The 287,224-nt window shown below is 45.4% G+C and overlaps 11 protein-coding genes, 1 long non-coding RNA gene, 1 other non-coding gene and 2 pseudogenes across 25 annotated transcripts; 6 read left to right on the top strand and 9 right to left on the bottom strand.

Moving 5' to 3' along the window:
• The first annotated feature begins 86,742 nt into the window (after positions 1–86,742).
• LOC100285845 (23S RNA methyltransferase 1) lies at positions 86,743–89,845 on the top strand. Its single transcript, NM_001158735.2, has 11 exons — positions 86,743–86,925; positions 87,012–87,105; positions 87,232–87,281; positions 87,367–87,416; positions 87,531–87,639; positions 87,725–87,785; positions 87,880–87,932; positions 88,212–88,304; positions 88,980–89,043; positions 89,237–89,344; positions 89,463–89,845. Exons 1-11 carry the CDS (start codon positions 86,899–86,901, stop codon positions 89,708–89,710), a joined length of 957 nt encoding a protein of 318 aa, NP_001152207.1. The 5' UTR covers positions 86,743–86,898; the 3' UTR covers positions 89,711–89,845.
• Positions 89,846–90,721: 876 nt separating this feature from the next.
• On the bottom strand, positions 90,722–94,515 carry LOC100501670 (uncharacterized). Of its 2 annotated transcripts, none has more exons than XM_020537509.3 (9): positions 93,801–94,515; positions 93,233–93,269; positions 92,874–93,063; positions 92,608–92,756; positions 92,326–92,427; positions 91,811–92,000; positions 91,585–91,710; positions 91,404–91,503; positions 90,722–91,324 (listed from the first exon to the last, which is right to left on the bottom strand). In XM_020537509.3, exons 1-9 carry the CDS (start codon positions 94,047–94,049, stop codon positions 90,977–90,979), a joined length of 1,491 nt encoding a protein of 496 aa, XP_020393098.1. In that variant the 5' UTR covers positions 94,050–94,515; the 3' UTR covers positions 90,722–90,976. The 2 variants fall into 2 exon arrangements, with proteins under 2 accessions (XP_020393098.1, NP_001354186.1); NM_001367257.1 differs by having other exon boundaries at positions 90,748–91,324; positions 92,194–92,427; positions 93,801–94,460.
• A 19,826-nt stretch (positions 94,516–114,341) lies between these two features.
• On the bottom strand, positions 114,342–117,462 carry LOC100217091 (putative proteasome maturation factor UMP1 family protein). Its single transcript, NM_001143460.2, has 4 exons — positions 117,316–117,462; positions 117,105–117,205; positions 115,755–115,852; positions 114,342–114,868 (listed from the first exon to the last, which is right to left on the bottom strand). Exons 1-4 carry the CDS (start codon positions 117,436–117,438, stop codon positions 114,768–114,770), a joined length of 423 nt encoding a protein of 140 aa, NP_001136932.1. The 5' UTR covers positions 117,439–117,462; the 3' UTR covers positions 114,342–114,767.
• Positions 117,463–121,724: 4,262 nt separating this feature from the next.
• LOC103627866 (uncharacterized) lies at positions 121,725–122,410 on the top strand. The gene is made up of 2 exons (XR_002262097.1): positions 121,725–121,760; positions 122,317–122,410. It is a non-coding gene; the product is annotated as an uncharacterized lncRNA (long non-coding RNA).
• A 5,842-nt stretch (positions 122,411–128,252) lies between these two features.
• Positions 128,253–132,908, bottom strand: LOC103627865 (P-loop guanosine triphosphatase YjiA). Its single transcript, XM_008648179.3, has 10 exons — positions 132,500–132,908; positions 131,973–132,038; positions 131,541–131,721; positions 131,163–131,359; positions 131,006–131,056; positions 130,844–130,935; positions 129,944–130,062; positions 129,548–129,630; positions 129,306–129,410; positions 128,253–128,851 (listed from the first exon to the last, which is right to left on the bottom strand). The coding sequence occupies exons 1-10, from the start codon at positions 132,770–132,772 to the stop codon at positions 128,708–128,710; spliced, it is 1,311 nt and encodes a 436-aa protein (XP_008646401.1). The 5' UTR covers positions 132,773–132,908; the 3' UTR covers positions 128,253–128,707.
• Positions 132,909–134,914: 2,006 nt separating this feature from the next.
• Positions 134,915–136,121, top strand: LOC100191161 (uncharacterized). Its single transcript, NM_001326704.1, has one exon. The coding sequence runs from the start codon at positions 135,021–135,023 to the stop codon at positions 135,258–135,260; it is 240 nt and encodes a 79-aa protein (NP_001313633.1). The 5' UTR covers positions 134,915–135,020; the 3' UTR covers positions 135,261–136,121.
• Positions 136,122–137,720: 1,599 nt separating this feature from the next.
• Positions 137,721–138,551, bottom strand: LOC103627864 (uncharacterized). Its single transcript, XM_008648177.3, has one exon. The coding sequence runs from the start codon at positions 138,402–138,404 to the stop codon at positions 138,054–138,056; it is 351 nt and encodes a 116-aa protein (XP_008646399.1). The 5' UTR covers positions 138,405–138,551; the 3' UTR covers positions 137,721–138,053.
• A 5,562-nt stretch (positions 138,552–144,113) lies between these two features.
• On the bottom strand, positions 144,114–150,288 carry LOC100280170 (uncharacterized). Of its 2 annotated transcripts, none has more exons than XM_008645288.4 (9): positions 149,622–150,288; positions 146,928–147,103; positions 146,662–146,843; positions 146,295–146,582; positions 146,138–146,196; positions 146,003–146,039; positions 145,858–145,929; positions 144,865–145,189; positions 144,114–144,760 (listed from the first exon to the last, which is right to left on the bottom strand). In XM_008645288.4, the coding sequence occupies exons 1-9, from the start codon at positions 149,749–149,751 to the stop codon at positions 144,365–144,367; spliced, it is 1,665 nt and encodes a 554-aa protein (XP_008643510.1). In that variant the 5' UTR covers positions 149,752–150,288; the 3' UTR covers positions 144,114–144,364.
• Positions 150,289–166,454: 16,166 nt separating this feature from the next.
• On the bottom strand, positions 166,455–170,443 carry LOC100191216 (uncharacterized). Of its 2 annotated transcripts, NM_001136650.1 has the most exons (4): positions 170,159–170,443; positions 168,045–168,245; positions 167,493–167,704; positions 166,499–167,397 (listed from the first exon to the last, which is right to left on the bottom strand). In NM_001136650.1, exons 1-4 carry the CDS (start codon positions 170,237–170,239, stop codon positions 166,827–166,829), a joined length of 1,065 nt encoding a protein of 354 aa, NP_001130122.1. In that variant the 5' UTR covers positions 170,240–170,443; the 3' UTR covers positions 166,499–166,826. The 2 variants fall into 2 exon arrangements, with proteins under 2 accessions (XP_008680948.1, NP_001130122.1); XM_008682726.4 differs by lacking the exon at positions 170,159–170,443 and having other exon boundaries at positions 166,455–167,397; positions 168,045–168,588.
• Positions 170,444–179,079: 8,636 nt separating this feature from the next.
• Positions 179,080–181,894, top strand: LOC113567474 (uncharacterized; annotated as a pseudogene). Its single transcript, NR_159720.1, has 2 exons — positions 179,080–179,212; positions 181,067–181,894. The product of NR_159720.1 is annotated as an uncharacterized protein (transcript).
• A 703-nt stretch (positions 181,895–182,597) lies between these two features.
• LOC100280948 (RING_Ubox superfamily pseudogene) lies at positions 182,598–183,324 on the top strand (annotated as a pseudogene). Its single transcript, NR_159719.1, has one exon. The product of NR_159719.1 is annotated as an RING_Ubox superfamily pseudogene (transcript).
• Positions 183,325–185,264: 1,940 nt separating this feature from the next.
• On the bottom strand, positions 185,265–193,064 carry LOC100501247 (uncharacterized). Of its 4 annotated transcripts, none has more exons than XR_552471.4 (19): positions 192,888–193,064; positions 192,572–192,788; positions 192,323–192,479; positions 191,967–192,103; positions 191,507–191,610; positions 191,308–191,403; positions 191,092–191,182; positions 189,845–189,965; positions 189,573–189,769; positions 188,498–188,598; positions 188,369–188,424; positions 187,845–187,934; positions 187,649–187,748; positions 187,102–187,203; positions 186,951–187,020; positions 186,231–186,385; positions 186,061–186,115; positions 185,794–185,965; positions 185,265–185,712 (listed from the first exon to the last, which is right to left on the bottom strand). XR_552471.4 is itself a non-coding variant. In XM_008645965.4 (18 exons), exons 1-18 carry the CDS (start codon positions 192,888–192,890, stop codon positions 185,898–185,900), a joined length of 1,932 nt encoding a protein of 643 aa, XP_008644187.1. In that variant the 5' UTR covers positions 192,891–193,063; the 3' UTR covers positions 185,265–185,897.
• Positions 193,065–199,898: 6,834 nt separating this feature from the next.
• On the top strand, positions 199,899–203,946 carry LOC100273142 (uncharacterized). Of its 5 annotated transcripts, none has more exons than XM_008683197.3 (7): positions 199,899–200,154; positions 200,765–201,646; positions 201,763–201,796; positions 201,881–201,939; positions 202,465–202,607; positions 203,289–203,399; positions 203,519–203,946. In XM_008683197.3, the coding sequence occupies exons 1-7, from the start codon at positions 200,005–200,007 to the stop codon at positions 203,562–203,564; spliced, it is 1,425 nt and encodes a 474-aa protein (XP_008681419.1). In that variant the 5' UTR covers positions 199,899–200,004; the 3' UTR covers positions 203,565–203,946. The 5 variants fall into 5 exon arrangements, with proteins under 5 accessions (XP_008681419.1, XP_008681418.1, XP_008681416.1 ...); XM_008683196.3 differs by having other exon boundaries at positions 200,765–201,670; XM_008683194.3 differs by having other exon boundaries at positions 201,763–201,939.
• A 158-nt stretch (positions 203,947–204,104) lies between these two features.
• On the bottom strand, positions 204,105–204,265 carry LOC111589389 (U1 spliceosomal RNA). The gene has a single exon (XR_004849807.1). It is a non-coding gene; the product is annotated as a U1 spliceosomal RNA (small nuclear RNA).
• A 1,976-nt stretch (positions 204,266–206,241) lies between these two features.
• Positions 206,242–208,220, bottom strand: LOC103627863 (RING/U-box superfamily protein). The gene is made up of 2 exons (XM_008648176.4): positions 207,385–208,220; positions 206,242–207,252 (listed from the first exon to the last, which is right to left on the bottom strand). Exons 1-2 carry the CDS (start codon positions 207,621–207,623, stop codon positions 206,862–206,864), a joined length of 630 nt encoding a protein of 209 aa, XP_008646398.1. The 5' UTR covers positions 207,624–208,220; the 3' UTR covers positions 206,242–206,861.
• Between the last annotated feature and the right edge of the window lie 79,004 nt (positions 208,221–287,224).

Here is a 287,224-nt window from a genome sequence, read left to right as displayed (position 1 = left end):
ATACCACTTGTAGACCATGAAAGATACCACGTGTAGGAGTTCCTCAAAAGATTATTCCCCCTAAATGAGTATTCTCCTTTAGAAAGAGTTTTTCTCCCCCTTTAGAGATGAAGAAATACTCCCCCTGACAGAGATCCTCTACTTAGGAAAAAGCATGTGAAAATTAGAGGTGCAAGACATGATTTGAAAAGACTAACTTCCCTTATGCATAGGTAACAGAATATGAGTTAACTACTTATGCATTTTTAGCAACATGGAAGCATATGATATGAAATATAGTCTAATCAAATATTGGAGAAGACATGTAAATGATACTGAAAGTAGTCTCAAAAGATACCAATTGAAGATCAATGGCGAGCTTGAGAGACATGAGAGTTCTTGGAGATTTTGCAGTGGAAGATTGTTGTCTTTCTCCGGGGACTTCATTTTCCTTACAATGAGACTATCACATGAAATAGACTTGAAAAGGTGTTAGTCTCAAAGTGTTAGATTATAGAGTAACCTTCCCCTAAAGGTGTGCATACAAGTTTTGAATACTTGTAGGAGACATGCATTTTGATTTGATATCAAGAGGGGCAAATTATCCATAATCCAAACTTTGGCACATATAAGTTAAATGATACACTTTGTAGAAATCAAAATTTTCAATTGATGCACCATTTACTATGGAGTGATATAAAAGCTATGTGCCGTGCTTAAATAATCATTTTAAGCCATGTAGGTTTGCTTAAGTATATGAATTAAAAACAAGCAATCCTACCATATGATTTACCTAGTATGCATGATTTTAAACAAAAGTACATGACAAATGTAATACTAGGCAAGAAAGGTAAACTAGATACAAGGTAAAATAGATACGCATATCTAAAAACGAGAAATACAATAAAACTAGTTACCTTAGTCATGGGTGGGAAATTTGGGTCCAAAATTTTCACTAACCCACTTGGCAATGAACTTGATCCAATATGATGTATCCCATGATATACATCCCAATTTAGCCAAGTCTCCAAATTTCCCGAAGACCTTTGGTCCACTCACTTCCCTTTCGGGATCCAAACCTTCTTGGTGCTTTTCATGGTTGAAATTATCTCTTTTGGCACCCAGATGCGTTTGGCCCACTTTCCTTTGTTGGCTTGCTTGTTGGCCTTGATTGCTATCACCTTTCCATTCTTTTTCTTCTTGATCAAATATGGTGTAGCATCCTTTCTGTTCGCCTTTTTGATGTAGGTGCTGGAGATTTTGCTTGATGGCTTTTGCTTGAGCTTTTGCCTTTGTTTATCCCCGGTCATCGCCTTGCATTGGAAAGACTTGTGGCCTTCCTTGTGGCATAGCCTACAAATCACAGTTTCTCCCTCTACAGGCTTGTTCACTCCCGCAGTGGTGTTATCCTGTGGAGGTCGGATTTGTTTGGCTTTGCCTTTCTTGTCATACAAAGCCTTGCCAAGACGAGCCACTTCTTGCTTTAATTGTTCATTTTCCTTTGCAACCTTAACCGAACATGTCTCTACAACAATATTCTCAACAACAACTTGGTTGCAGGGGTTAGAATCATCAATTAAATCAAAGCAGGAAGTAGAAGCATCTTTCTTAATTATTTCAGGCATTTCAATTAAAGATGCTGCTGGGGTGCTACCAATGTTTTCTAGCTTAGTAGTTAGCTCATTATTGTGTATGCTAAGAATTTCCATTTTCTCTAGCAAATTTTCAATAGCTTCTTGGGAGCTAGCTAACTTAGCCTTAAGTTTTTCATTCTTTTTGATAAGGCTATCATCGGTAGCAGTGGATGGAGCACTAGATTCTAATAGCTCAATTTTAGTTGATAGCTCACTATTTAAGTTTGCAAAAGTTTCAAATTTTTCTAGCAAACCTTTGTAGTCATTTTGAGAGCTAACCAACTTATTTTTCAAAGTTTTAAGTTGAGCTTTTTGCTTAGTGCAAACATCCTGAAAAAAATTTACGGCTTCCGCAAGTTCTTCTAGAGAGGCCTTTCCCTCACCTTCATCATCACTACTACTTTCATCACTAGAGGATGGAATGCTTCTGTTACCTCTTGCCATAAGGCATTTGTGTGATGACCGTGATGATCGTGACGAGGACCGGTGGCTGCGCGTCCTTGGAGGCTCATCTTCACTTGAAGAGTCATCCCAAGTTCTAACACTTGTGAGCGCCTTGCCTTTGCTCCTCTCCTTTTTGGGTTTGGCCATATTTGGACAGTTGTCCCTGAAGTGGCCCTTCTCCCCACATGCGAAGCATCCTCTCTTCCTTTGCTTTTTCCTGTCAATGTTAAAGAGAAGATCCTCGACCTGCAGGGGCACACCCATTAGATTAATCTTGCGGATCATCCTCATTACCTTTCCGACGCGTCGGATTGTTTCTTCGTCCTCGGAGGATGATGTGCATGGTTGATTATCTTCATCATCATCACTTTCTTCTTCTTCCTCTTCTTCACTTGAGGAACTTGGAGTGGGAGCCTTCTTTTTGCCCTTCCTTTCATCACATGCAAAAGCATATGACTTTGAGGAAGTTGGCTCCTCTCCCCGACTCATTTTTCGCGACATCTCAAAGGCCGCGATTTTCCCAATCACAATGGTCGGGGTCATGTTGCTTAAGTCCTCCATGTTGTGAAGGATGGTGATGATGCTCCCATATCTTTGTTGTGGTAGCAGGGAGATAATCTTCCTCACAATGTCCGCATCACCTAGCTTATTAATGCCAATAGAGTTGAGCTCATTGATTATTAGATTCAAACGAGAATACATGTCTCTAACAAGCTCATCATCTTTCATGGCAAAAGAATTATACTCATTTAAGACTAGGCAATGTTTTTGCTCACGGACATTGGATGTGCCGTCATGGAGCTCATGCAATTTTAGCCAAATCTCATTAGCAGTTTTCAGGGTAAATACTTGATTGAAAATATCCATGCTAAGAGATTCATACAAGCAATTTTTGGCTCTAGCATTTAAATGAATTTCTTTTTCTTCACTCGTGGTGGGTTTCTCGGGATTCTTGGGAGGTTTCATCCCGTCACGAGTGACTCTCCAAACACCTAGATCAACGGCCTCTAGGTAACAAGCCATTCTAGCACTATAATATGGGAAGTTAGTGCCGTCAAAGTGTGGTGGCCTATGGGTATCCATCCCTTCCTCTAAAAAGCGTCGGCTCTTTTAGCGGTGAAGCTAAAGCGTTTCAAATGAGCCAAACCGGGCTTTGATACCAATTGAAGGAAACGGGTGACGCCTAAGAGGGGGGGGGGGTGAATTAGGACTTCTAAAACTTTTACTAAACTAGGCCACAATTAAATCCCTAGAGCAAAACCTATGCAAGAAATCAAAACTAGAATGTGCAAACTAGGTTTTGTCTAAGTGGTGCTATCTCTACCGCAAAAGGCTAAGTTTCAATCTACACTAAATAAGTATGACTACAAGATTGAAACTTAAATGCTTAATATAAATGCGAAATGTAAAGAGCTAAGTAGAGAAGCAAACTCTCGTGGATGACGCCGGTATTTTTACCGAGGTATCTGGAACCGCGCAAGGTCCCGACTAATCCTCGTTGGTGCCCCTACGCAAAGGGAAGCCCACGCGAGGGCCAAGCACCACGGTCGAGTAACTCCGTAGAGAGCCGCGGGCCTTCTCCACGCGCAAGTGGTGCTCCGCTTCCGGCTCCTCTCGGACGCTCCCCGCCGTCTCCACTATCGAGCTTCCGCCGAAGCGCCGCGGGCCTCGTTCCCTCCGGTACACGGTGGCGGCCGTGACACAAACACGGTTGTCAAGGTCTCGCAAGACTCTCGCCCCACTCGGTACAATTACAACGACTCACGCAAGAGCCGAGGGGTTGTGAGGTTTATCTAAACTCACTCAACTAACTAGGATTCACCTAGAGCAAGCGCTAAAGCGGTCTAACTAACCTAAGCACTTCGCAATGCACCTACGCTAATCACCGAGTGATTCTATTAAGCACTTGGGTGTTTGAGCACTTGGAAATATGCACTATGTGTATTGGAATGTTGCTTGGGCTCTCACACATGAGAATGGCCGGTTGGGGTGGTATTTATAGCCTCCACACCCCCAACTAGCCGTTGGACAGAAAGCAGCAGCTTTCTGTCGTCGGGTGCACCGGACAGTCCGGTGCACCACCGGACACTGCACAGTAGATGTCCGGTGCACGCCACGTCAGCCGACCGTTGGCGCCTGTAGCAGTCGACCGTTGGATCCGACCGTTGCCGTCTGCCCGTTGGCACACCGGACAGTCCGGTGCACACCGGACAGTCCGGTGCTACAGCCAGAGAGCGCCTGTCTGCGGCTTCTCTGCGCAGACTGTCCGGTGCACACCGGACACCAATGTCCGGTGCGCCACCAGGCGCTGGCTGACAACCCTTATCTTGTATTTCTTCGCTGATTTCTTCGGGCTTCTTTGTTCTTGAGTATTGGACTCTTATGCATCTTTTTATGTCTTCTTCTGAGGTGTTGCATCCTCATTTGCCTTGGTCCAATTCTCTTCGCATCCTGTGAACTACAAACACAAACACTAGAAAACTTATTAGTTCACGGATTGTGTTGTTCATCAAACACCAAAACTCAATTAGCCAAAAGGCCCGAGGTCCATTTTCCTTACAATCTCCCCCCTTTTGGTGATTGATGACAACACAACCAAAGCAAGCAAATAATACAAGTATTTGAATGAAAATGTGCAATCTACTTGCTAAGATGCATGATTGTCCCCACAATGTGATATTATGGACTTAAGCTTCCCCCTAACTCCATAATTCACTTACTTCCTATTTTTGGACCAAATAACCAAAACCACTTAAAAAGCCATTTGTAGATATAAAATTTTAAATTGGTGGTGTTTGATGTTTGATATAGTTTTCATTGCTTTGGCCCCTAAACTTCTCCCCCTTTGGCATCAACCACCGAAAAGGAAGACATTAAAAGCATGTAGGAAGTAAATAAAAGCTTGCCCTCAACAAGAATTGTATTAAATGATATCATTAGAAGGATATTAAATTAAGCCATGAAAGATACCACTTGTAGACCATGAAAGATACCACGTGTAGGAGTTCCTCAAAAGATTATTCCCCCTAAATGAGTATTCTCCTTTAGAAAGAGTTTTTCTCCCCCTTTAGAGATGAAGAAATACTCCCCCTGACAGAGATCCTCTACTTAGGAAAAAGCATGTGAAAATTAGAGGTGCAAGACATGATTTGAAAAGACTAACTTCCCTTATGCATAGGTAACAGAATATGAGTTAACTACTTATGCATTTTTAGCAACATGGAAGCATATGATATGAAATATAGTCTAATCAAATATTGGAGAAGACATGTAAATGATACTAAAAGTAGTCTCAAAAGATACCAATTGAAGATCAATGGCGAGCTTGAGAGACATGAGAGTTCTTGGAGATTTTGCAGTGGAAGATTGTTGTCTTTCTCCGGGGACTTCATTTTCCTTACAATGAGACTATCACATGAAATAGACTTGAAAAGGTGTTAGTCTCAAAGTGTTAGATTATAGAGTAACCTTCCCCTAAAGGTGTGCATACAAGTTTTGAATACTTGTAGGAGACATGCATTTTGATTTGATATCAAGAGGGGCAAATTATCCATAATCCAAACTTTGGCACATATAAGTTAAATGATACACTTTGTAGAAATCAAAATTTTCAATTGATGCACCATTTACTATGGAGTGATATAAAAGCTATGTGCCGTGCTTAAATAATCATTTTAAGCCATGTAGGTTTGCTTAAGTATATGAATTAAAAACAAGCAATCCTACCATATGATTTACCTAGTATGCATGATTTTAAACAAAAGTACATGACAAATGTAATACTAGGCAAGAAAGGTAAACTAGATACAAGGTAAAATAGATACGCATATCTAAAAACGAGAAATACAATAAAACTAGTTACCTTAGTCATGGGTGGGAAATTTGGGTCCAAAATTTTCACTAACCCACTTGGCAATGAACTTGATCCAATATGATGTATCCCATGATATACATCCCAATTTAGCCAAGTCTCCAAATTTCCCGAAGACCTTTGGTCCACTCACTTCCCTTTCGGGATCCAAACCTTCTTGGTGCTTTTCATGGTTGAAATTATCTCTTTTGGCACCCAGATGCGTTTGGCCCACTTTCCTTTGTTGGCTTGCTTGTTGGCCTTGATTGCTATCACCTTTCCATTCTTTTTCTTCTTGATCAAATATGGTGTAGCATCCTTTCTGTTCGCCTTTTTGATGTAGGTGCTGGAGATTTTGCTTGATGGCTTTTGCTTGAGCTTTTGCCTTTGTTTATCCCCGGTCATCGCCTTGCATTGGAAAGACTTGTGGCCTTCCTTGTGGCATAGCCTACAAATCACAGTTTCTCCCTCTACAGGCTTGTTCACTCCCGCAGTGGTGTTATCCTGTGGAGGTCGGATTTGTTTGGCTTTGCCTTTCTTGTCATACAAAGCCTTGCCAAGACGAGCCACTTCTTGCTTTAATTGTTCATTTTCCTTTGCAACCTTAACCGAACATGTCTCTACAACAATATTCTCAACAACAACTTGGTTGCAGGGGTTAGAATCATCAATTAAATCAAAGCAGGAAGTAGAAGCATCTTTCTTAATTATTTCAGGCATTTCAATTAAAGATGCTGCTGGGGTGCTACCAATGTTTTCTAGCTTAGTAGTTAGCTCATTATTGTGTATGCTAAGAATTTCCATTTTCTCTAGCAAATTTTCAATAGCTTCTTGGGAGCTAGCTAACTTAGCCTTAAGTTTTTCATTCTTTTTGATAAGGCTATCATCGGTAGCAGTGGATGGAGCACTAGATTCTAATAGCTCAATTTTAGTTGATAGCTCACTATTTAAGTTTGCAAAAGTTTCAAATTTTTCTAGCAAACCTTTGTAGTCATTTTGAGAGCTAACCAACTTATTTTTCAAAGTTTTAAGTTGAGCTTTTTGCTTAGTGCAAACATCCTGAAAAAAATTTACGGCTTCCGCAAGTTCTTCTAGAGAGGCCTTTCCCTCACCTTCATCATCACTACTACTTTCATCACTAGAGGATGGAATGCTTCTGTTACCTCTTGCCATAAGGCATTTGTGTGATGACCGTGATGATCGTGACGAGGACCGGTGGCTGCGCGTCCTTGGAGGCTCATCTTCACTTGAAGAGTCATCCCAAGTTCTAACACTTGTGAGCGCCTTGCCTTTGCTCCTCTCCTTTTTGGGTTTGGCCATATTTGGACAGTTGTCCCTGAAGTGGCCCTTCTCCCCACATGCGAAGCATCCTCTCTTCCTTTGCTTTTTCTTGTCAATGTTAAAGAGAAGATCCTCGACCTGCAGGGGCACACCCATTAGATTAATCTTGCGGATCATCCTCATTACCTTTCCGACGCGTCGGATTGTTTCTTCGTCCTCGGAGGATGATGTGCATGGTTGATTATCTTCATCATCATCACTTTCTTCTTCTTCCTCTTCTTCACTTGAGGAACTTGGAGTGGGAGCCTTCTTTTTGCCCTTCCTTTCATCACATGCAAAAGCATATGGCTTTGAGGAAGTTGGCTCCTCTCCCCGACTCATTTTTCGCGACATCTCAAAGGCCGCGATTTTCCCAATCACAATGGTCGGGGTCATGTTGCTTAAGTCCTCCATGTTGTGAAGGATGGTGATGATGCTCCCATATCTTTGTTGTGGTAGCAGGGAGATAATCTTCCTCACAATGTCCGCATCACCTAGCTTATTAATGCCAATAGAGTTGAGCTCATTGATTATTAGATTCAAACGAGAATACATGTCTCTAACAAGCTCATCATCTTTCATGGCAAAAGAATTATACTCATTTAAGACTAGGCAATGTTTTTGCTCACGGACATTGGATGTGCCGTCATGGAGCTCATGCAATTTTAGCCAAATCTCATTAGCAGTTTTCAGGGTAAATACTTGATTGAAAATATCCATGCTAAGAGATTCATACAAGCAATTTTTGGCTCTAGCATTTAAATGAATTTCTTTTTCTTCACTCGTGGTGGGTTTCTCGGGATTCTTGGGAGGTTTCATCCCGTCACGAGTGACTCTCCAAACACCTAGATCAACGGCCTCTAGGTAACAAGCCATTCTAGCACTATAATATGGGAAGTTAGTGCCGTCAAAGTGTGGTGGCCTATGGGTATCCATCCCTTCCTCTAAAAAGTGTCGGCTCTTTTAGCGGTGAAGCTAAAGCGTTTCAAATGAGCCAAACCGGGCTTTGATACCAATTGAAGGAAACGGGTGACGCCTAAGAGGGGGGGGGGGTGAATTAGGACTTCTAAAACTTTTACTAAACTAGGCCACAATTAAATCCCTAGAGCAAAACCTATGCAAGAAATCAAAACTAGAATGTGCAAACTAGGTTTTGTCTAAGTGGTGCTATCTCTACCGCAAAAGGCTAAGTTTCAATCTACACTAAATAAGTATGACTACAAGATTGAAACTTAAATGCTTAATATAAATGCGAAATGTAAAGAGCTAAGTAGAGAAGCAAACTCTCGTGGATGACGCCGGTATTTTTACCGAGGTATCCGGAACCGCGCAAGGTCCCGACTAATCCTCGTTGGTGCCCCTACGCAAAGGGAAGCCCACGCGAGGGCCAAGCACCACGGTCGAGTAACTCCGTAGAGAGCCGCGGGCCTTCTCCACGCGCAAGTGGTGCTCCGCTTCCGGCTCCTCTCGGATGCTCCCCGCCGTCTCCACTATCGAGCTTCCGGCCGAAGCGCCGCGGGCCTCGTTCCCTCCGGTACACGGTGGCGGTCGTGACACAAACGCGGTTGTCACGGTCTCGCAAGACTCTCGCCCCACTCGGTACAATTACAACGACTCACGCAAGAGCCGAGGGGTTGTGAGGTTTATCTAAACTCACTCAACTAACTAGGATTCACCTAGAGCAAGCGCTAAAGCGGTCTAACTAACCTAAGCACTTCGCAAAGCACCTACGCTAATCACCGAGTGATTCTATTAAGCACTTGGGTGTTTGAGCACTTGGAAATATGCACTATGTGTATTGGAATGTTGCTTGGGCTCTCACACATGAGAATGGCTGGTTGGGGTGGTATTTATAGCCTCCACACCCCCAACTAGCCGTTGGACAGAAAGCAGCAGCTTTCTGTCGTCGGGTGCACCGGACAGTCCGATGCACCACCGGACACTGCACAGTAGATGTCCGGTGCACGCCACGTCAGCCGACCGTTGGCGCCTGTAGCAGTCGACCGTTGGATCCGACCGTTGCCGTCTGTCCGTTGGCACACCGGACAGTCCGGTGCACACCAGACAGTCCGGTGCTACAGCCAGAGAGCGCCTGTCTGCGGCCTCTCTGCGCAGACTGTCCGGTGCCTCACCGGACAGTCCGGTGCACACCGGACACCAATGTCCGGTGCGCCACCAGGCGCTGGCTGACAGCCCTTATCTTGGATTTCTTCGCTGATTTCTTCGGGCTTCTTTGTTCTTGAGTATTGGACTCTTATGCATCTTTTTATGTCTTCTTCTGAGGTGTTGCATCCTCATTTGCCTTGGTCCAATTCTCTTCGCATCCTGTGAACTACAAACACAAACACTAGAAAACTTATTAGTTCACGGATTGTGTTGTTCATCAAACACCAAAACTCAATTAGCCAAAAGGCCCGGGGTCCATTTTCCTTACACCGGCCCTGCGTGCCCCTGGCGCCCCCCATGCGCCCCCCCTTCTCCCTCTCTCTCTCATTTGGATCTCCCGCGCAACAACCTCTCCTCTCCCTCTTCCACCTCTCTCTCCCCGTGGTGCCCTAGGAATTGGAGACGGCGATCACCGGATTTTGGACCCCGAGGTGAGCTCCCCTCCCCTCCCCTTCTCCTCTCTCTCTCTCCCTCCTCTTCTTCCTCCCCACGTGCGCCCCCCTTTCTTCCCCTGCTCGCGCGCGCCCCTGCCCGCCCCTGCTCGCCGGCGGCGCGGTGCCCCCCGCCCTCCCCCGGCCGCGGCGGCGCTCCCTGCCCCTCCCCTCGCGCGCGGCGGCGGCGCCCGCCCCTCCCCCGGCCGCGGCGGCGCTCCCCGCCCCTGCCCGTCCGCGGCGGCGGCGCCCGCCCTTCCCCGGCCCCGCGGCGGCCCCCCGCCCCTCCCCCGGCCCGCGGCGGCACTCCCCGCCCCTTGCCCGCCCGCGCGGCGCCCCCCGCCCCTTCCCGGCCCACGGCGGCGATCCCGCCCGCCCCTGCTCGCCGGTGCGCGGCCCCCGGCGCGGCCTCCGGCCCCCGGCGCGGCCCCGGCCGGCCCAGCCGCCCCTGGCCGGTTCAACCGCCCCCCCGGTTCAACCGCCCCGGCCCCGGCTCAACCGCCCGTTCCCGCGCTCGGCCTCGTCCGACCGTGTCCCCGCTCGCCCGCGCTCGTGGTGATTATTTTTGTTAGTTGATAGTTAATGTCAAACTCCGTTAGTTAGCGTGCTGCGTCGCGCGCTTTGCCACGTGACGGATTGTCTAATTTCAGATTCTATCTGTGTGTTGCGTCGTGCGCTTCGTCGCGCGACGATTCATTTTAATTTCAGGTTGTTTAAGGTGTAACGCCGCGTGTGTATTCACGCGACGTTCCACTTTGGACTCAGTTTAGTCGACGTATGCCGTCGTGCGTTTCGTCGCGCGACGCTTAACGTCTCCTCATAACCAAGGCGAAGTGTCTCGTTGCGTGCCCAGTCGCACGACGAGTCGTTAACTTCTTAATTTGTTTTAGAGTGCTATGTCGCGCGTCTCGCCGCACGACCATCCTTTTTATTTATCTCCACCTGCTTATAATGATTAGACATGAAACATGACTTTACTTTACGCTAAACATAGTGTCTACATTAAATTTCCTTCCATTAAGCGAGTGGTTAATTTATAATCATGTAACGTGATCGTTTCTCGACTGTCTTTTCCTCTTTCTCTCTTAACCGTACTCGCGAGCCCGCGTGAAACGTCTGTTTACTTATTGCATTCTATTGAATGGTGTACTGTTCTTTTGTATTAAATATGTGGATGTATGTATGTTTGCGCTCGCATAGAGAACGATCCGGTCGGAGAACCCGAAGAACTCGCACGAGAAGCCCCTGAGCAGCAGTCGGTTGGTGGAGGCAAGTGTCCTTTGACCTATCTCTGTCCTATTCATTATTTAATTCACCTCCCGCATTACACATTTATACCTAAGGATTGACTAGCTTTTGATATCCATGTCCTTGTTTACCTATTTGGGTTGGATTATTATTGTTTAGCTTTATGCTATTGCTCAACTATAATCAATGAACATGATGAGATTATATATGATACGCTATTTTCCCTTCTCTTATTATGATGTTGTACTTGTGGTCTTCAAGGGGGCTCGAGCGGTTTCTCGAGTGCCTCTCCGTAAGGACCTGTTCTATGGATGACCGCCCGGGAAAACAGTGCAACCATGAGGGTGGAGTGGGACGCCCTTAGCTGAATAATTAGAGGAACCGGGGTGTAGTTCGCTTAGCCGTTGTGCCGTCAATGGGGCTCGGTGTATGCGGCTCGCTCTGCCAAGGTTGATTTGTCCCTTGGGGAGGAGTGCGGTACATTTAGGAAACCTAACGGGCGGCTACAGCCCCGGGGAAATCTTTGTAAAGGCTACGTAGTGAGACCCTGCCTATTCACCTTGGTAGTGTTTAAGGGTTTGATCGGCCCGAGGGAAGAGGGAATCACGGCTTGTGGGTAAAGTGCACAACCTCTGCAGAGTGTTTGAAAACTGATATATCAGCCGTGCTCGCGGTTATGAGCGGCCAAGGGAGCTCCAGTGATTAGTGGTACTCGATCAGAGACATTTTGGTTTACAAATGACAATGAGGATGGTTATGATTATGCTTATGGTAATGGTAAGTGGTATTCTTTCCGTTTGGAAAGGGTACTTTGGGTTAATAACTTGGGTTAATGCTAAAACCTGGCTTTCTACTAGTAAATAATAAACTGACCAACTAAAAGCAACTGCTTGACTTACCCCCACATAAAGCTAGTCCACTACAGCCAAACAGGATACTTGCTGAGTATGTTGATGTGTACTCACTCTTGCTCTACACACCAACCCCCCCCCCCCCAGGTTGTCAGCATTGCAACCACTGCTCAGGAGAAGATGAAGCTGTGGAAGGAGACTTCCAGGAGTTCCAAGACTACGACGAGTTCTAGGTGTGGGTTAGCGGCAACCCCCAGTCGGCTGCCTGTGAAGGCCGTGTTATCTACGTTTCTTTTCCGCACTTTGATTTATTGTAAGGACTATATGGACGTCTCAGACGTATGATGTAATCGACTATTATTTCCCCTTTTAATACTATTTTGAGCACTGTGTGATGATGTCCATGTTATGTAACTGCTGTGTACGTGAATAACTGATCCTGGCACGTACATGGTTCGCATTCGGTTTACCTTCTAAAACCGGGTGTGACATAAGTGGTAGAGTAGAATGGTCGTTCTAAGGATTATAGACCTCTGTCACTGCCTTGACTTTGATATCCCTTCAAAAGTTGGTCATACCGACCAAACCTATGTTCTACTATATATTATACCTTGCTGAAAATTATGTTTTATTCTAATCCTTCATTTATTTATGATTCATTATTTGCTGGTCATATTAATTCTGTTCTCACCCTTTTGCTTGCGATGTCTTTTGTAGATGGCTCGACTTAGACACACTGCACGAAAGTCTGTCATCCCCTTCTTACCCTCCCGCCTTGCGGAGCGTCCGCTTCGCCGTCCCGTGGCCGGACAGTCCAGCCACTTGGAGAGACTGCACCACTGCCTGCATGAGGAGCAGGAACGTCGACGACAGGAGCAGCAGGGCTCTTCTTTCTCGCTCCAGCAGGAGATAGAGTCTGTGAGGAGCTGCTCTCCTGTGCTTCCCCTGGAGGCGCCCCCTGCACCACCACTAGGCGCCCCAGCCCCTGGAGTAGCTGCTGGAGGAGACCCAGACGACGGAGATGGCGACGACAGCCCGAGCCACGACACTGACTTCCCTGCTGACCATGAGCCGGAAGGATGGGTTGCTCGACCCATCACTCGCGACGCTGCTCGCGGGTGTCACTTCCACGATGCGCTCGACACCCTGCTACGTCAGGCACTTGACCGGCGTACTTGGTCCATCGAGTATCACTGTGTGGTCTACCAGCATAGTCGCGGGGTCTACCCGGACCGCTGGGAGGCGACCTGTTTGGTGCGCTGTCCGGAGAACAGTCTCCAGGGCGCGGAGGCTTGCTCAGAGCACTATTCTATCTCTGAGCGGGACTCAGCTGAGGCAGCCATGCAGGATGCTGCACGGCGTGCGCTTTCGCACTACTGCTCGGTTCTCGGTGGGATAGCTGACGATCTCGACCTGAAGTATTACCCCCGCCGTCCATCTGGCAGCACAGGAGGCGTGATTGTTTCACCTGCTGGTGAGGACAATCCTAGGTTGAGCAGCACAGCCAACCTAGCCGCCGTGCTAAACACGGAGCTGGACCATGCATTAGACGAGCTGAGTAGGGCTCGTGCTGAGGTCGCCCTGCTGCGGGCTGAGCGCGTGGAACGTCGTCACTTGGATGATGGTTCCCCCGCTCCCGTCGGGACTCAGCACCCGTACCGCTCACCTCGGCGTGGACTCCAGTCTTATGGCAATCCCGACTGCAAGACCAAGATAAATCTAGAACCATAGATCGTTAGAGTTGGATCCTGTAATTAATACAAAATATATACGTAGAAGCTACAGTCTTAGCGTTAGTCTCGCTGTTAGTTAGTCTTAGTTAGACAGGGTAGTTTGCTATATCCTGTGCATTTATGTTTGTCATGATGAACTATGTTTGGTTTGGATCTTTGTAATGACTGTCACCAGAGTGTGGGTATCCCCTGCATTTTGGTTTACCTATTATGTTAATGGAGTTAGTTATATAGTTGGGAAACCTTTTATTCCATTTTCCTCTTTATCTGAGAAGCTGCGTGGTCTGTGTTGGAGATCAGTGAAGATGCTCATCTGTTCAGTGCTGTTGGAGAATTCTATACTCTTTTCTTATGCTGCAAGATTTGCCAGATCAGTTCTGATGTGTGGTTGCATTCTGTAGATGTCAGAGAACAGGCGCAGAGGAGGAAGGCGTGCTCAGCAGGAGCGAGCCGCTCCGCAGGATGAGGTGCCCCAGCAGCAGCACCTGCCACCCCCGCCCCCGATGTCGATCGAGCAGATGTTTCTGATGCAGACTCAAGCGGTTCAAGCCATCGGTCAGACTCTGGCCGCCATTCAGCAGCAGCAGCAGCAAGCACCACCCCAGCCTCAGATGCCTCAGATGCCCAGAGACAAGCGTGCTGAATTCATGAGAGGTCATCCCCCAACGTTTGCTCACTCTTCTGACCCCATGGATGCTGAAGATTGGCTGTGCACTGTGGAGCGGGAGTTGCATACCGCTCAGTGTGATGACAGGGAGAAAGTCTTGTATGGTCCCCGTCTGTTGAGAGGAGCAGCCCAATCATGGTGGGAGTCTTATCTCGCCACCCATGCCAACCCCGATGCCATCACCTGGGAAGAGTTCAGAGGTAGCTTTCATCAGTACCATGTGCCTGCAGGTCTGATGACAGTGAAGAAGGAGGAGTTCCTGGCCCTTAAGCAAGGGTCATCATCTGTCAGTGAGTATCGAGACAGGTTTCTGCAGTTGTCTCGCTATGCTCCTGAGGATGTCAACACCGACGCCAAGCGACAGTACCGTTTCTTGAGAGGCTTGGTTGACCCTCTGCACTACCAACTGATGAATCATACCTTCCCGACATTTCAGCACCTGATTGACAGAGCAATCATGACAGAAAGGAAGCGTAAGGAGATGGAGGATCGTAAGCGCAAGATCAGTGGACCTCAGCCTGGAAGCAGCAGCCGTCCTCGTTTCTCAGGCAATCAACCTCAGCAGTTCAGGCAGAACCAGCGTCCACCTCAGCAGCGTCAGTAGTTCCAAGGGCAGTACCCTCAGCACCAGTACCAGAACCGTCAGAGCAATCAGTCAGGAGGTCAGTTTCAAAGGCAGAATCAGCAGACACCTCGTCTTCCTGCCCCAGCAAACCAGTAGAACAGTCAGGCAGCACCAGCTCAGGTTGGAAACAGAGCATGTTTCCACTGTGGAGAGCAAGGCCACTGGGTGATGCAATGCCCGAAGAAGGCAGCCCAGCAGCAGTCAGGCCCCAATGCCCCAGCAAAGCAGAATGTGTCTCAGCCTGGAGCAGGCAACCGCTCTCAACCGCGCTATAATCATGGGAGACTGAACCACTTGGAGGCTGAAGCAGTTCAGGAGACCCCCGGCATGATAGTAGGTATGTTCCCAGTCGACTCCCATATTGCAAAAGTGTTATTTGATACTGGAGCAATGCATTCTTTCATTACTGCATCATGGGTAGAAGCACATAATCTTCCAATTACTACCATGTCGACCCCCATTCAAATTGACTCAGCCGGTGGTAGAATTCGAGCTGATAGCATATGTTTGAATGTAAGCGTGGAAATAAGGGGGATAGTGTTTCCCGCTAACCTTATAGTAATGGGTACTCAGGGAATAGATGTCATCCTAGGGATGAATTGGCTAGATAAGTATCAGGCAGTTATCAGTTGTGATCAAAGGACAATCAAGTTGGTGTCCCCACTAGGAGAGGAAGTGGTGACCAAGTTAGTCCCGCCTGGGCCGAAGAAAAGAAGTTGTTATCAGATGGCTGTCGATAGCAGTGAAGCAGACCCAATTGAGAGTATCAAGGTTGTGTCTGAATTTCCAGACGTGTTTCCAAAGGACTTATCGGGTATGCCACCAGAGCGGAAAGTTGAGTTTGCCATAGAGCTTCTTCCTGGAACCGCCCCTATCTTTAAGAGAGCTTACAGAATATCCGGACCAGAGTTGGTTGAGCTTAAGAAGCAGATTGATGAGCTGTCAGAGAAAGGTTACATCCGGCCAAGCACCTCGCCTTGGGCCACCCCTGTCTTGTTTGTGGAAAAGAAAGATGGCACCAAGAGGATGTGTATCGATTATCGAGCTTTGAATGAAGTCACGATCAAGAATAAGTACCCTTTACCCAGAATAGAAGATCTGTTCGACCAGTTGAGAGGAGCTAGTGTGTTCTCCAAGATTGATCTGAGGTCAGGTTATCATCAGCTCAGGATCCGACCTTCGGACATTCCGAAGACGACATTCATTACCAAGTATGGATTATATGAGTTCACAGTGATGTCTTTTGGGTTGACCAATGCACCAGCGTTTTTCATGAACTTGATGAACAGTGTATTCATGGATTATCTTGATAAGTTTGTGGTGGTATTCATTGATGACATTCTGGTTTATTCTCAAAGCGAAGAAAAACATGCAGATCATTTGAGGATGGTATTGCAGAGATTGCGAGAGCACCAGTTGTATGCAAAGTTGAGCAAGTGTGAGTTCTGGATCAGTGAAGTCCTGTTCTTGGGTCACATAATCAACAAAGAGGGATTGGCTGTGGATCCGAAGAAAGTGGCAGACATTCTGAACTGGAAAGCGCCAACGGATGCTCGAGGAATCAAGAGCTTCATTGGAATGGCCGGATATTATCGGCGATTCATTGAAGGGTTTTCGAAGATTGTGAAACCAATGACAGCGTTGCTAGGCAACAAGGTTGAGTTCAAGTGGACCCAGAAATGTCAAGAGGCCTTTGAAGCGCTGAAAGAGAAGTTGACAACAGCGCCTGTCCTAGTCTTGCCTGATGTGCACAAGCCCTTCTCTGTGTACTGTGATGCTTGTTACACAGGTTTGGGATGCGTGTTGATGCAAGAGGGAAGAGTTGTGGCTTACTCGTCCTGACAGCTGAAGGTTCATGAGAAGAATTACCCAATCCATGACCTAGAGTTGGCAGCAGTGGTTCACGCACTGAAGACATGGAGGCACTATCTGTATGGACAGAAATGCGACGTTTACACAGACCACAAGAGTCTGAAGTACATATTCACTCAGTCAGAATTGAATATGAGGCAGCGAAGATGGTTAGAGTTGATCAAAGACTATGAGTTGGAGATCCATTACCATCCAGGCAAAGCAAACATAGTGGCAGATGCTTTGAGCAGGAAGAGTCAAGTCAATCTGATGGTCGCTCGTCCGATGCCTTATGAGTTGGCCAAGGAGTTTGACAGGTTGAGTCTCGGATTTCTGAACAATTCGCGAGGAGTCACAGTTGAATTGGAACCTACCTTAGAGCGCGAAATCAAAGAAGCGCAGAAGAATGATGAGAAGATCAGTGAGATCCGGTGACTGATTCTAGATGGCAGAGGCAAAGATTTTCGTAAAGATGCAGAAGGTGTGATATGGTTCAAAAACCGCTTGTGCGTTCCCAATGTCCAATCCATTCGGGAGTTGATTCTCAAGGAAGCTCATGAGACTGCTTATTCGATTCACCCTGGTAGTGAGAAGATGTATCAGGATCTGAAGAAGAAATTCTGGTGGTACGGAATGAAGAGGGAAATCGCAGAGCATGTGGCTATGTGTGATAGTTGTCGAAGAATTAAGGCAGAGCATCAGAGACCAGCTGGATTGTTGCAACCGTTGCAGATCCCTCAGTGGAAATGGGATGAAATCGGCATGGATTTCATAGTCGGATTGCCTCGCACTCGAGCCGGCTACGATTCTATTTGGGTAGTAGTGGACCGTTTGACCAAGTCAGCCCACTTCATACCTATCAAGACCAACTATAGCAGCGCAGTATTGGCAGAATTGTATATGTCTCGGATCGTTTGTCTTCATGGTGTGCCAAAGAAGATAGTGTCAGACAGAGGAACGCAGTTCACCTCTCATTTCTGGCAGCAGTTGCATGAAGCCTTGGGCACACATCTGAATTTCAGCTCAGCTTATCATCCGCAGACAGATGGCCAGACCGAAAGAACCAATCAAATTCTTGAAGACATGTTGAGAGCCTGTGCGTTGCAAGATCAGTCCGGATGGGACAAGCGATTGCCTTATGCGGAGTTTTCCTATAACAACAGTTACCAGGCCAGTTTGAAGATGTCACCATTTCAAGCGCTCTATGGGAGGAGGTGTAGAACTCCGTTGCAATGGGATCAGCCTGGGGAAAAGCAAGTGTTCGGGCCAGACATTTTGCTTGAAGCCGAAGAGAACATCAAGATGGTCCAAGAGAATCTGAAGATAGCGCAGTCAAGACAGCGAAGCTATGCAGACACAAGAAGAAGAGAGTTGAGTTTTGAAGTCGGAGACTATGTCTATCTGAAAGTGTCACCGATCAGGGGAGTCAGAAGGTTCGGAGTCAAAGGCAAGCTAGCACCCCGCTACATTGGTCCATACCAAATCCTCTCAAGGCGTGGAGAAGTGGCCTATCAGCTCAGTCTGCCAGAGAATTTGTCCGCTGTGCATGATGTCTTTCATGTGTCTCAGTTGAAGAAGTGCTTGCGTGTGCCAGAAGAGCAGTTGCCAGTGGAAGGTCTTGAAGTCCAGGAGGACTTGACCTACGTCCTACGTTGAGAAGCCAGTGCAAATCCTTGAGGTTGCAGACAGAGTCACCCGAAGGAAGACCATCAGAATGTGCAAAGTCAGATGGGATCACCACTCTGAGGAAGAAGCAACCTGGGAGCGTGAAGATGATCTGATGGCTAGATACCCTGAGCTCTTTGCTAGCCAACCCTGAATCTCGAGGGCGAGATTCTTTTAAGGGGGATAGGTTTGTAACGCCCTGAATTTGGGGGGTAGAATTTTTTCTTCTTTTCTCTCACCAAATTCGGGCGTTACTCTCTTTTCTCTTTCCCCGTTTTGCTCATTCTTCCCAATTTCAAACCAGTATAGTGACAGGTGTTCGTGTCATGTATAAACCAAAACCTAAGTGTCATGGGTGTTGCATCATGCCGAAGCACATTTCTTGGTCTGATGTTGAGTGTTCGACTCGTTCCGTTCTGGATTTCGATTTGCGATTTAATTCCGTTTAGTGGTCCACGCGCGTCGCGGGTTTTTGATCCGCGAAGTGGCCCGGCCCAGCCCAGCCCAGCCCTCCCCGGCCCGATCCGGCCCGGCCCTGCGCGCCCCTGGCGCCCCACCCCCCCATGCGCCCCCCTTCTCCCTCTCTCTCTCATTTGGATCTCCCGCGCAACAACCTCTCCTCTCCCTCTTCCACCTCTCTCTCCCCGTGGTGCCCTAGGAATTGGAGACGGCGATCACCGGATTTTGGACCCTGAGGTGAGCTCCCCTCTGAAAGGGAAATGTGCCCTTGGGCCATTTCTAAGTATTTTGGTGATTGAGTGTCAACACAAGTGCTTAAATGTGAATCAATGCACATGGATGAACAAAGTGCAAATCTAGAGCAAAGGTATGTTTCTAAGTCTTAGTACATTGGTTTTGTGTACTAATATACTTGTCTAAGTATTAGAAACAGGAAGAAGAAGAGAAGAAGAAAGTTGGCTGTGTACAGCCAAGAGGCTGTTTCGGTCTGGGGCACCGGATTGTCCGGTGGTGCACCGGACAGTGTCCGGTGCGCCAGGCTGCCTCGGCCGAAGAGGCCGCTCTCGGGAATTTGCTGACGGCGTTCGGCTAAAATTCACCGGACTGTCCGGTGTGCACCGGACTGTCCGGTGAGCCAACGGTCGGCCGGGCCAACGGTCGGAAGGGGGCACCGGACTGTCCAGTGTGCACCGGACATGTCCGGTGCGCCAACGGCTCCCGCATCTGCAACGGTCGACCGCGCTGTTTAAGGAAGGAAATCGGGCACCGGACAGTGTCCGGTGTGCACCGGACTGTCCGGTGCGCCCGACGACAGAAGGCAAAGATGGCCTTCCAGATTTGTTCTCAACGGCTCCTAGCTGCCTTGGGGCTATAAAAGGGACCCCTAGGCGCATGGAGGGATACACCAAGCACCCCAAGCAACCTTAGAGCATTCTTGATCATCCACACTTAGTCTTTGCGCATCCGTTTGTCATTCTAAAGTGATTCGAGCTCCGTTCTTGTGAGAACTTTGAGATAGTCTTTGAGCTCGACTTTTGGCCGTGTGTGTGCGCATTTCGCTGTGGATTTGTGTGTGTTGCTTCCCTCCCTTACTCCGTGCTTCTTTGTGAATCTTAAGTGTAAGGGCGAGAGACTCCAATTTGTGGAGATTCCTCGCGAGTGGGATAAAGATAAGCAAGGCAAAACACCGTGGTATTCAAGTGGGTCTTTGGACCGCTTGAGAGGGGTTGATTGCAACCCTCGTCCGTTGGGACGCCACAACGTGGAGTAGGCAAGTTTTGTACTTGGCCGAACCACGGGATAAATCACTGTGTCTTCTCTGTGTTGAATTCTTTGTGATTGTCGTATTGTGCAAGATCTCCTCTTTAGCCACTTGGCAATTATTGTGCTAACCCTTAACAAGTTTTTGTGGCTATAAGCTTAAGTTTTACAGGATCACCTATTCACCCCCCCCCTCTAGGTGCTCTCAATTGGTATCAGAGCCGTTCTCTTCAAGAAAGGGACTAACCGCCCGAAGAGATGGATCCTAAGGGGAAGGGAATCGTGATCAACGACAAGGAAAAGGAGTTCTTCGTCAACGAGCCAAAAGATGACAAATCCAACGACTCTGGCTCGGGCCACAGACGTAAAGATGGGAAGAAGAAAAAGACAAGACGTATCAAGGAGATCGTCTACTACGACAGCGACGAGTCTACTTCTTCCCACAAGGACGACGACTACGACAAACAAAAGACGGTTAACTCAAACTTTTCTTTTGATTATTCGCGCATTCCGCACAGCTCAAATACTCATTTACTCCCCATTCCACTTGGCAAGCCTCCTCACTTTGATGGAGAGGACTACGAATTTTGGAGTCACAAAATGCGTACACACTTATTTTCTCTCCATCCAAGCATTTGGGAGATTGTGGAAAGTGGAATGAAATTTGATAGCTCGGATAGTCCTTCATTTATTAATGAACAGATCCATAAAAATGCACAAGCTACTACTGTGTTGCTAGCCTCTTTGTGCAGGGACGAGTATCACAAGGTGAGCGGCTTGGACAATGCCAAGCAGATTTGGGACACCCTCAAGATCTCTCATGAGGGGAATGATGTCACCTTACTCACCAAGATGGAGTTGGTGGAGGGCGAGCTCGAACGATTCGCGATGATAAGGGGCGAGGAGCCGACGCAAACATACAACCGGCTCAAGATCCTTATCAACAAAATAAGGAGCTACGGAAGCACGCGATGGACGGATCACGACGTCGTCCGCCTAATGCTAAGGTCATTTACCGTTCTTGATCCTCATCTCGTGAACAATATTCGTGAGAATCCCAGGTACACGAAGATGACGCCCGAGGAGGTACTCGGAAAATTCGTAAGCGGGCGAATGATGATCAAGGAGGCAAGATACGTCGACGACGCCTTGAATGGTCCGATCAACGAGCCTCAACCCATTGCTCTCAAGGCAACAAGGAGCAAGGAGACGCTACCCAGCAAGGTGGCACAAATTGAGGCTGCCAGTCTTAATGATGAAGAGATGGCCCTCATCATTAAAAGATTCAAGACGGCGCTAAAAGGTCGAAAGGGACAGCCAAGCAAGGCTAAGACCAAGGGAAAGCGATCATGCTTCAAATGCGGTAAGCTTGGTCACTTTATTGCTAACTGTCCCGACAATGATAGTGATCAGGACCAAGGGAACAAGAGGGAGAAGAAGAAGAATTATAAGAAGGCAAAGGGCGAGGCTCATCTTGGCAAGGAGTGGGATTTGGACTGCTCCTCGTCTGACTCCGACAATGAGGGACTCGCCGCCACTGCATTCAACAAGTCATCCCTCTTCCCCAACGAGCGTCACACTTGCCTCATGGCAAGAGAGAAGAAGGTAATCACTCGTAATGATATCACTTATGATTCTTCTAGTGACGATGAGTCTAGTGATGATGAAATAGATTACTCTAGTTTGTTCAAGGGATTAGATAGAAGTAAAATTGATAAAATCAATGAATTGATTGATGCCTTGAATGAAAAGGATAGGCTTTTAGAAAAGCAAGAGGATTTGTTGTATGATGAACATGATAAGTTTGTAGAAGCACAAAAATCACTTGCTTTAGAGATTAAGAGAAATGAAATGCTTTCTTGTGAGTTGTCTACATGTCATGATTCAATTTCTAGTTTAAAAAGCATAAATGATGATTTAAATACTAAGCTAGAAAAATCTAGTAAATCAACATCTTGTGTAGAACATGTTGTGATTTGCACTAGGTGTAAAGATTTTAACATTGATGCGTGTAGTGAACACCTAGCTTCAATTTCTAAATTGAATGATGAAGTGGCTAGTCTTAATGCTCAACTTAAGGCTAGCAAAAGCGAATTTGATAAGCTAAAATTTGCAAGGGATGCCTACACGATTGGTAGACACCCCTCAATTAAGGATGGACTTGGCTACAAAAGGGAAGCCAAGAACTTGACAAGCCATAAGGCTCCCATCTTCATCAAGGAGAAAGGGAAGGCCCCTATGGCTACTAGTACTAAAAAGAACCATGCCTTTTTGTATCATGATAGGAAAAATTCTAGAAATGCTTTTAGAAGTTATGATGCTTTTGATTCACATGTTTATGATTCTTATGCTATGACTGCTTCTAGTTCTAATGTCGTGCATGATAGAAAGGTTGGTAGAAGAAATGTTAGTCACAATATGCCTAGGAGAAATGTTGTTAATGCTCATAGGAAATTAAATGAACCTTCTACAATATATCATGCTTTGAATGCTTCCTTTGCAATTTGTAGAAAGGATAGAAAGGTGATTGCTAGGAAATTAGGGGCAAAATGCAAGGGTGATAAAACTTGCATTTGGGTCCCTAAGACAATTGTAACTAACCTTGTAGGACCCAACAAGAGTTGGGTACTTAAGTCCCAAGCCTAAATTTGCCTTGCAGGTTTATGCATCCGGGGGTTCAAGCTGGATTATCGACAGCGGATGCACAAACCATATGACGGGGGAGAAGAAGATGTTCACCTCCTACGTCAAGAATAAGGATTCCCAAGATTCAATTATATTCGGTGATGGGAATCAAGGCAAGGTAAAAGGGTTAGGTAAAATTGCAATTTCTAATGAGCATTCTATCTCTAATGTATTTTTAGTAGAGAGTCTTGGATATAATTTGCTATCTGTTAGTCAATTATGTCATATGGGATATAAATGTCTATTTACAAATGTAGATGTGTCTGTCTTTAGAAGAAGCGATGGTTCATTAGCTTTTAAGGGTGTATTAGACGGCAAACTTTATTTAGTTGATTTTGCAAAAGAAGAGGCCGGTCTAGATGCATGCTTAATAGCTAAGACTAGCATGGGCTGGTTGTGGCATCGCCGCTTAGCACATGTGGGGATGAAGAACCTTCACAAGCTTCTAAAGGGAGAACACGTGATAGGTTTGACTAACGTGCATTTCGAAAAAGATAGACCTTGTGCAGCTTGTCAAGCAGGTAAACAAGTGGGAGGAGCGCATCACAGCAAGAATGTGATGACCACTTCAAGACCCCTGGAGCTGCTGCATATGGACCTCTTCGGACCCGTCGCCTATCTGAGCATAGGAGGGAGTAAGTATGGTTTAGTTATTGTTGATGACTTTTCCCGCTTCACTTGGGTATTCTTTTTGCAGGATAAGTCTGAAACCCAAGGGACCCTCAAGCGCTTCCTCAGGAGAGCTCAAAATGAGTTTGAGCTCAAAGTGAAGAAGATAAGGAGCGACAACGGGTCCGAGTTCAAGAACCTTCAAGTGGAGGAGTTCCTTGAGGAGGAAGGGATCAAACACGAGTTCTCCGCTCCCTACACACCACAGCAAAATGGTGTGGTAGAGAGGAAGAACATGACGCTAATCGATATGGCGAGGACAATGCTTGGAGAATTCAAGACCCCCGAGTGTTTTTGGTCGGAAGCCGTGAACACGGCTTGCCACGCCATCAACAGGGTCTATCTTCATCGCCTCCTCAAGAAGACTTCGTATGAGCTACTAACCGGTAACAAACCCAATGTATCTTACTTTCGTGTATTTGGGAGCAAGTGCTACATTCTAGTGAAGAAGGGTAGAAATTCTAAGTTTGCTCCCAAAGCTGTAGAAGGGTTTTTGTTAGGTTATGACTCAAATACAAAGGCGTATAGAGTCTTCAACAAATCATTGGGTTTGGTTGAAGTCTCTAGCGACGTTGTATTTGATGAGACTAATGGCTCTCCAAGAGAGCAAGTTGTTGATTGTGATGATGTAGATGAAGAAGATGTTCCGTCGGCCGCTATACGAACCATGGCGATTGGAGAAGTACGGCCACAGGAACAAGATGAACGAGATCAACCTTCTTCCTCAACTATGGTGCATCCCCCAACCGAAGATGACTAACAGGTACCTCAAGTGGAGGCGCTTGATCAAGGGGGAGCACAAGATGATCAAGTGATGGAGGAAGAAGCGCAACCGGCACCTCCAACCCAAGTTCGAGCGATGATTCAAAGGGATCATCCCGTCGACCAAATTCTGGGTGATATTAGCAAGGGAGTAACTACTCGATCTCGATTAGTTAATTTTTGTGAGCATTACTCTTTTGTCTCTTCTATTGAGCCTTTCAGGGTAGAGGAGGCCTTGCAAGATCCGGATTGGGTATTGGCCATGCAGGAGGAACTCAACAACTTCAAGCGCAATGAAGTTTGGACACTGGTGCCTCGTCCGAAGCAAAATGTTGTGGGAACCAAGTGGGTGTTCCACAACAAATAGGACGAGCACGGGGTGGTGACGAGGAACAAGGCTCGACTTGTGACAAAAGGTTATGCCCAAGTCGCAGGTTTGGACTTTGAGGAGACTTTCGCTCCTGTGGCTAGGCTAGAGTCCATTCGTATCTTGCTAGCATATGCCGCTCACCATTCTTTCAGGTTGTACCAAATGGATGTGAAGAGCGCTTTCCTCAACGGGCCAATCAAGGAGGAGGTGTACGTGGAGCAACCCCCTGGCTTCGAGGATGAACGGTACCCCGACCACGTGTGTAAGCTCTCTAAGGCGCTCTATGGACTTAAGCAAGCCCCAAGAGCATGGTATGAATGCCTTAGAGACTTTTTAATGGCTAATGCTTTCAAGGTTGGGAAAGCCGATCCAACTCTTTTTACAAAGACATGTGATGGTGATTTGTTTGTGTGCCAAATTTATGTCGATGACATAATATTTGGTTCTACTAACCAAAAGTCTTGTGAAGAGTTTAGCAGGGTGATGACGCAGAAATTCGAGATGTCGATGATGGGCGAGTTGAACTACTTCCTTGGGTTCCAAGTGAAGCAACTCAAGGACGGCACCTTCATCTCCCAAACAAAGTACACGCAAGATCTGCTAAAACGGTTTGGGATGAAGGATGCCAAGCCCGCAAAGACTCCGATGGGGACCGACGGACACACCGACCTCGACAAAGGAGGTAAGTCCGTTGATCAAAAAGCATACCGGTCAATGATAGGTTCGTTGCTTTACTTATGTGCTAGTAGACCGGATATTATGCTTAGCGTATGCATGTGTGCTAGATTTCAATCCGATCCTAAGGAGTGTCACTTAGTGGCGGTGAAGCGAATTCTTAGATATTTGGTTGCTACGCCTTGCTTCGGGCTCTGGTATCCAAAGGGGTCTACCTTTGACTTAGTTGGATACTCAGACTCCGACTATGCTGGATGTAAGGTCGATAGGAAGAGTACATCGGGGACGTGCCAATTCTTAGGAAGGTCCCTGGTGTCATGGAACTCTAAGAAACAAACCTCCGTTGCCCTATCCACCGCTGAGGCCGAGTACGTTGCCGCAGGTCAGTGTTGCGCGCAACTGCTTTGGATGAGGCAAACCCTCCGGGACTTTGGCTACAATCTGAGCAAAGTCCCACTCCTATGTGATAATGAGAGTGCTATCCGCATGGCGGAGAATCCTGTTGAGCACAGCCGCACAAAGCACATAGACATCCAGCATCACTTTTTGAGAGACCACCAGCAAAAGGGAGATATCAAAGTGTTTCATGTTAGCACCGAGAACCAGCTAGCCGATATCTTCACTAAGCCTCTAGATGAGAAGACCTTTTGCAGGTTGCGTAGTGAGCTAAATGTCTTAGATTCGCGGAACCTGGATTGAATTGTAGCATACATGTATTTATGCTTTTGATCATGTTCCTTTTTGCATTTTGTTGCTTATTATGGTGCTCAAGTTGTACAAACACTCCCTGGACCTCACAAGTCCGTTGCAAAGTGATGCACACGTTTAGGGGGAGATGTGTTACAACTTGACCCTTTGAGACTAACCATGTGTTTGAGTTTGATGATTTAGTCTCGAAGGAGGATTGAAAGGGAAAAGGTGGACTTGGACCATGAAAGACTTCCACTGCACTCCGATGAGAGGGTAACTTATTCCAAGTTCATCTCATGAAATCTTATTGCCATTTGCTCTTAATTGAAGACTTTGGTGAGGCAATGGGGTTAAAGGGCCAAGATTGATCCCGTTTTGGTGCTTGATGCCAAAGGGGGAGAAAATAAAGGCCAAAGCGATAAATGGATCAGCTACCACTTGAGAGATTTTGAAAATAGTAGAATAGAGTTTTTGTTTTGTCAAACGCTTTTATTGTCTCTCTTGTCAAAAGTTGGCTTCTTATGGGGAGAAGTGTTGATTATGGGAAATAGGGGGAGTTTTTGAAATCTTTGATCAATCTCTTTTGGAATGACTCTCTTTATGCTTCAACATGTGTGTTTGACATAGAGATAGAGATTTGAGTTTGATTTGCAAAAACAAACCAAGTGGTGGCAAAGGATGATCCATATATGCCAAAATTGAATCAAAATCAATTTGAGTTTTATTTGAAGTGATTTTGCACTTGTTCTAGTTGCTTTATGTTGTGTTGGCATAAATCACCAAAAAGGGGGAGATTGAAAGGGAAATGTGCCCTTGGGCCATTTCTAAGTATTTTGGTGATTGAGTGTCAACACAAGTGCTTAAATGTGAATCAATGCACATGGATGAACAAAGTGCAAATCTAGAGCAAAGGTATGTTTCTAAGTCTTAGTACATTGGTTTTGTGTACTAATATACTTGTCTAAGTATTAGAAACAGGAAGAAGAAGAGAAGAAGAAAGTTGGCTGTGTACAGCCAAGAGGCTGTTTCGGTCTGGGGCACCGGACTGTCCGGTGGTGCACTGGACAGTGTCCGGTGCACCAGGCTGCCTCGGCCGAAGAGGCCGCTCTCGGGAATTTGCTGACGGCGTTCGGCTAAAATTCACCGGACTGTCCGGTGTGCACCGGACTGTCCGGTGAGCCAACGGTCGGCCGGGCCAACGGTCGGCCGCGCGATCTGCGCAGGACACGTGGCCGAGCCAACGGTCGGAAGGGGGCACCGGACTGTCCGGTGTGCACCGGACATGTCCGGTGCGCCAACGGCTCCCGCATCTGCAACGGTCGACCGCGCTGTTTAAGGAAGGAAATCGGGCACCGGACAGTGTTCGGTGTGCACCGGACTGTCCGGTGCGCCCGACGACAGAAGGCAAAGATGGCCTTCCAGATTTGTTCTCAACGGCTCCTAGCTGCCTTGGGGCTATAAAAGGGACCCCTAGGCGCATGGAGGGATACACCAAGCACCCCAAGCAACCTTAGAGCATTCTTGATTATCCACACTTAGTCTTTGCGCATCCGTTTGTCATTCTAAAGTGATTCGAGCTCCGTTCTTGTGAGAACTTTGAGATAGTCTTTGAGCTCGACTTTTGGCCGTGTGTGTGCGCATTTCGCTGTGGATTTGTGTGTGTTGCTTCCCTCCCTTACTCCGTGCTTCTTTGTGAATCTTAAGTGTAAGGGCGAGAGACTCCAATTTGTGGAGATTCCTCGCGAGTGGGATAAAGATAAGCAAGGCAAAACACCGTGGTATTCAAGTGGGTCTTTGGACCGCTTGAGAGGGGTTGATTGCAACCCTCGTCCGTTGGGACGCCACAACGTGGAGTAGGCAAGTTTTGTACTTGGCCGAACCACGGGATAAATCACCATGTCTTCTCTGTGTTGAATTCTTTGTGATTGTCGTATTGTGCAAGATCTCCTCTTTAGCCACTTGGCAATTATTGTGCTAACCCTTAACAAGTTTTTGTGGCTATAAGCTTAAGTTTTACAGGATCACCTATTCACCCCCCCCCTCTAGGTGCTCTCACCCTCCCCTCCCCTTCTCCTCTCTCTCTCTCCCTCCTCTTCTTCCTCCCCACGCGCCCCCCCTTTCTTCCCTGCTCGCGCGCGCCCCTGCCCGCCCCTGCTCGCCGGCGGCGCGGCGCCCCCCGCCCTCCCCCGGCCGCGGCGGCGCTCCCCGCCCCTCCCCTCGCGCGCGGCGGCGGCGCCCGCCCCTCCCCCGGCCGCGGCGGCGGCGCCCACCCCTCCCCCGGCCGCGGCGGCGCTCCCCGCCCCTGCCCGTCCACGGCGGCGGCGCCCGCCCTTCCCCGGCCCCGCGGCGGCCCCCCGCCCCTCCCCCGGCCCGCGGCGCGCTCCCCGCCCCCTTCCCGCCCGCGCGGCGCCCCCCGCCCCTCTCCGGCCCGCGGCGGCGATCCCGCCCGCCCCTGCTCGCCGGTGCGCGGCCCCCGGCCCCGGCGCGGCCCCGGCCGGCCCAGCCGCCCCTGGCCGGTTCAACCGCCCCCCGGTTCAACCGCCCCGGCCCCCGCTCGGCCGCCCGTTCCCGCGCTCGGCCTCGTCCGACCGTGTCCCCGCTCGCCCGCGCTCGTGGTGATTATTTTTGTTAGTTGATGGTTAATGTCAAACTCCGTTAGTTAGCGTGCTGCGTCGCGCGCTTCGCCGCGCGACGGATTGTCTAATTTCAGATTCTATCTGTGTGTTGCGTCGTGCGCTTCGTCGCGCGACGATTCATTTTAATTTCATGTTGTTTAAGGTGTAACGCCGCGTGTGTATTCACGCGACGTTCCACTTTGGACTCAGTTTAGTCGACGTATGTCGTCGTGCGTTTCGTCGCGCGACGCTTAACGTCTCCTCATAACCAAGGCGAAGTGTCTCGTTGCGTGCCCGGTCGCGCGACGAGTCGTTAACTTCTTAATTTGTTTTAGAGTGCTATGTCGCGCGTCTCGCCGCGCGACCATCCTTTTTATTTATCTCCACCTGCTTATAATGATTAGACATGAAACATGACTTTACTTTACGCTAAACATAGTGTCTACATTAAATTTCCTTCCATTAAGCGAGTGGTTAATTTATAATCATGTAACGTGATCGTTTCTCGACTGTCTTTTCCTCTTTCTCTCTTAACCGTACTCGCGAGCCCGCGTGAAACGTCTGTTTACTTATTGCATTCTATTGAATGGTGTACTATTCTTTTGTATTAAATATGTGGATGTATGTATGTTTGCGCTCGCATAGAGAACGATCCGGTCGGAGAACCCGAAGAACTCGTAGGAGAAGCCCCTGAGCAGCAGTCGGTTGGTGGAGGCAAGTGTCCTTTGACCTATCTCTGTCCTATTCATTATTTAATTCACCTCCCGTATTACACATTTATACCTAAGGATTGACTAGCTTTTGATATCCATGTCCTTGTTTACCTATTTGGGTTGGATTATTATTGTTTAGCTTTATGCTATTGCTCAACTATAATCAATGAACATGATGAGATTATATATGATACGCTGTTTTCCCTTCTCTTATTATGATGTTGTACTTGTGGTCTTCAAGGGGGCTCGAGCGGTTTCTCGAGTGCCTCTCCGTAAGGACCTGTTCTATGGATGACCGCCCGGGAAAACAGTGCAACCATGAGGGTGGAGTGGGACGCCCTTAGCTGAATAATTAGAGGAACCAGGGTGTAGTTCGCTTAGCCGTTGTGCCGTCAATGGGGCTCGGTGTATGCGGCTCGCTCTGCCAAGGTTGATTTGTCCCTTGGGGAGGAGTGCGGTACATTTAGGAAACCTAACGGGCGGCTACAGCCCCGGGGAAATCTTTGTAAAGGCTACGTAGTGAGACCCTGCCTATTCACCTTGGTAGTGTTTAAGGGTTTGATCGGCCCGAGGCAAGAGGGAATCACGGCTTGTGGGTAAAGTGCACAACCTCTGCAGAGTGTTTGAAAACTGATATATCAGCCGTGCTCGCGGTTATGAGCGGCCAAGGGAGCTCCAGTGATTAGTGGTACTCGATCAGAGACATTTTGGTTTACAGATGACAATGAGGATGGTTATGATTATGCTTATGGTAATGGTAAGTGGTATTCTTTCCGTTTGGAAAGGGTACTTTGGGTTAATAACTTGGGTTAATGCTAAAACCTGGCTTTCTACTAGTAAATAATAAACTGACCAACTAAAAGCAACTGCTTGACTTACCCCCACATAAAGCTAGTCCACTACAGCCAAACAGGATACTTGCTGAGTATGTTGATGTGTACTCACTCTTGCTCTACACACCAAAACCCCCCAGGTTGTCAGCATTGCAACCACTGCTCAGGAGAAGATGAAGCTGTGGAAGGAGACTTCCAGGAGTTCCAAGACTACGACGAGTTCTAGGTGTGGGTTAGCGGCAACCCCCAGTCGGCTGCCTGTGAAGGCCGTGTTATCTACGTTTCTTTTCCGCACTTTGATTTATTGTAAGGACTATATAGACGTCTCAGACGTATGATGTAATCGACTATTATTTCCCCTTTTAATACTATTTTGAGCACTGTGTGATGATGTCCATGTTATGTAACTGCTGTGTACGTGAATAACTGATCCTGGCACGTACATGGTTCGCATTCGGTTTACCTTCTAAAACCGGGTGTGACACGGACCGAGTGAGCTTCTCTTTTCAAAACAAACCGGGAACAAAACTTCCCCGCAAGGACCACCACACAATTGGTGTCTCTTTCCTCGGTTGCAATTGAGTTTTGATCACAAATGAGAAAGAAAGAAGCAATCCAAGCGCAAGAGCTCAAAAGAACACGACAAATCTCTCTCGCTAATCACTAAAGCCTTGTGTGGAATTGGAGAGGATTTGATCACTTGGTGTGTCTTGTATTGAATGCCTAGCTCTTGTAAGTGGTTGAGAGGTGAAAACTTGGATGACTTGAATGTGGGGTGGTTGGGGGTATTTATAGCCCCAACCACCAAACTAGCTGTTTGGGTGGAGGCTGTCTGTCGTATGGTGCACCGGACAGTTCGGTGCACACCGGACATGTCCGGTGCGCCAGCCACGTCACCCGAACGTTAGGGTTCCGACCGTTGGAGCTCTAACTGCTGGGCCCGCCTGGATGTCCGGTGGCGCACCGGACATGCACTGTAGAGTGTCCGGTGCGCCGCTTCGCGCGTGCCTGACTTCTGCGCGCTCTGGCGCGCATTTAATGCGTCTGCAGGTGACCGTTGGCGCCGAAGTAGCCGTTGCTCCGCAGTTACACCGGACATGTCTGGTGAATTATAGCGGAGTATCCGTTATGAATTCCCGAAGCTGGCGAGTCCAGAGTCGCTTCATTCCTGGAGCACCGGACAGTCCGGTGAATTATAGCGGAGCAACTCTGCGTTTTCTCGAAGGTGAGGAGTTCAGCGTGTGGAGAACCCTGGTGCACCGGACATGTCCGGTGGTGCACCGGACAGTCCGGTGCGTCAGACCAGGGTGCCTTCGGTTGTCCCTTTGTTCTTTTTGTTGAACCCTTTTCTTGGTCTTTTTATTGGCCTTTTGTGAACCTTTGGCACCTGTATAACTTATAGACTAGAGCAAACTAGTTAGTCCAATTATTTGTGTTGGGCAATTCAACCACCAAAATTAGTTTAGGAAATAGGTGTAAGCCTAATTCCCTTTCAATCTCCCCCTTTTTGGTGATTGATGCCAACACAAACCAAAGCAAATATAGAAGTACAGAATTTGAACTAGTTTGCAAAATGTAAGTGCAAAGGTTACTTAGAATTGAGCCAGTAAATATTACTTACTAGTTATGCATGGATTGTTTCTTTATTTTTTAACATTTTGGACCATGCTTGCACCACATGTTTTGTTTTTGCAAAATTCTTTTTGTAAGTCCTTTTCAAAATCCTTTTGCAATATAGTCAAAGGTAAATGAATGAGATTTTGCGAAGCATTTTCAAGTTTTGAAATTTTCTCCCCTTGTTTCAAATGCTTTTCCTTTGACTAAACAAAACTCCCCCTTAATAAATTCTCCTCTTAGTGTTCAAGAGGGTTTTAAGACATCAATTTTTGAAAATACTAATTGCTCCCCCTTTAGAACACAATAAGATACCAATTTGAAATTTGCCAATTGAAAATCATTAATTTTAAAATTAGGGGTGGTGGTGCGGTCCTTTTGCTTTGGGCTCATACTTCTCCCCCTTTGGCATGAATCACCAAAAACGGATACTTTGAGTGAGATATAAGCCCTTTGATAACTACTTTCTTCCCTTTGGCAAATAAAACATATGAGTGAAGATTATACCAAAGACGGAGAGATGCCCGGAGTGACGGCGAAGGATGAGTAGTAGAGTGGAGTGGAAGCCTTTGTCTTCGCCGAAGACTCCAATTTTCTTTCAATACACCTATGACTTGGTTTGAAATACACTTGAAAACACATTAGTCATGGCATATATAAAAGAGACATGATCAAAGGTATACTTATGAGCTATGTGTACAAATTAGCAAAAGAAATTCCTAGAATCAAGAATATTGAGCTCATGCCTAAGTTTGGTAAAAGTTTGTTCATCTAGTGGCTTGGTAAAGATATCGGCTAATTGATCTTTAGTATTAATATATGCAATCTCGATATCCCCTTTTTGTTGGTGATCCCTAAGAAAATGATACCGAATGGCTATGTGTTTAGTGCGGCTATGCTCAACGGGATTATCCGCCATGCGGATTGCACTCTCATTATCACATAGAAGAGGAACTTTGGTTAATTTGTAACCATAGTCCCGCAGGGTTTGCCTCATCCAAAGCAATTGCGCGCAACAATGGCCTGCGGCAATATACTCGGCTTCGGCGGTAGAAAGAGCGACCGAATTTTGCTTCTTTGAAGCCCAAGACACCAAGGATCTTCCCAAGAACTGGCAAGTCCCTGATGTGCTCTTTCTATTGATCTTATACCCCGCCCAATCGGCATCCGAATAACCAATCAAATCAAATGTGGATCCCCGAGGGTACCAAAGCCCAAACTTAGGGGTATAAGCCAAATATCTCAAGATTCGTTTTATGGCCGTAATGTGAGATTCCTTAGGGTCGGCTTGGAATCTTGCACACATGCATACGGAAAGCATAATATCCGGTCGAGATGCACATAAATAGAGTAATGAACCAATCATTGACCGGTATACCTTTTGATCCACGGACTTACCTCCCGTGTCGAGGTCGAGATGCCCATTTGTTCCCATGGGAGTCTTGATGGGCTTGGCATCCTTCATCCCAAACTTGTTTAGAATGTCTTGAGTGTACTTTGTTTGGCAAATGAAGGTGCCCTCTTGGAGTTGCTTTACTTGAAATCCCAAGAAATACTTCAACTCCCCCATCATCGACATCTCGAATTTCTGTGTCATGATCCTACTAAATTCCTCACATGTAGATTCGTTAGTAGACCCAAATATAATATCATCAACATAAATTTGGCATACAAACAAATCATTGTCAAGAGTTTTAGTAAATAAAGTAGGATCGGCCTTGCCAACTTTGAAGCCATTAGCAATAAGGAAATCTCTAAGGCACTCATACCAAGCTCTTGGGGCTTGCTTGAGCCCATAAAGCGCCTTAGAGAGCCTATAGACATGGTTAGGGTACTCACTGTCTTCAAAGCCGGGAGGTTGCTCAACATAGACCTCTTCCTTGATTGGTCCATTGAGAAAGGCACTCTTCACGTCCATTTGGTAAAGCTTGAAGCCATGGTAAGTAGCATAGGCTAATAATATGCGAATTGACTCAAGCCTAGCTACGGGTGCATAGGTTTCACCAAAATCCAAACCTTCGACTTGGGAGTATCCCTTGGCCACAAGTCAAGCTTTGTTCCTTGTCACCACACCATGCTCGTCTTGCTTGTTGCAGAAGACCCACTTGGTTCCTACAACATTTTGGTTAGGACGTGGAACTAAATGCCATACCTCGTTCCTAGTGAAATTGTTGAGCTCCTCTTGCATCGCCATCACCCAATCCAAATCTTGAAGTGCTTCCTCTACCCTGTGTGGCTCAATAGAGGAAACAAAAGAGTAATGCTCAAAAAAATGTGCAACACGAGATCTAGTGGTTACCCCTTATGAATGTCACTGAGGATGGTGTCGACGGGGTGATCTCGTTGGATTGCTTGGTGGACTCTTGGGTGTGGCGGCCTTGGTTCTTCATCCTCCTTGTCTTGATCATTTACATCTCCCCTTGATCATTGCCGTTATCTTGAGGTGGCTCATCTCTTTGATCTTCTTCTTCATCATTTTGAGCCTCATCCTCATTTTGAGTTGGTGGAGATGCTTGCGTGGAGGAGGATGGTTGATCTTGTGCATTTGGAGGCTCCCCGGATTCCTTAGGACACACATCCCCAATGGACATGTTCCTTAGCGCGATGCATGGAGCCTCTTCATCACCTATCTCATCAAGATCAACTTGCTCTACTTGAGAGCCGTTAGTCTCATCAAACATAACGTCACAAGAAACTTCAACAAGTCCTGAGGACTTGTTAAAGACTCTATATGCCCTTGTGTTTGAGTCATATCCTAGTAAAAAGCCTTCTACAGTCTTAGGAGCAAATTTAGATTTTCTACCTCTTTTGACAAGAATAAAGCATTTGCTACCAAAGACTCTAAAATATGAAATATTGGGCTTTTTACCGGTTAGGAGTTCGTATGATGTTTTCTTGAGGATTCGGTGTAGATATAACCGGTTGATGGCGTAGCAGGCGGTGTTGACCACCTCGGCCCAAAACCGATCCGACGTCTTGTACTCATCAAGTATGGTTCTTGCCATGTCCAATAGAGTTCGATTCTTCCTCTCCACTACACCATTTTGTTGTGGGGTGTAGGGAGAAGAGAACTCATGCTTGATGCCCTCTTCCTCAAGGAAGCCTTCAATTTGAGAGTTCTTGAACTCCGTTCCGTTGTCGCTTCTAATTTTCTTGATCCTTAAGCCGAACTCATTTTGAGCCCGTCTCAAGAATCCCTTTAAGGTCTCTTGGGTATGGGATTTTTCCTGCAAAAAGAACACCCAAGTGAAGCGAGAATAATCATCCACAATAACTAGACAGTACTTACTCCCGCCGATGCTTATGTAAGCGATCAGGCCGAATAGATCCATGTGTAGGAGCTCCAGTGGCCTGTCAGTCGTCATGATGTTCTTATGTGGATGATGAACACCAACTTGCTTCCCGGCTTGGCATGCGCTACAAATCCTGTCTTTCTCAAAATGAACATTTGTTAATCCTAAAATGTGTTCTCCCTTTAGAAGCTTATGAAGATTCTTCATCCCAACATGGGCTAGTCGGCGGTGCCAGAGCCAACCCATGTTAGTCTTAGCAATTAAGCAAGTGTCGAGTTCAGCTCTATCAAAATCTACCAAGTATAGCTGACCCTCTAACACTCCCTTAAATGCTATTGAATCATCACTTCTTCTAAAGACAGTGACACCTACATCAGTAAAGAGACAGTTGTAGCCCATTTGACATAATTGAGATACGGAAAGCAAATTGTAATCTAATGAATCAACAAGAAAAACATTGGAAATGGAATGGTCAGGAGATATAGCTATTTTACCCAAACCTTTGACCAAACCTTGGTTTCCATCCCCGAATGTGATAGCTCGTTGGGGATCTTGGTTTTTCTCGTAGGAGGAGAACATCTTCTTCTCCCCCGTCATGTGGTTCGTGCACCCGCTATCGATGATCCAACTTGTGCCCCCGGATGCATAAACCTATAAAACAATTTTAGTTCTTGACTTTAGGTACCCAAACGGTTTTGGATCCTTTGGCATTAGACACAAGAACTTTGGGTACCCAAACACAAGTCTTGGAGCCCTTGTGTTTGCCCCCAACAAACTTGGCAACTACCTTGCCGGATTTGTTAGTAAGCACATATGATGCATCAAAAGTTTTGAATGAAATGTCATGATCATTTGATGCACTAGGAGTTTTCTTCTTAGGCAACTTAGCACGGGTTGGTTGCCTAGAGCTAGATGTCTCACCCTTATACATAAAAGCATAATTAGGGCCTGAGTGAGACTTCCTAGAATGAATTCTCCTAATTTTGCTCTCGGGATAACCGGCAGGGTACAAAATGTAACCCTCGTTATCCTGAGGCATGGGAGCCTTGCCCTTAACAAAATTAGACAATCTTTTAGGAGGGGCACTAAGTTTGACATTGTCTCCCCTTTGGAAGCCAATCCCATCCTTGATGCCAAGGCGTCTCCCATTATAGAGCATACTTCTAGCAAATTTAAACTTTTCATTTTCTAAGTTATGCTCGGCAATTTTAGCATCTAATTTTGCTATATGATCATTTTGTTGTTTAATTAAGACCATGTGATCATGAATAGCATCAATATCAACATCTCTACATCTAGTGCAAATAGAAACATGGTCAATGGTAGATGTAGAGGGTTTGCAAGAGTTAAGTTCAACAATCTTAGCACGCAAAATATCATTGTTATCTCTAAGATCGGAAATGGTAACATTGCAAACATCTAATTCTTTAGCCTTAGCAATCAATTTCTCATTCTCATCTCTAAGGCTAGCAAGAGAAACATTCAACTCATCAATCCTAGCAAGTAAATCAACATTATCATCTCTAGGATTGGAAGTTGAAACATTACAAACATGTGAATCAACCTTAGCTAACAAATTAGCATTCTCATTTCTAAGGTTGTCAATGGTCTCATGGCAAGTGCTTAGCTCACTAGATAATTTCTCACATTTTTCTACTTCTAGAGCATAAGCATTCTTAACCTTAACATGCTTTTATTTTCCTTGATTAGGAAGTCTCTTGGGAGTCCAAGAGATCATCCTTTTCATGGATGGCACTAATTAGCTCATTTAGTTTTTCCTTTTGTTGCATGTTTAGGTCGGCAAAAAGGGTTCGCAAGTTATCCTCCTCATTACTAGCATTATCCTCATCGCTAGATGTTTCATATTTGGTGGAGGATCTTGATTTTACCTTCTTCCTTTTGCCGTCCTTGGCCATGAGGCATTTGTGGCCTACGTTGGGGAAGAGAAGACCCTTGGTGACGGCAATGTTTGCGGCGTCCTCGTCGGAGGAGGAGTCGGTGGAGCTCTCGTCGGAGTCCCACTCGCGGCACACATGGGCATTGCCACCCTTCTTCTTGTGATATCTCTTCTTCTCCTTTCTTCTCCCCTTCTTGTCGTTGTCCCTGTCACTATCACTTGATAATGGACATTTAGCAATAAAGTGATCGGGCTTACCACACTTGTAGCAAACTCTCTTGGACCGGGGCTTGTAATATTTCCCCTTCCTTTGCTTGAGGATTTGATGGAAGCTCTTGATGATGAGCGCCATCTCCTCATTGTCGAGCTTGGAGGCGTCGATGGGTGTCCGACTTGGAGTAGATTCCTCCTTCTTTTCTTCCGTCGCCTTGAATGCGACCGGTTGTGCTTCGGACGTGGAGGGGCTGTCAAGTTCGTTGATTTTCTTTGAGCCTTTGATCATTAACTCAAAGCTCACAAAATTACCTATAACTTCCTCGGGGGTCATTTGTGTATATCTAGGATTACCACGAATTAATTGAACTTGAGTAGGGTTAAGGAAAACAAGTGATCTTAGAATAACCTTAACCACTTCGTGGTCATCCCATTTTTTGCTCCCGAGGTTGCACACTTGGTTCACCAAGGTTTTGAGCCGGTTGTACATGTCTTGTGGCTCCTCTCCTTGGCGAAGACGAAAACGACCGAGCTCCCCCTCGATCGTTTCCCGTTTGGTGATTTTGGTCACCTCATCTCCTTCGTGCGCGGTTTTTAGCACATCCCAAATCTCCTTGGCGCTCTTCAACCATTGCACCTTGTTATACTCCTCTCGACTTAGAGAGGTGAAAAGTATAGTGGTGGCTTGGGAGTTGAAGTGCTCGATTTGGGCCACTTCGTCCTCATCATAATCTTCATCCCCTACGGATGGTACCTGTACACCAAACTCAACAACATCCCATATACTTTTGTGGAGTGAGGTTAGGTGATATCGCATCATATCACTCCACCTAGCATAATCTTCACCATCAAACGTTGGTGGTTTGCCTAATGGGACGGAAAGTAAAGGTGTATGTTTAGGAGTGCGAGGGTAGCGTAGGGGGATCTTACTATACTTCTTGCGCTCATGGCGCTTAGAAGTGACGGACGGCGCGTCGGAGCCGGAGGTCGACGTTGATGAAGTGTCGGTCTCGTAGTAGACCACTTTCCTCATCCTCTTGTGCTTGTCGCCTCTCCGATGCGACTTGTGAGAAGAGGATTTCTTCTCCTTCCCCTTCCCTTTGTTGGAGGAGTTCTTCTTTTCCTTCCTCTTGTTGCGGGACTCTTCCGATGAAGTCGACCCGTGGCTTGTAGTGGGCTTGTCGCCGGTCTCCATTTCCTTCTTGGCGTGATCTCCCGACATCACTTCGAGCGGTTAGGCTCTAATGAAGCATCGGGCTCTGATACCAATTGAAAGTCCCCTAGAGGGGGGGTGAATAGGGCGAAACTAAAATTTACAAAATTAATCACAACTACAAGCCGGGTTAGCGTTAGAAATAATAATGAGTCCGAGAGAGAGGGCGCAAAACAAATTGCAAGTGAATGAAGAGTGTGACACGCGGATTTGTTTTACCGAGGTTCGGTTCTCGCAAACCTACTCCCCGTTGAGGAGGCCACAAAGGTCGGGTCTCTTTCAACCCTTACCCTCTCTCAAACGGTCCCGCGGACCGAGTGAGCTTCTCTTTTCAAAACAAACCGGGAACAAAACTTCCCCGCAAGGACCACCACACAATTGGTGTCTCTTGCCTCGGTTACAATTGAGTTTTGATCACAAGTGAGAAAGAAAGAAGCAATCCAAGCGCAAGAGCTCAAAAGAACACGGCAAATCTCTCTCGCTAATCACTAAAGCCTTGTGTGGAATTGGAGAGGATTTGATCACTTGGGTGTGTCTTATATTGAATGCCTAGCTCTTGTAAGTGGTTGAGAGGTGAAAACTTGGATAACTTGAATGTGGGGTGGTTGGGGGTATTTATAGCCCCAACCACCAAACTAGTCGTTTGGGTGGAGGCTGTCTGTCGTATGGTGCACCGGACAGTCCGGTGCACACCGGACATGTCCGGTGCGCTAGCCACGTCACCCGAACGTTAGGGTTCTGACCGTTGGAGCTCTAACTGTTGGGCCCACCTGGATGTCCGGTGGCGCACCGGACATGCACTGTAGAGTGTCCGGTGCGCCGCTTCGCGCGTGCCTGACTTCTGTGCGCTCTGGCGCGCATTTAATGCGTCTGCAGGTGACCGTTGGCGCCGAAGTAGCCGTTGCTCCGCAGTTACACCGGACAGTCCGGTGTACACCGGACATGTCCGGTGAATTATAGCGGAGTATCCGTTACGAATTCCCGAAGCTGGCGAGTCCAGAGTCGCTTCATTCCTGGAGCACCGGACACTGTCCGGTGTACACCGGACAGTCCGGTGAATTATAGCGGAGCGACTCTGCGTTTTCCCGAAGGTGAGGAGTTCAGCGCATGGCGAACCCTGGTGCACCGGACATGTCCGGTGGTGCACCGGACAGTCCGGTGCGTCAGACCAGGGTGCCTTCAGTTGTCCCTTTGCTCTTTTTGTTGAACCCTTTTCTTGGTCTTTTTATTGGCCTTTTGTGAACCTTTGGCACCTGTATAACTTATAGACTAGAGCAAACTAGTTAGTCCAATTATTTGTGTTGGGCAATTCAACCACCAAAATTAGTTTAGGAAATAGGTGTAAGCCTAATTCCCTTTCAATAGCTATATCACCTGACCATTCCATTTCCAATGTTTTTCTTGTAGATTCATTAGATTACAACTTGCTTTCTGTTTCTCAATTATGTAAAATGGGCTACAACTGTCTTTTTACGGATACAAGTGTTACTGTCTTTAGAAGAAGTGATGATTCAGTAGCTTTTAAGGGAGTATTAGAGGGTCAGCTATACTTAGTTGATTTCAATAGAGCTAAACTCGATACTTGCTTAATCGCTAAGACTAACATGGGTTGGCTCTGGCATCGCCGACTAGCCCACGTTGGAATGAAGAATCTTCACAAGCTTCTAAAGGGAGAGCACATTTTAGGACTAACAAATGTGCATTTTGAGAAAGACAGGATTTGTAGCGCATGTCAAGCAGGGAAGCAGGTTGGTGTTCATCATCCACATAAGAACATCATGACGACTGACAGGCCACTAGAGTTACTCCACATGGATTTATTCGGCCCGATAGCTTACATAAGCATTGGCAGGAGTAAGTACTGTCTAGTTATTGTGGATGATTATTCTCGCTTCACTTGGGTATTCTTCTTACAGGAAAAATCTCAAACCCAAGAGACTTTGAAAGGATTCTTGAGATGGGCTCAAAATGAGTTCGACTTGAGGATTAAGAAGATAAGAAGCGACAATGGTACGGAGTTCAAGAACTCTCAAATAGAAGGCTTTCTTGAGGAGGAGGGCATCAAGCATGAGTTCTCTTCTCCCTACACGCCACAACAAAATGGTGTAGTGGAGAGGAAGTATAGAACTCTATTGGACATGGCAAGGACCATGCTTGATGAGTACAAGACTTCGAACCAGTTTTGGGCCGAGGCGGTCAACACCGCTTGCTATGCCATCAACCGATTGTATCTACACCGAATCCTCAAGAAGACATCTTATGAACTCCTCACTGGTAAAAAGCCAAATGTTTCATATTTTAGAGTCTTTGGTAGCAAATGTTTTATTCTTGTTAAAAGAGGTAGAAAATCAAAATTTGCTCCTAAAGCTGTAGAAGGCTTTTTACTAGGGTATGATTCAAACACAGGGGCATATAGAGTCTTTAACAAGTCCACTAGACTAGTTGAAGTTTCTTGTGACATTGTGTTTGATGAGACTAACGGCTCTGAAGTAGAGCAAGTTGATCTTGATGAATTAGATGATGAAGAGGCTCCGTGCGTCGCGCTAAGGAACATGTCCATTAGGGATATGTGTCCTAAGGGATCCGAAGAGCCCATTCAAGCACAAGATCAACCATCCTCCTCCATGCAAGCATCTCCACCAACTCAAGATGAGGATGAGGCTCAAGATGATGAGGGAGAAGATCAAAAAGATGAGCCACCTCAAGAAGATGGCAATGATCAAGGGGGAGATGCAAATAATCAAGACAAGGAGGATGAAGAAAATCCAAGGCCGCCACACCCAAGAGTCCACCAAGCAATCCAACGAGATCACCCCGTGAACACCATCCTAGGAGATATTCATAAGGGGGTAACCACTCGATCTCGTGTTGCTCATTTTTGTGAACACTACTCTTTTGTTTCCTCTATTGAGCCACACAGGGTAGAGGAAGCACTTCAAGATTCGGATTGGGTGTTGGCAATGCAAGAGGAGCTCAACAATTTCAAAAGGAATAAGGTATGGCATTTAGTTCCACGTCCTAACCAAAATGTTGTAGGAACCAAGTGGGTCTTCCGCAACAAACAAGATGAGCATGGTGTGGTGACAAGGAACAAGGCACGACTTGTGGCCAAAGGGTATTCACAAGTCGAAGGTTTGGATTTCGGTGAAACCTATGCACCCGTAGCTAGGCTTGAGTCAATTCGAATATTACTTGCCTATGCTACTCACCATGACTTTAAGCTTTACTAAATGGACGTGAAGAGTGCCTTCCTCAATGGACCTATCAAGGAAGAGGTCTATGTTGAGCAACCTCTCGGTTTTGAAGATAGTGAGTATCCTAACCATGTTTACAAACTCTCTAAGGCGCTTTATGGGCTCAAGCAAGCCCCAAGAGCATGGTATGAATGCCTAAGAGATTTTCTTATCACTAATGGCTTCAAAGTCGGAAAGGCCGATCCTACTTTATTCACTAAAACCATTGAGAATGATTTGTTTGTATGCCAAATTTATGTTGATGATATCATATTTGGGTCTACTAACAAATCTATTTGTGAAGAGTTTAGTAGGATCATGATTCAAAAATTCGAGATGTCTATGATGGGGGAGTTGAAGTATTTCTTAGGATTTCAAGTCAAGCAACCCCAAGAGGGCACCTTCATTAGCCAAACGAAGTATATTCAAGATATTCTCACTAAGTTTGGAATGAAGGATGCCAAGCCCATCAAGACACCCATGGGAACGAATGGGCATCTCGACCTCGACATGGGAGGTAAATCCGTAGATCAAAAGGTATACCGGTCGATGATAGGTTCTTTACTCTATTTATGTGCATCTCGACCGGACATTATGCTTTCCGTATGCATGTGTGCAAGGTTCCAAGCCGACCCTAAGGAAGTTCACCTTAGGGTCGTGAAGTGAACCTTGAGATATTTAGTTCATACACCTAAGTTTGGTCTTTGTTACCCCAAGGGATCCTCATTTGATTTATTAGGATATTCCGATGCTGATTGGGCAGGGTGTAAGATTAATAGGAAGAGCACATCAGGGACTTGTCAGTTTTTGGGAAGATCCCTGGTGTCTTGGGCTTCAAAGAAGCAAAACTCAGTAGCTCTTTCTACCGCCGAAGCCGAGTACATTGCCGCAGGCCATTGTTGCGCGCAATTGCTTTGGATGAGGCAAACCCTTAGGGACTATGGCTACAAGTTTAGCAAAATCCCTCTCATATGTGACAATGAGAGTGCAATCCTCATGGCGGATAATCCCGTTGAACACAGCCGCACTAAGCACATAGCCATTCGGTATCACTTTCTGAGAGATCACCAACAAAGGGGGATATCGAGATAGCCTATATAAACACTAAAGATCAATTGGCCGACATCTTTACCAAGCCTTTAGATGAGCAATCCTTTACCAAACTTAGGAATGAGCTAAATGTTCTTAATTCTAGGAATTTTGATTAATTCTTTGCACACATAGCTCATTTTTATACCTTTGATCATATCTCTTTTATGTCTATGACTAATGTGTTTTCAAGTATCATCTTATGCTTAATCACAGATATTGAAAGGGAAATGGAGTATTCGGCAAAGAAGGCGCTTCCACTCAACTCCAATTGTATTTGCTGGTACTCCACTTCGTTCTCCACTTTGGTATAATCTTCACTCATATTTTTGTTTGCCAAAGGGAGAGAAAGTTTGAAGAAGGGCTTATATCTCACTCACAAGTATCCGTTTTTGGCGATTCATGCCAAAGGGGGAGAAAGTATGAGCCCAAAGCAAAAGGACCGCACCACCACCAAATTTTAAAAATGAAGTTTTTCAAATTGATATCTTATTGTGTTCAAAAGGGGGAGAAAGTAGTATCTTCAAAACTTGCAAAACCCTCTTGAACACTAAGAGGAGAATTTTATTTAGGGGGAGTTTTGTTTTAGTCAAAGGAAAAGCATTTGAGACAAGGGGAGAAAAGTTCAAATCTTGAAAATGCTTTCTTCAATCTTATTCATGTACCTTTGACCATTTGCAAAAGATTTTTGAAAAGAATTGTACAAAGAATTTGCAAAACAAAACCCGTGGTGCAAATGTGGTCCAAAATTTTTAATAAGAAGAAAAACCATCCATGCACATCTATTTTTTAAGTATATTGGTTTCAATTCCAAGCAACCTTTGCACTTACATTATGCAAACTAGTTCAATTCTGCACTTTTATATTTGCTTTGGTTTGTGTTGGCATCAATCACCAAAAAGGGGGAGATTGAAAGGGAAATAGGGTCAAACCTTTTCCAATATGAATTTTGGTGGTTGAATTGCCCAACACAAATTATTGGACTAACTAGTTTGCTCTAGATTATGAGTTCTACAGGTGCCAAAGGTTCACAACAAACCAATACAAGTCAAAAGAAAGGGTTCAAACAAAGGGAGCAAAAGACAATCGAAGTGTGCCCTGGTCTGGCGCACCGGACTGTCCGGTGCACCATCGGACAGTGTCCGGTGCACCACCGGACAGTGTCCGGTGCACCAGGTTACCCAACTCCGAACTTGCCACCTTCGGGAATTCTGGGAGCCGCTCCGCTGTAATTCATCGGACTGTCCGGTGTGCCAGCAGAGCAACGGCTACATCGCGCCAACGGTCGTCTGCGAAGGCATTAAATGCGCTGCAGTGCGCGCCTGCGCGCGCAGAAGTCAGATCAGGCGCAAGAAGGCGCACAAGACAGTCTACAGGACCTGTCCGGTGCACCACCGGACTGTCCGGTGGCCCCACAAGTCAGAGCTCCAACGGTCGAACCCTAACGGCCGGGTGACGTGGCTGGCGCACCGGACAGTGTCCGGTGGCGCACCGGACTGTCCGGTGCGCCATGCGACAGCAGCCTCCACCAACGGCTACTTTGGTGGTTGGGGCTATAAATACCCCCAACCACCCCACATTCATGGCATCCAAGTTTTCAGCATTCTCACCTCATACAAGAGCTATAGCATTCAATACAAGACACAAACAAAGAGATCAAATCCTCTCCCAAGTCTGGAATCACTCCAAACAAATTAGTGACTAGAGAGAGACATTTGTGTTCTTTTGAGCTCTTGCGCTTGGATTGCTTTTCTTCTTCCTCATTCTTGCTTCCACAATACTTGTAATCAAAACAAGAGACACCAATTGTGTGGTGGTCCTTGTAGTGGACTTAGTGTCCCATTTGATTGAGAAGAGAAGCTCACTCGGTCTAGGTGACCGTTTGAGAGAGGGAAAGGGTTGAAAGAGACCCAGTCTTTGTGACCACCTCAACGGGGAGTAGGTTTGCAAGAACCGAACCTCGGTAAAACAAATCACCGTGTCATCCACTCTATTTCCTTGGTTGATTTGTTTTTCGCCCTCTCTTTTGGACTCGCTTATATTTCTAATGCTAACCCCGACTTGTAGATTGTGCTTAAGTTTGTAATTTTCAGATTCCGCCTATTCACCCCCCCTCTAGGCGACTTTCACCCATGATATACATCCCAACTTTGCCAAGTCTCCAAATTTCCCGATCCTTTGGTCCACTCACTTCCCTTTCGGGATCCAAACCTTCTTGGTGCTTTTCATGGTTGAAATTATTTCCTTTGGCACCCAGATGCGTTTGGCTCCTTTTCCTTTGTTGGCTTGCTTGTTGGCCTTGATTGCTATCACCTTTCCATTCTTTTTCTTCTTGATCAAATATGGTGTAGCAGTCTTTTTGTCCACCTTTTTGATGTAGGTGTTGGAGATTTTGATTGATGGCTTTTGCTTGAGCTTTTGCATTTGTTTATCTCCGGTCATCGCCTTGCATTGGAAAGACTTATGGCCTTCCTTGTGGCATAGCCTACTAATCACAGTTTCTCCCTCCATAGGCTTGTTCACTCCCGCAGTGGTGTTATCCTGTGGAGGTCGGATTTGTTTGGCTTTGCCTTTCTTGTCATACAAAGCCTTTCCAAGGCGAGCCACTTCTTGCTTTAATTGTTCATTTTCCTTTGCAACCTCATCCGAAAATGTTTCTACAACAATATTCCCAACAAGAACTTGGTTGCAGGGGTTAGAATCATCAATTAAATCAAAGCAGGAAGTAGAAGCATCTTTCTTAATAATTTTAGGTATTTCAACTAAAGATGCTGCTGGGGTGCTACCAATGTTTTCTAGCTTAGTAGTTAGCTCATTACTGTGTATGCTAAGAATTTCCATTTTCTCTAACAAATTTTCAATAGCTTCTTAGGAGCGGTGGATGGAGCACTAGATTCTAATAGCTCAATTTTAGTTGACAGCTCACTATTTAAGTTTGCAAAAGTTTCAAATTTTTCTAGCAAACCTTTATAATCATTTTGGGAGCTAATCAACTTATTTTTCAAAGTTTTAAGTTGAACTTTTTGCTTGGTGCAAACATTCTGGAAAATTTCTATGGCTTACGCAAGCTCATCTACAGAGGGCTTTCCCTCACCTTCATCATCACTACTACTTTCATCACTAGAGGATGGAATGCTTTTGTTACCTCTTGCCATAAGACATTTGTGTGATGACCGTGATGAGCGTGACGAGGACCGGTGGCTGCGTGTCCTTGGAGGTTCATCTTCACTTGAAGAATCATCCCAAGTTCTAACACTTGTTAGCCTTGCCTTTGCTCCTCTCCTTTTTGGGTTTGGCTATATTTGGACAGTTGTCCCTGAAGTGGCCCTTCTCCCCACATGCGAAACATCCTCTCTTCCTTTGCTTTTTCCTGTCAATGTTAAAGAGAAGATCTTCGACCTGCAGGGACACACCCATTAGATTAATCTTGCGGATCATCCTCATTACCTTTCTGACGCGTCAGATTGTTTCTTCGTCCTTGGAGGATGATGTGCATGGTTGATTATCTTCATCATCATCACTTTCTTCTTCCTCCTCTTCTTCACTTGAGGAACTTGGAGTGGGAGCCTTCTTTTTGTCCTTCCTTTCATCACATGTAAAAGCATATGGTCTTGAGGAAGTTGGCTCCTCTCCTCGACACATTTTTCGCGACATCTCTAAAGCCACGATTTTCCCAATCACAATGGTCGGGGTCATGTTGCTCAAGTCTTCCATGTTGTGAAGGATGGTGATGATGCTCCCATATCTTTGTTGTGGTAGCAGGGAGATAATCTTCCTCACAATGTCCGCATCACCAAGCTTATTAATGCTAATAGAATTGAGCTCATTGATAATTAGATTCAAACGAGAATACATGTCTCTAACAAGCTCATCATCTTTCATAGCAAAAGAATTATACTCATTTAAGACTAGGCAATGTTTTTGCTCACGGACATTGGATGTGCCGTCATGGAGCTCATGCAATTTTAGCCAAATCTCATTAGCAAATTTCAAGGTAAATACTTGATTAAAAATATCCATGCTAAGAGATTCATACAAGCAATTTTTGGCTCTAGCATTTAAATGAATTTCTTTTTCCTCACTCGTGGTGGGTTTCTCAGGATTCTTGAGGGGTTTCATCCCGTCACGAGTGACTCTCCAAACACCTAGATCAACGACCTCTATGTAACAAGCCATTCTAGCACTATAATATGGGAAGTTAGTGCCATCGAAGTGTGGTAGCCTATGGGTATCCATCCCTTCCTCTAAAAAGCGTCGGCTCTTTTAGCGGTGAAGCTAAAGCGTTTCAAATGAGCCAAACCAGGCTCTGATACCACTTGTAGGAAACGGGTGACGCCTAAGAGGGGGGTGAATTAGGACTTCTAAAACTTTTACTAAACTAGGCCACAATTAAATCCCTAGAGCAAAATCTATGCAAATAGTCAAACTAGAAAGTGCAATCTAGGTTTTGTCTAAGTGTTTCTATCTCTATCGCAATGGCTTAGTTTCAATCTACACTAAGTAAGTATGAATACAAGATTGAAACTTAAATGCTTAATATAAATGTGGAAACTTAAAGAGCAAAGTAGATAAGCAAACTCTCGTGGATGACGCCGGTATTTTTACTGAGGTATCTAGAACCACGCAAGGTCCCGACTAATCCTCGTTGTGCCCCTACGCAAAGGGAAGCCCACGCGAGGGCCAAGCACCACGGTCGAGTAACTCCGTAGAGAGCCGCGGGCCTTCTCCATGCGCAAGTGGTGCTCCGCTTCCGGCTCCTCTCGGACGCTCCCCGCCGTCTCCACTATCAAGCTTCCGGTCGAAACGTCGCGGGCCTCGTTTCCTCCGGTACACGGTGGCGGCCGTGACACAAACGCGGTTGTCACGATCTCGCAAGACTCTTGGTCCACTCGGTACAATTACAATGACTCACGCAAGAGCCGAGGGGTTGTGTGGTTTTACAAAACTCACTCAACTAACTAGGGTTCACCTAGAGCAAGGGCTAAAGCGGTCTAACTAACCTAAGCACTTTGCAAAGCACCTACGCTAATCACCGAGTGATTCTATTAAGCACTTGGGTGTTTGAGCTCTTGGAAATGTGCACTATATGCCTTGGTATGCTGCTTGGGCTCCCACGCCTTCAAATTGCCGGTTGGGTGAAGTATATATAGGCCCCAACTCCAAAATAGCCGTTGGAGAAAAGCTGCAGTTCTCTGCGGCACACCGGACAGTCCGGTGGTGCACCGGACAGAGCACTGTTGCCTGTCCGGTGCGCCTAGCCGTTGCCCTGTCAGAGCAGGTGACCGTTGGCACCATAGGCTTTCCACACCGGATAGTCTGGTGCTCACATCGGACAGTCCGGTGATCTTCTCTCTGGGTGCCACCTGGAACTAGCCGTTGGGCTACAGTTCCTTGGTGCACCGGACTGTCCGGCGTGTGGGCACCTGAAAGGGAAATGTGCCCTTGGGCCATTTCTATAAGATTTTGGTGATTTAGGGCTTCACACAAAAATGCTTTGAGTTATATTTGTGCCAAAGATTCAAGAAGTGAAAATCAAGATTAAAGGTATGTTTCTAGTCTTAGTCCATTGTTTTGAAGACTAATGTGCTGTGTCTAAGTGCTAGAAACAGGAGAAATCACTTTAGAGATTAGTTGGCTATGTTCAGCCAAAGGGTTGTTCGGTCTGGGTGCACCGGACTGTCCGGTGGTGCACCGGACAGTGTCCGGTAGTGCACCGGACAGTGTCCGGTGTGCCAGGACCAGTCCCGGTGAACTGCCTGCTCTCGGGTCTCGATGGCGGCGTACGGCTATAAATCACCGGACTGTCCGGTGGTGCACCGGACTGTTCGGTGAGTCGTCTACGGCGAAGTCGCTGCTCTCGGGAACCAAGTCAACAGCGTACGACTAAAATTCACCGGACTGTCCGGTGAGACACTGGACTGTCCGATGAGCCAACGGTCGGGTGCGCCAATGGCTCCAAATCTTTAACAGTCGGCTACGCCAGATTAGGAAAGTAATCCGCACCGGACAGTGTCCGGTGGTGCATCGGACTGTCCGGTGCGCCACCCGACAGAAGGCAAGATTTGTGTTGGGGACTTGTTCTCAAATGCTATGAGTTAAGAACAAGGCAACACAGAAAATGTTAAACATTAAGATCCTTCGTCCTTCGAAGCATTATTTCCCTTAGGATATAACGATCCCCGGACGAAGGTCATGAAGGATTAACCTTCATCACTATAATATACATTAGTAAAAGACGAAGCATATGAAACATAAAAGATAGCGTGAATAATCGTATAACATTATTCATTTAACTTTATTAACTCATCATAAAGGAATAGAAACAATATTGAATTATAAATGTACCTTCGGCTTGGAAGGAAATGAAAATACAAGTGTGACGCAAAAGCAAATGCCAAGTCCGCGTGAACAGTACGGGGGTACTGTTCACCTATTTATAGGCACGGGGTACAACCCATACAAAATTACATACATGCCCTTTACATTTGGTGATAATTCTATAGCATTCTATCGAGGTCTAAATGGCCTTTTCATCTTTAAGTCGGTTCCCCTTTCTGCGAACATGCCGAAGCTTTCCTGCTTCACAGCTTCGGCACTGTGTCAACCTTCGTATCTTTTGAGCTTCTCCCTTTCTGATTCAAGTCCGAAGATACCTGTTCACACATTATACTCCAGAAACATTGTTAAATCATGTTTTTGAGGACCTTCGGAAGCCGAAGGCCCCCAACAGTAGCCCCTCGCAATATTAATTTGTTTGAAATAATAAATTCAGATTGCGATATGAACGAAGGCTTTATGCCGAAGGTCCGAAAAAACACCTTCCCTTTGCTAGAATAGCAACATTCAATGACAAGTGGGGTCTTTCAACTTTCAACGCATCAAGCGTATAAATACGGCCATACCGCAAACTTATTTTGCACGCTTTCTGGCCAACCACTCCTGCTCACTCATTTTTTAGCTCTTGTGCACTGTGATCTGCTAAGTTTTTAGCTTTGAAGCTTCGGCTTTTAGAAACAGTTTGTTAGCGCTTCCGAAGATGTCTGAAGCTGCTAAGAAGGCTGCTGCTGAGATGAAGCTGAGTCTTGATGAAGAGAAGAACCTAGGGTTTCTTATAGCGATGTCGAAGTCCAACACAGAAAAGATTACCAAGGAAATTCTGGAGGGACTGTCTGAAGATACTGGTGACAGTGAAAGTTATGATATGGACAGCGGTGGCGAAGACTCCGAAGATCGCCCCTGGCGACCAAGCCATTCAGTTTATGGTAAATCAACTATCAAAGAGAATCATCTTGTTAATATGAGAGGAAGGTATTTCCGGGATCTGTCCATTGTGAGGGCGGACGAAGGGGAAAAAACTTGTCCACACCCTGAAGAAAATGAAGTTGTGGTGTACCGAAGCTTTTTGAAAGCTGGATTGCGATTCCCCTTGAGCAGCTTCGTCGTGGAGGTGTTGAAAATCTTCGAAGTCTATCTTCATCAACTTACTCCCGAGGCAATTATAAGGCTAAATATCTTCGTGTGGGCCGCGAGGAGTCAAGGTCTGAAGCCTGACGCAAGAAGCTTTTGTAATGTTCATGAATTATTATATGAAACAAAGCCTTGGGGCAAAGAACAGTACCATAACAACTTTGGCTGCTACAGCTTCGTTTCTCGGTCCGGGGCAAGCTGTCCCGTACCAACCTTTCGGAAGAGATGGCCCGGGGATTGGATGACAGAATGGTTTTATGTGAAGAATGACCTATCAGCACGAGAAGACATCAAAGGTATAATTATGCGTCCTATTTGGCAAAGCTTCGGCCTTCGGAGGCCGAAGGTTGAAATGAACGAAGCCGCCGAAGAGTGCCAAAGAGCCTTCGGCGTTGTCTGCTCTTTTATAGGAACAAGGGACTTAGTACAAGAACATATCGCCTTCAGGGTGTGGCCGCTTGCTGAGAAATGGGAAATGCCACAAGAAACCATAAAAGAGGCCGACGAAGGTGAGCTTGTGAGACTGAAGTACACCTTCAAATTTGGAGATAAATTTATTGAGCCAGATGATGAGTGGTTGAAAAGCATTGACAATTTAAGTGATGAGCTACTCGGGACCTACTCGAAGGCTGAAGATAACGCAATGTCAGCAGCCTTCGGAGGCCGAAAAAAGAAGAGACTGAATCGGGTATTTGATGCCATTGGGTTTGTCTACCCTGATTACTGCTATCCCATTCGAAGGCAGAAGAGAAAAAACACAATCTCTGCAAAAGAAGAAGCTGCAGCTGCTCCTAGCGAGCCAGAACCGAAAAGGAAAAAGATAAAGGTTCTTACGCAACGGCCGCGTTATATTGAACCAGCTTCGGTGCCGGAGTTTACCGGGAAAACTTCTTCAGCCACCGAAGCTGAAAAACTAATCGAGCCAGCCTTGTTGCCAGAGATCGCAGAAACGGCCGAAGTGCCACCAAAGATAGAATCAGAACAATCAAACATTTTGTTGTCAGAAACAAAAGAGAAAACCGAAGCGCCGCTCACAGAAAAAATTGAGGAGGTAAGAGAAGCCACTGAGGGCTCCAAAACATCAGAAGTTTTGAGTCCTACAGCAATCATTGGGACAGCAAAAAACCAAAAGGGGCCATCAGTGACCCCAAAAAGGAAAAGAATGGTAAATGTACTAGACGTCTTGGAGACAATTAAGTCTTCAAGCACAATTCCAAAAAAGAGTGTTGAAGTTGCTGAAGCTTCTACTGAAGCTTCGGCTCAACAAGCTGAAGCTGAAGCTGGGCCTTCAGAGCCCTTCAAAGAACATCCTTTTGAAGCCGAAGCAGTAAAAATTCCGGAACCAACATTAGTTGAAGAAACGGACACCGTCATCCCCGAAGCACCTGCCGGCATGCATGATTACATCATACGACATGCTTCGGGGAAAAAGCTATCTGAGGAAGAAACTCATGAGGCCAACCATTATGCAAAGGAGCTGAAATATCCGAAGGGGGCAGTAATATTCAATGGAACAAATGAAGATGACTTCTTATACTGCCTGCCTGATAACAAAGAGCTATCCGTCTGCCGAGAGATGGCGAGAAGCATAGGCTTTCCGAAGCTTGAAGCTGGGTTAAGTGCCATGACGAAAGAGGATCTCGCAGACAGCCTCGCGTACAACAGCCTGAAGGTACGGGAATTAAACACTTGAGAAAAAACCCCCTATTTTTTTTTACGCAACTCATTCCTTTTTTCTTATATGAATTCTTTTTTCATATAGGGCCTGATCCTAAGCAACGCGTTAAGAGCGCAAAAGAGCGCCGAAGATGAAAGTTATGAAATTGCGTTTAATAATTTACGCTCCGAAGTTATCAAACTGAGAAACGAAGCTTTGGAAAAAGATAAAATTCTACTTACACTGGTAGATAAAGTGAAAAAAGACGAAGCTGCTTCAAAGGCCCAGGCCGAAGCTCAAAAACGCGAGATTAAAGATCTTCAGAAACAGCTGGCTAGAGCTAAAGAGGAGCGCGCGCTTGAGGAAACGAAACGAGAACTTAGTGATTTTATGGTCAACAAATTGGAATCAAAAGTTAAGGAGCTTCGCACATCTCAGGGGAAATGCTATGTCAAATCTGTAGAATGTGTGAATAAAATTAAATCCAGCTTCGCCAGCGTAGGCGCCTTTTCCAGCGAAGAGAATTTCTCTCGAGGCAATCCCGAAGGTCCGCTGGAATGGATTAGCCACGAAGCAGAGGCCTTCGAAGAGATTCTGAACAGTCGTGGCGACATATGTGCTTTTTCGGGCGCCAGAGGAATTGCTTCCGTCTTAGAGAAGAAAGGTTGCGAACATGTAAAATTTTTAGCTCAATCCGAAGCTACCTTATCTACCGAAGACATCAAGGACCCCTCGGCCGAAGCGAGCGTGGTTGGTGGCAAATTTTTTACTGATATCTGGAACGACGGCGGCCGAGGAATGGCGCGAGAGATCATTGAAAGAAGCGAAAAAGGCATTCACGATGCTAGAAGAGTAGCAGACGCTGCCGAAAGGAGTAGGGAGCCCGAAGGACAGTTAGGTACCAACTAGTCGTTCTTGTTGCGTTGTAATTTTCATTTTAAACTTTGCTCACGATTTGTAAAAGTACTGAAGAAGTGCTCTCTTCGCTCAGAAACTGTTGGACGATCTGCCGACCCCCACACAAAAGGGGATGAAGAAATTAATCAAATGGCCGAAACTATCATGGACAAGGTTGTTGACCAACTTCTGAATGAAGCCGCCGAAGCAGTATTGAGGGAAGATTAGGTGCTATTTGGAAAAAACATTTAAAGTGTAATCTATGCAACACTTTGTACATTTGAATGTAATATACAAGTCTCTTTTCATTATTGAATTCTTTACGATGCATGAAACTTTAAATACATACCACTTTTGAGCCTTCGGCGAAAAAACACCTTCCCTTCTTTTCATGCGTCGTGAAGAAGATAGCCTTTGTCAAAATTATTCTGATGAATGACATCGACGCCTCGTGAAAACATCTTCCGAAGCTATTTTCCGAAGCTATGCAACTTTGATATTGATCTGATAAAGTTCGCCCATGTTTCGTGAAAATATTCCCCGAAACTGTATTCCGAAGCTATACAATTTCAATGTCACTTTTTCAAAGCATCCCTTCGAAGGTTGAGAGTGTCCCCTTCTCTTGCCAAATGCGATATGATGTATGATGCTTATGCTATGCAAAATGATGTGATGATGTTATGTTATGCATGTGACATTTGTTCCGAAGATACACATAAAATATATTCGTAAGCTCTGCATTCCCTTAGGAACGTCTTTGGAGCTTCTTCGTCTTTTACTTAGACGGCATCAGCGTTGACTTTTCGCTGTAAGCCTCCCTTAGGAGCTTCTTCGTCTTTTACTTAGACGGTATCAGCGTTGACTTTTCGCTGTAAGCCTCCCTTAGGAGCTTCTTCGTCTTTTACTTAGACGGTATCAGCGTTGATTTTTCGCTGTAGGCTCTGCATTCCTTTAGGAACGACTTCTGAGCAGAAAACTTACGCTGCGCTCCCTTTGGAACGACTTTTTGTGACTTTATAAACTTACTCTGCGTTCCTTAGAACGACTTTTTGTTACTCCGAAGGATTTTTAGTCCGAAGGTCCTTCTTGGTAACGGAAGAAATTTTAGGCTTCGGCAACTTAGGCCTGTGAATCAAATAAATTTTTCTCGTGGAAACAACGAAATTATTACATGGAAACTATCAATGTTCTTTGCTTCACAGAAAATAAAACTGAATAGAAAAGACTGCTATCAAAGGTAGGATATGTCAATAAATGTGCTTCGACTCTGGCACAGTGCTGTTGACTGTGCGAGCTTCGGACTGTTCTCTGAAGTCCCTCTGCCGTGGAGCGTATTGACTCCCTTCTGGCTGTTGACCTTGCTGCAATGGAGGTGGAGGCGGAAGCTGCTGCCAGGAAGCTTGAGGTTGACTTGCCGAAGCTACAGAAGCCGCAGGGTGGTTGTCTATGTATTGTGGGACATAAGGCGGATGAAACGAAGCAGTATGCATAACCTGCTTCGACTGAGCTTGTTGAGATGCAGCTTCGGCTAGTTCCTTTTGCTTCTGGATTGTAACATGGCACGTCCTAGTGGTGTGGCCCTTGCCCTCTCCACAGAATAGGCAAAACAGTCTCCTTGGCTGATCTCCGAATCTTCCGCCGAAGCCCCTGGCGCCTCTGCCTCTTGGAGCTGGTGGCCGAAAGGAAGTTTGTTGTTGCCCCGAAGCCTGTGAGGAGCACTGCGGCCTGTTTTGCTGACTCCCCTTATCATCATTCTGAGTGCTGTGAATGGAACGGACATGCCTCGGGTAGTATCTTCCTCCGAAGCCCCTGGTCATCTCAGAAAATCTGAAGGCCTCCTCCCTTCTTTGGCGAAAGTCATTGTCGGCACGAATGTACTCATCCATCTTTTGGAGCAATTTCTCCAAGGTCTGAGGAGGCTTCCGAGCAAAGTATTGAGCTGCAGGTCCAGGACGAAGCCCCTTGATCATGGCTTCGATAACGATTTCATTGGGCACCGTTGGTGCCTGCGCCCTCAATCGTAAGAACCTTCGGACATACGCCTGAAGGTATTCTTCGTGATCCTGAATACACTGGAAGAGGGCTTGAGCTGTAACCGGCTTCGTTTGAAATCCTTGAAAGCTGGTCAGTAACATATCCTTCAGCTTCTGCCATGAAGTGATTGTTCCTGGCCGAAGGGAGGAATACCAGGTCTGAGCAACATTCCTGACGGCCATGACGAAAGACTTCGCCATGACTGCAGCGTTGCCCCCGTACGAAGACACTGTTGCTTCGTAGCTCATCAAGAATTGCTTCGGGTCGGAGTGGCCGTCAAACATGGGGAGCTGGGGTGGCTTATAGGATGGAGGCCAAGGAGTAGCCTGCAGCTCAGCAGACAGAGGAGAAGCATCATCAAAAACAAAATTTCCCTGATGGAAATTATCATACCAGTCGTCTTCGTTGACGAAGCCCTCCTGATGAAGGTCTTTCTGATGAGGCCTTCTGTTCTGCTCATCGTGAGTGAGATGGCGAACTTCCTCAGAAGCTTCGTCAATTTGCCTTTGCAACTCAGCTAGGCGGGCCATCTTCTCCTTCTTCCTCTGCACTTGTTGATGTAGCATCTCCATCTCTCTGATTTCTTGGTCTAGCTCTTCTTCCTCAAGCGTCGGGCTAACAGCTTTTCTCTTCTGGCTTCTGGCCTCCCGAAGAGAGACGGTCTCCTGGTTGTGGTCCAGCGGTTGTAGTGCTGCAGCCCCAGCCGCTGAAGCTTTCTTCGGCGCCATAGCGAAGGTCTATAGCTTCCGAAGGTGTTCACGAAGACTCGAAGTGGAAGTGAGTTCACCCACGGTGGGCGCCAATGTTGGGGACTTGTTCTCAAATGCTATGAGTTAAGAACAAGGCAACACAGAAAATGTTAAACATTAAGATCCTTCGTCCTTCGAAGCATTATTTCCCTTAGGATATAACGATCCCCGGACGAAGGTCATGAAGGATTAACCTTCATCACTATAATATACATTAGTAAAAGACGAAGCATATGAAACATAAAAGATAGCGTGAATAATCGTATAACATTATTCATTTAACTTTATTAACTCATCATAAAGGAATAGAAACAATATTGAATTATAAATGTACCTTCGGCTTGGAAGGAAATGAAAATACAAGTGTGACGCAAAAGCAAATGCCAAGTCCGCGTGAACAGTACGGGGGTACTGTTCACCTATTTATAGGCACGGGGTACAACCCATACAAAATTACATACATGCCCTTTACATTTGGTGATAATTCTATAGCATTCTATCGAGGTCTAAATGGCCTTTTCATCTTTAAGTCGGTTCCCCTTTCTGCGAACATGCCGAAGCTTTCCTGCTTCACAGCTTCGGCACTGTGTCAACCTTCGTATCTTTTGAGCTTCTCCCTTTCTGATTCAAGTCCGAAGATACCTGTTCACACATTATACTCCAGAAACATTGTTAAATCATGTTTTTGAGGACCTTCGGAAGCCGAAGGCCCCCAACAGTTTGCCTTCCTGGATTGCTTCCAACGGCTCCTAGCTGCCTTAGGGCTATAAAAGGGACCCCTAGACACATGGAGGAGTACACCAAGCATTATTTGATCAACTCTAAGCACCAAGACTCCATTTCCGCGCTTTTGATTCTTTGTGATAGCAACTAGAGCTCCATTTGAGTAGAGAACTCTTCGAGTTGTGTTGTGAGCTCAAGTTGTGACTTGTGTGCGTGTTTGTGCTCTGATTTTGTGTCTTGTGTGTGTTGCTCATCCCATCCTTACTTCCGTGCTTATTTGTGATCATCAAATTGTAAGGGCGAGAGGCTCCAAGTTGTGGAGATTCCTCGCAAACGGGATATAGTAAAAGGAAGAGAAACACCGTGGTATTCAAGTGGGTCTTTGGACCGCTTGAAAGGGGTTGAGTGCAACCCTCGTCAGTTGGGACGCCACAACGTGGAGTAGGCAAGTATTGGACTTGGCCGAACCACGGGATAAACCATTGTGCCTCTCTGTGTTGATTTCTTTGTGGTTATCGTGTTTAGCAAGAACTCCTCTCTAGCCACTTGGCTTTATTGTTCTAACACTTAATCAAGTTTGTGGCCTTGAGTTTTAAGTTTTTACAGGATCACCTATTCACCCCCCTTCTAGGTGCTCTCAGCACCGGACAGTCCAGTGTGTCACCGGACAGTCCGGTGTGTCACTGGACAGTCCGGTGCTCCACGCACAGATAGTCCGCAGGCAGCACACTTGGACTTTTTTGGATCTTCTTAATGTATTCTTTTGAGGTCTTGCTTTCCCCAATTCCTTAGTCCAAGTAAATCTTGCATCCTGTGAACTATAAACACAAACACTAGAAAACTTATTAGTTCACGGATTGTGTTGTTCATCAAACACCAAAACTCAATTAGCCAAATGGCCCGGGGTCCATTTTCCTTACAGCGAAGGTCGACCGCGGTGGCACTTTGCTTTCTCTCTCTCAGTTCTAATCGACCGTATACACGGCTATGGGGGTTTCACGACTGTGTACCTATACAACCCGAGAGTACGAACTGAGCGGGGCGAGGTTGTTGCGCAGATCGCGATAGGCGCACTGAAAGGGAAATAGGGTCAAAGCTTTTCCAATATGAATTTTGGTGGTTAAATTGCCCAACACAAATTATTGGACTAACTAGTTTGCTCTAGATTATGAGTTCTACAGGTGCCAAAGGTTCACAACAAACCTATACAAGTCAAAAGAAAGGGTTCAAACAAAGGGAGCAAAAGACAACCGAAGTGTGCCCTGGTCTGGCGCACCGGACTGTCAGGTGCACCAGGGAACCCAACTCCGAACTTGCCACCTTCGGGAATTCTGGGAGCCGCTCCGCTATAATTCATCGGGTTGTCCGGTGTTGCACCGGACTGTTCGGTGTGCCAGCAGAGCAACGGCTACTTCGCGCCAACGGTCGTCTCCGAAGGCATTAAATGCGCTACAGTGCGCGCCTGCGCGCGCAGAAGTCAGAGCAGGCGCCAGAAGGCGCACCGGACAGTCTACATGACCTGTCTGGTGCACCACCGGACTGTCCGGTGGCCCCACAAGTTAGAGCTCCAACGGTCGAACCCTAACGGCCGGGTGACGTGGCTAGTGCACCGGACAGTGTCTAGTGGCACACCGGACTGTCCGGTGCGCCATGCGACAGCAGCCTCCACCAACGGTTACTTTGGTGGTTGGGGCTATAAATACCCCCAACCACCCACCATTCATTGCATTCAAGTTTTCAGACTTCAAACCTCATACAAGAGCTATAGCATTCAATACAAGACACAACCCAAGAGATCAAATCCTCTCCCAAGTCTGGAATCACTCCAAACAAATTAGTGACTAGAGAGAGAGACATTTGTGTTCTTTTGAGCTCTTGCGCTTGGATTGCTTTTCTTCTTCCTTCTTTCTTGTGCTCAACTCACTTGTAATCAAAACAAGAGACACCAATTGTGTGGTGGTCCTTGTAGTGGACTTAGTGTCCCATTTGATTAAGAAGAGAAGCTCACTCGGTCTAGGTGACCGTTTGAGAGAGGGAAAGGGTTGAAAGAGACCCGATCTTTGTGACCACCTCAACGGGGAGTAGGTTTGCAAGAACCGAACCTCGGTAAAACAAATCATTGTGTCATCCTCTCTATTTCCTTGGTTGATTTGTTTTGCGCTCTCTCTTTTGGACACGCTTATATTTCTAACGCTAACCCCGGCTTGTAGATTGTGCTTAAGTTTGTAATTTTCAAATTCTGCCTATTCACCCCCCCTCTAGGCGACTTTCAATTGGTATCAGAGCCCGGTGCTTCATTAGAGCCTAACCGCTCGAAGTGATGTCGGGAGAACACGCCAAGAAGGAGATGGTGACCGGCGACAAGCCCGTTACAAGCCACGGGAAGGCTCCATCGGGAGAGTCCCGCAACAAGGGGAAGGAGAAGGAATCCCCTTCACACAAGTCGCATCGGAGTGGCGAAAAAAAAGAAGATGAGGAAGGTGGTCTACTACGAGACCGACTCTTCATCGCCATCCACCTCCGGCTCCGACGCGCCATCCGTAACTTCTAAGCGCCATGAGCGCAAGAAGTTTAGTAAGATTCCCCTACACTACCCTCGCATTTCTAAAAGTACTCCATTACTTTTCGTTCCATTAGGCAAACCACCGGTTTTTGACGGTGAAGATTATAACATGTGGAGTGACAAAATGAGACATCACCTAACCTCACTCCACACTAGTATTTGGAACGTTGTTGAGTTTGGTGTACAGGTACCATCCGTAGGGGATGAGGACTTTGATTCGGACGAAGTGGCCCAAATCCGCCACTTCAACTCACAAGCCACCACAATACTCCTCGGCTCTCTAAGTCGAGAGGAGTATAACAAGGTGCAATGATTGAAGAGCGCCAAAGAGATTTGGGACATACTCAAAACAGCGCACGAAGGAGATGAGGTGACCAAGATCACCAAGAGGGAGACGATCGGGGGGAGCTCGGTCGATTCATGCTTCACCAAGGGGAGGAGCCACAAGCGATGTACAACCGGCTCAAGACCTTGGTGAACCAAGTGCGCAACCTCGGGAGCACAAAGTGGGATGACCATGAAATGGTCAAGGTTATTCTAAGATCACTAGTTTTTCTTAATCCTACTCAAGTACAATTAATTCGTGGTGATCCTAGATACAAACTAATGTCTCCCGAGGAAGTGATAGGTAAATTTGTGAGCTTTGAACTAATGATCAAAGGCTCCAAAAAGATCATCGAGTAAGGCGCATCCTCCTCCGTACCCGAAGCACAACCCATTGCATTCAAAGCAACGGGGGAGAAGAAAGAAGATTCTACTCCAAGTAGAATCCCCATCGACGCCTCCAAGCTCGACAATGAGGAGATGGCGCTCATCATCAAGAGTTTCCGTCAAATCCTCAAACAAAGGAAGGGGAAAGATTACAAGCCCCGTTCCAAGAAGGTTTGCTACAAGTGTGGTAAGCCCGGTCATTTTATTGCAAAATGTCCATTATCTAGTGATAGTGACAGGGGCGACGACAAGAAGGGAAAGAGGAGAGAAAAGAAGTACTACAAGAAGAAGGGCGGCGATGCCCATGTTTGCCGGGAGTGGGACTCTGACGAGAGCTCCACCGACTCCTCCTCCGATGAGGACGCCGCCAACATCGCCGTCAACAAAGGGCTCCTCTTCCCCAACGTCGGCCACAAGTGTCTCATGGCAAAAGACGGCAAAAGGAAGAAGGTAAAATCAAAATCCTCAACTAAATATGCAACATCTAGCGATGAGGCTAATTCTAGTGATAATGAGGATGACTTGCTTACTCTTTTTGCCAACTTAAACATGCAACAAAAAGAAAAATTAAATGAATTAATTAGCGCTATTCATGATAAGGATGAACTCTTGGATAGCCAAGAGGACTTCCTAATTAAAGAAAACAAAAAGCATGTTAAGGTGAAAAATGCTTATGCTCTAGAAGTAGAAAAATGTGAAAAATTAACTAGTGAGCTAAGCACTTGCCATGATATTATTTCCAACCTTAGAAATGAGAATGCCAATTTAATTGCTAAGGTTGGGAAGCTTGATGATTGTGATGATTCAATTGTTAGTCTTAGAAATGATAATGCCAACTTAATTGCTAAGATTGACAAATTGAATGCTTCTCTCTCTACCCTTAAAATTGAAAATGAAAAATTAATTGCTAAGACTAATGATTTAGATGTTTGCAATGCTTCTATTTCCAATCTTAGAGATGAGAATGATATATTGCATGCTAAGATTGTTGAATTAAATACTTGCAAACCCTCTACATCTTCCGTTGAGCATGTTACTATTTGTACTAGATGTAGAGATATTAATGTTGATGCTATTCATGATCCCCTAGCCTTAATTAAACAACAAAATGATCACATAGCTCAACTTAGTGCCAAAATTAATGAGCATGACTTAGAAAATGAGAAATTTAAATTTGCTAGAAGCATGCTCTATAGTGGGAGACGCCCCGGTATTAAGGATGGCATTGGCTTCCAACAGGGAGACAATGTCAAGCATAATGCCCCGCCTAAAAGATTGTCTAATTTTGTTAAGGGCAAGGCTCCCTGGGTTCAGGATAACGAGGGTTACATTTTATACCCTGCCGGTTATCCCGAACACAAAATTAGGAGAATTCACTCTAGGAAATCTCACTCTGGCACTAATCATGCTTTCATATATAAGAGTGAGGCATCTAGTTCTAGGCAATCAACCCATGCTAAATTGCCTAAGAAGAAAACTCCTAAAGCATCAAATGATCATAATGTTTCATTTAGAACTTTTGATGCTTCTTATGTGCTAACTAACAAATCCGGCAAAGTAGTTGCCAAGTATGTTGGGGGCAAACACAAGGGATCAAAGACTTGTGTTTGGGTACCCAAAGTTCTTGTATCTAATGTCAAAGGACCCAAAACTGTTTGGGTACCTAAAATCAAGAACTAAATCTGTTTTGTAGGTTTATGCATCCGGGGGCTCAAGTTGGATTATCGACAGCGGGTGCACAAACCATATGACTGGGAAGAAAAAGATGTTCTCCTCCTACGAGAAAAACCAAGATCCCCAACGAGCTATCACATTCGGGGATGGAAATCAAGGTTTGGTCAAAGGATTGGGTAAAATTGCTATATCACCTGACCATTATATTTCCAATGTTTTTCTTGTAGATTCCTTAGACTACAACTTGCTTTCCGTTTCTCAATTATGTAAAATAGGCTACAACTGTCTCTTTACGGATACAGGTGTTACTGTCTTTAGAAGAAGTGATGACTCAGTAGCTTTTAAGGGAGTATTAGAGGGTCAGCTATACTTAGTTGATTTCAATAGAGCTGAACTCGATACTTGCTTAATCGCTAAGACTAACATGGGTTGGCTCTGGCATCGCCGACTAGCCCACGTTGAAATGAAGAATCTTCACAAGCTTCTAAAGGGAGAGCACATTTTAGGACTAACAAATGTGCATTTTGAGAAAAGACAGGATTTGTAGCGCATGCCAAGCAGGGAAGCAGGTTGGTGTTCATCATCCACACAAGAACATCATGACGACTGACAGGCCACTGGAACTGCTCCACATGGATTTATTCGGCCCGATAGCTTACATAAGCATCAGCGGGAGTAAGTACTTTCTTTTTATTGTGGATGATTATTCTCGCTTCACTTGGGTATTCTTTTTACAGGATAAATCTCAAACCCAAGAAACTTTGAAAGGATTCTTGAGACGGGCTCAAAATGAGTTCGGCTTGAGGATTAAGAAGATAAGAAGCGACAATGGAACGGAGTTCAAGAACTCACAAATAGAAGGCTTTCTTGAGGAGGAGGGCATCAAGCATGAGTTCTCTTCTCCCAACACGCCACAACAAAATGGTGTAGTGGAGAGGAAGAATAGAACTATATTGGACATGGCAAGAACCATGCTTGATGAGTACAAGACTTCGGATCGGTTTTGGGCCAAGGCGGTCAACATCGCTTGCTACGCCATCAACCGGTTGTATCTACACCGAATCCTCAAGAAGACATCATACGAAGTCCTCACCGATAAAAAGCCCAATGTTTCATATTTTAGAGCCTTTGGTAGCAAATGCTTTATTCTTGTTAAAAGAGGTAGAAAATCTAAATTTGCTCCTAAGGCTGTAGAAGGATTTTTACTAAGATATGATTCAAACACAAGGGCATATAGAGTCTTTAACAAGTCCACTGGACTAGTTGAAGTTTCTTGTGACATTGTGTTTGATGAGACTAATGGCTCCCAAGTGGAGCAAGTTGATCTTGATGAATTAGATGATGAAGAGGCTCCGTGCGTCGCGCTAAGGAACATGTCCATTGGGGATGTGTGTCCTAAGGAATCCGAAGAGCCCATTCAAGCACAAGATCAACCATCTTCCTCCATGCAAGATCTCCACCAACTCAAGATGAGGATGAGGCTCAAGATGATGAAGAAGAAGATCAAGAAGATGAGCCACCTCAAGACGACGACAATGATCAAGGGGGAGATGCAAATGATCAAGACAAGGAGGATGAACAAAATCCAAGACCGCCACACCCAAGAGTCCACCAAGCAATCCAACAAGATCACCCCATGAACACCATCCTAGGAGATATTCATAAGGGGGTAACCACTCGATCTCGTGTTGCTCATTTTTGTGAACACTACTCTTTTGTTTCCTCTATTGAGCCACACAGGGTAGAGGAAGCACTTCAAGATTCGGATTGGGTGCTGGCAATGCAAGAGGAGCTCAACAACTTCAAGAGGAATGAGGTATGGCATTTAGTTCCACGTCCTAACCAAAATGTTGTAGGAACCAAGTGGGTCTTCCGCAACAAACAAGATGAGCATGGTGTGGTGATAAGGAACATGGCACGACTTGTGGCCAAAGGGTATTCACAAGTCGAAGGTTTGGATTTCGGTGAAACCTATGCACCCATAGCTAGGCTTGAATCAATTCGAATATTACTTGCCTATGCTACTCACCATGACTTTAAGCTTTACCAAATGGACGTGAAGAGTGCTTTCCTCAACGGACCTATCAAGGAAGAGGTCTATGTTGAGCAACCTCCCGGCTTTGAAGATAGTGAGTATCCTAACCATGTTTACAAACTCTCTAAGGCGCTTTATGGGCTCAAGCAAGCCCCAAGAGCATGGTATGAATGCCTAAGAGATTTTCTTATCACTAATGGCTTCAAAGTCGGAAAGGTCGATCCTACTTTATTCACTAAAACCATTGAGAATGATTTGTTTGTATGCCAAATTTATGTTGATGATATCATATTTGGGTCTACTAACAAATCTATTTGTGAAGAGTTTAGTAGGATCATGATTCAAAAATTCGAGATGTCTATGATGGGGGAGTTGAAGTATTTCTTAGGATTTCAAGTCAAGCAACTCCAAGAGGGCACCTTCATCAGCCAAACAAAGTATATTCAAGATATTCTCACCAAGTTTGGAATGAAGGATGTCAAGCCCATCAAGACACCCATGGAACCAATGGGCATCTCGACCTCAACACGGGAGGTAAATCCGTAGATCAAAAGGTATACCGATCGATGATAGGTTCTTTACTCTATTTATGTGCATCTCGACCGGACATTATGCTTTCCGTATGCATGTGTGCAAGTAGAGATGGCAACGGGTACAAACCCGTTGGGTTTTACCGTCCCAAACCCGTAGCCGTGAAAAATATCTATGCCCATTAAAAAACCCGTACCCATGATAGGTTTGAGATTTTGCCCAAACCCGTACCCATCGGGTTAACGGGTACCCATGGGTTACCCGCGGGTTTCATCTCTAATATACTTGTTCTTCTCATAATCAATAAGTATCGTAATGATTAATGATATCATGATCCAAAATCTATGTAATGAACAACGAGTTCATGATTTGGTATAAAAATTATTAGTAGAGAGAATGAAATACAAATAATAAGTTGTATAATTAAGTGACCTTGCACTAAGTTATCCATCCACCACATATATAACGCTAGTAAAAACTATAATATCAAGCAAGCAACACTCTCACCGACTACTGATACATTCACCAATTGATAAAAAATATGAAGTAAATAAGGAATAACAAGTTTGTTGTTTGTTTATAAAATAAAATGACAATATGCACTAGATTTGGTCGGGTTTAAAAAACCCACGGGTTCACGGGTTTGGGTACTATAGGAACAAACCCGTACCCATAAACCCGCTGGGTACAGATTTATGCCCGTTAACAAACCCATGGGTATGAAAATTGACCCAAATCCGTACCCTAATGGGGTAAAAACCCATCGGGTTTCGGGTTTCGGGTACCCATTGCCATCTCTATGTGCAAGGTTCCAAGCCGACCCTAAGGAAGTTCACCTTAGGGCCGTGAAGCGAATCTTGGGATACTTAGTTCATACACCAAGTTTGGTCTTTGGTACCCCATGGGATCCTCATTTGATTTACTAGGATATTCCAATGCTGATTGGGCAGGGTGTAAGATTAATAGGAAGAGCACATCAGGGACTTATCAGTTTCTGGGAAGATTCCTGATGTCTTGGGCTTCAAAGAAACAAAACTCAGTAGCTCTTTCTACCGCCGAAGCCGAGTACATTGCCGCAGGGCATTATTGCGCGCAATTACTTTGGATGAGGCAAACCCTTAGGGACTATGGCTACAAGTTGAGCAAAGTCCCTCTCCTATGTGATAATGAGAGTGCAATCCGCATGGCGGATAATCCCGTTGAACACAGCCGCACTAAGCACATAGCCATTCGGTATCACTTTCTGAGAGATCACCAACAAAAGGGGGATATCGAGATAGCCTACATAAACACCAAAGATCAATTGGCCGATATGTTTACCAAGCCTTTAGATGAACAATCCTTTACCAAACTTAGGAATGAGCTAAATATTCTTGATTCTAGGAATTTTGATTGATTCTTTGCACACATTGCTCTTTTATATACCTTTGATCATATCTCTTTTATGTCTATGACTAATGTGTTTTCAAGTATCATCTTATGCTTAGTCATAGATATTGAAAGGGAAATGGAGTATTCGGCAAAGAAGGCGCTTCCACTCAACTCCAATTGTATTTGCCGGCACTCCGCTTCATTCTCCACTTTGGTATAATCTTCACTCATATTTTTGTGTTTGCCAAAGGAGGAGAAAGGTTGAAAAAGGGCTTATATCTCACTCACAAGTATCCGTTTTTGGCGATTCATGCCAAAGGGGGAGAAAGTATGAGCCCAAAGCAAAAGGACCGCACCACCACCAAATTTTAAAAATGAAGTTTTTCAAATTTATATCTTATTGTGTTCAAAAGGGGAAGAAAGTAGTAACTTTAAAACTTGCAAAACCCTCTTGAACACTAAGAGGAGAATTTTATTTAGGGGAGTTTTTGTTTTAGTCAAAGGAAAAGCATTTGAGACAGCGGGAGAAAATTTCAAATCTTGAAAGTGCTTTCTTCAATCTTATTCATATACCTTCGACTATTTGCAAAATGATTTTGAAAAGAATTTTACAAAGTATTTGCAAAAACAAAACTCGTGGTGCAAATGTGGTCCAAAATTTTAAATAAGAAAAACCATCCATGCACATCTATTGAGATAAGTATATTGGTTTCAATTCCAAAGCAACCTTTGCACTTACATTATGCAAACTAGTTCAATTCTGCACTTTTATATTTGCTTTGGTTTGTGTTGGCATCAATCACCAAAAATGGGGAGATTGAAATGGAAATAGGGTCAAACCTTTTCCAATATGAATTTTGGTGGTTGAATTGCCCAACACAAATTATTGGACTAACTAGTTTGCTCTAGATTATGAGTTCTACAGGTGCCAAAGGTTCACAACAAACCTATACAAGTCAAAAGAAAGGGTTCAAACAAAGGGAGCAAAAGACAACCGAAGTGTGCCCTGGTCTGGCGCACCGGACAGTGTCCGGTGCACCAGGGAACCCAACTCCGAACTTGCCACCTTCGGGAATTTTGGGAGCCGCTCCGCTGTAATTCACCGGACTGTCCGGTGTGCCAGCGGAGCAACGGCTACTTCGCGCCAACGGTCGTCTGCGAAGGCATTAAATGCGCTACAGTGCGCGCCTGCGCGCGCAGAAGTCAGAGCAGGCGCCAGAAGGCGCACCGGACAGTCTACAGGACCTGTCCGGTGCACCACCGGACTGTCCGGTGGCCCCACAAGTCAGACCTCCAACGGTCGAACCCTAACGGCCGGGTGACGTGGCTGGCGCACCGGACTGTCCGGTGCGCCATGCGACAGCAGCCTCCACCAACGGTTACTTTGGTGGTTGGGGCTATAAATACCCCCAACCACCCACCATTCATTGCATCCAAGTTTTCAGACTTCAAACCTCATACAAGAGCTATAGCATTCAATACAAGACACAACCCAAGAGATCAAATCCTCTCCCAAGTCCGGAATCACTCCAAACAAATTAGTGACTAGAGACAGAGACATTTGTGTTCTTTTGAGCTCTTGCGCTTGGATTGCTTTTCTTCTTCCTTCTTTCTTGTGCTCAATTCACTTGTAATCAAAACAAGAGACACCAATTGTGTGGTGGTCCTTGTAGTGGACTTAGTGTCCCATTTGATTGAGAAGAGAAGCTCACTCGGTCTAGGTGACCGTTTGAGAGAGGGAAAGGGTTGAAAGAGACCCGGTCTTTGTGACCACCTCAACGGGGAGTAGGTTTGCAAGAACCGAACCTCGGTAAAATAAATCACTGTGTCATCCTCTCTATTTCCTTGGTTGATTTGTTTTGCGCCCTCTCTTTTGGACACACTTATATTTCTAACGGTAACTCCGGCTTGTAGATTGTGCTTAAATTTGTAATTTTCAGATTCCGCCTATTCACCCCCACTCTAGGCGACTTTCACGCACAACTACAGCGGGTTTGTTTGGATCTTAGTCCACGTCGTGAACAAGTCGGAGAAGACCGATCTGACTAGTGGGCCCGATATGCAGCGAGCGAGGGAATCCTGATGAGGCGAGGCCACAGGTCAGCGTAGCGTACCCACACGGCCACAGGCGCGAGCGTGGATCAAGCACTGGACGAGCGGACGCCCTCGTCAGTGTGTCAGTGCACGCGAGCGGCGCGGTGGAGAGGATGGGCCGCCCGAGAACAGAAAGTAAAGATGGGTTGGCTGCCAGTTTTGGCCCAAGGTGAGGTTTCTTTCTTCTTCTTTTTCTTATTTCTGTTTTATTTCCAAATTTTAACATTCAACTCAAATTCAAATTCCTGTTTTGACCTTCTACTTTCCAAGTGTCAAAATTAATCCTAATATGAATATAAATCCCACTAATTTCAATATTATTATTTACTCCCATTCCATTATTTAATTCTAGACTTAAATGAAATTTCTTTTCTCATTTTGTATTTTATATTTCCATTTATGATTTGGGGTTAAATCTATGTTTTCAATAGAACGTACGAGAACAACATTATTAGCAAGAGATCTACCTTCCTTTATTTCTTTATTGGTTACTTAGTTAATTTAATATTATTAATTGATTATGAAAAGGAAATGTCCTACTAAATTTCAAAGGTTTCAAAAATTCTAGAAACACTATCATATATATTTTTATTTCTTTATTTTATTATTTTATGATATACTTTTTTCTTCTACCAATTTTAGGCCTTTACATGTCTGAACATTATCCGAATCCGTATCCTCAAACGGAATACTCAGTGTGTCGACATCTATTTAACTTTTATTCTACCCGACTTGCTTTCGCCGCATCTTATCCAAATTCGAAACAACCCTGGAAATCTAACACCACACTACGTTTAGAAATCCCTCGGTTTTTTTATAACTTGGGTCACGAGCGAAAACCTGTAACAGAGCAAAATTATTATTTTTGGCACAAACAAAAGCGATGAGGTATCTTAATTATGACAACTCACTTATTTAATGAAAAATCCTAAACTGCGGGGTATGCATTCATGTTCATGATCAACTATGAGCCAAGTTATTTAAAAATAAGCGAAAGAATTTCTCAGAATCAACAATTTAAGTCTAGGTCCAATTATTTCCTCGGTCTCCCGTTCGTCCGGACGTCGATTCTCTTCGTTATCTGCACCAGCAAATCCTATTAGAGATCACTCTTCCTTAATAGGGATTGCTTAGACTAAAAGAAACTTTTTACGTCTCCCTCAATGCCGGTGAGCTCGCCCTTAGCCGACGTGCTATGGCCAGCTCCCTTCGACGGCCCAGCTGCAGCTCGCTTGCGCCAAGTCCGAACGCCCCCTCTTCCCTCGTCATCGTTCTGGAAAGATAACACCAACTTCTCTCGTCATCCTCACCATCCACTTGCGCAGGTCCCCCGTGGCGAACACCACCATTACCTGCAGCCACGGTTTACAAAACCGGTAAAAACCGGCGGTAAACCACCCGTTTTTTTTCCAAAATTCGTTCTAAATTTTAAAAATTTAAAAAAATTCATAAAAACCGAAAACCGCTGATAAACCGTTTTCTAGGACCGGTAAACCGTTATTTAAGACCGGTAAACCGCCAATTTTTGCCGAAAAACCGGATTTAATGCCAAAACTGAGTATTTAGTTGTTAATTTAGGTATAGTAGTCTTGTTTACTATTATATGCTATATGTAAAGATGTTATATGTTATATGTGAAGATAAATCTGTAGCTCAAGTTCAGTTTAGACATTTATAGAGTGTTTGGTTTGAGGAATCAATCCATCCAAATTAAGTTGGTGCATCATGGGTTCATTCATTAGATTTGGTGGGATGACACCATTCCTCATATTTGGTGATGGATCAACTCATTCTATTCCACGAACTAAACAAAAATAGTGAGGAGTGAGAAGATGATGAACTAGCTCATTCCTCAAACCAAACACCCCATTAGTGGTCAATTTTGGTTTCATTTCCTGTCTAAGATGGAATTCGTGGATCAAGTAGCTTTAGTTCTTCTAATAACTATCCATCTAGACAAGACTCAATCTAGAACCCTAAGCTCCAGTTCTTCTATATGTGTTCCTAAGATTTGCTGATCGAAAGAAAAGTCCAACACTTGGTGAGGTGCACATGCAATACACAAACACCAAACACACATACTGGTATATTTTTTCTTTGTGGATAAATATTTATTTGTCGTTCTTGTTTTCTCGTTAATATATCTCATATATTTTGTATAGACCTATCACTATCACTATAACGGATTGGAACAATATCACGATCCTTCCAACATGCCTTAGTACTATCACTATGATTCGAAATAAACATGTGAGTATTGTGAAAAAAGTCGACCTATGTGTCGTTGCCTCGTTGGAGAGTTGTAAAAGAACTTGTATTTGAGTATTGCAAAGTTCGTTGGTTGTTTGTTGCATTAGAACTGGAGTTTATGGTTGCATATGTATGTTATATGTTATTTTGGTGAACACATGTCGTGTGGATCAACTAATATTTACTATGCAATATGAATTGAGAAAACTACAAATAAATCTTGTCAAAAATTTTCATTTTCTGTAAAAAAACAGCAAAAACCGGTTCGTTTCGCGGTTAACCGGCGGTTTAGAGCGATTTTTCACCGGTTTTTCACCGGTAAACCGATTCAAATTCAAATTAATTTGAATTGGTCAAACCGGTCGGTTTTTACCGGTTTTTATCGGTTTACCGTTGGTAAACCGTTGCCGGTGGGTAGCGGTTTTTATATATAAAATGGTTTTGTAAACCGTGCCTGCAGCCCATAGTCAGCGCTCCTCACTGTTCTCCGCAATGCCCTCAAACTCTTCGACATAATGTCCAAGAGAAACGCCATGTCAATGACAGCGTCGTCGAACCCCACTCTTGTCCTTCGCCTCGCGCCGAGCAGCCTTGGCGGCACACCACTATTTTTTTGCACGTCAACCGCTTGGCAAAAATGCCAAGTCGGCTCGCAGGGTGCTATCAACTCTGCCCGCGGTCACGCCCTCTCCTGCGCCGCATGCTCGGCGAGACGGCGACACGTGCAAGCACGCCTTGTTTTGTCAGTACCCGTGTGAGGGAGTTAGGCACCTCTGGAGTCGTGCGAGAGAGGAGGGGGCCGGTTGCGGCTCGCACAGATGAGGGGAGTGGGAGGCGGTTGATGCGAAGGGAGTAGCAAGAGCTAGCTAGGGTTGCTCGCAATAGTTGGACGACTGGGATGCACGCGAGCGTGGGCAGCAGATACGGACGATCTAGATTGACTAGAGACAGAACCAGAGAAGGCAGGCTACCCCCTTGTAGCCTTAATATAGTATTATGGACCACGGGTTTATTCATCTATTCCTGCAGGCAAAAAGGAGGATTGAAAATTGCTAATCTGGTTCACAATGTTTTGGCTCTGTTTTAGCTATCGAGTTTCAAATGAAGGAAAATTCCAATCAGTTAACCTTACATATAAGAAAGTTGGAAATAGATGGAGGCGAGGCCAAGGCAGCAACATCAAGAGGACGCCTCTACAGCTCAAGGCAGACTGCAGTCGGCGGTGTCTAAGGTGTTTTCGTGCCTGAACTAATCGCTCGCCACAAAGATCGATCTAGGTTCTACTTTCATCTGTCTGTAGAAACCGATGGCGCAGCAACCTGACGCGAACTCAATTTGGGCAAAGCTTGAGCTCGCAAAGAATAATGCCAAGCTCGAGGCGGCCAAGATAAAGTTTCAGAGAAGCTACCAAGAATATAATAATTGCTATATGTTGGATCCACACCCACATGGTAGGAGAAGAAGTAGGATTTATATCCCTTCGTGCGTACGATCATGGCGCCCACGCCGCCGTCGATTCACGGTGAGGATGAAAAGGTAGGGGTTGGATGTGCAGTTTGGGGCACCCGGCTCCGAGGGTGTGACTGTAACTGTGCACACGGGAGTACGGGACGATGGGGGCACGTGCCTGCGCGAGGGAGCCGCTAATCCGGTAATCCCTCGCCGGCTTGGTGTCCTGGTCAAACCTGCCCCGACCGATGGGAGGATCCAACGGCGGCCGCTCGCCCACACAACAACCATGCATCTGCACCGTGAATACTCAAACTTAATGTGCCTCCCTTTGTTTCATGTGCATTCAGTAAACGTGTACCTCTGTCTGTGTTACGTCCCGACAAGATGTCGGCGGCGACGAGATGAATTTCAAAAGAGGAGAGGGTGGAAGAAGGCAGAACGGAGGAAGAAGACAGAGGTATGGGGGATTTGGGTATTTTGTTATTTCTCCTTTTCTGGTCCCCTTTACCAGTCACATACTTGTCCTATATATGTCTCTATAATGGGCTAGCACGCACACCAGATTACAAGGCCACACGGCCCAACACAGCAAGCCAGACATTGAACCTTCAGTGTCAGAACCGTTACTCTTCAGCCATCTGATGATCCGTAGTCACCGCAGTGACAGTACCCCCCCGCCGAAGAACCGTCTGGACCCCAAATCGGTGATGTAGGAAATTTAGCCTTGAGAACGTGGTAGTCTTCCCAGGAAGCCATTTCTGTTGGTAGCCCAGTCCATTTTACCAGAATCTGAACAATTGCCGAGTTCCCCTTTTTCACCAGCCGGCGTTGCAATATCTGTTCAGGTGATGGGGAGGCATGCTCCTCAAAAACATTTGGTGGTACATCAGCAAATACTGGAGCATAATTGGGGCGAAAAGGCTTCAGTTGAGATGTGTGAAATACTGGATGGATTTTGGCACTCTCAGGTAAATCCAACTTGTAAGCAGTTTGGCCAATTCTCTGAAGCACTTTGAAGGGGCCAAAGAACTTGAAAGATAACTTGGCACAAGGTCGGCTAACCACTAAAGATTGAGCATAAGGCTGTAATTTGAGAAGAACTAGCTCACCAACTTGGAATTCCCAAAATGTCCTGTTTTTATCTGCCTGTTGCTTCATTTTGTTTTGAGCCCGAGCCAAGTTGTCTTTGATCATTGTCAAAAAAGTTTGTCGCTCTTGCAACACAGTGGAGGCTCCAGAATGATCTTCTTGTAACAGAGCTGGGAGCAAACCAGTGCTAGGATCCACCCCATACAGAGCCTTGAAAGGAGAACACTTGAGAGAAGAGTGGTGGCTAGAATTATACCATAATTCTGCAGAAGTTAGCCAAGCGACCCATTTGGAAGGAGTGTTATGCACAGAACACCTCAGAAACATTTCCAAACACTGATTGATTCGCTCAGTTTGTCCATCAGATTGTGGGTGGTAGGCAGAGCTAAGATGAAGCTGGGTCCCCAACAATTGAAATAAATCTCTCCAAAATTGGCTAGTAAAGACTTTATCTCTGTCAGACACAATAGTTCTAGGGACACCATGCAGCTTAACAATATTATCAAAGAACAATTGAGCAACTTGAGATGCAGTGTAAGGGTGCTTGACTGGAATGAAGTGGGCATACTTTGTTAACCTGTCAACCACCACCATTATCACAGAATAGCCCTGAGATTTTGGCAGCCCTTCAACAAAATCCATAGAAAGATCTTGCCAGCAGTAATCTGGAATAGGCAATGGCTATAATAATCCAGGATATTTGCACAATTCATGTTTAGCTTGTTGACAAATGAGACACTGCTGCACAAATGATTGAACATCCCTTTTGAGACCTGGCCAGTAAAACAGTTTCTTAACTCGTTGATAAGTAGTTTGTACTCCTGAGTGTCCCCCCAAAGCTGAAGCATGAAAAGCATTTATGATTTTGGTTTGGATAGCAGTGTTTTGACCCACATACAACTGGTCTTTCTTATATATCAACCCATGCTTGAGAGAATACCCTTGACTGTTTTCAGCAGATACTGCCAACTCTTGCAGAAGGAGCCTAGTATCAGGATCTTGCTCATAGGAATGGATCACCTCTTGCAGCCAAATAGGGGTTACCGCAGAAATTGCAGAGCAGGACATACCATGAGCTATTCTTGATAGAGCATCAGCCACTTTATTCTCAATACCTTTTTTGTAATGCTATTTGAAGGTTAAACCAGCTAGCTTGGTCATTGCTTTCCTTTGCATTTCAGTAGACAAAGTCTGGTCCTGGAGGTAACACAGACTCTTATGGTCTGTTCTAATGATGAACAGACCCCTTTGCAAATAACATCTCCATCTATCGACAGCCATCAACACAGCCAAGAATTCCTTCTCATAGATTGAGAGTTTTCGCGTAGCAACACTAAGAGCTTTGCTGTAAAAAGCAATAGGGTGTCCTTTTTGGGACAAAACAGCCCCAATCCCAGTGTCACAAGCATCAGTTTCAATTTCAAAAACTTCAAAGAAATCTGGTAAGGCAAGGACAGGAGTTGTGGACATAGCTTGTTTCAATTGATCAAAAGACGACTGGGCATCTGTAGTCCATGAAAATGTCTTGTGCTGTAATAATGAAGTAAGAGGTTTTGCCATTATGCCATAATTCTTCACAAACTTTCTATAGTATCCTGTGAGGCCTAGGAATCCCCTTAGCTCAGTTGGAGTAGTAGGTACTGGCCAATTTAACATAGCAGCAGTTTTCTGAGGATCAGTAGACACACCTTTGTCAGAAATAATGTGGCCCAAATATTCAATTTGATTCTGTGCAAAAGAGCACTTGCTCATTTTGGCAAACAACTTGTGATCCAACAAAATAAGGAATACTTCTCTTAAGTGTGCCACATGAATGTCTAAAGTTGGACTGTAAACTAGAATATCATCCATGAAGATGAGCACAAATTTTCTCATTTGCTTGGAGAAAATGGAATTCATCAAGCATTGGAAGGTGGCTGGAGCATTGGTCAGTCCAAAGGGCATCACCCGAAATTGAAAGTGACCATGATGTGTCTTAAAGGCTGTTTTATATTCATCACTTTCAACCATCCTGATCTGGTGAAAGCCTGAAGCCATGTCCAGTTTAGAAAAAAACTTAGCACCAGCCAATTCGTCCAAGAATTCATCAATAATTGGCATAGGAAACTTGTTTTTCACAGTAATATCATCGAGTTTCCTATAGTCTATGCAAAAGCGCCAAGTGCCATCCTTTTTCTTGACTAAAAGGACTGGAGAAGCAAAAGGACTGACACTTTTTGCAATAATACCAGACTCAAGCATGGTTTGCACTTGCTTCTCAATTTCATCCTTTTGCAAGGGTGAGTATCTATAAGGCCTGGAGTTAACTGGTGTTGTATCAGGCAGCAAGGAAATAGTGTGATCATAATCTCTTGAAGGGGGCAATGAGGTAGGAGTCTGGAAGACAGTAGCAAACTCTGTGAGCACAGCTCTAACAGGTTCAGGCACATAATCATTCAAGACAATGGAATTGTGATCTTGTGTCTGCAACATAGCAACAACCCAAATTTCATTCCCTTTATGCAACTTATCCATTTGGGCAACAGATATTTGATGCAATTCAGTGCAAGTAGGAGCATCCAGCCCTTGTAATGTAACCATCTGCCCTTCATAACAGAATGATACCCATTTTTGTGTCCAACTACAAGTCATGGGGCTGAAGGATTCCAGCCAATCCATCCCCAAAATCATGTCATAAGCACTAACTGGCAGAATGTACACATCTTTGACAAAAGAGTGACCCTGAATCCACCAATTCAAATTCTCCACCATTTTGGTACAAAAGATAGTCTGCTCATTAGCCACTTTAACAGGAACTGGAGTAATATCTTTGGGTACATATTGCAGTCTAGATAGCATGTGTGCGCTCAAGAATGTGTTGGAGCTCCCTGTATCCAATAACTGTAGGACCGTTTGGTTCTGAATTAGAGCTCTCAGTCTGATGACTTTGGAAGATTCTGAACCAGTCATGGCATGCAATGACAAGAATGCTTGACTGCTTTTCTCAGTCTCTAATGAGTCTAAGATCTCATCAGACAGAATAACACCCCCATCCTTAGCTTCCTCTGTGGTAATGAAATTAAGCTGAGTAGTTGCTGCAATCTGACACTTATGATCGGGTGTATATTTATCACCACACTTGTAACACAGTCCATTAGCACGTCTATATTCCTTCAGCTGCTTTGCTTTCCACAACTCTTTAGGTGTTGTGGCTGTGTCAGATTTACCAGAAACATGTTGCCTGAAATTGGAGGGTTTGGCATTAGTATTCTTCGCTAACATCTTCTCTTGAAGAAGAGCCAACCCTGCTGCTTTGGGTACAGAATCAGGAAAATAGGGTTCAACCAACATCCTAATTTCATGTTTCAATCCCAACATAAACTGAGTGACCAAAAATGTGTCACTAATCGACTTGTCAAACAGCCTAATATGATAGACCAAGTCTTCAAACTGTTGTTTGAAGTCCCCCACTGAATTGGTCTGTCGGAGTGTGAGTAGTTCTAACATCTTATCTCGATGGGTAGAAATATCAAACTCCTTAGTCACTGCTTTCTTGAACAAAGTCCAGTCGAGTTGGCCAACCATCTCCTTATAAGATTGATACCAGTGACTAGCTTTGCCTGACAAATGAAGAGAAACAGCAGAAACTCTGAAATAATCAGGAATCGAATACATTGTAAAATAGGATTCACACTGATCCAACCAAACTCGCACATCCGATCCATCAAAACGAGGAAAATCCATTCTCGGCAAGCATGAGCGAGGAACAGAAGATTCATTCTCTGTTGTTGAATTCAGCAGAGAAGTTGTATCCTTGTTGGTTGATGTGTTTGCAGAAGAAGAACCATTCGGACAGGCTCCAATAGGAGGTGGTCGAGCCCCCATCAATCCCTCTCCTGGAACACGAGCAGGCACTGTAGGATGGCGCATCATACCTGACAGTTTGGTCTGCTCTTGCTGCATGTACGCCAACAACTTCATTGAGATGTCGAACTTGGCCTGAATGCAACTCATGGATTTGTCGTGTTCATCTTGTTTCTTCTCGATGTCGATCAACTTGGTGGAGACATCATCCAATCGAGTCAACTTCTCTGAAAGTTCTTTGAGCGTAGTATCTGCCAACAGTTTGATGGTGGCGTCGAACTTCTCTACCAGATGTTGCTCCATCTCTGAGATACCCGCCATCACCTGCCGTGTGTGCTGCGCTTGCTTGGGAGGAGCCGTGGCGACGCCTTGAGGAAAGTGCGAAGTCGTCGGAGAGGTACGCAGCAACTGGAAACTCCTTGCAGTCGAGGAGGAACCGCGCGCCCAGATTGAATCTGATACCAGTTGTTACGTCCCGACAAGATGTCGGCGGCGACGAGATGAATTTCAAAAGAGGAGAGGGTGGAAGAAGGCAGAACGGAGGAAGAAGACAGAGGTATGGAGGATTTGGGTATTCTGTTATTTCTCCTTCTCTGGTCCCCTTTACCAGTCACATACTTGTCCTATATATGTCTCTATAATGGGCTAGCACGCACACCAGATTACAAGGCCACACGGCCCAACACAGCAAGCCAGACATTGAACCTTCAGTGTTACTCTTCAGCCATCTGATGATCCGTAGTCACCGCAGTGACAGTCTGCTGCTGTGAATGTTTATTCGGATTTACTTACAGTACAGTCTTCACAAACCCGCAGGCGTACTGATGGCTTCAGAAAACTCTCCGTCAGAGTTTGCTAAGATCGTTCAGTCTAAGCAGACGAGGCAAGCTCGGCTGTGCGGAGCGGACCCTGAGCTACTGAGCTCCCTGGCGGGCAGCGACGCGGAGGTCATGGTCACCATCCCCAACGAGCAGCTGGAGCACGTGGCCGAGTTCCAGGAGGAGGCCGACCTCTGGGTCGTCGCCAACGTCGCGCGACTCCTCCAACTCGAGCGTGCCGGTGGGCGCAAGCCCGCCGACCAGCCTCTCTCCTCCGACGGGCTTCGCACCTCCAGTCGGCTTCAGCCCCCGTCGTCGTCGGAGTTCAGCTCCCTGGCGTTCGGCACCGCCCCTCCGTCCGGCTTCACCCCGTCGGATGGAGGCGGCTTCGGCACCCCGCCGGGTTCCTTCAATGGCACCGGACGTCCGGGTAGCAGCAGGATGGACGGTCCGGGTAGCAGCAATAGGAGTGAAGGTTCAGATTAACAGATGACAGAACAAGGGGAGGCAAGCTACCTCTTACAGCCTTAATATAGTAGCATAGAATACCGGTTCTAGAGAATTATCTTAGTGAATACACCCACTCCCACTAATATTTCTATCATATGGTTAGATGTATTCTAGGCTTCATAGATAGCTGATGATTAGTGATAGCTATACATCTATATGCTAGCCTTGCAATGTTCCTATCAGACAGACATATATTGCAAATACGAGCAAAGGTTCCACTCATTTCTTACAACTACGTCTTTTCGCAGACTTTTCACTATGCTGGCTGTATGGGGCTTCATCAATCCAGCATGATCAGCTGCCCCATGCTCTGTACTCTTATTTTACTCGGTTCTGTGTAGGTCTTGACGTCGCAATTGTTCCCATTCAAGACTTAGTTCGGTTATTTTCAATTCATATATATTAGAGGGGATTAATACGGATTGAGAGAGATTTTGACTTACTAGGAATTGAAACTCCCTCAATCCTCCTCAATCCATATAAATTGGATAGAACCGAACAAGCCCTTGGTATATGTTGAGCTGCTACTTTTCCATACTCTCACGTGTCTAGATGTGTGCTTCCGGTATTGATAATTCGCTGCCTGATTTCTTGTACCTTGGGTATGTGTATGTCCTTCAGTCCTTGTTCTTTTGTCAATGTGATATTTCCATTCTTACCTAGCATGGGACAATAGGGTAATCAATTGTAGGTTGTGCTATTTGTGCGAACATGCTGTTGAAAGAACTTTGTTTCTTAATGGTGAATATGGATATTGAGAGTTGTAAGGCTAAACAAACTTTTGACTTCTCACATTCTGTAACGTGGCTCTTTTAGACAGGTTATTGTTTGATGCCCATACTTTTTCTGGCTGACATCGGGTCTTGACGGTCTTTATCCCTCTTTATTAAAGCTGACAATGGCTGCAAAAAATCAAATCTAGCTAGCTTCAGTTGGAGACAGTGCAGCGTAGTTGAGACTCCGCAGTTCCCTTTCCTGTATCTACACATTTTGTCCAATAGGATGAGTATAATCCTAAAATGTTTCAAAGGATCCTTCTTGACTTGCAGCTAGAAGGGATCCAGAGTAAATATTATAGCCAATTCGTAAATCAAAGGGTGGATAGCATCCCAAAAGAATCCTGGAATAATTTAAGGATTGATGAATCACCTTTAAACCAATTCAATCAAGAAAAGTTCCTGCTTTTGGGCTGCTTTGTGAGTTGGTTCCACTGGCCTAACTACCCCCGGAGGGCGATGCGGGGCGAGGCTGGGGGCTGTTCAGTTGCTACAAACATGGCAGGGAAGATTTGATCTGTTTGATAATATCTGTTGTCCGTCTGTCTGGAATATTGTTCCTTGATTTTTAGGATGCTGTATATTTGTGAAGTGTCTATGAAAAGGTCTTGCGTTATATGATAGCGTGGGGTTGAACTCAGTTTGTAAAACCATTGAGAATTTTAGATTAGCAGAATTGTTTTTTTACTTTTCTTTTCCGTATTCAGAATTTCCCTTCTTTGTAGGTAGAATTGGACTAAATTTGATCAACCCATTCAGATTAACGAGAATAACTTTTTTTTTATGAACTATCGTGTTCTGTATTCAATATTTTTCATCTTTACGCGATACCTGCCCATCTTCTTTGCAAGTTACTTGTTCCTATAGTTGGTCTATGTCCAAAAAATGCCAGAGTCCAGGTGGAGAAGAGTGATATTTGCTGTTCCATGGAATACTGAGCCTACCCACAAGGCCACAATATAAAGGAAATAACCGATAAACATCTGATATTTCATTAGGCCCGAGGACCTTATAAAGCGAGTGATCTGAAGTTCTTATATTCACAAGCTGAAGACTGAAGGGTGTTTGGTTTGAGAATCATTCCATAAAAAATAGATGGCGTAACATGAGTACATTAATCAAATTTGGTAGAATAACACTATTCCTCATTTTAGTACTAACTAATTGACTACGAGAAATAAGATGGTGATGGATCAACTCATTTCATTACACAAACAAAACAAAAAAAAAGAGAAAAAAGAAGATGGACTATCTTATTTCTCAGACAAACACTCTATAAACACCCATAAGTGTACACCATTATCATGAAAAAGAAATGCCTAAGCCCTATGCAAAAAACCTATAGCCTGAACTTATATTACCTGGAACTCAATTTTTTAATTAGGAAATTTATGTTGCAACTTATGAAACCCAAAATTATTTCGAGTAACTCTAGTGCCGAATTACCGAACTCGTAAATCCCAACCCGGTAGGTGGTAGCTGTAGGCACACAGGCATACGCATACAGATATAGCCCACTCTCAAGCCCAACCCAACAGCTGAACAGGAACACATCAACCCTATTCTTTGGTTCTTCCCCATCCTCACCCCAAGCCCCGACCAGACCACCCTGGGCGCTGTCTCCCCGTCCGCCGTCGTCACCACCAAATCCGTCGTGCCGCCGCCACCAAGTTCAACGTCGTCGACGTCGCCCCATCTGCCAGACACCATCCCCGTCCGGTGCTCCCTGGCTCCCGGCCCAGCGTGCCCGCGCCAAAAGTCCGCCGTGTTGCGCCCTCCTCCAGTCCTCCTGCTAGCTTGCACTTGCACCTTGCTCGTGCCTCCAACTGCCCAGTCTCATGCCCTCAACTGTGTCTGTGCTAATTAGAGTTCTGATGTTTAAACGTGGTTTGTGTTAAGTAACCCTAGTTAGGGTTATGTGGGCAAATACCTGCTTTGCCCCTGAGGGGTCTCACATCTCTATATAAGGAACCTGTACACCCCTTCATAATACAGAGATCAGAAAGAGGCCAGAGGCCCAACCTTATATCCAGTGTCTCGTGTGTTACGCTGTCGTGCTTATGGGAAGGGAGACGGGTCTTCTACAGCTTCTTGCGCCTCTACTGTTGACGGGAGGGAAGGGAGTGGATCTGGTGATCCGTGGTGACGTAGTTCTCAACACGTTATCAGCACGCTCTACCTCGACGTTGCTGCGGGATTGGATCTACATCAACTCTCCGTCAATCCGGCAGGTCTCCGGCCTAGCCGAACTGTCCTACGCGACAGGCTTCGATTTTCCTCTACGTAATCGATCGGTATGGCTTGTAGATCAAATATAGTGTTCTTGATCTACTGTTGTGCACGCGCTACGATCTGTGCGTCATAGACTCGCCGTCACGGTGTTGAGCCTATGCGACTGTTTGCATCGTGTTTGGAGAACGCATGCCCCATCTCGTGGTACCCGTCACTTGCACTGGCAGCTGCAGCAGCGGGACCCACCACCACATCTGCCCGACAAGCATCTTCATGAACCTACTAGTCCGCCTTTCCTTCGCACGCCGCTACCGAATCACGCACCTCGGCTTGCCCGAAGATGGCCGCGGTGGGCGGTGGCTGGTGCCGTGCCCTAGGCACATGCTGCCCTCTGGTGACCGGTTTCTAGATCCAGTAAAAGGCGCGAGCGCAACAGAAGCGTTGGTCCGCCTAGCAGGGGATCTCCTTTGACCCTGTAGAGATAAGACTGGAAGAAGCGTGTGTGATCCGAAATAAGTGGTGGCTGCGCTAAATGGTTGCATGCTGAAAGCCAGTGGCAGCAACCAACAAATCCGGATCAAACAGCTTATCTATTTAATGTGTCGCTTCAGAAAGAGAGCGGTAGGGCCATGCATGTATAGAGGTTTGACCGGTTGTTTTGCCTTTGTTTATATTGAGATTATGAAAAAATCTTCTTCCAAGCTTACCGTTAGAAAGTTTCTAACATAATTAATATTTCTTGAGTGACTAATTAGCAAAACAACTTCCATTTTTTTATGTGATTTCTCATATTTTACATGAATACATATCATATTTATTCTATTTATTTCCTGTTGAAAATAACAAATAGAATAAAGCATGTTTTATGTTACGGCTTCTACCTCAATTAATTATTTCCTGTAGTAAATAATTACTAATAAAATGCATGTTTACATACAAGGAAGTTGCCTTTTACACCTGATGTGTTCTACTCATGCAATAATTTTGGTGTTCATTTATCTGCTTTTATTTCTCGTAGCGGATATTTAGCAGATAATTATTAAAATGCATGTTTAAGCATGGGAAAATGTTTTTATGCATCTGATCTGCTTATGCTCATGCATTAATTCTATTATTATTTTTCTGCTTTATTTCTCATAGTAAATAATTAGCAGAAAATTATTAAAACGTGTGTGCAGACTATACTACGTAGACTCGGATCGCTCTAAATATTTATGATGTGTTGAGCTTTTAGACTCAAGTCGAGCGATTAAATTGTATAATGGGTACTCAGACACGCCGATCAGGATGTGTTGGTAATCGGCTGAGTTATGGCATTAGCTGAATATTGACTGCGCCCTGGCAACACGACACAATATTTGTGTCGTTCGAACTTAGCTGCTTCATGTGATTGCTATGTCGCGCTCTCCATTAATCGGATCGCTTCCGTTGAGTCAGACCGCCATCGCTGAGTCGCGTATTTTTTTGCATGCCCTGTAGGCACCGTGTGTCTGCCGCGAGCCACAATTGCGCATGTTGCGCACGTTACGTGGATTTATCGTGTACCCCAATTATCGAGCCATAATTGTGCCTGTTGCGCTTATTACGAAGGCTTGCTATACTATCGTAGCCCTGATGGCCGCACACGCGTTGATGCTAGATACGCTAGAGCTTGTACTCGCATAGATTGTGGTGGGTTGTTCAAGGTCCTGAAGTCATATTATGCGCAACCTTCATAAACAATTTTGTTTGGCTCTATATTTTTTTTGACTGTGTTGTGTGGCATTGTATATTTATATATCGCCAAGTGGCCATAACAACTATACCAAGCTCTATAGTGCTTGGAAATCTGGGAAATTAAATTAAAATACAATGAAATACAGATAAGTTAATTCTCTGCTCTCTCCTCATGAATAAAGTTTTACCCGAAGTAACCCGAAGATATATAATATAATGCATGAAAGCCTTTTTTGGCACAGAAAACATCACAAATTGGGATTTTATTAGTAAGCAATAAGACCTTATCAGATGAATAAATGCTAGAATCTCAGTCATACATTGCTCAACCAGATGTTGGCACATTGCTATTTGTCGCTGAACGGCATGAAGCGAACTTTGAGATAAATGGCTAGTACCTTAGCAACACGAAGTTGCGAGTATACCAAGAGGTTATTCTGATAATTTTTTCACTATGTTGATGTGAAAACCATAGTGTGTTCCCGTCGAACCACTTTACTCGTTCTATCTAGAACCTCTATGCTTGTGTCGCATACATCTCTCGAAATTGTAAATACTTATAGTCACTGAATTGACTCGGGATAGTCCTTTGACAAGTTTGGTATACACTGTAAATTAAATGGTAAAGGTCGGTCCTGAATGGACACATACCTGGGGTTTATGTAGCTGAACTACACTGAATTTCACCCTTTGGCATGCTTACCATTATCTACCTCCGATCTACCAGAAGTGAGAAGAGTAGACAAATAACTATAAAATCCCACATCACCACAAAGCTTGTAGCTAAATTAGACATTAACATATTCTTGGTCCTCGGAGCCAGAAGAGCCATATGTCTTGACCACTAGACTACTAGTGATGATAATTTGTGATAGAAATATAAAGATCTTATGGAGACCTGTTGTATTCTCCCTAGTCCTGATGACTCCTTCGTATGAGAGTAGTACTATCTGTTGTTGAAGATGGATCCTAGGCGGATACCAGTATTGTTTCGTTCTTGCCAAGCAGTTATCATCATTTGCTTCATCAAAAGCTAGTTATATGGTGATTTTCCCAGATAAAATGAATTCTTGGCCTTGTCTGTTCTATTCCAAAGCTTCTCTTTTTGTCGAACAACGAAGAGATCGAAATAATGCTTTATAGAACAAATTGGTATATAATATGAGAAGAAATGTTTGTCCTGCTGGCAGCATCACAAATTATTAACTATTGTTATAAATTCTCTCTCAAAATTATAATACCTAAAAATGTTGCATAAATTGATACCCAATTTCAGATCGGTATGAGTAATTGGGTAAACAATGGGCAATAATAAAACGAGCTGGACTATACATCTCTGCATATAAAAATCTCTGCTTGGCAGCATTGGCCTGATGTCGTGCACTTTACTACCAATATAAACACACATTTTCCTATGTGCCTCAAAGCACAATGCAACCAGTGAATGTCTTTGTGAGCGTTAGACCCTGATGGTCATTTTACTTATTGATCTGAAGTCAACTAATGGCTCCAAATGACGAATGGTATTCATGAGCCCCTGAAGAAGCCTTATGGATAAAATAGTGTTGTGCATGTTAGTCTAAACCTTAATGATTGACTGTGCATTTGGTAATAATAACAATAAGTTTGCAGAATTGTAACCATGAAGCAACTTGTTGTTGCGTGTCTCGCTGGATGTCGAGACTAACCTTCATGTGAAGGACAAATATGTAGTATTCATGCCACTACATTAATCTAAGTCCAAAGCTCACTGCATAAAACCCCTATCTGTAAGGTGCGTAAGATTTCCCAAATAAATCACCACAATAGCATACATTGGCCACAACTGGATGATTGTGGTTGGGGATATTATCTGTATGCTTTTAGAACATCTCGGCATTAGGGGGAGGAATGCCCATATAATGTAATGCCTCAATATTCTATTAAACGCACAAAAGCCAAACTGAACCTGTCGTTCGGTGTGTACTCCTGTGTATATGGAGTTTGCCAGAAATTGTTGAGGAGTAACCATATTGGTCTGAATGCTTCTACCTGATGTAGATGTGGATATACCCGGGATTAATATCATATCCACATTTGACTTATTGGTATTTGATCTATTCTCGGGGACGCCTGCGAATATGATCCATCAACCTTAGTCAAAGCATATGCTCTGATTGCAGATTCACGTGGTCTGTAATAACTCTCCTCCGATTAATTCACCTTGATGGTGATCTGCCTCACGAAGAGGTTCATCTTGATGATGAAATTCCTAGCAATGCGCGCAATATCATTGTGCTGGGAATACGGAACAATGAATCTTTCGTTTTGGGAAATGACAGAGATCATTATTAAATGTGGGAGACAAATATGTCGACACTTATCTTGCCTCTATAGATTGCAAAGGGATCCAAAACAAAGTCCTAGGCATGAGTGCATGAAGCTCTCTTATCGGGTCATTGATAAATGCAATCGAGGCTGAACCAATAATCGCAAAATGAAAGTCGCGAGCTTGAAATTCGGACATTTATGGGCACTATTGAAATAATGTGTGGTGAATGCGATGGTTCAAGTGGTCTTGTGAGAGACCTATCCCACATATGTGTTGAATAAACACTGTTCCGCTATGTAATATATCTGGCAAATGGCATGAATTAAAATATGCAGTTAATATGATTCTGAAGATCTGTCATGAGATCCTAGGAGGACTCATATCTTTGAATTATAAATATGCAACATATAAATCTAGTACCGAATAATACATTCCCGACGAATGAACACTCTCCTATGTAGAGAGAATATCTCCTATTTGAGATTATAGTTCCTAGATGGAACCTTTCCAGAAGAAATAAAGTCTGTGTTAAACACCAAAGTTTGATAATCCCTATAAAGGGATAAAGACCCATATAGACCCGAAAAGAAATAAGATGAGGTACCAAAGGACTTGAAGTTCACCGAATAAGCACATGTGCATTCCATGAGTTTTACTCATGGTAATTTCCACTAGATGTGGAATTACGATATCCTCTAAAGCCCTGATGGCAAAAACCTATAAGGTTTAGGTGTTACTGGCATAATATCCCCATTGTGCCAGAATGATAGACTATAACGATGTATCTGATCCATGAAAAATCCCTGATGGATTACGATCTTTGATGGACTTTTGTTACACCATCATAGATGTTGCAATGGATGAACGTCTAGAGCGATGTGTCATATTTAGAATATGTACTATTGCAACTATATTATCCCCTAAGTCCTATTGAAGGACATGTTATTTGCTTTGCACAACTATGTACAAATTGTGGTGTAAGATAGAAAATGATAGCACCCCAACCTCATCCATTCTCGTTATTCCAGATGAACAATGAGACATATATCTTGAAGAATATGCTTAAGTTACGAGGGATAACGACTTTGACAGATGTCATCGTCAGGGGGAGCGAATGCTTATATTGATCACAATCGTGAGACAATAAATGTCATATTCTATGCCCTGAAGGCGTCAGCTTGATGATCAATATGTGAACCTTTATGGAACTTTCTATCAAATATATAGATCCAGTCGATCGAACACCATCAATCAAAGTGGCTTATTTGTATTGATACGTGCACTTACCTCGTATATCCTAGAAGTGAGTTGAGGTAAAGTTTCTGAAATAGTCCTTGCAAGGATATGCAATCCGTTTGCTAAATCTTTATGTGCATATACTTCTAGAAGAAGATGTTTTGCCTTATTGATACGATTTTGCAAGGATCAGGGGGAGCACATTTCTAAAGTTAGCCCCTGTAGAAGATTCGATAGAATCTAGATCTCAGAGGATCGAAATCTGTCCCGATGACAACTGTTGTACTCTTTTTCCCTTGGTGAGTTTTTTTGAAGTTTCTCACATGAGGTTTTTAACGAGGCAACAAAGTGCAAATGCAATTTGTATCACCATGCACTCTTTCTCCACATTTTTCCCACTGGGTTTTTCGGAGTTTTAACGAGGCATGTGTTGGTTGCGGTATTCGCCCAAGGGGGAGTGTTAAGTAACCCTAGTTAGGGTTATGTGGGCAAATACCTGCTTTGCCCCTGAGGGGTCTCACATCTCTATATAAGGAACCTGTACACCCCTTCATAATACAGAGATCAGAAAGAGGCCAGAGGCCCAACCTTATATCCAGTGTCTCGTGTGTTACGCTGTCGTGCTTATGGGAAGGGAGACGGGTCTTCTACAGCTTCTTGCGCCTCTACTGCTGACGGGAGGGAAGGGAGTGGATCTGGTGATCCGTGGTGACGTAGTTCTCAACAGTTTGAACGTAGTTTAAATAACACTGCAGTCCATACAATAGGAAATAACACTTGGGCATAAATGACACAACGAAAAAAATACCGTTGAAAAACATGGCAGCTGTGAAATTGATAGATTTCTGTTTAAACTTAGTAGAATTAAAATGGGCCATAGCTTACCAATTCAGCAGCTTGAAACCTGGCAGTTGTTTCTCTTCAAGCTTATCAAAAATATTTTTTGATCCATTCACCAAAAAATATTCAGCTCCAATCCAAAATCTTTTTAAAAAAGTCTCCACTATTCCTAAGCTATCCACATAATAAGTATTCTGTTTCTTTAAATCATTATACTTGCACTTGTACCTATACTGAATGAGAAATCATCACGATCGGGTAAAGTCTGTGGCCGATTTGATTTAACCAATCCAAGGCGAGAACGCACGAGCACGACGCCAGGCCGCTCCGCCCACCGCCTGCCGCCGACGGTGGCTTCAAGCTCACGCCGGTTCTGACCGCCGCCGCTGCTGAAGCTTCTGATTTCTGAATTGGAACGACACGGTTTTTCTTGGGCCGTCTAAAAGCCCAGTGGGCTCAAAAAAATTAGGCGGCGCCACCACGTCCTCCTCCGACTACTCGCTCGCTCCGCCCCGGCGTCCCGCCCTCAGCCGCCGCCGTCGCCCCCTCCCTCGGTTCGCCTCGTCGTCGTCATGGGCAAGGCCTCCAAGGACAAGAGGGTACGCTACCTTCGCCTCTCCACCCAGCTCCCACTCTGCTCTTGCGTTTCCCCGCTTCTCACTGCTCTGCGGCGCCGGTCGCTCAGGACATCTACTACCGGAAGGCCAAAGAGGAAGGCTGGAGAGCTCGCAGCGCCTTCAAGCTCCTCCAGATAGACCAGGAGTTCAACATCTTCCATGGTATCAGCTCGACTTACCTGCTTGCTCACCTTCACATGCTTGTATGTTGTAGCTGTAGCAGACCACGAACGAACACTAGCGAATTAACGATCTGATGAAACATATCCCCTTTTTCCTCCTATATAGGAGTGAAGCATGTGGTTGACCTGTGTGCTGCTCCCGGAAGTTGGAGCCAGGTATCCTTGTGCTCGTGCTCAGTAACCCATCCGTACCAGTGTTTTTTCCCCAACTGATTGCTTGATTCCCTATTGCCACTTGCAGGTTTTGAGCCGGAACCTGTATGTACCAGCAAAACAGTCTTCTGATTGCAAGTAAGAGTCAGTGCCTGTGTGTCGCAGTCTGTTCTTGCATAGTTCTGTTGTGGATATCTGATGGCCTCGTTTTGCACTTTTGCTCTCCTTGGTTCTGTTATGTTGTGCTACTAGGGAAGGTGATCTTCCTCTCATCGTCGCAATTGACTTGCAACCGATGGCCCCAATAGAAGGTGTTATACAAGTGCAGGGCGACATCACCAATGCTCGGACAGCAGACGTGGTGAGACAGAAGTAAAAGACGTGTAGCTTTTTTGTTGTTGCCGCAGTTAGCTGGCTGTGACTAACTAGTATGGATTTCCTGTCAGGTCATTAGGCATTTTGATGGATGCAAAGCAGACTTGGTTGTTTGCGATGGAGCCCCGGATGGTAAGATATCATATCAGTGCAAGAGACTTGGTTGTTTTGCAATTTTTATCACTAGTGAGGATTACATGATTATTGCTCTTTTGGGTGACTACAGTTACCGGACTTCATGATATGGACGAATTTGTTCAGTCCCAGCTTATACTCGCGGTAAGTTTTATTTATCTGGCAACCAGTATCCAATTTGGGTCACCATGCTCTGTCATTAATGATTCACATTATTTGGGGGGTTAAGAGGGGGGGGGGGGGGGGGGGGGGGGATAAGTTCAATTTTGAGTTTGGGTGTACCGGTGTAGCAGCTATGTTGAAGAATCGCCTTTCTAACTACTTGCTCTTTATGTCAATTATGGGATAACTTTATCATCTTCATTTTGAATTGTCACGGTAGCTTATGTTCTCTGTTTAATTTATGTACCACCGTGCAATTAGGCATTGGCTATCGTGACTCATGTACTCAAAGTTGGTGGAAAATTTGTGGCGAAGATATTTCGGGGTAAAGATACGAGTCTCCTGTACTGCCAGGTAACGTTCACTTTGCTCGGCAAGTTAAGATCATAAGATTTTTCACGAGGCTTTGCTGAGTTCTCCATCATATTCAGTATGGAAGCCTTGCTAGCTATGGTTTCCTGACTGTTGTTGTTCCCACATTGTGCGCGCCCCCTTGCCTTTGTCAGGCCCCCTTTGGAATGGAGGATAGGAAAAATATAGGAATAGGAAAAATATAAGAATTGAGATGGTGGATATTTTGAATCCTATAGGAATTGAAAACAAAGGAACTGAGATAAGAATGCCTTTGGTAGCACCATAGGAAAAATAAAGGAATCACTTTGCTGTGTTTTTGAATTTGAAACAAGATAGCCGTTGCATAGTGGCAGCAAGCCAACCAGAAACTAGAAAAACGGCGCGAAAGGTAGCAGACGCGGGTGAAAAGTAGCCCGACGCGCGAACATTCCCGCCAGGAATCGTTCCAAGAGGTCTGACCTCTTGGTAAATTTCCTATAAAATCAGACCACGGAACGGCAATCCTATGGATTCTTTCCTTTATTTTTTTTGGGAACCAAAGGGACAGATAGGAAAAAATCCTTAGCAACAGTGATCCTACGAATTTCCTTTGCCAACCCTCCGTTCCAAAGGGGGCCTCAATGTTTTGATGGGATGCTGATTGGGGACTCGATTCGTACATGTGGCTTTATACAGCTAAAACTGTTCTTCTCGCAAGTTACGTTTGCGAAGCCAAAAAGTAGCCGGAACTCAAGCATCGGTAAGTGTTATATCTTGCAAAATAAGTCACGCACGAGCTCCTTATATGATTTCTCAGCCTTGAGTGGTTCGCGTAGCTGCTCATGGTGACTATCATCATTAGTAGTATAACAAGGACTATGCATTTCAGTTGGAAAATGGGTATGCAGTCTTCTTATGCATTTTGTCTATCCTTTTTCCATTTTGTCAAACAGAGGCGTTTGCGGTCTGTGAGAACTACTCACCTCCTGAAGGGTTCAAGGAGGAAGACCTATACCACCTGCTAGAGAAAGTGGGTACTCCCTCAGGAGCTGGCGATCTAGGTGAGGTCTCCAAATGTCTGTACAACACTCTGCTCCCCCGACTGGGCACACCAGTACACCACACGGCGAGCAGACAGGTCCAGGCGTCCAGCCCTCATGCCAGTCTGGTAATGTGCAGATTGCAGAAGCGGATGGCTGGAGGGACCAAACAAGGTGTACATCCCGTTCCTGGCCTGCGGGGATCTGAGCGGCTACGACTCCGACCGCTCGTACCCGCTGCCCAGCAGCACGGACGGTGGCTCGTACCGGAGCCTGGACCCCGTGCAGCCTCCCATCGCCCCGCCTTACAAGACCGCCCTGCAGATGAAGAAGGCTTCCAGCCACGGCGCCGGCGCGGACGCCATCAAGCCGTCCGCAGACTCCTGAGCCGCAGACCGTTTCCGTTTACCACCTTGCGCGGTGGAAGTTGCTTTCGCTGGGTCCTGGACCTGGCTCTCTAGTCTCTCTCTACAGAAACAGAACCTTCATCTACGAAACTAAAAAAAAAGGAAAAAGGATTGGAAACATTGTTGTGGTAATTTTGAGCTGGGGATCTGTGCAGCACGTAACTGGTTACTGCTGATTAGGCTGAGATCACTGTTTGTGTCCTTTGCATATTTTTGCCTTGTCTTCGGCAACCGGAATTCCGGGTGGGCAGCGTCTCGTGCGGTCGTGCCCTCAAGGGGCAGCGGCAGTCCCGTCTCTTCCTTCTCCACATGGACACATGGTTCCATCCGCACGAGGGCTCCGCCAGCCAATTTCACTGTGACCCACCGCCGCACCACGCTTTTGGTTCTGTAGACTCAAGGGTCGGCGGCGGCGACAATTTGCCGGTGGATGTGGATCAGAAGGCAGCGGACCACGTGATGCTACATCGGCCCACATAACTCTAGGCCGATCTAATAATTCAAATATCGGGCCCAAAACGAAGGCCCACCCACTGGAGACTAGTGCAGTCCTAGACTGTCTGCAGATCGAACCACGCACGAGGCTACCTGACCTCCATTGCGATTGCGAGACAAGTTGGAGATCATGGGGGAATCTACATCTACTGGGTTCATGTCGGCAATAATGAGCACCTTTGAATTTTGAGAAAATTCCTCGTATGCCATCAGATTTTATAATTATCCCCTGTATGCCACTGAGTGGCATATAGGTATATTTTTTGGTGTCTATGACATGTGGGGCCAGTGACATACAAGGAATGAGTATATTTTTCAGTGGCATACAGGGAATTGGCCTTTGAATTTTAGGGCAAGGAAAACAGACCTAAAATCCCGGTGGCGGTGGGACTTGTGTGTCGCCTGTCGGTGAAAACTGACAGACACTCATCAACATGGTCTTGCCCACCAATCCTGTAGCTGCGGTGGTGCACCTTTTTCTGCTGCTCTCTCAAACAAAATAAACTCCAAACCCTTTCTTTTATTATCTCATTTCCAGCTTCCTTCCTTCTTTTGCTCACACATTATATATCTGACCACTCCTTTCCCAAACAATCATAAACCACAAACCTTCCAGCCTCGCAGCTTACACACTTCACGGACTATGAGCAGAGATGAACAAGCTTCGCCGTTCACCCCGGACAGACTTACCTAACCTACGAGATGCACACCGAGAAAGGCTGGAAAAAAAAAATCCAGACGAAAACTCTAGCTACAGGCACGCAGGAGCGTAGAAGCTGGGGACGTGAGCAAACACGATGGAGTAAGGGCCCACGGTTATGGGCTGCGTCCCCTCCACCTGCACGGGCTCCAGCTCCGGGATCTCCCCGTCGGCGTCGGTTGCCAGGGCGTTGCCGTTCAGCAGCACCTGCTGGCTCTGCAGGTTCCCGTCCTTGGGAGTCAGATGGTACTCCTGTCTCGTGAGCGCGGCTGCTGCTGCTTCGCCGAGCCCTTCGCTCCCCTTCTTCCTTCCGCTCTGGGCGTGCGCGCCTTGGCTCGTCACGTAGATGCGGTTCGTGCTGCTGCCGTCCAGGTTGATCAGGAGCAGAGTGATCCCTTCCTGAAAACATGTTAAAGCGTGCATGGTTCAGACTTCGGACAGTCAACAGGAACTTTCCATCGCATGTGCCACTCCTTACCGAGTTTTTCGCGCAGTGTGCGTAGCCACGGATCTTGTTCGTGCCGTTGAATGCCGTCGAGAGGACCTTGGTGCCCATGAGGCGGTGCCACAGCAAAGCACTACAGAAAGATTGTACATTATGATGGTGCTTAATTTAGAGAGAGAGAAAAAAAACCTTGTGCGTGTCTAGTCTAATCTACCTGTAATAGTCAGGGTTTGGTTCAAATGTACTTGTGTTGAGCAGGCCATAGTTGCCTCCAACCAAGGTCTGTCTGCAGTAGCTCTTCGTGTCGTACTTCGACGACATCCCAAGCTGATCCAGATACCTGAAGTAAAGATCCACCAGGTAGGTTCTTCAGTTCAGACAGTAACTCCAATTGGTGAATATATATAGGGGAAAAAAAGAGAGAAGCTCTGTTGGCTTACCAGAAGCTGAACACAAACGCATCAGTGACAAGGTGGTGGCCACTGTTGTACGCGCCTCCAGCCTCGCCAACCCAGGCGACAGCGGACGTGCCTGCGGACTTGAGTATCCCCTGAAGGTTGCTGAACGTGCTCGCCTCGCCGTCGAGGTAAGAAGGGTCAAGGATTTTCTGAACCAGATGGTCGTCAACCCCTGACACACGTACATTCATTCATTCAGCATTTCATCCGGTCTACCGACAGCTCATGCACGCATAAACCGAGGCGAGCATATATATATATATATATATATATATATATATATATATATATATATATATATATATATATATATATATATATATATATATATATATATATATATATATATATATATATATATATACCGGGGCCTAGATTGTAGATATGGTGCGTGATCGCGTCCATCTGGTCGGGCTTTGTCTTGCTGACGAGTTCGGTGAACCAGGTTGCGTCGAAGAAGCCTCCTGGCGCAAGCACGAGAGGCTTCGATGGCTTGCCTTGGTAGGCGCTGTCGACGATGTGTTTCAGAGCGATCACGTCTGCTGCGTACTGGTCCGCGTCGATTCGAGCCCCGACTCCGCTGCCACTGAGCTCATTTCCTGCAGCAGCAATGTCTGTGTGTTAAGGCCACAAAGCACTGTACTAAGCAACAATGTCTGTGTGTTATTGCTCTTCCTAAATAAAGTGGGCATAAAAAGGCTGTCGAGTGACATGAGGTTCTTTTTCTTTCTTTCTGACAAAACCAACACAATCCACAAGATAACACAGAATCAACATACCGAGCTCCCATCCATGTACATCGTATCCCTTGCTCACGGTGTAGCGAATGAAAGAAGCTGCGTTCGTGTAATTCCACGGCCCCCCTAAAGAACCATCAGGCATCGGGACCCGGCCATTCAGCGCATTCAGCCCAAAAACGATCCTTGGCCTGCAGAATCAAGCAGAAAAGGAAGTTCGGCAACCATGCCTAAAGAACAAGAGAATGCAGCTTCTGAAACTGATCAGCTGCCCGAAGGCAGGAAATGAGAGTAGACCGGAATAGTACCCGGTTTTCTGGAAGAACGCGTTGAGCTCGTCCCATCTACGCAGCGGCAGGCAGCCCTGCGAGAAACCGAACATGGCTGACGCGTTCTTCACAAACGGGGCGCAGGGCGCCTGCTGGCGAGTGTCGCCGGTGCCGTATATCAGCATGTCTTGCAGAGAGCCGCCCAGCCGGAGCTTCAGAGGAGAGAACGCTGCGAGTTCGATGAGGATTGTTATTCACAGTTTGTTCGCTGATTGTTACCGTCACATCAAAAAAGGCGACGGCTAAAGAAGACCTTTAATTTCTCGATTGGATAGTAGGACGAAAACAATTTCCTTATGAAAGCGAAAGGGATGGATGGTGGTCATCCGACGGCTTACCTTTGACGGCATTCACCAGGATTTTGTTAGAGAGATTCTGCAGGTAGGAAAAATACCAAAGACCCAGTGTCAATCAATGATCAATCGCAGAGCTAGTAGCCAGCGAATTGAAAAGCAGTAAACGCACGGCACAGTTGAGCACGCACGGCACGCAGACGCAGGCAGGCAGGCACCGAATTAGTTAGAATTTCTACCAACTGTCTGTCGCCTGTTCTTCTTTTGATGGAACGCTTAACCGTTCTCTAGGCGCTGGCATTAGAATATGAAACGAGTAGTAGGTTTTACATTTTGCACATGATTGGTAGCAAATAGAAATGCAGATGGTGGCCCCACATGGCTACAGGTCTGTGGAGTGGAATGGAATGAAACTCCCTAGGCTATCAAATATTCAAATTTCAATCCAACAGAGCCCTCAAATTAATGAAGAATCCATGCCGACCAACAGAAAGAAAAGATATTTCCTTGAGATCCCCGTCCACTGTCTAGGGGGTCGTCGTACCACAGACAGCTCAATCAAGCACTGAAACAACCTGGCAAGATGCTACTGTGCGTGCTACTGCTGACTGACCAGGTTGAGGAGGGAGGCGAGGCCCCAGCTGCAGGTGCCGTAGTCGCATTTCTCCGGCGGCCACCAGTCCAATGTGGCGCAGACGAAGTCGTCGTCCGTGACGGCGATGGCTGACCGGGCGTCCACGACCACCGCCTCGCCGCCGCCGGCGAGGGCGGGGGTGGTCGTGCTCACGGTGGCGGAGCCGGCGAGCCAGAAGAGCGCCCAGAAGCAGAAGCCGACCATCTTGAGCAGCAGCCCCGCCGCCATTTCCGCAGGCGGCGCGAAAACCGACGATCGATGCCAAGAACCAACAAGAGGGACAGCGCGCAACCGGAGGGAAGATGCAGGTGGGGGAAAGAGGGGCTATCTATCCCCTCTTGAAGGAAATTAAAGGAGAGAGAGCCCCTTTGCGCCCGGGAGGGAAGGTTCTTGCCGGCTACACCATGTAAAGCATCTTGAGGCTGCTGTGCTGTGGTTGGTCAGTGGGTGTGGGAGGAGATGGATGGAGATTGCAGATAGATAGATAGTTGACCGTGGTGGTTCGGTTTCCCCTGGTTTCAGGCTGCTGCCGCCGACGCCGCTTGCCGACTTTAATGGCAGTAGGATCGGCGGGCCGGGCAAGCTTGGAATCTTTTATGGCAACGAGAGGGAGAGGCCAGGGAGGGAGCTGAAGCAGGCAGCGCGAAAGGACGAGCACTCTGGTTCTTATTGAGCAGGTGCAGGGAGCAGTCGTACCTTGTCTCAAGGACACGGTTTGTTAGCGCATGCGAGCTGTCTAATCTAAGGCAATGACACTTCTCACTATATTTTAGCTTCTCATTTTTTTGTCAGTTATATACAAGGGCGGACCTAAGTATAGTGAGGGCATAGACCCCACTCGTTTCTTTATTCTAAGTACTATAGTCTAAATTTTTACCATGAGGTCCCTGCTTAGTCAAATTTTAATGTCCTTAATATGGTATTTTGATGCACATCCTTACAAATATACCATCAGTCATATTTTATCCTGGATCCGCCTATATATCTATATTGTTGTAAGACTTTTTTTATATGTTAAATGTTAATTACAATATATCTAGAAAAGCAATGGTACGTTGTACAAAGTTTAAGATTTTACCAGTGTCAAGGACACAATGCACATCAGCGAGTGTACCGCTTGCTGTTCATATACAAGGGTAGCCGCAAGGCAATACTACACAAAGTACAGATGACTCCTGGTACAAAAGTTGTATAACAGTGAGAATATAGTGTGAGATCAAATGAGTCGTTAGATATTTAGAGATGGTTTGGTTATCTAGGAATTGGAGAGGATAGTCCTAAGAGGCCGCTTGATTTCGGACTAAACTTTAGTATCCATAAATCCATCACATCGAATGTTTAGGTGCTAGTTACAAGTATTAAATCTATTAAGACTAATTAATTAGTCCATGATTCATTCATTCATGTGATGTTACAGTAAATATTTACTACTTATGGATTAATTAAGCTCAATAAAATTTGCTTTACCGCTTAGTCTCAACTATATAATTAGTTACATAATTAAATAATATTTAATACTCGTAGTTGACAATGGAAAATATGATAATACAGACTAAACTTTAGTCTCTGGAACCAAAGATCCCTTTACACATAATTCTATTTTTTTCCCCCACGAGCGAACTGTTCTGCATGGATGATGGATCAAGGTGATCGTGGGCACAAAGTCATATCCCATTTAATAATTAGGGTAGAATAACAAATTGGAACGTGCATACATGTATATACATATGTGATTAGGAAACGTGGAGGGATGAAAGTATACATATGGCCGTGCGTGATTAAGGGATTTAATATCGTGTTTGAATGTATTGGAGCTAGTAGTTAGCTGACTAAAAATATCAGTAAAGTTAGCTAGCTAACTATTAATTTATTTTAGCTAAGTTGAAACGGCTAATGAATTAATGGATAGTTGAGGTTGCCATTAATTAATAGTTAGCTGAACTATTAGCTAGCTAGGGATGTTTGATGTCTCTAGATAAAAGCAGTTAATAGCTGAATTATTAACTATATAATATTTGGATGTATCAATCTAATTTTAGCATGTAGAACATAAGTGACAAGGATTTACTAAACCGCCTCAAGTTATGTGACGAAGAGTCGCGACGATTTTGTCATCTCATTCCTATTGGTCGCCTGACTGTTGCAACTTGCAAGTACCAGGTAAGTGTAACTCTCAACTATTAGAAAATTAATAGGGTCTAAGACTAATTTAATAATGCAGCATAAAACATAAAACCCAAATTTAATGGTAGATAGTATCTATGACATTACAACAGAATAGATCTAAACTAATTTAATAAGGTTAACGCATAAAATAAGAATCGATAATGAATCTAACTATAAGACCGGCATCGCAATAAACTGAAAATGCAAATTTATTTACAATGATTTCCATGAGTGATGTGAGGAACCTGAGCGGACGTGCGCGAAGCACTACCCAAAAACCTGATTCGCCGGCACACGTGCAAGTCGTCAAAACGCTGACGTTGGTTTGGAGACACCACTCTTTCTTAACCTGCTGCACGGCAGACGAACAGACAACAGGCAGAGAAGCGGAGACATAGAGATATGAGAATGAGAAGACGAGTCGGTTGTTCTGTTTCATGTGCCCTCCGGCCGAAGGACCTCTCCCTTCTATAGAGGGGCACAACAACTTGATGGGTTTGATCTGCTAAATACCAGGAACCGTCCTCTGAAATCTCTCTACGTGCAACCGTCCGAATATCTCGCACGTAATGTGTGTACCCATTACTCGGTTGACCTGACAGTCTAGATATAGTATCTGATAACTAAATAAACAAATGACAAACATTAAATTGCGTCGCGACGTGATCAATAACACAAAAAACTCAAAACGCGAGCGACCGCGTGTGTGACAACATCCATAGGCCTTTATTTGCCTCATATGAAGAGTAGAGAACACTCCATATAAAAGTTCTCTCCACCTAGATGATCAATATATGACTAAAGCCACATACCATCTTTACACACCACCTTGACTTCTTATTGAATTGGTCCACACGCTAGTGGGCCTAATTCTAACATCAACATTCTCAAATTACAAGCTGTCATGATCAGACATTCATATTTCAGGCCGCAGATACTACCTGCTTCTTCAGTGCTTGCTTCGCTGGTTTTTGTATTATGGTTTACCTGCACCGATCTCGTCATGATTAGCGGCGCCTGATCATCGTATCCGCCGTAAACTAATCGACCCCATCGTGACCCCTTCTCGTCAGTTAGCTAGCCATTGCTCGTCGTAACCTACCGGCAGGAGAAACGAAGAAAAGAAAAAGGATCGGCCAATGATATATGGACGACATGCTAGTCGCCTCTTCACACGATCCAGCTAGCTGTTTGGTGTACCACGAGCAGCTTGCCTACGACAGGCGACAGGCGACCGAATGTATAGATCATCACTTCAGAGGCGAATAATGCTTCTTTTATTAATCCATTTGGCTACTTGCTGCGTCTCTCTGCTCTGCAGGACTGCAATGCATGGGAACGGTGCACATGAACAGTCTCGTGGTGCCCTTTTCTGACTTTGCCATATGGCCTGCTGCCTTTCGCCTTGCTTGTGGTGGTTGTGGGCGAGGCCACTGAAGGCCACAGGACCAGCCATCCAGCTAGTCTGGGCATAACAGATAAGGTTTGGTAAATTTGGTTGGAGAGCAAGAGCCAAGAAGGCAGCTGTTTTTTTTTAAATGTCAAGGAAGAGTAGCGGCCATGGCAAGCAACAGAGAGAGGGGGGAAGCGTATGTAATACTCTCTTTGTTGTAAAATAGTGGTCGTTTTAGCTTTATTTTTTATGTCTATATTCATATAAAACGATAATGAATCTCTCTATATATATAGAACACATATATTAATTACTGTATATAAATTTATTAAAATGGTAAAACAAATTTTAGTTTGAAATGGAGGGAGTAGATATACTGCACAACACTGGCTTGTGTACTGTATATATATAGCACTATCCATTCGGCTAGTATATCATACACAACTACATATACGGATATATTCTGAATAATTCCGCTTTGTTGACATGCATGACGGTTGTTCAGCTAAGTTAGCGTGGACGTGGACGCGTGCAACTGAATGACGGACCATGCAAAAGAGTATGTAGCTCAGTACGCGTAAGGCCTTCTCCGGCAGATGTAAAGCCCAAAATTGATAGTAGAAAATAATAATAATAATAATAATAATAATAATCTCTACTAATCCTTAAGACGATAGTGTAGACCAGGCACAACCGTGCCCCCGCCTCTATCCCGATCGTCCGATTGCGTCCATCCCCACCGTCCGATTGCGATGCCATCCTCGCTCGCGAGTCGCACCTAGCGCCGGATCCGCTCCCGCTCCCGCAGCCCCTTCCATCCCCGCCATGCGTGCAGTCGCCCCCTTCCCCGCCATGCGCGCAGTCGCCCCCATCACCGCCATGCGCGCAGCCTCCCCCATCCCCGCCATGCGCGCAGCCGCCTCCATCCCAACAACCATGCGGGATCCTCGTTGTCGCCTCGCATGTCTAGCGCCTAAGAAGCATGGTTCACACATGCTCGCTGCTGCCTCTCGCCCTCTCCTTCCTCTCCTCTGCAAGTGAGAGAGGTGTGAACCGGCGAGGAAGAGCACTCATCCCCACTGCGCATCCTCGATTCGATTCCGTCCCCTTGCCTCTTGCCTCTTGGGAGTCTCCGTGGCTAGATGGCGTCTCCCCCTCCCTTCGACCTCTACGGCGATCTCGACGACGACGACATCGATGAACCTGTCACCGCCGTCCCCAAGGATCGTCGTCTCCCTGTCGCCGCCCCTACGCCGAACGGCCTCAACGACCACCTCATCTGCTTCACCGGCAGCCTCCAGCGCTGAAAGGGAAATGTGCCTTTGGGCCATCTCTAAGTATTTTGGTGATTGAGTGCAAACACAAGTGCTTAAATGTGAAAATATGCTCATGGGTGAACAAAGTGCAAATCACAAGTAAAGGTATGTTTCTAAGCCTTAGTACATTGGTTTTGTGTACTAATATCTTGTCTAAGTGTTAGAAACAGGAAAAAGAAAAAGAAGTGGAGAGTGGCTGTGTACAGCCAAAGGCTGCTTCGGGCTGGGGCACCGGACTGTCCGGTGTGCACCGGACAGTGTCCGGTGCGCCAGACCAGCGCGGGGCAAACCAGCCGCTCTCGGGTTTTCTCCGGCGACTTCGGCTATAATTCACCGGACTGTCCGGTGTGCACCGGACTGTCCGGTGAGCCAACGGTCGGCAAAGCCAACGGTCGGCCGCACGATCTGCGCAGGACACGTGGCCTGGCCAACGGTCGGGAGGGGGCACCGGACTGTCCGGTGTGCACCGGACTGTCCGGTGCGCCAGATCTGCAACGGTCGGCAACGGTCGACTGCGCTGTTTTTGGAAATAAATCGGGCACCGGACAGTGTCCGGTGTGCACCGGACTGTCCGGTGCGCCCGACGACAGAAGGCAAGGATGGCCTTCCAGATCTGCTCTCAACGGCTCCTAGCTGCCTTGGGGCTATAAAAGGGACCCCTAGGCGCATGGAGGAGAAAACCAAGCATTCCTTGAGCACTCTTGATCACTCACACATCAATCTTGCGCACTTGTTCGACATTCTAGTGATTTGAGCTCCGTTCTAGTGTGCTAGTCTTTCGAGCTCAAGTCTGGGTCTTGTGTGTGCGTATTCGCTGTGATCTTTGTGTCGTGTGTGAGTTGCTAATCCCTCCCTTGCTCAGTGATTCTTTGTGAACATCTTTTGTAAGGGCGAGAGGCTCCAAAGTTGTGAAGATTCCTCGCAAACGGGATATTGAGAAGAAAAGCATAACACTGTGGTATTCAAGTTGATCATTGGATCACTTGAGAGGAGTTGAGTGCAACTCTCGTCCGTTGGGACGCCACAACGTGGAGTAGGCAAGTTTTGTACTTGGCCGAACCACGGGATAAATCACCGTGTCCTCTCTGTGTTGATCTTCTTGTGATTATCATAGTGTGCAAGATCTTCGCTCTAGCCACTTGGCATTAACTGTGCTAACGATTAACCAAGTTTTTGTGGCTATAAGTTTAAGATTTACAGGATCACCTATTCACCCCCCCCTCTAGGTGCTCTCAATTGGTATCAGAACCGTTCTCTTCAAGAAAGGGACTAACCGCCCGAAGAGATGGATCCTAAGGGGAAGGGAATCGTGATCAACAATAAGGAGAAGGAGTCCTTCGTCAACGAGCCAAAGGATGACAAATCCAACGACTCGGGCTCGGGCCATAGACGAAAAGATGGGAAGAAGAAGAAGACAAGGCGCATCAAGGAGATTGTCTACTACGACAGCGACGAATCTTCCTCTTCCCAAAAGGATGACGACCATGACAAACAAAAGACGGTTAACTCAAACTTTTCTTTTGATTATTCGCGCATTCCGCATAGCTCAAATGCTCATTTGCTCCCCATTCCACTTGGCAAGCCTCCTCACTTTGATGGAGAGGACTACGAATTTTGGAGTCACAAAATGCGTACTCACCTATTTTCTCTCCATCCAAGCATTTGGGAGATTGTGGAAAGTGGAATGAAATTTGATAGCTCGGATAGCCCTTCGTTTATTAATGAACAGATCCATAAAAATGCACAAGCTACTACTGTGTTGCTAGCCTCTTTGTGCAGGGACGAGTATCACAAGGTGAGCGGCTTGGACAATGCCAAGCAGATTTGGGATACCCTCAAGATCTCTCATGAGGGGAATGATGTCACCTTACTCACCAAGATGGAGTTGGTGGAGGGCGAGCTCGGACGATTCGCGATGATAAGGGGAGAGGAGCCGACACAAACATACAACCGGCTCAAGATCCTTATCAACAAAATAAGGAGCTACGGAAGCACGCGATGGACGGATCACGACGTCGTCCGCCTAATGCTAAGGTCATTTACCGTTCTTGATCCTCACTTGGTGAACAATATTCGTGAAAATCCTAGGTACATCAAGATGTCGCCCGAAGAAATTCTTGGAAAATTTGTAAGCGGGCGAATGATGATCAAGGAGGCAAGGTACGTGGACGACGCGTTGAATGGCCCAATCCATGAGCCTCAACCCATTGCTCTCAAGGCAACAAGGAGCAAGGAGGCGCTACCCAGCAAGGTGGCACAAATTGAGGCGGCCGGTCTTAATGATGAAGAAATGGCCCTCATTATCAAGAGATTCAAGACGGTGCTAAAGGGTCGAAATGGACAGCCGAGCAAGACTAAGACCAAGGGGAAGCGATCATGCTTCAAATGCGGTAAGCTTGGTCATTTTATTGCTAACTGTCCTGATAATGAAAGTGACCAGGAAAAAGGGAACAAAAGGGAGAAAAAGAAGCACTACAAGAAAGCCAAGGGCGAGGCGCATATAGGCAAGGAGTGGGATTCGGATTGCTCCTCCTCCGACTCCGACAATGAGGGACTCGCCGCCACCGCCTTCAACAAATCGGCCCTCTTCCCCAACGAGCGTCACACGTGTCTCATGGCTAAGGAGAAGAAAGTAAGTACTCGAAATTCTACTTATGCTTCTTCTAGTGATGATGATTCTAGTGACAATGATGAAATAGACTATTCTAGTTTATTTAAAGGTCTAGATAGAATTACAATTGGCAAAATTAATGAATTAATTGATGCATTGAATGAGAAGGATAAACTCTTAGAGAAACAAGAGGATTTATTGTATGAAGAGCATGATAAATTTTTAGAAGCTCAAAAATCTCATGCTCTAGAAGTTAAAAGAAATGAGATGCTTACTTGTGAATTATCTTCATGCCATGAAACAATTTCTAAATTAAAGAGCATTAACGATGAGTTAAATGTTAAGATAGAAATAGCTAGTAAATCAACAACGTGTGTAGAAAATGTTGCTATTTGCAATAGATGTAAAGAATTTGATATTGATGCTTGTAGTGAACACATAGCCTCTATTGCAAAGTTAAATAATGAAGTGGCTAGTCTTAATGCCCAACTTAAGACTAGCAAAAGTGAATTTGATAAGTTAAAATTTGCAAGGGATGCCTACACAATAGGAAGACATCCCTCAATTAAGGATGGGCTTGGCTTCAAGAGGGAAGCCAAGAACTTAACAGGCCATAAGGATCCCATTCCCACTAAGGAGAAAGGGAAGGCCCCTATGGCTACTAGTGCTAAAAAGAACCATGCCTTTTTGTATCATGATAGGAGGCAAACTAGAAATGCTTATAGGAGCTATAATGCGTACGATGATTGTTCTCATGCTATGTTTGCTTCTAGTTCTTCATATGTGCATGATAGAAATGTTGGTAGAAGGGATGTTGTTCATAATATGCCTAGGATAAATGTTGTTAATATTCCTAGGAGAGTTATTGAGCCTTCTACAATATATCATGCTTTGAATGCTTCCTTTGCAATTTGTAGAAAGGATAGGAAGGTAATTGCTAGGAAATTAGGGGCAAGATGCAAGGGAGACAAAACTTGCATTTGGGTCCCTAAGAATATTTGTGCTAACCTTGTAGGACCCAACATGAGTTGGGTACCTAAGACCCAAGCCTAAATTTGCCTTGCAGGTTTATGCATCCGGGGGTTCAAGCTGGATTATTGATAGCGGATGCACAAACCATATGACGGGGGAGAAGAAGATGTTCACCTCCTACGTCAAGAATAAGGATTCCCAAGATTCAATCATATTCGGTGATGGGAATCAAGGCAAGGTAAAAGGGTTAGGTAAAATTGCAATTTCCAATGAGCACTCTATCTCTAATGTGTTTTTAGTAGAGTCTCTTGGATATAATTTGCTATCTGTTAGTCAATTATGCAACATGGGGTATAACTGTCTATTTACAAATGTAGATGTGTCTGTCTTTAGAAGAAGTGATGGTTCACTAGCTTTTAAGGGTGTATTAGACGGCAAACTTTATTTAGTTGATTTTGCAAAAGAAGAGGCCGGTCTAGATGCATGCTTAATAGCTAAGACTGGCATGGGCTGGCTGTGGCATCGCCGCTTAGCACATGTGGGGATGAAGAACCTTCACAAGCTTCTAAAGGGAGAACACGTGATAGGTTTGACTAACGTTCAATTCGAAAAAGATAGACCTTGTGCAGCTTGTCAAGCAGGTAAACAAGTGGGAGGAGCACATCACAGCAAGAATGTGATGACCACTTCAAGACCCCTGGAGCTGCTGCATATGGACCTCTTCGGACCCGTCGCCTATCTGAGCATAGGAGGGAGTAAGTATGGTCTAGTTATTGTTGATGACTTTTCCCGCTTCACTTGGGTGTTCTTTTTGCAGGATAAGTCTGAAACCCAAGGGACCCTCAAGCGCTTCCTCAGAAGAGCTCAAAATGAGTTTGAGCTCAAGGTGAAGAAGATAAGGAGCGACAACGGGTCCGAGTTCAAGAACCTTCAAGTGGAGGAGTTCCTTGAAGAGGACGGGATCAAGCACGAGTTCTCCGCTCCCTACACACCACAGCAAAATGGTGTGGTAGAGAGGAAGAACAGGACGCTCATCGACATGGCGAGGACGATGCTAGGAGAGTTCAAGACCCCCGAGTACTTTTGGACGGAAGCCGTGAACACGGCTTGCCACGCCATCAACAGGGTCTACCTTCATCGCCTCCTCAAGAAGACGTCGTATGAGCTACTAACCGGTAACAAACCCAATGTATCTTACTTTCGTGTATTTGGGAGCAAGTGCTACATTCTAGTGAAGAAAGGTAGAAATTCTAAGTTTGCTCCCAAAGCAGTAGAAGGGTTTTTGTTAGGTTATGACTCAAATACAAAGGCGTATAGAGTCTTCAACAAATCATCGGGTTTGGTTGAAGTCTCTAGCGACGTTGTATTTGATGAGACTAATGGCTCTCCAAGAGAGCAAGTTTTTGATTGTGATGATGTAGATGAAGAAGATGTTCCGACGGCCGCTATACGAACTATGGCGATTGGAGAAGTTCGGCCACAGGAACATGATGAACAAGAACAACCTTCTTCCTCAATTATGGTGCATCCCCCAACTCAAGACGATGAACAGGTTCATCAACAGGAGGTGTGTGATCAAGGGGGAGCACAAGATGATCACGTGGTGGAGGAAGAAGCGCAACCTGCACCTCCAACCCAAGTTCGAGCGATGATTCAAAGGGATCATCCCGTCGACCAGATTCTGGGTGACATCAGCAAGGGAGTAACTACTCGATCTCGATTAGTTAATTTTTGTGAGCATTACTCCTTTGTCTCTTCTATTGAGCCTTTCAGGGTAGAAGAGGCCTTGCTAGATCCGGACTGGGTGTTGGCCATGCAAGAGGAGCTCAACAACTTCAAAAGGAATGAAGTTTGGACACTGGTGCCTCGTCCCAAGCAGAATGTTGTGGGAACCAAGTGGGTGTTCCGCAACAAACAGGACGAGCACGGGGTGGTGACGAGAAACAAGGCTCGACTTGTGGCAAAAGGTTATGCCCAAGTCGCAGGTTTGGATTTCGAGGAGACTTTTGCTCCTGTGGCTAGGCTAGAATCAATTCGTATCTTGCTAGCATATGCCGCTCACCATTCTTTCAGGTTGTACCAAATGGATGTGAAGAGCGCTTTCCTCAACGGGCCTATAAAGGAGGAGGTGTACGTGGAGCAACCCCCTGGCTTCGAGGATGAACGGTACCCCGACCACGTGTGTAAGCTCTCTAAGGCGCTCTATGGACTTAAGCAAGCCCCAAGAGCATGGTATGAATGCCTTAGAGATTTCTTAATTGCTAATGCGCTCAAGGTTGGGAAAGCCGATCCAACTCTTTTCACTAAGACATGTGATGGTGATTTGTTTGTGTGCCAAATTTATGTCGATGACATAATATTTGGTTCTACTAATCAAAAGTCTTGTGAAGAGTTTAGCAGGGTGATGACGCAGAAATTCGAGATGTCGATGATGGGCGAGTTGAACTACTTCCTTGGGTTCCAAGTGAAGCAACTCAAGGACGGCACTTTCATCTCCCAAACGAAGTATACGCAAGATCTGCTAAAGCGGTTTGGGATGAAGGACGCCAAGCCCGCAAAGACTCCGATGGGAACCGACGGACACACCGACCTCAACAAAGGAGGTAAGTCCGTTGATCAAAAAGCATACCGGTCAATGATAGGGTCTTTACTTTATTTATGTGCTAGTAGACCGGATATTATGCTTAGCGTTTGCATGTGTGCTAGATTTCAATCCGATCCTAAGGAGTGTCACTTAGTGGCGGTGAAGCGGATTCTTAGATATTTGGTTGCTACGCCTTGCTTCGGGCTCTGGTATCCAAAGGGGTCTACCTTTGACTTGGTTGGATACTCAGACTCCGACTATGCTGGATGTAAGGTCGATAGGAAGAGTACATCGGGGACGTGCCAATTCTTAGGAAGGTCCCTGGTGTCATGGAATTCTAAGAAACAAACCTCCGTTGCCCTATCCACCGCTGAGGCCGAGTATGTTGCCGCAGGACAGTGTTGCGCGCAACTACTTTGGATGAGGCAAACCCTCAGGGACTTTGGCTACAATCTGAGCAAAGTCCCACTCCTATGTGATAATGAGAGTGCTATCCGCATGGCGGAAAATCCTGTCGAGCACAGCCGCACAAAGCACATAGACATCCGGCATCACTTTTTGAGAGACCACCAGCAAAAGGGGGATATCGAAGTGTTTCATGTTAGCACCGAGAACCAGCTAGCCGATATCTTTACCAAGCCTCTAGATGAGAAGACCTTTTGCAGGCTGCGTAGTGAGCTAAATGTCTTAGATTCGCGGAACTTGGATTGAATTGTAGCATACATGTGTTTATGCCTTTGATCATGTTCATTCTGCATTTTGTTGCTTATTATGGTGATCAAGTTGTACAAATACTCCCTGGACCTCACAAGTCCGTTGCACAGTGATGCACATGTTTAGGGGGAGATGTGGTACAACTTGACCCTTTGAGACTAACCATATGCTTGAGTTTGCTTGATTTAGTCTCGAAGGAGGATTGAAAGGGAAAAGGCGGACTTGGACCATGAAAGACTTCCACTGCACTCCGATGAGAGGGTAACTTACTCCAAGTCCATCTAATGAACTCTTATTGCCATTTGCTCTTAATTGGAGATTTTTGGTGAGGCAATGGGGTTCCTGGGCCAAGATTGATCCCGTTTTGGTGCTTGATGCCAAAGGGGGAGAAAATAAAGGCCAAAGCAATAAATGGATCAACTACCACTTGAGAAATCTTGAAAATAGTGAAATAGAGCTTTTTGTTTTCTCAAAACTCTCTTATTGTCTCTTTTGTCAAAAGTTGGTTTCTTGTGGGGAGAAGTGTTGATTATGGGAAATAGGGGGAGTTTTTGAAATCTTTGATCAATCTCTTTTGGAATGACTCTCTTCATGCTTCAACATGTGTGTTTGACTTAGAGATAGAGATTTGAGTTTGATTTGCAAAAACATATCAAGTGGTGGCAAAAGATGATCCATATATGCCAAAATTGGATAAAACTCAAAGTTAGTTTTTATTTGAAGTGATTTTGCACTTGTTCTAGTTGCTTTATGTTGTGTTGGCATAAATCACCAAAAAGGGGGAGATTGAAAGGGAAATGTGCCTTTGGGCCATCTCTAAGTATTTTGGTGATTGAGTGCAAACACAAGTGCTTAAATGTGAAAATATGCTCATGGGTGAACAAAGTGCAAATCACAAGTAAAGGTATGTTTCTAAGCCTTAGTACATTGGTTTTGTGTACTAATATCTTGTCTAAGTGTTAGAAACAGGAAAAAGAAAAAGAAGTGGAGAGTGGCTGTGTACAGGCACCGGACTGTCCGGTGTGCACCGGACAGTGTCCGGTGCGCCAGACCAGCGCGGGGCAAACCAGCCGCTCTCGGGTTTTCTCCGGCGACTTCGGCTATAATTCACCGGACTGTCCGGTGAGCCAACGGTCGGCAAAGCCAACGGTCGGCCGCGCGATCTGCGCAGGACACGTGGCCTGGCCAACGGTCGGGAGGGGGCACCGGACTGTCCGGTGTGCACCGGACTGTCCGGTGCGCCAGATCTGCAACGGTCGGCAACGGTCGACTGCGCTGTTTTTGGAAATAAATCGGGCACCGGACAGTGTCCGGTGTGCACCGGACTGTCCGGTGCGCCCGACGACAGAAGGCAAGGATGGCCTTCCAGATCTGCTCTCAACGGCTCCTAGCTGCCTTGGGGCTATAAAAGGGACCCCTAGGCGCATGGAGGAGAAAACCAAGCATTCCTTGAGCACTCTTGATCACTCACACATCAATCTTGCGCACTTGTTCGACATTCTAGTGATTTGAGCTCCGTTCTAGTGTGCTAGTCTTTCGAGCTCAAGTCTGGGTCTTGTGTGTGCGTATTCGCTGTGATCTTTGTGTCGTGTGTGAGTTGCTAATCCCTCCCTTGCTCAGTGATTCTTTGTGAACATCTTTTGTAAGGGCGAGAGGCTCCAAAGTTGTGGAGATTCCTCGCAAACGGGATATTGAGAAGAAAAGCATAACACTGTGGTATTCAAGTTGATCATTGGATCACTTGAGAGGAGTTGAGTGCAACTCTCGTCCGTTGGGACGCCACAACGTGGAGTAGGCAAGTTTTGTACTTGGCCGAACCACGGGATAAATCACCGTGTCCTCTCTGTGTTGATCTTCTTGTGATTATCATAGTGTGCAAGATCTTCGCTCTAGCCACTTGGCATTAACTGTGCTAACGATTAACCAAGTTTTTGTGGCTATAAGTTTAAGATTTACAGGATCACCTATTCACCCCCCCCTCTAGGTGCTCTCAAGCGCCCCGCCCAAAACCCTAACCCTAGCCCCAATCCGCCACCGTCTCCGCCCCCAGGTACTGTACGGTCGTCTCTTCTTGCTTCATTGTTTTTCCTCGCCCTTCAATCTACTTAATGGTTCTAATTTCTTCCTTCGCAAAAGCCACCTCCGAAGAACAAGTCGAGAAGGTCAAGCTAGATGGCGTCTCCCCCTCCCTTTGACCTCTGCCTCCACTGCTGAGTTCGCCACCTCCGCTGGTGAGTTCGATTTGGTGGAGCCTACAACCAAATAAAATAGTGTAATCTACTCCTTTCTCATCGAGTTCAATCTCCAAAACAGCCAAGAGAAAGAGGAAATTGTACTGCACTAAAGAGGTCAGAGCAGCGAAGGCTGAATATTTTACTCCCTCGCACAGAGCCATGTTTGGATGTCGAATTCTGCTACTGACAGTGAGCGGTTGACTGCTGCAGTGTTGATAGTTCAGTTTCCTTCCGCGAGGTTAGATTCCTACCAACACTAGAGCTACTCTTAGTCCACTCATTAGACTGCTCTCGACTATCCAAATTCCAGACTCCGCGCTCTAAGACTCACCTCGGAATGAGTCTCACTGACTGAAACATGATTTTTTAGTATTGACTAATTCTTAGAGTAAAATTTTAGTATTTCCCGATTGTATTAAGGCTTATTAAGGTTTTAGTTTTAGTGTTACTACTTACGCTACTTTGCTGTGTGCCCATAGTAGTTGGTGCCGTTATTTTAACTCAGGGTTGTAACTGTTTATTGGGCCTTGTTCACTTAATTAGTGTAGGGGCAGGGGAGGCTTTTGTTTACTTTCTGGTGGGTAGCTTCTTGTTATTGTAATGATCTATATAAGTGTGAACATGCACACCCACATTGTTCTGTATTTTTTCCTTCTGTATTTACTTATGAGTCTGAAATCAGTTCTGCGGCGTACACACTGTAGTTCCTTTTGTATTAAGTGTAGTGATGAGGTAATGCATTGCACTTGTACTACAGAGCTAAATCTATGTACTTGTGCCTGTTGTGGCTAAAAAGCATATGTTTAAGAGAAACCTACTTTCTGTGAATGAGGTACTAGCAATCTGTCTATATTGTGGCTCTAAATGGCTAAGTTTGTGTACTACCGAGGCTATTTATAGTTTCTCGGGAACTATTCTTCAGTTTCTTGAGAACTTTTGTTCAGTCTCAACTGAACTATTTTTAAGTTTCTCAGGAATTAGAAACTATTTTCTCATGAACTATTGTATAGTTTCTCAGAACTTATTCTTCAGTTTTTAGGAACTATTGTTCAATCTCATGAACTATTTTTCTGTTTATCAGGAACTATTGTTGAGTTTGTCTTGAACTATTGTATAGTTTCTTAGAAATAAATATTGTTCAGTTTCTTAGAAATAAATATTGTCCAGTCACCACTTCATTCCTTCCATTGATGTCGGTACCAGTCCTTGAGTAACTTCGACTCTTGCATCAGGAACCACTTCACCAATACGCTCTCGCATTAGGAACCACTTCGTAACTAAATTCTCACCGCAGCTAGATTCTCAAAAGGATCATGAGAAAAAAAGCTGAAAAAAGGCGACTGTGCAGCTACTCCGTGAATGGTTAATTAAGGCACTCTTAGTCCTGGAGTAAGTATCACATGTTTACTGGACGCACATTCGGCACATTCAGAGAGAATCAATTTAGCGCTACAATGATCTGTTTGTTTCAACCTTTTTCAGCTTGTGGGCAACAGAAACTGCTACAGACAGCCAAACGCTCAGCTTTTCAGCTCGCTTCTATAAGTACCAGTTTAGTCAAAATCTTCCAAAATCAACGTAAATATGGTATCAGTCGACTCATTGCGACAATAGAAAACCGTCATTTTATACATTCTAAACCCTACCACACGTAATCTGTATTCACGTCGCCTGTCGCCAGGGCTCTAAGTCCATTGGAGTCTCGTAATTTGTGTTTCGTGGCATCGCACGGGCACCTACCTAGTAATAATAATAATAATAATAATAATAATAATAATAATAATAAAATAAATTTATAAGTGAGTGTTTTAGGGATTCCTTGATTTCCTTTTCCCTTTTTCTTCCATACTCAACTAAGATACTCAACTAAGGGCATTAATTTATGTAAATAACAAATAAATAAATAAATAAATAAACTAAAGAGACTAAATGAAAGTGGAAAGTTCTTCGTATAAATTAGATCATTTTTTATTACTAATATGGTTGGGGGAAATTCTTAAGGATGGTAGGTAAAATCACCTTTCAATGAATGTTACATATTAGAATTTATTTTCCTAAAAGTAATCTTTATGGCTTGTATGTTGAGAACATATGCTAAAAAGGGATAATAAATAAATAACTAAAATTTTACTTTTGAACTCATATTGGAGTTTTTGACTGTGCATTTATTTTGAATCTTAAAACTGAGAACTGATTTGAATTTGGAATTGAAATAGAAAACAAAATAAAAATAAAAATAAAAAATTGCTTACCTGATTTGAATTTGGTGGCTATTGTGAGTGTGGTGACCATTCAGAGAGCTTGTGGGTGAGCCAACGCAACCATTTACATGGTTGTGAGCGATTCACTGTGCTAGAGGAGCGAACCAAAGTGTAGAGAATACTTGGTATTTTCATGGACCAAGAGGACGACACCCTTATACGGGTGCTCCAACAAGGACCAGTGGGATGTGCCGACTCTGACACATCGACAAAATATCAAGGCATTTCAAATCCTTTCTTTACATAAAGTATTTATATTTGAGCAATTTCTTTTGAGTACTTACATTACTAGAGAGATGGTGATATTGATGAAGATGTTAGCCGTAGAATCAAAGCGGGGTGGATAAAATGGCATCAAGCATCGGGAGTCCTATGCGACAAGAAAGTGCCACAGAAGTTGAAGGGAAAGTTCTATAGGACATCGTTTAGTGAAAGGGAAATTGGGTTAACCATTTCCTATAATTAATTTTGGTGGTTGATAGTCAACACAAACACATGGTCTAACTAGTTTGTCTAGAACTCATGTGTTACAGGTGCATAAGGTTCAACACAAACCAATAAAGATTCAAGTTAGGGACTCAATTTGAAATGGAGCAAAGGACTTGAGTGTGTTGTAGAATGGCGCACCGGACTGTCCGGTGCACCTGGACCCTACAGGTGTCAACCAGTCACTCTCGGGAAAACGAAGGTGCACTCCGCTATAATTCACCGGACTGTTCGGTGAGTCAGCGGACAACGGCTATCCAGCACCAACGGTCGACTCTGCAAAGTACTACATTGAGCTACAGTGCCGCGACAGAAGTCAGAGCTGCGAAGTCAGAGGGCACCAGACTGTCCGGTGTGGCATCAGACTGTCCTGTGTGGCATCAGACTGTCCGGTGCCGCAAGAAGACAAAGCTCCAACGGTCGACTTCACTCTGAACCCTAACGATTAGGTGACGTGGCGGGGCAAGAGACACCAAGTGTGTGGTGGTCCTTGCGGGGTCTTAGTGATCCGTGAGATTAAGGAAGAAGGCTCACTCGGTCTAAGTGACCGTTTGAGAGAGGGAAAGAGTTGAAATAGACCCGGTCTTTGTTACCTCCTCAACAGGGACTAGGTTCTTTGGAACCGAACCTCGATAAAACAAATCACTGTGTTCACTCGCCTTATTTCTTGGTTGATTTGTTTCCCCTCTCTTTCGGACTTGAATTTAAATCTAACACTAACCCCGGCTTGTAGTGTGTGTTTAAAGTTTAAATTTCAGGTTTCGCCTATTCACCCCCCTCTAGGCGACTTTCAATTAGGCCTGCTATGTTATATGGGGCTGAGCGTTGGCCTACTAAGAGACGACATATTCAACAACTAAGTGTCACGGAGATCGTATGTTGCGTTGGATATGTGGGCACACAAGATTGGACCGAGTGAGAAACGATGACATACGTGATCGGTTAGGAGTAGCGTCAATTGAAGAAAAGCTTAATCAACACCGGTTGAGATGATTTGGGCATATCCACCGGAGACCCCCACAGGCACCGGTGCATAGAGGCATCATAAGACGGGACAATAATGTGAAGAGAGGTAGAGGTCGACCAAACTTGACATGGGAGGAGGCAATCAAAAGGGACTTGAAGGAATGGAATATCCCAATGGAGTTGTGTTTGGATATAAGTGCTTGGCAAGAAGCTATCCACGTGCCCGAACCGTGATTAGGCCTTTTTCCTTTTAGTGCTCTCAAATACTTTTCCCTCCCCTTTCTCTCTCTTTACCCTTTTGGTGACATCTTATTGGGTTTCAACTCTAGCCTACCCCAACTTGCTTGGGACTAAAAGGCTATGTTGATGTTGACTTACATTACTAGAATTTTAGTGCTAGAATAGGATTAGAACTAGGGTGTAAAACTTTTTTTGTCACACTACTAGGCATAAGGATGAATTCAGATGTGATTATAGTTTTAAATTTATAAATTTATAAAAAATATAGAAGCCCAATTCAGCCCTCTCTCTTGGTCATCTTGATCCTTTTAACTATGAGGTGGTAGGTGGCCATGTAAGAGAGGACTAAAGTGACCAGAGTGAAGTGTTTTACTTTGTTTAACCATTTCCTTTTCCATTTTGATAGTCCTTGTCCACTGCACTCAATGAGTTGTTGTACATGGACCTTCCGAAGCGAAGTGTGGAGTTTTGCAACCTTAGGTATGAGCACAGGAATGTGCCTCTGTTACGAGTGAAACATGAGAGGACGTGGTCAAGGTCTACATTTTTGACATCTGATTGAGTGCACAGAGATCTTTTGCAAGTTTATGTAGAGTCCTAAAAATGTGTTGAATGCTTCAGGATAGTTTTGATGGCTTAAATGTCCCCTTTTATTGGTTTGATGAAGATGGCCACATCGTCAACATACATGGAGGTTCTCTAGTTTGCTGCCATTAGGGCAAGGGAGTGAAAAAACTACATTAGGTTGTTAGGTCAAGTAGGCGTTGGAGTGAATCCATCATCCATAGCCAAAATAAGTGGCGGATCTTAGGGGGGGCTAGGGGCTCCAACCCCCCCTGCGCCTGTGAAAACAGTGGAGGAGGAAGGGAGAGGGAGGAATGAAGAAGATGAGGAAGAGAGAAAAAAGGAAGATGGAAGAAGAGAGAAAAAAAGGAGATAATTAATCTCCAGTCCCTCCTTGAGACATATCCTGGATGCGTCACTAGCCAAAAATAAAGAGCATGGGTGGCCTGTCGGATGCCTCTAGCGTGGCTACAACAAGGGTTTTGTCGTCCATTAAGTAATGTGATTGAGGTAGCTGTGCGGAAAATGATGGAAAATCAGTCATGCCAACGGCAAACAAAGCCCAAATCATGTAGAATCTCCAACAAATACCCTCAATTAACCGTGTCGAAGGCTTTGTGAATGTCTAGTTTCATGAACAAGTTTGACATCTTTAGCTTGTGCAACCTTCACACTGCTCCCTAGAAATAAAAGAAAAAAATATCATGGATGCTACTCTTCTTTACGAATGCGCTATGGCAATCGTAAACCAGGGAGGCAAGTCTATTAAAAATAGTTTGGATAAATTTGTTTCTTGCAATGATGTGGATGAGGCTGATGGGCCTAAAGTCTATAACCCTTTCTACATCCGCTTTTTTTGGGGAGCGGGACGTTGCATGCCAAGTTGAGCCTCTCAAATCCATGGGCATTCATTGTGACAAATTATTTGTGGCGGCCATGACATCTTTTATGATTTCCCAGTAAGGGCTAGTTTGGAAACCTCAATTTCTCAAGGGATTTTTATTTTTTCAAGGAAAATTAGTTCATTTTTTCACGAGAAAAAAGAAATCCCTTGAAAAAATAGGGTTCCCAAACTAGCCCTAAGCTTTAAAAAAGGGACCAGTGAATCTATCTGAACCTGGAGCTTTGTCATTCGGCATTGGAATTTATGGTGTTTTTTTACCTCTTTCTCGGAGAAAGGGGCTTCTAGCTCCGAGAATTCATGCGGAGTGTGTTCCAGGGATTTCGCCCAAAAGTGACAATGAGTTGACTAGCTTATAGATTAGAAAAACAGTAGCAATAGAAAGTTGTGAGAAAAAAAAACTAGAGCAATCCAACTAACTTATCATGCAACCAAACCTAGGAGTTGGTACGACTACTCTTTTATTATGTCAAAAAGAGAGAGAGACAGAGAGAGCTATACTCTACAACAATAGTATCCCTTAATTATTTCGCTGATCCTTTTAGACAAGGAAAGAATCATCCTATGCGCTTTGTAGTTGGTGGTGAGAAGTGGATTGCTGCATGAAGCAAAACGGCTATGTCTCGAGCCCTTCTTTCAGACCAGGCCCTAGGTTTGGTCCCTGATTACTGGTGGATTACTCTATCTAACCCCAAAGAAGTTCTGGCCATATTATTACTGTACATAATTCGTCCAGAACTTTTTTTTTAGATTAGACTAATCCATAAGAAGCAGTCAGGGACCAAACCCAGGGCCTGATCTTGTTCTCCGTGCTGGCAACTACCGAATCATCTGCAGCGTGCCATTATTATTGAAGTAGATATGCCGGGACCGTCAACACCGGTGTCATGTTTGCTAGAGATAAGAGAATGGGACAAGGGCGGGCTAGATGCTTTCTTTCCGAGTGGAAAGGATGGTCGAACCTCAGGGAGGAAGGGAAGGGAAGAGCAACCTCGCTTCCCTGATTGTAACTTCGATTGAAGCCTACGGACCCATCTGGAACAAAGAATTTTTTTAAAGATTCATTCCTACAGAAATTTCGAAACACAGGATTTAATCTCATCAATTTTCTTTAAAAATTCCTATGGATTGCTTTCCTCCGTACAAGTTAGAGAAAAATAACAAAAGGATTGCAATTCACAGCCACCTCTAATTCGAGTACGGAAGAAGCCACCTGCAGCTGCAGAGATCCTGAAGCTCAACTGCGATGCTTCACAATCGGCGTGATTGGTTCCTACACCCATAAGAGCCGGGCTCGCGCCGACCTGCACCCCAGTCAATGCTTCCACTAAGCCTGCGCACAGCTAGCCAAGCTATCAATCATGCGATATATGCGTTCATTACAACATAACACTGTTCATTACAACATAACACTCTGAACATATGCAAGCCATCAGTTTTCACCGTTTCACCATCCTAATGTGGTCTTTTATTGACCCGAGTGTACTGGACTAAGGTGCATCAACGTGCGGCAGAACCGCAGAACTACATTCACTGCCTCAACTGAAGCTAGGGCAGATAGGTCCCTTGGACAAACCAAGGCGAACCTCCATTCCGTGGTGCATGTCAGGTTGACGGAAACCTTCAGAATCTTGAGGCACTGCAAGCCGGCAGAAAAAAAGAAAATCAGAACAAGTCAAAAACGATTGTGCCAATAAGGAAAAAAAAAGTCCAATGCTATCACAAAGCATATACATAGATAAAATGTTAGGCGGTAACTCAGTTAAGCACCAATGACCACTGACAACTGACACATTTTATCACTCATCAGAGATGCTGATCCTAATAAAGTTATTGTAGCTATGAGAGACAACTCAGATCAGACTGTCACAAAAACATATAACTTTTCTAGTACAAATAATAAATCAAATAAAACAATAGCCAACAATCATGTAAACCGAATACTCTTGAAAACTGATGACCTCCCCAACTTAAATTACTCATAACCTCTCCAAGACTCAAAAGTTCATCCAACAACTAAATAATTGGTTTGGCAAACTTACTACTTCTGATTTAGGGGAGCCCCTATTTTTTTCAATTAGGAAAAAGTTCAAACCACTAATATTTTGGGCCGGAGGGAGTATTTGTAAAACATAACTTATGGTGTTAGTTGCCCCCTCATAAAATTTAAACTAAAAATCAAGTTGAATGTGGAGAAACAAAAAAAGACAAAACTTCTAGAGGATAAATTGAGGGGAGTATAATGATCCAAACAACAGTTTAGAGGCTGATCTAAAATAGGACATACTTGAGGGTACTATTTTTGGAATTTTTCCATTAAATTAAGCTAGATAATTTTTTTTACTTCAAAGGGTTTCCCCGAGTACAATAGAATTACTGCTAACTACAGAAGGTTAAGACGATTAAAAACAGCAGCACTTTTTGCCTAAGAATATTAAGATGGTCATAAATCAATGCAAAAATGCTTATGCATGCGATAAGGGAAGGAAAATGACTTAGCAAAAACAAATGACAGAATGTCTTACTGTTAAGATAATCTTCAAAACCAAAATCATCTAGGGAACCTGTCAGTGCCTCATATCCAAGCAGAGATGATGGCAAAGCACCAGGGGGCCTTTGGAACCTAGCATCATAAAATATCCATCAGCAACACATCAAGATAGCTAAACTGCTGATCACCAAAAAAAACAATCTAAACTAATGTACTATGTTGTTGTTGAAGGGTGAAGATGAACAAAATAGAAGGCAGACTCCTATTTCCTTAGTTGCTCCCTCTTTTGTTATTCACAATTGATGTGACAACTATTTCCTTAGTTGCATCTCTCCTATAAACAAAATAGAAGGCAAACTCATATTTCCTTAGTTGCCGCCCTCCTATTTCCTTAGTACTAATGTACTAAGTTGTCGAAGGAGGACCAGATGGAAATGAAGTAATGAACGATTGCAACATAGGATTGCACATTGCATATGCTGTTGTAGAGATGTGTGTGTTTTATCTGCAAGGAAGTGGCACTTATGATACTAAGACCTGGTAGAAAATCTCACATAAAAATAACTTCGATAACAATAGAATCGCACAGATTTTTGACAGATTCAACTGACTGTATGTGCAATCAAGCATGCAGGAAACCGTAAGCTGTGAAGTACAAGTACTCCCTCTGTCCCAAATTATGAGTTATTCCAGTTTTTTCAGAAAGACAAATCATCTAAAGTTTGACCAAATTTATATAAAAACATTTATGATACAAATAAGTATCATTAGATTCTTCGTTAATTAATAATTATATATTCATAGTGTATCTATTTGATGTCAAAAAAAATTGTAACTCTCTCTAGAGTTTTGGTCAAACTTGAGATGCTTTGACTCTCCAAAAAAATTGAAATGCCAAAATATTGCAAAATAAACTGTTACCATGATGAAGTTTCAAGTTCCAGAACTGGCACGCATGGTAGCAAAGATACTACAGTAGTCAAATATCAAAAGTGTGCCAAATAAGACACTTAAATACACAGGGAATAAAATCTAGGTACAGTCAATGTTGTGGTAGCAACAAATACACAGCTACATTAAGGCCATTTCAGATTGCAGGTATGAAAATGGCTAACAACTTTACCGCCAAATGCTGAAACTGTGTAAAGAATCTTATCAGTAAAAATGGCGATTCTGCAGATACACAACTGATTCATCATCCTTACAGCACGACAAAAACGATATAAACATTTGACAAAATTTCATGATTCAGAGGCTTATCCATATGTATAGCATAGGTATACTAACATCAACCACTAGCTACTCCTGGCTCGAAATTCGAACGAATTGATGGAAGTAAATTTTATTTTTCCTGTAAGAACCGCAAAAGGGGGAAGTTTAGTACCTTGAGAGGATTTGGGCATCGAGATCCTTGCGGATGTTCAAGGCGGATCCGTAGATGGCCTCTGTCCCAAACTTCTTCTTGTCCGCCCAGAACTTGGCCTCCTGTGCGGGGCGCGCACGAGTGCCCCCAAATCATTACGTGGGTCTCAGGCTCAGCGTTAGGGTTTCTAGGGCACGGACAAGGAAAAAGGAGTAGAGCGACGAATCCTTACCGATTGGATGCTGGACTGGAGCGGGTGCGGCGGCGCGAGGTCGGCCTTGACGCCGGCATTGAGGCCGAAGCGGAGGGTGTCGTGGGTCTCGCTGATCTCCCTCTTCATGCTGCCGCTCGCCATCGTCGATGCTCTGCGCCTCTCCTCTCTCCGCGCTCAACAACAAGTACCTGGCTTCGCTTCTTTCTTTACCAGGAAGTAAGGAAACGCAGGGTCTGGCTCTTTGGGCTTACTGAATAGGTCTATTAAGTCGTTTTGTCGGGCCGGCCCAACTGCGATCTGCCAATCCAGATCGGAATATCGAAATTGCATCCAGAACATCTCGGACCGGTAAGCATGTATTATGCCAGCGAAAAGCTAAATTTTTTTAAATATTAAAAAAATATTCAACTATTAGGATATTCTGATACGATGCACTGCAATCATATACAATCATAATTCCATATCAGATGTTAATCTGATAAGACTTTATTCTTAGCTAAAAGGTTGGAAAAGTTATCAGTTAAAAAGAAGTTTGACTTTTTTTATAATTTGCACGGTGGTTCGTCCTCCGAATGTGATACTATGTGGGAATGCTATGTTGCGTGTGACTTGCTGTCGTGTTAGGTTTAGATGTTTTTTATATCCATCTATCTCTACTATCTCTCCTACTACTTATGTACGTAACGTAGGCGTCCACACCCCTCAATGGTTCTGCCGCTGACGCACCCCGCCCCGCATCCGGCGACCTTCCTTCAATGGCGCACCAATCAACGCCCGCGCGCGATCCACTCCCCCTACCCTATGTCTCCCAGGAAGGTCGATCTGCCGGATCCACTCTACCTGATCTGCCTCACCTCCATGGAAGTAGTTGATCTGCCGCTCCCAATCTTGGACGTCTTCCATGGTCAGTGGCAGCTGATCTGCCGCCATAAACGTCGATCCTGCGATCCGAAGCCCCAGCAGCGCGGCCGACGCACCCTCGATCCGAGATCCTCGCCATCAACGCTCCTCGATCTCTGCTCCCCGCCATCAACGCGGCCGCCCTGCTCACCTTCCATCGACGGGATCGGCGTTGATGGCGGATCGGCGAGGACGGTGGGTGGGGCGGCCTCGGATCCCCGGCTCCGTGCCCCCGCCCGCGACCTCCCGTGATGCCCCCGCTCTGTGCCTGCCGCCCAACCATGGAGATAGGGCAGTACGCCACGACCAGCTGCTGCAAGTAGCATCAGAAGATTTCTGCTCGTGGACGCATGTCTGATTTCGTTCCCCATACTCTGTTTCCTTCGATCCCCAATCCCTTCCCAGGTAAGAAACACACGTCTCCACAGGCGGCCACCACTGATTCGGTCCAGCTGAAGGCAATGGTGGTGATGGAGATGGTGGTCACGGAGCCAGCAACTCATGGCCGGGGGGAGCACGTCAAGGCACCGCCGTAGCCCAAACCCGAGACGGATTACTTCGCCGAGAAAAGAAATCTGGTGAGTTGGTTCGTTCGTGTACCCGATCCCTCCTTGCTTGTGCTACAAATTTCATACATGCAGATCGGAATGGGTGATTGTGATGCGATTCTTTAGTGATTTGTGTGCCTTTCTTTCCTGGATGGATTAGCAGTTCAGTTTACTGTGAATTTTGCATGTACGTGGAGTAGAGGGAAGCCCGAACCCGGTTTACTTTCGAAATTTGCTAGGGGTTCAGTTGAATTAAACCTCCTGAGTCCTGACCCCATGTTTGTTCCGCTCCTTTCTCGCAAACTCTCTGAAAATCGGGTTGTGCTGTGCGATTCTGGTTCGTTCCATGCTGGGCCAAACAATGGCTGCAGTACTTTATTACCATTTTAAATCCAGGTAAATGCAGTACAAGAACAGTTCCTACTTCTTACTTCAGATGTCGTGGTTGAACAAATACATTTTTAAGAAATTGATCTTTTTTGTTATCCTAGCCTCCTAGGCAAGAGAAAACTGGTTACTATGATAGACAGTGTGCAGTGTGTTGTACGTGGTGTTGCTTTAGTAGATGTATTAGGAGAAAACAACCTGCGAGCAGAGCACCCAGGCTCAAGCGATCCCGGGTAGTTGGCCTCTCAATTATAGCCTATAGGCACGAATAAACTCATTCATACAGAAGACTCAAACAGGTTTTAGCCAATGGGGCATAGCGAGCGTATTATACAAGGACAACTGGTTACGCAGACAGTGCACTGTGCATGGTGTTGCTTCCTGGATGGACAAGGAGAAAACGACACTTGTGGATTGCTTGCCGGCCACTGGAGTGCAACTCTAACAAGTAATCTTCAGACAACATGATACATAAGGATGCTGCTATCTTCTTCTCATCGGTTTGATTTGACTTCACTTCTACTCACACATCATTGCCCTGATCCAAATGTTGGTTCCTATCCTTGCAGTTTTCTAAAACATTGCTGGGGTTGCAGCATGCATAACACATAAATTTTTTATGTTCCCTTGGTTATTTTGTTGTTGTTGAAGAATCTACCCCAGAATCGTTTTCCTTTTATCCTGAGCAAGAAGGCATAAAGTTTAAGTTAGGGACTATTAGAGCATATAAAAAATAAACACTAAAATAGAGTCCTAGAATTTGAAATAGGACCGTATTTAGGGCATCAAAAGAAATTTTTAATCCAACAATTCATATTATTAAGAAATAAATGGTTGGAGATTAAGAGAAAACGGGGACAAGGCTCCAGTATATGAGGTACTAGATTTAAAACCCGAAAGACCGAGCCCTGTAATCGTTTGATAAAATTTTATAATATAAAATAGAGCTGTTGGAAATGTGTTTTATGGTTCTAGGCCTTATATTTAAAATAGGGTCACGTTTAGAGAGTCTCTCTCAGAGATGCTCTTAGTTAGCTAATATGTAGTTAGCTAATTCTGGACTATTAGTTAATAGTGAATCCAAACCAGGATATCAGATGATGGTTGACAGCAGTGACATTAATTTTGTTCCCAAGTCCTGGTAGAGCTCCACCATTGAAAAAAATGAACTAAATGTTAGATTCATCTCGATCCACCACGGAGCAGCTCTATCGTATATATGAGGTTCTTTAAAGTATTTGGTATAGCTCCACCTTCCTCCTCACTTTCATCTAGGACTCATGTGTTAGCTCTTCAGTTAATGCTTTGTTCATCTGTTAATGCTTCACCATGCCTGACTCGATAACCATACATTGATACAGTACAGTTGTAATATCACTTAAAATTCACAGGATCATTGGGTATTTACCTAACTGCTGCTATTGGGTTGTAATAGTAATACTTTGAGTGAAAATTGGGAGGGAAAGTGTAGTTTGTCCAGTGCTGGGACTGGCTGCCTTAAGGATTTCAGAAGTCCACATTGGAAGTAGCTTCATGTGCAATTTTTGCATGTTGTGTTTATTTCTCCCTTCCAAGTTCCAACCTCATTTTTTATGTGTGTAGTTTGCTCCTCTTGACTGTCCTACTGCAATAGATAGTTTTATTGGATACTGGAAGCCAAGTTTGGTACTTCTTCTGGAAAGTGAACTCTGGCCAAACCTCATCATGTCTGCAGCAGCAAAAGGGGTAAGTGGCTTTCTCATAATTTTGGAAATTGTCCAGATCACTTTTCATGATCATGCTTGTTTTCTAGCAGTAGCAGCGAGTGGTTTCCTCTACAACTCGAATTCCTTTCGATTCAGTTCCTTGTCCAGGATTTGTGTGGGTGACTAATAAATTGTGCTTGGCTGGAATGCAAATTGCTCCATGGTGTTGTTAATTTGGTCTAAGCTGGAGATGAAGTGACTGACTCCATGGGCTTCATAGTGCCATGCCAGATCATCACACTGCTGCCACCTGCATATAATGTCCTGCTGCAAGCTTGCAACTACTATAGCCACTTCGACATATTGCATTGATACTATTTATTTCCAGGGACATTTTAGTATTTAATTTCATGTGGTATGTTAATTATTGAATTCATGGTGCAGTAAAGAACTCATGTACCAGCAAGCTCTGTGTTGTTTTGGAAACTTCAATGCGATCCAGCTTAGTGAACCAGCTCCTCTTCAGGAGCTGCTGCTGATGGCACTGAAAGATTATGAATCAATCGGTGATGAAAATGACGAGGAGAAACTGGAGATTGCAGAGGTAAGTTATTTTTGGAATTGCCCAAAATCATGATTAATGTGATAGGTGCCCAAGGTGATGTATATATTTATATGTTATTATGTTTGTTTATTTCAGTTTGAGTCTGCCAAAACTTCTTGTTACATAGCTCTTTAAACGAACATAACCTATTTTTTGCAGGCAAACTTGAAAATCTCTACTACTCTATATGTGTGGACTGTAGGCGTCCACACCGAAGCGTTCTGCCGCTGGCTCGCGCCCCGCCCCACAGTGAGCCGCCCCGCAATCCGCCCCGCAATCCCCGTCCTCACCGATGAATTCATGGATGTGAATGACCCTTCAATTGATGCTAAGTACATGGTAAGGAAGCTAATTCTTATTTTGGTTATAATATTTCACATGTCAGATTCTGGACGTTTCATTTGACAACAATGAGCTAATTAAGAGTTTTGTTTGCATTTTCCTTCTGATCATTTGGGAACTGCTCTACCTGAGCAGAGATACACAGTTACGGTCCTGACTACAACACTAGCTCAATTGAAATAATTCTCTCTAATCTGATGCAAACCAAAATTCCTGTTAGCCCATTATGTTATGTTTCATGTGCTTTCACTTGCTTAAGTATGATATGCATGCGGTAGCTTTACAAAATAACTGTTATACTGATCCTTCATGTTGTTTTTCTTTTTTTTCTTTTTCTTTACAAAAACAGTGTTTTCTATTCTTCCAACAAGCTTCCAAATTCTGTATGTCAAGTGAATGCACATTGTTCACGGGAACAATGCAGCTAATGTGGAACCAGCAGATTTTTTAGTTCTATTACATTTTTTACTTCACTGTTGGTTTAACAACTGTCAATTTCTATGCATGAGGTTTGGTATTGTTTGTGTTTTCTATATAATCTCCCCCTTTCTAGGCCTATATGTTCAAGTATGATTCCACTCATGGCCCGTTTAAAGGTTCTATTCGTGTCGTGGATGATTCAACCCTCGAGATCAATGGGAAGAAGGTCACAATTACAAGCAAAAGGTAATGTTCATTGAGTTCACATCTGTATCGTATTTGCCTATTGTACATGACATTGTTGGGAACCACCGGTTTCATGTTCTTGCAGGTTGAGAATGCAAGTGTTCTTTTATTACTTGCTGAAATACATAAAGTAAGTAATCATCTTTTTTATTTTGCAAAGAACCTGGTAAATACTACAATTCTATACAGAGTAAGCTAACACTTTTTTTTATTCTGATTCTCCCAGAAATCTGACAATGCGGTCCTTGGGCTTCCTTATGCGTTGGCCAGCCAATCATTCTGCAAATCATTCAACTTGGATCTGCTTGAAGCCTCAGCTACACTTACTCTCGCTGAGTTGTGACTGGCTCTTGGATCAAGCCATGCAAAGAAGGCACTGAGTCTTGTCTACCAGAGCCTTCCCATGATTCTTGGTCATGGTGGGCTTGAGCTGCGTGCCCCTGTGGATCGGAGACAGTGTGCAGTAGCATCAGCAGCAAGGTATTTAAAGCGTGCAAGGATGGTTCCTGACTGAAGAGAACTTGGATAACTCAGCAAATAATACTCATTTATATGGATTATTGTGCTTGCTTCTGATGCAGGTGCTCTACCATGGACTCATATTTCCTTTTGCATTTTTTGGAAGCAATCTTCTAACTTAAGAGAGTGGATTTTGTTTTAACTATTATTATTAAAAAAATAGTATGTTGATGTTCACTTTGGTGGCATTACTTGCATAAAAGGAAGGCCCGCAGAACATGAAACAGGATAGTTTACTATGTTTGTTGGCAGCTGAAACTAACTGAACGTGCCCATCCCTTGCAGTATAAATTTTATAGCCTTAGAATATGATGACCTTATTTTTAATCCACCACTATATACTTCTTAAATGCATTTAGGCAAATGCTAATTGTTGAACTATTGCTTGTCAAAACTTTCAGGTTGCCAAGGATCCATCAGGGAAGGACATCAATGCACTTGAGCAGCACATCAAGAACCTCCTGAGCCCTTCCACCCCATTTTTCTTCAATACTCTGTACGACCCTTATCGTGTTGGCGCCGATTTTGTTCGTGGGTACCCCTACAGCCTTCGTGAGGGTGTCCCAACTGCTATTTCTCACAGGCTTTAGCTCAACATTCCAGACTACGATGCCCCTACCCAGCTTGTTAAGCCCCTTGAGAGAAACACCAGGTAAAAATGATATATTTCAGTGTGTAGGTTCCATCATTCAGGTGGCCACCTTTTGCTAACTGATGTTTCTTTCTTGCAATCAGGTATGTGGATGCTATTCTTACGATCCCAAAGGGCACCCTCTTCCCTACGTGTGGAATGAACCTTGCATTTGACCGTGAGCTCATTGGTCCTGCAATGTACTTTGGTCTTATGGGTGATGGCCAGCCTATTGGACTTGTTTTGCAGCCATTTGACTGGATTAAGAAAACTTTCTTCGAGAAACCCCAACCAGAGGCATAAAAGGCTTGCAAGTCTGCAACTTTGGTACATCACTTTTGTCCGGGATGGTTCCTGACTGAAGAGAACTTGGATAACTCAGCAAATAATACGAGACCCCCTCGTGTTTCCTTGTTTTTTTATTATTCAGATGTAGGCAATCCCCACGAGGGAGACAGGGAACAGAGAAACTGCTTGGTTCTCCTGTGTTATATAATACTCCTGTATTATCCAACATGCATGTTTTATAACATAAATTGATCCACAAATATATCTTGCTGATTAATATTGGACTATGATGTCATGTTCGAATGTTCCCATCACTAGGAGGAAAAACAATGATGGCAACTTGGCGATGCTTTCCTTTCATGTTTCATCGTTATCGCTTTATCGCGCGTTCAATAGTTCCACTACGTTTGTGTGACATCAAGCTACAAAATACATTACATGAGAACTTTTCCAGATTTTGTATATTATAGTGATGTTTGCATTCTTCATCTGTTTTCAGTTCTATTGTTACTTCCGTCGCAACGCACGGGCACTCACCTAGTCCTATATGAACCTAACGAGGGCGTCCACCGTGCCCCCGGCCCCCGCCCCCTTCGCCTGCCCACGCCCGCGTATGCAAGCAGCCTCCCAGGCTCCTAGCCCCACCTGCCCCCCGCCCACGCGCCACCTCCCCATGCCCGCGTATGGAACCCGCTCGCGGATCTCGCCCACGATGCACGCCTCCACCGCGCATGGAACCAGCGCATCGACCCCGTCGCGCGATACCCGTTCCTAGCCCACGCTCGAACAGACACCGCAGTCACGCCTCCACGCGCAGATCTAGGGAGGGAGGGGCATACCTGGTGCCGTTGTCGATGACGACAGCAGGGTGGGACAAGGCATCCATGGCGTGCGCCAAGCGTGTGGTTGTGGCCGCTCGTCTCCTCAGCGGCGGCGGCAGTCGGGGTGGCGCCTGCTCGAGTGGCGGGTGACTTTTGGCAGCGGCACACAGAGGCGGGCTACGATCACCGCCGCGGCAGGCATCCCAACAACACCACCACCACCCGGTCACCCACGCACCGCCACTTGCAACCCACCAGCACCAGCGCCGAGGGAAGAGCCTCAACGACTTTGTCTAGAATCGAAGCTTGGAGAGGAAGGGAGGTACACGAAGACCACGTGCTTGTGGGCCCGACGCCTGCGCTACCGTCGACACCGAGCACTACGCGACATCCTCGCCGCCCGTTCCTCCGTCGTCCGAACCGAAGACGTGGCGTGGTGGTGGTGTGCCATTGCGGCGCGGCGGGAGCGTACGGGGGTTTTGGGGCTCGGGATTTAGGGATGGGTTTGGGTTTGGGTGGTGCTTTGGCGTGGTGGTTGATTTCAGTGTAGCGGTGGAGTGGAGTGGGCTGCGGTGACGGTGGTGGCACGCCGAGATGCGAGATGCGAGAGGAGATCTGGGGAACGACGGGGACGAGGGTGGTCGAGGTAATCGTCTTCTTGGATCCATCGAAGCTCTCTCAGACCGAATGGATCAGCTCCTGCAAGGCTCGACATTGTCATCCCCAGCTGGAGCTTCTTTACTGCCGAAGAGAACTCAAGAAAAGCGCCATCGACATTCCATTTGCCAGCCAGATTTGTGCTTCTCTGCGAGTCCCCTCAACCCTGAAGGCATGACTGTTTCCTTGTATCGAGTTCATCCTTGAACTAATGGAATCCATCGATGGTGCGGAATCCAGTTTAAAATTGGAAGTCAATACTCCTCAGGCAAGAACAGGTACGCTGCTTAGCCTATGCGTTTCTTTTAACAAGCAAAACAAAGGGGTCGAGACTATTTGCTTTCTCATTTTCTTAAAACATCTTTTTTCTTGCATATTTTAATCTATATGCTTTTTTGTGACCTAGCTAATTGTTCTATAACTCTTGAAATCATGTAATGAATAGGGCATTGCGTCTATTTCAATGACATGTTAGTTAACATTGTCTAGAAATTATTCATGGTTCCATTATTATTTGGGATGTCTTTGCAAACATGCCACGGTTAGCAACTTGTTTTGAAAGAATATGGAGACTGCAGAGATTTTGACAGTGATGATAAAGATGTGGATTATTAAATGTGCAGTAACACGAATGAATTGAATTTGTCCCAACGTCACTTTGTATCCCATTAATGTCTTGGTGCTTTAATTTTGTTTATTGCAAAAGACTTGTTGCTTTCTGTTCAAGCTTCATCAGGCCATTTTTTCTGAATTGGCAGTTAAAGTTATGGGAATAAACATGGGCCTGCCAATTGTGAGCAGCGAGTAATTTGATTCTAGGAGGAGGCATGAAATGGATTTCAACTATGTGAAATGATACATTTTTTTATCCTAAGAAACTTACAGGGGATACAAATTTGATCCCTTACTTTACGATTCAGTTGAGTCTTTGGAATATTTGGAAACTTGTGTTGCAGTAATAATCAGAACGCTCACTCTTAAAAAAAGGAATACATTAGCTCGGAAAGGAGTGTGTTGTCAGTTTATTCCTGGAACAAAAACTTAAAATACCTCTGCAAATTGCATACCCTCAAGCTTAAATCTTTTTGTGGGTTGGAGAGGTTTTGGAATTATACTACCAGTTGCCACCTTATTGGCCTAATTGTAAAGACATATGGATAAGGGACATTTATGAGTTTACATTTAAGCCTTGATTGTACTTATGTGAAAATCTGGCTACTACCAAATTGATGTTTGCTTTCACTCTTGTTTAAAAATTTGGTGACCTTAGCACATGTGCAAAAGGAACTAATCAATTCTATGATTTTTGCATGACCGATGATAGTTAGCATAATCAACATCTTGAAGGCACTTGGCAGCATTAGCAAGAAGAAGGACTTCGTTCGAAGTAGAGATGGCAATGGGTACCCGAAACCCGAAACCCGATGGGTTTTTACCCCATTAGGGTATGGGTTTAGGTCAATTTTCATACCCACGGGTTTGTTAATGGGCATAAATCTATACCCGGCGGGTTTATGGGTACGGGTTTGTTCCTATAGTACCCAAACCCGTGGACCCGTGGGTTTTTTAAACCCGACCAAAGCTAGTGCATATTGCCATTTTATTTTATAAACGAACAACAAACTTGTTATTCCTTATTTACTTCATAATTTTTATCAATTGGTGAATGTATCAGTAGTTGGTGAGAGTGTTGCTTGCTTGCTATTATAGTTTTTACTAGCATTATATATGCACTTAGTGCAAGGTCACTTAATTATACAACTTATTATTTGTATTTCATTCTCTCTAATAATAATTTTTATACCAAATCATGAACTCGTTGTTCATTACATAAATTTTGGATCATGATATCATTAATCATTATGATACTTATTGATTATGAGAAGAACAAGTATATTGGAGATAAAACCCGCGGGTAACCCATGGGTACCCGCAAACTCGATGAGTACGGGTTTGGGCAAAATCTCAAACCCGTCATGGGTATGGGTTTTTTTAATGGGCATAGATATTTTTCACGGGTACGGGTTTGGGACAGCAAAACCCAGCGGGTTTGTACCCGTTGCCATCTCTAGTTCGAAGACGAAGAAAGAGAAAACCTAGGAAGAAGGGAACATTCTCTTTTAAGTAGAGGCATAAAAATCTTATTATCTCGATAAATCATGCAATTTTGTTTCCAGTTAAAAAACACAAACGTAACCGCAGCCGAATGGACTACTAATATGTTGAAATGAGTACGAAAAAGGAAGCTTTTATTTTAGATATCTTTTTAAGATGGTTGATCTACTGCTACTACACATGTTCGTACAAAGTTTCCTATTCATGAAATTTGGCCGACAGATATTTTATCAGCATTCTTGAAAATGACCTGACTAAAATTATCACAGATGGATAGTTCCCTGTTGTCATGACTGTTTACAGGAGTACATACACCTCTTGCTTGCTGCTCGGTATTTGTCTCGAGTGTCACAATGTCATGAACAGAAACGTCCACTATGCTGACCGACAAAATTTATATATGGTTAGGTCACAAATGAATTACGAAACATTTTCTCATAACAGTATAACACATATTTATACATAAGTTATTGTGATATTATATGTTTCCGTTGCAACGCACGGGCACTCACCTAGTGATGTAACAAGATACCAATAGGGATTTATGTGGTGACGCAAGATAATCATCGAATTGGTACTTTAGTAGGGAAAACATTTGTCAATAGATTGTGTATCCAATGTCTAGAATTTCCTTCAAATGACAATGTATTATGAGAGATATTAATGGTTAAGATCTATTTTTTTGACTCTGCCAAAATGGACTTACCATTATAGAACGGGAGTATAAAAAACACATGTATGTATTAACCTAATAAGAAGATATAGATCAAACATGACCGTAACGAACATAGATTAAACAAAAATGTTAATTTTAAACAACTCCTGATTGCTAACACATTCAATAGTATATTATACCATGCAATATGATTTCCTCGTATCACAGAGACAAAGACATCCTATAATAATCTCTATTGGTTACATTGCAACACCGTGCAATAAAACTATGATAGACTATTTCGTGAGGATGCAAGGTTGCAATAATGCTATCGATTCGATACATCTCTCGTTACATGTCATGTCAGATATCGAGGATAAGTTCTGCGGCCACAAAACTCAAAATCATGAAGGCCTTGTTTAGATGTTGTCGGATTCACCTTAATCTACATATGTCGGATGAATTGGGGTAGAATTTAGTTCAAGCTTCACTGTCTTCAATCCACTCCAACAGATATGAATTGATGTGAATCTGACTACATTCGAAGAAGGCCAAAACTGGAGATCTATATCCCGACTATTCTGAAATCACTCTATTTCTTCAGTAGGCAATCCTTGAACCCCTTATCCAGCTCTTCTTTATTGAGGTTCCTGCCGATGAAGACAATCTTGTTGATGCGCGGCTCATTTGGCTCCCACATTCTCTCAGGAGATCCCTGGAAAATGTCATGGACTCCCTGGCCATGCAAAAACAAGCAAGCAAGTCAGGTTCATACGGCTTATCAATGTCAGTCTGAGAATTTTTGGTGTAATGTTAAAATGTCTATCCAAGTCAAACAGTAATACGTGAGAGAAAATGATTTAGGTTAGTAGAAAATTTGAAGAATATTCAAGCACACGAAGATATACTCATAACTCATATACACTCATATACAAGGGATGGTGCTTATGACAGTTGCAAAGTTACAAACACTAGCAAGATTGAATGGAGTAATGATGCAGGGTCATGAAAGGATGAAAAAATGTTTTCTTTCCACAATAAAAATCTACCTTTCTACAAACAATCATACATCTAAATCTGATACATTATGCATAATGCCTCTTCACATTACTGAATACATGTAAAATAATTTTGGTGAGTAAGATGCCACAACTGTACGCATATGATTGTTGGCATTAGTCAACACAAACCTGAAAGACAAATCGCTGCGGCATTCCACTGACAGAAAGCAGACCTTTCATCCTGTATATATCCTCGCTGTGTTCCAGCAGTAGGTTCCCCAACCACATGTCAGCCTGCATGAGTGTATTTCAAATTGCCGTCAATATAACTAACTCCATATCCCAACACTACAAAAGAATTGTGGTATGTCTCGGTATTCATTTTATGAATTGATAAATATAGGCATATAGCAAGAGATGAGGAGACTGGCCTTTTCAAGATCCATCTCCCCTTCGCAAACAATGCTCACAGAAGAAACACCAGGATCATGAGTGTGGTCATGTGCATGATGATCTACAAGAAAAAGAGGGCAGCACAGAGTTTACTTACTTCATACTTGGGATTTATAAATAAGTGATAAGAGAGAATTTACATATACAAAATTAAAGACAAGACAAGCATTTCAATTGGGGCATAGATGCACACTTCATAAGGATAATCTGTATCAAAACGTTCTCTTATATTGTTGCTTAAGTCAATGATGGTTTTGCACATCATTTCCTAATTGGTGGTACAAGTGAGTGCTACTGATCATAGAGAATCAGGAGTTTGATACTACCACGTCAGTCAGCTCATGCCATAATAATGTTCCAACATCAAGGCTTACCATGATCATGATCATGATGGTGATGATGGTCATGGTCGTGTTCATTCTCATGCTCATGGTGTTCATGATCATGCTCTGCGTGATCTTCATGTGACTTTTCAGCAACAGCACTCTCAATCCTGTAACCAGAATGAATTTCCTTTATCCCCACAGTCCTAAATTGGTAACTGCAAGAACTACAAGAATACAAACTTCCAATAATTTTTAAAAATAAACTCCTTAACAAGATTGTACTGATTCTATGGCTAAACACACGTTAGTTTTAAATAGTTTTGCTCTCCCAATGCTAGCATCTGAATATTGAATACGGCTGCAACTAGGTTCAACTTTAAGCACCGTGTGCCATCTCAATATGCTTCAACAACTAAGATTATTTCAGTATGGTGATATGGTCTGTTTCTATATTAATTCACTTTCCCATCACGCGCCGTTTGGATCATTGGAATTGAATTCCATTCTAATAATAACAATTTTGGCATATATCAATCAGGCTAATTCGGTTTTATGCAAAATATATTTGTATACTATTATTAGCAAGATGTCGGAAATATTTATGTGCTACATTTTTACTATAGAGGAGTGAGACGAAGAGTGTTATGTAAGTTACAAAGTAGAAACAAATTCTACTAATGCATAAAATCATTTCTCATCCTCCACCCTATGAATTTGAGATTGACTTATATCTGAACTTTGGAAAATGGTGGGATGTCAAATTCCAAACTAAATAAGTTACTTTATTGAGTGAATTCCAATTCCTCTAAAATGAAGGGGTCGAAACGCCCCGTCAAAGAAAATGACTGGGATTAGACTGGAAGGGCACACGTTCCAAAATGTTTATTTAGCAAGGATACAATATGTCAACACAAATAACACAAAAAAAATAAGACCAAAGAAAGGAACCTCTCCAGATCAAATCCTCCAATTCCAAGAACATAGTCCAAATCAACTTTACCATACTCAGCTCGCTTCAAATTAGCCATGTGGTTGATACCCTGTACTAAGCAAATGAGGATATTAGAAACTTATGGTAATGCAATAGCAGAATGAATACGCAACACTAACCCTTATACGCTCAACCAAGGACAACACTTCAGGTTCTTTGACAAGATCAATCTGCAGTGAAGTAGCAGGGGTTAGATCTATATGTGTTACCAACAAGGAGCCAAATTACAGAAAACAGTGTACTTAAGTCAGCAAACATTGATTAAAGGAGGATCACCTTGTTAACTATAATTCTGTCAGCATAGGCAATTTGCTGAACTGCTTCATTGACTATACCCTTGGGCTTTACTTCATCCAAATGCTGTCTAGCATGCTTTGCGTCAACTAAAGTAACAACACCGTCCAGCTTGACATCATTAAAAACTACATCCTCTGCATAGAATGTTTGTATAATGGGTGCTGGATTCGCTAGACCTGAAAAAATTGGATGAAGAAAAAAGGAGAGCAGTTAACATGATTTATGTGATCCATGGATAACCAAGATAATCAAACTTTTCATGATTCACATTACTTAGTTTTTCTGTTCAAATTTATACTTATAAAAAAAATTAATGTGAGATCTGCCGTTTGAACAATAACCTAACAAGCTCTTTACCTGTGGTTTCAATAACAATATGATCAAACCTCCCCTTCTTCTTGTTCACCAATTCACCAATCATACGGACTAAATCACCACGCACAGTGCAACAAAGGCAGCCGTTATTTAGCATCATTATGTCCTCAGCTCCAGCGGTTTGTGCAGCGACTAGTGAGCCATCAATGTCTACTTCTCCAAACTGCAATGTGAACAATGACAGCAAAAAGTAGACAAGTTCAGCTTCGCCTTGCATATTAGTTGGGCACTCCTAAGTGATGGATTGATCATGAACTGAGTAAATTAAGATGATTTTCTGCATTTCTCAAACTAAGCATCCATTCGTAAATGAAGAAATAACTGCTGGACAGATACTCGCAAAACTAATAGAATTGATTTACTGAATGATGAAGGTTGTTTGGCTCGAAAAAAAAAACATTAATATGATCATACCTCATTTTCAATAACAGCAATTCGCTTTCCATGGTGGGCAGTCAAGATGTGATTCAGTAAAGTTGTCTGCGAAGAAAAAAGAAACACTGAATATACCTCAGGCTTTTCTGGAACTATAACTGCATAAAAGTTGGACAAGCCGGATGGTTGTTGTACACTCTTTCCTTTGTCTGCAACATGTTGACCTGATCTGCGTGTTGCCTACGGGTGCAGTGAGTGGTGCATCTTATGGTCTTACTAATAATTTCTTGAGACACTGGTGTTCATGGCTGAAAACTGCATAGAACTGCACAGTTTTGACAGACAATGCTATATTCCTATCTGCAATTCATATTTCTCTCGCGTCTTTGTATAACTAAACTGTGTTATCATTGACGACGATAAACAGCATTCTTTCTTTCACGTAGAGTGGTGCTGGATGCTAACATAGCTAATCGTTTCCAGTGTAAGTCTAGCAACACATGGACTTCCCAAACCGCGTACCCTAACCAACGGTAGCACTGAGGTTAGGGCAGGCGGACGCGGACCTTGCCAGAGCCGAGGAAGCCGGTGATGATGGTGGCGGGGATGCGATTGTCGGGCGGGATCAGCGTCTCCACACCCGAGCACTCCTCCGCCTCCGCCGCGGCCGCCGCGAAGCGCCGTCGCGCCCGCCACGACGGCGCCGGCGCGTGGGAGCAGGAGCGCTTGGCGGCGCGCAGGCGCAGGCGCAGGCGGAGGAAGGACGCGACCACGCGCGCGGGCGACCCGAGGGACGCCGCCGCGGAGATGGCCGGGGAGGCGGAGCAGAGCGCCGCCATGGCGCGCGTGCGGCTGCGCTGCGCGAGGAGGGTCGAGGGTGAGTGAGAGCCCGAGGCCGAGAAGGGGGGCGAGCGGATATTTGCGGCAAAGACCGAGACCAGTGGAGGAAGAAACGCCTGCTCACAGTCACTGCTCAGCTTCGGGCGGAGAGCGTGCTGAAGTTCGTTATCTCGCGAGTAGTAGAGAGTACAGCGCACGCGCGGGTGGGCTCTGTTGGGCTGGGAAAGTTCCGTCTTCTCTTGTCCGTTCGTTTCATCCGTCCTGGGCTTCTTAAATGGGCCGCGAGCACTAGGCCCGCCTGAAGCAGAACTATGCTAAGGTCGCGAGTAGTATCATTATATTGTACATAATCAGAAACAGGCTGCCAGTAATGGCAAGTTGTTGATTTTTACGCTGGCACGCAGGCTCGGAGGATAATTTGTACGTCGCCGTCGCGGCGTCGCCTGCGGGTTACCGTCTCTGCCACCTGGTGACCTCAATAAATTTACACGTCCTCGGGGCGGATATTATTGTAATGTAATCCGAGCGACAGCGACCGGGATGTTTCCTTGCCCGTCGCTGCTTACGCTGTGAATGTCGTCGGTCGTAACGAAACCGCGACCATCTCATGCATCTCCTCTATTTTATTTTTATTTTTTTTTTTTGTTCGCTAAAGATAACTACTACTAGTAGTAGTTGTTTTCACCGTGTAGGTACGCGGACGACATCAATGTGAGAGAGAGACGCACGCAGAGTAGAGATCTCTTTCGCTCTGTACATATCAAAGTAAATCAGCTGTCGTCATCGTCGTCGTCTTATCTCTGGAGCTAGCAAAAGTGAATGATGACGCCAACGACGTATGAATCTAGCTACCAGCAGCTGATTAATTTAACCTCAAGTTTACCTGAAACCGGCACGGCGTGGGCCTCGGCCAGCTCCACGACCACGATTCCGCTCTGATCCATTGCGGCCCTATAAACAAAGCGTTCTCTCCTTCTCAATCTCATGTACGCCTTCTCAAGTTTCCAGCGAAGGAACTGGACAACAACTGGAGTTGAAACGACGCTGCACACGGGACGGCACGGAACGTACTGGACACGTGGACGGGACTCGACGCGCGCAGTTCAGTAGAGACGACGCTGCACCACCTGCACGGCGCGGAAACTTTAGGTCACGCGCCACGTACTAACCTGGGCTGCCTGGGAGGCGCGAAAAGGATCTGTTGCCGTACCGTGCCGGCGTATATCGGTGGTGCTGGCATTGGCGAGGATCGGATCAACACAAGTCATCATCATCAGTCCATTCGGCAGATCGAGCAAAGGTGCATACACAAACACAACGTGCAGGATCAATTGCGGGGATGCAGATGCAGGATCATCAGCTAACGATGAATTGCAGACAGAGACGTGCACGTGTAACCACTACCATGTCGTGCGCAGGCGCACAGCCAGCCAGGAGCTAGCTAGCGCTCATGCGACGCCTGTGTGTTCTTCTGTTGTCTGGTGCGCTGCCTGCGTATCGCCGGATGAAATTGAGAGCGCCACGCTTCCTTCATTCCGCGTACTGCCAGTGGTGGGAGTGGTGGCCGGCCGTCTCCTCTCCCGCTCGCTCGCTCGTTCGTTCGCGCGTCACGTCGGATTCGGGCCAGAGATGCCTGCCCCATGCTAACGTTGTTCTCGGTTGCTTTCGGCGCAAACCTCTCGCTCTCACCGCCTTCCCTGTTTCTGTGTGCTCCCTCCCTGTGTGTAGGAGTACAACCGGTGGGCTCTGCACACTGGAATCTCACACTGAAGTGTCAGATTCCGGAGAGAGTAAGTAGCTCGGTGGGGAGCGCACACAGCACGACGTGGATGAAAATCCTAGAATCTGTCAGCACGGGGCCCCACCTAGTAGTGGCCGTTACCCTACCTCGATCGAACCCGGGACCAGGCCAACGCTATCTTTCCGGTGTGCTGCTTGCGCGGGTCCCACCGCCCATTCGCCTCATCGCGCCCACCGCTTTCGGAGCTCTTAAGTCTTAGCTAACCACAGTTAGCTCAACCTAACCCGAACCCAGACCCAGACCCAGACCACTCGCTGGAGTTACCAAACTGCCCCCAACCAAGCCCTTATAAACGTCCTCTGCCCCACGCCACGCCCTCTCCACTCTCCAGTCTGCAGAACCGAAACCACCCACGCGCGCTCGCTCCCCGCGCCCAATTCGGAGATCCACCCCCCCACCGAATCCGCTCGCCTGCGCCTGCGCCTGCTACCTGCGATCCATCTCTCATGGCGACCACCAGCGCCAGGAGGCCGAGCGGCCCGGTGCTCTCGGCCGCGCACTACCGCTCCGCCTCGCCGACGCGCGTCTCGCTCGCCGGGCAGCCCGTCAGCGTCAGCGTGTCCTCGTCGTCGCGGGGCCGGCGGACCTGCATGTGCTCGCCGACCAACCACCCGGGCTCGTTCCGCTGCAGCCTGCACAAGGAGCGCGTCAAATATCTAACACATAAATTTAGAACAAACAATTAGAGCTTATTTAGATATCCATATATCTTCCTTAATTCATGCATATTAAAGTGTCAAGCAATTTAAAGCATAGATTAGGGGAATACATGAGCATCTAAACAAAACATTTAGCATCTATTTGGATCCCATAAACTTAAAACCGGCATGTAGAAAGTGATTTCTATTTCATTATTAGATTATCTTTTTTCCATTTCCAACCAATACAAAAACAGGATCTTAGAGAAAAAAACAGTGCTCGCAGAATATTGTCCACTTCCACTATCAGCAACCAAACAAATGCTATATGAATTCATGTACGTGTACTTTTGTGTGTGTTTACTTTCATACCTGTATATTATATTCACTCCGTCCTAAAGTAGTTGATTACATTCATGTGTGTATATTCATCCCGTCCTAAAACAGTTGATGTGCTATATATGATTCTAATTTTGTGCCAAAATATATAGTTGACATTCTCACTCTTCAAGAGAATACACTCCTCTCTTTCTAATACATCATTTTCCCAATACCTCTCTCTCTACTTTTAAACGTCATTTTTTTTATCTTTTGCCTTCTACGTAGGTCTCTATGATAAGGTCTAGAAAATCAATTATTATAAGACCGGAGGAGTATGATCAAGTCTATGCAGCGTGGCATTTCTTTTTCTCAAATGCAAAATGGAACAGAAGCTCTTCTGTGAAGGACTTTGACTGGGCGACGCAGTCTCACCCTTGCTCTTCAATTTAGTTGGAGATGTTTCTTTATATGTGATGTTGGAAACAGCTAACTGCAATGGCCTTATTAGATGTTTGGTCCCAGATTTGGAATAATAGGAGGTTTGGCACATCTACAGTACACCGATCGATGACGTAATCCTTTTTTTTTTTGGAGTTTGGATGAGGACACTTGACACTATCTGTAGTGCAGGATGTATCTTGTATTCTTGTCTTGTTAAGAATTTATCTACAGTACAATAGAACGTACGTAGCCTGGGTTTACCCTCCAGGCAGGGTAGACGGCGTCGGCGTGTAGTCTCGTTTTTGGTCTAACCTTCCGGCTTCGAACACAAAAAAAAAAGTCCATGTTTTTTCTAATAATAAACCATTGTGTGAATCAGTTCTGAGTAGGCTTGATGCTTACATGTGACTATCCAATAGAGTATTATTTTGTGTAAGTATCAACTCAATCCCAGTGAGTAATCAATCTTAAGTTTAACGAAGTTTCTATATAAAAAAGATATAGATAGACATCATAGTAATAAGTATTGTCTCTATATTATAAGCTTACATCGTGCAAACATTACCGCGGGGACTAAGATTAAAAGCACCTCCAATAGTTATTTAAATTTAGCACCCTAAATTATAGATTTTAGAGGTGACTAAAACATTTCAAGGAGTAGAAAAAAATTTGTGCTACAATAGTTCTCCAGCTGATTTTTAAAGTTGTACACATCAACAAAAAATTAAGTTGGTCTACCTTCTTTTTTTGCACAAAAATAATTATGAACAACCTTTCATGACATCTTGGAACATCGGATTCGGAGCTATCGATGGAAGACCAGACGACCGCGACGATAGACACACGCCGTGCACCAAGGTCCAACGTAGGAGGTGCTCCGATGGCGCCTCGGCACAAGAGATTGTTTGGCGATGGCTGTGTCAAGGTGTGTAGACGGTGGAGATGGATTTGTAGTAAATGGGATGATGGTACGACGCAAAACAATGGTTGGAGTGTGCTTTTCGCAATGGACTTAACATCAACATTGACTTAGAGAGTGCCAACGAGGTTGGTAAATATAGTGATGAAATTATATTTCGTAAGAAGTTTAGAAATTTAGGAACCTGTTTTATATAACTAACTTGTTAGTGGAAAGTTTTTCTAAAAAAACTTCTTAAATTAGGGAGTTAGTTTTCGTAACTATGGAGATGCTCTAAAGAAGAGCAGTAAGTAAGCTCACATGCGCGTAGTTCCACACGCACACACCTAAAGAAAAGAACGTTGCTTTCGGATAGCTCTCATGGGCGTCCTGTGAACATGCACGTCCACACCGCACACAACAATCCTCGCACGCACCCTCCCAAAATAACTAGGGGAAAAAGACGCTTCTAGCGTGTACTAGTGCGAGTATTTTGCTTCTTAAAAAAGATGAATGAAAAGTCATTTTTAAGAAAAATATGGAAATTGCCCGAGAGCCAAGAACACGAACGCCATGTCCATGTGCACTCTTGACTCTTCCATGTATTTCCTTTTTCATCTCTAAAAAACACAAGGAGTACAGACCATAGACATATATACATGGAGCCATCAGGCATGGAGGAACGAACCATGCACGTCCTGTGAACATGAACGTCCACACCGCGCACCGCACACACACGGCACGACACACCCTCCCAAAATAACTAGGCGAGTACTTTGTTTCTTGAAAAAAAAGGTAAATGAAAATCTTTTTTAGAGAAAAAAAACTGAAACTATGCAAGAGCCAAGAACACGAACACCATATGCACTCTTCCATGGATTTCTTTCTTTCCTCTCTAAAAAAACACAAGGAGTACAGAGTTACAGACCATAGGCATACATGGAGCCATCAGAAATGGAGGAACGAACCACGTTGCTTCGTCTTCATCGACACTATGTACACACAGTTCCAGATCTGCAGGCTACGAGTACAGTACGGACAGTTTTTGCTCTTTATTCTGCTAAGAACGTAGTACGATCTAGCGTCGCGTCGTCGAACCGATGCGTGCGCGCGAAATAGTGGCGCACCACCGGCGCTAGATCAGGAGGAGCAGCGACGAGACCGAAGCAGGCCCGCCGGCGTCACTGGTTCATGAGGCGCAGCCTGGAGGGCCGCGGCTGGAAGTCGCCGACCCCGCGACGGCAGCGGCGGCGGCGGCCGCCGAGCTCGCTGGGGCCGCCGCCGATCCTCTGGAGCAGCAGCGCGCGCACGGACCGCCCCTTGGCCGCCCTGCCAGCAGTGCCGCCCCTGCTGGCGCCGTGCGCCGCCTCGCCGCCCGGCGCGGCGGCCCCGTTCCGGTGCCGGCTGCAGCGGAACGACCCCGGGTGGCTCGTCGGCGAGCAGAGGCACGTCGTCGGCTTCTTGTTGCCGGCAGCGGCGGATCTCGGGGCTCTGGCGGCGGGGGAAGAGTTGGAGCAGGGTGCGGAGGCCATGGTTCTTGGAATCTTGGTGGGCGTCGCCGGGGTCCGGGGCGGCCGCTTTTATACGCGACGCGACACGAGAGAAGGCGGAGCGAGTGCGCGCGAGGCTTCGGCCTCTGTCCCGTCGTGGCTGCCTTGCGCTCGCCTGCTGGGTACGTGCGTGTCCTTGTCAGACAGGCTCCAAGCATTTTGTATTTCCTTTCGTGTAGGACCTGCGCGCCTAACCATTTTGCGTGGAACGAATCCCCCGTCCTCTGATCGTCCTACTCTGACAGGATAATTTAAATAAATTTAGTTGCCATGGCGCGATCGTACCCTACCCTTTGTTCACAGAAAAGAAGGAAGCAGGACGCACAGGCCATGTGGGGGAATCACGCAAAAAAAATAATGTACTGCTCCTCAGTTCAATATAAAAATAAATCAGTTTCAAAAGTCGTACCTCAAACTATTTTAATTTTCACTAAATTTGTAGCACAAAATATATCACTGATGAGTACACCGTAATTTTTTATGACATGCTTATCTTACATCGTAAATATTATTACACTTTTTTGTAAAGCTGGTTAAACTTGTTAACAATTAGTTTTAAAATATTGGATCAATAATGTGGACACATGATAAAGTAAACAGTGTTGGATTGAGCCACTCGGTATGTGCCATCAAGCGCTTAGACATGAGATCATCGTTATTTTCGCTATGTGCAGTGATGTATTTTAGGGTTATCAAAAGTTGCTCTATAACTGGGTAAGTTATCAGGTACACCATAAAACATAGGATATGATGTGAGAGGTTTAAGATAAAATTTGTCCCTTGTACAAAACGGGAGTGATATCTTTGCCTCCCTTGATGTGATCGAAATAAGAAAGTGCATGACCATGCCAATGCGATCAGAGAGGTAATAATGATGTGACCGAAGAGTTGTTAGAAGTTGTAATCCACTACAAGATCGAGTGAAATATTGAACTATTAGAAGAGTGGCTCAAATCTCGCCTTGAGTTCCGTATGTATCATGTAGCAAAAGAATCTAGACATGTCTATATCAAGGTTCGACTGATATGCGCATAGTGTGTATACGATATTCAATATTTGTTGCAAGACGCTGCTATCGACTAATTGTCTAAAATGGTTTTCGATCATGGTCATCCATACATAAACCTAACTGGTCACACACTTAATATATTGAAATAGTTACATGGATGATTAACTCCAATGCAAGTGTGAGACCATTGATTATATTTTCAAAAGACAATCATTTTCTATGAGAATATTAATTGATCTTTAGGCTAAAAGACCCTTAGCGGGAGGTCTATACATGCTAGAATCAAGAGACACTCATTCTAGCTACCATTGTCTCTCTACCTATCCTCTTGTTGCACGAGTGGTGCTAGCATACCATCGTTATGGCGTTTCATTCCTACACATATATGGATATCGTGGAGACGTTGCTGTTTTTGTTGCATTGTTGATTAAGAAGAAAAGTGAGGAGTATGAGTAAATGTATTATTATTGTTGATACACGAGAATGTACGACTACTTTCTCTACATCGCCACGCTACGCGTTTAATGGTAACGATTCATAATCCTTTACTCACATATTATTTTAGTTGGACATGGTAAATATGTTAGTGCGTATTATATCTATCCTCGTACATGTATTATATATCTTGCCTAGTAGAAGTGTGAGAACATCCACTAGTTGCAAGTCAAAATTCTCTTGTATATATCTAGCATGATAAGGATGGCTGGACCATCAACCAACCGCTGATATCATCGATCTGCTTGTTTGGTTTGACCTTGCCTAAATCATCAAGTTTTTAATTTATTTCTCAAACAATTACATCACCGGGATTTATATATAATAACAAGTATTCCTTAAGTATAGAGATAGTACCTGAAGAAGACAGATACATACTTGTTCTACACTACGCAGTAACTGCTGGGTCGATCAAATTCACCTTTATTTACGTCATAGTGTATGTATAGGGGTTATTTGGTTTGTAGGGTCTAATTTTTAGCCTCTTCATTTTATTTTATTTTAGTCCCTAAATTGTTAAATACATAAACTAAAATTGAGTTCAGTTTCCGTATTTGGTAATTTTTAACATAAAATGAAATAAAACGGAGGGACTAAAAATTAGTCCCTAGAAAAGCAAACACTCATATAATCTGCTAGTGATCATACAACCATACCAACCCAGTGTTTTTTTAAAAAAAGTTAGGAGGATCACTGTCAACTGCCTTATCGTTTAAGAAATGAAGCAAGCGAGTTTTACAATAGAGAAGAGTAGTCTTGGCAGTGGAGAAGAACACTAGTGTTGCATGCCATTTGTTAGGTCACCATCTTTCACCCTCAACCCGAGTAGCAAGCCAAAGCTTTTTCCTCTCCTAACTTGTCCGCTGCTGGAGAGGGGAATACTTGTAGTATCTTTCATCCGGACAACAGCTTTATTATTGCATAATATACATGCCATTTCCAAAGGATTACCCAAAGCAATGTTTTTTATGTGCTATTTTTTTTCTCTTGTAACAAAATATCCCCCCCCCCAAAAAAAAAAGATGGAGCCATGAAGGCGTCGCCATGTTAATGGACAGCTAATCGCTCCAGAGAGTTCGCTGCTTAGCCCAGCCGGCCCAAGACACGGTTCCAGGTGAAGTAAAATTTACCTGACGGTAACATGTGGAGCCTGGCTGGACCAGAAGAAGAGTCCAAACAAACACCCGTGGACGGCGACGCTAACAACTTCATTGACAGTTTCTCGCTCCAGGAAACAGCTGTGCGGAAATTACTTACCGGGGATATTGTTCGCTGTGCCGAAAGCTCAGTTGGTTGGTTTTTCCAGATGAAGACAGCTTCTGCAAAATTTCTTTGAACGGAGTGATCTGCTAACAGGAAGGAGAAGCTAGTTAAGGCTCACGAATCAGTTGGTAGTTCAGAGCTCCTTGCAAGATCCTTCGTTTTTTTTCCTTTTACATGATGGTGGTCTTTGGTTGTCACTGACAGGTGGGGGCCGCTTGCGTGACCCCTTGGTTATCTGTGGGCTGGTCGATATCAACTGTTCGTCTGTGAAAGATGGAAACAGTTTCACAAATCATGGCACAGATCGGCAGCCTTTTTTTTTGTAAGATGATAACAATGCTAAACTAATCATCAGTAGCTTTCTCGCCGGTTAGAAGCATCGCAGTAGGTACGATCTTTTTTTTTTTTTGCTTGTCTTATATCAAGAGAGGATATTTACAAGGGAAGGAAGAATCAGTCAGATTTGCTCAGAGTTAAAGCCTTTAGATACATCGGCAAAAGATGTGACCCGTGTGGCCTCCAAGGGCCACTCTCTGCTAGCTTTTCTAGTGTGATAGATACGGAGTATATTAGATAATAGAAGAGCAGCACGGATCACTGGACTCTAGGCAAAGGAGAGGGTTCGATCTGTTCGCTGCGAAATGACTCACACCGCACCAACTGTATACGCATTAGTAAACAAGCAGTGAACGAGGACTAATCCGAAGAAAGGAGAGAAGAGCACCCTGCAGACCTCTTCAGTGGATTAACTGCTACCAGATATAGACAGAAGAAAACTCTGCAGCTACGCGGGAGCTAGTTAGTAGTGATCAGGCAAAGACCTACCGGGCTTCTCCTCTTCCTCCTCGACTGATCTGTTTGATCTTCGTTCATGAGAAGTGGTAATTAATGTTAGCTCGAAACAGATTATTGAACTTTGGTTAAGCCAAAAGAGATTCAGATACATCATCTGAGCAGTCTGTTCAGGTGAAGTCGAGCGAGTAGGACCAGGATCAGAACTGCATTGCGCCTAACTCTGAACTGGAGATTTTATTTATTAAAGTCGACGCCTTTCAGTGGAGCCCATGCATGAAGGCGAGAGAGTAGAAAACCCAGCATTTTATGTAGCCTGTTCATATGTTTAGTCGGCCAGAGAAGTCAGGGCCCACACTGGAAAAGAATCGGAGAGAGAGACCGAGCGTCTGGATCATGTGTTCAATGCGGAGAAGAGTCCTGCCGGCGACAGCAAGCCGCCGGGCCGGGTGCTGTGACATGGCGGTGAGGAGGCGATCGACACAGCGGTTCTCTGGACTCTGGAGCCCAAGCAGCGCACGGCTCCTGTGCAGCGCTAGCTCCTCCGTTATCGACGCACCGTTCTTCCGCGGCGCCCTCGTCCGTCGGTGGGTATATCAAGACGTAGATACGATACGATACGATCTCCGGCGATGGGGTATCCATTGATCGCCGTATGAACGAACGGAGGATGAATGCAGGTCAGGTGGTCTGGCGAGGCGTGCCCATGACGCCCGGCCCCTCGTGCATGCATCGGTATCTGACGGACGCCGGGCGACGGCGATGCCGCCGGCTCGGCCCCACGACGGGTGCGCGCATTCAGTGCGGCTAGGCTCGTTCGTTGCCGAATGCTGCCGACCCCGGCCCGTGGTGGAGACAGGAGAGAAGAAAGTGCACACTGAGCCGTCGGGACAGCCTGTGCAACCCACACTGCTGATTGCGCGGGCGGATGAAGGAGATGCAGGAAGAGCGAGCTTTTTCAGGGCGCGCCCTGGTCATCCAGCCGCCAATTGCGTTGCGTGCATGGCAACTCGTCAGGCTTGGAGACCGGACTGGAGATGACAGACAGACACGTCAGGCGCATAAAGCCAGAGTTCAGAGCGAGGTCTTTCCTGACGACCGAGGGGATCTGACTCGGATCAGCTCCAGCACTGCCCTGTGCGTGCGGCTGTGTGCCTACTGCCTAGTCTAGTCTAGTCACCACCACGCGGACGTGTGCTGATGTGCAGTGCAGGCACCCTGGGCGCAGGGCAATTGGGTCATGTCAACCCGCCAGTCAGAACTGGCTGCCTGCACAAGTGCGGGTGATGATGACTGTTATGATAAACTTGCGAATATATCCTAGTTTTGAATTGGTTAGAGTGGTTTTTTTTTAAAGACGCGGCGTTGGAGAAGGTTAGTCTATGAGGACGTTCGTAATGGCTATCTCAAATATCTAGCTGATATGGAGAGAAGAAAAAAATAAAAAATAGTAATTTATCTAGTACTTAGTCCCACACGTGATACACCTAGCTTCTTGGAATACGTGAAATATCCTATCTAATTGTTCGTCGCTATCTATTCTCGTTTTCGCTATATTTTCTATCCACGTAGAAAAGAGAGTGAATCTAGCTAGCCATTGGGACGCCCTAACGTTGCAGGAGTAAATTTGAATTGGTTGGATGTGGTTATCACATCTTCCATCTAGCTTCAGCCTTCTAATGTTCCGACCAGATTCTACACTCTAGTTTTCTTTTAATGGCAAGAAGAAAGGAAGCTAGGTTCAGAGAAACAGTCAGCGCAAATGGTACTCGCTCGCTCCCTTTCCAGCGATCTGGTCTGCTGCGCGCTGTGCACTAGTAGTACGTGCAATGCTGCCTGCGTGGTTTACGGGTTGACTCGGGCACAGCACAGCACAGCACAGCACCAATGACGCTGGAGGACGGGGATAGAATGGGACCAGACCAGATCGATCGACCGCACATGTCAGCAGACCCCTGCACCCTGTCACTGGCATTTGGCCCCATCTGCGTCCAGCGGCCCAGTCAGCAATGGCACGGCCACTGTGACATGTTCGTGCTACCTTGGTCCAAGGGAAAGGAGAGGAAGGCCTGAGTCTCTCTGACCTGCCGATAGAGATGACGATGATGATGCACAGCACAGCACAGGCGACGAGAAACGAACTGAAGAACACCTAATAATAACCAATCCCAACACAATCAATTCATTGTCCAGCTACCGTCAGTACGAGAATGCACAACAACTTAAAATCAGCAAACATACAGCAACACCAAGCAAACGAACAACAATCCAGGGTACATCATCCACCTACACCACCACGTAAAACCCAACTAGCGCGCGGAGTACAGTATGCACAGCGGCACGGGAGTAGGCCGGAGCACTGGAACGGGCGGGCCATATCAATTCAAGCGCCCGGGACCGTCGCCGCCGGCTTGTCCTCCACCGGGTACGGCTGGTGCTGCTTGCTGTACACGCGGTGCCGCCGCTCCCTGGCGTAGATCACCCAGAAGATGAGCGACAGCATCACCGCCAACGAGACCATCACCAGGCCCACGTACACCCACTTGCTGTAGCGCTCCAGCCCCGGGCAGTAGCCCTGGTTGATGGTCGTGAAGGTGTCGCGCACGAAGGTGCAGTCCTGCAGCTGGATGAGGAAAGGCCCGTACTGGTACAGCCCCTGGCTCACCGTCACGCCCGCGGTCATCTGCCCGTAGATGCTGGGGGTCACACGCCCCACCGTCGCGCAGATCTCGGCTCCTCCTGAGACGGTGGTGCTCTGGCACTCGTACTTCTTCCACACCTGAAGCACAATGCCGCATTGTATGGATCAGTGCTGTGCTTCGGCGATCACCATCCCACAATGCAGTGAATAAAAGCTTGTAATCACAGCGCAAAGTGGAGTACCTGGGTTGCGTTGTCCAAGGTAACCTCTCCTCTGCTGCAGTTGCGGTCCCTCAGATCAGGCGTGAAGGGGTTGCAGAGCAGAGGCATCAGTGGCCCCGACTGGTTGTAGTACAAAGGCGTCAGCTGCGGGGGGAAGTTCCTGTTCGACACGTTGGTGATCACCTGGTTCACCACGTTCACCAGCTCGAACGTCACCTGCCTGCTTCTGTACAGGGATTCGTTCGCCGTGGCAGGCTCCACGCAGGGGATAACCTCGTCCAGGGCTGTGTGTTCTGTCGGATGAGCAACCCACTCTTCCATTGCAACGCAAGTATCTGAAACGACACTGTGTTTTGAAGAGGAGATGAGATGCTGATATCAAAAGGGAGACACATGCTTACTTGACCATAAAGGTTGCCTTTAAGAGGGTAGATGTTTCACCCCAAGTCGAAATCCCGCGAAAATTATATGTAGTGGTTCCAACAGCTCAAGTTTTGTTTTTTTTCCAGCTTTACTACTGATAGTTACATGTTAATATAAAATTGTGTACAAGTTCCGCTTGCAAAAGGTGGCATTAACCAGGAATAGGAGGAAAACCTGTTTGCCAGATAACAGCGAAAGTTGGGTCAGAGGCAACACAACAAACAGGGCCTAGTCGCCTAGAGGATGCAAGGATGTAGCTCTTAGCCCCTGAACCGAGTTCAAGATGTCATTGGATAGGCAATTCCAATGCAAACTGGTAGCAGGATGCAGCCTACAAACATGGACTGATGGTCGCTTCATGCAAGTGCTTGATCATCGCCATGCTAGCATGCTCCAAACAAGATAAGACTTCAAATTGAAAAAGACCTGAACCTAAAACCAAAAACTGGCTTTTTATAGTCTAGGCTATATAATATAAGGTAGCTATCTACAGGTTGATTGTATAAAACAGGGGTAACTTAATAGGACTTGGGATGCAAGTGTGATACTTGGTGCAGTATTATGATGTGTTTATTATATTAGAATACTTACTTGTGCAGAAGAAGAAATACACCACACAGGATAAACGTTCCAGTAACCAATATCCATCCAATAATAACCAAGCTGTAAAAAAATAGGAACAAAAATGATATCTCTGGTTTATTAAAATAAGATCACAAGCAAAGACAAAACTTACACAGAGACAAGGAATTCCAGACCAAAGATGGATAACACTGACAAAGTCAAGAGTTACTATGTTAGCATGTGTTTAGAAACATACAAAAGAATGGCCATTTTCTGGACAGTATGGAAAAAAAGAAAGAGTACTTACAGAAGCCAACAAATGCCAGAAGAAGCATCACAGCTGCAATGACAACTAAAGCAAGCCGCCTGAAATAAAATCGGTCAGCCATATGCACAAAACCCATTGTCCTAATAGCTGCATCATTTAGATGATATCTCAATGACATGGGGTGAAAAACACTTACACTCTGTTTAGCACCTTTTTGATCTTCGCGGCATTATCTGTTGTTTTAATAGCAAGATCAGTAGCTGATGAGTTCAGCTTTCCTTGAATTTCATTTATCTCATTTTGCACATTAGGAGGCAGCAAAAAGGACTGTGCTATGTCGACCTTCTTTGCAGCAGACAAACTATCAGATAGGTTCCTAAGGTTGTCAACAGTATAGTTTGCCTGGCTAACAACAAACTTCAGAGTAGTTGTTGTGCTCTTGTGGAATTTTCCCTGGCCATCGTATAACATAGCACATCCAGCACTAGCATTGAGCGAAACTTGATCAGCATATGCAGCTCAAAATATATGCAAGGACATTATAGAAGAAGAATGGAACTTACATTGCAGCACATGTGAACAGTATTAGAAGTATCAATGATAGAGCATATGCTGTTCGTGAATACTTGTAGGTGTGATGCGGGCAACAGCAATGACGGCAGCAAATCCCAAGCATAACCAGGAAAAAGATCACAAACCACACGAGAGCAATGGCGAACAGCGGAATGGCTGTATATCCGACGGACTACCAACAAAGAAATCAGTATCATATAATGCCAACAGATGTAAGCAGACAACAGAGTTGCAGTTTTCGAAATGGATGGCTTACAGCGAAATAGTGCACTTCACTGATATTCCAGCCGCCCGGGTATTTCCTGAAGCCATTCAAAGGGTCCCTTCGATATGTCCTATCTGCCGCCAGCACAAAGGAGCTATTCGTAGTGACGTTGATGTCAGCAGGAGCTTCAGCAATCGACCTTCTTGCCACCAAGCCAAATCCATCTGCTTTTGACAGTTATAATACCCTGTCATACAATGACGATTGCCAGCAGGGCCGTTCCTGTGGGGGTGCCCAAGGTGCGGCCGCACTGGGCCCCCAAAATCAGAGGGCCCCTAAGCACCAGACGCTAGCACTTTTTTCTATTAAACCTATCTATTCTAGACACAAATACGCAATGAGCGATGCGCTATCAATCAGTCTCATTTAGATTGTTAAACTAATGTCTCAATGGCTTATCGAATACTCCGTTCGTTTCAAAATAGTATTTATTTTTGCTATATATTTTTATGTTTATATTCAACTAGATGATGATAAATCCACTAAAGAAGCAAACGAATTTTATTTTGATATAGACAGAGTATTATTTACTATACACATGATAGTTGCATCGTCAAACAGAAGCTTTTTAAAATTGAAATGTTTTTGTGGACTATTTATGGTCAAACATAACTTAAGAGAGGTTAAATGACTTGACGATTCTATATATCGAAAAAAGTTGTTGTATGAAATTGATCTCAACGATATAAGGGATGACTTCGTATCACAAAATGTTAGAAGATATTTTTAATGATATCAGATGAGAAGTAAGTGTTTTTGGCTATATTTTACATTTGTTATCTTATAAACATTAAAAGGTGCATAATAATTTTTATACGTTAAATATTCGATATTGTATGTATAATTATATATATTTGTGTGTGGATGGGCCCACCATATCGAATTTCGCACTGGGCCCCTAAAAAGTCAGGAACGGCCCTGATTGCCAGCGACAAAAACATAGATCTCCCAACTGGGATGAATAGGCGTTTTCCACTGGTGGTTTAAATGTTTAATACAACAATGTTCTGGTTTTCTTTAGTGCTCCATTGGTTTATTTATAACATTCTCTGCAGGATCAGCGGCGCAGTAGTCGTGAGAGGATAGAACTTGAATAGAGCCATAATATAGTGTTCTCTTTAAATTAAAGCTCTTACAAGTAAAACGATAGGTTTCTGAGGGTACGCAAGAACTCGGTTACAATAGATTAAATCAAGAAATGGATACGAAAATCACTACAAACCATTACAACACTACGTACCGAGAACAGCAAAGCAGCACAAAAGGAAGGAACTGCAGACTCAGTAAAAAGGTAAATGGAGGCACCACAGGGCAGTACTAGGGCAGTGACACGAGACTGTTTGGTTTGTTTTCCTTTTTCTTTAAAAAAACACGGAATTTGGGAACGCTACAGGTTGAAAGCTGAAACTAAGAGCAACTCCAATAATTCTCTAAACAACTCTCTAAATCTTAAATTTAAGAAGTGAGCAGAAAATTGCTTCTCCAATGGTTCTCTAAGTAGACTTGCTAAATTTAGTTAGTTGTTATCCAACTCTATTAACTCTCCACATTTAGCAACTCGATAGTGACTCCCTAAATGATGTTGACGTCAATTTCTTCACAGTGGCGTGATTATTTTTTCCCTTTCCCACACAGTGAGGTAGCCAGGTATAGCACACTTTTTCCCACTTTCTAGCACAGTGAGGTAGCTAGATCAAATGCGTGTGACACAAGTTTCTCCTTTACCGTCAGACCCTACTGTCCCATAGATTGCGCCATCGGACCACCACTCCTCATAGGTCATGTCGACCGACCTTTTCTCTTCCGCCCTCGACATCCTCTGTTCTCAACCTTGCCGTTAGCCAGATTTGATGGAGGTAGGACTACCAAAGCTAGATTCAAAATCGAACTACTCCCTAAATATGAGTAACTATTGCACACTAAGTTATTTTTTACTTCCCATAGCTATTTAGTAACTTGCTAAATATGATTTTAGCAAGCTTTTTTATAGAGAACTATTGAAGTTGCTCTAAAGTATTCAAAGCAGTACAAAAGCGATTCGCTACAGAGAAGAAAAACAGAACTGATGCAGGGACATGAGAATGGGAAAAAAAGCGGAGGGAATTAGAAACCAAAGACGCCAGCTGTATTCCTTTCCGAGGGAAAAAAAGAGAGAGAGAGAGAATCGCAATATAAGGAGGGAGTAGTGGAAGAAGAACACGAATTTCCCTTTCCTTCGAAAAAGGAAGGGGCGCAGATTTGATAAAGAGCACTGCAGGTAACCCAGAACCAAGATTTGACAGGGTCGATCGAATGTCGAACATTGGATTGTTTCGAAGAATAAACCCTGCAAGGAGCAGAAGAAAAGGACACCAAACCAAACAGATGAACGAAAACCTGAGGACCACAGAACGCTACCAGAAAATTCTGGGGGACCGTTCCCCAGCAAGAAGAAGAAGAAGAAGAAATGGACTTGGGTCCGTACTGAACAAAAGGCTCTGTTGTGTGTAGACGAACTGGGGTCTGGGGAAAGGAAACGACTAAACGAGAGAGGCACACGCAGACGAACATAAATCACCGCACTGGATGGGTCAAGAAGAGGCGAGATTTTTTCCTGCTTCTCATCGACGTATATATACTATGCACCAGAGAAAAAAGAGAGAGTAATATGTGAAGAGGAAACGCGAGAAGTGGGGCTGCACGAACCAGAGTGGAGCGCGGGCGTCTGGAAGTGGCGAGGAGCGTTGAAGGCCCCCGGCCCGGGATGCGCGGCGCAGAATGGCAGCGCGACGAGCAGCAGCAGCGCCAGGCGGACGGGGGGAGCCGGCAATGCCATGGCTGGGGGTCGGCTCACCGGCGCGGCGGCCCTGCCACCCTCCGTCCTTCTCTCTCTCTCTCTCTCTCTCTCTCTCTCTCTCTCTCTCTTCCCGCGCGCGGAGGCGGAGTGTGCCCAACAAGATCGCACCACCTTTTGTCCCTGTCCCCGTCGGGCCCGTCCCCGGTCTGAGAAGAAGATGAGAAGGAAAAGCCTTGAGGGCTGAGGCGGCGGGCGGAAGAAGGCGGGGGGTAGGAGCACGAAAGAGATGGGCAGGGCAGATGCGCGTCGCTCCGCAAAGATGGAAGACGGGGGTTGCTTTTCTGCTTTGTTTCCTCCTCCCTCCGCGCTCCTGTCCTGTCCACTCGGCTCTCCGTCACCGTGTGTTCGTCGCCCTCCTCTCTGGGTCTGGGTCTGGGCAACTAACGGGATTTTCGCCTCCCGCGACCGCGAGTAGGATTTGGCGTTGGTGGCAGGAGCACAGCGCAGGGGCGCCGCAGATCTGCCGGGTGTCCAAGCATTCCGTGTTGCGGTGGCTAAAGTGTGTGTCTGGGCGCCAGTGTTCTCCCCAAACTGCCCAAAGGAGCGCGCGCTTAACTTGCCAAATTACCGGCTTCCCCTTGGAGTAACTGCTAGTGGAGTGAGTATTATCACCAACTGCTGCCGACATTTTGTTCGCAAATCGGGGAGGGGGCCCTCCCTCCCAAATCGTGTGGTCTGGAGCTTTGTTTAGGGCATGTACAGTGGAGAGACACCAAAACGGTTCTCCAAGCACAGGAGACAACTAAGAGACTCTATTGTACAATGGAGTGTCTCTAAACGTAGTCTATTAATAAATACAGAATTAAATGTATTTGTATAGCATCAGATCGATAGAACAGACGACAAATTCGTACAGTGGGAAGTGAGGCGTCTGTTGTTACTTGGTTTACGAGCCAGAGACGTCTCTTCACGGAGAGACGGCTCTAAGATTTTTTTGCAAATAACCCCCTAAAACACCTTAAGAGCCCCCACATTAAACACCACTGTACATGCCCTTATTGCCAAAGGCACTGCGATTATTTTGATGTGATGTGATGCCTCCCCTATCTTTGAGTTTTACTCCTTGAAGACGCACTAGTATGTCTTTTGGTTTGAGGTTAAATTAGGATGAGGTGGATGTGACATTGTTCATTCGATTTTTTTTAGATCATATCACCACTAAAAATTACTTCGATATTTATCTCACTGCAACGTGATTTGTATCCAAACGCTATATACAATATGGCCGTCATTTTCATTTCTTAACCACACACTCTAATATGATGTCGTGGAGCTTCCCTGCGTTGCATTCAGTCGACGTCGCTGGCCTCGTCGCGGTGGCGGGCAACGGACTAGCTGCATGAAAATGTTTACTCGTGCACCGACGAACTTGAGTATCATGATTAGTACGTGGCGGTTGTCTTCTGCTCTTCTCCTCGCTGACCATTTCTTCGTGCATAAGGAAAGAACCCCCTTCCCCTCTTTTTGTTTTTTTTTTATTTTTCTTGAAAGTAGAGATGACAATAGGTCTCGATCATCGATTCTCCTAGGAAATTCCTCCATTAGAGGACCGAGAAGAAAAAGTCCACGGGAAATTCCTCCATTAGAGGACGGAAATGGAAAAGTTTCTTTTCCACATAGATGTAAACAGAGAAAATTCTTCCCCTAACAGATAAATGAGCATGGGGACAGAGAAGCACATTCCTCGTCCCCGTTTCCCGCGGGGACTCGTTAAACCTATACATGGTGATGTTTTCGTGTAATAGTCAATGATAAAAATAAATAATTATCTTATTAAAAGATGTATTACTATACAAATGTGTTCTTTTGATGTATATATAATGATTTATTACATCTAACACTATGTATATGTGAAAATGTTTTGCGTTAATAACAAAGTGTGTATGTCCTAATTATAATTTAAACATAGACGGTATCCCATCGATGATTTATCTCCATGGAAAATATATCTCCGCAAGTGTTCCTAGATCCTCGTAGGGAAAATTTTATGTCGCGGGAACGGGTATATGTACCTATTCCCTACTCGAAAGGAAGCGAACACGCTGTGACGAGAAGTCAGGGTCGCAGGGCAGCAAGGACTGGACTCCGAGAGTTGGACACGGAGCGGCTCGGGGCCGGCCGGCCGTGCGTTCCGGACTGCCGGTACCGGCTGCCGCGGGCTCGGGAAGAAATCGCAACTGGTCAGCAAGCACCGAACAGAAGCAGGCAAGTACGCGCAGACTTTAATAAGGCGTGATTGGTAAACTGGTTCCTGGTCAGATATCGGAGACTTGCCTCACGGATCTGTCTACAGCGAAGCCAACCAACCAACCAAAGTTTTTTTTTCTCTCTTTCCCATCAGTTATTAGCTAATATCTTTGCAGACTGGCCAGGGGCAGATTACTGGTGACAGAGGACAATAATAGTGCTCGTAACTTGGATGCACGCGGCACGCCCACGTGCCATCTCCTGCGACAAAACATGCACGTCACCATGAAATTTATTTCTTCTGCCTCTATTTTTTATTTCTTAAATCTATTTTTTATTTCTTAAATCGAGAAACTTTATTTTCCCAATAGTTTTTTTATTATTTTTATAAGAAACATTAGTTTATTTTTTCCTTGAAAAATAAAAATCTCTTGAAAAAGTTCTCAAACTAGCCCTTAGATATAGTTTCCTATAAGCTATTAGAGGGACCTTTTTTGTCCCCACAGTATTTTTAGAGTTTAGACACTAAAAAAACTCAATAAATTTGAAAATATTTTATTTTTTTACATGCTCCAAAACCTCACAAAACAATTCTCCCACTCGATTTTTAGAAAACTAAAAAAAACACTTCCGACGACTACATGTCAGGTGTTTACGTGTCTAATGCTTACTACTCACTGCATGACACGTTTTCCTTGACCAACAACTAATTTTCAAGACTATGGGTTTCTGTATGTAGCATCTGTTGTACGCATCAGTGCTACACTCGTTATGTCTATATTTAGTAAGGTCAAGGAGTGGACAATCGCGTACTTCTTTGAGTATCATGTCCGGTGGCGTACTGTACACGCTCGGTGAGTACTGCTGGTCATCTTAGACACATCTTACATGCTCTTTAAGTACCCTATACGATGGTCTACTAGACACTTCAGGTGAATACAAGTGACTTTAAGCCAATTATGCAAGCTCTCTAAGTTATATATCTATTACACATTACCCGATGCATATCAGACACATCGGTCTTGCCTCACGCACTGCAAGACATACTTCTAGCTAGTTTCAATCATTTTTCGAGCTGGTTTTTTGTTTTAATTTTTTGTGGGTTCTTTTGGCTTTACCCAACATTAGTTTTGCGCAAGTGTGAACCATCATATCTGATTAGACATACCTAGCTCAAACTACCTATTTTATGTCCTTCTTTGTAATATGATTTAAGGAAAATAAAGATCATATCACTAATACAAGTGTCCAACAACTCAACTGACATTTAGAAATAGTTGACCCTTGATTGTCTCAACCATCATCTACAATCGATCATTGATCTCCATCAATAAGGGCATGAATACCATATAAACTAAACCATCTTCCGTGATTATGACCTAACTTACCTTGTTTCTGCAAAAAAAAGTTAGTCACAATAATCTTATGTTATCATTAATCATTAAAACCAAGGTGAGCCCATGATGCTTTCGAATATCTCCTTTTGATGATTGATAACAATCAATGCTCGAGTATGTGAGAAAAAGGTTTTGAGGCTCTAAAAGGAAACTAGTTCATATGAACTTCTTATTGCTAAAACATGATATGTTTAGCGTAAGTCTGTATAATCAAAGTTCATAGACATGTACCATGTGAGAGTAAGATTAAACCTATGTACATAAAAAGGGGTAAACCATTTGCAATATAATGGAATGAAAAATCATGAACGAGCATATATGACATGTTATAAGATATGTAAATTGAACAAGAGGACCATATTTCTAAATTTTGAGTGAATTAAGGTAAGGGGATCGTCTATCTTATCTATTGTTTGACTCAGTGGCTGACTCCTTCAGTGAAATGTTGGATAAAAGCAATTAACAGATAGTTTATCAATGAGGGTTTATCTTCACTTATTCCTAATGGCGTTTATTACATCTAGTATGCAGATGATATAAACATCATGTTGGATGGTTCAGATATATACGTCCAGTACTAACCTTAAGATCTCACTATACTGTTTTGAATGATTGTCAGGTGTGAAAATTATTTTTTCACAAAAATAAAGTTATTATTTGTGGATATAGTTAGAAACATAATGAATCAAAGGGTAATATGCTCACTTGCATATTAAAATATTTCCATGAAATACTTAGGCATTCGTATCTCTCACAAGGTGTTAGGGATTGGAGTTTTTTTGAAGGGAACGATAACAAATGGTTAAAAGGTTAGACCCCATAGATAACATCAGGAGAAAGCTTATTTTGACTACTAACATATGTCTGAGTAGCTTGCATACGTATGTGATGGGTTTCTACTACCTGCCTAAAGGGGTCCGTAGCAAGATGGATACGGTAAGGCCTAGTTTCTTTTGGAGAAGTGCAGATGATCAAATTAAGTACCAATAAAAAAATGAGTATCTATATCCAAAGATAAAATCCATGGTGGACTAGTTATCATTAACGTAGAAATTATGGACCAGTCTGTTCACTAAAAAGATCTGGAAGATTGATAGAGGTGAAATGACCTGCGGTGTAGAAGGTTGAGGGCTAAATATATATGCAGAATAATAGGTTCTTTGGTTCTAAGTTGAAATGCTCTTCTCTTTTTTGTGCATCTTAGCTGCGAGTTTTACCTTCCTAACTTAGTTGTTAGGGCAGTTCATAGAATTAGAACATAGATTGCATAATACTTTGCGATAAAAAGATATTAACATATTTAGTTAAAACAGTAGGTGCATATAGCTAGTTTATTTATTATATATATTTTGACTAGACAGTTTTTTTTGAAAGCCGTGGTTTATAAAAATAGACTGTCTAATTCACTCTCCTCTTTTTATTTAAAATGTCAATGTCGCTTCAGAGTCCACCTAGAAGGAATGATGTCAGATGGGCTATTGATAAATCTCGGACCTTTAGAAAATCTTTATATATATGGTTTTGACTAATGGAGCGGTCATTAGTAGACCTACTAATTTGATACGGAAAAGAAAGTTAGGAATTTTCAATGGCAAATGTCCCATAAAGAATTGCAGACTGCGGCTTCCCTGAAACATATAGAGGTTGACATGGTATAGTTACCTTTTTTATTGTGCAGTGCTTGTAACAAGCCAGAAACCGTAAATCATGTTGTTTTTTGAGCGTGTGTTGGCTCGGTATTGTCGTTAGAGATGATGTATTTTTTGGGTGGAGCCAGTTTGACATGATATCTTGTCCCAATGGCTACCAAGGAGGCTGGATGTTGAACAAACGATAGTGTTCTTTGCAGAGATGTTCCCAATGTCTACCAAGGAGACTGGGCGATGGATGCAAGCCAGGCTGAGCCTGAAGCGGAACCAATCGCCCGAATTTTTTGTATTTTAGCCCTTAAACAGAAGTAAAATCACGTTTAGACCTAAAAAAATTTTAAATGCAGTTTTGGACCCTTTGCTCGGCGCCATAGCCTATGGCGCCGAGCTAACACAGCTCGGCGCCATAGGCTATGGCGCCGAGGTCGTGTTGCGTTGGCACAACCCAGACGCGTGGCGTCGACGTGGAACCGAGCTCGGCGCCACAGATCTTGGCGCCGAGCTCGGTTGTGTTATTAAAATATTTGTTGCAGACATGAGCACAAAGCCCATCTAGCCCACTTGGTAGAGCACAAGGCTTCTAACCATGTGGTCGTGGGTTCAAGCCCCATAGTTTGCATTTTTTTTGTTTTTTTTGTTTATGTCGTTGGTGTGTCCGCTTAAATTTATTTCTCGCCTAGATTTTTTTTCACAATTGAAAAAATCGACCCAAAATATATGCTCATGTACTGATCGGCCAATATCTCTGTATGTGAAAGGTTGTGGAGAATAATAATAAGTAGGGCATGCTGTTTATCAAAGCAAATGTATATAAGGAAGAAAAAAATGTATAAAAATAGTTATAGTGATTTAGAAATAGTTAATGATTCGTAATGCAAAATTGTTTTCTATATTTTTACTAAGTTAGATTTTGTTCAAGAAATTTGTTCTTAACCTTTTTTAGCTACATGAAAAGCTCACTAAATTACTAAATGTTTTTTTTAAATTATTGGAGATGCACTAAGCTCTGCGGATTTTAATTTGCAAGATGAAAACATGCATGCCATGCATTCGGTCTTTTTAAAAAAGTAGTAAAATTTTGAATAATGCACGGATGACATTTTATAAAATTACTACATTGCTTTTGTATTGCACATGCATGATTTGAGCTAGTCGATTATTTACGCGCATTTTAAATTCGGAAACTGTAGATTGAAATGCGCGCGCATGCAGTGCAAGATGGAAGGCAACACTAGGCACAACGACATAAAAAAAATCTAGGCGAGAAATAAATTTAAGCGGACACACCAACGACATAAACAAAAAAAAAACAAAAAAAATGCAAACTATGGGGTTTGAACCCACGACCACATGGTTAGAAGCCTTATGCTCTACCAAGTGGGCTAGATGGGCTTTGTGCTCATGTCTGCAACAAATATTTTAATAACACAACCGAGCTCGGCGCCAAGATCTGTGGCGCCGAGCTCGGTTCCACGTCGACGCCACGCGTCTGGGTTGTGCCAACGCAACACGACCTCGGCGCCATAGCCTATGGCGCCGAGCTGTGTTAGCTCGGCGCCATAGGCTATGGCGCCGAGCAAAGGGTCCAAAACTGCATTTAAAATTTTTTTAGGTCTAAACGTGATTTTACTTCTGTTTAAGGGCTAAAATACAAAAAATTCGGACCAATCGCGCGGGCGGGCGTATACCCGCATGTAGTGTTGTAGAGTTGTACGCAGTACATACGTACTCACGCACGTCACATACAGCAAACAAACAGCCTGGTTCCTCAACACTCCAGGTCCAGGTGGGCAGGTGAGCATGTGCCGCCCAAACATTCCGCCACAGCTGTACGCCTGGTTTGGGATTCAAATGGTAACATTTTTTTATAGTAACATAGTTTTGTTAATTATGAATCGTGAAGCTCATGTACGGGAACCGCATAAGCAGCGTCATGTACTCATGTGTCGGCAATCAGGGGGGGTGCCGGCTTTGGACCCAAAGGAAATATAAAGAATTTTTTTAAGGATTTAACCCCTACAGTAAAATTTTCTACATAAGTGTCTTTGGAACACAGGATTCAATTCAATCAATTCCTTTGAAATTTCTATGGATCGCTTTTCTCTATACAAGCTTTAGAGAAAAATAATAAGATATCCAATCTTTTAGAAAATTTCTTACCACTCTTATCTCTCTATTCAAATTCCTACATAGCATTCAAAGGCTAGGTAAGAAATTTTTCTTGTATTCTTAATTCTTATATAGGATTGTAATTCATAGCAACTCTAATTATGTAGTTTTTCCTATTCATGTGTTATTAGTCTTCCTATGTTCCAGATGGGCCTAGACGTCTGGCGCGGCACATATCGGCAGTTGGAAGACCTAGCTGCTATCAATGATTCTGAACGGAGGAGGGAGCGCCGCATATTTGCGTGACCTCTAGCCCTTTCCGCGCTGTCCGTATCCTGGATATACTTGCTACGTGCATAACACATCGTGGCGAACAGAGACGGCGGCGTGTCGCCTACCCTGCTCAGCCCAGCCGCAGGTGCACCGCGTGCGTGGCCGTCGGCGTCCGCGACAAATTTTTTTAGAGCGACTTTATACTGTTGAACACCAAAATAAGCGGACGATCTGGCTTTTGGGCCCGGACAGTCCACGTGTCCCAAAATTAGATTAACTTGGGTGTTTATTCTTATCTCGTCCTTGGTTATCTATCTAATCACGTGGAAGTTGTTGGCTATCTCTTAGGAACAGATTCAGACCTCCTCTCCTATAAATATAAAGGGGCACGACCGATTGAGAACCCCCGAACACATTCCAATCGAACCATTTACTTTTCCTGCCTTAGAAGTAGATGTAGCGTAGTTCTAGTTATAGCCTTCCGCATATCCACCTCCACCCATATTCGACTCTACCTCGTCTAGATCCGTTTTGGGTGGCCTACCGATCCTAAGACGACTCTAGGATCTTACCCCTTCCGGGGGGCAAGATCTAGTTGTCCACTCAAGACCCCTTTCTCGATTTGCTCTCTTAATTTCTAGACGACTCCACGTCGTCTAGGGACCCCGGGTGACCTATCGACCCGAAGCACCCTAGGATCTCTTCCCCAGATAACGAGATCTAGATTCCAGCAAGAAGAAGGAAGACGACCCTGCTTCGTCCGGCCCTGTGCACGGACCGTCCGGCCCAGAGCCGCAGACCGTCCTCGCCGTCGCAGAGGGCACTGTCAGGCGGTACACCACCTAGTGATCGTTGCTGCCTAGATCGGCGCTAACATATCCTATGTAAAACTAAACTAAACAACAACAACAAATTAAGAATAGAGCTGTTCCGTTCCATCTAGTGACGGTAATGGTGAATTCCTAGTAAGGGAATACTTCCCCATACTCATCCCCGCTACAAAAAAGTATCGTAGGGTCCCCACGAACGGTTGCGGTGATATTTCTTCCTCATTCCCTGCGAAGATAAATCCTCGACAGGTGTAAACATTTTATTTTTATCATTTAATAGTACACAAAAACATTGTCACGTACAGTTTTAACGGGTCCCCGCGGGAAAACGGGACGAGGAATGCTTCATCGTCCCCATCCCCATTTACTTAACGAGAGAAGAATTTTCCCCGTTTACATTCTCATGGAGAAAGAATTTTTCCTGTCCCCGTCTCCTAAAGACTAGTTTGAAAGCAAAGATATAACAGAGTATTGAGGGGGCTAAAATCTCTTTGCTATTTAAAATTGAAGAGTTAGGGAATTTTAGCCCCTCCAATTCTCTCCAATAATCTGGCTCTCAAACTAGCTTTAGGGCTGATTTAGGAACCCCAATTTCCCAAGAGTTTTTCAATTTTTTTCATGAGAAATTAGTTTATTTTTTCTTAGGAAATTAAAAATCTCATAAAAAATGAGGTTGTCAAACTAGCCTTTAATGAAGAAAATCCCCACATAAATCTGTGCGCATTGCCGTCTCTAGTCCCACCGTACTGTGTAACCAAACCAAACGGTACCTAAAATCTGCTGGCGGAGGTTGCATTGCACTTGCACTTGCACCACGGCCCGCCCGGGACCGTGGCAGGCCGACAGGGGTTGCCAAGGAGAATCACGGGCCGCACAGGCGACACGTAGGCTACAAGCAGGCCCAACTACAAGCAAGAACGCGGCACCGTCGATAGCCCACGAATAAAAATAGCTCGCTCATTATTACTAGTAGGAAAATAAAATTATGCAGCCGATTGTATGTACAGAAGTGATTGTTTTTTGTCAACTGCTTCGATCGTGCTGGCTGGGAGCTCTACAGCACACATTCCCTAGCGTTGGGCCCTCTACAGCACTTAGCTGTGCCGGCTGACAATATAGTACGCAGAGCTGATAATTGGGCACGTGGAAGTATGCACACCGCCGAATAATATACTCTACTCCATCTCCCATCCACGTCCCAGTCACGCATCCACCGGACAGCCCCGGCGAAGAACACTGCAGCATATCCGGCATCTGCTGCAGCGCCCAGCCGAGAGCACAGACAGTACTCGCGCTGCAGGCTAGCTGCCCCATGCCCCCTCGATCTGTTGGGGTTGTTGGTGCACTGCTCACATACAACGGCGGCGTCGTTTGCCTGCACTCTGCGCAGACTGCAGTGCGCGCCGGTGGCCTGCACCCCCGTCGTCGTCTAGCTCTAGCCCCAATTTACAACTGCCGACCAATTGCATTGCATTACAGCTAGGGTTTCTGAAACTCTGGTCCGTGTTCAGGCAACGTGTCATGCATGTGCATAAATTAAAACCATCTTCATGCTCGTACGCACAAAATCAATATGGACATTGATACGTTCTCATGACCAAGAGCACATTAATTACGTCCGTTGTTTTCTTCTTTGCAGTATCACGAGTGGTGCGCAAACCTATAGCTAGCTAGCTCATTTGCGTGCACTGGCATCGGGTAAAGAGAGATTTGCTTTGGCTTTGCCACAATATATATAGTTAGCGCATCAAAACTGTTACATTTCCGGCCCTTTCTGCAGGAGATGACAACAAAACAAGAACAGAAGAAGAAGATTATCGATATGCTACTATAGCTCGCTACTCGCAGTCTGAGAGCTATGCTATGCAGGAGGTAACTATGGCAGACATACAGCCGCATGCATGCTGACGATCGATCGACTAAGCTCTAGTACCTAGCCTACTCTCTCTCTCTCTCTCTCTCTCTCTCTCTGCACAAATTAAAGGGGATCGGTGTGGAACAATAGTCTGTCTGTCCGAACAGCTAGCGCCACACGGGAAGAAGGCCACATGGCATGCATGACGGAGAACGAAGCATTGCCCCTCAGATCAATGGTGCCTCGGTTCATGGACGCTGGCGCCATAGTAGTCCTCATGGAACCCAGGCAGTTTGTGCGCCGTTAACGTTGCCTTGACGACCTCCTGCCCATCGACAGAGACGCTTCTCTTCGCTGGCGAAGAAAAGGCAGCAGGGGGCCCGCTTACTACATTAATGGCAACGTTCGCTTGCTGCTGCGGCTTGACGGCTTCCAGGGGCCTGATGGCTTCGACCTCCACGGCCGCAGTCAGCAACAGAAGCATCAAGACGGTGGCGGCAGCAGCAGCCGACGGCAGGGAAGTGGTAGTCCTCATATATTTGTATGCGTAGACGACCGTAGAGTAGAGCTAGGTCGTGGAGAGTGTGAGAATGGAGAGAGGGTTGAGAGCTAGAGATGAAACGATGTTGCAACGGAACGCAGGAGCTTGCTAGAAACAACAGGCAAAGTGGTCTGAACCATGCATGTGGCCTACGACACGCCATATTTATACATCCTCCTCCTCCTCTTCTTCTTCCCAAGTGATCGGTGCTGTACTCACTCATGCCTATCAGGAGGATGCAGGGAGTATAAAACTGGCAGTGTCGAGCTGTGCTGTCTGCGCCACTGTCGCCAACTCGGTGCACAGAGCGCGCGCGAGGCGGGTAGCTTAGCCTGTGGCGCCCCTGTCGGCCTTTAGGGACGGCCGCCCGCGCGAAACTTGGGGCCGTGTTCAGGCCGCTGGTCCCTGCTGGATTAGGTTGCGCCTGACGCTGAGCGCTAGCCAGGAGGAGGAGGAGGAGGACAAACCAAGACAAAACCCCTCCACCGGCCGTCGTCAGGTTTTGCGTTTGGTCCCTGGCGCCGCGCGCATCATGGCCGCTGGAAAGTTGCGCGCATGTCGCGCGGCTGGACAGAGAGAGGCTGCGTGTTTGTTCGCGTGTGCTTCATGTCGCCGCTGTCTCGGGGCGGGAGATGAAGTGAAGGCGAGCTCTGGGACGAGAACACTAGAACAGGGCTTTGGCTGTGGCGCGTCTGGACGGAGCCTTTGACATGGTTCTTGATGTGCGTGCGTGGCAAGCAAATGTCTCGGGAGACAGACAAAGGAGGATGGCTGTCTGCATTGACCTGGGTCATGCTCATGCATGGAAAGAACCATGTCCGCAGCTTGGTTAGGTTACGACTTACGAGGGTAGTAGATCTATTGAAGATTAGATAGGAGCTGCAAAGCAGGCATCAAAAACTTGGGCATGCAATGCAAGCTCATGCACGACGACGTTTAGGTTCAGTCACCACGCTCACGCGCCGGTACAGGGAGGCAATCAGGCAGGCAGGGCAGGCACCACCGGTGCTGTCAGATCCGAACCGAACCCAAGCCGTTCTCCAACAGTCTCGTGACAGGCTAGCTTCTTAACCGATTTGATTTCGACGGCTTGCTATCATGCTATGGCAGATCGGACGGTACGACCGACCGGAAATCAATCAGATCTTGTTCTGTTCGATTGGTTTATCCTGTATGTGTACAGAATCATCGCTGTGTACAGATGGTTCTTGCGCACCGAATGCTGCTGAGTGCTGACCTAACTGTTCTCAAATCCCAACTGGAATATTCAGTTCGCGATGAGCCTGTCTGTTTTACTACTGACAGCACACGTAAAGACTTGTACTAGTAGTAATTAGTAAATAAAAACTGTAGATCTTGAATCGATGGGGAGCACGCATAACAGAACACTAGTTCAATCACACCGATGGCTCCCAGCATCGTTTTATTTACAGAAAATCAGGAGGGGCGAAAAGGCATCACATACTGAGCCACAAAAGCCCCCTGGATGCACACCGCTAAGGGCATGTACAACGCTGTTTAATACGACGTGTCTTATACCGTGTCTAGGGAGGTAACTGTAAAATTTCCGAAGACTCGATCCTTGGCGAAGCCACCGTTCCTCGCGCATGGCTCGAGGCAAAGATACGATGTCGTCGCTCCGTTGTACGACGCCGGTCGTCTCTTCGGCATCCGGTGCTCCCGTTCATCTGTTTGGTCATCACTTTTGCATCACTAGTCCTGTCCATCCGTTTTGCCATGAAACAGAAAAAAACAGGTTCTCCCGTTCGTCGCCCGGCCGCCGCCGCCGCCATCCCTTCCGGCTCCCCGTCCGACTGCCGTTACCCCTCTCTTCTAGATGCCCTCCAGATGCCCTCCCCCACCGCGAGATTCCCCATTCACGTTCCCCTTGCTGCTGGCAACAACATCCCCTCCCGAACCCCCTCCCCTGCCGGCGCACACTTCACCGGTGGCGCCCGCCGTCCATTCGCCGCCCCAGCACGTGTACCATCCCCGGCAAGCCACACATTCATGGATCTGCTTGAAAGGTAACATTCCTGTAAATATCACGTAGATTCAGCTAGAGTTCCTTTGATCTCGTAGGTCTGTGCTTGCAACTGATCTTGTAGGTCTGTTCTTAGCACACAGTAATCTATTCTTTGCAAATTTCTTTGATCCCATATATCTGTTCTTGCAATTGGTTAAGTCGTAGATCTATTCTTGCAATTGATGTAGCAACAACAATGAATTCTATATCGTTAATGGACAGGTTTGCCATATAAGTAAATACTACCATATCTTTTGAGAAATCCTGCAGGTTCTTTGCCTTTTTATTTGAGTACTATACTACCTTATATAATATAGACAACATTATTCAATCTTGATGAAAATATATGTCTGCAACAAAATTCATTGAACTATATGTAATCACTGCACCAGTTATCTTTTACAGTTTGCAAATTACAGATTTTGGCTAATACTCCCTTTTGTTCAGTTCTAACAGTTTCATGCATTACATGGTGGATGATCAACAACGAAACCTCCCCGAGAACTCTCATTTTGTTGGAACAACATCTCATGTCATTCAGATCGATGGAAAAAATGAAGAAGTTAGGAAGGATACTCGACTAATTTGGAAAACAGATGAAAATGTTAGAGTGGTATGTCATTAGCTGAACTTGTGTTAGCATCATTAACAGTTTTATTTTAGGTGAATGACTGAACTGTGTCTTGATTGTGTTCTATGTAGACGAGTGCTTGGTTGAAGCATTCCATCGACTCATTGAGTGGAAACAATAAAAAAGGAGATAAATACTGGGAGGACGTATCGAAGGAGTACAATCTTACTACTGAGAAACCTAGATGGAGGACTAAAACTCAGGTAAAGGAGAGGTGGCACAAGTTAAATAGGTGGACAAACCTATTCAATGATTGTTGGTTGAAAGCTAGGAATATATACACTAGTGGGTATTCAGACCAGATGTGGATTGATAAAGCTCACAAGTTCTATGAGGAAGAAAACAATGGGTCTCATTTTGTGTTTATGGATGTTTGGAACATGGTTCGTAATGAGGCAAAATGGTTATCTTATAATGACCGCAGCAACCAAAATAAAAGGAAGGAGATGGACAACAGCAACCCAATAGTAGATGAAGGCGAAGATATCGAGCTCCCTAGACCCATTGGACAGAAGGCTGCTAAGAAGGCTGCTTTTGAGGCAAATGGGAAGGTTGCTAAGAAGGCTGTTTTTGAGGCAAAAGGGAAAGAACGCCGAGTTGATGAGCTGGACAGATTTGAAAAGATTCAAAATGGTTGCCATGCCAATCGTATGAAGGTTCTTGAAATGCAACAAAAGATAAGCAATGACAAGATTGAGGCATCAAAATTATCTCTGCAAGCAGCAAAGGATGAGAAGGAAGCAAAGTTGTTGGAAAAAGAGTCCAAGATGCTGGAAAAAGAGTCCAAGATGCTAGAAACTTACTCTTGTCTCCTCAAGCAAGACATGTCTGCAATGCCTGATGAAATTCGAGCTGAACACATTGCTGCACTCAAAAGTTTGAGAAAAAAATTATTTCTAGATTCTTAGTAGTGTCTTGTTCCAGTTCTAATGTCTTGTTTTTATTATTATCTGAATTTGTCATGTCTGTGTGAAACTGGAATGTGAGACAGTGTCTTGTTTTTATTATTATCTGAATTTGTCATGTCTGTGTGAAACTGGAATGTGAGACATGCATGTGAGACATCGATTTTAATTATTATATGAATTTGTCATGTGTCAGTTTACTTGTGTCAACGTAATGTGAACTATCAGTTTACTTGTGTCAATGTGAACTCCTGCTGGCTGGTGCTGCAACGCACAAGTGTGAACCTCAGAAGTCAAGTGTGAACCTGAGAACTTTGTGTGAACCTGAGATGTCAAGTGTGAACCTGAGAAGTTTGTGAGAACCTGAGAAGTGAACTAAGCTATATATATCTCTCGGTGAACTACAAATGCATTACCAAAGATGTCTCGAGCAAATACACCACAAGAAAGTGCCAATTCTACACAGGGCAACGATGAAGAATTGGAGTTCACTGATGCTGATGATGTTTACACAATGGAAGATCTTCTTGCCGAAGAAGAATTTCTAGATGGCTTTCTTGATGAAATTGGTCAGGATATCATCTCCAATTTGCAAGAACAGTCGACACGACGGAGATGCTATCGTAGAAGGTTTGTTCCAAGGCCTCGTGAGGAAGCAAACACAGATCTTATTGCTTGCTATTTTTCTCCTAATCCAATTTATACCGATGAGATGTTTCGTCGGAGATTTAGAATGAGGCGACCATTGTTTTTGAAAATTGTTGCTGCACTTAGTGAGTGGTCACCATATTTTACTGATAGATTGGATTGCGTGGGAAGGGAAGGACTCTCACCTATTCAAAAATGCACGGCTGCCATTAAAATGTTAGCTTACGGTACTCCAGCTGACCAACTTGATGATAATTTGAAAATTGCAGCAAGCACAGTTTTGGAATGTTTGGGTAATTTCGCTAAAGGAGTTATACATGTTTTTGGTGAAGAATACTTGAGGGGTCCAAGAACTGATGAGGTTGAACACCTTCTCCAAGTCGCAGAAGCTCGTGGTTTTCCTGGTATGCTTGGAAGCATAGATTGTATGCATTGGCAATGGGAAAAATGTCCAGTGGGATGGAGAGGTCAATTCACTCGTGGAGATAAAGGTGTTCCCACCATGATCCTAGAGGCGGTAGCATCGAAAGATCTTAGAATATGGCATGCTTTCTTTGGAACTGCAGGGTCCAACAATGACATCAATGTCTTAAATAAGTCACCGTTGTTTATCCAAAAATTAAGAGGCGAAGCTCCTAGAGTACAATATGTTGTGAATGGAAAGCAATACACCACAGGCTATTACCTTGCAGATGGAATATATCCGGACTGGGCTACGATTGTGAAATCGATATCAAGTCCTCAAAATGATAAAGATAAGTGTTTTGCAAGTCGTCAAGAGAGTGTAAGGAAAGATGTAGAGTGTGCATTTGGCGTGTTGCAGTCCAGATTTAATATCGTTCGACGACCAGCACGCCTATGGAAAAGGAAAGATGTAGTAAATATAATGCAAGCATGTGTTATCTTACACAACATGATAGTTGAAGATGAAAAGGAAATGGCTATGATCCCTTTGGATTTGAATGAGAATCCTGGAGCATCTATCGCTTTACCACCAGAAGTGAGCAATCAAGCTAATCCATGTTTTGCAGATGTACTTCGACGAAATGCAGAGATTAGGGACCGCTCAAAGCACATCGAGCTCAAAAATGATTTAGTTGAACATATATGGCAACGATACGGTGGACATTAGATCAATCATATATGTATGTTTCATATTGCAAAATTTATCAGCTATGTGATACATTTATGTTGAAACCTCTATGTGATACATCTAATTATTGGTTTTAATTATTATCTGTGTCTGAATGCATTTTCACTATTCTCTGATGCATTTTCATTAGCCTCTGCAGACCTCTGGGCTCTCTCGTTACCTTAATTTTCTGCACCTGAATGTGAACTGTAACATCATTTCTTTTTTCCCACAACATGCCAAAGCAACTTCTCTAGTTCACCCCTTTGATTTTACCATATCTGCATCTTAAGCACTACTTTGAAAATAATGTAGCATTCTGAAACTGTTGTCTAGATTCTCATCAGTTTATTCAGCAAAGTGAGTAATTCAGTTTTAGAGGTTCAGAGGTTCAGTTTTTTCAGCAATGCGCTACTCTGAACAGCAGTATAAAGTCAGAAAACAACGGTGTGAACCTGCAATGTATGCGCAATACATGTGCACAATGGATCAGTCACCATTTAATACGATGAATTTGAAACATTAATTAAGATGTAAGACTTTAGATACGTCCCTTTGTACTGAACTGTGTCTTAGGTGTGTTTTATACTTGGAGGACCGTGTCGTGGTATCTACATTGTACATGCCCTAACTCGTCCTTAATGACGAGCTCCAACTTCCATATTTCCTTATTTACAGCGTCTCACAGTGAGATCTCAGGCCCGTTGGTTTATTGTCGGAGGAAGGACAAGAATAGTCGCCCGCCCTCAGCGGAAGAAGAAGAGCAAGCACCAAGATACCGGAAACCGCTACTTACAGTTAACACTCATCAGCAACGTAGCACAGCATCAGGGACGAACGGGCAGCAATGGCGCCGCGCCGCCCGGCGACGTCACTGGCCTTCCAGGAGCACTCTGAGGCTGTGAAGCCCCTCAGCCGAAATGCTCCTGGTGACCCTGCCGGTCCTCTTGTTGGCTCGGCTCGGGGGAGGGGCGTCCGGGTGGAACGAGACCATCACAGCCGTCAGGTTGTCGCTGGCGCCCCGCCGCACCGCCTCGTCGACCATCTCCCTGCAGCACAGCCTCAGGTCGTTGTGGTCCTGGAGCCTCCGCCGCGCGAAGTCCACGGCGTTCTGGCTCGAGAAGAAGTCCCAGATGCCGTCGCTGCCGATTATCAGGAACTCGTCGTCCTTGGTCAGCGTGACCATCTTCAGCTCTGGTTCGGCGCTCAGGGGCCCTCCTGGCTCGCCCACCTCTTTCATGCCATCCAGATGCCAATCACCGAGCGCTCTGGTCACTGCCAGCTGACCGTTCAGGTAACCGTCGTCAACGTAGCCGCCAAGTGACTCTACGCGCTTCCTTTCGTTCATGCAGCAAGGCCTGTGGTCCTTGGACATCTCAATGGCAGTGCCACGCCGCGAGAGCACCGCTCTGCAGTCACCGGCATTCGCAACCAGAAGGGACCTGCACAAGATATGCTAGCAGTTAGCATGGGCAATGATTTCAAATAACTAAAAATCATGTCTTTATAAACCTAAAGAGCCTTTTGCACTCAATACCTTCCAAAAATCATTGCTGTAAGTGCTGTCGTTCCAGAAGAAAGTCCCCTGTGATGAGAAAATTTCTCTGCAAACTTACTATCAGTTTGCACAAATGACCTCTTTACCACCTTTTCAAGCTCAAGAGGAAAATCAGCGTCTTCCACGATGACCCGTGGCAAGTTATCACGGACATAATGAGCAGCATCTTTGCCATTATGGCCATCAAACACCTGTGAATAAGAACCAAAGCCTGTGAGAGAACAGAAACATAGGATATTTCATATCCCTGCGCTTACGAAACTACGGGGAAGCAACCCTCTAACAGATGCTGCTAAAAGAGGTTAACACACACACAAACTCCTAATTTTAAAAAGGTGCTGATTTATTCGCTATGCTGTAGGCACATTCTAGCACGAAGAGTGCATTAAAATTTACAGCAAAGGTAGATAGCTTCAGAAGAAGCTAGAGACATGATTTCATTGCTGAGAGGAGTGAATTGGATATTTAAGAGTGAACAGGTAATTACCCCATAGAAAGAAATTAGATATTTAAGAGTGAACAGGTAATTACCCCATAGAAAGAAATTACTTCATCTTCGACTGAGTCATAGCCAAAATTCTTTGCCAGATCAGAGATGCACACATGGGCATCTTCCATGTAATCGCGACCTCCAATATCAGACCATTCCCCTGACCGGATGAATGGCACAAAGTTGTTCAGCTTAGTCTGCTTGAAGTCAACAGCCACTGTGTTCTCACAAACTCTCTCCATCTGCACATTATCCAGAGGATCAGAGCCCAGTGAAAAAGACAAACAACTCAACCAAAGCACAAGCACTATATAAGATTCGGTTGAGGCCATGTTTGGTTTCAATTTCAATTAGTCCTAGGACTGAACTTTAGTCCCTACATGTTTGGTTCTAGGACTAAACAGATTCTAAAATCATTAAATACACTGTCCAAAGACTCAAATGCCCTTAGAATATACTCATAATATTAGTTATCCATACAAAAAGGTAAGGGCAACATAATAATTATGGGCTTTTAGTCTCTTTTAGCACCTATGTGAAGGACTAAAGACTAAATCATTTTAGTCTATATTTTAGTCCTAGTGTTTGGCAAAAAAGAGACTAAACAAGACTAAAAACTAGAGACTAATGTTTAGTCCCTCTAACCAAACACCCCCTGAGAAACTCTGAAAACGAACAGGTTAATTCCAAGTCCAAGGCAATGAATACAAATCCTACTCCCGCACTCCCACCCTGCCAAGAACTAGAATTCCCTTAGTAGACATACTTGTTACCATCACAGAGAAAGCGCAGAAGTTAAGTAGTAATTACAGCTGGTTGATAGGGACGTAGAATCAGACGTCCAATTTGGTAAAGTTAAGTGACAGAAGGCAAATCATTACTGGACAGGAAAGGCTGCATGTAACCATTTCTAGAGAGGGCAATAATAGAAAAATCCAAGAACGACGTGTGACCTTGTCTTCCAGCCAAAAAGGTAATAGCATCATATAAACTTGGCAAAGGAACAAACAGCCGTGGCGATATGATAGGACATCAGAAATCCCGGTTGTTCGTCACAGTTGAGCTAGTTAGCAGAGCCATGTAGAGCCAAGAGGTGGACATTCTTGTGCGCCACTCCATAATCCACTTCTTGTTTGCAACATCGCTAGCAGTAGCAGGTAAAGGAACAAAGCTACCCCATTAAGGTCTAAAGGAAGGGCACCACGGGCTACCAGATGATATTCTAGATAGAGTGCTATAAAGAACATGGATCACTAAAGACTTGTCCGGATTGCCCAATCAACAAGAGAAGAAATACCATGACCTTTGACCCTTTTTTCTTGTTCTTGGCCTCCATTGAGGAACAAGTGAACACCAACTGAACTTTGCCATACATGCTTACCGACTAAATGGTGGATTATCAGCAACATCCAGGAAAATCTATATTTCTCGACGTTTGACTTTGATCCTTAGTAAACGAAGGACGCAGCAGTACCACGTGAACTTTGGCGTACCGAGTACTACTGCTCGGTCGAAATGAAAAGACTTGGCAGACCAGTACATCACATGCGTATATCACAGGTACCACAAATTCGTCACGGAATCAAAAGTACAGCGCAAACAGGGCAATGCACAAACAAACAACTGTACCGGAAGCTACCAGTACAACCACAAAGACATGATCTTTTCCCCCCACGCAACCTGAATTTTGTGCTAGAAACTTGTCCCCGTTGAACGATTCATCAGAGCATCTCCCCTTTTCACACCTACTGACCTACCACTACTAGTGTGTGATGGAGAAAAAGGATTATATTACATAGCTAAAACAACGGGAGTTTGTTTAATCCTACTGCTGCTCCATTAAATAACTAACTAATCTCTCTTAGCCCTACCTATGCTTTACCCGAAAAAAAAATGAAATTCCCGGATGAAAGGAAAGCATTTGCATTTCCACAAGAAAAAAAGGTGACGCGGAAGCAACCAAACCAACCAACCAACCAACCAAATCGGTTCCGTCTCCGCAACCGACCTACCCCCGCGGTTGAGCGGCGAGCGGAACCCCCGGGAGGGAGGGTCGCCGCCGAGAAGGAAAAGGCACGAAATTTCATCGGGCAAGCGAGGGAAAGAAAAAAAACAACAACGGCAAACCACGGCGGAGGGGCAATCTGGTACGCACCGCATCACCGGCGCGCCTGTCGGTGTCCTGGTCTCCGAAGCCGAGCCTCCCTGCTGCGTCGTCCAGCCCCTCCACGCACATGTCCGGGCGGGGTACGATGGCGCGGCGCGATCCCGGCCGGCTCCCGAGCGAGCGTACAAGGCACGTAGGATCCTCTCACCCTCTCTCGCCGACGGCTGGCTACGAAGCGCGAAGGACGAGCTGGCGAAGAAGCGCGAAGGACGAGTCCTGGGCGGGCGAGCAAGGGAAAAAGGAAGGGAAAAGGGGCGGCTGGCGATGGAATCGTGGGAGGAGAAAGCGAGCAGGAATCCGAGTAGGGGTGGGCATTTTAAAACCGAAAACCGAACCCGAACCCGAACCGAACCCGAATAGACCGAATTGTCGGTCTATTCGGGTTTTCGGGTTCGGGTTCGGTTCCTATATGTGCTATATTTCGGGTTATGGGTTCGGGTTCGGTTCCTAACCTTTAAAACCCGAATAGACCTAATAACCCGAAATATAAAAAAGCTCTTAATATGTGATGGTATTATTATATGATTTATGAACTTATTAGCTAGAAATAATGATATCATCTTAACGATAGTATATATATCTTTATATGCTAATTTTTATAGTCACTTGTTGTAGTAATAGTACTTTCAATTAATTATTCATTGTATATATTTTAACAAAATATACTAGTCTCTCTACAATTCGGGTCTATTCGGTGGACCGAATAGACCGAACCGAAATTGTGAGTCTATTCGGGTTCGGTTCCTAAAATATTTTTGAAAATTTCGGTTCTCATTTTTCAGAACCCGAAATTTCACAAACCCGAATAGACCGAACCGAATTACCCTAATACACCGAATGCCCAGCCCTAAATCCGAGCGTGTGGGAGCAGTGCAGCGCAATGGGGGTGGGCGGATGGGGGATATAGCGAGAGGAAGAGAAGATTCTTGGGAATATCGCGCGTGCAAAGGATTTTTTTTCTATGCCCCCTCTTCCCTATCTCTCTCTACATGACTAGTACATGTTATATTTGTAGTGTTTTTTTAGCCTGCGGTTTGATCGCGGGGCACGTTATTTTTAAAAATGTGTTTTTTTCGTTTTCCACGGGTAGCTGACAGCAAACCACCCCGTCCACACGGTCAATTACCGTGTGACCCTCTACCAACGAGCGGTTTATTTTATTACCGTGCATGATTTACGAGGCCGGCCGCGTGTGCGGTGTGCCTTTCATTTTTTATATATATATATTGTTCCCAGACACGGTTGAGCCCAAGCGACGGTAAATAAATAGAATCGTACATACAACCACACGTACAAGAAATGTAGTCCGTTTAGTTCGAGTGAATAAAGCTCTATTTTAGTAGGAAAATGCATGTACATACAACCACACGTACAATAGATTATAAAATAAATTAAATCATATTAAATTTAACTTTTGTCTCTTATTTATTTCAGTTGTACTAATAATAGGAAAATGTTAAATAATTTTTTAGTCTTCTTACGAGTTATTTAATATGTTTTAAATACTTTTAGTCCTTCTAACCAAGTAGGCTTATGCAAGAAGAAGGAAATGTCGGCAAAGATAGATATTTGAGGCAATGCATGCATGCACATGCCGCAGCCACGAGCAGGTAGGTATCTAGGCCGCCATGATAATACAAAGGGTCCGGCACGGTGCAGTCCACTAATTACGTGTTTTTGAGGGCGATGAGATGCTTACCTCCACTGTACCCGTGAGGGTGATATATATGTGAGTACGCAGGAACGGATCGCCGGATCGGCTGAGGCCACACACTGCATGGCGTAAGTGCTCACCTCACCGGTTTGTTCGGCCCTGCAGGGTGGGTGAGTCGAGTCCTGTACACTTGTTACACAGTATCTTCCCTTTCCTGAACGAACTCGAAAAATATCACTGTCCCCCTTTGATCTTCCGGGTTAAGACGTGTAATAACTGTAGCCAGGGCTTTTGTCCATAAATGAAAAAAAAAACATGTTTCTGCGCTCTCTCTCTCTCTCTCTTATATTTTAGACAGAACAAAAGTTTTTTTAGACAGCAATGTGTTTACCAAATATAAGGGGCCCGTATGGTTTAGATGACTACAAATTAGTCCCTTCATTTTAGTCTTATTTAGTCACTAAATTACTAAAACAGTGAGACTAAAATAAATGCTAAATTGTTTTAGTTCCTGGTACGTCCCTCGAGGGGTGACTAAAGAGAATAAATCATATTAATTTCACTTTTATGCTCCTTTATTTCCTTTGTTTTGGTTAAACTAATGGCGGGAGAATGATAAGAGGTATTTTGGTTCTTTTATGATTCTTTTAACGTTCTGAATATTTTAAGTTTTTAGAACAAAAAGTGTAAAGACTAAACTTTAGTCCCTATACTAAAGAACCCAAACAGGTTATAAGTAGCAATGTATAGAATCCAATAATATTTTTAGGCAACAAAGACTACTATAAATTTCCAATAGCTAGGATGTACAAGATCACATAAACTACTTTTATAGAAGAGAAAAATCTAAATGTTATAATAGAAAAACTATCCACCCGAGTTATTTGGTCACCTTACTTAGTCCTATATAGCTTTAATACTTTATATACATAATGTTTTCTCATTCTAAAAATAGAATAACTCCGTTGTGGAGCAGGTCTATATATGTCGCAGAGTGAAGCAGGTAAAAGGAGCGCTGGACTCGCAAGTTCGATAGTCTTTTGTGAGACCAGAGATGCAGCAAATCGGAGTAAGGTTCGGTAATACCTATCTCAAAAACAAACATTAGTGGGATGTTTGGTTTAAAGAATTAAATTTTTATAGATAAGGTGATACATTGTGAGTTAGTTTTATAAATTTGGTGTAATAAATTCATTATACTTATATTATTACTAGTTACTGTAAGATATTATCTTACGAGGAATAAGGCGGTGACAGATTAACTCATTCCATTACATAAAAAAATAAGTTACAAGATGATGGAGAATCGCAATCCTGGAACCAAACACCCCTAGAAACAGGAGTGTAAAATATGGTCCGACACGAAATAATATGGGTCGAGTTAGCACGACATGAAGATGGGTCTGGACCGGACCTCAAATTCCGGCCTGTTGGGCCTCGGCACGGCCCGCATAGATGAGTCAGGCTTGGGCCGAAACGACCCAATAAAGCTCAAGTTGTTTAGTTTCTTTAATTTAGTAAGCTACCGACTTTATATTATTGTGATATTTTATGGGATCAAGCAATGATACGATTGTTTAATATCTTTAATTTAATAAGGTATGAACTTTATATGGTTGCAATATTTTGATTTTATGTAGTCAGAATATATGGGTCGGGCTTAGGCCGGTACGACCGAACGAAGGCACGACGTGATTTAGGGTCGAGCTGGGTCACTGTTTTTACACTTCACGATGATATAAAACAGCCCAATTTTTTTAGGTTTTACTGACTCCAATCCGTTTGATACGAAGCACGATGATCATAGTTTAGGCTAGCTAGACCCGTCTAATTCTCAGCACTAATCATGAGGAGTTGAGGACCCGTGGCCCGTGGGTGGAGGTCAACTACAATTGGTGGCACGAATCTTGGAAACAAAAATACATCGACCCATGCACGAAAAGAGGTGTCCACCGACCGAACGCGCGTGCGTGCCATTGCCACGCCACATGATTTTCGAATTCCGCAGGCGGGGCCTGCGCTGCGAGGACGACAGCTTCTGGGTTCTGGGTCGTCGTAGTCGTAGTACGTGCGATCGTGGAGGCGGACACGCGTTCGAGGCAGGGCCGCTTCCGCCGGACACCTAGCCGCCCTTTATTGTGCGTGCTCCATTTGATCATAATCCACTCGCTGCTGCTGCTCCTCCTTCCGACGGTGGGTGACGACAGTGCAGGAACTACGGCTGCAAGGCAGCGCGACGCACACGCACTGGTGGTGGTGGTCATGGGGACAAGAGCAACTCTAGTAGTTATCTAAAAGACTTCCTAAATCAATAATTTAGGTATTTAACATGAAAACTATTCTCCAACAGTTCTCTAAATGAACTTTCTAAATTTAACAACTTGTCATCTAACCTCATTTTCTCTCTACATTTGGCAACCATTTAACAACTCCCTAAACAAAAATGTTGACTGCATTATATAGTTTTTGTGACTTACTTTTTTATGTGGATAAATACAAAACAAAATTACAACATATATTTAGAGAACTATTGGAGAACTTACATTTTTTTACTGTACAAGCCATTTAGCAACTTCTTAAATCTGTGATTTAGAGAGCTAAAATTTACATAACTATTGAAGTTGCTCTAAGGAAGGAAATGGGAAAACCATAAACAAATAGAGAAAATACAAGGGGAAAAAGTGCTATGCATCAGCGAGGTGCTAACTGGCCTCGGCCTGGACGAGGCTAGCGACAACGATCCGGTGGGGTGTGAGACACTTGGACTAGCCGATTAGGTTTAGGATTTAGGCATGGACTGACTGGTGGTGGCGACAAGGACGCGGTGGGCCATGGTCCCACCAGTCGACCTACGCCAATTAGACCTGAATACCGTACAACGGTGATGTGTTCGCACAGGCAACAACATAATCAAGACGATGGCCTGAGCAAATGGGGCTATTAGGTGTCATCATACCAGAGTTATTGTCAGATAAGATACATGGGTTATTGATTTGTAAATTTGGGACGATTAGTTCAGTTCGATTCAAGATTGTAGTTATTTGATTTAGCAGGAAAGGAACCCCGACACATACACCCGTTGTGGCGGTGGTGACACCCACCGCACCTGCGAAGCCTAAAGTCGCTAAGACTCGAGCATGACTTCAATGCCACCGTCCACACAAACCGCTCAGGACTTCTGGATGCTTATTAGGTTTGCAACGTGTTTGAACGGCTATACTATTTAAACAAGGTCTACACATGCAAGTATATAAAAACCGTGGTAATGCACAGACATTAAACTAGTGTATGTAGGGCACCGTTATTCGTCGCTCTAGGTGAAGCTTCATCGATCCATCCAGTAGTTACCAAAGAACACTCGGTAATTTTCAGTAATGCCTGAATATCGCTAAGCTATTACCAGCAATTACTAAAGAAAATAGCATAGTTATAAGCTTGACGACATGCATAGAAAAATAGAGACATGTTCTACACACCTGGTGGCCGGACCGTGTGGAGTACTCCCTCCGTTTTGTTTTAGTTGTCGCTGGATAGTATAAAATTGAACTATCCAGCGACAACTAAAAAGAAACAGAGCGAGTACTAGTTTGCATGTTCTTATAAGGCACTACCGCTGGTCCACTCCGGCCGGTGCTATCCATATATATAGTCTGTCTTTTCATGTCTCTCTCTCTATCGTTGCCTTTTGCCTTGAGAACCAAATGGGGGCACCACTAGGCCGGATCGCGACATCTTAGCAGTGCACCACGCACTAGCATGCGCATCATCTATAGCTAACTTCCTCATCTACTACCTCCTATCCTATGCACAAGTGGAGCGGAGGGGAGGCCGTTTCCTTTCCAGTCCAGCGAATGAAAGCGCATGCATGCATGCATGTGGGATCACATTGCCCGGAGCCGCACGCTCGGCTTTTCAACAGATTCTTTAAGCTGCCCCCGGTTCACACCTGCTGCCGGACCGGACGTATTCGGCGTCGTCGTAATCGATCGATCCTCCCAAAAGACCATGACGATTGCAGCAGGATTCTCACCACATCTGACCCAGGATATATAGGCTACAGTCACACACACACATACTAGTGTACGTAGAAAGAAAACTACGGTTGAAGCTGTAAATCTTTAAGGGTAGTTGATCAAATCAATCAAACACCCTAACAAAACTGCAAACTTTATAGAGTTTGAGGACCTATACCATATAAAATTTTCGAGTACGGGTCTCGTTTGCAGCAGGGCCATACCAAATACAGTACTTCGTAAATCCTCGTGCTTTAATCCCGATTAAAACCATCAACAAAGACTAAATATCATATTATATAGTGACTAGAGAAATAACACCTGCGAGTCAGTCTGCACACAACAGCAAACGAAGCAAATTCCGACGGCTGCCGCCTTACTGTTTGTGCTGTCCAGCATTCAGTGTTGGTTTAATTCAGCATGCTGCATACACATTCTATGATTTCCTTTCTTTCTTTCTTTCTTTCTTTCTTTCTTTCTTTCTTTCTTTCTTCCTTTCTTTCAATCCTGACCGCTAGAACAACAATCACCAATAACTGCTGAAACTTCCACTAGCTAATCATCGCTGACTGAATGACATACGGTGTCATATATATATCATCCTCCTTTTTCTTTTCTGGATGCAAAGGATCTTGATGGGTGTTGTTGGGTGCTCTCTCGTAGCGCTTACGCAGACGACGCTGGGGCCTATGGAGATCGCGGCGGAGTGCCGTGTGGGTCCGGATCAACTAAAGGCCTCTCACCGCTCTCGTCCTTTGTCCTCTCCTCTTTTTCTCGTCTCATCTCCTCTCCTTCCAAAAGCTGGTGATGGCAACGGATAGGATAGGGACGGCATGAAATCAACGCCGGGAAAGTGAGAAGAAAGATCAAAAGCACATATGTATATAATGTAATATATTCCCTTTGTGTAGTAAATTACAAAGAATATAATAGTGTTTATTTAGTACCATATATATACATATATATTATTTTTTGTAATATAAATTTGGTTAAACTTAAGATGATTTAGCTCTTCAGCAAAATTAAAATGGCTTGCAATTTTAAGAGGGGGAAGTATAGTACTAGTATACTAGCTAGAATGTGCGTAGCTGATATTTTGTTCTTAGCTAGGAGAGTAGCTTACTCTCTCTTTCCTATAAAATAAGGAGTAGCTTTCTTGATCCCCAATCCCTGATATAATGGTGGTGGATTCTGATTCACCAAGCAGCAGTTCCCTGACTCCAGGTGTCGCTCTGGTGGATTGCACAGCGCATAAGGCTGAGCTCAGCTAACATAAATTCTTCAGTTCAATGTATATATATACTATAACGTTGTAGGGTTTAACCTTTCATGGACAAAAATATACAGAGTATATATATATGCATGTACGTGCTGATGAAAATACTCCACCGGAATGTCCTTTTTATTTTCTGAGGTTTATGGTTTGTCCTCATGTGTGTGGAAGACCTGCTACTAGGGGTCAAGTTCAACTATGGAGGCTGGACTTGGTTGTTTTCTTTTTCTTTAGGGATAGACTATTCTATATCTGTATATGGTGCTAGATTTCTAAGAGGAAATCTATATCTATATATGGTGCTAGATTTCTAAGCGGAAATAATTAATGCTACACTTATTGTCACCCCCTCTGATGTTTGATGTTACAGGTTGAAGTTGCTTGAGTGTTTAGGGGGTGTTTGGTTACACCCCGCTAAAATTTAGCCCCTGTCCCATCGAATGTTTGAACCTCCGTTCCGGGTATTAAATGTAGTCGAATTATAAAACTAATTTGTCAGCCGAAGATTAAAAGACGAGACGAATCTAGTCCAGTTGGTTGGGTCTATATTTCATACTCCTATTTAAAAGTCAAACGCTTGATGTGACCCGGACTAAACTTTAGCAGGAGCAACCAAACACCCCCTTATAGTTTGTTGCTTTGCTTGCTTGACATCTCTGTCCATACAATAAAATAAGCTAAGGGGGTGTTTGGTTAGAGGGACTAAAGATTAGTCTCTAGTTTTTAGTCCCTTTTAGTCCCTTTTTTGCCAAACACTAGGACTAAAATATGGACTAAAATGATTTAGTCTTTAGCCCTTCACATAGGTGCTAAAAGAGACTAAAAGCTCATAATTATCATGTTGCCCTTACCTTTTTATAGATAACTAATATTATGAGTATATTCTAAGGGTATTTGAGTCTTTGGACAATGTATTTAATGACTTTAGAATCTATTTAGTCCCTAAAACCAAACATATAGGGACTAAAGTTTAGTCCTAGGACTAAAGTTTAGTCCTAGAACTAATTGAAACCAAACATGCCCTAAGTTTCGTGATTGCGGCTGTGAGCATTTCACACATAGTAATGTATATGTGCAAAGTCTGTAAGTATGGATACGTCACACCAACGGCGTAATCAGTACAGCAATTACGATAAGATAGGAGTATTAGATCTTTGCTGGAGGACAGGCCCCACACTATCTATACAGGGATGAGGGATACATATCTCTTACCTCTTGTGCTATGAAAAAGATATATAAAGCAATATACAAAATGCTCTTGATTGACGTCACAAGGGGTAGGTAGGGTAGGGTTGTTCTCACCTGCTACATTATACATCGTGTCATTATGTAAGCTATGTCCACGATTATATATATAATCATATATCGTCTAGAACATGTAGAGTAATATATATGCTTAAGCGGCCGAACCTCTCCACACTGTATGCATGTGTGTATACTGCTATATTAGTTCAATTACAAAGTCCTAAATCTATGGTGCTGTTTGGTTCACATGTTTGTAACATAAACGATAACCCATAACATTAAACCATATTTGTTTAAATCCAACCGTAATAAGATACCAAACTAGAAACTTAAACCGTCTCATTTAAATTTATTACCACTGTTAATTAGTTGTAAATCATTAGCATTATCATTTACATTACATTTTATGAACTTAACACTTAGTCTCCTGGTGCCTTATTAGCGCCGCATCGTGACAATAACAATGTTTGTTTTGGCTCCGAAATTTTCCAAGGAGTATTGCTAAAGAAGAACCACCCGGAAATTGGGTGTGTTGCTGCTTGCCTGCTGCATTTGTGCAGCCCATTTGCCAATTATTCGGCCCATATCACATGACGGCCCATCCCAGAACCCAGTTCAACTATTGATGAGGACGACAAAGAAGATATTTTCCTTCGCCCCGAAAAGCGAACGTAAGCAGAGAAAAATGTCCCACTGATGACGCGGGACGCCGGAGCGGAAGGGAGGGCCCACCATGTCAGCGCCGCCGCCGCCGCCGTTTCTGTCCTATTCTGCTCTTCCTGCCGATCTGTGCGCCGCCTCTTCTTCATCCCGTCCCTAGCAGCCGATCCCAACTCCCGATCTTCGGTTCGTTTGAGGTATGACTCTGTATTCGCCTGTTGGGGGTATAATCAATTTGGGGGCTGGCTCCTTTTTTAAGCGTTTCTGATTGAGATGACGGAGGTGCAAAATACTCCAGCATAATTGGTTCCTTGCTTATGGAGTATTTGTTAATGTTGTAGTACTATGTGAACATCGAATTCCAGGCTGTAACTTTTGCTGCATCGGGCAAATGGTTTTGATTTGCTCGATAGAACTGTCAGTTTAGGAACCACTAGGCGTCGTTACATACTGTACGCTCGCAAGTTTCATGGTATTATTAGTAAAGTGCTCCTTACAAATTTATTTTTAGTTTGGCATGAGTATTACTTCTAATTCGTTGATTTGTTCTAGGTTAATTTGCTATTTGTTTCAGAATTTCCTACTCATCCGTAGTGTTTTAGTTTAATTTGGTTGCGCTTCTACATTAGCTTATTTGCATGCTCAGCGATTTAGAAGAAAATAAACTCGGACACCTCTCTCTTCGGTGAGATCTTAGTCTAACTTAACATGGAAGTTAAGATTTAATAAGGTGTTTGGTTTGAGGAAAGGGCTAGTCCATTATCTACTTACTTCTCACTTTTTGTTTGGTTTGTAGAATGGAATGATTTGATCCATCATCATCTTATTCCTCAGAGTTAGTACTGATATAAAGAATGAGTTCATTTCATCAAATTTGAGGAATGGAATCATAATGCACCACCTCATTTTGGATGAATTGATCCATCAAACCAAACACCTCCTAACTGTCAGCATTGGTTACTGCGATCAGGGTAATCCTAAGGTTATTTTTAAGCTAATCCTAAGGTTATTTTTAAGCTGGTCTCGGTCCCATAGGGTGTATATAAATAAAAAAGATGATTTCGAGAATAAGGCTAATTATTCAACATATAAATCTATCTAACTGATTAATTAAGTGTTGAAAGAGTTTAAGGGACTCTCAAACCGGCTCCGGCTCCTGTAGGAGCCCTCCCAGATGGTCTAAAAAAAGATCTCTCAACAAAGAGCACTGAGTAATCAGAGCTATTATTTTATAGAGAGGAGTGAGCCAAAGGGGGGGGGGGGCTCCTATCCTAGTGCCTCCTACCCCACTCTCCCATCTTGCATTTCTCTCACGCCAAAATGAGCCGTTTTACTAGACGATTTGTTAAGAAAACACTACCTCCTATATAGGAATTGCTCTTCAAGAGAAGTCAAAGCGAAGTCATTTTTAGTAGAGCCGGAGCCGTGTCAAACAGTCCCTAAATACATCAAGTTCTTCATCAAGAGAGGCGTCGAGTGGCTAGAGTACCTTGGCAGGACCGGATCATTGGTGGAACTTGTGGTGAATGATTGCAAGGGAATCCTTCACCACAAGTTTGACCTCCTAAAATTTTGTCCAGGTCTCCAGGATAGATAAAGTTTGAGAAGTTTGAGATCAATGGCAATTATTGGTTACTAGGGTCTCTCGGTGATGATGGTTTGAACATGTTTAATGGAGATCTCTATGGGCACCAATGCTTAATGAGATTATAATGTGCGATAGTGATGGAAAGAGATGTACGGGGAGATCAAAGTTGATGTGGGAAGAGACGGTAAAAGAAGACTTACAAAGATGAAATATAATAAAAGATTTAACCTTAAATAGGGTGAATAGAAAATAGTTATCCACATGACTGAACCTTGATCTGTGGGCTCTGTTGGGTTTTAACTTTAGCCTATCCAACTTACTTGGGACTAAAAGATATTGTTGTTTTGTTGTAGTAGTAGTAGTAGTAGGCCCTCCCTCTGATCCCGCGTATGATGCCTGCTACCCGTAAAAATATGATATCTTCTGTGAGAATTTGAGGTTGGCACATATATTAACTTTGCAGGCCCGTGAGGGTCTCCTAGGACCGACTGCTCAAGGGATTGGAGTCACCGTTTTTTTTTTCTTTTGAGAAAGTGCAAAGCATTAGAGAAACGTTGCCGTTGGTCTAGATGACGACGAGATGATTGCGCTGCTCCAGAACTGCAAGCAACCTCAGAAGCCTTTGACTCTGCGCCAACCAGACTGACTGATGAAAGGCTCAAGGCCCCTGGTCTCAACTGCCCTATGCTTGAGGTTGTTGAGCTGACCTTTACGTTTTGTTCGAGTGTGTATCCCACTGAAATAAGGTTTCACACAGAAAGGTATGGTATAGTCGCACTCATTCAGACCTGCCTAGTCCGTGCTTTCATGCTGGACGGAGTGTACATCTTTTATGACTCGGGGTTGGAGGGTATTTCGTCAGCGCCATTCCTGGAGAGGCTCAAGCTTTTGGATCGCAAGAGGATAACAGGTGCTGGGGTGAGTTTCGTTGCCCCGCGCTTGAGTAGTCTCACTATCTCCGGGGAAGGTGTTCAGGGGCCTGCCACTGACATCATGTTTGGGAACACGGTATACCGTAATATTTGAGCATACCATAGTATTTTATACCAAAAGACGTTTGGGAGCACATACAAGAACTCTATATTTTAAATTATGGTTTTGCCAATACCACGGTATTTTTAGGATCAAGAAAACTTTGGTTTGCACGCAGCTACAGTCTTTTTTCTCTCCTACACTATAACTAAAATACTATGTCTCTAAACAGTTATTGGATTGGAATGATGTAAAGTATACTATAATTATGTTATGACATACTTTAAACCATGTTATTATAAACTATGGTTTTGTGAAATAAAGTTCAAAGTTCCCAAACAGTGGTATTATACAGTGGTTGCCTTCTAATGACATCTGCTCTGTCGTGTCGTGTTTGTTGTGGGCTGAAGTGCGCACCAACCTCTAGCTTATATACCTTCCAAAAGGACACTGATATCTGCAAGAGGAACATATCCGGTGCTTCTCTCTCACCTTTTTTTTTTTTTTTTGCTTCTGTGAATCTTTTGCGGTGTATTACCAAGTCCTATCTCTCTCCTCAAGATAAGGTTTCGTTGGGTGTTTTTTCCCCAATATAATTTGTGTCGCTACGTTATCCCCCGTAGAAGCAGCAGAATGGGTTTTGCAGCCCACGGAATTGCGGCGGATAGGTACTGCCTTTCCTTTGCCCCAGCCCGATGTGGAGAAATTTGCTATTTTGTCACTCTCAATTTTGGCTGCCTGTTATTATACCATCCCGTGTCTATGACTGGTGGGACCGTCTGTGTCTATGATTTGTGGGTCCGATGGCATACTGGCGAAGCCCACAAATGATAATGGCAAAATTGCCAATGGCTCGCCCGATGTGCCGCTGAAAGTTATCTGGTCAGGTCAGTGAGAGAGAGGCTCGCAAGTTGGCAACCCAATCTTTACTCTTATCTGCCCAACCCCGTCACTGCACCGTCAGCCAGAACAACTGCTGCTCCGACTCCTATTTAACAGACGGAGACGGGGGCAAACGAAGCGAATGAATACTGGCTGCTACTAGTAGTACTGGTACGACGGCGAGCAGAGCAGAGCAGAGCACAGCAGCGCTACACGTTGGGCGTGCATCCATTCAGGATCATGGACGACGGCGACTGGATCACGGCGAGGTACCTCCTCTCGTCGATCCTCGGGCGGAACCCGCTGGTGGTGGACTACGTCGACGAGGAGTCCTTCCCCGTCGACCTTCCTCCACCTCCCGCGCCGTCCCCCTCTTCCTCCGGCGGCCGCCGCGCGGAGCCGCCGCCGCCGGTGCGCGCGCCCGCGGGGGTGGCCGGCACGGTGTGCGCGGTGTGCACGGAGGAGATCGCGGCGGCGGACCCCGTGGCGCGCCTGCCCTGCGCGCACTGGTACCACCACGGCTGCATCGCGCCGTGGCTCGGGATCCGCCCCACCTGCCCCATGTGCCGCGCCGAGCTGCCGCCGAGGGAAGCCGACGCCGGGGAGGATGGCCCCGCCCGCGCCAAGCCGCCGCCCGCGGGGACCAGCGCCGGCGCGACGGTCGCGGCCGCACGCGCAAGGCGGGACGCGCCGTACGAGCTCCTCGCCGGCGGCGTGCTGTCCGGCTGATCCGGCCGTCGAGTAGATAGGGAGTTTGGCGCGTGGACCCGGTCCTAGCTGTGAGCTCAGGGCCGGCCGGCTCCTTTGTTTGTACAGGGCAAATTGGGTACTCCGAAAAGCAATAAAAAAAAACAACATTTCGACCCGAATTCTCGCCCCGGCTTGGGTTTCAGCGTCACTCGTTTGCTCTGTTCTGGAACGGTAACCGTGTATTCCGTATTGAAATCTGAAAGAAGTTCAATCTTACAAAGTTTCTTAACCATCTACCATTCAAATTACATCAATGGATATAGTTAAATCCAAAATACCCCTAAAATGGTATGCGCTTTTTAGTGGGTCAAAGTTTCGTTTCCCGTGACATTTTGCTCATCGAAACGCGTTCATTATATCGAGCTGGATGCAGTTGTTGTCCAGTTGACGCTCAGATAGAGATAGCGAGTGAGGAACCAACTTCTGTTCAAGTCTCACTGCAACAAGTAGAGCACTGTATTTTTTTTATATATAAAGTTAGAAGGTGTTAAAATAAACTAAGCAGCAACCCGACGAAACCGGTTGGTGGTGCCGCGTTTGCGTTGCTTCACCTCCCTTCGATAATGATATGTAAACACCTCCTATATTGTACACTATGAATCCATAAAGAATGTAATTCTGACGGTGTCAGGTTTAATATCTAAAGTTTGGTATCGACGTATGAAATAAATACTATTAGATTAACTACGAGATGTGTTTCTAAAATAAATTGATTTGAAATCACAAATATAGATACCATTTACTAGAGACTTAACTAAACGTGAGTCACTTTAACTAAGGTCATGTTTGGAATCTCTAAGACTAATAGTTAGCTATTAACAATTAGTTGTTAGGTTCCACACAACCTCAACTAATACCACAGCTAATTGTTAGCTATCTCACAATTAGTTCATTAACTGGCTAACTATTAGCTATAGGGGTTCTAAACAGGATCTAATATGCAACTTATAGTTTGTTTTTTTAAGACAGGGGGTATCTACCTGATCGCGTCAAAGGTTTTCTTTACTCTATCTATCGTGTGAGCATCTCGACAGCTTTCGCATAGAGCAGCCAGCACCGAGTTGCTTTATCGTCTTATCGTAACGTAGAAGTGGGCACACGAATCATTGCAAAAAGAGGCGGAAAAAACAATATTCCCATCATTTACCGGACGCTTGCACGACGTCTTACTACCGCTGCTCACACATGACACCGATGCGTGGAGACGTCGCCATCATCCGGGTGCCAGACATAAACCCACGAGCTTCCGTTCCGTCGGTGGGCGCTCCTGTGTTTCGCGGTGCGCTGAGATCATCGCCAAACTAAAAAGACCATTCCAGCGATGGCGATGGCGATGCCGATGGATTTGCTCGCCTCCTGATTGGACGTCTAAATACGTTGCAACTTGCCAGCTGCCGTTTTGTATGAGACAGTTTCACTTGATTCGCTAAAATCAGATTCAAATCTATTTTTTATCTCAAAACTTCTCTATGCTTCGTCAGCTCTACTAGTGGAGCTACTCTAAATTCGTCAAATTTAAGGGAGTGTTTCATTTTTAGGTACTAATTTTTAGTCCCTTTATTTTAATCCGTTTTAGTCACTAAATTATGAAACACAAGGATTAAAATAGTGATAATTTCTCAATAATTTCTATGTTTGACAATTTAGACACTAAAATAGACTAAGATTAGTCATTAAAAATCAAACACCCTCTGTGTATAGTGGAGTTGACAAAAGTTACTCACTATAATATAATGACTAAAAAAGTTTTTCTTCCTTTCATTCATTCATATGATTTTTTTTCCTTCCACACGACCCAAGCGTAGGAAGTCGTTGCACCGGCTGTGACCGCACCCCCGCTAGCCGAGGCGACGCACCGGCTGTGACCGCACCCGGCCGTGCACACGCCCGGCTCCGTGGATGCGGCTGCCCCCATGGATACTAGAGGAAGGGTAAAAGCACGGGAGGAGAGATGACATGTGGGGGTGGGGCCTAGATAAAAATAAGATGAAGGTAAAGCTGTTACAAATAATTTGATGAACCCCAACTCCACTAGTGCAGCTGCTTCACAGTGAATCTGAGTAAATTCTAGATTCAGATTCATTTGTTAAGGTTTAGGAGCTATCCCAAACAACATTCCATTAGTTCAGACTCACTTTTTAAGATTTAGGAGCCATCTCAAATCTAGACGTGTGCTTTTTACTCCACTACAATATCTCTACTTACATTTAAGTAGGAGTTTATCCTTTCATATGTTCGTCTCGCATGTATACATGCTAAACAATATAAATGAAAACCCCTTGCCTGAAACTTGGGCTTGGTTCTGTTACACATGCGTTCAGAAATGGTGAAAGCGAGATGAGAATCTAGTCCCCAAACCGCCTTGTTCTTTCTCGTGCAGCATAAACATTACAATGTCAGATTTGCTTCGCAGCTGAGAATTTCCCGGATAAACAACGACATCTTTCTGATCCACGTTGGTGCACCTCGTTAGCTGCCGGCCTGCCGCTGGAGAATTTCGCTAACCTAACATTCCCCATTGCAGAATTCCCATAAGCCAAGGTCCGCTAACCAAAATCGCATCAGAAACAGGTCGCAGGGAAGTACCAGGTAAAAGGAATGAACCACCAGAACCGAGGCATTGTCAAAGCTGCACTGTCACGTTTGCAGGTTTGCATTCATAGAGAACAGCTCCTGGGGGTTGATCACATTCACACGGATACATGCTGCTCCACAACATCTTTAACACGTGGAAATCGATCAGCCCATCGCTTATAACCTGCACCACATACTCCAAAAAGAAGGGGCAAAAGTTCGATTTTGTTTGTGTGCATCTAATGAGCTTACTTCAAGTCAACAGATTAGCATGTTTACCTGATACAATGATCTGCTTCTGCTTGAATTGCTCACTATCATCATCAGGGATATCCTGCAGTACATTACATCACATTATCAGCATATTCGGTGTTATCATGAAACTCCATCCTAGTGAGCAATCACCCTATAAATGCAATAGTCCCAAACACGAAATAAAGACTAATGACCTGCTGCAAACTTCTGATGATGATCTCAGACAAACTCCCAAGGATATTGGCGTCAAAATGAGAGCAGCTCAATAGAAACTTTTCTGACGTCATGTCCAACAGCATTACACATAAGCAGGATGCTGTCATGGTAACTGATGAGGCATCTGTGGTTCCTATATAAGCAATAACATATAGTGATCGATTCACATGAATAACACGAAAAAAATGGGATAATCATTGCTTCAATTAGGCTACCTTCAACATCTTACTCATATTCAAACTTCACTCTACGAACAGTATAGTCTACAGTGCAAAACAGTGGTTTGGGTGACCATATGAGTGAATTGTTGGACAGTCTTAGTATGCTAACAGGTGCGGATCAGATATCATTCCAGCGCCACATATAGGGAAGGATGACATGTATCTCACAAGTCACAACAGGCAGTGATCGAAGCATATTGATTTCATGATACGATAGTCTGACTGTGAACCAGCAAAAGAAATAATTCATGAAGTCTGCCTAGTTCCAGATTATAATGACAGGAGTCATCCATTAAGCATCATGCCATAATGTGGTCAAGGTTTCTTTTTGTGCAGTTAAACTGAAGTGATCAACATGCCAGAACAGAGCACTAAGAAGCGACTAGAAGCTGGCAACGACCTCAGAGAACTGTATCATCTAAATTATGGTGCACAAAGATAAATCATACATGTTTTAACAAGATGAAAAGAGCATACCAGCCCATGTAACAAGTGCTTTTAGGAGGCGAATGAAACAATAATCCACTGGAATATGGACACTCTTCATCTACAAAAATAATGAAAAAAAATATATTAATTTCCACATGGCATGCAGAAAATTGACCTTTCACAAAATCAAGTCTCTTACATTAGACATGAAATTTATGATGGTATCACATGCCAAAAACATGCTACCGTTATCAATCGTCATTCCACCCTGCTCAGTCATTTTAACAAGGCAATCTATAACCTGCAGAGAAACACAGACAATCAGTTGCCCATGTCCCAGTATACAGAACGCTAATTATGCCTGACAAGGTATCTCCGTTAATAGTTGGGAAGTTTAACTGCAATCTCATGTATTCATGTCAACCGATAAACAATTAAACATCACATCGACATTGATTAGCTTTACAGCGCTACAAGCCACTAGAAAAGAAAGTCATTATGTTTCATAAGATAATACATAAATCCTTCTAATCACTATAAATTGGCTCTGGATATCTCTATTCCAAGTTTCATAAGCTTTTACACACTGATGGTAGCATGCAGGCAAAAACAAGAAAGCACCTACTTACTGATAAACAAGCTAAACAAAGTAAGCTAACTAGGAAGAACCATTCGTTCGAGGAACAAATACAAATGGAATCAGTAATCAAGATTTAGAAAGTTGAAAAGGAAACAATTCTACTTACTGCCTTATGGCCACCAAATGATGCCAAAGTTCTACATCCATCAACCTCCATTGTTATTTGGGATAGCATTGGAAGCATGAAGCAAATAGAATAGAAGGAACTGTTGCAAGAATAGAACTTTATACCATCAATATTTTGCATCATGAAAGAAGATGTATATATACACCTGCTGAGCACAAAATAAAGTAGAAGCAACCTTGATTCATCTTGACCTTCTATAGAAAAGATAAATTCCAATAGATTCCCAGTCTTCTCCTTGCAGGCATATGGTGCTTCTGCCAGATAACTGCAACAGAATAACACATAGACTTGGCATTGAACAAGGAAAATATGTTGGATAGAAGCTTGATTTGGACGCTTTGACATTGAACTGTTGAAGACGCACTTGGATTAACAGCTTGAGTTTATGTACATTGTGCACATGGACAAAAATAAAGCCAAATTGTACACATTTGTTCAAAACGATGAAAATCGGCTTAGCTTTTATAATAGGAAAGCCAACTTTGTTAATAATGTTATAAAACATATACACATTCATTGTGACAAGCAGTGTGGCCAGGTGGATGACCTAGTACTTATTTGAAGTCGCAACTAAATGGCCCTGAACAGCATGCTATGTTAAATTGCTTAAGATAAGGAGCAATTATCTCCTAATGAGGAACATAAGAAATTAAGAACACGTAAACTCTCAAAGAATAACAAGATGAGCAAGCAGCACACCTTCCTACTATTCTTGCAGCTGCTAAAAGATCGTCACCTTTCCATTGACCATGATCCTGCCACATTTTCATCTTCAATATATATTATCTTACAATACGAATTTTACATTTGGTTGATAAGAATATGCACCTTCGCGTCCTGCAGAAAGTCTAAGACTAAATTGATTGTCTCATTTAATCCCGTAATGGCCTGCATTATGGTACTTTCACGGATGGTATGAATTGGTGCACCTGCATACAGTTTAATTGCTTTTCAAAGAAGAACGGTTGGTAGGGGTACAGTTACCTTAGTAGACTTTCTAGTTTCTATGAGCCATTGAGATGACTCCCAAAAAACTTATTTGGAAACGTGAGGGAAATGATAAAATTCCACCCCAAAAAGCTTAGACGCTAGCAACGCCAGAAATTAGTGGCCATTGTATTCTAGAAGTTTGGGCAGTTTGGAAACATAACTAAACTGCTAAATACAACAGGTAATTGATACTCATATACCATTAAAAAAATTGGAGCTCAAAGTAGATGATGTAAATCACTGGACTAATAACTATTTTACTATTGAAGGAGGCTGCCTGGTGAGTGGTGACTGACATGCAGTGGCACTGACCATTTTGCCAAAACATTTAGCACTGCAAGGAATGTTTTCCCAATGTTCAAATTTCCTTAAGAGTGCTGCATCAGCACGTACAGCTCCATGCTGATGCATGTTCTGTAACCGCCAAGATATATGCACATGATACATGGAATGGCATCGAGGACTAATGATGCAGAGATGGAGAATTATGATCATTGGATTGCACTGACAGAAAAATTTGCAGACTCAAAAGCTTCCTGATTTGATGCCCATGGAACAAAAGTAGACAAGAGAAACCATTTTTTACTATTGAAGGAGGCTGCCTGGTGAGTGGTGACTGACGTGCAGTGGCACTGACCATTTTGCCAAAACATTTAGCAGTTCAACAGATATTTTCCCAATGTTCAAATTTCCTTAAGAGTGCTGCATCAGCACGTACATCACCATGCTGATGTGTGTTCTGTTACCGCCAAGATATATGTACATGATACATGGAATGGCATTATCGAAGACTAGTGATGCAGAGATGGAGAATTATCATCATTGGATTGCACTGACAGAGAAAATGCACAGACTCTAAGCTTCCTGATTTGATGCCCATGGAACAAAAGTAGACAAGAGAATGGAAAAATACCTTCACCACTACTGGCATTTGATATCATTTTAATTATTCTTTCTATTAACGAAAATAGTATAGCCAGGTTCCTCTGTTTCTGACTGATGGCTTCATCTGTCTGAGAAATTTTTGATGACTCGTACTTCAGATAAGCAAGCTCATTTAGCAAGACTGCCACTTCAACCCTTGCGGATTCCAGCACAAGCAATACAAATCTGTAGAAAATCACAAATTGTCATGGAAAATTACAGGAACATCCCAACAAATACAAGAGATGATGTGAAACTTACTTGTCAACAGACAACACATTTTGGTTATCCTGGACTTCAAAATCTTCTGACAACCAATCCTCGCCCAGTATGGACATCATGCACTCCGCCAAAAGAAGAGCGTGCAACTTTTCAGAGGATACTGAACAGCAACAAAAACATTTTAACATCATGAGCGTCACAAAAACAAAGAATACACAAGCATGGATAGGTTACACTCTTGTACCCTACAGTACGCCATGCAGTCTCATACAATGATACCGCCAATTTGGAAGCACTCTGCTCCATGAGATTTGGGCAGAGTGCTGCCAAACACCACTGCTACTGCCCACTCCGCGCATGAAGTGCTCTGGCTGTTTTGTGCCATGGGTGGGGAGCAGAAAAGGCCCTCTCCCTACAATCCAATCAGCTCCCGTCAACCTTCTCCACTACCCCACCACCCGCCTCACCTCGACTCCCCCGCCGCCTCCTCAACCGCCTTTCTCTCCCTCCCTTCTCCGCCTCCCTCACCACCCTTCTCTGCTGATTCACAGCTGGTCGCACCATGATTCGTGGGAGGAACACAACCAATTGGTATCCGACCCCGATCCATGCAACGAGTAACTTGATTCACCACTACCAACCCCGATCCATGCAAGGAGTAACTTGATTCACCACTACCAACCCCGATCCATGCAAGGAGGAACTTGACTCGCCACTACCAACACGGCAGTGTGCTGACACTGTGCCACTGTCGCATTCAGATGGAGGCATGGAGCCACGTAAATCTCTGTCAGACAGTTTATGCGGGGACCTTGAGCAGCTAGAAGCAGGCTGAAGAGATGGGGAGTTGCTTTGGAGCACTACCAAACTGGCCCATAGGCCATAGGTAGCCAAATAAACAGAAGAAACAAACAATTCCAAGATAACACATGGGTAGCTAAGCATAAATCAAGGTATGCTGCTCTTGAAACAAAGTGGCACAAGGCACATGTTAGCAATATTGCCTTCATCCATGAAGAAAGCACCTCAGTACTAAACATATAATGTTTTAGCCAAAAAAATATGTTATCATTTATAAATATGAGGCTTAGAAGGGCAGGCCTTGTGCAGTGGTGAGAGCTATATCACTGAGTCACGAGGTCGCGGGTTCAAAGTAACCTCTCTGCATTTGCGGGGGAAGGCTTTATCCCCTTCCCTAGACCCCACTCATGTGGGAGCCTCCGGCAATGGGTCTGTTCTTTTTTTTAATAAATATGAAGCTTGATAAATATGAGTCCTGGACATACCAACACGATTTTGGAGAATGGCAGTGATTCCAACTCGAATGTGAGATTCCCAAATTGATGCAGGTATTGATCTCAAAAAATCATGAAGTGGCTTTAGCGTTCCCACAACAAAACAAACACGAAGTGTTAAAAAACATTCAGAAGAATTTATCAAATATCATTCATAACAAAAAGTTTAACACTCTTCAAATAAGACAAGGGAAGGGTAATCCTTACAGATTCTTTTTGGGACAGGAGGAAGGTAAGCATGTGCAAGGCATCAAATTTAACTGCAGTGTGGAGAACAGCAAATATCCTGGCAAGACAAGTTACCTGAATTGCATTGAAAATTGGTGACCAGATCATCAGTTCAGTTTAGAAATGATGAAACAGTAAATGCAGAAAGATTCATGTAAAACATTCTGGTCAATCATACCATTCTAGTCATTCCTTGCAGTTTCTCCGAACTCATAGTGTCAACTTTGAGTTTATGAACTAGTAACTGCAGTAGGTTAATGGCAAGTTCTACGCACTTAGAACCTACAAACAATGTAATCAACAAAATCATATAAGAAATTAAGCATCAAACTATATTGGACACCAATTAAACAAATAAAACAGTAATACTTTTTCTCGAGTTATGACCCAAAAAATTGGTATTCATGAACCCACAACACAACTGCTAAATACTAGCTAAGACAGGATTCGATAGGCTATGTGAGTTTGTCACTTAGGCAAGCTTTCAATCCACATTTCAAAAGCAGAGTAACAAAAGCGTCTGTCTAGATGCACAAATTTAATATATGCCAGCTAAGACCTGCATCGAAAGTATCAGCCCTAACACAGCGGTTTAGAGACTAAATTGACATTGAGATACATGCATGAAAATTCAATACCATCTGTTAAGCTTAAGATTTGAAGGAAGATCATGTCTATTACACCGGGCTCACAAAACTCATATGCCCCATCTTCAGACGCTATTGCAATAAGTGACAGAAGTTCAAAGCATTCTTCAGTGATTGCTGGATCAGTCCTGCAGCAAACGATGCAGCTACAATCATAAGCAAACATGCATCGCAAGCAAAGCATCAAACGTAGCTAGTGATATCAAAATGGTTGGCCTCGGCTCTTAATAGATTCAAAATAGGATAGCAACTGTGTATTCCACTGGTAGGGATTGCAAAATCAGTAGTACTGCTCCGTTAGTATGGAGTATGGAGCATCAAAAGCTCAAAGAGAACAAATTTCTTACGATTTGGCGACAACCTCGGCGACTAGGGGCACGGTGGAAACGACACCCTCGTCGGCCGCAACCTCCGGGACGCGCGCGAGCCCTGCGAGCACGGTGACGGCGAGCCGCATGTATGCCTCTCGCTCCTCCTCCTTCCCGCCCTCCACTTTCCCCAACCCTGCGCCCACGAAGCAGAAATCGATGAACCACTGACCCCCCCCCCCCCCCCCCCCCACTACCACGAGGCGCGCTTCCAGGCGTGTCTCTTACCAGTGTTGAGGAGGCGTCGGAGGAAGCGGGGCCCGACGGCGCGGTAGACGTTGGCGACGGCGTCGGCGTCGCCCGCGCGGCAGACGTTGGCGGCGACTAGCAGGCCCGCCAGCTTCTGCTCGTCGCGCTCGCCGCGGAGGAGGCGGAGGCAGTCTTCGAGCGGCGGGGCCGAGGTCACCACCGGCGCAACGGTAGCGGCGGTGGCCGAGGACGAATCCTGCAGGGGATTGGGGACGCAACAGGTGAGACCGTGAGAGGAGTGGCGGAGGGAAGGGGAAGTTAGGGTTCAGGGAGCGAGCAGATAGAGAGAGAGAACCATAGAAGGTTGTGGGCTGTGTGGCGGCGCGAGCGAGGAGAGCTTCTGCGCCGTGCCGGACTGCCGATGAACTGAGCGCTAGACTAGAAGCGCCGGGAGATTTCGAACCAAGTTACTCGGTGTCTCGGTGGGGCACAAACCAGTGAACCACGTGACATAAGAAATGTCACAAGGTTTGGTTGCTTGCCGATGAGATTTTTAACTTTTTAGGATATTTTTTATGCGGCTTCGACCATTTAACATGCTTGCGTTTGATTTCTAGGAAATAACACAAATAAGGTGTAATAGTTTGATTTTTCAGGACTCTGTCGTTTGAAAAGTAAAAACGTATTGTTGTCCTAAAAATTTTCATATAGACAGTAAAAAACAAAGTATTCCTGATCGATTACTTTTGTTGGCACCGTCGGATCTAGCCGACTGAGATTCGTCGTCTCTGGAAACAAGAAAATATTCTACAATTTCGCAAATCATTAGGAATAAACTAAACTGCAGCAGGCTAAATTGATTTATATTGTGTGCTTTGGAAAGAGATCTATTTGTTAAGGGTACTGTGGTTCTTTGTTATGTCCTAGAGAGGTAAAAAGGATGGAATTCACTAAAAAGATTGAAATTTGCTATCTAAATTGTTGATGTCCTAAGAAATCAAGGATGGGTGTCGTAATTGTGTCGTTTATGCAAAAACAATAAAACCTTACTCATTTTATCGAAGTAATAAGGAAGATAGATAAAAAAATACAATTATCACTATAGAGAGTCTAAGCTAGATGGTTCACGTGTTAATTGGCATTACATGTTGAGCACATATTAAGGACACCGTAAGAATAACTTTATAGAGGTACTCTAAAAACATGAGTTCAGTATAGTTGCTCTTCTATAATCTGTCATAGGAAATGAGCACAAGAGACTCTCACGATTAAGCCAATGGATCCAATAGCCACTCAATGATCCAACAAACTTTAGACCATCAAGATGACGATAATCTTTGAGAGTAACGAAAGTGTGACCAACCAAGTTACCCCACTAGTGTCACGAGATGCAACAACTACAAACAATTCAGTAAAAGTGATCTAGTTTTACCCAAACACTAAACTACAAGTTGTAAGTGAGTGGAGTGTGTTTCTCTAATCTCATTATATGTTCACTATTGTATAGAGTTGGGAGATATCAGTCATGGTTGGTCATAGATCTATTTATAACCCTATAAATGGATCTAATTGTTGTCTCTTGTGACATATAAATCAAGGTCACTGGACATGTCCATCGATTCCTGCACAATACATGACATACATGTATTGTGAATAGTATTACGTATCCAATGCGCTCACCAGGCAAGTCATACATGTTTGGTGAATAGTGAACCAAAATATATAGTTTATATGTTCTTTATGTGTTATATCTGGTGCACTATAGAACTAAAATATTTGTTTGACATGTTGTTTGAGTGTCCTATCTGGTGCATGCTGAGCATCACAATGCTCAACTAAAAACGATAAATGAATACAAGCAACTAAAAGCTATAAATGAATACAAGCCTGACTTTGTATCTGGTGTCATGCCACGTGCATCGCTAATATGTCAAATGACTATAGAAAACCTGCACCAAGAAAATTTTCTTATCTCATCTTCAAACATCTTTACTTTTAGAAGTTTTGCCAGCATATTATATCATAATTGGTGTTTTTGAAAGTATTTTCAATAAACATCTATGCTTGTTTTTCATACATGTTACTTAGATCTATTGAAATGTATATGATTACAACGCCTAGTGGCACCAGATGATCGAGTCGTCTAATTAGACTCTTCTCTTAATAGTATGACCATCTATCATAAAATTGATCATGCACTCTATTATATCGTGGTTGGTAAAACAGAAAACTCTAGCTTATACCTTAGCCCTTGCATTTTTCCTCCTCCCTCTTTTTATGTTGAGCACTTAATCATGCTTTGCTACTAATACTGCTCAGCCTTGGATATGGACTTAATCTACCTTATTCACGATACTTAGATTAGAGGTTAGATCACTAGTTATCCCAATCACAAAACCACATGAAATATTTAATCGCTATCCTTTTCGTAACCAATGAAAACCATACAAAGATAGAAACTTAAACTTTAAATTCAAAGATGGTACTATAAACAAGTGTGAGTTACTAACTATATTTAAATTCGAGTAGTCTGTCTAAACATTTTAACCACTTGTGATCATTTAGGCAAATTCCAGAAATCTAATTTTAGTGGTATTAGCTCAATTAATATACATGCTAAATAGGGGGCAACACAAAAGAAAAAACGAACCCAAAATGTTCGCGGAACAGATGATAGTGATGTATATTTTTTACTGACTCTCTGAACATACAATTTTGAGAGGGTGGTCTACAAATTTGGTGGATCTAGAGCTCGTGAAGCTAGACAATTTAGGAGTCATTGATTTTTTTCTAAAAAATATGGAGCTAAATTGTTACTAGTTATCACTAGGCTAATGACCAAAGTTATGTAAACAGACCTCCCACACACAAATTTCCAGCCCGTCGCTTCCGCTATCCTAGCCTGCACTAACCACACTACCCCACTATGTTTTTTTCTAAAAACAACAAACTACTCCACTTTCACTCGAATAAGGGGTGTTTGAGATGGCTCCAGGTTTGAACTCTAACATGAAACTGTAGTTTATAACATCAATTTAAATAGTTTTAAAAATATGTTCAGTCTAGATAATAAACGAAATGACTTATCTAAATGTCTTCTAAAGGCTTACAACTCTAAATTCATGATTTTCTGGAGCACCTATAGATCTGGTCCGTCAACTCTACTAAATTTTTAGAGCTAAAGTTATCTAAACATGACCTAAATATAAATAATTTCTCTCACTGTCTCATTAAATAAAAATGGATGATAATGTATGTCTGTACCCCGGTCTACACAAATAGGCATGCATGCACGACAATATCGATTGTATGAAATTGTGCTGATCTGCGTTATTATATTTGCATATGGTATCCTTGCTCAAGCAAAGGTGGTTTCTAGCTAGTTTATTTGTCGATGAAATATGACATCTCTGAGTCCTTTACGAGATGCCATATTGTCATAGCAAATGGTACAACATCTAGACCTTGTTTAAATACTCGTATGCATGTCCGTGTGCAATACATGTGGGTTGAAGTGATTTAGTATAAAATTTAAATTAAAATCTATATCAAATCAGAACAACACACATAAATCGAAGTACCTATCTGCCATTATATCATGTACTAGTACTTTGTTTTTTAAACGTAAATAACACTCTTTTATGATTGTTCCACACGCAATGCTACATACAATATAAGATTGTCCCCCAATAAAGTGTATGTAATGAAATTGTAGATAACACTGTTTGTAGACAGAAGCTTAAAATATGAAATCTGCGGGAGATAACCTAAGAAGAGAAAAACTGATGTCGTCGTTTATATGCGTATGTTCCTGTACTTAGCTAACGTTTCATTCATCTCAGCGGGGATGCGAGCGGTGAGAGGGGAAGGAGGAGATGGGGAGGGGACAGTCGGAGGCCCCTCATCGATCTTGGTGGGGAGGCGGGCGGTGAAAGGGGGGACAACGTACGACGGGCGTTGTATTAGCTTCGTGGGGAGCTGAGGAACCGTTAAGTCTATAGGCTGACACTTAGGCCCCACACGTCGGAGGCGCGGGAGGCGGAACGACAGAACCATGGAGACAACCTACCCCTTACTTTCTTCATAGTAGAAGAGACTAGTAAAATGTGTGTACATTGGTTTTATTTATGCTTTAGAGTATAAAATATAGAGACATATATGTTATATCCATTAGTTAGATATGAATATGAGTTTAAAACCAACAATCATAGTTTAAATCTTTATTTTTTATATTTTTACCATTTAAATGCGCATGTGAGGTGACCCACCAGAGTGGAACATATTGTTGGCTCTAAGTCCACACTCATACCCATCTAGCTAGTCAACATAACACACATATATACTATATACTAAAATATGAAAACACTCTTAAGGGCCACGTTATTATCTAGTATAATTATAGTATAATCTATAAGGCATTAGGGCATGAACAATCCTACAACTTCAGTTTTTCAGGTACAAAAGACAACTAAAAGATTACATGATACAACTCTAATACCTTGTGTCATAAATATAACTAAGAGACAACATGTATAGGTCATGAAAAAACGAGCTCTTGCGAAGAGCCCGTTTTTTCTATCTTTTTTACTTAGCTCTTTAGAGACATCTTATGAAACCCTATACTAAATGGGGTTGTATATGCCCTTGGGCTATTTCTAGCAGATCTTATGTCTTATTCTTTATTTAAATCTTCTCTCAAACTTATCTCTGTAAACAATGTCAAACATTGTTATTTACAATTATATGCTCCCTATTTCTCAGGCTTCATTTAACACCGTCTTAGGTCATCTCCAATAGCCTAACCATAGTTTAACAAAAAATATTATTTTGCACTGTTCTATACTATTCATAGATTGAAGTTTTAATACAGGCACGAGATTATGTAACCTGTTGAAGTGACGTTGGTTATCGGGTCCACTCGCACTCGGCTGAGTGCCTGCTGGCTGCTGCCAGCGCGGTCTGCGTTGCTGTGGCCTTGACGCCTTGTCCCCGTCTTTATTTCCTTCGAAGAAATCCCTCGTCAGATAACAAAGAATCTGGAGAGTCCAACGGGACGGGAAGGACGAGGATGTGCTCTGTTAGCACACTGTCATGTGGGGTCTTAGATAGGTGGCAAATGAGCATGTTCAGCTATAAAAGGAGAGCGGTTCAAGCTATGAAGGATCATCAAAGAATCAATTTATAAACTGAAGTCTTCATTTCTCATTACTCTCATCTGCTTCCTCTCCTTCCTTCTCATGTTACTGGTTCTTCTATTTCTAGTATCTTCTGCTGTAGTGCTGTACTCTGATTTGCTAGAATAATATACAGAGTGTTCCTCTAGTTGTGCGTCCCCATCTCTCGTCTCCTTACTCTATACATGCTCTTCCTGCTACTAATTCTAGAAGCCTCTAGCGAGTGCTAACATGCTCACGGCAGCAATCTCTGTGCAACTACCTGACTGCAATGGCCATGACCCATTCAGAGACCAACTGCTTCAGCCTTCAGGGTGACTGACCGTGCGCCTGTCTGTCTGCCACGGCGGTTGTGTGCTGTGCGCCTGTGCCTGAGACCCCAATCACCCCATGCTCGCTTGACGCTTCACACACGAAGATGGTATCCTTTTTTTCCCGCAGTGTTGTACGAGTCCCAGTCCCAGAGCCTGTAGCACCACGGGCAAGGAGATGAATGCATCGTATCACCGCACGTCCTTTTTCAGAGAGGAAATCATGTCACGGCACGACGCATGAACTTGGGGCAAAAGAGGAGTCGCTGCTGGTACACCGAATGATGAGAGGGCCTGGCTGGGTACGGCTGGACTTTCACAAGTACACAAACAGGAAGCCTGCAATGCAATTATATGCAAACTAGGGAGACGGCATCAAGATTAGCGCACGGGATGGGTCAATCAAGACCCTATTTTTGTTTCAGACTTTTTTTTCAGTTTCTGGCAAAAAACTGTTGTGTACTACCAAATACCTAGTTTTTCAGTCAGATTCTATAAAATTCGATTTAATAAAAGTCATCCAAAATCAACATAAATATATAATCGGTCGAGTCATAAGAAATTCATCACCTTTTAGATCTTAAACCATATAGACATCTTAATCTTCCCTTGTATGTAACCTTAGCGATATTTAGATTTTCTTTACGGTTAGATTCTTCTCACAACTAGGTTATCAAAAAATTGGACCGAAAAAAACTCAACTGAATAGGCAGCAAATATGACGCTATTTCTTTCTTTTAACTGTTTGCAGACGAAGATGCCGTTTTTTTCTTGGACAGAAGTATTGGACGGCTGGCCTAGGCATGGTCGACCGGCCAATCACCGGTTACTACTGGCTAGTCTTTATTAAAAGGACGTAGCAAGCTAACCGAATTGTTCCAGTTCTCTGAACTGGGAAGAAGGGAAAAGATCAATGCAACAGTCAGTTGCGTGGGCCAAAAAAAGAGGATTGCCTCGTAGAGTAGTGAGTTTCACCCCTGCGTGAAAAAAAACAAACTGATTAGCTTATCATTTAAAAAAACAGTTCAGCTTTATTGAAAAGAACCCTAGTAAGCAATTAAAAAACAGTTTTAAAAGCAACATTAGGCTATACAGTATAGCCTATACTAAGTAAATAGGGTCTTATAGGTCATCTGACGACCCATCTGTTCTTGTCTGGTATATAATACTCTCTATTTGGAAAACAGGTTTGTTATGCCCATCAAGAAATTACATCTTGCTGCATGAAACGCCGAAACGGGCCTTAGCAAGTGGATGCATGGGTGTACATGACACGCATCCTGATGCCGCAGAAGCTAGAGAGACGTGATCCTCTTTTTACTGCAGCTACAGCTAGTAGCATTCGTGCTTCCAAAAGTGATCCATGATGTGATGTAAGAAAAAAAAAAGATGTAAAAACACAACATCTTTGCTAGTAGTGAGAAGATATATTTATATGACTATATATGCTATATTCTGGTAGCGAAGAAGACAGAGCTTGCACTCGCACTTTTGTGTCGCTGCCATTTTTTTTCCCTGGCGCAGATTGCATGAAGGTCTGTCAACTTGCTTGAGACGGCGATAATTCGATAAACGACCAGCGGTTATTATCGTCCACAAAGAAATTAATCTAGCCTAGCGATAAATAACATGCGCTAATAATTTAGTTTGTTTTGAAACTAAAAATGTACCTTTTCATTCTAAAATAAATGCACTCGTTTGATTGTGAATAGATCAGTGTTGTTAAGAAATTATATATATTTAATCATTGTTGTTTAGTTGTACAGAAAGATAAATAAATAAAACAAATATAGCTGGAGTTAAGTTTCTCTCGGACAAATTTTGATCTCTGGCACCGAGGAAGTAAAAATATAAAAGCGACGGCACGGCCCAGCACGGACGGCACTTCCGAGCGATTTCCTCGTCATTTCTCTCATCCGCTGCGCACCCTCTCCCACTCGGCGAAGAAGTGGGGGGAAAAGCTCGAAAGCGGGAGCCGGCGAGCGAGATGGGCGCAGGGAGCAGCCGCGCGGACGCGCCGTCGCGGCGCCGGGCGCGCCTCAGCCTCGGCGGGTGCTTCGGGGCCGGATCCTCCTCGTCCGCGCACGACGGCGGGAGCTTCGCCGCCGCCGGGCCCTCCTCCTCGCGCGCCATCGAGGTACTAGTCCCGGTACCCGCGCCGCGTCGTCGTCTGGCATCGCGGGATGCCGGAGAGCGCCGGTAGCTCCGGCACCGCTGGGGGTCCTGGACTCGGCCGTGGATTAGTCTCTGACGAGGTGCGGATTCGCCGCGCGGAATCGTTGGTTCTGACTTTAACTCAGACGCCCTCCTAGGTTGTGACTTGTGAGATTGGAGAGCGTGGTTTTGTGTAGCCGTACGGAAGGCGAAGCAGAAACTTGATTTGCTTTTTTAGCTTTGAGCTGCTAGTATTGCTCTTGTTCGATTATATGATTAGTCTGGATCAGTTAGCCAACGCACTGAAACTTTTGCGGTCCTACCACCTTCATTACATAATATCTGCGACTTGCAAAGCATGAATTATTGCATCTGGCCGTATCATACGCCCTTCCATAATGCACATGAATAAAGAGCAGATGGCTCCCAAAGCTCGCCTGTGTGCATTGAAGAGGCGGGGCCTCCAAATGGCAAGCTAAAAGCAGATTTGCCGAACTGGAACATTGTGTGTGTTTTCTGAAGTGTTTTCTGTCAGTGATAGAGTGCCTTTAGTCCCCATGTGGTATCTGATGTCAGGAAGGTATTGTCTACAGGTACAATCACGACAGTCAGGGCGACAAGTGAGTGCCCTGAATTTTCAGGCTTCTCTAGCTGCTAAGGATCTCCAGGTTTCCAGTGAGTCAAATCCAAGGCTGCATTCGTCTTCAAGTACCATAAGCCATCATCTCAGATTCAATCACCTCAATTACCATGAAAACAAGGAAGATGGCCTGGGGTCTGAAAACGCTGAAACAAGTGGTCTTCAAAGCTCATCTAGGAAACCTGTCATGGTAAGGGGAAGTCTCATTAATGAAGCTGTTAATGGTGACATATCAGGAGAAGGAATAAGTTCTATAGGATCAGAGCTGGAAAATGTTCCTAGCACAGTCTCCACTAATGAAATTGGTGGCTCAACTTCTGAATCTGGTTTGGGCCCCTCATCGATGACATCTGAAAGGATCATGTCTGACTCAGAAGTAGAGATATCTCCGCAAGGGACCTCATCCACAACTGTCATGACAAGTGAAAGATCAGATGCATCTCAATCTAGCTTAACATCTGTGTTTTCTAACTCTTCAACTGCATCATCTGTGATCGTGGAACCAATGCCAGATCCAATCCCTACAACGGCAGATGTCCCCATATTCAGTGGGCCACATGGTGAAGCTGGAGGGAGTATATTACATGACGACATGATGAGCATTTTCTCAAATGACGGTGTAGGACGCTCTATAGATTCAAGCAGCAGTGAAACAAGGAGGAGTCACAGAAGGATCCTGTGGGATGCATTTTCCAGGCGTGGCTCAAGAGGTTATCCAGAATCTGATGCTGATGAAATGGGATTTTTTAGTACATGGCTAGACCTTGGTGATGATATTTTTGAAGAGTTGGGGGAATCAAGATATTTTCATCGCAGGCGACATGGTTCAATCAGAGTAAGCCAGTATTCAAGATCCCGGGTAATTGTTATACCTGTTTTGTCGTGTATTTTTTCTGTTATGGATTTTGCTGGTCCATCTCATGGTCACAACTTAATTCTTCTTTGTTACAGATTAGGGAGCATCGCCGTGCTGTTTTTGATAGTGGTAATGAACAAAACACTGCTGCATGTCCTTTGGGGATTCATCAAATTGGCCGATGCACCTGTAATTCTTTCTTTATTGCTGAAGAATCTAGCGCCCGAGCAAGTATATCAAGAATTGTCATGTTAACTGAGGCGCTATTTGAGGTATCGTTTCCTTCGTCTTCATTTGATTATCATCAGCATTAACATTCTACGTGATTATGACACATAATTGGCAACAACAGAGAAACCTTTTTAGGATTGAACTCCAGTTCCAGGCTTTAGTCTTATAATGCTATAATCTACTCTGGCCAGTTTGAACTGGTGTTACTCATCTGTGCTGTAGTTTTGAAGTTTCATAGTTAAAAAAACATATATTCATATAGGAATAACATGTCAGAACAACAAATAAATAGTACACCCAAAACTTAGATGGTTTTATGACAATTGAAAATTTTGTGAGGCCAATGCACATCAATAAAGTTTGCAGGCAATCATGGGATGGTTCAGGCATGTTTGAAGCACAGTAGATAGAACGTTTTTAAAAGTAAAGTTGTACTTTAGTTCTGAAATTTCAAAGGAAATTGTTGCAGTGTTTGGACTATGAACTCCATTGCTACTGTCACATTTTCAGTACATTACTAGTTATTACTCTAGGTATGTGATAATGGCCTACACGATTCTTTTCAGGTGTTGGATGAAATTCACCGTCAACCTGCATCACTTTCACTTTCCATGGTCTCTGTTCAGGCTCCTGAATCTGTAGTTGATTCGTTGCCATGTAAGAGCTACAAAAAGCTTGAGACACCCCAATGCAGTGATGATATGGAACAGTGAGCTTCTCATCATTCTAATATCCCTCTGATTTTCTAAGCCTTAAGCTTTGGATAACATGTTCTTAGTATAAATATGAGATTTGCTTGAAAAAGAAAACAGATCCATATTTCGTTGACTGATAAGTTTGGCAACATACATTCCTTAGTATAATTATGAGAGTTGCTTGGAACCAAGCAGCCGCCGTCAGGGGCGTAGCCAGGATTTTTGTAGAGGGGCCATAAACAATATTTAATAGGCTATATGTAGTATGAGAGTGTCCGATTTTAGCTTAAATTTAACTTAATAGACTACATATTTTTATCAAACGCACAAACAAATAAATAACCAATGTTTATTGAAACAAAGAATGTAATAGTAATTAGTATGTATTTAATATTTATATGTTTTTTTTTGGGGGGGGGGGCGCTGGGCACCATATCATCTGTGATCAGTTAGACATCCAATGTTGGTTTTTACTGTGAAGCTGTTTTGTGTACCCTAGACCTCTGGGCTATAAAAAGAATTATGATATTTTGTTGTATGTTTTTGGTGTCACAACAGCTTTTATCACCTTGCAGTGGAATAAATGGCTGCTGGCTATCCCCCTTCTTTTTTGTTTTTGTTCTCCCCCTTTACCCCCCTTGTCATTCCTTCGGGGGTTCTGATGCTGAAACCTACCACTTTTTTTTTCTTGACAGGTGCCATATCTGCCTAACCGAATATGAGGACGGAGACCAGATAAGAACCCTTCCGTGCAAGCACGAGTTCCACCTGCAATGCGTTGACAAGTGGCTGAAAGAAATACACAGGTATCTATCCATCCTGGTTCGGTTAGATCTGCCATGCATCCTGAATACTGTCAAGCAAGGCACAGGAAGCGTTAGGGATCCCCCCTCCTCACAACGTTCCTGTCGTCACAATGCTGCAGGGTGTGCCCTCTGTGCCGTGGAGACGTCTGCGAAGTCGCCTCGTGAAGACCTTGGCGCTGCCATCCTTCCGATGTGGCGCCGGTGGATAGGGCACCACCGCCAGGCGCCAGCTGTTCCGTGGTTGAAGCTGGTTCGGTCAGGCAATGGTGATCCAACTTGGACAGTTGACACCGCAAGAGCACGTCAACTTTGACTGTCTCCCTGCCGAAGAGAATGGCCAAACCAACCCTGCGACCGATGAGTCGCTGTTCCTGTCATCAACTTTTAAGATACCGAGACTTTGTATACAGTAGCTTTTGTAGCCTCCCGCCTCGTGTATGACAGCCTGTACATATTTGTAAATTCTGGAATCAAATGTCACAATCCCCTGTTCTCGTGACCTGATGTTGTAGGGAACATATTCGGTGCTGATGGAGCCGGGAACAGAGATGTGCTGATGGAGATGGAACTTATTCGGTGCTGAGCCTTCGTGGCTTGAGCAGCGGAACTGCTGGTGAAGGTCTATTACAGAGCATGGGCTAACTACCGTAAATAACAAAAATTAAAGACAGTAAACAACAAAATTTAAATATTTTCTCAGAATTGGTAGGGGCCGCGCGAACGCGTACCCCCTCGCTCATAAATTATGACGTCTACTCTCCCATTTGGGGAGATAGTAGACCAGCACATCCATCAAGTGCAATATAGATCACTGGTCTAGGCCATAGGCCTTCTTGATAGGCTATCGACCCCGTCCAGGTAAGTATCCACAGGTCCATTTATGTAGCCACCGTGCCCCATCGTGACTCATTGCAGCGCCGAGGCGGGACTATGGGCCTGTTTGGTTCAGCTTTTTTCTGACCAGCTTTTCTGAAAATCTGGCTGTGGGGAGAATCTGGCTGTGGGAAGAATCTGAGTATCATTACGATTACGTGTGGAGAAAGATAAAGTTGTTCATAGGGCTCAGGATTTAGAAAGTGACGGATTCCTACTATTACAACGACTCAACCGATTATGTGTTTATGTTGATTTTGGATGGTTTTTGCTCAAACGAATTTTATAGAAGCTGGCTGAAAAGCTGAGCGTTTGGCAGTCCGCAGCAGCTTTTGGTGGCCAGAAGCTGCCAGAAGCCGAAACAAACATGCCCTATAATCCCCTCACTGGCCAACCGCCGAGTGCAGATGAACTGGGCCGACGAGAGTGAAAGTAGATGGGCCTAACCTGGTTTTAGCCCCTTTAAAGGGACGGCCGGTCTGAAAGTTCGCTTCTTCTCCGAGCCCAGTTTCCAGTGGGCATTTCGACTCTCTCTCTCTCTCTCTCTCTTCTTTTCTCCGGAAAAAAGAAAGAAAGCAAATTCCTAGTGTAGACGACGACGGTGGATCTTGTTTTGCAGTCAGCGGTGGCTACTGGCTAGGGCCTAGGGGTCCATCGAAGCTAGAAGAAATTGAACTCCCTGGTTGTGACCGTGGGTTACGTTTACGTACGTGCTGATTTTTCACAACCGTGACTCTGACCATCACTACTATACCTTGCTTTTGCAGTCCACTGCTACCGTGTAGGCCTCCGTACCGTATCGACGTCTACCCGTCCATTTTCTCTTCCCCCTTTTTTCTTGTTTTCTCACGCGAGTGCGTCTGCATTTTCGTTCCGTGCACAACGGCCGTGGTGGTTTCTGACGATGGGCGCACCACGGTAGGGATTATTTATTCTGACGACGATGGGCACATTTGTGATATATATGTGGTTTGAAAACCACGTCCACATTTGAATACATACATACACACACGTACGCCGCCTGTGGTGGTGGTCATTTGACTGTCTCCAGCAACGTCCCCTAAATTTCATCCTCTAAAGAAATATCCCCTGTCTCTAAAAAATTTCATCCTCTATATTTTCTTCGTCTCCAGCAACGTCCTCTAAATTTGATCCTCTATATCTACAGTAATAACCGATTGCATAAACTAGTTTCTTTATTCTCCATTTCACATAGAAACAAAATTTTAATCTATTTTTCATGAAAAACGAACGTAATTAACATTATTACAGTTTTGTGAACTTATATTAATTATGAAAACAAATATATATGCAATTATTGTGAACGTATACTAGAAACTAAAGTTCCTATTTTTTTATCACATGACATATATTTCTCAAACACCCGTCGAGCTCTTTCATTCATTTAAATAAATCTTTTTTGACCCTCATCACATGCTACAGCGAGCAGCAGCAAATCTGCAGTCTCCTCGCCGCCATGTTCCCATCGTCTCCTCGCAGCAGCTCGCCGCCATGTTCCCGCCGTCTCCTCGTAGCAGCTCTCCAGTGTCCTCGCCGCTGCCCCTCGTGCTCTACACCCCGGCAACGACCTCCCGTTCATGTCTGTGACACAGACACGACAAACTTCACAGTCGGACGGGGATAGGGCTCACCGGCGGGACCGGGCTCGCCCCGGCTGCGCGCTAGCTCGAGGTCCCCGGTGGTCGTACGTCCACGGCCTCCCTGCGAGAACGAGGGAAATCTCCGAGCGGACGCGCGAAGGAGCCGACACAGGAGATAGCGGACGCTCGTACAGTCTCTACAAATGGCGGACGAAGCTCACCCTCTATATTTTAGAGGAGCATTTAGAGTCTATTGCTGGATGGATGCAGGAGCTCACAAACCTGTAAATATAGCGTACCGGACCTTATACAGGTCCTTGTTGGAGACAGCCTAGTCTGGTAGCTAGAGTACCTTTAGTCGTACAACAAGAGGACAGACGGGATAGCTTCTTGGATAATATATCCTGGAAAGAGAATGCAGTATGTGGCTACCTGTGCAATTCTCCGCGAGTCAATACCAATACGTCATGCCGTACCACGGTACCTTCTGCTGTATTTACAACGTTCGGATTAACTGCGTGTATATGGGGGTGTTTGGTTTCTAGGGACTAATTTTTAGTCCCTACATTTTATTCCATTTTAGTTCCAAAATTGCCAAATATAGAAACTAAAACTCTATTTTAGTTTCTATATTTGATAATTTATAGACTAAAATGGAATAAAATGATGGGACTAAACATTAGTCCCTAGAAACCAAACACCCCCTATATTTACACCATTACATATCTTATTTCTATTTCAGGTATACTGCCTGATGTTTGTTATTTGACATCATGACACAGTGGGGGCGCATTACTTCTGTAGGCGGGTAAAAAAAAATGTTTAGACACGCAGTACCCTCGGCTCCCCTCCCTATTTGTCCTGGTTGCTTTAGCTCGTGGTTCTCTTCTCCCCGTCCGTGCATGGCGCGGCCTTCTCTTTGACACGAGGCACGACGCATCCCATGCGGCGCGCCGCGGGTGCAGGCCAGCAGCAGCCGATGAGGCAGCTAGACGCGGGCGTGGGCGCGGCAGACGGGGCACCGCGACGCGGCCTGGACCCAGGGCACGGCGCAGGACCAGTGGAAGCGGTGCGCGCAGGGCAGGCGCGCCACCACGTCCCCCGCGCGGAGCTCCTCCAGGCACACCGCGCACCCCGCCTCCGCTGCCGCCGGCGGCCCGCGCCGCCCGCCTGCCAGTAGCCGGCACCAGCCGAACCGGCCCCCTCCTCCTCCTCCTCCCTTCTTGTTCGGTTTCGGCGACGACACCACTTCCCGCCGCAGCAGCACGCCCGTGTCGCTGCTGCACGCTGACGAGTGGTGGCGGTGGAGGCCACCGCTGCACCTGCACGTTGCGTCGTCGTGCGCTTTGGTGATCGTGGGGCTCGTGCTCATCTCATGCCTGCACCGATGTTCATTTCAGACCAGAATATAACAACAGGATTTGTACAATATTGTCTTGACATCTTGCTGCAGAAAGTAGCATGTGTAGCATCTGCCATACTGAACAGACAAGCAGCAAAAGCAAACGCACCTCTTGAGCACCACAGGTTGTCTCTGGGCACGGAGCTTCTGATCCAGCCTCTCCTTCGCCTCCCGGGCGCCGCTGCCCAGCCCCAGCGTCGTCCACGCGCGCGCAGTCGCCGTCGCCGTCGTCTCCATGCACGCGCTGCTCCACTCCTTGGAAGAAGGTGCGTACAGGCACAAGGACGACGCCCGCCGCCGGCGCCGCGCGAACTCCACGCCGGGGAGCATCCCGGCCATGATGACCATCCGCAGAGAGAGAACAGACGTACGTACGAGTACGATGACGGCGCCAACACGCCACCTGCCCCGCGCGCGCGCACTCTACAAACTAGCTACCTAGCACCTTAGCCTGGCTGCTGCGGTTGCGTACAGCCTGCGTGCGCAACTCGGTTGGCCGGGCGCCCGGGCCCCTCCCCTCTCTGCTGTGGTAGCTAGTACAAGCGATAATTGGTGTACGTGGAAGGCCTCTTTCGTCGGGAACAGGAAGAAGGTGAAGAACACAGCCGTCTCGAGCTCCCCCGACGACGACCAGTCATCAGCGCCATGTATCGTCCCGGCCCGTTTCGGACGGGGGAGCGGCGGCGGCAGCTAGCTTCGTCCTATCTAGAGGAGGAGGTGGGAGGAGGAGGAGGAGGAGGGCTCATGCTGATGGCGTGCCAAATGTCAATGTCCAACCAACTGGCTCTGCCTCAGCCGGTGACCGGCCGGGACGTATTTATACTCGTATGAATAAAGTCACTAGTGTGATCTTTAGCATGGATTTCTCCGAAGGGTATATATCTCACTTCCTGAATCTATTAAATTTTGCATAAATTCGGTTATATTCAGTATGGTTTACATGTATATAACAGCTACTACCGCGAGTAGTGTGTGTATGCACACACACACGAAATTACTTAAACTGCTAACAGTATACGCATATTTCAAGCTCGAGCAGAAGAAAATAAATCTGATGAGATGGCAATGCTGGTCGGCACGGCAACAAAGCCGCCATCGTCATAGCGACAACTGCATGGGACAGGGGGTGACCTTTTCGGGTCATCGCGTTCCCGTTCGTGTGGCTGAATCTTGCCTGGAGTCGAGGAGGATGCGGATCCCACTGCCAAAGGCAAAACGCGCTGTGTGTGTTGGAAGCTGCGTGGACGGCAGCGTTCTCACGTGGACCAGATGTTGCCATGTCTTTTGGCATTCCTCTGTGCCTGCTGGGGCCTGCCACAAACAAACAGCCATGTCATAGTTTTTTTTGTTGTTGTAGTCAGGTTGTCACTTCGAGAGATGAGCACGAGCAGGCTGCTCGGACTCAGAGCTACACTATACCCAACAAAGTGCCGAGCCCAGGCAGCCCAAGATGACTGAAGCCCATCTTATTTTCAAAAACCTTCTGCAGTTTCGATTCATGATGAAAACAGTGGGTGGCCTGGCCTGACCCAGTCGAATACAATATCACTTTAGACAAAGGAAGCTAGCCTAGATCTCTAGAAAATCTGAGTTTGTAATCACATCACTGAACTTTGAAACAGATATAAGTATTATTTTTTGGCAGCAGAAGATCACTACAAACATATGCTAAGTACAATTATAGAGTGTTTGGTTTGAGGAATGATATAGTCCATCATCTTCTCGTTCCTCACTTTTTTGTTTGGTTTGTGGAATGGAGTTAATCCATCACCACCCCATTCCACTAAATTTGAGGAATGGACCTATGATGCACTACTTCATTTTGGATAGAGTGATTCATCAAACCAAACACCTTATTAATAAACTGTTAGATAAGTGCAGCAAACTGCAACACAGTGATTAAAAAAAATCCCTCCATATTTCGTTGGCCGGTAAATTGTATTTGTACCTTTGCGCAACACTTGCTAGCTGAAAAAATGCTCAAGTATCAAAGACAATAGTAAGAAGTTTATTATATTAAATTAAGGGACCAGAACAGAGGACCACACGAACTGCAAGAAGCAAAAGAACACATAAAAGGAGCATGCGACCAAATAAAACCACATGGAGAACAGTGGAATTCTGAAAGTGCTAACAGGGCATGGAAAGCATGCGACTAAAAACACTAATAGGCTGTTTGGTTTGATGAATGAGCTAGTCCAACATCTTTTCAGTCCTCACTTTTTTTGTTTGGTTTGTGAATGAAATAAGTTGATCCATCATCACGGCATTCCTAGTTAACACTAATATGAGGAATGAGGTCATCCCACCAAATTTGAGGAATGAACCCATGATGCAACACCACATTTTGGATGGAGTGATTCCTCAAACCAAACACCCCTAACTACTCTACAAAACTTTCATGATGGGCAACTACCAAGCTATCTGTAGCACAAACCGTGTATGGCTCAAAGGGCGCGTGCCAAACAATATTACAACAGTGGCACCATTTATGCCAAAAAATGTGTCCCTATACTATGAACTACGATGACATGGATCTTTAACACATGATACATGTAGACAACTCTCCTCAAGCCACACCAAACCATTTCATGGCAACTCTCTCCCCCCCACTCCCACTCCACACAAGCACAAGGTTCGTTCGGTCGTTCATTCGATCATTTGTCCACCTGTTCTTAGTTTGTTCGATCGTTCGTCCGATCGTTCATGATTCGTTCGTTCGTTCGTTCGTCCGATCATTCATCCGTTCGTTCGTCCAAGTAATCTTTGTTCATCCGTTATGCTGTCGAAATTCCGATCGTTCGTTCGTCCGATCATTCAATTGTTCGTCCGTTCGTTCATAATCCATATTCATCGTTCGTTCATAGTCCATATTCATCGTTCATCATTCGTTCATAGTCACTATTCATCGTTCATCATTCGTTCACGGTCACTATTCACCGTTCATCGGATCGTTCATAGTCACTATTCACCGTTCATCGAAACATTCATAGTCACTATTCATCGTTCACCGTTCGTTCATACGAGCTATTCATCGTTCGTTCATACAGACTATTCATCGTTCATCCTACTATTCATCGATCATCCGATCACCCAAATATTCAACTGCTCATCCACCATGTTGTCCAACTCACCTAAGACCTGTCAGACCAATATTTCAGTCATACAAACTCCAGCGACTGTGATTTTTCTTCCAGTAAGAACTTCCCATATGGTCACTCATACCAGATTTCTCCAAGTTGAGCACGCGTAACTTTGAGATTCGTTCGAACCAGGCTTCCAAAAAGAAAAGTGAACCATGTTTGTATGGATACGTCGTCAATTCTATAAAACCTGGCCCAAGATACCACAACCCACCCGGACCAGAATACCACAATATTCAAGCTATTTGGGTCCCGTCTTACTGTTGTCCCATGTGACACAGTAGGTAGGAATAGTTGCCACAACATAAACATCTGCCCAAGAATAGCCCACAAATAATTCTTGGCACCCTTTGATTTTTCAAATATCTCAAAATATTCAAAATATGGAATATTCCTTTTCCCTTTTCTTTTTATTCCTATGATTATAAAATCCAAAACTCCTCCATCCAAACTCAGATTCCAATAATTCTTGTTTCTAGATTCTTATCAAATTATTCCCCATCCAACTATGTCATCCCTTAAGCATGGTTCATATTGAAAGGGAAATGTGCCATTAGGCCATTTCTAAGTATTTTGGTCATTTAGTGCCCAACACAAGTGCCTAAGTGTTAAATGGTGGACAGAGTACAAATCAAGTATAAAGGTATGTTTCTCAGACTTAGTACATTGTTTTAGAGACTAATGTATTGTGTCTAAGTGCTGGAAACAGGAAAATCAAGTTGAAATTAAAGATGACTTTGTTCAGCCAAAGTCAGCTCTGTTTGGGTGCACCGGACTGTCCGGTGGTGCACCGGACAGTGTCCGGTGTGCCAGGCTGGCTCAGGCGAACTTGCTGCTCTCGAGAAGTGATTAACGGCGTACGACTATAATTCACCAGACTGTCCGGTGAGCCAACGGTCGGCCGCGCGATCCGCGCGAGACACGTGGCCGAGCCAACGGTCGGAAGGGGGCACCGGACTGTCCGGTGTGCACCGGACAGTGTTCGGTGCGCCAACGGCTCCAAAGCGCCAACGGTCGGCTTTGCCAAATAAGGAAGGAGATCCGCACCGGACAGTGTCCGGTGGTGCACCGGACTGTCCGGTGCGCCAGGCGACAGAAGGCAAGAATTGCCTTCCTGGAAAGCAATCAACGACTCCTAGCTGCCTTGGGGCTATAAAAGGGACCCCTAGGCGCATGAAGGAAAATACCAAGCAACCTTTGAGCATTGTTGATCATTCACACTTCACTCTTGCGCACTAGTTCGACATTCTTAGTGATTTGAGCTCTGTTCTAGTGAGAACCTTGAGATATTGTTTTGAGCTCAAGTCTTGATCGTGTGTGTGCGTACTTGCTGTGGTTTTGAGTGTGTTGCTTCCCTCCCTTACTCTTGTGCTTCATATTGATTCTTATTGTAAGGGCGAGAGACTCCAAGTTGTGGAGATTCCTCGCAAACGGGAAAAGAGCAAAGTAAAAAGAACATCGTGGTATTCAAGTTGATCATTGGATCACTTGAGAAGAGTTGAGTGCAACTCTCGTCCGTTGGGACGCCACAACGTGGAGTAGGCAAGTTTTGTACTTGGCCGAACCACGGGATAAACCACTGTGCCATCTCTGTGTTGATCTCTTTGTGGTTATCGTGTTGTGCAAGTTCTCCTCTCTAGCCACTTGACTTAATTGTGCTAACTCCTAATCAAGTTTTGTGGCATTAAGTTTCAAGTTTTTACAGGAGCACCTATTCACCCCCCTCTAGGTGCTCTCAATTGGTATCAGAGCCAGTTCTCTTCAAGAAGGGACTAATCGCCCGAAGAGATGGATCCTAAGGGAAAGGGGATGGTGGTCAACAACAACGAGAGAGAGTCTATCTTCGATGAGCCGAAAGATGACAAGCCTACGGACTCGGGCTAGAGCCACAAAAGAAGAGACGAGAAGAAGAATAAGACAAGGCGCATCAAGGAGATCATCTACTACGACGACAGCGACGAGTCCACTTCTTCCCAAAAGGATGATGACGACTACGAGAAAAGGAAAACAGTCAATTCAAACTTTTCTTTTGATTATTCTCGTATTCCGCAAAGCACAAATGCTCATTTACTCTCCATTCCACTTGGTAAACCTCCTCACTTTGATGGAGAGGACTACGGATTTTAGAGTCACAAAATGCGTAGTCATTTGTTCTCTCTCCATCCAAGCATATGGGAGATAGTTGAGAATGGAATGCATTTTGATAGTAGTGATAGTCCCATGTTTATCAATGAGCAAATTCACAAAATTGCACAAGCTACTACTGTTCTTCTAGCATCATTGTGCAGGGATGAATACCATAAAGTGAGCGACTTGGATAACGCCAAGAAGATTTGGGACACCCTCAAGATCTCACATGAGGGGAATGACGTTACCATGCTCACCAAGATGGAGTTGGTGGAGGGTGAACTTGGTAGATTCGTGATGATCAGGGGCGAGGAGCCAACTCAAACATACAACCGGCTAAAGACCCTCGTCAACAAAATAAGGAGCTATGGAAGCACGCGATGGACGGACCACGATGTCGTCCGCCTAATGCTAAGGTCCTTTACTATCCTTGATCCTCATCTTGTGAACAATATTCGTGAGAATCCTAGGTACACAAAGATGACGCCCGAGGAGATACTTGGAAAGTTTGTAAGCGGGCGTATGATGATCAAGGAAGCAAGGTACGTTGACGATGCGTTGAATGGCCCAATCCAAGAGCCTCAAACCATTGCTCTCAAAGCAACGAGGATCAAGGAGGCGCTACCTAGCAAGGTGGCGCAAGTTGAGGCGGCCAGGCTTAATGATGAAGAGATGGCCCTCATCATCAAGAGATTCAAGACGGCGCTAAAGGGTCGCAAGGAGCACCCCAACAAGAACAAGACGAAGGGGAAGCGCTCCTGCTTCAAATGTGGTAAGATTGGTCATTTTATCGCTAACTGTCCTGATAATGATAGTGACTAGGAAAAGAAGAGTGGAAAGTGGGAAAAGAAGAAGAACTACAAGAAGGCAAAGGGCGAGGCACATCTTGGAAAGGAGTGGGACTCAGATTGCTCCTCGTCCGACTCCGACAACAAAGGACTCGCCGCCACCGCCTTCAACAAGTCATCTCTCTTCCCCAACGAGCGTCACACATGCCTCATGGCGAAGGAGAAGAAGGTATGTACTCGGAATACTACTTGTTGATGTTTCGAGACCGGGGGGTCCCTAAGCCGACGTGTGAGTGTGCTGCGTGCCCCAGCCCAGATGGGTCAAGCGCGTGGGCGAGCGCGAAGGGGGGAGAGGCGAGGCGGCCGGAGACGGGCGTGAGAGAGGTGGAAGTCCCGCGGCCTTCGTGTTCGTCCCGCGCCCAGGTCGGGTGCGCTTGCAGTAGGGGGGTTACAAGCGTCCACGCGGGTGAGGGAAGCAAGCGGCCCCAAGAGAGCGCCTGTCCCGTCCTCGGTCCCGCGCGGCCAACCTTCTCTAAGAAGGCCCTGGTCCTTCCTTTTATAGTCGTAAGGAGAGGATCCAGGTGTACAATGAGGGGTGCAGCAGAGTGCTACGTGTCTAGCGGAGGGAGAGCTAGCGCCCTAAGTACATGCCAATGTGGCAGCCGGAGAGATCTTGGCACCCTGCTGGCGTGATGTCGTGGCTGTCGGAGGAGCAATGGAGCTTGGCGGAAGGACAACTGTCGGAGCGGTCGAGTCCTTGCTGACGTCCACCTGCTTCCGTAAGAGAGCTGAGAGCCGCCGCCGTCATGGAGCTTGGGAGGCGCCATCATTGCCTATCTGGCGGAGCTGGTCAGATGAGACACCGGTCTTGTTCTCTGCGGCCCGAGTCGGCTCGGGGTAGAGTGGTGATGGCGCTCCCTGCTGACGTGGCGGGCCTGCGCCCGAGGCCGGGCGACGTGGGGGCTCCTCCGAAGCTGGGGTCGAATCTGCCTTCCGTTGCCGAAGCCGAGTCCGAGCCCCTGGGTCGGGCGAGGCGGAAGTCGTTCGGCAGAGGCCAGGGCGGAGTCCGAGCCCTGGGGTCGGGCGAGGCGGAGTTCGTCGTCTTCCGGGGCCGAGCCCGAGTCCGAGCCCTGGGGTCGGGCGGAGCGGAGTTCGCCGTCTTCCGGGTCTTAGCCCGAGTCCGAGCCCTGGGGTCGGGCGGAGCGGAGTTCGCCGTCTTCCGGGTCTTAGCCCGAGTCCGAGCCCTGGGGTCGGGCGGAGCGGAGTTCGCCGTCTTCCGGGTCTTAGCCCGAGTCCGAGCCCTGGGGTCGGGCGGAGCGGAGTTCGCTATGGCGCCCCTGGCAAGGCCTGACTGCCTGTCAGACTCACTCTGTCGAGTGGCACCGCAGTCGGAGTGGCGCAGGCGGCGCTGTCCTTCTGTCAGACCGGTCAGTGGAGCAGCGGAGTGACGACGGTGACTTCGGCTCTGCCGGGGGGCATGCGTCAGGATAGAGGCGTCAGGCCACCTTTGCGTTAAATGCCCCTGCAACTCGGTCGGTCGGTGCGGCGATTTAGTCAGGGTTGCTTCTTAGCGAAGCCAAGGCCTCGGGCGAGCCGGAGATGTGTCCGCCGTTAAAAGGGGGGCCTCGGGCGAGACGGAAGTCCCTCGAGGTCGGCTGCCCGAGTCCGAGGCTAGGCTCGGGTGAAGCGTGATCGAGTCACTCGTATGGACTGATCCCTGACTTAATCGCACCCATCAGGCCTCTGCAGCTTTATGCTGATGGGGGTTACCAGCTGAGAATTAGGCGTCTTGAGGGTACCCCTAATTATGGTCCCCGACAGTAGCCCCCGAGCCTCGAAGGGAGTGTTAGCACTCGCTTGGAGGCTTTCGTCACACTTTTTTGCAAGGGGACCAGCCTTCCTCGGTTGCATTTCATTCTGGTGGGTGCGCGCGAGCGCACCCGCCGGGTGTAGCCCCCGAGGCCTCGGAGGAGTGGTTTCACTCCTTCGAGGTCTTAATGCCTTGCGTAACGCTTCGGCTGGTCTGGTCGTTCCCTCATGCGAACTGGCCGTAGCCCGGGTGCACGGTCGGGGCCCAAGTTCTCGGGCTGGTATGTTGACGCTGTCAACGGTTCGGCCGGAGCCGGGTTTGCGAGAGCAGCCCCCGAGCCTCCGCACAGGGCGAGAGGACGATCAGGGACAGACTCGACTTTTTGCATACGCCCCTACGTCGCCTTTCCGCAAGGAGGAGGGGAGGAGTGCGCCATGTTACCCTCGATGGGCACCGAACATGGTGTCTCCGGTGAGCTGCAAGCGGGTAATCCGAGTGGACGTCCGTGCCCCGTTCGTTGGGGGTCGGCTAGGGGCCCAGAGGCACGCCCAAAAGTACCTGCGGGTGATCTGCCGGACCCGGTCCCCTGGCGACGGGGTCCGAGGGCTCGATGCCTCCCTCCGATGGGATTCCGTTACAAGATCGCTCCCGCTGGTCTCGGAAATGTCCTAGGGTACCTCGGGAGCGCAGCCCGAGCCTTGGTTATGTATCGAACGTACCCCTGGTCATCCCTCGCTTGGCGTCTAAGGCGACTGTAAACCCTTCGGGGGCCAGCCTTCGAACCTCTGATCAGTAATGGGCGCGGAGCCCGAGTAGCCTGAGGCGGCCATGGAGCCCTTCGGGGGGCCGACCTTCGAACCCCTGACCAGTAGTGGGTGTCGGGCCCACGCGATCTGAGGCGACTGTTGAACCCTTCGGAGGGCCAGCCTTCGAACCTCTGATCAGTAGGGGGGGCTCGGAGCCCGGTTCCTTCACAGGGAAGGATCCTTTTTGGGGTATCCCCCTTTCTCGGTCCCTGTTGCAAGAGATAGAGAAAGAGGAAAAAGGGGAAAGGATACGAAATCGAACGACGCGACGTACCTTTTTTGGCGCGGTTATTACGGCGAAGGCGAAGCGTCGTCCGCTTCTCCTGCCAGAAGCGCCGCCTGTCCCGCCGCGGAGTTAATGCGACGGGGCGAGTGGTCGGAGGGGCGGCCGTTGCGCGTGCGCGAGCCGTTCGAGGAACGGATCACGGGCGCACCGTCTTCACGCCGTGGGAGGAGGCTCTCTTGCTGTCCCTGGATGGGACGTGAGCCTGGCTGACGACGTGACTGCTGCTCCCGTCCGCCTGCCACCGTCATTACTGCCGGCCCACTTTCGGCCGCATTGACTGTCGCGCCAGGCTGGCGCCGCTGGGTCGTGCGCTGGGTCGCCTCGAGTCGCGGCATAGGCTCCGCAACCGAAGAGGTGCGACGGTGGCACAAGTGGTGGCGCGGCTGCTTGCATGCAGCAACTGGCGCGCTGGTTGCGTGACGCGTGGGCCTGAGCCTCCAAGCTGGCGTGTCAGAAGTCGGAGAAGCGCGTCCACCTGGCGCGGTTGCATGCCGCCTGCATGGCTGCCCGCCCCTTCCGCCCGTTGGTCTGGGCAAAAGTGGGGGGTCGCTTGTAACCGCTGGGCGGTTGTGCGCACCACGCGCGGCGGTTTGGCTTCTTCTGCTCGGAGCCGGTCTGCATGACATGCGGGACCCAGCCCCCGAGTCGCAGGGGTGGGCCTTGGAGCGTGTTGGAGAAGACTCAGCCCACGGCGTTTGGGGGCGCACGTAGGGAGAGTTGCCTTTAAAAGGAGGGCGACCCCTTTCGTAAGGCAACCATGTCTTCTTCCTCCCTCACGCGTCGTGTCTTTCCATCTTCCAAGCCCCCGGATGGGGGGTATGATGCGGACATCAACACCAACACGAGCACATCTACACCAGCAGCACCTTCTCCAGCCCAGGCGCCACCCCTTCCACCTGGGCCAGTGACTCGGACCCGTGCAAGAGAATTGAACTACATCATGTTGTTAAAGAACGAAGGCCCGGAAGAATAGACGACCAGCCCAATTGCGGCCCATAATGGACGACCTAGGGTTGGCCGCCGCTAGGGGCTGCGCCCCCTCTCTATTTATTCAGGAGCTGCGCCTCCTTTATTTCCTGAGTTTTGTTTTACGTTAGCCTTAGCTACTCTCGAACACGCGCAAATCTGCGCTGTCTTCGTGTATTCAGAACTCCACCCTCGAGTAATAGATTAGATTGCTCGCATCTTGTTCTTGTTCGTTCTTCGATTGCGCACAGGAAACGATCTTCGTGATCAGGCCGATCTCGCATCAGCAAGGTCGGTAACCACAGGGAGTTGGTTCAGCGATTGCATTGGCGCCTCGGGCTTGCTCGTCGTAGTCGGATCGCAAGGGTCATCTTCCGCCAAATCGGAATTATCTCTACTCGCCGAAAGATCGGGCACCTCAGCTTCATCAATTGGTATCAGAACTCCAGGTTGATCGGTGAGTTTATCGAGCGTTTTTTTTTCCTACAGTCCACAAAACCACATAAAAATTCAGGTTAGATCTTATCCCAGCACCCTTTTGAGCCTCGCACTTTCTTTCAATAATCTGCATTGTTGAATTTGTGTGTTTTCGCGTCATTTGTTGCTGGTTGCATTGTGTTCTTCCACCATTCAAACCCTAGCGCCGCCACCATCTCCCGTTTGATCACGCCACAAACCGAGTCAACATCGTTTCCTTAATTTTCTCCTTCGGTTACGTCAAAAAAAAAACAGAAAAACAAACCGAGTCAACGGCCGTTTCCTTGATTTTCTCCTTCGGTTACGAAAAAAAAACAGAGAAAAAAAAACAAACCGAGTCAACGGCCGCTTCCTTGTTTTTCTCCTTCGGTCACGTCAAAAAACAGAAAAAAAAGATAACGAAGGAGAAAGGATACGGTTGTTTCATCCCGGTCGCATCACTAGAACATAACTTGAGGTACCTTCCGTAAATCGGGCATAACTTTTCGCTCGGGTGTCCAAAAAATCTGAAATTTTTACAGGAGCTAGTTGACACCATTCTGAGCTAGTTGACAGGAGCTAGTTGACACCATTCTATAACCACATTGTTTGAATATGCTTGCAAAGCTGAACGTGAAGTGCAGGGACGACGATCAAAGACATATACTAACTCTTTTGCAGGCCGGGGTCCAACACACAGCTCAACTCCTTCCAGCCCTGCACCTCCTACGCCTAGCACTACATCGCGCACAGGGCCGGCCAAGCCAGTGGCGCCCCCTGCCAAAGGCGCCGCTTCTTCCACAGGACGTACACGGGATATTCAGTGCCATCATTGCAGAGGGTTTGGGCACATGATTCGGGACTGCCTTGATTTGACACCATTCTGAGCCCGGCCAAACTAACCTACGGTCTGTTTGGGGTTCGACAAAATTGCCAAAAAAATTCAGGAAAATAAAGAAAAAAATTCGTCAAAGTTCTCGCACGCTTTTCAGAGAACTTCCTGTTTTTCTGTAGACCACATCTGATATCTGTTTTAGGTGAAACTTCGTGTAGCTCCTATCTTGTTGCTTCTTGTGCTGAGAAAAATATCAAAAAAATCACACAAAAAAGAAAAACAAAATCACCTGTGATTTCTACTAGTGCCTTTTTAGCATCACTAGTACAATATTTACGTTACTGCCATTCTGCTATTTCCATCCATCCATCCTTTGCACCTGTGGCCAGCAATATAGTTTCGTGTTTGCACTATAATTCAACTTTGCATTATTGTTTGATCGTGCTAATCCTTGACTTGAGTGCAGCCTACCCACAACTCCACATATTTCTACGACGAGCAGGTTTCTGTTTCTCCACGCAATCGCTCATCCAATCTTTCACCGGTTCCACCTGTTGATTGCAGTTCACCACTGTGGCTTGGTAAGAACGGATAAGAACTTGATAACAGCACTAGTGTGAGCGCCTTGTGAGCAGTACACCCCTGTTTTTGTCGTTGGTTTTTCTCCTTTTGGTGTTTGCGCTAACTATGGCAGGAGCACACGACATGGTGGATGCCCAGTTGCAGGAAGTAAGGGGACAAGTTGATGGACTTGCTGCTGACATTAGGACGATGCATGAACGGCTTGATTCAACGATCACTTCGACGACCGAGCGTTTCAACCAACTTGACCTTGCTCAAACGGCGACTCGCACCACACTCGACACCATCCTGGCACGCCTTGATGCATTGACCACAAAGATGGAGCAGGAATACGGCGGTGACACTGAGCAGGACGATGGAGATCGCCGTGGTCGTGCACGTCGTGTGGTTCGTCATCCCCCTAATGACTTATTTTCTAAGATTAAATTTAAAATTCCATCTTTTAATGGTAAATATGATCCTGCTGCATATCTTGATTGGGAATTAGAGGTAGAACAGAAATTTTCATGCCATGATATTCCTGCTAATAGCCAAGTGAAGGCTGCCATTAGTGAATTTACTGATTTTGCTTTAATTTGGTGGCGTGAGTATAAACAAAAACTTCCCATTAACAGTGTCATTACTTGGACCCAATTAAAAACTGCCATGCGCCACAGATTTGTTCCTTCCTATTATGCTCGTGATTTGCTTAACAAAATGCAGCGTTTTCAACAAGGTTCACAATCTGTTGAGGAATATTACCAGGAGTTGCAAAAGGGTATGCTTCGTTGTGGTTTGGTTGAGTCAGATGACGCTGCTATGGCGCGTTTTCGTGGTGGTTTGAACAGGGAAATTCAGGATATACTTGATTATAAGGATTATTTTGATATAACCACATTGTTTGAATATGCTTGCAAAGCTGAACGTGAAGTGCAGGGACGACGATCAAAGACATATACTAACTCTTTTGCAGGCCGGGGTCCAACACACAGCTCAACTCCTTCCAGCCCTGCACCTCCTACGCCTAGCACTACATCGCGCACAGGGCCGGCCAAGCCAGTGGCGCCCCCTGCCAAAGGCGCCGCTTCTTCCACAGGACGTACACGGGATATTCAGTGCCATCATTGCAGAGGGTTTGGGCACATGATTCGGGACTGCCTTGATTTGACACCATTCTGAGCCCGGCCAAACTAACCTACGGTCTGTTTGGGGTTCGACAAAATTGCCAAAAAAATTCAGGAAAATAAAGAAAAAAATTCGTCAAAGTTCTCGCACGCTTTTCAGAGAACTTCCTGTTTTTCTGTAGACCACATCTGATATCTGTTTTAGGTGAAACTTCGTGTAGCTCCTATCTTGTTGCTTCTTGTGCTGAGAAAAATATCAAAAAAATCACACAAAAAAGAAAAACAAAATCACCTGTGATTTCTACTAGTGCCTTTTTAGCATCACTAGTACAATATTTACGTTACTGCCATTCTGCTATTTCCATCCATCCATCCTTTGCACCTGTGGCCAGCAATATAGTTTCGTGTTTGCACTATAATTCAACTTTGCATTATTGTTTGATCGTGCTAATCCTTGACTTGAGTGCAGCCTACCCACAACTCCACATATTTCTACGACGAGCAGGTTTCTGTTTCTCCACGCAATCGCTCATCCAATCTTTCACCGGTTCCACCTGTTGATTGCAGTTCACCACTGTGGCTTGGTAAGAACGGATAAGAACTTGATAACAGCACTAGTGTGAGCGCCTTGTGAGCAGTACACCCCTGTTTTTGTCGTTGGTTTTTCTCCTTTTGGTGTTTGCGCTAACTATGGCAGGAGCACACGACATGGTGGATGCCCAGTTGCAGGAAGTAAGGGGACAAGTTGATGGACTTGCTGCTGACATTAGGACGATGCATGAACGGCTTGATTCAACGATCACTTCGACGACCGAGCGTTTCAACCAACTTGACCTTGCTCAAACGGCGACTCGCACCACACTCGACACCATCCTGGCACGCCTTGATGCATTGACCACAAAGATGGAGCAGGAATACGGCGGTGACACTGAGCAGGACGATGGAGATCGCCGTGGTCGTGCACGTCGTGTGGTTCGTCATCCCCCTAATGACTTATTTTCTAAGATTAAATTTAAAATTCCATCTTTTAATGGTAAATATGATCCTGCTGCATATCTTGATTGGGAATTAGAGGTAGAACAGAAATTTTCATGCCATGATATTCCTGCTAATAGCCAAGTGAAGGCTGCCATTAGTGAATTTACTGATTTTGCTTTAATTTGGTGGCGTGAGTATAAACAAAAACTTCCCATTAACAGTGTCATTACTTGGACCCAATTAAAAACTGCCATGCGCCACAGATTTGTTCCTTCCTATTATGCTCGTGATTTGCTTAACAAAATGCAGCGTTTTCAACAAGGTTCACAATCTGTTGAGGAATATTACCAGGAGTTGCAAAAGGGTATGCTTCGTTGTGGTTTGGTTGAGTCAGATGACGCTGCTATGGCGCGTTTTCGTGGTGGTTTGAACAGGGAAATTCAGGATATACTTGATTATAAGGATTATTTTGATATAACCACATTGTTTGAATATGCTTGCAAAGCTGAACGTGAAGTGCAGGGACGACGATCAAAGACATATACTAACTCTTTTGCAGGCCGGGGTCCAACACACAGCTCAACTCCTTCCAGCCCTGCACCTCCTACGCCTAGCACTACATCGCGCACAGGGCCGGCCAAGCCAGTGGCGCCCCCTGCCAAAGGCGCCGCTTCTTCCACAGGACGTACACGGGATATTCAGTGCCATCATTGCAGAGGGTTTGGGCACATGATTCGGGACTGCCCAAACAAGCGTACCTTGCTTATACGTGACAATGGTGAGTACTCTTCAGCCAGTGATTCTGAGGAAACTAGTCATGCTATGATTGCCACTAACCATGCAGAAAATGAGGAAGTCCACGTTGATCCCATCGACGCCGATAGGTATGAGAGTCTTGTTGTGCAGCGTGTTCTCAGCACACAGGTTGCCCAGGCCGAAAAAAATCAGCGACACACTCTATTCCATACCAAGGGCGTCGTGCACGAACGGTCGATTCGCATCATCATCGATAGTGGCAGCTGCAACAATTTGGCAAGTACAGCGTTGGTAGAGAAATTATCCTTGCCCACTCGCACACATCCACATCCGTATCACATTCAATGGCTTAATGATGGTGGTAAAATAAAGGTAACACGTTCGGTACGTGTCCCCTTTTCGTTGGGTTCTTATTCTGATTATGCTGATTGCGATGTTATTCCTATGGAAGCATGCTCTTTGTTATTAGGTCGACCTTGGCAATATGATACTGATAGTTTACATCATGGTCGTTCAAATCATTATTCTTTCATGTTTAAAGGCCAGAAAATAATTATACATCCAATGACCCCTGACCAAATTTTGAAAGATGATCTTACTAGGGCTGCTAAAACTGCACAACAAGTCAAATCGACATCAGCCGCACCTATTAAATCTGAAATCAAGTTGCACTCTCCTGTTTTACTTGCTACACGTGCTGATTTTGATGATCTCCATGAAGCTCATATGCCCTGTTATGCACTTGTATGCTCGCGAATGCTTGTTCCGCTTGATGATGCACCGTCTTTGGATATACCCCCTGCTGTTGTTAACCTTTTGCAGGAGTATGCTGATGTTTATCCTACGGACTTACCACCGGGTCTTCCTCCCCTCCGTGGCATTGAGCATCAAATCGATCTCATCCCCGGCGCTTCTCTTCCGAACCGCGCCCCGTACCGTACAAATCCAGATGAGACGAAGGAGATCCAGCGCCAGGTGCAGACACTGCTTGATAAGGGTTACATTCGTGAGTCTCTTAGCCCTTGCTCGGTTCCTGTTTTACTCGTTCCAAAGAAAGATGGGTCATGGCGTATGTGCGTAGATTGTCGTGCTATTAATAACATCACAGTTCGTTATCGATATCCTATTCCACGCCTTGATGATATGCTAGATGAGCTTAGTGGTGCCGTTATTTTCTCTAAGGTTGATTTGCGTAGCGGTTACCATCAGATTAGAATGAAACTCGGTGATGAATGGAAAACGGCTTTTAAAACGAAATTTGGTTTATATGAATGGTTGGTTATGCCATTTGGATTGACTAATGCTCCCAGCACCTTTATGCGTTTAATGAACGAAGTTCTACGGGCCTTCATAGGTTTGTTTGTTGTTGTTTATTTCGATGATATCCTTATTTACAGCAAGTCTATAGAGGAGCATTTAGAACATTTGCGTGCTGTTTTTGACGCTTTGCGTGCTGCTCGCTTGTTTGGTAACATGGAAAAGTGCACATTTTGCACGCAACGTGTCTCGTTTCTTGGTTATGTGGTTACTCCGCAGGGCATTGAGGTGGATAGCAGCAAGATTGCTGCCATTCGGGAGTGGCCTACACCGACGACGGTCACACAAATTCGGAGCTTTCTTGGACTTGCCGGTTTCTACCGCAGATTTGTTCGTGATTTTAGCTCCATTGCAGCGCCTCTACATGAGCTTACAAAGAAAGATGTGCCGTTTGCTTGGAGTGATTCACAGGAGGGAGCGTTCAGCACTTTGAAAGATAAGTTAACCCAAGCTCCCCTATTGCAATTGCCTGATTTTAATAAAGTGTTTGAGCTTGAATGCGATGCTAGCGGTATTGGGCTAGGTGCTGTTTTGTTACAAGAAGGAAAACCAGTTGCTTATTTTAGTGAAAAATTAAGCGGTGCTAGTCTGAAATATTCTACTTATGATAAGGAGCTTTACGCTTTAGTGCGCACTTTGCATACATGGCAGCACTATCTTTGGCATCGTGAGTTTATAATCCATTCTGATCATGAGGCTTTAAAACATATTCGTACCCAAACAAATCTGAACCGTCGTCATGCTAAATGGGTAGAATTCATTGAGTCCTTTCCTTACATTATTAAACACAAGAACGGGAAGGACAATGTTATTGCTGATGCTTTGTCTCGTCGCTATACCATGCTGTCACAGTTAGATTTTAAAATCTTTGGTTTGGACACTGTGAAGGATCAATATGTTGACGACGCTGATTTTAAAGATGCTTTCGGCCATTGTATTAATGGGAAACCATGGGGCAAATTTCACATACAGGATGGGTTCCTGTTTCGCGCTAACAAGCTGTGTGTTCCAGCTAGCTCGGTTCGTCTTTTGTTGTTACAGGAAGCGCATGGAGGCGGTCTCATGGGGCATTTTGGCGTCTACAAGACACATGAGGTGTTGGCTGCCCACTTCTTTTGGCCTCGGATGCGCGCTGATGTGGAGCGCCTTGTTGCACGCTGCACTACTTGTCAGAAAGCTAAGTCACGGTTGAACAACCATGGTTTGTATATGCCTTTGCCTGTCCCTTCTTCTCCTTGGCTTGATATCTCTATGGACTTTGTTTTGGGCTTGCCTAGAACTAAGAAGGGGAGGGATAGTATTTTTGTGGTTGTTGATAGATTCTCTAAAATGGCTCACTTTATACCTTGTCATAAAACTGATGATGCTAGCATTGTTGCTGAATTGTTCTTTAGAGAAATTATTCGTTTACATGGTATTCCAAAAACAATAGTCTCTGATCGCGATGCTAAGTTTCTAAGCCATTTTTGGAGATCTCTTTGGAATAAATTGGGAACTAAATTGTTGTTTAGCACTACTTGTCACCCTCAGACTGATGGACAAACTGAGGTAGTAAATAGAACTTTATCTACCATGCTTAGGGCTGTTTTAGACAAGAATTTGAGACGTTGGGAGGATTGCTTGCCTCATGTTGAATTTGCTTACAATCATGCCACGCATTCTTCTACAAAGATGTGCCCTTTCCAGATTGTTTATGGTTACATTCCTAGGGCACCTATTGATTTGATTTCACTTAATGCTGCGAACGCCCCACATGTAGATGCTTCTGCACATGTTGAACAAATGATTACCATACATGAACAAACGAAACAGAACATTGCTGCTACTAATACAAAAAATCAGGTTGCTGGTAGTAAAGGAAGAAAACATGTTACTTTTGAACCTGGTGATATGGTTTGGTTGCATTTGAGAAAGGATCGTTTTCCTACTTTGCGCCGTTCTAAATTGATGCCTCGTGCTGCTGGTCCTTTTAAGATACTAACCAAGATTAATGATAATGCTTATACCCTCGACCTACCTGCGGAGTTTGGTGTTTCCACTAGTTTTAATGTTGCAGATTTGAAACCGTATGCGGGAGAAGATGAGGAGTTGCCGTCGAGGACGACTTCAGTTCAAGAAGGGGAGGATGATGCGGACATCAACACCAACACGAGCACATCTACACCAGCAGCACCTTCTCCAGCCCAGGCGCCACCCCTTCCACCTGGGCCAGTGACTCGGACCCGTGCAAGAGAATTGAACTACATCATGTTGTTAAAGAACGAAGGCCCGGAAGAATAGACGACCAGCCCAATTGCGGCCCATAATGGACGACCTAGGGTTGGCCGCCGCTAGGGGCTGCGCCCCCTCTCTATTTATTCAGGAGCTGCGCCTCCTTTATTTCCTGAGTTTTGTTTTACGTTAGCCTTAGCTACTCTCGAACACGCGCAAATCTGCGCTGTCTTCGTGTATTCAGAACTCCACCCTCGAGTAATAGATTAGATTGCTCGCATCTTGTTCTTGTTCGTTCTTCGATTGCGCACAGGAAACGATCTTCGTGATCAGGCCGATCTCGCATCAGCAAGGTCGGTAACCACAGGGAGTTGGTTCAGCGATTGCATTGGCGCCTCGGGCTTGCTCGTCGTAGTCGGATCGCAAGGGTCATCTTCCGCCAAATCGGAATTATCTCTACTCGCCGAAAGATCGGGCACCTCAGCTTCATCAGGGTACCCACCGTCTTTCCGCCTCCTCGTTGGAGGAACACAACTCCGTGGGAGTTGGTACCTTTCAGCCATCGTTCGGCTTCAAGGATTTTCATCACGCAGCCCGGTCACACCCCTCGACCGGCGGTCACCTGAGATGGCGACCTCCGGCCTGATGGTGGGGGAAAGCGAGCCGGGCTGCGGCCTCTGCCCCTCCCTCAGCCTCAAGGATTTTCATCACCAAGGCTGGGGAGGGGAGAGTGCCGAGTTGGGGTCGGCCCCCGCGCGGGCGACGGCCCGCTCCTTCACTCAGTGATGGGGGGAGGAGCAGGTGTCGCCCGTGGTGCTGGCAGCTGCAGCGTGCCCGGTCTTCAGACGCGAGTGGCTTCGGAGCCGCTCGCGGCGCCGGCGTCCGCCACGGCAGCTGGAAGAGGTTCTTCCGCCGGCGCGATAGCCGGGGCCGGCCATGGGCTGACCTCCAACTCTACGGCCTTCTGCCCGTCCTTGCCTCACGAGTTTTGGCACGGGCGGGGGCCTCCTGGCAGCGGCATCCACCCTGAGGTCAGTGTTGCTGCTGTTCGGCCCCCCGGAGCAGAAGTCGTCGTCGTCGCCGCTGCTGGAGCAGGTGACGGCGCGCCGTTCGTCGGCCTTCCGTTGCTCCGCAGGCCTTCCCCCTCGGAGTGGGGTTGTTCGTACCTGTGGAGGGGGAACCGGAGTTCCGTTTGTAATGGCATTTCGATTGCCAGGGTTTTTGTTCATTGTGGCTGTCTAGGCCTGAACATGTATGTAATTTTGGCACGGAGCCGTGTTTTTTCCTCATTTTCGAGCACTAAGTCTCGCCTGTTTATTATCTGTACCGCTTCACCAAGCATGAGTCGCCCCGTGTCAAGGTGACGAGTGAGGTATCCGTATCCCGGAGGCGTAGGAATCCCTCGGCTCGATCGGCCTTGTTGTCTGAGGCTCCTCCAGCTTAGTTAAAGAGACCCCTCGGCCGCTCTTCGATGAGCCGAGGCCGGGGGTAGCGATATCAGTACGAACAGAGGCGGAGTTGGCTCGAAAATGGGAAACTGGTTGGCCGGAGCCTAGCCGGGTTGTCCGTCAGCGGATCCGACGCCGGAGCCGATCAGCCGAGGCCTCGGGTCGGGCTAGCGCCCTTGGAAGATGGTTGGCCGAGGCCCCGGGGGTAGCCGACCGAGCCGCCTGCTCGGGCCGGATTCCCGGAGAAGTCCCTGGACCGCGCCGCCGTCCGAGGCTGGGTCGGACCTTGCTGAAGACGTCGTCGATGCCGAAGGTGCTACAGCCCCCTTCAGCGTGAAGACCCGAGCCTGCAGGATCAGATCGTCTTGTAGCGCGTGCCTTCTGCGACCGTTGAGGCCAGAAAACACACCCTCGCTGCACTTGCAAAGCTGCGTCTCTTTTCCCCTTATTCCGAGCCTCTGGACTTTCCGTCGGTAATAGGGATGTTTGCGCGGGCGAGAGTTGCTTCTCGCGGAAGGTGATGAGTGAGGTATCCGTATCCCGGGGGCGTAGGAGTCCCTCGGCTCGGTCGGCCTTGCCGCTTACGCGTACCTTCACCCGTCCATGAGGCCCTGTCTCCGACTTAGTCGAGGAAGCTTGAAGGACCACTTTGGCAGAAGAGCTTCCGAACGTGAAGACTTGTCCGGTCCACGGAGTCGCTTTATCCGAACGCGAGTTACTTATCGCAGAAGGTGATGAGTGAGGTATCCGTATCCCGGAGGCGTAGGAGTCCCTCGGCTCGGTCAGCCTTGGCTGCTTACGTGTACTCCGTCGTTTTCAGGATCCGCTTTTCGAAGTAGTCAAAAAGCACGGAAGAAATTCTGCTAAAAAGAGATCTTTTTTCGAAGGAAAAAATTCGACGCAGAGGGGGTCTCCCCCCTTTTAGCCCCCGAGGGAGGGTCGGGCTTTGCCGAGGCGAGGCCGACCCTTCCTTGATGACTAAACTTTTGCGTGGGTGCGAGGTATATGAACAACTTGAAAACATCTTAAGGGTAGAAGCGACGTAGCTGTTTGATGTTCCAAGCGTTGTCGTAGACCTTGCCTTGATTGTTGGCCAGCTTGTATGTTCCGGGCTTCAGGACTTGGGCGATGACGAATGGCCCCTCCCAGGGGGGCGTGAGCTTGTGCCTCCCTCGGGCGTCTTGCCGCAGCCGAAGCACCAGATCGCCCACCTGGAGGTCTCGGGACCGGACCCCTCGGGCGTGGTAGCGTCGCAGGGACTGCTGGTACCGCGCCGAGTGTAGTAAGGCCTTGTCCCGAGCCTCCTCCAGCTGGTCCAGCGAGTCTTCTCGGCTAGCTTGGTTGCTTTGTTCGTTGTAGGCCCTCGCCCTCGGGGAGCCGTATTCCAGGTCAGTGGGCAAGATGGCCTCGGCCCCATAGACCAGGAAGAACGGCGTGAAACCCGTGGCTCGGCTCGGCGTTGTCCTCAGGCTCCAGACCACCGAGGGGAGTTCCTTCATCCATCACTTGCCGAACTTGTTGAGGCCGTTGTAGATCCGGGGCTTGAGCCCTTGTAGAATCATGCCGTTGGCACGCTCTACTTGCCCATTCGTCATGGGATGAGCCACGGCAGCCCAGTCCACCCGGATGTGGTGGTCTTCGCAGAAATCCAAGAATTTTTTGCCGGTGAACTGGGTACCGTTGTCGGTGATGATGGAGTTTGGGACCCCGAAGCGATGGATGATGTTGGTGAAAAACGCCACCGCCTGCTCGGACCCGATGCTGTTCAGGGGTCGGACCTCGATCCACTTGGAGAATTTGTCGATGGCGACCAGCAGGTGCGTGTAGCCCCCGAGCGCCTTCTGCAAGGGACCGACGAGGTCCAGACCCCATACAACAAAGGGCCAGGTGATGGGTATCGTCTGCAGAGCCTGAGCGGGCAGGTGGGTCTGCTTCGCATAGAATTGGCACCCTTCGCAGGTGCGGACAATTCTAGTGGCGTCAGCCACCGCCGTTGGCCAGTAGAAGCCTTGCCGGAAAGCATTCCCGACAAGGGCTCGGGGTGCTGCATGATGGCCGCAAGCCCCCGAGTGTATTTCTTGCAGGAGTTCCTGACCTTCAGCGATGGAGATGCATCGCTGGAGGACGCCTGAGGGGCTGCGGTGGTAGAGCTCCTCCTCATCGCCCAGTAAGACGAACGACTTGGCGCGTCGCGCTACCCGCCGAGCCTCGGCTTGGTCGAGGGGTAGCTCTCCTCGGCGGAGATATTGCAGGTACGGGGCCTGCCAATCTTGATCAGGCGTGGCCCCGCTCTGCCCTTCCTCGACATGCAGCGCCTCGCCTTCGGGGGCCGAGGGTACCTCGGGCTGTGCCGAGGGTGCCTCGGGTTGTGCCGAGGGCGCCTCGGGCCGTGCCGAGGGTGCCTCGGGCTCGGGAGCGTCGTTGATCTTGACGGAGGGTTGATGCAGATCCCGGGAGAAGACGTCCGGGGGGACCGTCGTTCGCCCCAAGGCTATTTTAGCCAGCTCGTCTGCAGTCTCGTTGTAGCGCCGAGCGATGTGGTTGAGCTCGAGCCCGAAGAACTTGTCTTCCAGGCGCCGAACCTCATCGCAGTAGGCCTCCATCTTCGGGTCGCGGCAGTGGGAGTTCTTCATGACTTGGTCGATGACGAGCTGCGAGTCACCGCGGGCGTCGAGGCGTCTGACCCCTAGCTCGATGGCGATCCGCAACCCGTTGATCAGAGCCTCGTACTCGGCCACATTGTTGGACGCCGGGAAATGGAGGCGGAGCACGTAGCGTAGGTGCTTCCCAAGGGGCGAGATGAAGAGCAGGCCCGCGCCGGCTCCCGTCTTCATCAGCGACCCGTCGAAAAACATGGTCCAGAGCTCCGGTTGGATCGGAGCTGTCGGCAGCTGGGTGTCGACCCATTCGGCCACGAAGTCCGCCAACACCTGGGACTTGATGGCCTTCCGAGGGGCGAACGAGATTGTTTCGCCCATGATTTCCACCGCCCACTTTGCGATCCTGCCCGAGGCCTCTCAGCACTGGATGATCTCCCCCAGGGGGAAGGATGACACCACAGTTACCGGATGAGAATCGAAGTAGTGTCGTAACTTCCGCCTTGTTAGGATCACAGCATACAGCAGCTTCTGAACTTGTGGATAGCAGATCTTGGTCTCGGACAGTACTTCGCTGACGAAGTAGACTGGCCTCTGAACGGGCAATGCATGCCCTTCCTCTTGCCTCTCGACCACAATCGCGGCGCTAACCACCTGAGTGGTTGCGGCGACGTAGACCAAGAGGGCTTCTCCATCAGCTGGGGGCACCAAGACAGGCGCCTTCGTAAGGAGGGCCTTCAGGTTCCCGAGGGCTTCCTCGGCCTCAGGGGTCCAAGCGAAACACTCGGCCTTCCTTAAGAGGCGGTACAGAGGCAGACCTCTTTCGCCGAGGCGTGAGATGAAGCGGCTCAGGGCCGCAAGACATCCCATGACCCTCTGTACGCCTTTTAAGTCCTTGATGGGTCCCATGCTGGTGATGGCTGCGATCTTCTCCGGGTTGGCTTCGATGCCACGCTCGGAGACGATGAACCCCAGGAGCATGCCTCGGGGCACCCCGAAGACACACTTCTCAGGATTAAGCTTGACTCCTTTCGCCTTGAGACATCGGAATGTCACTTCAAGGTCGGAGAGGAGGTCGGAAGCCTTCCTTGTCTTGACTACGATGTCATCGACGTAGGCCTCGACTGTGCGACCGATGTGTTCGCCGAACACATGGTTCATGCACCGCTGGTACGTCGCACCCGCATTCCTCAAACCGAATGGCATGGTGACGTAGCAGTACATGACGAACGGCGTGATGAAAGAAGTCGCGAGCTGGTCGGACTCTTTCATCCGGATTTGGTGATACCCTGAGTAGGCATCGAGGAAGGACAGGGTTTCGCACCCAGCAGTGGAATCCACGATTTGATCGATGCGAGGCAGAGGGTAGGGAACCTTCGGACATGCTTTGTTGAGACCGGTGTAGTCTACACACATCCGCCATTTCCCCCCTTTCTTCCTCACAAGCACAGGGTTGGCAAGCCATTCGGGATGGAATACCTCTTTGATGAACCCCGCTGCCATCAGCTTGTGGATCTCTTCGCTAATCACTCTGCGCTTCTCCTCGTCGAATCGGCGCAGAGGCTGCCTGACGGGTCGGGCTCCGGCCCGAATATCCAGCGAGTGCTCGGCGACATCCCTCGGTATGCCGGGCATGTCCGAGGGACTCCACGCAAATACGTCGGCGTTTGCGCGGAGAAAGTCGACGAGCACTGCTTCCTATTTGGGGTCGAGCCCGGAACCGATCCGGATCTGCTTGGAGGCGTCGCCACTGGGGTCGAGTGGGACAGCCTTAACCGTCTCCGCTGGCTCGAAGTTGCCGGCATGACGCTTCACATCTGGCACCTCTTTGGAGAGGTTCTTCAGGTCGGCGATGAGGGCCTCGGACTCGGCGAGGGCCTCGGCGTACTCCACGCACTCCACGTCGCATTCGAATGCGTGTTTGTACGTGGGGCCGACGGTGATGACCCCGTTGGGGCCCGGCATCTTCAGCTTCAGGTAGGTGTAGTTGGGGACGGCCATGAACTTCGCGTAGCATGGCCTTCCCAGTACCGCGTGGTAGGTTCCTCGGAACCCGACCACCTCGAACGTCAAGGTCTCCCTTCGGAAGTTGGAGGGCGTTCCGAAGCAGACGGGGAGGTCGAGTCGCCCGAGGGGCTGGACGTGCTTCCCAGGGATGATCCCATGGAAGGGCGTAGCACCTGCTCGGACGGAGGACATATCGACGCGCAAGAGCTTGAGGGTCTCGGCGTAGATGATGTTGAGGCAGCTGCCCCCATCCATCAGGACCTTGGTGAGCCTGACGTTGCCGATGACGGGGTCGACGACGAGCGGGTATTTCCCCGGGCTCGGCACGTGGTCGGGGTGGTCAGCCTGGTCGAAGGTGATGGGCTTGTCGGACCAGTCTAGGTAGACTGGCGCCGCCACCTTTACCGAGCAGACCTCCCGGCGCTCTTGCTTGCGATGCCGAGCCGAGGCATTCACCGCATGCCCACCGTAGATCATGAAGCAGTCGCGGACCTCAGGGTATTCTCCTGCTTGGTGATCTTCCTTCTTGTCGTCGTCGTGGGCCCTGCCACCCTCCGCGGGTGGCCCGGCCCTGTGGAAGTGGCGCCGAAGCATGACGCACTCCTCGAGAGTGTGCTTGACGGGCCCCTGATGATAGGGGCACGGCTCCTTGAGCATCTTGTCGAAGAGGTTTGCACCTCCGGGGGGCTTCCGAGGGTTCTTGTACTCGGCGGCGGCGACAAGGTCCGCGTCGGCGGCATCACGTTTCGATTGTGACTTCTTCTTGCCCTTCTTCTTTGCGCCGCGCGGAGTAGACGCCTCGGGAGCCTCTTCCGATGGGCGGCCCTGGGGCTGCTTGTCCTTTCGGAAGATAGCCTCGACCGCCTCCTGGCCAGAGGCGGACTTGGTGGCGATGTTCATCAGCTCGCTCGCCCTGGTGGGGGTCTTGCGACCCAACTTACTCACCAGGTCGCGGCAGGTGGTGCCGGCGAGGAACGCGCCGATGACATCCGAGTCGGTGATGTTGGACAGCTCGGTGCGCTGCTTCGAGAATCGCCGGATGTAGTCCCGGAGCGACTCTCCCGGCTGCTGCCGGCAGCTTCGAAGGTCCCAGGAATTCTCGGGGTGCACGTATGTGCCCTGGAAATTGCCGGCGAAGGCTTGGACCAAGTCGTCCCAGCTGGAGATCTGCCCCGGAGGCAGGTGCTCCAACCAGGCGCGAGCAGTGTCGGAGAGGAACAGGGGGAGGTTTCGGATGATGAGGTTGTCGTCGTCCGTTCCACCCAGCTGGCAGGCCAGGCGGTAGTCCGCAAGCCACAGTTCCGGTCTCGTTTCCCCCGAGTACTTCGTGATAGTAGTCGGGGGTCGGAACCGGGTCGGGAACGGCGCCCGTCGGATGGCCCGACTGAAGGCCTGCGGACCGGGTGGTTCGGGCGAGGGACTCCGATCCTCCCCGCTGTCGTAGCGCCCCCACGCCTGGGGTGGTAGCCTCGGCGCACCCTTTCATCGAGGTGGGCCCGACGGTCGCGTCGATGGTGCCCGTTGCCGAGGTGGTCCGGGGCCGCAGGCGCGGTGTTGCGCGTGCGCCCGGTGTAGACCGAGGCTTCCCGCATGAATCGGGAAGTCGCGGCATGAGGTTCCGAGGGGTATCCCTGCCTTCGGGAGGCAGTGCTCTCGGCCCGTCGGGCCGCAGCGCCTTCCAGGAGATTCTTGAGCTCTCCCTGGATTCGCCGACCCTCGGTAGTTGATGGCTCCGGCATCGCGCGGAGGAGCATCGCTGCGGCTGCCAGGTTCTGACCGACCCCGCTGGATGCGGGTGGCGGCCTGACCCTGACATCGTTGGCGACACGGTGCTGGAGACCTTGGGGCAGGTGACGTATTTCTCCGGCCGGGGGTTGGCCCGCCCATACCCGTCCGACGTCCCGACGGATCGGCTCAAGCGCTCCTGTTCCCTCGTCGAGCCTGGCCTGCGCCTCGCGGACTTGCTCGAGTTGTGGGTCGTAACCCCCCGCCGGAACGGGGACCACAGCTAGCTCCCGCGGGATGTCGGCGCGAGGCGCTGGCCTAGGAAGATCACCGTCCTCCGGCATGCCGAGATGGTTGCCTTTGGAGGGATCCCCTAGCTCGATGTGGAAACATTCGCGGCTTGGGCCGCAGCTCTCGTCGTTAAGGCTGCGGCTTCCGTCGGAACAGTCGGAGAGGCAGTAGTTACATGCGGTCATGAAGTCCCGCATGGCACTGGGGTTGCCAAGTCCAGAGAAATCCCAACAGATGCTGGGATCGTCATCTTCCTCGGACCCAGAGGGCCCGTAGGTTGAGACGTCCGTCAACCGGTCCCAAGGCGACCGCATACGAAACCCCAGTGGGGTTGCACTCGCCTCAATGAGAACGCCCGCCAAAGCAAGGTTGCTAGGCGGGTTGAGGCCGAGTCGAAATGACGTAAGATGGGGATTAGTCAGTACCTTTTGGTCGACGCGGAGCGACGTAGTCACATCGGGGACTGGTTGCGCCGTCATCTCAGGCACAAGGGCGACGTCCTGCAAGCTTTCCGCGAGCGTGCTGGCGTCGTCTTCTTGCTCGGGATCAGCGTGTCGCGGGGGGACGGCGCTTGCCTTCGTCTCGAACGCGAGGTCGACGCCCGGCGTGCCTTCCGTCTGGGCGTCGGGGGCGTCGATTCGCTCGACGGCCGACGAAGCGCGGCCTCCCGCTTGGCCTTGGTTGCCCCGCCTCCTCCTCCGTTGGCGGGGGAGAGGACGGAGCGAGCTCGAATGTTGTTTTTCCACCACGCGGGGAAGATGTCGTCGATTCCGCCGCCGGCGGGCGGGTTGTCGGCCGCCATTGTCGTTGTCGCACAGCGGTGGAAGGAGTATCATGTCGTAGCTGCCGTCGAAGGACATGAACTCAAGACTCCCGAAACGGAGCACCGTCCCGGGCCGGAGAGGTTGCTGGAGACTGCCCATCTGGAGCTTGACGGGAAGCTGTTCGTCAGCACGCAGCAGGCCCCTACCTGGCGCGCCAACTGTCGGCGTTTCGAGACCGGGGGGTCCCTAAGCCGACGTGTGAGTGTGCTGCGTGCCCCAGCCCAGATGGGTCGAGCGCGTGGGCGAGCGCGAAGGGGGGAGAGGCGAGGCGGCCGGAGACGGGCGTGAGAGAGGTGGAAGTCCCGCGGCCTTCATGTTCGTCCTGCGCCCAGGTCGGGTGCGCTTGCAGTAGGGGGGTTACAAGCGTCCACGCGGGTGAGGGAAGCGAGCGGCCCCAAGAGAGCGCCTGTCCCGTCCTCGGTCCCGCGCGACCAACCTTCTCTAAGAAGGCCCTGGTCCTTCCTTTTATAGTCATAAGGAGAGGATCCAGGTGTACAATGAGGGGTGCAGCAGAGTGCTACGTGTCTAGCGGAGGGAGAGCTAGCGCCCTAAGTACATGCCAATGTGGCAGCCAAAGAGATCTTGGCACCCTGCTGGCGTGATGTCGTGGCTGTCGGAGGAGCAACGGAGCTTGGCGGAAGGACAACTGTCGGAGCGGTCGAGTCCTTGCTGACGTCCACCTGCTTCCGTAAGAGAGCTGAGAGCCGCCGCCGTCATGGAGCTTGGGAGGCGCCATCATTGCCTATCTGGCGGAGCTGGTCAGATGGGACACCGGTCTTGTTCTCTGCGGCCCAAGTCGGCTCGGGGTAGAGTGGTGATGGCGCTCCCTGCTGACGTGGCGGGCCTGCGCCCGAGGCCGGGCGACGTGGGGGCTCCTCCGAAGCTGGGGTCGAATTTGCCTTCCGTTGCCGAAGCCAAGTCCGAGCCCCTGGGTCGGGCGAGGCGGAAGTCGTTCGGCAGAGGCCAGGGCGGAGTCCGAGCCCTGGGGTCGGGCGAGGCGGAGTTCGTCGTCTTCCGGGGCCGAGCCCGAGTCCGAGCCCTGGGGTCGGGCGGAGCGGAGTTCGCCGTCTTCCGGGTCTTAGCCCGAGTCCGAGCCCTGGGGTCGGGCGGAGCGGAGTTCGCCGTCTTCCGGGTCTTAGCCTGAGTCCGAGCCTTGGGGTCGGGCGGAGCGGAGTTCGCCGTCTTCCGGGTCTTAGCCCGAGTCCGAGCCCTGGGGTCGGGCGGAGCGGAGTTCGCCGTCTTCCGGGTCTTAGCCCGAGTCCGAGCCCTGGGGTCGGGCGGAGCGGAGTTCCCTATGGCGCCCCTGGCAAGGCCTGACTGCCTGTCAGACTCACTCTGTCGAGTGGCACCGCAGTCGGAGTGGCGCAGGCGGCGCTGTCCTTCTGTCAGACCGGTCAGTGGAGCAGCGGAGTGACGGCGGTCACTTCGGCTCTGCCGGGGGGCATGCGTCAGGATAGAGGCGTCAGGCCACCTTTGCGTTAAATGCCCCTGCAACTCGGTCGGTCGGTGCGGCGATTTAGTCAGGGTTGCTTCTTAGCGAAGCCAAGGCCTCGGGCGAGCCGGAGATGTGTCCGCCGTTAAAAGGGGGGCCTCGGGCGAGACGGAAGTCCCTCGAGGTCGGCTGCCCGAGTCCGAGGCTAGGCTCGGGTGAAGCGTGATCGAGTCACTCGTATGGACTGATCCCTGACTTAATCGCACCCATCAGGCCTCTGCAGCTTTATGCTGATGGGGGTTACCAGCTGAGAATTAGGCGTCTTGAGGGTACCCCTAATTATGGTCCCCGACACTACTTATACTTCTTCAAGTGAGGATGAGTCTAGTGATGATGATGAAATAGATTATTCGTGTTTATTCAAGGGCCTAGATAGAACCAAGGTTGATAAAATTAATGAATTAATTGATGCCTTGAATGATAAGAATAGGTTATTAGAAAAGCAAGAGGATCTTTTGTATGAAGAACATGATAAGTTTGTAGAGGCTCAAAAATCCCTTGCTTTAGAAATTAAAAGGAATGAAATGCTTTCTTGTGAATTGTCTGCATGTCATGACTCTATTTCTAGCTTAAAAAGCATAAATGATGATTTAAATGCTAAGTTAGAAATACCAAATAAATCAACATCTTGTGTAGAACATGTTACAATTTGCAATAGATGTAAAGATTTTGATGTTGATGCATGTAGTGAACACCTAGTTTCAATTTCCAAATTAAATGATGAATTGGCTAGTCTTAATGCCCAACTTAAGACTAGCAAGAGTGAATTTGAAAAACTGAAATTTGCAAGGGATGCCTATACAATTGGTAGACACCCCTCAATTAAGGATGGTCTTGGCTTCAAGAGGGAAGTCAAGAACTTAACAAGCCATAAGGCTTCCATCTCCGCCAAGGAGAAAGGGAAGGCCCCTATGGCAAATAGTGTGCAAAAGAATCATGCTTTCTTATACCATGATAGGAAATTTACTAGAATTGTTTGTTAGAGACTTGTTCTCAAATGCTATGAATTAAGAACAAGGCAACATAAAGTGTTAAATGTTAACGTCCTTCGTCCATGAAACATTATTCCCTTGAGGATAATGGGCCTTGGACGAAGGTTGATGAGAGTAAAATTACGAAGCTTAAGTCTTCGTAATAAAATTTCAATAGATATTGTAAGACAACATAAAATAAGAGGTATAAAAGGGGTAAATAAATCATAGACAAATTATATTATATTTACTTAATATATTGAATCATTGAATACAATAATACCTCTGCCTTGGCAAAGGTTGGATTCCAGAAGATGCGATTACAATTACCAGAATTCGTGAACAGTAAAGGAATACTGTTCACTATTTATAGGCACAGGACGCAGCCTGTGAAGAATTACAAGTATGCCCCTTATAAAAGTTTACAACATTGACTCAGACCTTTTTGGACTAAAAGGTCATTCTATCTTTAAGTCGGTTTGTAATACCGAAGCTTTATGAAGAGGAACCTTCGGCCATCTTATACAAACAGCATCAGCCGAAGACCGCTTTTTCCTATAAGACCTTCGGCGACGAAGCATGGACCCAACAGTAGCCCCTTTCGCAGTGCTAGATCGTTTTTCGTAACGAGCTTGATCCGTGAAAAAAGTCTCTTTAAGCTTCGGGGAGCCGAAGGTCTAAAAAACACCTTCCCTGAGCTCGTTGTCGAGAAACGATTCAGTTCCCCAGCACATAGCGGTCCCACCTTGCAGAGTTACTGTTTGATCTCTGCGGTCCACCACACAGTGAGTGCGAGCAGGTGTCCGCCTGGTGTAAAAATCCTGGCTCTTCGCCTTCTTACCTGCAGTACCATATAAACAGACAAGTAGGTGTGAAGTTACCACAGCATTCATTGCTATTTGCACTGTTTTGCTGCCAAAATTTTTAGCCATCGCCGAAGCTTGACTCTCGGAATCGATCGAAGCTCCAGCTTGAAGCCTGCTTCGTCAGAAGGAAAAACTTCGGAAGAAAAAAGTATTAAATTTCCTCAAATTCATAATTAAATGGCCAGAGTGCGCTCTACCGCCAGGGTTGAGCGTGAGGGGGGCGAAACTGAAGCTTCGGAGACTGTTCCCATCTCCGAAGCTATGCAACGATCCGGGCTGGTGACTTCGGAAAAGATCCCTAGTGATGATGCAGAACAAGCAGAACAAGCAATTGCCGAAGCAGAAGAAGAAGATATTGAGGAAACTGATCCCGAGGATGATTATCGCATTGCCATGCCAAGCAAACCCAGCCACCTGGACTTCGGGAAATCTACTGTTTCGAAGGCTGATCTCTCCAAGATGGTAAAGTCGGGCTTTTTTAATGAGAATCAGAAGAAGCTATTACGCTTCGGGGGAGAAGAGACTACCCCAAAGCCGGAGAAGGATGAAATTGTTATTTTCAAAAGCTTTCTAAAGGCTGGATTAAGATTCCCCCTACATGGGATTATTGCAGAGGTACTGAAGAGGTTCGGTATCTACTTTCACCAGCTGACCCCTAACGCTATCGTTAGGCTTAGTGTTTATATCTGGGCACTCCGAAGCCAAGCGGTGGAGCCGTTTGCGGACAACTTTTGCCGAGTTCACGAGCTGCACTATCAGACGAAGGCTAGAAAGGATGGATTACATGACAATTTTGGTTGCTATAATTTTGCTTATCGGAAAACTACAAAGTTTCCTGTGATCAGCTACCGAAGCAAATGGGCAGCAGGCTGGAAGTCGGAGTGGTTCTATGTCAAGGTTGATGACGACAAGGAGAAGCTTGTGCAAAGTCCACTTGAACTAATCTTCGGAGAAACCCGCCCCCACTGCAACATGACACCAGAAGGTCCAACTGAAAAAGCAATGCATGAATTCAGAATAATTGCAGAGCATATCAGTACAAGGGACCTGGTTCAAGAGTTTTTGGCTTTCAAGGTTTTTCCTAGTGTAAAAGAGTGGGAAATGCCGAAGCTGAGGGGGAGAAGAAAGAAGGTGAACTTGTGCGTTTACCTTACTACTTCAAGTTTAAGAAATACTTTAAAACACCTTGCCGAGAGTGGCTGGATACAATTGAAGTGATGTGCAATGAAATACTTGGCAATTATTCCAAAAAAGAAGATCAGTTGATGACCGCAGCCTTCGGCACCCGTCCGAAGCGAAGACTAAACCGAGTGCTGGACGCCCTGGGTTTCGAATACCCTGATTATGAAAATCTGAACAAAGGTGCCGGAGGCCAAAAAAGGAAAAGGATAACTGAAGCCTTAAATGAAGATGAAAAAGAACTACCAAAGAAGAAAATTCCGAAGAAGAAGAAAGCGTCCTCTCCGAAGCGTAAAATATCCGACGAAGAAGAAACCCCCGCATCACCCTCTGCCACTGATGTGGAGGAAATTTTGAAGGTAATGACTGAATCTCTGCCTGCGAAGCTAAGTCCTTTGAGGCCTCAACTGATAAAGTTTTTTCAGAAGGAAAAGGAGCCCGAAAAAATGAAGAAAACAACTAAAGTAAAGAGACAGAGAATCATCGGTGTGACAGAGGTCATTGACAAAACTCCGCCAAGAGCTTCAGCTCAGAAGACACCAGCGGCCGAAGAAAGGACAGATATTGAAATCACACCTTCGGAGGTCGCAGCTGCTGAAGCTGCCTCAGTTGAAGATTTGAACCTGGAGAGCACAATTGAACATATTGACAAAATACTGCTAGACATGGCCACAGAAGAAGCCACCACTGCTGCTGAAGAGGCCACGGCCGCAGCGTCGGGGAAGGGAAAGGAAATTACTGACGAAGCTTCAGAACACGAAGCCTTCATGTTCCAGAATTTAGTTGGAGAAAAACTGTCAAAAGCTGAAATAGAAGAGCTTAGAGAGTATGCCAAATCCTGCGGATACAAACCTGGAGCACTCCTCTTCAGAGGCATTGATGATGAAAAATTAGATTGTATTCGAGATCAAACTGGAGCCAAAGTTATCGGTACTCTGTCAAAGAGTATCGGTTTTCCGAAGCTAGAAACAGACATCAGCCGCTACCGACGACAACATATCGTTGGTAGTTTATTTTATTCCAATTTTAAGGTGAACTTCTTTTCCCTTAACTTTTATTGTTTTTGATAATGAAAACATGTCTAACGAAGGTTGTTTTCATACAGAGCATGCTATTGAGCAAAGCCTTGAAAATGCAGCAAGATTTTGAAGACAAGAAACACGAAGTTATAATTGAAAATTTAGAAAGCAAAATAAAGGAACAAACAGCTGTTGTTGAGAAGAAGAACTTTGAACTCCAAGCAACTGAAGGTTTATTGGCGGAGGCCGAAGCTAAAATAACAGAACTGAACACGAAGCTTCTCCGCCAATCTGAGCAGTTTGAGCAAGAAAAGCAAGATCTTAATGTAAAACTTGAAGCCAAAGCTCAGCAAAATCCAGACTTGAAAAAACTATTGACGGGCCTTCAAGAAAGATGCTTGGAATTTAGCAATAAATGTATTCAACGATTAAGAAAAATTTTCCACTCAGTTGGAGCCAGCAGTGAGTCATTCACCCCCTCAGCTGAAGATCTACCGAAGGCCTTTGATCATATTGAGGGTGAAATTGACGAGCTCGACGAAGTTATAGCTGGGCATGGTGACTTCTGTGCCTGGGTAGCTTCTCGGGGCACTGCTGCAGCCTTCCTAAAAGCTGGCTGCGATCACGGAAAAATTGTCAATAGGCCAAATTTCACTTTATCACCATGTTGGGGCGAAGGCAAAGACGCCACCCTTCGCTCGGCGCCTTTCGCTGCAGTCGCTGGTTTGACGAAGACAAAATGGGTAGGGACACCCTTCGCTTCATTCAGCACCAGACGAAGGCCTGCGGTGACGTCTCCCCGCAGCACGGCCTCGTCCTGCTCTGAGGCCCACGTGTGATCTGGCCCATTGTAACGGGCCTCGCGTGGCCGCCTTTGTGTTACGGGCCTAGTTTGTAAAGGCATTCTTGTAAGTACAGCTTGTAACCCTGCTTTATGGGAATATTCTGGGGATAAACTAGGTGTCCGAGGGCACATGCGTCCTTAACACAAGGCGCTGGGCACTCAGATACCTATAAATACCCCCGCACAGTGCCCGTGAGAGGCGAGATTAACAGAGCTATTTGCCCCCGAGCACGTAACCCTGTTGTCACCACCGTTCACCCTTGTTGGCCTCCTTGCTGCTGAGAGCAAGTTCCAACACACCATCAATCCTAGACGACATTCCTGATCTCGCCCGAAGTATCTCCAATAGATTTATAAAAATGATATGGACAAAAGGTGGACGAGAAAAGGCTGGAGACGAAGCTCGGAGTCATCTTGAACCAGTAAGAAATCATACCTTGTGCTTACCTTTTCCTTCAAGCTCGATTTTGACTTACAACAATTTAATTCATGTAGGATGACGAAGCCGAAGCTGATGATTAAAAAAATGACGCCGAAGCTGAAGCTCCTTGGAGATTAGATAGGAGTAGACTTGTAACATACTCTTATCCTTCCATTGACGTATGAGAAGTGCTTTGATGTGGACGAAATTTTCTTTTTTGAGCCGAAGGCGAAAAAACACCTTCCCTTCTTTTCGTACGCAGCGAAGCATAGAAAAGAACATTTCCCTTTTTTTCCGAAGCTCTCCTTTTTTTAAAAACGAAGCTTTTTCTTCCCTTTTTTTCTTTTTTTTTGCCGAAGCAACCACTTATGCCATGATGATGATTATCCTACATATGCCTGGATGAATGTTTATGAATGCAAATGCTATGATGTAATGTGATGTGCAAATGAATGTCCAAACGCGTATCCGAAGCCATACTCATAGCCATTATTTCCTTAAAAAACAGTCACACCTTAGCTCTGCATTCCCTTAGGAACGACTTTGGAGCTTCTTTGCCTTTTACTTTTGGCGGAATCAGCGTTGACTTTTCGCTGTAAGCTCTGCATTCCCTTAGGAACGACTTTGGAGCTTCTTCGCCTTTACTTTTGGCGGAATCAGCGTTTACTTTTCGCTGTAAGCTCTGCATTCCCTTAGGAACGACTTTGGAGCTTCTTCGCCTTTACTTTTGGCGGAATCAGCGTTTACTTTTCGCTGTAAGCTCTGCATTCCCTTAGGAACGACTTTGGAGCTTCTTCTCTTTTTACTTTTCGGCACTCGATGGTGCGTTCTCAGCTTTTACATTTACATTCCTTGGGGGATTTTGCTCTTATAGAACTAAAAAAGGAAATTACATATGATGGCCCCATTAAAAACCTTTCTCCCCCTTTAGAAAGGAAAAGGGTGCCATGAAAAAGAAAAAACAAAAAATACATCAAATTACACATAATACCGCCGAAGCTCATCCGCATTCCAAGATCTAGGAATGTCGTTGCCGTCCATATCCTTCAATCTGTATGAACCGGGTCTTGACGAAGATGCTACTAAGAAGGGTCCATCCCATTTCAACTGCAACTTGCCCACTGTTTCCGGGTTGGCCACTCTCCGAAGCACCAAGTGTCCTGGCTCAATATTCTTTAGCCGAACCTTTCTATCACGCCATTTCATTGTTTCGGCTTGATATTTATTGATGTTCTCCACGGCTTGCAGCCTGATCCCTTCTAAAGCATCTTTTTCCACAGAATAAGCAGCTTCGGAACCTGATTCTGCCGAAGCTACTACTCTTATTGATCCGGTTTTAGCTTCCTCCGGGGTTATTGCTTCGTCACCGAATAATAACTTGAATGGAGTAAAGCCTGTAGACCTTGATGTTGTTGTATTGTGGCTCCACACCACTTTGGTTAACTGATCTGGCCACTTTCCCCTGGGTTGATTGAAGATCAACTTCATTATTCCTGTCATTATAATGCCGTTGGCTCTTTCAACGAGTCCGTTTGACTCCGGATGCCTGACTGATGCAAAATGGATCTTCGTACCAATTTGGTCACAGAAATCCCTGAAAGCTTCGGAGTCAAACTGTGTTCCATTATCCACAGTGATAGCCTTTGGTACCCCGAAACGACAAACAATATTCTGCCAGAAAAACTTTTGGACGGTGGCCAAAGTTATTGTGGCTAAAGGCTTTGCCTCAATCCATTTAGAAAAATATTCCACAGCTACTACAACATATCTCAGGTTCCCTTGGGCCGGTGGTAACGGACCTAACAAGTCAAGGCCCCACCTTTGCAATGGCCAAATGGGTTGTATGAGCTGTGTTAAGGACGAAGGTTGTTTTTTATCTCTTGCACATTTCTAACAACCTTCGCACTTTTGAACTAATTCCGCTGCATCCGAAGCTGCCTTCGGCCAATAAAACCCTTGGCGGAAAATTTTTCCAAGTAACGGCCTAGATCCAATGTGAGATCCACACAGGCCTGCATGTATTTCTTTCATTAATTCTATACCTTCGGTTCTAGATAAACACTTGAGTAGCGGAGCACAAACTCCATGCTTGTACAACTCCCCTTCTATCATGACATATGGACGAGCTCTTGCCTCTATCCTCCTGTTATAAGTTTCGTCATCTGAAAGGAATTTACCCTGAAGGTAAGAGATGATCTCAGTTCGCCAATCTTCGCTATAAACAGGAGATATATTGAGGACTGCTCTTTCAAGAAGTTCCACCGAAGGTGCTTTTATTGTTTCGAAGAACACATCCGAAGGTAAGGGCAGCCCCTGTGCTGCTGACTTAGCTAGCAAATCAGCATGCTCATTTTGTCCTCGAGGGATATTTTTGACAGAAAATCCCTCGAAGGAAACTTCAACTCTTCGAACCATATCCAGATACTTTTCAAGCTTCGGATCTTTAGCCTTGCAACTCTTGTCAATATGACCCGAAACAACTTGGGAATCAGTTTTAAGAATGGCCCTTCTGATCCCCATTGCTTTTAGCTTCCGAAGACCCAGAAGCAAGGCTTCGTACTCGGCAATATTGTTTGTGCAACTAAAATCAAGTTTTGCCGCATAGCAAGTTTTAACTTTGGAAGGTGAAACCAACACAGCAGCCGCTCCCGCTCCGAAGGTTCCCCAAGACCCATCGCAAAACACTGTCCATGCGTCGGCGTCTTTATTTGTTTCTTCCTCCTGAGCCCCTGGCGTCCAGTCGGCAATGAAGTCTGCTAACGCCTGGGACTTAATCGAAGATCTATGAACATATTCAATACAAAATTCATTGAGCTCTGCAGCCCATTTTCCAATCCTTCCAGTAGCTTCTCGGTTCCTCATAATATCCTTCAGAGGTTGTGAAGAAGGAACAATTATGTTGTAAGCTTGAAAATAGTGCCGAAGCTTTCTGGAGGCCATCAAGACAGCATACAGTACCTTCTCCAACTCTGTATAATTTTTCTTTGATAAACTAAGGACCTCGGATACAAAATATATTGGGGCCTGCCTCTTGACTTGACCATCAAGCTTCTCCTGAACAAGCGCTGCACTTACCGCCGAGTGCGAAGCTGCCACATATAATAACAAAGGAGCCCCTGGCGTCAGTGGAGTTAATGTTGTTAGATCTATCAAATATTGTTTCAGCTCTTCAAAGGCCTTCTGCTGGATTGGTCCCCATTGAAAGACTTCGGCTGACTTCAGCACTTCGAAGAATGGTAAGTTTCTCTCTGCTGATCTGGATATGAATCTATTGAGAGATGCCAACCTTCCTGTCAATCTTTGAGCCCCCTTCTTTGTAGTTGGTGGCTCCATCCGAAGTATAGCTTCAATTTTACTTGGATTAGCTTCAATTCCTTTTGTTGAAACCAAGCATCCAAGAAATTTTCCCTTCTTTACTCCGAAGACGCATTTTTCTGGATTCAACTTTAAACCAGCTTGTCTGAAACTGGCGAAGGTCTCCTGCAGATCAGCAATATGATTCTCCTGTTTCGTGCTTTTTACAATGATGTCATCAACATAAGTTAGCACATTTCTGCCTATCTGAGACTAGAGAACCTTCGCAGTCATTCTGCTGAAACTTCCTCCAGCGTTTTTAGCCCCTCAGGCATCCGAAGATAGCAATATGTGCCACTTGGAGTTATGAAGCTATTCTTCGGCTCATCTTCCTTCTTCATCCAGATTTGATGGTAGCCTGAATAACAGTCTAATAGACTCATGAGCTCTGAAGAAGCTGCTGCATCAACTAAAGAGTCTATCCTTGGCAATGGGAATTCATCCTTCGGACAAGCCTTGTTAAGATCTGTAAAATCGATACACATTCGCCACTTGCCATTGGCCTTTTTTACCATAACAGTGTTAGCTAGCCATTCTGGGTACTTTACTTCTCTGATAACTCCTGCACTGAGGAGTCTTTTGACTTCGTTACGAGCACCTTCGGCCTTATCATCTGACATTTTCCGAAGCCTCTGCTTTCTGGGTCTGAAGGATGGATCGACATTGAGCGAGTGTTCAATAACATCCCTGTTAACTCCACAGAGATCATTGGCTGACCATGCAAAAACATCTTTGTTGTTGAACAAAAACCTTATCAAGTTTTTCTCTTGTTCTTCGGATAACTGAGAGCCCAATAGCACCTTCTGCTCTGCTATATCCTCACATAAGAGCATGGGCTTCGGCTGATCTGCTGAAGCTGCTTTCTCCCTTCTGAATTTGTATTGTTCATAAGCTTCAGCTCCATCTATGTTATGGATTGCTTTTGAGTCAGTCCAGTTTCCTTCGGCCCTTCTGGCAGCTTCCTGACTTCCATGAATAGCGACGGGTCCTTGATCCGAAGGTATCTTCATGCAAAGATAAGCAGGGTGAAGAATTGCTTCAAAAGCATTGAGGGTGACACGACCAATAATTGCATTGTAAGGGTATTCCATGTCAACAATGTCAAACACGACTTGCTCAGTTCTAGTGTTGTTGATGAACCCGAAGGTCACTGACATGGTGATCTTGCCCAGTGCTACAATCTGTCTTCCTCCGAAGCCACAGAGAGGATGTGTAGCATCATGAATCTTATCTTCTGGCTCTTGCATTTGTCTGAAGGCCTTAGCAAATATAATATCAGCTGCACTGCCTGTGTCAACCAAGACATTGTGGACCAGAAATCCTTTGATAACACAAGAGATAACCATGGCATCGTTGTGTGGGTAATCCTTGAGCTGAAGGTCCTCTTGGGAGAAGGTAATAGGAATGTGAGACCATCTTGACTTGATGAAGGGTCCTTGCACCCCAACATGCTGTACCCTTCTCTGTGCTTCCTTCTTTTGTTTCTTGTTAGCTGGCTCTGAGGACGAACCACCTGTGATCGGGAGCACCAGCTTCGGGTCCGAAGCGGCTCCAGCTTGGTCGTTGAACGAAGCCATCAGCTCAAAAAGTGGAAGTGAGTTCACCGGAGGTGGGCGCCAATGTTGGAGACTTGTTCTCAAATGCTATGAATTAAGAACAAGGCAACATAAAGTGTTAAATGTTAACGTCCTTCGTCCATGAAACATTATTCCCTTGAGGATAATGGGCCTTGGACGAAGGTTGATGAGAGTAAAATTACGAAGCTTAAGTCTTCGTAATAAAATTTCAATAGATATTGTAAGACAACATAAAATAAGAGGTATAAAAGGGGTAAATAAATCATAGACAAATTATATTATATTTACTTAATATATTGAATCATTGAATACAATAATACCTCTGCCTTGGCAAAGGTTGGATTCCAGAAGATGCGATTACAATTACCAGAATTTGTGAACAGTAAAGGAATACTGTTCACTATTTATAGGCACAGGACGCAGCCTGTGAAGAATTACAAGTATGCCCCTTATAAAAGTTTACAACATTGACTCAGACCTTTTTGGACTAAAAGGTCATTCTATCTTTAAGTCGGTTTGTAATACCGAAGCTTTATGAAGAGGAACCTTCGGCCATCTTATACAAACAGCATCAGCCGAAGACCGCTTTTTCCTATAAGACCTTCGGCGACGAAGCATGGACCCAACATTGTTCATCATGCTAGGAGTTGTAATGCTTATGGTTCAAATGCAATGTTTGCTTCATGTTCTTTCTATAAGCATGATAAAGATATACCTAGGAGAAATGTTGCTAATGTCCCTAGGAAAATTAATAAACCTTCTACAATATATCATGCTTGCAATGCTTCCTTTGCTATTTGTAGAAAGAATAAGAAAGTGATTGCTAGGAAGTTAGGGGCAAAATGCAAGGGAGATAAAACTTGCATTTGGGTCCCTAAGGCTATTTGTACTAACCTTGTAGGACCCAACATGAGTTGGGTACCTAAGACCCAAGACTAAATTGCCTTGCAGGTTTATGCATCCGGGGGCTCAAGCTGGATTATCGACAACGGATGCACAAACCACATGACGGGGGAAAAGAGGATGTTCTCTTCCTACGTCAAGAACAAGGATCCCCAAGATCCAATCATATTCGGTGATGGGAACCAAGGCAAGGTGAAAGGGTTAGGAAAAATTGCTATTTCTTCCGAGCACTCTATTTCTAATGTGTTTTTAGTTGAGTCGCTTGGATATAACTTGTTGTCTGTTAGTCAACTTTGCAATATGGGATATAACTGTTTATTCACAAATATAGATGTGTCTGTCTTTATAAGAAGTGATGGTTCATTAGCTTTTAAGGGTGTATTAGACGACAAACTTTATTTAGTTGATTTTGCAAAAGAGGAGGCCGGTCTAGATGCATGCTTAATTGCTAAGACTAGCATGGGCTGGTTGTGGCATCGCTGCTTAGCACATGTGGGAATGAAGAACCTTCACAAGCTTCTAAAGGGAGAACACGTGATATGTCTAACAAATGTTACTTTCGAAAAAGATAGACCTTGTGCAGCTTGTCAAGCAGGAAAACAGGTGGGAAGCTCTCATCAGGCCAAAAATGTGATGACAACATCAAGACCCCTGGAGTTACTTCATATGGACCTCTTCGGACCCGTCGCCTATCTAAGCATAGGAGGAAGTAAGTATGGTCTTGTTATAGTTGATGATTTTTCCCGCTTCACTTGGGTATTCTTTTTGCAGGATAAATCTGAAACCCAAGGGATCCTCAAGCGCTTCCTAAGGAGAGCTCAAAACGAGTTTGAACTCAAGGTGAAGAAGATAAGAATTGACAATGGGTCCGAATTCAAGAACCTTCAAGTGGAGAAGATAAGAATCAAGCACGAGTTCTCCGCTCCCTACACACCGCAACAAAATGGTGTGGTAGAGAGGAAGAACATGACGCTTATAGACATGGCGAGGACGATGCTTGGAGAGTTCAAGACCCCAGAGCGTTTTTGGTCGGAAGCCGTGAACACGGCTTGCCACGCCATCAACAGGGTCTACCTTCATCGCCTCCTTAAGAAGACTTCGTATGAGCTACTAACCGGTAACAAACCCAATGTTTCGTATTTCCGAGTTTTTGGGAGTAAATGCTACATTATAGTAAAGAAGGGTAGGAATTCCATATTTGCTCCCAAAGTCGTAGAAGGGTTTTTGTTAGGTTATGACTCAAATACAAAGGCGTATAGGGTCTTCAACAATCATCGGGTTTGGTTGAAGTCTCTAGCGACGTTGTATTTGATGAGACTAATGGCCCTCCAAGAGAGCAAGTTGTTGATCTTGATGATGTAGATGAAGAAGACGTTCCAACGACCGCAATGCGCACCATGGCGATTGGAGATGTGAGGCCAATGGAACAAAATGAGCAAGATCAACCTTCTTCCTCAACAATGGTGCATCCCCCAACTCAAGAAGATGAACAGGTTCATCAAGAGGAGGCGTGTGATCAAGGGGGAGCACAAGATGATCATGTAATGGAGGAAGAAACACAACCGGCACCTCCAACCCAAGTTCGAGCGATGATTCAAAGGGATCATCCCGTCGACCAGATTTTGGGTGATATTAGCAAGGGAGTAACTACTCGGTCTCAATTAGTTAATTTTTGTGAGCATTACTCTTTTGTCTCTTCTATTGAGCCTTTCAGGGTAGAAGAGGCCTTGCTAGATCCGGACTGGGTGTTGGCCATGCATAAGGAGCTCAACAACTTTAAAAGAAATGAAGTTTGGACACTGGTGCCTCGTCCCAAGCAAAATGTTGTGGGAACCAAGTGGGTGTTCCGCAACAAACAAGACGAGCACGGGGTGGTGACAAGGAACAAGGCACGACTTGTGGCAAAAGGTTATGCCCAAGTTGCAGGTTTGGACTTTGAGGAGACTTTTGCTCCTGTGGCTAGGCTAGAGTCCATTCGCATTTTGCTAGCATATGCCGCTCACCATTCTTTCAGGTTGTTCCAAATGGATGTGAAGAGCGCTTTCCTCAATGGGCCAATCAAGGAGGAGGTGTACGTGGAGCAACCCCCTGGCTTCGAGGATGAACGATACCCCGACCACGTGTGTAAGCTCTCTAAGGCGCTCTATGGACTTAAGCAAGCCCCAAGAGCATGGTATGAATGCCTTAGAGACTTTTTACTTGCTAATGCTTTCAAGGTTGGGAAAGCCGACCCTACTCTTTTTACTAAGACTTGTGATGGTGATCTTTTTGTGTGCCAAATTTATGTCGATGACATAATATTTGGTTCTACTAACCAAAAGTCTCGTGAAGAGTTTAGCAGGGTGATGACTCAAAAGTTTGAGATGTCAATGATGGGCGAGTTAAGCTACTTCCTTGGGTTCCAAGTGAGGCAACTCAAGGATGGGACCTTCATCTCCCAAACGAAGTACACACAAGACTTGATCAAGCATTTTGGGATGAAGGATGCCAAGCCCGCAAAGACTCCAATGGGAACCGACGGACACACCGACCTCAACAAAGGAGGTAAGTCCGTTGATCAAAAAGCATACCGGTCTATGATAGGGTCTTTACTTTATTTATGTGCTAGTAGACCGGATATTATGCTTAGTGTATGCATGTGTGCTAGATTTCAATCTGATTCAAGGGAGTGTCACTTAGTGGCTGTGAAGCGAATTCTTAGATATTTAGTCGCTACGCCTTGTTTCGGGATCTGGTATCAAAAGGGGTCTACCTTTGACTTAATTGGATATTCAGACTCCGACTATGCCGGATGTAAGGTTGATAGGAAGAGTACATCGGAGACGTGCCAATTCTTAGGAAGGTCCCTAGTGTCATGGAGTTCCAAGAAACAAACTTCCGTTGCCCTATCCACCGCTGAGGCCGAGTATGTTGCCGCAGGACAGTGTTGCGCGCAACTACTTTGGATGAGGCAAACCCTCCGGGACTTTGGCTACAATCTGAGCAAAGTCCCACTCCTATGTGATAATGAGAGTGCTATCCGCATGGCGGATAATCCTGTTGAACACAGCCGCACAAAGCACATTGACATCCGGCATCACTTTTTGAGAGACCACCAGCAAAAGGGAGATATCGAAGTGTTTCATGTTAGCTCCGAGAACCAGCTAGCCGATATCTTTACCAAGCCTTTAGATGAGCAGACCTTTTGCAAGTTGCGTAGTAAGCTAAATGTCTTAGATTCGCAGAACTTGGATTGCTTTATAGCGTTCATGTGTTTCATGCCTTGATCATGTTTTATTAAGCATTTTGTTTATTTATGGTGCTCAAGTTGTACTGAGAGCACCTAGAGGGGGGGGGGGTGAATAGGTGATCCTGTAAAAACTTAAACTTATAGCCACAAAAACTTGTTAAGTGTTAGCACAATGATTGCCAAGTGGCTAGAAAGGAGTCTCAACAAAACACAATACCACAGGAGATCAAACACAGAGATGACACAGTGGTTTATCCCGTGGTTCGGCCAAGACCAACGCTTGCCTACTCCACGTTGTGGCGTCCCAACGGACGAAGGTTGCAATCAACCCCTCTCAAGCGGTCCAAAGACCAACTTGAATACCACGGTGTTTTGCTTTGCCTTTCAATATCCCGTTTGCGAGGAATCTCCACAACTTGGAGCCTCTCGCCCTTACACTTAAGATTCACAAAGAAATACGGATTAAGGGAGAAACTAGCAACGCACACAAGACTCAAAATCAGAGCAACAGCACGCACACAAGTCGCAACAAGAGCTCGCAACACAACTCAATGAGTCCACAACTCAACAAGAGCTCTAGATGCTATCACAATGAACCAAATGCGTGGAATCGATGTCTTGGTGCTTAGGAATGTTGTAGGAATGCTTGATGTCCTCCTCCATGCGCCTAGGGGTCCCTTTTATAGCCCCAAGGCAGCTAGGAGCCGTTGAGAGCAAATTTAGAAGGCCATCCTTGCCTTCTGTCGTCTGGCGCACCGGACAGTCCGGTGCCAGATTTCTTTCCTTAAATGGCGAAGCCGACCGTTGGCAGATTTGGAGCCGTTGGCGCACCGGACATGTCCGGTGCACACCGGACAGTCCGGTGCCCCCTTCCGACCGTTGGCTCGGCCACATGTCGCGCACGGATTCCGCGGCCGACCGTTGGCTCACCGGACAGTCCGGTGCACACCGGACAGTCCGGTGAATTTTAGCCGTACGCCGTCGGCGAATTCCCGAGAGCGACCACTTCGCTCGCGCACCGGACACTGTCTGGTGCACCACCTGACAGTCCGGTGCTCCAAACCGAACAGCCTTTTGGCTGTACACAGCCAACTTTTCTTTGACTCGATTTCTCCTGTTTCAAGCACTTAGACACAATATATTAGTCTTCAAAACAATGTACTAAGGCTTAGAAACATACCTTTACTCTTGATTTGTACTATGTCCATCCATGGGTATAGATTCACATTTAAGCACTTGTGTTGGCACTCAATCACCAAAATACTTAGAAATGGCCCAAGGGCACATTTCCCTTTCAATCTCCCCCTTTTTGGTGATTTATGCCAACACAACATAAAGCAACTAGAACAAGTGCAATATCACTTCAAATAAAAACTCAAATTTATTTTGATTCAATTTGGCATATATGGATCATCCTTTGCCACCACTTGGTTTGTTTTTCAAATCAACCTCAAAATCCTATCTCTAAGTCAAATCCACTTGTAGAGACATCAAGAGAGGTTTTCCAAAGAAAATTGATTCAAGATTCCAAAAACTCCCCCTTTTCCCATAATCAACACTTCTCCCCACAAGAGGCCAACTTTTGACAAAAGAGACAATGCAAGAGTTTTGACAAACCAAAAGCTCTATCCTACTGTTTTCAAAGTTTCTCAAGTGGTAGCTGATCCATTTATTGCTTTGGCCTTTATTTTCTCCCCCTTTGGCATCAAGCACCAAAACGGGATCAATCTTGGCCCTTTAACCCCATTGCCTCACCAAAATCTTCAAGTAAGAGCAAATAGGCAATAAGAGTTTTAAAGATGAACTTGTAATAAGTTACCCTCTCATCGGAGTGCAGTGGAAGTCTTTCACGGTCCAAGTCCACCTTTCCCTTTCAAACTTTCTTTGAGACTAAAGCAATCAAACTCAAGCATATGGTTAGTCTCAAAGGGTCAAGTTGTAACACATCTCCCCCTAAAACTGTGCATCACTTTGCAACGGACTTGTGAGGTCCAGGGAGTGTTTGTACAACTTGAGCACCATAATTAAGCAGCAAAATGCATAAGGAATATGATCAAAGGCATAAACACATGTATGCTACAAATCAATCCAGGTTCCGCGAATCTAAGACATTTAGCTCACTACGCAACCTGCAAAAGGTCTTCTCATCTAGAGGCTTGGTAAAGATATCGGCTAGCTGGTTCTCGGTGCTAACATGAAACACTTCGATATCTCCCTTTTGCTGGTGGTCTCTCAAAAAGTGATGCCAGATGTCTATGTGCTTTGTGCGGCTGTGTTCAACAGGATTTTCCGCCATGCGGATAGCACTCTCATTATCACATAGGAGTGGGACTTTGCTCAGATTGTAGCCAAAGTCCCGGAGGGTTTGCCTCATCCAAAGTAGTTGCGCGCAACACTGTCCTGCGGCAACATACTCGGCCTCAGCGGTGGATAGGGCAATGGAGGTTTGTTTCTTAGAGTTCCACGACACCAGGGACCTTCCTAAGAATTGGCACGTCCCTGATGTACTCTTCCTATCGACCTTACATCCAGCATAGTCGGAATCTGAGTATCCAACCAAGTCAAAGGTAGACCCTTTTGGCTACCAGAGCCCGAAGCAAGGCGTAGCAACCAAATATCTTAGAATTCGCTTCACCGCCACTAAGTGACACTCCTTAGGATCGGATTGAAATCGAGCACACATGCATACGCTAAGCATAATATCCGGTCTACTAGCACATAAATAAAGTAAAGACCCTATCATTGATCGGTATGCTTTTTGATCAACGGACTTACCTCCTTTGTTGAGGTCAGTGTGTCCGTCGGTCCCCATCGGAGTCTTTGCGGGCTTGGCGTCCTTCATCCCAAACCGCTTTAGCAAGTCTTGCGTGTACTTTGTTTGGGAGATGAAGGTGCCGTCCTTGAGTTGCTTCACTTGGAACCCAAGGAAGTAGTTCAACTCGCCCATCATCGACATCTCAAATTTCTGCGTCATCACCCTGCTAAACTCTTCACAAGACTTTTGGTTAGTAGAACCAAATATTATGTCATCGACATAAATTTGGCCCACAAAAAGATCACCATTGCAAGTCTTAGTAAAAAGAGTTGGATCGGCTTTCCCAACCTTGAAAGCATTAGCAATTAAGAAGTCTCTAAGACATTCATACCATGCTCTTGGGGCTTGCTTAAGTCCATAGAGCGCCTTAGAGAGCTTACACACGTGGTCGGGGTACCGTTCATCCTCGAAGCCAGGGGGTTGCTCTATGTACACCTCCTCCTTGATCGGCCCGTTGAGGAACGCGCTCTTCACATCCATTTGGAACAACCTGAAAGAATGGTGAGCGGCATATGCTAGCAAGATGCGAATTGACTCTAGGCTAGCCACAGGAGCAAAAGTCTCCTCAAAGTCCAAACCTGCGACTTGGGCATAACCTTTTGCCACAAGTCGAGCCTTGTTCCTTGTCACCACCCCGTGCTCGTCCTGTTTGTTGCGGAACACCCACTTGGTTCCCACAACATTTTGCTTGGGACGAGGCACCAGTGTCCAAACTTCATTGCGCTTGAAGTTACTGAGTTCCTCCTGCATGGCCAATACCCAATCCGGATCTAGCAAGGCCTCCTCTACCCTGAAAGGCTCAATAGAAGAGACAAAGGAGTAATGCTCACAAAAATTAACTAATCGAGATCGAGTAGTTACTCCCTTGCTAATGTCACCCAGAATTTGGTCGACGGGATGATCCCTTTGAATCATCGCTCGAACTTGGGTTGGAGGTGCCGGTTGTGCTTCTTCCTCCATCACATGATCATCTTGTGCTCCCCCTTGATCACACTCCTCTTGATGAACCTGTTCATCGTTTTGAGTTGGCGGATGCATCATTGTTGAGGAAGAAGGTTGATCTTGCTCCAATTGTTCCTGTGGTCGCACATCACCAATCGCCATGGTGCGCATAGCGGCCGTTGGAACGTCTTCTTCATCTACATCATCAAGATCAACAACTTGCTCTCTTGGAGAGCCATTAGTCTCATCAAATACAACGTCGCTAGAGACTTCAACCAAACCCGATGATTTGTTGAAGACTCTATACGCCTTTGTATTTGAGTCATAACCTAACAAAAACCCTTCTACACCTTTGGGAGCAAACTTAGAATTTCTACTCTTCTTTACTAGAATGTAGCACTTGCTCCCAAATACACGAAAGTAAGATACATTGGGTTCGTTACCGGTTAGTAGCTCATACGAAGTCTTCTTGAGGAGGCGATGAAGGTAGACCCTGTTGATGGCGTGGCAAGCCGTGTTCACGGCTTCCGACCAGAAACACTCGGGGGTCTTGAATTCTCCAAGCATCGTCCTCGCCATATCGATTAGCGTCCTGTTCTTCCTCTCTACCACACCATTTTGCTGTGGTGTGTAGGGAGCGGAGAACTCGTGCTTGATCCCTTCCTCCTCAAGGAACTCCTCCACTTGAAGGTTCTTGAACTCGGACCCGTTGTCGCTCCTTATCTTCTTCACCTTGAGCTCAAACTCATTTTGAGCTCTCCTGAGGAAGCGCTTGAGGGTCCCTTGGGTTTCAGACTTATCCTGCAAAAAGAACACCCAAGTGAAGCGGGAAAAGTCATCAACAATAACTAGACCATACTTACTCCCTCCTATGCTCAGATAGGCGACAGATCCGAAGAGGTCCATATGCAGCAGCTCCAAGGGTCTTGAAGTGGTCATCACATTCTTGCTGTGATGCGCTCCTCCCACTTGTTTACCTGCTTGACAAGCTGCACAAGGTCTATCTTTTTCGAATTGCACATTAGTCAAACCTATCACGTGTTCTCCCTTTAGAAGCTTGTGAAGGTTCTTCATCCCCACATGTGCTAAGCGGCGATTCCACAGCCAGCCCATGCTAGTCTTAGCTATTAAGCATGCATCTAGACCGGCCTCTTCTTTTGCAAAATCAACTAAATAAAGTTTGCTGTCTAATACACCCTTAAAAGCTAGTGAACCATCACTTCTTCTAAAGACAGACACATCTACATTTGTAAATAGACAGTTATACCCCATGTTGCATAATTGACTAACAGATAGCAAATTATATCCGAGAGACTCTACTAAAAACACATTAGATATGGAGTGCTCATTAGAAATTGCAATTTTACCTAACCCTTTTACCTTGCCTTGATTCCCATCACCGAATATAATTGAATCTTGGGAATCCTTATTCTTGACGTAGGAGGTGAACATCTTCTTTTCCCCCGTCATATGGTTTGTGCATCCGCTATCAATAATCCAGCTTGAACCCCCGGATGCATAAACCTGCAAGGCAAATTTAGGCTTGGGACTTAGGTACCCAACTCTTGTTGGGTCCTACAAGGTTAGTCACAATTTCCTTAGGGATCCAAATGCAAGTTTTATCACCCTTGCATTTTGCCCCTAACTTCCTAGCAATCACCTTTCTATCCTTTCTACAAATTGCAAAAGAAGCATTCAAAGCATGATATATTGTAGAAGGTTCATTGACTTTCCTAGGAACATTAACAACATCTCTCCTAGGCATATTATGAACAACATTCCTTCTACCAACATTTCTATCATGCACATATGAAGAACTAGAAGCAAACATAGCATGAGAAAAATCATCGTAAGCATTATAACTCCTATAGGCATTTCTAGTTTGTCTCCTATCATGATACAAAAAGGCATGGTTCTTTTTAGCACTAGTAGCCATAGGGGCCTTCCCTTTCTCCTTAGCGGGAATGGGAGCCTTATGGCTTGTTAAGTTCTTGGCTTCCCTCTTGAAGCCAAGTCCATCCTTAATTGAGGGGTGTCTACCGATCGTGTAGGCATCCCTTGCAAATTTTAGTTTATCAAATTCATTCTTGCTAGTCTTAAGTTGGGCATTAAGACTAGCCAATTCCTCAGTTAATTTGGAAATTGAAACTAAATGATCGCTACAAGCATCAACATCGAAATCTTTACACCTAGTGCAAATCTCAACATGTTCTACACAAGAATTAGATTTACTAGCTACTTCTAGTTTAGCATTTAAGTCATCATTAACATTCTTTAAAGTAGCAATGGTTTCATGACAAGAAGATAGTTCACTAGAAAGCACTTCATTTCTTTTAACTTCTAAAGCATAAGATTTTTGTGTCTCTACAAATTTGTCATGCTCTTCATACAAAAGGTCCTCTTGTTTTTCTAAGAGTCTATCTTTTTCATTCAAGGCATCAATCAATTCATTAATTTTATCTATTTTAGTTCTATCCAATCCTTTGAACAAACTAGAGTAATCTATTTCATCATCACTAGACTCATCATCACTGGAAGAATCATAAGTGACATTGTTTTGATTACATACCTTCTTCTCCCTTGCCATAAGGCATGTGTGACGCTCGTTGGGGAAGAGAGGTGACTTGTTGAAGGCAGTGGCGGCGAGTCCTTCATTGTCGGAGTCGGAGGAGGAGCAATCCGAATCCCACTCCTTTCCGATATGTGCCTCGCCCTTGGCCTTCTTGTAATGCTTCTTCTTTTCCCTCTTGCTCCCGTGTTCCTGGTCACTATCATTGTCGGGACAGTTAGCAATAAAATGACCAAGCTTACCGCATTTGAAGCATGATCGCTTTCCCTTGGTCTTAGTCTTGCTTGGCTGTCCCTTGCGACCCTTTAGCGCCGTCTTGAATCTTTTGATGATGAGGGCCATCTCTTCATCATTAAGACCGGCCGCCTCAATTTGCGCCACCTTGCTGGGTAGCGCCTCCTTGCTCCTTGTTGCCTTGAGAGCAATGGGTTGAGGCTCATGGATTGGGCCATTCAACGCGTCGTCCACGTACCTTGCCTCTTTGATCATCATTCGCCCGCTTACAAATTTTCCAAGAATTTCTTCGGGCGACATCTTGATGTACCTAGGATTTTCACGAATATTGTTTACCAAGTGAGGATCAAGAACGGTAAATGACCTTAGCATTAGGCGGACGACGTCGTGATCCGTCCATCGCGTGCTTCCGTAGCTCCTTATTTTGTTGATAAGGATCTTGAGCCGGTTGTATGTTTGTGTCGGCTCCTCGCCCCTTATCATCGCGAATCGTCCGAGCTCGCCTTCCACCAACTCCATCTTGGTGAGTAAGGTGACATCATTCCCCTCATGAGAGATCTTGAGGGTGTCCCAAATCTGCTTGGCATTGTCCAAGCCGTTCACCTTGTGATACTCGTCCCTGCACAAAGAGGCTAGCAACACAGTAGTAGCTCGTGCATTTTTATGGATCTGTTCATTAATAAACGAAGGGCTATCTGAGCTATCAAATTTCATTCCACTTTCCACAATCTCCCAAATGCTTGGATGGAGAGAAAATAGGTGAGTACGCATTTTGTGACTCCAAAATCCGTAGTCCTCTCCATCAAAGTGAGGAGGCTTGCCAAGTGGAATGGGGAGCAAATGAGCATTTGAGCTATGCGGAATGCGCGAATAATCAAAAGAAAAGTTTGAGTTAACCGTCTTTTGTTTATCATAGTCGTTGTCGTCGTTGTCCTTTTGGGAAGAGGAAGATTCGTCGCTGTCGTCGTAGTAGACGATCTCCTTGATGCGCCTTGTCTTCTTCTTCTTCCCTTCCTTTCGTCTATGGCCCGAGCCGGTGTCGGTAGGCTTGTCATCTTTGGGCTCGTTGACGAAGGACTCCTTCTCCTTGTCGTTGATCACGATTCCCTTCCCTTAGGATCCATCTCTTCGGGCGATTAGTCCCTTCTTGAAGAGAACGGCTCTGATACCAATTGAGAGCACCTAGAGGGGGGGTGAATAGGTGATCCTGTAAAAACTTAAACTTATAGCCACAAAAACTTGTTAAGTGTTAGCACAATGATTGCCAAGTGGCTAGAAAGGAGTCTCAACAAAACACAATACCACAGGAGATCAAACACAGAGATGACACAGTGGTTTATCCCGTGGTTCGGCCAAGACCAACGCTTGCCTACTCCACGTTGTGGCGTCCCAACGGACGAAGGTTGCAATCAACCCCTCTCAAGCGGTCCAAAGACCAACTTGAATACCACGGTGTTTTGCTTTGCCTTTCAATATCCCGTTTGCGAGGAATCTCCACAACTTGGAGCCTCTCGCCCTTACACTTAAGATTCACAAAGAAATACGGAGTAAGGGAGAAACTAGCAACGCACACAAGACTCAAAATCAGAGCAACAGCACGCACACAAGTCGCAACAAGAGCTCGCAACACAACTCAATGAGTCCACAACTCAACAAGAGCTCTAGATGCTATCACAATGAACCAAATGCGTGGAATCGATGTCTTGGTGCTTAGGAATGTTGTAGGAATGCTTGATGTCCTCCTCCATGCGCCTAGGGGTCCCTTTTATAGCCCCAAGGCAGCTAGGAGCCGTTGAGAGCAAATTTAGAAGGCCATCCTTGCCTTCTGTCGTCTGGCGCACCGGACAGTCCGGTGCACACCGGACACTGTCCGGTGCCAGATTTCTTTCCTTAAATGGCGAAGCCGACCGTTGGCAGATTTGGAGCCGTTGGCGCACCGGACATGTCCGGTGCACACCGGACAGTCCGGTGCCCCCTTCCGACCGTTGGCTCGGCCACGTGTCGCGCACGGATTCCGCGGCCGACCGTTGGCCCGGCCGACCGTTGGCTCACCGGACAGTCCGGTGCACACCGGACAGTCCGGTGAATTTTAGCCGTACGCCGTCGGCGAATTCCCGAGAGCGACCACTTCGCTCGCGCACCGGACACTGTCCGATGCACCACCGGACAGTCCGGTGCTCCAAACCGAACAGCCTTTTGGCTGTACACAGCCAACTTTTCTTTGACTCGATTTCTCCTGTTTCAAGCACTTAGACACAATATATTTGTCTTCAAAACAATGTACTAAGGCTTAGAAACATACCTTTACTCTTGATTTGTACTATGTCCATCCATGGGTATAGATTCACATTTAAGCACTTGTGTTGGCACTCAATCACCAAAATACTTAGAAATGGCCCAAGGGCACATTTCCCTTTCATGTACAAACACTCCCCGGACCTTACAAGTCCATTTGCAAGTGATGCACAAATTTAGGGGGAGATGTGCTACAACTTGACCCTTTGAGACTAACTGTGTGCTTGAGTTTGCTTAATTTAGTCTCAAAGGAGGTTTGAAAGGGAAAAGGTGGACTTGGACCATGCAAGACTTCCACTGCACTCCGATGAAAGAGTAATTTACTCCAAGTTCATCCTTGTACTCTTATTACCTTTTTACTCTTAGTTGAGGATTTTGGTGAGGCAATGGGGTTAAAGGGCCAAAATTGATCCCGTTTTGGTGCTTAATGCCAAAGGGGGAGAAAATAAGGCCAAAAGCAATAAACGGATCAGCTACCACTTGAGAATTTTGAACATAGTAGAGGTAGAGTTTTTGTTTGTCAAAATACTCTTGTTTATCTCTTATTGTCCAAAGTTGGTCTCTTGTGAGGAGAAGGCCTAATTATGGGAAAAAGGGGGAGTTTTTTGAACTCTTTGATAAATTTCTCTTGAAATATCTCTCTGTATGTTTCAACAAGTGTGTTTGACTTAGAGATAGAAAATTGAGTTTGATTTGCAAAAACAAACCAAGTGGTGGCAAAGAATGATCCATATATGTCAAATTTGAATCAAAACAATTTTGAGTTCTTATTTGAAGTAATTTTGCACTTGTTCTACTTGCTTTATGTTGTGTTGGCATAAATCACCAAAAAGGGGGAGATTGAAAGGGAAATGTGCCCTTGGGCCATTTCTAAGTATTTTGGTGATTTAGTGCCCAACACAAGTGCCTAAGTGTTAAATGGTGGACAAAGTACAAATCAAGTATAAAGGTATGTTTCTCAGACTTAGTACATTGTTTTAGAGACTAATGTATTGTGTCTAAGTGCTGGAAACAGGAAAAATCAAGTTAAAATTAAAGATGGCTTTGTTCAGCCAAAGTCAGCTCTGTCTGGGTGCACCGGACTGTCTGGTGGTGCACCAGACAGTGTCCGGTGGTGCACCGGACAGTGTCCGGTGTGCCAGGCTGGCTCAGGCAAACTTGCTGCTCTCGGAAAGTGATTAACTGTGTACGACTATAATTCATCGGACTGTCCGGTGTGCACCGGACTGTCCGGTGAGCCAACAGTCGGCCGCGCGATCCGTGCGAGACACGTGACCGAGCCAACGGTCAGAAGGGGGCACCGAACTGTCCGGTGTGCACCGGACAGTGTCCGATGCGCCAACGGCTCCAAAGCGCCAATGGTCGGCTTCACCAAATAAGGAAGGAGATCCGCACCGAACAGTGTCCGGTGGTGCACCGGACTGTCCGGTGCGCCAGGCGACAGAAGGCAAGAATTTCCTTCCTGGAAAGCAATCAACGACTCCTAGCTGCCTTGGGGCTATAAAAGGGACCCCTAGGCGCATGAAGGAAAATACCAAACAACCTTTGAGCATTGTTGATCATTCACACTTCACTCTTGCGCACTAGTTCGACATTCTTAGTGATTTGAGCTCTGTTCTAGTGAGAACCTTGAGATATTGTTTTGAGCTCAAGTCTTGATCGTGTGTGTGCGTACTTGTTGTGGTTTTGAGTGTGTTGCTTCCCTCCCTTACTCTTGTGCTTCATATTGATTCTTATTGTAAGGGCGAGAGACTCCAAGTTGTGGAGATTCCTCGCAAACGGGAAAAGAGCAAAGTAAAAAGAACATCGTGGTATTCAAGTTGATCATTGGATCACTTGAGAAGAGTTGAGTGCAACTCTCGTCCGTTGGGACGCCACAACGTGGAGTAGACAAGTTTTGTACTTGGCCGAACCACGGGATAAACCACTGTGCCATCTTTGTGTTGATCTCTTTGTGGTTATCGTGTTGTGCAAGTTCTCCTCTCTAGCCACTTGACTTAATTGTGCTAACTCCTAATCAAGTTTTGTGGCATTAAGTTTCAAGTTTTTACAGGAGCACCTATTCACCCCCCTCTAGGTGCTCTCAATTGGTATTAGAGCCAGTTCTCTTCAAGAAGGGACTAATCGCCCGAAGAGATGGATCCTAAGGGAAAGGGGATGGTGGTCAACAACAACGAGAGAGAGTCTATCTTCAATGAGCCGAAAGATGACAAGCCTACGGACTCGGGCTCGAGCCACAAAAGAAGAGACAGGAAGAAGAAGAAGACAAGGCGCATCAAGGAGATCATCTACTACGACGACAGCGACGAGTCCACTTCTTCCCAAAAGGATGATGACGACTACGAGAAAAGGAAAACAGTCAATTCAAACTTTTCTTTTGATTATTCTCGTATTCCGCAAAGCACAAATGCTCATTTACTCTCCATTCCACTTGGTAAACCTCCTCACTTTGATGGAGAGGACTACGGATTTTGGAGTCACAAAATGCGTAGTCATTTGTTCTCTCTCCATCCAAGCATGTGGGAGATAGTTTAGAATGGAATGCATTTTGATAGTAGTGATAGTCCCATGTTTATCAATGAGCAAATTCACAAAAATGCACAAGCTACTACTGTTCTTCTAGCATCATTGTGCAGGGATGAATACCATAAAGTGAGCGGCTTGGATAACGCCAAGAAGATTTGGGACACCCTCAAGATCTCACATGAGGGGAATGACGTTACCATGCTCACCAAGATGGAGTTGGTGGAGGGCGAACTTGGTAGATTCGCGATGATCAGGGGTGAGGAGCCAACTCAAACATACAACCGGCTAAAGACCCTCCTAGAAAACCCTCAAAATACTCTTGTCCCATATTCTGCCTATAATTTCCCTGTTTAGACTAAGTCAAACGATTCATCCGTCACTATTCTCACCAATAGTGAACTCTACCATACTAAACCACATGTACCTAGCTATAAATACACCAATTACCCTCTCCCTCTCCACACACTCAACACCCTTAGCCAAGGCAAACTCCCACCCACTCAGTTACCCTGCTCCGCTGGCTACACGCTTAGTGTCGCTTCGCCTCCAATCCACCCTTCTTGTAAGCACCTCCACTCCACCACCAGTAATATCACAACACCACATGACACAGATTCTGCTCAAGACTCTACCCATCCATATATCATCATTCTGAACACTATACTAAATATTTGTTGATATATTTGCTGGTTTATATGTTTGCTTGTTCATGCTGCATAGTTATCGGAGCGTTTGTGCCGTCTCGTGAAAGCCAGATCTGCAAGTATATGCCAGATGGTGGAGCCAGAAGCCAGTTCCGCGAGCTCTCACCCTTTCACCGGTTAAAGCAACTGAAAGTCGCCTAGAGGGGGGTGAATAGGGCGAATTTGAAATTTACAGACTTTAAGCACAACTACAAGCCGGGTTAGCGTTAGAAATATAAACGAGTCCGAAAGAGAGGGCGAAAACAAATCACAAGCAAATAAGATGAATGACATGGTGATTTGTTTTACCGAGGTTCGGTTCTTGCAAACCTACTCCCCGTTGAGGTGGTCACAAAGACCGGGTCTCTTTCAACCCTTTCCCTCTCTCAAACAGTCACTTAGACCGAGTGAGCTTCTCTTCTCAATCAAACGGGACACTAAGTCCCCATAAGGACCACCACACAATTGGTGTCTCTTGCCTTGGTTACAATTGAGTTGAACACAAGAAAGAAGGAAGAAGAAAAGCAATCCAAGCGCAAGAGCTCAAATGAACACAAGTCTCTCTCTCACGAGTCACTATTTGATTGGAATGATCTTTGGACTTGGGAGAGGATTTGATCTCTTTGATTGTGTCTTGTATTGAATGCTATAGCTCTTGTAAGGTGTTTGAAGGCTGAAAACTTGGATGCATTGAAGTGTGGTGGTTGGGGGTATTTATAGCCCCAACCACCAAAAGAACCGTTGGTGAGGGCTTCTGTCGCATGGCGCACCGGACACTGTCCGGTGCGCCAGCCACGTCACCCGGCCGTTGGATTCTGACCGTTGGAGCTTCTGACATCTGGGTCACCGGACAGTCCGGTGGTGCACCGGACAGGTCCTGTAGACTGTCCAGTGCGCCTTCTGGCTCTGCTCTGACTTCTGCGCGCACTGTAGCGCATTAACTGATGTTGTAGACGACCGTTGGCGCTGTAGTAGCCGTTACTCCGCTGGCACACCGGACAATCCGGTGCTCCACTGGACAGTCCGGTGAATTATAGCGGAGCGGCTCCCAGAATTCCCGAAGGTGAGCAGTTCGGAGTTGAGTTCCCTGGTGCACCGGACAGTCCGGTGTGCCAGACCAGGGCACACTTCGGTTGTCTTTTGCTCTCTTTGTTTGAATCCTTTCTTGGTCTTTTTATTGGTTTATTGTGAACCTTTGGCACCTGTAAAACTTATTGTCTAGAGCAAACTAGTTAGTCCAATTATTTGTGTTGGGCAATTCAACCACCAAAATCAATTAGGAAAAGGTGTAAGCCTTTTTCCCTTTCAATCTCCCCCTTTTTGGTGATTGATGCCAACACAAACCAAAGCAAATATAAAAGTGCAGAATTGAACTAGTTTGCATAATGTAAGTGCAAAGGTTGCTTGGAATGAAATCAATAATTATTTCTACTAGATATGCATGGATGGCTTTCTTCTAATTTAAAATTTTGGACCACGTTTGCACCACATGTTTTGTTTTGCAGATGTTTTGGAAATTCTTTTCAAAGTCTTTTGCAAAGTAGTCAAAGGTAAATGAATAGGATTTTGAGAAGCATTTTCAAGATTTGAAATTTTCTCCCCCTGTTTCAAATGCCTTTCCTTTGACTAAACAAAACTCCCCCTCAATGAAATCCTCCTCTTAGTGTTCAAGAGGGTTTTAGATATAGATTTTGAAGAGGGTATACCAATTTGAAATTATATCAATAATAAGATACCAATTTGAAAACACTACTTTAAAAACAAATTGAAAGACTAAAATTTTGAAATTGGTAGTGGTGCGGTCCTTTTGCTTTGGGCTAATACTCTCTCCCCCTTTGGCATGAATCGCCAAAAACGGAGTTATTAGAGCCCTTCTAACTACTTTATCCCCCTATGGTAAATAGCATATGAATGAAGATTATACCAAAGTTGGAGAGTGGAGTGACGGTGAAGGATGAATAATTCGATGGAGTGGAGTGGAAGCCTTGTCTTCGCCGAAGACTACATTTCCCTTTCAATCTATGACTTAGCTTGAAATACACTTGAAAACCACATTAGTCATAGCGAAGAAAGAGATATGATCAAAGGTATATAAATGAGCTATGTGTGCAAAATATCAATCAAAATTCCTAGAGTCAAGAATATTTAGCTCATGTCTAAGTTTGGTAAATGTTTGCTCATCTAATGGCTTGGTAAAGATATCGTCTAATTGTTCTTTGGTGTTAACATATGCAATCTCGATATCCCCTTTTGTTGGTGATCCCTTAAAAAAGTGATACCGAATGGCTATGTGTTTAGTGCGGCTATGCTCAATGGGATTATCCGCCATGCGGATTTCACTCTCATTATCACATAGAAGAGGAACTTTGGTTAATTTGTAACCATAGTCCCTAAGGGTTTGCCTCATCTAAAGCAATTGCGCGCAACAATGGCCAGCGGCAATATACTCAGCTTTGGCGGTTAGGGTACTCACTATCTTCAAAGCCGGGAGGTTGCTCAACATATACCTCTTCCTTGATTGGTCCATTGAGGAAGGCACTTTTCACGTCCATTTGATAAAGCTTAAAGCCATGGTAAGTAGCATAGGCGAGTAATATACGAATTGACTCAAGCCTAGATACGGGTGCATAGGTTTCACCGAAATCCAAACCTTCGACTTGTGAATATCCCTTGGCCACAAGTCGGGCTTTGTTCCTTGTCGCCACACCATGCTCATCTTGCTTGTTGCGAAAGACCCATTTGGTTCCTACAACATTTTGGTTAGGACGTGGAACTAGATGCCATACCTCATTTCTCGTGAAGTTGTTGAGCTCCTCTTGCATCGCCAGCACCCAATTCGAATCTTGAAGTGCTTCCTCTACCCTGTGTGGCTCAATAGAGGAAACAAACGAGTAATATTCACAAAAATGAGCAACACGAGATCGAGTGGTTACCCCCTTTTGAATATCGCTGAGGATGGTGTTCACGGGGTGATCTTGTGGGATTGCTTGGTGGACTCTTGGGTGTGGTGGTCTTGGACCTCATCATCTTCCCTGTTTTGATCATTAGCACATCCCCCTTGATTATTATCCTCCTCTTGAGGTGGCTCCTCTTGATCTTCATCATCATCATCTTGAGCTTGATCCTCATCTTGAGTTGGTGGAGATGCTTGCATTGAGGAAGATGGTTGATCTTGTGCTTGTGGAGGCTCTTCGGATTCCTTAGGACACACATCCCCAATGGACATGTTCCTTAGCGCGACGCACAGAGCCTCTTCATCATCTAGCTCATCAAGATCAACTTGCTCTACTTGAGAGCCGTTAGTCTCATCAAACACAATGTCACAAGAAACTTCAACTAGTTCAGTGGACTTGTTAAAGACTCTATATGCCCTTGTGTTTGAATCATAACCAAGTAAAAAGCCTTCTACAGCCTTAGGAGCAAATTTAGATTTTCTACCTCTTTTAACAAGAATAAAGCATTTGCTACCAAAGACTCTAAAATATGAAACATTGGGCTTTTTACCGGTTAGGAGTTCATAAGATGTCTTCTTGAGGATTCGGTGAAGATATAACCGGTTGATGGCGTAGCAAGCGGTGTTGACTGCCTCGACCCAAAACCGATCCGAAGTCTTGTACTCATCAAGCATGGTCCTTGCCATGTCCAATAGAGTTCTATTCTTCCTCTCCACTACACCATTTTGTTGTGGCGCGTAGGGAGAAGAGAACTCATGCTTGATGCCCTCCTCCTCAAGAAAGCTTTCGATTTGTGAGTTCTTGAACTCCGTCCCGTTGTCGCTTCTAATCTTTTTGATCCTTAAGCCGGACTCATTTTGAGCCCGTCTCAAGAATCCCTTTAATGTCTCTTGGATTTGTGATTTTTCCTGCAAAAAGAACACCCAAGTGAAGCGAGAATAATCATCCACAATTACAAGACAATACTTACTCCCGCCGATGCTTATGTAAGCGATTGGGCCAAATAGGTCTATGTGGAGTAGCTCAAGCGGCATGTCGGTCGTCATGATGTTCTTGTGTGGATGATGAACACCAACTTGCTTTCCTGCTTGACATGCGCTACATACCCTGTCTTTCTCAAAATGAACATTGGTTAGTCCCAAAATGTGCTCTCCATTTAGAAGCTTATGAAGATTCTTCATCCCAACATGAGCTAGTCGGCGGTGCCAGAGCCAACCCATGTTAGTCTTAGCAATTAAGCAAGTGTCAAGTTCAGCTCTATCAAAATCTACTAAGTATAGCCGACCCTCTAACACTCCCTTAAATGCTACTGAATCATCACTTCTTCTAAAGACAGTAACACCTATATCCGTAAAAAGATAGTTGTAGCCCATTTTGCATAATTGAGAAACAGAAAGCAAATTGTAATCTAAAGAATCTACAAGAAAAACATTGGAAATAGAATGGTCAGGAGATATAGCAATTTTACCCAATCCTTTGACCAAACCTTGATTTCCATCCCCGAATGTGATCGCTCTTTGGGGATCTTGGTTTTTCTCATAGGAGGAGAACATCTTCTTCTCCCCTGTCATGTGGTTTGTGCATCCGCTATCGATGATCCAACTTGAGCCCCCGGATGCATAAACCTACAAAACAATTTTAGGCCTTGTTCTTAGGTACCCAAACGGTCTTGGGTCCTTTGACATTAGAAACAAGCACCTTGAGTACCCAAACACAAGTCTTTGACCCCTTGTGTTTGCCCCCAACATATTTGGCAACTACCTTGCCTGATTTGTTAGTTAAAACATATGATGCATCAAAAGTCTTAAATGAAATATTAAGTTCATTTGATGCAATAGGAGTTTTCTTCTTAGGCAATTTAGCATGGGTTGATTGCCTAGAACTAGATGCCTCACTCTTATACATAAAAGCATGATTAGAGCCAGAGTGAGACTTTCTAGAGTGAATTCTCCTAATTTTGTGCTCGGGATAACCGGCAGGGTACAAAATGTAACCCTCGTTATCCTGGGGCATGGGAGCTTTGCCCTTAACAAAGTTAGACAATCTTTTAGGAGGGGCATTGAGTTTGACATTGCCTCCCTGTTGGAAGCCAATGTCATCCTTAATGCCAGGGCGTCTCCCATTATAGAGCATGCTTCTAGCAAATTTAAAATTTTTATTTTCTAAGTCATGCTCGGCAATTTTAGCATCTAGTTTAGCTATATGATCATTTTGTTGTTTAATCATAGCCATGTGATCATGAATAGCATCAATGTTAATATCTCTACATCTAGTGCAAATAGTAACATGCTCAATGGTAGATGTAGAGGGTTTGCAAGTTTTTAACTCAACAATCTTAGCATGTAAAATATCATTTTCATCTCTAAGATTAGAGATGGAAACATTGCAAACATCTAATTTCTTAGCCTTAGCAATTAATTTTTCATTGTCATCTCTAAGGCTAGCAAGAGAGGCATTTAATTTTTCAATCTTAGTAATTGAACTAGCATTGTCATTTCTAAGATTGTCAATTGAATCATCACAAACATTTGATTTCTCAACCTTAGCAATTAATTTGGCATTTTCATTCTTAAGGTTAGAAATAACATTATGGCAAGAGCTTAGCTCACTAGATATTTTTTTCACATTTTTCTACCTCTAGAGCATAAGCATTTTTAACCTTAACATGCTTTTTGTTTTCTTTAATTAGGAAGTCCTCTTGGGTGTCCAAGAGTTCATCCTTCTCATGAATAGCACTAATTAACTCATTTAATTTTTCCTTTTGTTGCATGTTTAAGTTGGCAAAAAGTGTCAATAAATTATCCTCATCATCACTAGGGCTACCCTCATCACTAGATGTTGCATACTTAGTGGAGGATCTAGATTTTACCTTCTTCTTCTTGCCGTCCTTTGCCATGAGGCACTTGTGGCCGACGTTGGGGAAGAGAAGGCCATTGGTGACGGCGATGTTTGCGGCGTCCTCGTCGGAGGAGGAGTCGGTGGAGCTCTCGTCGGAGTCCCACTCCCGGCAAACATGGGCATCGCCGCCCTTCTTCTTGTAGTATCTCTTCTTTTCTCTTCTCTTTCCTTTCTTGTCGTCGCCCCTGTCACTATCACTAGATAATGGACATTTTGCAATAAAATAATCGGGCTTACAACACTTGTAGCAAACTTTCTTGGAGCGGGGCTTGTAGTCCTTCCCCCTCCTTTGCTTGAGGATTTGGCGAAAGCTCTTGATGATGAGCGCCATCTCCTCGTTGTCGAGCTTGGAGGCGTCGATGGGGACTCTACTCGGTGTAGAGTCTTCTTTCTTCTCCTCCGTTGCCTTGAATGCCACGGGTTGTACATCGGATGTGGAGGAGGCACCTTGCTCGATGATTTTCTTGGAGCCTTTGATCATCAATTCAAAGCTCACAAATTTTCCTATCACTTCCTCGGGAGACATTAGCTTGTATCTAGGATCACCACGAATTAATTGAACTTGAGTGGGATTAAGAAATACAAGTGATCTTAGAATAACCCTGACCATCTCATGGTCATTGAAAGGGAAATAGGCTTACACCTTTTCCAAATTGATTTTGGTGGTTGAAATGCCCAACACAAATAATTGGACTAACTAGTTTTCTCTAGATTATGAGTTCTACAGGTGCCAAAGGTTCACAACAAACCAATAAAAAGACCGAGAAAGGATTCAAATATTGAGAGCTAATGTCAGCCGAAGTGTGCCCTGGTCTAGCGCACCGGACAGTGTCCGGTGCACCATGGACTCCAACTCCGAACTGCTCACCTTCGGGAATTCTGGAGGCCGCTCCGCTATAATTCACCGGACTGTCCGGTGTGCCAGCGGGGCAACGGCTACTTCGCGCCAACGGTCGTCTGCAGAAGGCATTAAATGCTCTACAGTGCGCGCCAGAGTCAGAGCAGAGCCAGATGGCGCACCGGACACTAAATAATGCCTGTCCGGTGCACCACCGGACTATCCTGTGGCCTAGACGACAGAAGCTCCAACGGTCGGAATCCAACGGCCAGGTGACGTGGCAGGCGCACCGGACAGTACCAGACTGTCCGGTGCGCCATGCGACAACAACCTTCACCAAACGACTAGTTTGGTGGTTGGGGCTATAAATACCCCCAACCACTCACCATTCATTGCATCCAAGTTTTCTGACTTCCCACACCTTACAAGAGCTATAGCATTCAATACAAGACACACCAAAGAGATCAAATCCTCTCCCAAGTCCATAGATCATTCCCAATCAAATAGTGACTAGTGAGAGAGTGACTTGTGTTCATTTGAGCTCTTGCGCTTGGATTGCTTCTTTTTCTCATTCTTTCTTGTGATCAACTCAATTGTAACCGAGGCAAGAGACACCAATTGTGTGGTGGTCCTTGCGGGGACTTTGTGTCCCGTTTGATTGAGAAGAGAAGCTCACTCGGTCTAAGTGACCGATTGAGAGAGGGAAAGGGTTGAAAGAGACCCGGTCTTTGTGACCACCTCAACGGGGAGTAGGTTTGCAAGAACCGAACCTCGGTAAAACAAATCCTTGTGTCTCACTCTTTATTTGCTTGCGATTTGTTTTTCACCCTCTCTCTCGGACTCTTTCATATTTCTAATGCTAACCCGACTTGTAGTTGTGTTTAAGTTTATAAATTTCAGATTCGCCCTATTCACCCCCTCTAGGCGACTTTCAATTGGTATCAGAGCCCGGTGCTTCATTAGAGCTTAACCGCTCGAAGTGATGTCGGGAGATCACGCCAAGAAGATGGTGATCGGCGGTGAGAAGTCCGCTACAAGCCACGGGAAGGCTCCATCAAGGGAGTCCGCCAACAACAAGAAGGATGGATCCCCTTCACGCATTCGATCGCACAAGAGTGGCGAGAAGAAGAAGAAAATGAAGAAAGTGGTCTACTATGAGACTGATTCTTCCTCGCCCTCTACATCCGGATCCGACGCCGCGTCCGTCACTTCTAAGTGCCAAGAGCGCAAGAAGTATAGTAAGATTCCCCTACGTTATCCTCGCATTCCTAAGCATACTCCATTACTTTCTGTCCCATTAGGCAAACCACCGACGTTTGACGGTGAAGATTATTCAAGGTGGAGTGATATGATGAGATATCACCTAACCTCACTCCACAAAAGCATATGGGATGTTGTTGAGTTTGGTGTACAGGTACCATCCGTAGGGGATGAAGATTATGATGAGGACGAGGTAGCCCAAATCGTGCACTTCAACTCCCAAGCCACCACTATACTCCTCACCTCTCTAAGTCGAGAGGAGTATAACAAGGTGCAAGGATTGAAGAGTGCCAAGGAGATTTGGGACGTACTCAAGACCGCGCACGAAGGAGACGAGGTGACCAAGATCACCAAGCGGGAGACGATCGAGGGGGAGCTCGGTCGCTTCCGGCTTCGCCAAGGGGAGGAGCCACAAGAGATGTACAACCGGCTCAAGACCTTGGTGAACCAAGTGCGCAACCTCGGGAGCAAAAAATGGGATGACCATGAAATGGTCAAGGTTAATCTTAGATCACTCGTTTTTCTTAACCCTACGCAAGTACAATTAATACGTGGTGATCCTAGATACACACTAATGTCTCCCGAGGAAGTAATAGGAAAATTTGTGAGCTTTGAATTGATGATCAAAGGCTCAAAGAAAATCATCGAGCAAGATGGCCCCTCCACGCCCGAAGCACAACCAGTCGCATTCAAGGCGACAGAGGAGAAGAAGGAAGAGTCTACATCAAGTAGACTCCCCATCGACGCCTCCAAGCTTGACAACGAGGAAATGGCGCTCATCATTAAGAGCTTCCACCAAATCCTCAAGCAAAGGAGAGGGAAGGACTACAAGTCCCGCTCCAAGAAAGTGTGTTACAAGTGTGGTAAGCCCAGTCACTTTATTGCAAAATGTCCAATATCAAGTGACAGTGACAGGGGCGACGACAAGAAGGGAAAGAGGAGAGAAAAGAAGAGATACTACAAGAAGAAGGGCGGCGATGCCCATGTGTGCCGCGAGTGGAACTCCGATGAGAGCTCCTCCGACTCCTCCCCCGACGAGGACGTCGCCAACTTCGTCATCACCAAAGGACTCCTCTTCCCCAACGTCGGCCACAAGTGCCTCATGGCAAAGGACGGCAAAAGGAAGAAGGTAAAATCAAGATCCTCCACTAAATATGCATCCTCTAGTGATGAAGATAATTCTAGTAATGAGGAGGATAATTTGCTCACCCTTTTTGCCAACCTAAACATGCAACAAAAGGAAAAAATAAATGAATTAATTAGTGCTACTCATGAGAAGGATGAACTCTTGGACTCTCAAGAGGACTTCCTAATTAAAGAAAACAAGAAGCATGTTAAGGTTAAAAATGCTTACGCTCTAGAAGTAGAGAAATGTGAAAAACTATCTAGTGAGCTAAGCACTTGCCATGATATTATTGCCAACCTTAGAAATGAAAATGCTAAAATAATTGCTAAGGTTGATTAAAATGTTTGTGATGTTTCAATTCCCAATCTTAGAGATGATAATGTTAGTTTACTTGCTAAGATTGAAGAATTGAATGTCTCTCTTGCTAGCCTTAGAAATGAGAATGAAAAATTAATTGATAAGGCTAAAGACTTAGATGTTTACAATGTTAACATTTCCAATCTTAGAAGTGAAAATGACATTTTACATGCTAAGATTGTTGAACTAAAATCTTGCAAACCCTCTACATCTACCGTTGAGCATGTTTCCATTTGCACTAGATGTAGAGATATTAATGTTGATGCTATTCATGATCACCTAGCTTTAATTAAGAAACAAAATGATCACATAGCTCAACTTAATGCCAAAATTAATGAGCATGACTTAGAAAATGAAAATTTTAAATTTGCTAGAAGCATGCTCTATAGTGGGAGACGCCCTGGCATCAAGGATGGCATTAGCTTCCAAAAGGGGGACAATGTCAAACTTAATGCCCCTCCTAAAAGATTATTTAACTTTGTTAAGGGCAAGGCTCCCATGTCTCAGGCTAACGAGAGTTACATTTTGTACCCTGCCGGTTATCCCGAGCACAAGATTAGGAGAATTCACTCTAGGAAGTCTCACTCTGGCCCTAATCATGCTTTTATGTATAAAAGTGAGACATCTAGCTCTAGGCAATCAACCTGTGCTAAATTGCCTAAGAAGAAAACTCCTATTGCATCAAATGATTCTAACATTTCATTTAAGACTTTTGATGCATCTTATGTTTTAACTAACAAATCCGGCAAGGTAGTTGCCAAGTATGTTGGGGGCAAACACAAGGGATCAAAGACTTGTGTTTGGGTACCCAAAGTTCTTGTATCTAATGTCAAAGGACCCAAAACCGTTTGGGTACCTAAAATCAAGAACTAAATTTGTTTTATAGGTTTATGCATCCGGAGGCTCAAGTTGGATCATCGATAGCGGGTGCACAAACCACATGACAGGGGAGAGAAGATGTTCTCCTCCTATGAGAAAAACCACGATCCCCAACGAGCTATCACATTCGGGGATGGGAATCAAGGTTTGGTCAAAGGATTGGGTAAAATTGCTATATCTCCTGACCATTCCATTTCAAATGTTTTTCTTGTAGATTATTTAGATTACAAATTGCTTTCAGTTTCACAATTGTGTAAAATGGGCTACAATTGTCTTTTTACAGATATAAGTGTTACTGTCTTTAGAAGAAGTGATGATTCAATAGCATTTAAGGGAGTGTTAGAGGGTCAGCTATACTTAGTCGATTTTGATAGAGCTAAACTTGACACTTGCTTAATTGTTAAGACTAACATGGGCTGGCTCTGGCATCGCCGACTAGCACATGTTGGAATGAAGAATCTTCACAAGCTTCTAAAGGGAGAACACATTTTGGGACTAACAGATGTTCATTTTGAGAAAGACAGGGTTTGTAGCGCATGTCAGGCAGGGAAGCAAGTTGGTGTTCATCATCCACACAAGAACATCGTGACTACTGACAGGCCACTCGAGCTCCTACACATGGATCTATTCGGCCCGATTGCTTACATAAGCATCGGCGGGAGTAAGTACTGTATAGTTATTGTGGATGACTATTCTCGCTTCACTTGGGTGTTCTTTTTGCAGGAAAAATCTCATACCCAAGAGACCTTAAAGGGATTCTTGAGACGGGCTCAAAACGAGTTCGGTTTAAGGATCAAGAAGATAAGAAGCGACAACGGGACGGAGTTCAAGAACGCACAAATCGAAGGCTTCCTTGAGGAGGAGGGTATCAAGCATGGGTTCTCTTCTCCCTACATGCCACAACAAAATGGTGTAGTGGAGAGGAAGAATAGAACTCTATTAGACATGGCAAGGACCATGCTTGACGAGTACAAAACTCCGGATCGGTTTTGGGCAGAGGCGATCAACACCGCGTGCTACGCCATCAACCGGTTGTATCTACACCGAACCCTCAAGAAGACATCGTATGAACTCCTAACCGGTAAAAAGCCCAATGTTTTATATTTTATAGTCTTTGGTAGCAAATGTTTTATTCTTGTTAAAAGAGGTAGAAAATCTAAATTTGCTCCTAAGGCTGTAGAAGGCTTTTTACTTGGTTATGATTCAAACACAAGAGCATATAGAGTCTTTAACAAGTCCACTAGACTAGTTGAAGTTTCTTGTGACATTGTGTTTGATGAGACTAACGGCTCTCAAGTAGAGCAAGTTGATCTTGATGAGCTAGATGATGAAGAGGCTTCGTGCGTCGCGCTAAGGAACATGTCCATTAGGGATGTGTGTCCTAAGGAATATGAAGAGCCTCCACAAGCACAAGATCAACCATCTTCCTCCATGCAAGCATCTCCACCAACTCAAGATGAGGATGAGGCTCAAAATGATGAAGGAGAAGATCAAGAAGTTGAGCCACCTCAAGAGGAGAGCAATGATTAAGGGGGAGATGCCCATGATCAAGACAAGGAAGATGAACCAGTTCCAAGACCGCCACACCCAAGAGTCCACCAAGCAATTCAACGAGATCACCCCGTGAACACCATCCTCGGCGATATTAAAAAGGGGGTAACTACTCGATCTCGTGTTGCTCATTTTTGTGAACATTACTCTTTTGTTTCCTCTATTGAGCCACACAGGGTAGAGGAAGCACTTCAAGATTCGGATTGGATGGTGGCGATGCAAGAGGAGCTCAACAACTTCACAAGGAATGAGGTATGGCATTTAGTTCCACGTCCTAACCAAAATGTTGTAGGAACCAAGTGGGTCTTCCGCAACAAACAAGATGAGCATGGTGTGGTGACAAGGAACAAAGCCCGACTTGTGGCCAAGGGATATTCACAAGTCGAAGGTTTGTATTTTGGTGAAACCTATGCACCCGTAGCTAGGCTTGAGTCAATTCGCATTTTACTTGTCTATGCTACTTACCATGGCTTCAAGCTTTACCAAATGGACGTGAAAAGTGCCTTCCTCAACGGACCAATCAAGGAAGAGGTCTATGTTGAGCAACCTCCCGGCTTTGAAGATAGTGAGTATCCTAATCACGTATATAAACTCTCTAAGGCGCTTTATGGGATCAAGCAAGCCCCAAGAGCATGGTATGAATGCCTAAGAGATTTTCTTATAACTAATGGCTTCAAAGTCGGAAAGGCCGATCCTACTTTATTTACTAAAACACTTGCAAATGATTTGTTTGTATGCCAAATTTATGTTGATGATATTATATTTAGGTCTACTAACGAATCTACATGTGAGGAATTTAGTAGGATCATGACACAAAAAATTGAGATGTCTATGATGGGGGAGTTGAAATACTTCTTGGGATTTCAAGTAAAGCAACTCCAAGAGGGCACCTTCATTAGCCAAACAAAGTATATTCAAGACATTCTCAACAAGTTTGGGATGAAGGATGCCAAGCCCATCAAAACACCCATGGGAACCAATGGGCATCTCGACCTCGACACGAGAGGTAAATCCGTAGATCAAAAGGTATACCGGTCGATGATAGGTTCTTTGCTCTATTTATGTGCATCTCGGACGGATATTATGCTTTCCGTATGCATGTGTGCAAGATTCCAAGCCGATCCTAAGGAAGCTCACCTTAGGGCCATAAAACGAATCTTGAGATATTTAGTTTATACTCCTAAGTTTGGGCATTGGTATCCTAGGGGATCCACATTTGATTTAATTGGTTATTCGGATGCCGATTGGGCGGGGTGTAAAATTAATAGAAAGAGCACATCGGGGACTTGCCAGTTCTTGGGAAGGTCTCTGGTGTCTTGGGCTTCAAAGAAGCAAAATTCCGTCGCTCTTTCTACCGTCGAGGCCGAGTATATTGCCGCAGGCCATTGTTGCGCGCAATTACTTTGGATGAGGCAAACCCTTAGGGACTATGGTTACAAATTAACCAAAGTTTCTCTTCTATGTGATAATGAGAGTGCAATCCGCATGGCGGATAATCCCGTTGAACATAGCCGCACTAAACACATAGCCATTCGGTATCATTTTCTAAGGGATCACCAACAAAAGGGGGATATCGAGATTGCATATATTAACACCAAAGAACAATTAGCCGATATCTTTACCAAGCCACTAGATGAACAAACATTTAACAAACTTAGGCATGAGCTAAATATTCTTGATTCTCGGAATTTCTTTTGATGTTTTGCACATATAGCTCATTATTATACCTTTGATCATATCTCTTTTATATGCTATGACTAATGTGTTTTCAAGCGTATTTCAAACAAGTCATAGATTGAAAGGGAATTGGAGTCTTCGGCGAAGACAAAGGCTTCCACTCCACTCCATCAAATTACTCATCCTTCGTTGTCGCTCCATGCAACTCTCCAACTTTGGTATAATCTTCACTCATATGTTATTTACCATAGGGAGAGAAAGTAAGAAGGGCTTATATTTCACTCTAGTATCCGTTTTTGGCGATTCATGCCAAAGGGGGAGAAAGTATTAGCCCAAAGCAAAAGGACCGCACCACCACCAATTTTCAAAAATTTGAGTTAAAAGATTTTTCAATTGGTGATTTTTTCAATAGGTATCTTTTTTTATAGAATTTCAAATTGGTACAACCTCTTCAAAACTAATATCTAAAACCCTCTTGAACACTAAGAGGAGGATTTGATTGAGGGGGGGTTTTGTTTAGTCAAAGGAAAAAACATTTGAGACAGGGGAGAAAATTTCAAATCTTGAAAATGCTTCTCAAAATCTTATTCATTTACCTTTGACTATTTGCAAAAGGACTTTGAAAAGAATCTACAAAAGAATTTGCAAAAACAAAACATGTGGTGCAAGCGTGGTCCAAAATGTTAAAAATAAAGAAATCAATCCATGCGCATCTTATGAGAATTTATTGGTTCAATTCTTAGTATCCTTTGCACTTACATTATGTAAACTAGTTCAATTATGCACTTCTATATTTGTTTTGGTTTGTGTTGGCATCAATCACCAAAAAGTGGGAGATTGAAAGGGAAATATGCTTACACCTTTTCCAAATTGATTTTGGTGGTTGAAATGCCCAACACAAATAATTGGACTAACTAGTTTTCTCTAGATTATGAGTTCTACAGGTGCCAAAGGTTTACAACAAACCAATAAAAAGACTGAGAAATGATTCAAATATTGAGAGCTAAAGTCAGCCAAAGTGTGCCCTGGTCTGGCGCACCGGACTGTCCGGTGTGCCACCGGACAGTGTCCGGTGCATCACCGGACAGTGTCCGGTGCACCAGGGACTCCAACTCCGAACTGCTCACCTTCGGGAATTCTGGAGGCCGCTCCGCTATAATTCATCGGACTGTCCGGTGTAGCACCAGACTGTCCGGTGTGCCAGCGGGGCAACGGCTACTTCGCGCCAACGGTCGTCTACAGAAGGCATTAAATGCGCTACAGTGCGCGCCAGAGTCAGAGCAGAGCCAGATGGCGCACCAGACACTAAACAGTGTCTATCCGGTGCACCATCGGACTGTCCAGTGGCCCAGAAGACAGAAGCTCCAACGGTCGGAATCCAACGACCAGGTGACGTGGCAGGCGCACCGGACAGTACCGGACTGTCCGGTGCGCCATGCGACAGCAGCCTTCACCAAAGGGCTAGTTTGGTGGTTGGGGCTATAAATACCCCCAACCACCCACCATTCATTGCATCCAAGTTTTCTGACTTCCCGCACCTTACAAGAGCTATAGCATTCAATACAAGACACACCAAAGAGATCAAATCCTCTCCCAAGTCCATAGATCATTCCCAATCAAATAGTGACTAGTGAGAGAGTGACTTGTGTTCATTTGAGCTCTTGCGCTTGGATTGCTTCTTTTTCTCATTCTTTCTTGTGATCAACTCAATTGTAACCGAGGCAAGAGACACCAATTGTGTGGTGGTCCTTGCGGGGACTTTGTGTCCCGTTTGATTGAGAAGAGAAGCTCACTCGGTCTAAGTGACCGATTGAGAGAGGGAAAGGGTTGAAAGAGACCCGGTCTTTGTGACCACCTCAACGGGGAGTAGGTTTGCAAGAACCGAACCTCGGTAAAACAAATCCTTGTGTCTCACTCTTTATTTGCTTGCGATTTGTCTTTCACCCTCTCTCTCGGACTCGTTCATATTTCTAATGCTAACCTGGCTTGTAGTTGTGTTTAAGTTTATAAATTTCAGATTTGCCCTATTCACCCCCCTCTAGGCGACTTTTAGTCATCCCATTTGGTGCTCCCGAGGTTGCGCACTTGGTTCACCAAGGTCTTGAGCTGGTTGTACATGGCTTGTGGATCCTCCCCTTGGTGAAGCATGAAGCGACCGAGCTCCCTCTCGATCGTTTCCCTCTTGGTGATCTTGGTCACCTCGTCTCCTTCGTGCGTGGTCTTGAGTACATCCCAAATCTCTTTGGCGCTCTTCAACCCTTCCGCCTTGTTTTACTCCTCTCGACTTAGAGAGGCAAGGAGTGTAGTGGTGGCTTGGGAGTTGAAGTGCCGGATTTGGGCTACTTCGTCCGAGTCATAGCCTTCATTTCCCACGGATGGTTCATGTGCACCAAACTCAACAATGTCCCAAATGCTAGCGTGGAGTGAGGTTAGATGGTGCCTCATTTTATCACTCCACATACAATAATCTTCACCGTAAAAAACTGGTGGTTTGCCTAGTGGGACAGAAAGTAAAGGGGTGTGTTTGGAAATGCGAGGATAGCGTAAGGGGATCTTACTAAACTTCTTGCGCTCATGGCGCTTAGAAGTGACGGACGGCATGTCGGAGCCGGAGGTGGATGGCGATGAAGAGTCGGTCTCGTAGTAGACCACCTTCTTCATCTTCTTCTTCTTGTCACCGCTGTGACGCGATTTGTCGTGTGAAGGGGATCCCTTCACCTTGTTGCCGGACTCCCGGGATGGAGCCTTCCCATGGCTTGTGGCGGGCTTCTCGCCGGTCACCATCTCCTTCTTGGCGTTGTATTTGATGAGACTAATGGCTCTCCACGAGAGCAAGTTGATCTTGATGATGTAGATGAAGATGATGTTCCAACGGCCGCAATACGCACCATGGCGATTGGAGATGTGCGACCATAGGAACAACAAGAACAAGATCAACCTTCTTCCTCAACCATGGTGCATCCCCCAACTCAAGATGATGAACAGATTCCTCAAGATGAGGCGTGTGATCAAGGGGGAGCACAAGAAGAACAAGCTATGGAGGAAGAAGCACCACATGCCCCTCCGACTCAAATCCGAGCGACGATTCAAAGGAATCATCCCGTCGACCAAATTCTGGGTGATATAAGCAAGGGAGTAACTACTCGCTCAAGACTAGCTAACTTTTGTGAGCATTACTCGTTTGTCTCTTCTATTGAGCCCTTCAGGGTAGAAGATGCCTTGCAAGATCCGGACTGGGTGTTGGCCATGCAGGAAGAGCTCAACAACTTCAAGAGGAATGACGTTTGGAGCCTGGTGCCACGTCCCAAGCAAAACGTTGTAGGAACCAAGTGGGTGTTTCGCAACAAGCAAGACGAGCACGGGGTGGTGACAAGAAACAAGGCTCGACTTGTGGCAAAAGGTTATGCCCAAGTCGCAGATTTGGATTTTGAGGAGACTTTTGCTCCTGTGGCTAGGCTAGAGTCTATTCGCATTTTGTTAGCCTATGTGAAAGGGAAATGTGCCCTTGGGCCATTTCTAAGTATTTTGGTGATTGAGTGCCAACACAAGTGCTTAAATGTGAATTTATGCTCATGGATGGACAAAGTGCAAATCAAGAGTAAAGGTATGTTTCTAGGCCTTAGTACATTGGTTTTATGTACTAATATACTTGTCTAAGTGTTAGAAACAGAAAGAAGAAGAAAAGAAAAGAGATGAAAAAGGCTTGGCTGGGTACAGCCAAGACTCAGCTCGGTCTGGCACACCGGACTGTCCGGTGGTGCACCGGACAGTGTCCGGTGCGCCAGGCTGACTCGGCGCGAAGTGGCCGCTCTCGGGAATTCGCCGACGGCGCACGGCTAAAATTCACCGGACTGTCCGGTGTGCACCGGACTGTCCGGTGAGCCAACGGTCGGCCGGGCCAACGGTCGGCCGCGCGATCTGCGCGGGACACGTGGTCGAGCCAACGGCTAGAAGGGGGCACCGGACTGTCCGGTGTGCACCGGACATGTCCGGTGCGCCAACGGCTCTCTGGCGGCCAACGGTCGGCTGCGCCATTTTAGGAAGGAAATCGGGCACCGGACAGTGTCCGGTGTGCACCGGACTGTCCGGTGCACCCGACGACAGAAGGCAAGATTGGCCTTCCAGATTTGCTCTCAACGGCTCCTAGCTGCCTTGGGACTATAAAAGGGACCCCTAGGCGCATGGAGGAGGACACCAAGCAACCTTAGAGCATTCTTGATCATCCACACTCAGTCTTTGCGCATTCGTTTGTCATTCTCAGTGATTCGAGCTCCGTTCTAGTGAGAACTTTGAGATAGTCTTTTGAGCTCGATTCTTGGCCGTGTGTGTGCGCATTTTGCTGTGGATTTGTGTGTGTTGCTTCTCTCCCTTACTCTGTGCTTCTTTGTGAACTTCAAGTGTAAGGGCGAGAGACTCCAAGTTGTGGAGATTCCTCGCGAACGCGATAAGAAAAGAAAAGCATAACACTGTGGTATTCAAGTTGATCATTGGATCACTTGAGAGGAGTTGAGTGCAACTCTCGTCCGTTGGGACGCCACAACGTGGAGTAGGCAAGTTTTGTACTTGGCCGAACCACGGGATAAACCACTGTGTCTTCTCTGTGTTGAATTCCTTGTGGTTATCGTATTGTGCAAGATCTTCTCTCTAGCCACTTGGCATTAATTGTGCTAACGCTTAATCAAAGTTTTGTGGCTTAAGTTTTTAAGTTCTACAGGATCACCTATTCACCCCCCCCCCCTCTAGGTGCTCTCAATTGGTATCAGAGCCGTTCTCTTCAAGAAAGGGACTAACCGCCCAAAGAGATGGATCCTAAGGGCAAGGGGATGGTGATCAACGACAAGGAGAAGGAGACCTTCGTCAACGAGCTCAATGATGACAAGCCCACCGACTCAGGCTCGGGCCATAAAAGAAAAGACGGGAGGAAGAAGAAGACAAGGCGCATCAAGGAAATTGTCTACTACGATAGCGACGAATCTTCCTCCTCCCAAAAGGACGATGACGACCATGATAGACGAAAGACGGTTAACTCAAACTTTTCTTTCGATTATTCACGCATCCCGCATAGTTCAAATGCTCAATTGCTCCCCATTCCACTTGGCAAGCCCCCTCACTTTGATGGAGAGGACTACGGATTTTGGAGCCACAAAATGCGTACTCACCTGTTTTCTCTCCATCCAAGCATTTGGGAGATTGTGGAAAGTGGAATGAAATTTGATAGCTCAGATAGTCCTGTGTTTATTAATGAACAGATTCATAAAAATGCACAAGCTACTACTGTGTTGCTAGCCTCTTTGTGCAGGGACGAGTATCACAAGGTGAGCGGCTTGGACAATGCCAAGCAGATCTGGGACACCCTCAAGATCTCTCATGAGGGTAACGACGTCACCTTGCTCACCAAAATGGAGTTGGTGGAAGGCGAGCTTGGACGGTTCGCGATGATAAGGGGCGAGGAGCCGACACAAACATACAACCGGCTCAAGACCCTTATCAACAAAATAAGGAGCTACGGGAGCACGCGATGGACGGACCACGACGTCGTCCGCCTAATGCTAAGGTCATTTACCATTCTTGATCCTCATTTGGTGAACAATATTCGTGAAAATCCCAGGTGCACCAAGATGTCGCCCGAAGAAGTTCTTGGGAAATTCGTTAGCGGGCGAATGATGATCAAGGAGGCGAGGTACGTGGACGACGCCTTGAATGGTCCGATCAACGAGCCGCAACCCCTTGCTCTCAAGGCAACACGAAGCAAGGAGGCGCTACCTAGCAAGGTGGCACAGATTGAGGCGGCCGGACTTAATGATGAAGAGATGGCTCTCATCATCAAAAGATTCAAGACGGTGCTTAAAGGTCGCAAGGGACAGCCAAGCAAGACCAAAGCCAAGGGGAAGCGCTCATGCTTCAAATGCGGTAAGCTTGGTCATTTTATTGCTAACTGTCCCGACAATGATAGTGACCAGGATCAAGGGAATAAGAGGGAGAAAAAGAAGAACTATAAGAAGGCAAAGGGCGAGGCTCACCTTGGCAAGGAGTGGGATTCAGACTGCTCCTCGTCCGACTCCGACAATGAGGGACTCGCCGCCACTGCCTTCAACAAGTCATCCCTCTTCCCCAACGAGCGTCACACTTGCCTCATGGCAAGGGAGAAGAAAGTAAGCACTCCTAATACTAGTACTTATGCTTCTTCTAGTGAGGATGAGTCTAGTGATGATGATGAGATAGATTACTCATGCTTATTCAAGGGATTAGATAGAACTAAGGTAGACAAAATTAATGAATTGATTGATGCCTTGAATGATAGGAATATACTGTTAGAAAAGCAAGAGGATTTGTTGTATGAAGAACATGATAAATTTGTAGAAGCTCAGAAATCTCTTGCTCTAGAAATTAAGAGGAATGAAATGCTCTCTAGTGAATTATCTTCTTGTCATGAAACTATTGCTAAGTTAAAAAGTTTTAATGATGATTTAAATGCTAAACTAGAAGTAGCTAGTAAATCTAATTCTTGTGTAGAAATTGTTGAAACTTGTAATAGGTGTAAAGATTTTGACATTGATGCTTGTAGTGATCATTTAGTTTCAATTTCTAAATTAAATGAGGAATTAGCTAGTCTTAATGCTCAACTTAAGACTAGCAAGAATGAATTTGACAAGCTAAAATTTGCAAGGGATGCCTACACGATTGGTAGACACCCCTCAATTAAGGATGGACTTGGCTACAAGAGGGAAGCCAAGAACTTGACAAGCCATAAGGCCCCCATCTCCGCCAAGGAGAAAGGAAAGGCCCCTATGGCTAGTAGTGTGCAAAAGAACCATGCTTTTATGTACCATGATAGGAGAAAATCTAGAAATGCTTATAGGAGTTGTAATGCATATAATGCCTTTGATTCTCATGCCATGTTTGCTTCTAGTTCTTCTTATGTGCATGATAGAAATGTTGGTAGGAGAAATGTTGTTCATAATTTGCCTAAGAGAAATGTTGTTAATGTTCCTAGGAAAGTAAATGAACCTTCTACAATATATCATGCTTTAAATGCTTCCTTGCTATTTGTAGAAAGGATAGGAAAATAGTTGCTAGGAAATTAGGGGCAAGATGCAAGGGAGACAAAACTTGCATTTGGGTCCCTAAGGATATTTGTGCTAACCTTGCAGGACCCAACATGAGTTGGGTACCTAAGTCCCAAGCCTAAATTTGCCTTGCAGGTTTATGCATCCGGGGGTTCAAGCTGGATTATTGACAGCGGATGCACAAACCATATGACGGGGGAGAAGAAGATGTTCACCTCCTACGTCAAGAATAAGGATTCCCAAGATTCAATTATATTCGGTGATGGGAATCAAGGCAAGGTAAAAGGGTTAGGTAAAATTGCAATTTCTAATGAGCACTCCATCTCTAATGTGTTTTTAGTTGAGTCTCTTGGTTACAATTTGCTATCCGTTAGTCAATTATGCAATATGGGATATAACTGTTTGTTTACAAATGTAGATGTGTCTGTCTTTAGAAGATGTGATGGTTCACTAGCTTTTAAGGGTGTACTAGACGGCAAGCTTTACCTAGTTGATTTTGCAAAAGAAGAGGCCGGTCTAGATGCATGCTTAATGGCTAAGACTTGCATGGGCTGGCTGTGGCATCGCCGCTTAGCACATGTGGGGATGAAGAACCTCCACAAGCTTTTAAAGGGAGAACATGTGATAGGTTTAACCAATGTTCATTTCGAAAAAGATAGACCTTGTGCAGCTTGTCAAGCAGGGAAACAAGTGGGAGGCTCTCATCACACCAAAAATGTGATGACAACATCAAGACCCCTGGAGCTGCTACATATGGACCTCTTCGGACCCGTCGCCTATCTGAGCATAGGAGGAAGTAAGTATGGTCTAGTTATTGTTGATGACTTTTCCCACTTCACTTGGGTGTTCTTTTTGCAGGATAAGTCTGAAACCCAAGGGACCCTCAAGCGCTTCCTAAGGAGAGCTCAAAATGAGTTTGAGCTCAAGGTGAAGAAGATAAGGAGCGACAACGGGTCCGAGTTCAAGAACCTTCAAGTGGAGGAGTTCCTTGAGGAGGAAGGGATCAAGCACGAGTTCTCCGCTCCCTACACACCACAGCAAAATGGTGTGGTAGAGAGGAAGAACAGGACGCTAATCGATATGGCGAGGACGATGCTGGGAGAATTCAAGACCCCCGAGCGTTTTTGGTCGGAAGCCGTGAACACAGCTTGCCACGCCATCAACAGGGTCTACCTTCACCGCCTCCTCAAGAAGACGTCGTATGAGCTTCTAACCGGTAACAAACCCAATGTATCTTACTTTCGTGTATTTGGGAGCAGGTGCTACATTCTAGTGAAGAAGGGTAGAAATTCTAAATTTGCTCCCAAAGCTGTAGAAGGGTTTTTGTTAGGTTATGACTCAAATACAAAGGCGTATAGAGTCTTCAACAAATCATCGGGTTTGGTTGAAGTCTCTAGCGACGTTGTATTTGATGAGACTAATGGCTCTCCAAGAGAGCAAGTTGTTGATTGTGATGATGTAGATGAAGAAGATGTTCCGACGGCCGCTATACGAACCATGGCGATTGGAGAAGTGCGGCCACAGGAACAAGATGAACGAGATCAACCTTCTTCCTCAACAACGGTGCATCCCCCAACTCAAGACGATGAACAGGTTCATCAAAAGGAGGCGTGTGATCAAGGGGGAGCACAAGATGATCACGTGATGGAGGAAGAAGCACAACCGGCACCTCCAACCCAAGTTCGAGCGGTGATTCAAAGGGATCATCCCGTCGACCAAATTTTGGGTGACATTAGCAAGGGAGTAACTACTCGATCTCGATTAGTTAATTTTTGTGAGCATTACTCTTTTGTCTCTTCTATTGAGCCTTTCAGGGTAGAGGAGGCCTTGCTAGATCCGGATTGGGTATTGGCCATGCAGGAGGAACTCAACAACTTCAAGCGCAATGAAGTTTGGACACTGGTGCCTCGTCCCAAGCAAAATGTTGTGGGAACCAAGTGGGTGTTCCGCAACAAACAGGACGAGCACGGGGTGGTGACGAGGAACAAGGCTCGACTTGTGGCAAAAGGTTATGCCCAAGTCGCAGGTTTGGACTTTGAGGAGACGTTTGCTCCTGTGGCTAGGCTAGAATCAATTCGTATCTTGCTAGCATATGCTGCTCACCATTCTTTCAGGTTGTACCAAATGGATGTGAAGAGCGCTTTCCTCAATGGGCCGATCAAGGAGGAGGTGTACGTGGAGCAACCCCCTGGCTTTGAGGATGAACGGTACCCCGACCATGTGTGTAAGCTCTCTAAGGCGCTCTATGGACTTAAGCAAGCCCCAAGAGCATGGTATGAATGCCTTAGAGACTTTTTAATTACTAATGCTTTCAAGGTTGGGAAAGCCGATCCAACTCTTTTCACTAAGACTTGCGATGGTGATCTTTTTGTGTGCCAAATTTATGTCGATGACATAATATTTGGTTCTACTAATCAAAAGTCTTGTGAAGAGTTTAGCAGGGTAATGACGCAGAAATTCGAGATGTCAATGATGGGCGAGTTGAACTACTTCCTTGGGTTCCAAGTGAAGCAACTCAAGGACGGCACCTTCATCTCCCAAACGAAGTACACGCAAGACTTGCTAAAGCGGTTTGGGATGAAGGACGCCAAGCCCGCAAAGACTCCGATGGGAACCGACGGACACACCGACCTCAACAAAGGAGGTAAGTCCGTTGATCAAAAAGCATACCGGTCAATGATAGGGTCTTTACTTTATTTATGTGCTAGTAGACCGGATATTATGCTTAGCGTATGCATGTGTGCTAGATTTCAATCCAATCCTAAGGAGTGTCACTTAGTGGCAGTGAAGCGAATTCTTAGATATTTAGTCGCTACGCCTTGCTTCGGGATCTGGTATCCTAAGGGGTCTAACTTTGACTTAATTGGATACTCAGATTCCGACTATGCTGGATGTAAGGTCGATAGGAAGAGTACATCGGGGACGTGCCAATTCTTAGGAAGGTCCCTGGTGTCATGGAATTCTAAGAAACAAACCTCTGTTGCCCTATCCACCGCTGAGGCCGAGTATGTTGCCGCAGGGCAGTGTTGCGCGCAACTACTTTGGATGAGGCAAACCCTTCGGGACTTTGGCTACAATCTGAGCAAAGTCCCACTCCTATGTGATAATGAGAGTGCTATCCGCATGGCGGAAAATCCTGTTGAACACAGCCGCACAAAGCACATAGACATCCGGCATCACTTTTTGAGAGACCACCAGCAAAAGGGAGATATCGAAGTGTTTCATGTTAGCACCGAGAACCAGCTAGCCGATATCTTTACCAAGCCTCTAGATGAGAAGACCTTTTGCGGGCTGCGTAGTGAGCTAAATGTCTTAGATTCGCGGAACTTGGATTAAATTGTAGCATACATGTGTTTATGCCTTTGATCATGTTCAGTCTGCATTTTGTTGCTTATTGTGGTGCTCAAGTTGTACAAACACTCCCTGGACCTCACACGTCCGTTGCACAGTGATGCACAGTTTTAGGGGGAGATGTGTTACAACTTGACCCTGTGAGACTAACCCTATGCTTGAGTTTGCTTGTTTTAGTCTCGAAGGAGACTTGAAAGGGAAAAGGTGGACTTGGACCATGAAAGACTTCCACTGCACTCCGATGAGAGGGTAACCTATTCCAAGTTCATCTCATGAACTCTTATTGCCATCTGCTCTTAATTGAAGATATTGGTGAGGCAATGGGGTTATAGGGCCAAGATTGATCCCGTTTTGGTGCTTGATGCCAAAGGGGGAGAAAATAAAGGCCAAAGCAATAGATGGATCAGCTACCACTTGAGAAATTTTGAAAATAGTAGATTAGAGCTTTTGGGTGTCAAAACTCTTTTATTGTCTCTTATGTCAAAAGTTGGCCTCTTGTGGGGAGAAGTGTTGATTATGGGGAAAAGGGGGAGTTTTTGAAATCCTTGATCAAATTTCTTTGGAAAACCTCTCTTTATGTCTCTACAAGTGGATTTGACTTAGAGATAGGAATTTGAGTTTGATTTGCAAAAACAAACCAAGTGGCGGCAAAGGATGATCGATATATGCCAAAATTGAATCAAAATAAATTTGAGTTTTATTTGAAGTGATATTGCACTTGTTCTAGTTGCTTTATGTTGTGTTGGCATAAATCACCAAAAAGGGGGAGATTGAAAGGGAAATGTGCCCTTGGGCCATTTCTAAGTATTTTGGTGATTGAGTGCCAACACAAGTGCTTAAATGTGAATTTATGCTCATGGATGGACAAAGTGCAAATCAAGAGTAAAGGTATGTTTCTAGACCTTAGTACATTGGTTTTATGTACTAATATACTTGTCTAAGTTTTAGAAACAGAAAGAAGAAGAAAAGAAAAGAGATGAAAAAAGGCTTGGCTGGGTACAGCCAAGACTCAGCTC

This window comes from Zea mays, chromosome 5 (genome assembly GCF_902167145.1).
Source record: "Zea mays cultivar B73 chromosome 5, Zm-B73-REFERENCE-NAM-5.0, whole genome shotgun sequence".
Classification (NCBI taxonomy): domain Eukaryota; kingdom Viridiplantae; phylum Streptophyta; class Magnoliopsida; order Poales; family Poaceae; genus Zea; species Zea mays.
Note: the sequence above shows the minus strand (reverse complement) of the source record. Positions and strands in the feature narration are given on the sequence as shown.

Bases quoted from the DNA above. Each gene is read 5' to 3' on its own strand.
- LOC100285845 (NM_001158735.2), top strand. From the start codon at position 86,899: ATGGGCAAGGCCTCCAAGGACAAGAGG. The intron at 87,640-87,724 runs GTGAGACAGAAG...ATTTCCTGTCAG, and splicing joins ATGCTCGGACAGCAGACGTG to GTCATTAGGCATTTTGATGG. The intron at 88,305-88,979 runs GTAACGTTCACT...GGCTTTATACAG, and splicing joins CGAGTCTCCTGTACTGCCAG to CTAAAACTGTTCTTCTCGCA.
- LOC100501670 (NM_001367257.1), bottom strand. From the start codon at position 94,049: ATGGCGGCGGGGCTGCTGCTCAAGATGGTCGGCTTCTGCTTCTGGGCG. The intron at 93,270-93,800 runs GTCAGTCAGCAG...TCCTACCTGCAG, and splicing joins TCGCCTCCCTCCTCAACCTG to AATCTCTCTAACAAAATCCT. The intron at 91,325-91,403 runs GTAAGGAGTGGC...ACATGTTTTCAG, and splicing joins CACACTGCGCGAAAAACTCG to GAAGGGATCACTCTGCTCCT.
- LOC100217091 (NM_001143460.2), bottom strand. From the start codon at position 117,438: ATGGCGAGCGGCAGCATGAAGAGGGAGATCAGCGAGACCCACGACACC. The intron at 115,853-117,104 runs GTACTAAACTTC...TTATGATGCTAG, and splicing joins GATGCCCAAATCCTCTCAAG to GTTCCAAAGGCCCCCTGGTG. The intron at 114,869-115,754 runs GTAAGACATTCT...GCCGGCTTGCAG, and splicing joins TTTTGAAGATTATCTTAACA to TGCCTCAAGATTCTGAAGGT.
- LOC103627865 (XM_008648179.3), bottom strand. From the start codon at position 132,772: ATGGCGGCGCTCTGCTCCGCCTCCCCGGCCATCTCCGCGGCGGCGTCC. The intron at 131,722-131,972 runs GTATGATCATAT...TTCACATTGCAG, and splicing joins TTGCTGTTATTGAAAATGAG to TTTGGAGAAGTAGACATTGA. The intron at 131,360-131,540 runs GTAAAGAGCTTG...CAATTTTTTCAG, and splicing joins TATTGTTATTGAAACCACAG to GTCTAGCGAATCCAGCACCC.
- LOC100191161 (NM_001326704.1), top strand. From the start codon at position 135,021: ATGGCGACCACCAGCGCCAGGAGGCCGAGCGGCCCGGTGCTCTCGGCC.
- LOC103627864 (XM_008648177.3), bottom strand. From the start codon at position 138,404: ATGGCCTCCGCACCCTGCTCCAACTCTTCCCCCGCCGCCAGAGCCCCG.
- LOC100280170 (XM_008645288.4), bottom strand. From the start codon at position 149,751: ATGGCATTGCCGGCTCCCCCCGTCCGCCTGGCGCTGCTGCTGCTCGTC. The intron at 147,104-149,621 runs GTTCGTGCAGCC...AACTGTCAAAAG, and splicing joins GACGCCCGCGCTCCACTCTG to CAGATGGATTTGGCTTGGTG. The intron at 145,930-146,002 runs GTAAGTTTTGTC...ATTTTTTTACAG, and splicing joins CTGGAATTCCTTGTCTCTGT to CTTGGTTATTATTGGATGGA.
- LOC100191216 (XM_008682726.4), bottom strand. From the start codon at position 168,335: ATGGCCTCAACCGAATCTTATATAGTGCTTGTGCTTTGGTTGAGTTGT. The intron at 167,705-168,044 runs GTAATTACCTGT...TCTTATTCACAG, and splicing joins AAGTAATTTCTTTCTATGGG to GTGTTTGATGGCCATAATGG. The intron at 167,398-167,492 runs GTATTGAGTGCA...TATCTTGTGCAG, and splicing joins ACAGCAATGATTTTTGGAAG to GTCCCTTCTGGTTGCGAATG.
- LOC100501247 (XM_008645965.4), bottom strand. The intron at 187,935-188,368 runs GTGTGCTGCTTG...ATTCTGTTGCAG, and splicing joins GCTGCAAGAATAGTAGGAAG to TTATCTGGCAGAAGCACCAT. The intron at 187,021-187,101 runs GTAAGAGACTTG...TTATTTTTGTAG, and splicing joins TCATAAATTTCATGTCTAAT to ATGAAGAGTGTCCATATTCC.
- LOC100273142 (NM_001147589.1), top strand. From the start codon at position 200,005: ATGGGCGCAGGGAGCAGCCGCGCGGACGCGCCGTCGCGGCGCCGGGCG. The intron at 200,155-200,764 runs GTACTAGTCCCG...TATTGTCTACAG, and splicing joins CCTCCTCGCGCGCCATCGAG to GTACAATCACGACAGTCAGG. The intron at 201,940-202,464 runs GTATCGTTTCCT...GATTCTTTTCAG, and splicing joins TAACTGAGGCGCTATTTGAG to GTGTTGGATGAAATTCACCG.
- LOC103627863 (XM_008648176.4), bottom strand. From the start codon at position 207,623: ATGGTCATCATGGCCGGGATGCTCCCCGGCGTGGAGTTCGCGCGGCGC. The intron at 207,253-207,384 runs GTGCGTTTGCTT...ACATCGGTGCAG, and splicing joins CAACCTGTGGTGCTCAAGAG to GCATGAGATGAGCACGAGCC.